Genomic DNA, 288,358 nt, shown 5'->3' on the forward strand with positions numbered 1-288,358 from the left:
ACTTGGGTTATGGAGCACAACAATCTACTGCAGTGCTTGCACATTTACATTGGATGCCATTTTTAATTTTGGCCAGTTATTTGTATAAATTGAGCGTTTCTATAGTTCTGTTTATGCCTTGTTCAAAAAGCACGTATTACGCAGCCAACTAATTATGTCCTTTTGTAGACCTTCTTATTTACGACAAGACTGTATAATTTTAAACCACTCTTGTTTGCCGCATGCACATCAGCTAACGAAATCAGCCGGTGTTTACGATGCATTCTGCAAGTAATTTCCTCTAAATAAAAGGCACACTCCCCGAATGGCAAGAAAGCAACCGTCGCCCCCGAAAATTCAGAAAATCTTATGAAGTGTTTCATGAGCGCAAAGCTGTGACGCTAACACAAACTTGCAAATACTGTTGTCGGTAGCTGTTTCTTACGGAGAAGTCTAGAATATCATCGTGGCAGAAGACTTGGCCTTTTTGAAGATAGCTGAAGCTTCTATCTGCCTTAAATCCTGCTAAAGCGTGTATGGATTTTGCGTTCAAATACCAGACACTCCTGTGTTCAGGCAAAAGCGCGATGCCCCTTGCTTTTAAACTCAGGGACAGAAAACGCGAAGGAAAGTGTCTAAAGATTTCCTAGGCATGTCAGTTTTCTTTTTTTTGCTTTTTTGTGCGCCACGGTTTGAGGGGCTTTAGAATACCTGTAAAAGTGCGTATGTACACGTGCTTGTGGTGTCGCAAATTAGTATGATCGTCGTTCAGCGAAACCAATGGGTAATTAGGTTAGCCAAATTTATTATAAGTATAGGGCCCCCACAACATACAATGAAGGTAAACATTTGGCTGAGGTCTGTCTGGTTGGGAGGTTACAAATGAAAGGCCATTATTACACTGAAAACAATGCTACAATAAACGGAGAACCCGACGTTTCACAACCACCTTTCTTTCTCGATTCCGAGTCACTAGATCCAACGCGTCAGTAGATCCAACGAGTCATTACATCCATTCGTGGATCTACTGACTCGTTGGATCTAGTGACGCGTTGGATCTTGTGACTCGGTTGGATCTACTGACCCATTGGATCTAGTGACGCGTTGGATCTAATGGCTCGGATGGATGTACCGACTCTTTGGATCTTATGACTCGTTGGATCTAGTGACTCGGTGGGGCGAGAGGGAGAGGAGGATAGTTAGGGCAGAAACCTTTTTGCCCCCTCCGCCTACCCTTCCCGCTTTACAATTGAACAAAAGGGGTGCCCCTCAGCTTACTGCTTCGGTATGCTTTCTAGCCCTGCACGTTTTTATTTATTCGCACTTTCCACAGCTCGTGGTGTGTTCGTAAGTGCACAATGCACTTTCAAAATAAAGGGGCAAATACTTTTTAGACTTCCCACGCTGCGAGCACTCAGCGATCGGTCAGGGAATAAGGAAAATATACAAAAATTAGGAAAAAGGGGCGCTTCTACTACTGCAGATTAGTCATGGGAAAGTGCGCCTGCTACCGTGACGTTCATGTGAAAGGTGCACGTGACGGGGGGTGCGGCGGGACTGCGGGAGGGGGGTATTTTGTGCACAGGTTCTCCGAACGCACAACTTTTTTTTTTTGGGGGGGGGGGGAGGGGGGGGTGCCGTACTGCTCACTTTAGTTCGCCGTGGCTGGCGTTAAAAGGACTGGTGCTGGAAAAAGGTGCATTTAACCTTATAGCGCAGGAGTCGTTGTCGGTTCTCTCTTTTTTTTGTTTGCATTTTCAGATATAATTAGAATTTTCACAGCTTAGGTTAGTTTTCGGTGTCCTAACTTTTTTTTTCCTGTTCGTTATGTTGTGTTTGATTCGTTTAACTAACGTTACTTTAATGGAAGGCGAAGCAGTGCCAGACTACAGTACCTAGTATACTATGCACTACAGCCATACGGGGCATTTTTCATCAAAACAACGCCGGTGGGCGTCGCTTTAGTGGAGGGCTTATAATACCGTCGGACGGCATAAATGCACTCGACTTCTTTGAAACGATTTTTTGTGTAATAATTTGTTGAGAATCGTTCCTCGATCACGTTTGATTCTTTCTCTTTCGGTATATCTCCGATTGCATTGGGAAAAACATGTATTAATCTTGCAGTAAAGTCCGCATGCAGACTTCAGACGTGGCCTACGTCGTCTTCTTGACTCCAACCGCGGCCGGAGCCCCGCTAGGCGTTCCCGGTCCGCCGGGCTTTTGAGCTATTTTTCTGAAGCAGGGGTCTCAAGCACGCTGCCCGCTGGCCGCACGCGACCCTCTGACCTTTTCATTCGAACCTATCTATTACAAATGTTCTTGTTCACAATTCTGCGTTATTTTAGGCCAGCGGATGGTTATGCGGCATAGCCAAAAAGTTCAGTTTATTTGTTGAATATTTGCTGGAATATTTGAACCTTTCGGAAGCTTCGCTTTAAAAAAGCAGAAAGCCAAAACGAACAACTTCAGCATCGATGCGCACAGTTGGTAGCAAAATACGAAAGCTTGGTATAAAAACTGGCCCTCTGTCCTGCTCAGTTGATTAAACGGTGAAGTTGTTAGATACCAATGAAAATGATGTTACGAAACGGGTTACAAAAGCGCTTTGAATTGCAATTTCGTAATACAGTTGACTCCTATTAATACGAACTCCATGGGGACCGTAAAAAGATTTGAAGCAACACAACTGTCAAATAAACAGAATCTCGTCGTGGTGGCTCAGTGGCTATGTCGTTGTGCTGCTGAGCCCAAGAACACGGGTTCGATTCCCGGCCGCGGCGGCAGCTTTTTCGATGGAAGCGAAAAGCGAAAACGCTGGTGTGTTCGAGATTTCGGCGCATGTTAAAGATTTCCGTGTCTAATTTGATCCGGAGCCCTCCACTACGGCGCGCCTCATCGCCTGCGTAGCGTCGGCGTGTTAAACCTCTCAATCAATCAATCAATCAATCAATCAATCAATCAATCAATCAATCAATCAATCAATCAATCAATCAATCAATCAATCAATCAATCAATCAATCAATCAATCAATCAATCAATCAATCAATCAATCAATCAACCAATCAATCAATCAATCAATGAAACAGAAAGTACCATGGAAGCATTGCCATATCCTCGACTTTCCTCGCCAATTCAAGCGCACGACATTGTTTGTCCGGAGTGTTAACGCTCATCGCTAAAGTTGAAGTCTGAAGCGCCCAGCACGCAAACTGCTTACACGGAGTTGTGTGCAGCAAAGAACGTACAAAGAACGTGGGGATGCGTACGTTGGCGCGATTTTCAACTGAACTGGCTGCGCGCGGCCTCAGTTGCCATGACGCCGACATAACGCCGTGCACGGTGGTGTTTTGGAGCGAAAAATTTTGAATTTCACCGAGAAATGACGGCCACTTGTATGTTTTTATTCAAAATACCTTCCAATTAACCGACATAATTTGTTTTTGCTTCGAATTATCGGACATCTTTTCCATTGAATTGCACGTATAACTGCCGAGACGAGCTATACTCGGTTAGAACTCAAGAACGGCACCACCTCATGTAGTGTATCACTCCGCCAAAGCGCCGGACCCGTGACGTCAGTGCGCGCGCGTTTTGAAAGGGGTTTGCTATGAATGCGTGATATCGTCTGCATTGTCTCACGCAGTTTGTTTGTCGTCACTGGAGTCGTTTAAAGCATATGAAGTCCAAAAAATTCACGGCAACGGCTCACGCCATGTTCGAAATATTCCCAGTAACGCCCCACTTGCGCCGCGCGGAGAAACATCCGGCTACGGTGATAAGGCACAGCGGCAACTTCCGGTGCCGTTCTTAAGTTGTCACCGAGTATAGAACATACCTTCAAGTTAACCGAAAATTCTAATTAAGCGCCTTTTAATTATCAAAAGTCGATTGTATCTTGTTTACGAACGTATTCACCGGACGTAGTTCGAACGAGTCCAAGGAACACAATACGATTGTTTTTTGCGATTTAAGCTATTTCTCAGTTCAATATAGTAATCAAATTTGAAATGGCTGCAGTTTTATTCTAACAGACAAACATGAAGTTGCCTGTTTTACGTTGTTCTCGAGACGCCAATGGAATGTCTTAGGAGCTGCGGCTTTAGGTTTGTTCTATCAAAACTGCTACTGGTAAATACCCGTGATATCGCCTAAGCTATAACTCCCCACGATCATGTAGCCGCCTCAACGGTCAGGCTCATTTATATGTTTCGAGGTCTCCTTACCGAAACAAGAGCTAGAGCCATTTTCTGTAACCATTCTCATCCCGTATATGTTTACATGTTTACATCAAAAGAGAATCCCTCAACGCTTACCATTTCACTGTGGACTGCCTAATTACGACAAGTAAATGAACTCGCGGTGTTGAAAGATCTGTCAGGCGGCACCATAATTTTTCCCGACATGTCTACGCTGGATTTAAAGCTACAGCAGTTTCCCGAATAAGTTGGGGCTTTGCCGCAAAGCGTAATCTGCTGAGCGATCCTGCTGACATAACAGGGCAAAGTAGAAATGAACACGAGCGAGCGACTTACAGCCGCACAGTAAAAAATAACTTCATTCCCACCTACTCGCTAAAAAAGTGGTTATAACAGACCAGACCAGGTGCAGCTTTCCGGCTTACCGCAATTCTTCCAGGTGTGATTACTATAAAGTTATTGAGCGCAGTACAATGACTTTTCGCACAGCCACTGATGGGGGCAAAAGCTTGCTTTGTGCGCAGTTTCAAGTTTATAACGTTGTTCTCCCAGGCTTCCTGGCCTTTGGAATATCCCTTTGAAGTGTATGAGTAGTAACTTTTGATATTTACGCAAGCTATTCGGATTTTCACATCCAAGTTCACTCCTTGGTCAGTGCGAAATATCATTTTTCTCTTGTGAATTAACTGGGTTCCTTTCCAGTTATATTTGCAGCACGAAAGCTTGGGAGCAATCAATAGAGAGTTATAGCAGAATGAAGAACCGGTTCCGCTACGGTACCAGGGACAGCTGCACTTGTGCACAACCAGCTTTTCCTTCTCTGCGCACGCGCAGTAGCGCCGGTCGCCTACCGAGTACCGTACCGGAACCGGTTCTCCGTTCTGCTACAACTCTCTATTAATAACAGAGTGATTGTTCTTTGATAATCCGTCTTGCACGCCAACTGTAGGTTGGGGTGGCTTTGCGCTCTCCGGGGACTTCTCGTTGCCAAAGTAAAATGAGGGCCATGAAGACGAAGTTTGCAATATGACAACGAAATTTATGCACGCATATTTACATTTGTGCAAGTTAGTAAAACAGGGGAAAGCATACATGTTGACGACCTGGGAACAAATTCATGTTGTCCAAATCCGATAGTGCAGAGCTCCGTGCACGAAAATACCGGAATACTAAAAAATTTTCAGCTTCACACTCGCGTCTCTCATCCCTCCGTCGCCCCCGCCGTCCGCTAGCTTCGGTGCGTTCTTGGAAAACTGTGCCTTCAGCTCCTGAATGGGTTGCCTTGGCTAGCGGACGCTGCAGCGCGTACTAAGCGACACGAATGATAGCGGTGTCCTGATCCAAGTGCAAGAGTTTTAGGGGAGCTCCCGAAGAAGCCGGCGCCAAGCACGCCCCTTCCCCCGTTCCCATGTGTGGAGGGAAATTCGGAGAGGGACAGGTGGCTGACCCTTAGGGCGAACGTCCATCGGGATTCAGAATCGAAAATTTGCCCTACAAAAAAAAAAAAAAAAAATAGAATAACGCATTTGTTTTGGGGACATTTTTACAAGGCCTTTTCGATTAATGCACATACCATTACACGCAGTTAGGCACCTACACGTTCCAGTGCAGGGCGATTTCGGTACAAACAGGTGATTCAGGAATTCATGATAGGAAAAAAAACAAAAAAACATTGTGAATAGTTACAATCAATTACCGTTTTTTTATGTTATTAATATTTTCTTTATCCCGACATAATCATAAGTGCACTCAATTTCTTAAACGATTTCTCCACTAATTGTGTATTAAAGACGGTTCCTCAATCGCGTTGTATTGATTTGTGTATGGGCAGTATCTCAAGGACATATTTTCCTAAAAACGGCGTCTGTTCTCTTATTGTAATATTTACGCATAATCACGAATCCGGATATTTTTTAATGATTGATATTGTAGTTATTTATTAATAATCGTTCCTCAATCCTCTTTCATATAATTACCTTTCTTGTAAATGTTCTTTGAATGGTAGCGCTAACTACTGAAACAAATTACTGAAATTGCGAATTTATGATGACTTAGTCATGCCCTCTGTTTATTTTTTCAATTGCGAAATGTATGCACATCTTATTCACGGCTGAGACCTAATTGTGGCCTGTACCAAATCAGTACCACTTCAATGGTGAAAAAATCTTGCAGTCAATTCGTTGTTGCTTTCACACTTAGGCATGTAAAGAGCGCAAGTAGTTCGTGAACCGATTATTCATGGAGGCTAGTAACCAAAAGGAAACCGATAAACACAACGACCACCCAATCCCAAGAAATACAAGCACGCGCGGTTCCTCCCTTTGGATGTAATGGCTCGTTGGATCTAGTGACGCGTTGGAACTAGGGACTCGGATGGATCTCTTGACTCGTTGGATCTATTGACGCATTGGATCTAGTGACTCGGTTGGATCTCATGACTCGTTGGATCTTCTGACTCGGTCATCACGTGACCTAGTGGATCTCCCGACTCGTTGGATCTAATGACACGTTGGATCTAGTGACCATAAGCGTTCTTTCTCAGGGGTAACTGGGGCCAGGCTGCTGCGGCGTCTGATAGCATATCAACGCGTTAGGTATCTCACAAAGCCCCTCTCTGCAGAGCGCAGCCCCTGCATGTACACAAGGGTGAGAGTTGTAAGGTAGCGATTGAGATATTGTGGAGTTCGCCGAATGTTCGAGCACACAAGTAAAAGCCTCTTCCACCAGTTGTGTTTCGTTCTCGACGATGACCGTCCCGACGAAGTCGATTCTATGGTCCAAGGCCTGGCAGGGCTATAGCTATACATGCACCATGAGCTGGCCCAATCTCTTTTTGTGCGCAACAAAAACCCACCGAAGAAGCTCCCGAGGACACAATGACCAGTCTCGTTGGCCCCAGTGTCGCCCACCTCGAGGAACAACCTAGCTCGCTGCAGCTTTCCGCGCGTCGCTGTCATACGGACAGCACCCCTCTCCAGGACTCGCGCATCCAGGACCCCGGTGGCCCCACCGGAAATTAACTGTTCAAGCCCTGTATATTAACACTTCGCACATTGTTGGACGCAGACGTCTCCTCGCCTTCTTCCTTTATAACAAGAAGAAAATTCAAATCGGCTGGTGTGGCGAGAGCTACCGCAGTCGTCTATCAGCTTTCGGCGCCCACTTTGTACATTGGAAAGGCACAAATTGGAAAGGCTGGTTCCCCAGAACACCCCCCCCCCCCAATCTTAGCAATGCCACTGTAAGTACGATCGCTGATTATTATTAAGTAGAACCTACACCTAATGCAACGACGACGGGGGTCAAGAGAAAATGACGAACTATGAATGCACACGTGCTTTTATTAAAAGCCAGCTTGGTTTCTTTCTTTTTCATTTTTTCGTGACGGCTGAAGGGACGGTGGAGGAACTCAAAGTGCTCCAGTAACACTGAGAATAAAGGATTGGGCTGTTCATTTCGCTACTATGTTAGGTATTTAGGCCCAAAAGGGCAGGGTGCGTTTATCATACCTGACTACAAATATGCCATGACAATATGTATGACATTAACAATTAAATTGATATTTACATGAAACGAACTCAGAGGACGAAAACATTCACCGCCAGGCAAGCCAGCTGCTTCGCTCAAAGTTTTTGTTTGTTTAGTTTTATTCTCCTACCTTTACGACCACTTTCATATGCCACACAGAAAAATTAAAAACAAAAAACAAAAGAAGAGCAGCTTGGGCTTAGATTATGAGTACGGCGCTTTAAGGAGCTGGTATTTCGGCGCGGGGTAACCGGCACGAGGCAAATGATACGGGGAAAAGAGACGGGGAAAATGTGTCCGGGTCTTATGAGTACAGGGCTCTCGAAATCGGGGCAAAAGCCGTGAGGCTTCCAGCGCGGGGCAAATGAGACGAGGCTCTTGAAATCGTGGGTATTCGTGCACCACCCGATGTGTTGGCCCCAAGCGCACGGGAAATTCGTTTTCAAACGCCCCACGCACAGAACGCCTCACTCTTCAGACACGTCACTTTTCGTTCGCAAACATGAAAAATACGTGGAACACTAGTCAAATAAGCTTAGCCTAAAAAGTGTGTTATATGTCATGAGGCGGTTCGCTGTCGTTCTTAGGGAGCCGCGGTTCCGAAAAAAAAAAACAGGGTGTGGGTTATAAAGGCTCCATGCTGTGAAGCGGAGGTTTCCCTTTCCATGTAACGCCATAGCTCGTATAATTTCAGGACTTCTTTCTGTGTATCCTACCTGAATAATTAGCAAATCACTCCGTTTCACGGATTGTATTCGCCCTTGTAACTACAGTACACGTGTTCGGGTGCATTGATATTCAGAACCTCACTACAATATATTTCGGAGTTGATATACAGTAAGCAGTCATGTTAGCGCAATGACCTTGTTATTTTGATTGATTGTAAGGTTTAACGCGCCGGCGCAACGCAGGTGGTGAGGCGCGCCGTAGTGGAGGGCTCCGGATTAATTTTGACCACCTGGGGATCTTTAACGTGCACAGAAATCTCGCACACCCGGGCGTTTTCGCTTTTCGCCTGCATCAGAAAAGTGGCCGCCGCGGCCGGGAATCGAACCCGCTACCTCGTGCTCCGCAGCACAACGCCTTAGACCTTGTTATTTTGATATCGCCGCTAAGGCTTTCCGCTGTGGTAAATGGCACGTCAGCCCCGGCCATTCTTATTTCGACAAAAACACGAAACACAAGGAAGAAAAAGGTCGCTTGTATGAATATTTTTAAACAAGTAATTTCGGGAATACCACGAGCTTAGGAGGAGTATCCACAATATAAATTAATGACGCTATCTTATGTTAGGCTAACTACTTTGAGACATCATGTTATCGACATTGCTAACAGGAAACGCAGTTAAATTTGATATTCACCGGAAACGATTTCTGCTGATGTAATTACTTGCGTCCCTGCAATTTGAATTTTCTCAAAAGCCAGGCAAGAATTCCAAACTTCGTAAAAAAGCAACGGCGGCTGCTGCCGTTACATTTTTTACTCGAAAATGTCGTTGCGCAGTTGTAGCTCTCTGAAATAAGTAATTATTATCGAATGTTTTTCTTCTGGTGATATAAAGTGTTTGATAAACAGGAAAATAGCGTTGTAGATAAACGTAAGCAGTATATTTAGTAGTCGTCGTGAATCACTTCGTCGTGAATCACTTCCAAGCTTCACAAAATCCCAACGACATCCCAACGCTTTCAGAGTAGAGGACAGCGCAATGAACGGGACGGAGCGAATATGAGACAAGCACAAAACACTTGTGTTCGTCTCGTCTTCGCTTCGTCCCGTTCATTGCGCTGCCCTCTACGCTGAATGTTATGCACCAACCGGCTCAAGCTTCAAACTCTTCTGAGGCATCCGCTAGCCATCCCACAATAGTCGCGGGGGGAACTCTATTGAAGCGACTCCCCGCTCACAGACGAACAATTAACTTGAGAAGCAGGAGTTGACCGCGCCGTCGCAGTTGACAGTCGAACTGGTCGAACGCCGCGACCGGCCCGAGAAGAATGAAGGAAAACAGCCTTGTAAGCAGGACCCCATTCAACTACGGCACGTGGCGGCCGCTTTGGGAACTAGAGGCGCTTGGGCAGGAATCCTGGACTCAAGTTCATAAAGAGAACCCAACATTTTGGCAATTTTGAAAATGCTTCATGTTTGTAATTGTTTTAAAGAATTTCTTATGGAAACCAAAAATAGATACGTTAACTCGTTTAAAAGTATGCGAAGTCCCTGCAAAAAGATATCTGCGGCGATAGCAGCAAAAGCTTGTATTATGCAGAAGAGCTTCAAATTTCTCGCTATTCGTCCAACGCGTCTGCGATCCGAGCCAACTTTGGGATTGCTTTAGAAAGAAAAAAAAATGTGGTTGATCCCTCTTTCATAGGACTCGGTACAACACGAAAGTGAAAATGATGCGCCTTCACAGGAGCAGTTGAATGTTTAATGTGCATCGATGTGAACTTGCACACCGCTATTTATATTTCGTCGGTATGGCACCGTTAGACGCATCAACATTAGACACTGGATTATACGCGCCGGAGCATTGCGTAAATCCGACTGAAACCACAGGCGCTCGAAAACCGTGCGAACGAAATCGAACTGGTTGTCAGCGAATCGTTTGGTGAAGTGACGGTCCGCTGCAGCTAAAAGAGCACGATAGGCGGGTCGGCAGCGGTCTTGTGGGTGTGCTTGGAGACCGAAGTCCTGCTGGCGGGTCGCTTCGGCAAAGGTGCGACCGCTTCGGTAGTGCTCCATGGCATGCACGGCAGACGGTTGAGTTGCGAAGAGCTCAGCTTGTGGAACACGAGAGGCAGAGTTCGCGGCCCGCAGCAGTAGCGCCAACTATCGGCGCTCATTAGCGTCTCAACGCACTACTTCGCTTCACCTCTCCTAGACGACAGCACCGTCTGAATAACGATTCTTATAGGGCAGGATATAAGGCGCGTTCGTAAAGCTAAAGAAGCATGAGTCATAGCCCAGTTGGCATTCCACTTCCGGTCACCGAGGCGAACGGTCGTGAAATCATGAGCTTGTTTCGAGCGGCAACAGCGGTCGACGCCGACCGCGGAAACAGGGCCGAAGGAAAGGAAAACCAGGATTTTCAGATTATCTTGCCGACGCTGCCTACCGGACGCATTGTGCTCAACACAGTGTTTCTTCACACCGATGTAAAGGGACGACCGTACCGAGTCGAAGACTTCAGGGACGCTCTGGCCAAACTTGGTGCACTGCCCGAGGTAATTTCCTTGGGTGCCTATCAAATCAATCATGTTTGGGCTGTGACTTTTAGGAGTGCAGAAGCGACAAAGAAAATGCTGACCACGACGGAGCTGCAGGTGAAGGGGCGCCGCTGCCTCGTCATCGACCCACAGAATCAGGAGGTGAAGCTGAAGCTCCACTGGCTTTTCACGGGGTGGCGGACGAGGACATCCGTTCAGCGTTCGTGCCCTACGGCAGAGTGAGCGAGGTTACGAGGGAACGCTGGCGGGTCGCCGGCGGGTCGCTGGCGTGAACGAAAAGACTTCTACTACGATGACTGTGCTTCTCAGGCTCAAGTCAGGAGTCAAGATCGGTGACCTACCTCACCAAATTCGTGTTGCCGGAGAACTGGCTCTCGTCGTGGTGCCAGGCCGGCCCATGCAGTGCCTTCGCTGCAACGGCGTAGGGCACGTGAGACGGGAGTGCAAGGTGCCTCGGTGTTCCCTGTGTCGACGCTTTGGCCATGCTGAGGCCCAGTGCACGAGGTCGTACGCGAGCGCGGTTGGGCCACCTGGTCACGACGATGAGTCGGAACACCTCATGGATGCCGAAGAGGCCGAGGAAGCAGCCAAGGGTACGGGAGATCAGGAAAAGACGGAGGAAGAGGCCACCACGTCAACGAACGCCTGCGAGGCCATAGCGGCAGCAGGCGGAGGAGACAACGACGTGCCGGAGCAAGCTCCGGCTCCCACTGATGACCTGTCGAAAGACGGTGGCACCCGAACGAACGCCCAGGCAATGGTCAACTACGCCCCCGACGCCATGGACGTGCTCGGGAACCCGTTCACCAAACGGTGCCACATCGACGTTGCCGAGGGTGGCGTCAGCGACCCTGCAGTTCAGGCCGACGAGCCGCCGATGAAGACGACGCCGGGACGCCACTCGACGACGCGGCTTAAGCCAAGCGTCGCGGTGGAACGCAGGAGTGTAGAGGCGTCGGGAGCGTCTCAAAAACAGCTCGACGACCCGGGACCCAAACGCGTCGCTTAGCGACGCGCTGGATGTGAGCGGTGAATATTATGCCCCCGGTTTCCATTTCTTCACGGGGAAATGTCTTCTCTGAACCTAGCTACCCTAAACGTCCGCGGTCTTTCGAGTAAAAGACGGCAGAGTCAGGTGCACCGCCTGCTAACAGATCTAGACGTAGACGTCTTAGCGGTTCAGGAGACAAAGGTAGAGGGGGAGGAGGAGACCGGGGGCATGGTGCAAGTTTTCACGTCGCGGTATTATGTGTGCGTCAGCCACGCAGTTGGCTTTTCTGCTGGCTGCATGTTATTGGTGAAAAAGTTGCCGGGGCTTGGAGTGCGAGAGGTGTGCTCTGGCTTGTCAGGGCGACTCGTATGCGATGTAGTATTGAGTGGTGAAGAGTGGCGAATAGTGTGCTTGTACGCGCCGAATGAAGTTAGAGAAAGGGCTGAATTTTATAATAACTTTAGGCCGCATCTGTTGACAGACAAGCGTCTTGTCGTACTAGGGGATTTTAATTGCGTCTTATCCACGCGAGATAAGATTAGTAATCGGCCATTTCGTGACGAGAGCACGGCTGTGCTGCAGGAAATAATAAATACTATTGGGTTAGTGGATGTGGGTGAATGTCTAGAGGGAGGACGGGAGGTGCAATTTACACATTTTCAAGGAGTCAGTCACGCTAGGCTGGATAGAGTGTATGTATCGTGTGATTTAATTGAAAAATGTGAAGGGTATGAAGTAAAGCCTGTATCATTTTCAGATCACTGCCTGGTGGTGTGTAATCTAGGATACAAGAAACGGACCAATCCTTTCACGGGGGAGCTATGGAAATTAAATGATAAGTTAAATGAAATCTTTTTTGAAAAAGTGAGTGGTTTGATTCGGAAAATAGAAGGGGATAAAATCGATGAACAGTGGGAGTGGTGTAAACAGGAGGTAAAAATGAGGGCCATTGAGAGGTCCACTGTCGTACGATACGAACAGAAAATTATAGAAAAGACACTAAGGTCAAACCTAGAAAAACTTATCCGTGAAGAGTACTGCAATGCGCCTGGGGTGTTTAGTGAGGATATCAGAAAAAAACTCCCACCTCCCCTCGCGGGAACCCCTGTGTAGATGCGACGCATAGGCGGAGCGGCGAAGGGACCGCGTTTTATAGCGCGCATAACGTTGAGCGGACTGCGTAGAGTTTTAGCATAGCGTGCTCCGTCCGCTAACGCTACGGCGGCGGGTAGCGGGGCGCGACTGGGGAGAGCAAATTCGTCACGGTGGGGTGGATTAGTTCCGCGCGGCCTGCCTTCGCCATGCCCGCTCTTTCCCTCCGCTGAGGGGCAACCTCCTCGCACTCGCCGCGCGCGCATGCGCAGTCCACTCCCGCTACCCGCTAACCTTAGCGTAGCGTACGGGAGCCGCTATGCTACGCTACGCTACGTATGGCTGTAAAACCGGGGGTGAAGTCCTTTTTTTTAAACTTCATTCGGGGACACTTACTGTGCAAACATGGTTAAAAGAAAAGGGGCTGATACACCGTGGGGTACTGACTGTACAATTTGTAAACATGGCGGTTCACTTTTGGGATGTTATGCAGCGAACTTTACACAAAGACTTCCCACTTACCCCGCATGGTATACGGTATTTACCCACAGAGAATAACGAAGGAGTCCCCTACGATTTAATAATGCTCCTGGGCCTTCACAGCATATGGAGGGCGCGCATGGCGTGGCTCCATGGCGACGTGGATGCCCGACCGGTCCGGCAGTTTCTGCGGGAGAGTGTCACGCAGTTCGTTGAGGGGCTGAGAGTCCAGCAGCCAGTACCAGATTGGTTGGATTTTCTAGAGCCGTTAATTTCTCTAAAGTGATGATTAAATGACAAAGCCTAGCCAGAGGCACGGCTGGTATGTTAATGTCGGTGTGTGTTGTACCAAATGCAGTGTGGTTATTTTTGTGTTGTAAGTGTGTGTTGAAGACTGGTAATAAAGAAAAAAAGTCATAGCCCAGTTGGCAGAACGTCTCACACCTCCCCTTGCGGCCGTAGTGACCGTGGGCTCGAAACCTAGCGCCGCCGCGTCAGTGGAATTTTTCTGGCGATGTCATTTCCGCGACGGATATGACGTCGGTGAGGTCTTGTCGTACCCCGGAATAAACCATTTTCGTTTTAAATGTTTTCGCCCCTCCAATGAACTTGAAACATCTTATTCCATGTGCGCAAGGAACTCGTCCAAACTAAATAGGTCGACTGGACTCACCTGTCCCATATCTCGTGAAAACTCACCTAGCTAGTTCCTAGGACGACATAATGACTGGGAGAGAAAAAAAATGGCCGGTGAATCTTTGCTATTTCGCCGGTTTTGCCTATCTGGCCAAGTTGTCTAAATTTGTCTTCGAAATTGTACCACTGTTATTATAAAAGCGGTATCTCGAATTCTTGTTTGTATTTCGTTTTTTTTTTCGCTTTAAACTGCTAAATATATTTCTTCCTCGTACATCTTTGACAATTCAACTTAATTAACCGGTTCGCGAACCGGTTTAAAGCTTCCTAGCCGGTTCGCAAAACGATTCGGTTCGTGATTTAGTCGAACCGAAACTGAACCGGAACGAAAAGAATTCACCGAACAGTAACCGGAACCACATTTTTTCGGTTCGACACAACGGCATTGTTTTTTACCAAGCTTCTATCGTCAGGGTGACTGTTTTTATATTTATTTTTTGTGTTCGAGCCAGGATGTCGAACAGAAATTTTTTCGGGTTCGGTTCTGGTTTCGGTTCCGGAGCACCATTCCGTTCCAGTTCGTACCGGTTCAAACGGGTTCGGAAAGAAAAGAAACAGGAGTGTTTTTTTTTCCGTTTTCGTTTCTCTGTCATGACGGTATAAAAACAAATCATTATGTAAGTTTCCTGGTGCAAACGTTGTGACTTGGCGAACTTAACTGTACAATTCACTGTAAAATGCTTTCCATGGGAAATCAACGATTACATCGCTAACTGAAGCGAAATAAAAGGTTTACAAGGACACTTAAGGCTGCTTATTTGTGTGAATTAGAAAGCATAACTCTTTATGGCCGCACGTATATTTTTTATTAATTTAGTTCTATTCTTGGCTCGTAAACTCGCAGTTTCATACTTCGCAGTTGTTTTCTTAAGGAAACAAAAAAAAAAATGACACCATCTTCCTGTAGGGGAACCCTGAGTAGTATGCAAAGCATCTATGGGGTCGATACAAGTGCCCATTAGTTTTCAGTTCCTCGTTTCCGTTAGGTTGAGGTACGTGGCTACCGCTATATTTACAGTTTGGTTTCCATGGTAACTACCACACTTTTCACTTACCGGAACTACGAAATGGCAAATTGCGTTAAGCCCATGGCTGTTTCGCATACTACTCAGGGTTCCCCTACGGGAAGATGGTGTAATTTTATTAGATGCGACGGGGCTATGTCCAATTTTATTAGATGCGACGGGGCTATGTCCTTCCCTTGTCGTTGTTGCGCCGTCCACACCCCCACTGCGCATGCTCGGCTTGCTGAACGCCCGGTGGTGTCTTACCCTTTAATGGCTCCTGGAGTGACAGTGCCCGGTGTCTTCTTGGGCCGGCCCGAGATGAGCCTAGCATGCGCAGTGGGGGTGTAGACGGCGCCACAACAAGGGAGGGACATAGCCCCGACCATGAGATGCTGGAGCGACAGTGTTGCCGGTGTCTTCCTGGGCTGGCACGAGACGAGCACGCTTCCCCTTAGGGCTCCTGGAGCGGCAGTGTTGCCGGTGTCTTCCTGGGCCGGTGGATGGACGGACGACGGACGACGGACGACGGAGCCGAGAGCAAGAGATACTACTCTCTAACGCTAAATTTGAACGCCTTCACGGCGACGGCGCATAGCTACTGCGTCTCAGGAAATGATCGGGCCATCAGCGAACGCGTGACGGCACGCGATATACTATGACGTTATCTCGTAGCGCGTCGCCGCCGGGGAGCATGTCTAACGAGGCCTCGGCATACCACCCTCCCCCTCACACTTTCGCCATACTTTCATCCTCCACGTTTCTGCTCTCTCTATCTTCGGTGGCCTCTTCGTTCTCTCGGTTACAACGAGGCCGACGCCAAGGGATGACGCGAAACCACAGGAAAGGGCGCTTAGGAGCTGCGATCTATAGTCACCTCAGCGCTCGAAAACATGACCCTACGTACTCGCCGCGGTGCCGCCTTGTGATCCACTCCTCTCGCCGATCAGTGACGGGTCTCCAAATAATGCACCCTCGCCACAATCTTGTGGCAGGCATTTAGCCTCCTGGCCAGTTAGAAACCGATGACCCCACCTCACGCCTCTACCCTTGGGCATCCTCGCCTGAATCTTCTGGCATTGGTCCCTGCAGGCTGCCCATTGCCCCGTCAGTTTACTAACCATGCCGACCCATCCGTCCACCGTACCACCGTGGTGCGACTTTGCACCCTTTCGCACTAACGTTACGTTATTTTGGTGCCATGAAATGTCTACACACGCACGCGCACACGCACACGTATTTTCGCACATTGATGCAAAAAAACATTTAACAACGTTTATTGATATTGGTAACAATGAACGGTTTTTGTTGTGATTCGTACGAACTTCTATAAAAATGTCCGTGTTCAACGTAAGCTAGCGATCAAAAAAATGTTTCTTGAACTGCCGCCGCATTTGGCGCCTTGCTTCCGCGAACCGGCGCCGCGCTTTTTGTTCTGGATACCACACGGGGAGGGGGGGGGGGGGGGGCGCCGCCGTTCCAAGTTGGTCATAACGTCCAAGATGGCCGCCGGCTCTCCCATAGGTAGGGTCATAGAGTTTCATACAAATAACTATGGGTAGGGTAGAGTGTACTAGAAGGAGTTGAGTGGGACGAACGGAGCGCCCCACCTGAAGCGGCACTTGTAGATCGAATAGAGGGCGCAGCAGGCGAAGTGGATTCTCGCCCACTGCGCTCGACAAGCCGCGCGGCATCGCGCAGGCGGCGTTTTTTTCGTGTTTCGTCGAAATTTCGTGCTAACAGGAGCGCCAAGGCCACAGCGTGATAGAAAACAACGTGTCAGAATAAATTAAAAGGGCTTTTAGAGGCTTTGCGGAGGAAGTGTGCCACCCCCCCCCCCCTTTTTTTTTTCAACGAAGTGCTTTAACGTGGAAAAAAAGAACGACCGAACGGGAGCAAGAATTGGAGACCAACTTTTACGTTAATCAGCCGTTTTTTTTTATTTTCGTGTTCCCTAGTAACTCTCCCGGAGTAAAATCTAACAAGTAGAAAACCCACGGGCAGCGCTGCACTAACTTTTGCTGCGTCTCGGTAATGACATGAAGCCATTTCACTGCAGCGTCAGTGAAGCCGGTCAAAGTATGGCTATATTTTTATTTTACACTAACTTTCCAGCACGTTCTCTGGAAAATACAGTAGATTCGCGATAATTCAAACTCGAAGAGATCCCAGGATTTTGTTTGAAATATCAGAAGTTCTCATAAATATGACTTGGGGCAACATACCATGTTTGTGTTGTAATAAAACATTACATACGCAATAGTACAAGATTCACACACTATGTTGAAGTGATATTCAAACTTAAAAGATCCCGAATGAATGACTGCTTTGTCTTTACATGAGAGTTCAGAACAAAGTTTTCTTTATTTCTTCTTCACCCCGCACGCGGCTGTTGGCACGCACAGTTTCGCTTTCGCAAGTATATGCAGGTAATCGTCTTTATTTAGGGCTGTTAGTGATGCAAGGATGCAAATGTGCAGCAACTCTTCTAGTACACTCTAGGTAGGGTGTCTAGGTGTGAAAAGCGCGGCTCATTTCGCCGGCGCGGCTAGTACACTCTAGAGCAGCCGTGTCCCTCGGCGTGCCGTTGCCGCCAGGAGCGCTGCTGTAGGGGGCGCTGCACCGTGCCTGGCCGTGCTATGGTGGCTACAGCCACCATAGCCGTGCCACCGCCGCTGTCGTCACCGGCCCCCGTAGAATGCAGGGTCGGGATGTGGGTGGGGTACTGGTGCGTCGTCTTTTATCGGAAACGTAGTGTTTATTTTAGATGCGAAGCATCTCATGCTCGAGGCTGTGTCCCTCCCTCCCTCGTTGTCGTTGTCCGCCGTCCGCACTCTACTGCGCATGCGCGTCTCTTCAGCCCCGTCAGCGTTCGGGCTGACGTCAGCGCAGTCCAATATAAAAAGAAATAAGCTCCATTCGATTCAGACGCGATTCCCTGCAACGCCTGCACCGTTGCAAGGTGCGCTGCACCAAAGCGCTCGATTCGCCGCTGCAGGAATGGTGCCGTGCACCGCGTCGCTCGATTGCTCATGGTGCAGCAGCGGTGCCGCCACGGTGCAGAGAACCGCTGCACCTGCTCCGGAGGAGGTGCAGCGATTCGGTGCCGTGAGCGTTGGGGCGTTGCAGGTTGGCAGACGGCTACCGGCAGTTGCGGCGACCGCGTGAAAATGTCCGTCTAGCTCGAAGATACGCTGGACGAACCTAGCGTCGCCGCTGATGCGTACGACGCAACCCAGGTGGCCGTAAACATCCAGTTGTAGAGGACGACAGGTGAGGATGATTAGCAGACGACTATGCCTGCACCTCGCTCGATTGTAAACACGCAGGGGCGCCGCTGACGGTGCAGCCGTGATGCACGGCACCGCGGAACCACGCTGCTGCACTGCACCGGCACCACAGAACTTTATCTGCAACGTTGCCGTGCACCCCTTCTGAATCGAATGGAGCCCGGTTTCGATCCCACGACTCTCTGGCCGCAACGGGAGGTACGTGGCGCTCTTCCCACTGCGCTACAAACCGAGACGGGGGCATGTGCTACGAACCCGTCTTATGTCCTTCACTCATTCAAACTACGTCAAGAAGCTACTGGTACAACGAAGGCACGCGAAGCTGAACGTCAACGGAAACGACGAACTGAAAACTAATGGGAACTTCAGTCGACCCCATGGCTGCTTCGCATACTACTCAGGGTTCCCCTACGGGAAGATGGTGTAATTTTTGTTCGCCATGCATTTCTGAGCTGCGGTAGAGATGGCGTATGAAGGAAAGTAGAAAACTGAACGCTGGTGCTACGTACCTGACTGCAACTCTGGGAACAGGCCCTCCACAGAAGAAAAAAAAAACACCTTTGTTAAGCACACCGGCGCGCAGAGATCTTTTTGAACAGTGGGTTCGTGTAATAAAAAAATCTGACAGGTCTCGGTGAACTCCTGTATCCATCCTGCGCTCTGTACAACTTGATCCAGTCGCTTGAGGACAAGCTAACAATTTTTCGGCTCAGCTCGCCTCCACGCAGACTCCGCGGCAGAGATGTGGCGAATAATTGGGTAAACGTCACATGTCGGCTGCGGCAAGCATGCTGGTGCGCTGACAAGATCTGTTGTACGCTTTTATTGCTTAACACGACTTCCCTAGAGGGAGTTAACCAATAGGAAGACGAACAAGCGAGTTGAGCCCTGCATCCTCTAGAAAGAAACCAGTGTTCTGTAAATAGCTTGCTGAGATGTTAAAAAAAAATTTGTTCCTTGCATTAACGTGTTTTTTAACTTTATTTTTCTTTGTGCAAAGAGCACAATGCATTGTTCATGCACCAGTGACCAGTAGCGGGTCTAAATACATGTTAGGGCAGGAGAGTAGACAAGTTTATGACACCAAGAATCAGCATTACAAGTTTGTTTGGGTAAGTTGTAGCGAGTCAAAATTGTACTGAAAAAAAAAACTGCGAAACAAAAACTACAGAAATGCTAAAAATTTCCTACTAATGCATTAGCATTCGCATGCCAGCTCTCTTCATTTGGAGTTTATACTTCTCGCAATTATTCCTATGTGCGCTGTTATGACGATCGTACGTCTAATCTGCGCCAATTATGCATTTTTGCGCAAATGTAGGTAGTACTCGGCAAAGATTGCTCACGCATTAGTATAAAATGCGCGCGTCACGGCTTCGACGTAACAGAACACTGAAGTGAATGTAGAAGTATTAAATATGAGAAGGCGCTCAAACGAACCGACGGTGGGGCAGATTAGCACAATGAACAGTGCGCGCAGCTACCGCGAGCCGGATTCCTCGGGCTCGCGCAGCGCCCCGCAGCACGTCGTCTGCTTCACTCCGACGGCGCCCCTGCGTTCAGCGCCTCTTGCGGCAGCAGCGTGCTTCGGGGACCGGTTTTCGCGGCCGCTTTTCACGCCTCTCCTGCTAGCCACCCTACCATAGGCGAAAAAACGCGTAACGTTAAAGAGACAGGGAAGGCAGCCAGAAAGTTGGTTTCAAACGGACGTCTGACATTCCCATAGCCATTTTAGCGTTGACTCGGGGCCGAAAGATGCCTAATTGCTGAGAAATCGCTAATCAAACCCTGATCTAACGTGACGCAAACAGCTACTGAGCCCGCTGTTTGCGTCACTATAAACCGGCAGCAAGCGAGGCCGCGGCGATGTATAGCGGTATACGTAGAAGCCACCAAATATGCTACCGCGTGCCGAGCTGTTAGGTCAGTTTCGGTCAAATAAATCGTGCTTTTCCGAACTCCCACGCCTTTTGCAGCTCCGGACCACTAAGCAAGTATTCACCCTTTAATGACGAAAAACACTGCAATTTTGAGGCACCGCGAATATTGACATCGAACCAACCACTCATGCGTAGCTCGCACGCTTCCTGGAAAAGCGGTACCGCCGCCCCAAGTATGGACGGGTAGCGCCATCGAGCGGCGGCCAGAAAATATGTACATAAGGCGGGATTCGCTTGCTGCGTAGTGCTGACCACGGGTGCTGACACAGCGTCCTTCCGTTGGGCAGGCAGCTGTAGCTTACCGTAGGCAGTCATCTGGAACACGCTCAGAGAGACATGCGCACGCCGAGCTCTTGAGTCGACAGTCAGATAGCGGCATACTCCCACGTTGTTGGCGTACACGTTTTTGGTGATTGAACTGAGTAAGAAAAGTTAAGACGGAACCAGTGCATTTTCTAAACAGAACCTAATAATTACAGCAATATGACATCGTACCGACAACTATGCTAGTGTAATTTACAAGTGACAGATTTCGCCAATGTACATTTTCGGCAGACGTTTATTCATATCGAAATGTGTCATTAAACGAATATTCGACAGCACCGAAGCCGTTGCAACAAGTTCACCTTCAGAGGCTGACAGTTCAAGGCCCTCACTTGAGTTCGGCACAACGCCAGCAACCCTTTCGACGGGTCGCTCTTCGTCCACTGAAGGTACACGGCCGCCGCTTCTCGTCGCCACAGCGCCCACAACACAGCCATCGCGCCTTTCTCCCACTTCTCTGCCTGTGAAGACAAAAAGAAAAAGAAGCTGCAGAAAAGCTGACGAACAGATTGAAAAAAAGAAATTTGGAAGGTGAGACGCCGGACATTGAACAGCCAGAAGCTGACCCAGAATAACAGCTTGCATTGTCCTTAGAGCCCTCTTTAATTTCGACTCCCTGGGGATTTTCAACGTGCGCCCAAATCTTGAAAACGGGCGTTTTCTCTTTTTGCCTCAATCTGAAAAACAGCCACCACGGCCGGAACCAAACCCACGTACCTGGGCTCATCAGCATAGCACCTTCGCCACTGAGCCACGTATACAGCGCGCGGGAAATTCGCCATTTTCACTGAAAGCTTTTTCTTTTTGCATACGCCGAAACATTCGTCCTGTTTCAAACATGACAAATTGAGGCCCTGAAGCGAGCGAAAAAAAATTGCAGTTAATCGAAAGAAATAAAACACCCTTGCAGTCTAGATAACAGGACCCTCCGCTGTTCAGCTGCACATTTCGCGAAGGCAAACCCCAAGGCTGCGCGAGTAATTACCTCGCTAGTTTGTCAGATAAGCGTGAATGGTCCTCATTAATGTCTTTCCTCATTAATGTCTTCCTCATTAATGTGTTCTGCTTCGCGTGCCCAGCATACAATAACAACGATACGAACGAACCACACCAAACCGTTTCTTCGTAAACAAAACACATGTCCTATTTTTTTGTTGTTTGCGTATAAATTTGAGAACATCCCTCGCAAGTGAATCTCTTTCGTAAGCGTAGCATATTGATTTTATGAACATTTACGTTGATACACGCAATAATATCATTCGAAAAACACTTGCAGAGGGCAGAATTTATGAATTAGGAATAATTCATAATTTTCTTTCGTTCGGCGGGACATGTGGACGCATAATTTACAATTGGCGTATATACTGCGTCGCTTCTTCGCACAAAGAAAAAGGCGTGCGATAAAACAAAAAATTAAAGAGGGTTTGGCTCCGCAAACGAAAGCAGCATACCTCACAGCAGGTATGGGCCACCCTGTGGGTTTGTATTACTTTGGTGGGCTTCCGAGTACGCGAACAGAATTCCGAGTACGGGCACAGACTTCTTGCGGTCGGCCTAGCGTGTGCTTGCGTTTAAAGTGATTAGTACGTTGGTTGCTTGGTGGATGCCCCAGTGTGCACCAGCGTTGTTCAACACACCACTGAGGATATGTCACTTGTGGGTATGCACCACTTTGCTACACTGTTAGCTGCAATGTCGGCATATATGTGCCAGATTAGGCCTAACGTGTCGTTTTCATTTCTTAAACGGGCACTGACACAAAAATTTTGCATCTTGGTTTTTTTGTTGCGATAAGTAGCTAGTGACCTACTTATCACCTGTAGAAACCTCATTTGCTTCAGCGTGCGACGGTTGTTTAATTAGAGGCATTTTCAATGCGGCCAGTCGCAGTTTCGGTTTCAGCGGGTGCCGCGAACCGATGGATTTTGTGTGAACAAAGCTGCCCACGTGACCGTCGGAGGGATATCACAGAGCAGAGCTGCCGTAGCAATGTCGAATCCGCATCGCCGGCAGTTTCTGCGAATGCCCCGACGTACTGATCCCTTGAGCCGCTTAATTAAAAAAGCGACCGTGGACGTGACGCAGGCGCTGTGAGTGTAAATGCTACCGTGGCTAAAGAAGAACGCGCGACGCTCGAGAGTGGGTCGAGAGACCGGCCGGTGGAGAGACCGGCCGGAGCAGCCGGCCGGTCTGCCTACAGGTCCGCCTACAGATGTGTTCGGCTTAGCACTGCGGCGGATATTCGATTGCCGCTCTCGTAAGCGGTGCAGACGACAATTTTTAATGCAACCCGCCATCGCATCATTAACTCCTTTCTCATATAAGCTGCCGGTTGGGACTAGGGTACAATTTCGTGCAGCGGTAACAAGCTATCACTCGAGCTACCTGCGCCGGCCTGGGCCACTTCGCGGCCGTGGCCGCCGCCTGCACAGCGACCGTGCGGCTCGCTCAGTGGGCTTTTCGCGTCTCCGGTGCGTTTTCGCGTCCAATGGTAATAAACAGTAATAGAAACAGAGTGCCTGGAATCGCTGTAGAACTTTGGTCGCGGCCAGCTGCCCGATGAGCTGACGAAATCACAGCGCCTCCGCCGCCAACGATCGGGTCGTTCGTTCTCGAGAGCAGAAGCTCCGCCCTCCGGCCCTCGGATTGGAGCGGCGAGCCGGGCGAGCCGGCGAAAAACGCCGGCAGTGCGGAAGCGGCTAACGCAAACTCGTGACGTGTTTGGATGTTGTTTATTTGCAAAATATCCGCGGGATGTCGATTGCGCGCGGTCCTCTGCTGGCTGCTCGGTTGCATTTCGCACACTTCAAAATTGATTTTAAATATGTTCTAGGCTGTATTCGCCGCTGATATTTCGCAGATGATGTATATGTGTTCACACCAATCTATCTCCGAAGTTATCTCGCCTTCAAAATTTTGTGTCAGTGCCCCTTTAAGACGACAACTGGAACCCTCAACATGATGTACAGTGACCACAATGAGGGCGTTTTTCAATGGGTACCGGCGGACGATGGTACTGGTAGACCTTAAAACATGAAGTTACGCCTAACGTCATGTAGGCTCTACGCTAGGTAATATTCAGTTCAGCCTTGCGACGTGACAAACGTCATACTCGTTGTACGTCGAGCTGCAGGAAGGCATTAGACCTCAAAGCGTGACTATATATAGCCTAACATCGGTCATCGCATACTGCTATACGCCCCCTCCCTTACACTTGCACATGCGAGTTATGAACTGGAAAACACGGTAGGCTTCTCAAAAGAGCCTTCATCATGAGACTTCGCACCAGAAGGCTTCACAAAAGAGGCTTGACGTATTTCCCGCAAAGGAGGCAGAGGTAAGTTTATAGTTCTTTCGCACAAAAACCTTGCTCCTTTTGCGCTGCGTCAGCGCGCTCGGGGCAGGCTGGCAATGAGAGAGAGAGAGAGAGAGAGAGAGAGAGAGAGAGAGAGAGAGAGAGAGAGAGAGAGAGAGAGAGAGAGAGAGAGAGAGAGAGAGAGAGAGAGAGAGAGAGAGAGAGAGAGAGAGAGAGAGAGAGAGAGAGAGAGAGAGAGAGAGAGAGAGAGAATCACTTTATTGAGCGTTCTGTTTGGTCTAAGGGCCTGTAGTGGCCCCCAGCTTGAGCCGAGTGGCGACTTCGGTAGCTCTATTGACCACAGCGGTTTGCACCTGTTGGTCTGAGCTCCACACCACCTTCTCCCACTGCTCTTCGCAAGTAATTGAAGGAAACGGGTCTTTAGGACATCCCCACATGATGTGAGGAAGGGTGGCGAGGGCACCGCATGCAGGGCCGGTTGTTACCGTGGAGTTTCTTTCCTGCAAGGTGGTTCTTTGCGCGAAACCACTGGATGCGCCGGTCGTAACGAAAGCCGCGATTCCGAAGCTTTAAATGGCTTCTAAGCGTGCGAACCCAGCAAGAATGAGGGTGGCGCGTCTCCGTTGACCCCATTACTACACTTCTATTCGTTTCTTGTTTTCCATTTCTTCCGCCTTGTTCGGCTCCTGTCGGGCCCACGCTCCAGATATACAGTTCTCGCACCCCCACCCCATTCACGAGTGGAATGGCTGTAAGTTTTAGAGGGAGACAGCCCCGAGTTGCGCAAGACATGGCCGTTGTGAACGCCCGAGCAGTTTACTCTTACGTTTTCACCGCGCTTTCTCATGGTTTCGCGGCGGCGAAGCTTTTAACGAACATAACGCGAACTCCCCCACAATTTAGCTCGTTATAAAAGCTCTCGGTCTCCAAACAAATGAAGTGCCGCGCAATTACGGGGCGTTTACTCAGAGGGCTAACATATGTAGGTGGGGTCTTCAAGCTTGTTGTTTTAGCCACGCAGAAACGGGTGCATCCAAAAACCGTATAGCTGCACTGCGAAGCCCATCTCCCAGGCTGATGACTTCTAGACCGCTGCTATAAGTACGGTGACTCAATGCCAGCGTCGCGTCCCTATAGAAGAGCCCTGAAAAGCAGGAATCCATGCTGCTTGCCAACAATATGCCATGGTTGGCACGAGAAAATTGTCTCAATTTTTTAAAGCGAAAGCTCTACTACGCTACATCTTTCAGGGCCACTCATCGCGCCGCATTGACCTTCAGCCGCCGGAGAACAAGCTGCGGATTTCTTTCTTATCGCTTCGCTTGTTCCGAGCTTCACCGCTTCTGTGTCACGTGACTAGGCGAGGGTGGAACGAGTGCTTCGCCTGCGTATTATCGCCCAGCGGCGGCTGGGATGTCTGTGCCATAGAGTTTCTTACAATATACACAGGAATCTGGCGCTAGCGTCTATGCAGGGTTACGTCAAGGCCGTCTGTGTCGTCATGGACCGCCATTATACATTTCGCTCGCCTTAGTTTCATCATTGGCTTGGATTGAAACGTTTTAGTGACCGCAAATTTAAACAAAGTGCCACAAAAACGCAAAGAATAGTGTGCAGTTATGTATGTGGAAAATAAAAACAGGCTGTTTTAAACTAAGGAAAAAGGAAGTATAAGCGTATTTTTGACGGAACGGTTGTGTTTGCTATTCCGCGGGCCAACGTTGTAGTTACGAACAATGTTAATATTTGGGGGGGGGGGGACTCATTAGAGACTCTGATTTTATTATTTTACCATTATTTCAAATAATAAGTCGTTTTGAGTTTGGAAAGTTTTTGAGCGTGCCTATGAAAACTTTGTCTTCGTGGTGAACCGGTGCACCGACCGTCAGCTAGTTTAGCAAGAAAAAAGAAAACGTGGCGTTAAACAGTCGTGGACGATGACAACATAGGACGCATACAAGCGCTCGTATCTGTCGTATCTTGTCTCCGTCAAAGTACGTTTTGTTTCTTCTTTTCGACGGCTACAAATTTCGCGGCGGCATATTACCCGCTAAATCATACGTCCTTCGACTGCGGCATGAGCAACGTCAGGTGCGATCACGTACTGCCTGCTGCTTCACCGAACACGGCTACCGCAGAACAGGCAGGATTTCGGCTTCCTCGTCTTCCTCGTAGCTCGTAAACGTGTTAATGCATAGTGAAGAAAGCAAATCCCAAAAACCGCCTAAGAATCCAATTGTCATGCCAAGCCCAAGCCAAAAAGGGGGGTCTTCCCATGTACCTCCACGACGACATGGCTTACCAGGCGCAGTTTCCTCTCTAGTATACTTACTAAGAAACTCTATGGTCTGGGCGTGCGGTTCAGCCAGCGACGGTTCCGCTCAAGCGAACCATACGCGAGGATTTGACAACTGATATGCTGATAGTGCCCTGACTGACTATACAGAAACGAAGATTGATTGATTGTACGGTTTAACAAGCCGACGCAACGGAGGCGAAGAAGCGCGCCGTAGTGAAGGGCTCCAAATTAACTTTGACCACCTGGGGATACAGGGCGAAGATTATAAAAGCACACGACGCACGCACACGAAAGCGCTGGTTCCCGAGAGGCTTTGTCGGCATTAGGTTCCTCAGTCTCGTGATCGATGACGCGCCGATTCCGATGTCTGTGCGTTCCCTTTAGTGGAGGCGAAAGGATGAATCGAGTCATCCAGATAGAGATCGCTAGACGGCACGCTGCGAAATCTCAACGAAACGCGAACTTTTACAAAACACTGTGTGCACAGTACTCGCTATCGCTAGTGATAACTGACGATAGCAAAGATTGAGTTATACCTCAGCCATTTTTTTTTCTTCTTTCTTCATCTAAAGTGTGCAAAAATAACTAGTCAAATAGTGGTTCATCTGTATGCCTTCTCTAGGCCAAACATACCAAGACAAACACGCACTTAAACCCGAAACTGGCACAAAAAAGCCCAATTATTGAACTCAAGGGAAATCGGGCTCTGCTGCCAATGCACAATAAGTGCAGAGCTGGTAACGCTCGCCTAAGAACATCGAATATGATGTATGATGTATACAAGTATATGTCTGTAAATATGACAGAAACGTAATTCAATTCCAGCGTGCTTCAGTTGCGTCTGCATCTACAAATATGATCGAACTTCCGAAGGAGGCATACGAGACAGCTGCCAAAGTCAAAGCAAGAGTGGAAGCAACCGCAAACAGCGTTTGCCCCGCCTTGCGCACTCATCACCACCCATCTGACCGCTGCGACCGAGTTACAAAAACTAAGGCAGAAATGGCCCTCGCAACAGACCTTACAGTGCAAAACAGCTGGCGCGCGGACCTAACGTTTTCTTTTGTCAGCCTGGCTATGTTTCGGCTCATCTGGAGCAGCTCGTCCTCCGGTGGGGTGGGGGTGCACCACGGCTGTGCACCAGGGGGAGGGTGTGCACCAGGATGGCAGCGCCCAGCTTCGCCCGCAGCCACGGAGAAAGACGTATTTGAGGAGAAGAATCCTCTGGGCTGGGACAGCGCGGGCGGGCGGCGCGTCTGGCGAGGAAGCGGGATTCACACGACGGAGAAACCCTCTCTTTTTTGCCCGCGGGACCCGCTCACGTGACCGGTTTTAGGCTCCGCCCCTCGGTGGGGATAGCCCGCGGAGGCTCCGCGAAAGAATATGCCTCCGCATGTTTTCGCTCGACGGCGGTGGCCCTCGGCGGGGAATGGAACCTGTTCCTCGGCGCTGTCGTCTGCTAGTGACTCCGCGTAGCTCCGCACGTGTGGATGCGCCGCCAGGCCGGACAATCCGGTCACGTGCTGTTGACGTCACATATCCGTCCGCCTCCGTGAGAGGGTTTCTCCGTCGTGTGAATCCCGCTGGAGGAAACGCAGCATGCGGAGCAGCACAACAGATGACGCGTCGAACGCGTTGCCGTAGTTTACATGTTCTTCTACGGACGCGACGTACAGAAATATCATCGAATATATTGTGAAAATTTCCAGATTTATTTCTGTAAAATAAATAAATAAATAGATGTGATGGACATGTTAGCAGCAGTTATTAATAAACACTGCCCTAGTTACAAGCCGTACCGCTCTTGAAACGAAGCCCTAGAAAAAACCCCGGAGCAGACGACGTCTGCCAACGTCTGCCAACTCCGCCTTATCGCCATGAGTGGTTCACCCTCGCCTCTCTCGCCTCTCGCGGGCTTCTCAGATTTGCGCGCGCTTTTCATGTTGCACAGGCAGGGCGGGGAAATTATCTAAATATGAACTAATGGCACAGAGGATAAGAACCATCATTCACTGGAACTAATCATGCCTAGATTATCAACCACATGTTTGTTTGTTTTTTTTTTCATTGTAGGTTTCGCGTTCTAAAAAATCAGTCGTCTAACGACAGCGATGTCTGAAACGCGAAGATTTCTTCCGCTGCAAGCTGACTCCAATGAAGGTCCCGTCGCGCGAGGGATTCGTCGGCGGCGTCCGCTCATGACGGCAGCCGAACACAGAACAGGCTATGCACTAACTGACCTTGAACCGGCGAGCCTTTTATCTTCGGCGCCTCGCGAAAGAGGGCGCGTCGGTGCCGTGCCCGGCGCTGTGACATTATCGCGCCGCCGGAGAAAGCCGTGTTGCGCCTCCTCAATAATTCTTGCTCCGTGCCCGCAGCTCGGCCTTTTCCGCGAGCAGCATGCGGGGGTCGTCCTGCGCTGGGCCTTGAGCAGTCTCAGCTCGGCTGCCTTGGTGCGAAGCACACAGTTCTGCTTAAGGACAGGGAGTACCAACGCGGGCTGCGGAGGAGAACGGGAAAAGAGCGAACATGGCGGTAAAAAACATGAAGTCAAAATAAAGGAAAATAAGGGAAGCACGATTGCGCTCATCATGTCAGTGAGCATCTGGTCATATTACGACGAGTGGGCAGGAACTCGAGAACAGCTCCCCCTTTCCTCTTTGTCCCTCAGCTTAAAGGAGCCATGAAGACAAAATACAAGTTGGGTTTATTAGAAAGACTGCTTAGTCCCGATAACAATGATACCAATATCATCGCAATCTTCGAACAAATAACAGAGATATTAAAGAAAACATGTGAAGCAGTCGCGACCCCCTAGCCAATTTCCCGCAACTTTTCTATGACGTCACGTAACCTTGTTTGTGCGATTGGCGGCCGCCTAACTGACCTGTCGCGACGACACATGACTGGACGTCTGCAATGGGGCCTCTAGTTCCATTTGACTGCATCACTTGAATGCTAACGTGCAGTTAACGCACTGAAAATTATGTTTTATTGTTGGCCCGTATGACGTCATTCTTGCTCATAACACGTCACTGTGGCGCAAAATTTGAAAGTTTTTGAATACTTCTTGCTTTTTTTTTCGTTAAAAAACATCTTTTGTGGCTGTAATGGAGCTGAGTGAGATATTGAATCCTAGTTCTTTCAAATTAAACCAAGTTGTATTTTCTCTTCATGGCTCCTTTAAGTAAGCTTAAAACCCCAATTCTACCGTTATCGCGTTCAATTGGACTAGGCTTAATTATTAACGCTGCATACACGTGGTCCATCCCAGAACGATTCCCAAACGAGATATAAGGACAAACATTAATGTGGACTCACCAGTTCAGGCGGTGGGCCCGGCCGTTCGTGCAGTTGTCGCACTTCGGCGCTACGCGGCTCAATGGCGGCGGCCATATGCTCTGGAGCATCGCTTCCTTCCCTTCGCACACCTCCGCCAGGAGCCGGTGGTCATGGCCCGCGGTGACGTCGAGGAGGTTCATTAAAGCCGGGTTAAATCCGGGTTAAATCTGGCCCACTTCTTGGTCATTCTAACGACCATCTCACTTTTGCGTCAGTACAGTAAGAATAGCGACAAGAATTGAGGCACTGCTTTACTGCTGTGATCCATCCTGTTTTCTCATTTTCATGACACTACGAAAGCAATCCCAACTGCAAATGGCTTTTCACAGGCAGTGCTGGTCTTGAGTAATCGATATCAATGAAAACACGTTGCACATTCCGCGTCTGCTCATCACCAGGGGGAAAACGCCGGTTAGGAAACCACCTTGCTCACAGTATCCGCGAAAACATTCATATAATCCTGGTAAGCTATAGGTGCACTTCAGTGTAAAACCAAGTAAGCAACGTAACGCTATGCAAGACCCGGCAGTAGAGGTAGCAGAGGTTTATACTGAGAGGCAGCGTCGCAGCTGACCTTTGATTTCATGGTACGGAAGAGGGGGGGCGACGACGAAGACGAAGAAGCTACGCTGAGTCAATCGCGATTGACAGTTTTCTTTTGGGGACGAGGTTCAGGCGCCTTCAAGTTTTACAAATTAATCGGCAAGATGCCCTTCGTTCATGCTTCGACTATATTCACCTCTCTCACTTATGGAAGCCTAAATTCTGCGAATCTCGTAAATGTGAGGTCGCAATCACAAAATTTCGTTGCAGAATCCCCCCTTTAAGTTTTTATCTACACAAAGCTGGTCAGGCGTTATCTCCTCAATGCCCTTTCTGCAAGGCCCCCGAAACAATACAACACTTTCTTTTAAATTGCCGCAGCTTTTCCTCGATGCGACGCACGCACCTTGAATACACGTTTAATTAATCTCCCTTTATCTTTAACCAATATTCTTTCCCTGGGTGCTTCCGTCATAGGATATTGCCACAGAGATGTTGTGATCGCCTTTCATTCCTTTGTTGCGGCGACAGGCCGGATGCCCTGCAATACTCGGTGACAACTTAAGAACGGCACCGGAAGTTGCCGCTGTGCCTTATCACCGTAGCCGGATGTTTCTCCGCGCGGCGCAAGTAGGGCGTTACTGGGAATATTTTGAACATGGCGTGAGCCGTTCTCGTGATTTTTTGGACTTAATATGCTTATAAACGACTCCAGTGACGACAAACAAACTGCCTGAGACAAGGCAGACGATATCACGCATTCATAGCAAACCCCTTTCAAAACGCGCGCGCACTGACGTCACGGGTCCGGCACTTTGGCGGAGTGATGCACTACATGAGGTGGTGCCGTTCTTGAGTTGTAACCGAGTATAGATAGCTATGCCTTCATTCGCAAGTTTTTTTCCTGACAATCCTGTTCTATCCAAAGATTTCTTTTTCTACTCTCAATGTTTTTCTCGTACTTCATTTTTTTTCTCTCTAAAATAAACCGGGTCACAGCCTAATTATTACAGGCAGCTTCTTGGCCAATCCCCCGCGTGGGTACGCCCCATGACTTAAGGAACCAACCAACCTTCTCTCTGTGTTATTTTGTCTTATTAGACTTGAGTCGAACAAATTACTGGCAATTTGGAGCTTAGATGTTTAAATATGCTCCCGGCGACGGGGGCGGCCGTGTGTTTGCCGCCGCCTCCAACAACATTTCTTGGCCAACCGTCGGGGGACCCACCAGGCCCTGCCACGGAGCCTGGAATCATTGCTGCCTCCATTGTTGCTGCCTCGTCAGGCCCGCCGGACGCTTCAAGCCCCTGCAGCACCGATCCTGGATCCTCCGGGACGTCGCGTCCTCCTGGAAAAGTGAGTCCTCCTGTGGTCCCTTCCGAGCAGCCTCTGCCGGACGACATGGACGATTTTTCCGGCATCACTGACTCGACTTCTGGGACCATCATATGTGGAAACGAAAACGCATCTCAGGATGAAAAGTCCCAGCCGTTTTAGCCCGCTGTACCTGAGAAGCGCCACCGTGCCTCTAAACGTGAGCGCAGTCCCGAGACCTCTTAGACACGGGGTTGTCGTGGTCGTAAAGCCTCTCGATTCCTCGAAAATAATCACGCGTTACAATCCCCTTGTTCTCAAAGAGGGATTGGAATCCTTGGCTCCAGGCGGCGTGCTACAAGTACGTCCCAACCATCGGCTGAACCTTCTCGCCATCGACACGCGCAATGCTGATGCCACCGAGTGCCTCTTGAAGATTTCTAGCATTGCAGGGATCAAGGTGCAGGCATATGAGCCAAGGCGCAGCAACTGCGGAGTGGGAGTGATTAGGGGAGTCACTACGGACCTTTCTAATCAAGTCATTCTTAATGCCTTGGGCCTGAGGGTGCCAGTAAAATCTGCCCGCGGACTCGGGAAAACATCAGAGTGTTCACATTGTGTTCCGCACGGAAACAATACCCGAGCACGTAATCATCGGATACACGCTCTACCGGGAGTACAACTACGTGGAAACGGTGCAAAAATTGCCAGCGCTTTGGGCACGTGTCTGAAGTGTGTAAAAGTTCCTTGCGATGTTCCCGGTGCGGTGGCAGCCATGATTGTACGGGCTGTTCCGCTGAAAAGGTTTGCTGCCCGAACTGCAGCAAAAAGCACGAATCTACATCTGCTCAGTGATAAGCCCGGCGTGATCAGAAGGCTATTTTTAAGCTCAAGTCTGCTAACAACACTGACTACAAGTCAGCAAATCGGCTACAAGTCAGCTCAACACAATTGACGAGCACTGTACGACCACTTCAACCCGGGTACCTTGGCTCCTCCAAAAAGTCAGGATGAGCTTCCACCCTGGGGTTATACGATTATAATCTCCAACAAGACAAGCCATCTGCAGAGAATGCGGACCAAGGAGGGTAAAGTAGAGCTCTCTCCCCTCCCAAATAACCCGGGACCAGACGATCAATGCCTCCTCTACACCGACGCTTCATGCACAGGAACGCATGGAGTCACAGCGTGGACCAGCCCCACTCATCCCAGCATCGAAGGCCGTATTCCCTACGCCTCTGCCACATGCACCCCAATCCTGCTGGAATTGCAGGCTATACACGACGCCCTACTGTGTGCAGCCGCTTCCAATGAAGACTTGACAACCATCAATATTCGTAACGACTCTACGCAAGTGATCCACTATTTGAAACAGGTTGCGCAGACCCCCATCATCTGTCAACGCATCCACCAGCTCCACAGCAAAATGCCATCCAAAGTGGTTGTGTCATGGGTTCCTGGTCACACCAGTATTGCAGGAAATGAACGGGCTCACTTCCTGTCACACAACTGCCCCCCATCATCCCCCGCCCAGCTCCCAAGTGAGCCATGGGCCACAAGAATGGCTGCAAAGGAGGATCTTCGACGCCGAACGCGTGCTCTCATACGTCCGTGTTCGGTTCTCGTCCCCCTCAACCTTACCAGGATGGAGGAGGTTGTACTACGACGTATCCGACTAGGCGTAGCTTTTACTCCTGCCCGCACGAGTGGATGGAAAGGGGATTACCGAGGGCATGTGAAATGTCCAACCTGCTCTGAGGAAACGGTTCCGGCAGTCCTTCACCACCTAATATGGACATGCCCTGGAACTAAGGACATTCGAAGGAAATGTTTGATGGCAGCAGGCCTAAATTTGCGGCAAGACACGCATTACCATCGGTGGCTCCATGGTCCTGCCTACTGTTCCTTGATGGACTATATCCGGGAGGCCAACCTAGTTTCCTGGATATAGATCGGACCCGCTTAGTGTCTAAGCCTTGAGGCTATTAAATAAACGAAAAAACAACAATTTCATGGTACAGCGTGAGTAAAAACAAGTTGGCCTTTACCGGTATACGTTGTTCCCGTGAACAAACCAATACCACTCGTGGCAGCACTTGTGGGGACCAGGGTTCTTACGGCGGCCTAGCTCGATTCTCGAGATTCGGCCGCAAGGCTAGCTCCGCTGAACACCGCCACGGATCGCCAACTTGGCGTAGCGGCAGCGAACAGCAAGGAACACAGGACACAGAATGCGCCCACTCCGACGTTTATTGCACTCAATAAGGGGACGTCAGGCGCGTCGCTCTACACCGCCAAGACCACCTTAGCCAGGACGGGAGAAAGAGGCGCGAAGGCGGACAAAGAAAGGCCAAAAAGGAGCGAGTGGTTCGCATCCAAAGAGACTCTACTACTACTAAGTGGTTCAAGAGAAAAGGAAAGGAAATGCACTCTCCCTCCCTCCGTCGGCCGCCCCGGACCAGGCCGCCGGAACTTCCGGGAAAAACCTGTCACGTGAGAGGTTCGGCAGCGCCCCCAGCTCCCACGGGCATCCTCCTGGGGGGGCAGCGCGCGGCCGCAAAGAGAGAGGTACCACCCCTCTCGCCTCCGCGGCGGTACAGTGCCTAGATAGGAAAGATGGCCGAGAGAGATAGGAAAGACGGCGGAGCTGGCGGAGCTCCGCAACTAGACCTGTGCGCCGCCGCGCCGCGCCGCCGCCGCTGCCTTCGCAAGATTCGCAAAAGCTATTATTTTGAAACGTAAAAGTTTTGTATTCGTGCTGCGTGACGTGAACATGATTGATTGTGGGGTTTAGCGCACCGAAGCTACACATGGGCTGTGTGAGAGAGAGCGAGAAAGAGAGAGAATAAACTTCGTTAGCACAAAAATTGCGGAGTAGTGTCCTCATTTCAGGAACCCATTCGTGGGGCCAGCGGCGACGGCCATATCCGCCAACCGGGTCGTCCGCACTGAATCAAAATTAACCCGGAACGCCTCATAGCCCATCTGTTTTTTGACACCTGTGAGTAAAAAAAAAATCTATGGGCAAGAGGCGCGCTGTAGTGCGGGGCTCCGGATTAATTTTGATCCCCTGGGGATTTTTACCGTGCGCCAAAATCTCAACACACGGGGGTTTTCGCTTTTCCACTCAATCTGAAAAGCAGCCACCGTGGCCACGATAAGCGAACCCGCGTCTTTGGGCTCAGCAGCACAACGCCACAGCCACTGAGCCACCGCGGCGGGAAACGGAAGAAATTGTCCCGAAAAAAAAAATGATCCCAGTAGCCATCTAGGAAAAAATGGTCCCATGCTCCAGTCGACGTGTTTCCCTTCAAGTTAGTAAAATCCTAACTTTTTTGCGGTTTTGATTTTGTCTCTTCGCGTTTTAACTTTGCGTTTTAGAAGAGATGGAATGCTTTAATATTCCTATAAGGGGCACAAATTAACGCCTCCTGAGGCTAAAATCTAACCAAGCAAACTGGGTAGACCGACAGACAGACGGACGGACGGTTTGATGGATGGATGGATGGATGGATGGATGGATGGATGGATGGATGGATGGATGGATGGATGGATGGATGGATGGATGGATGGATGGATGGATGGATGGATGGATGGATGGATGGATGGATGGATGGATGGATGGGTGGTAGAGCTGAGCATCGATTTAAAATTTTAATCCAAGTAATTGGATTAAAACCGCGCAAAACAACTGCGAGGCCTGGAACCGCTGGTTTAGTAGCTTAGTCGCACACAGCCATCTCAGTGTCTGAAAGGTCATAGAAGCTCTACGCTGCGAGGTTTCATCAGTATCAGTGAAAATTTCGCAAGAAGCCGAGGGGCCTCCACCAAAGAAGCGCACAGCGTTGTCCCGGGTCTAGGACATCTCGGTGCAGGACATTTGGGTGTACGGACTATTCGGTGTACGGATATTTCGGTGTACGGACATTTCGGTGCACGGACATTTCCGTGCGCAAACATTTCGGCGACCGAATTATCGAGTGCTAGGTTGTTTGAAACAGCCGTTATATTTTTATTTTCGCCTAAGATGGGTTAATCTAACGCAGTGATTGCGTTTTTATATTGATGCCATGTTTGAATTGTGCGAGTTTTTTTCTATAAATTGAGCATTTCTAAATTTTTGCTTAATAAGTCGATCACGAAATACCTGTTATTCAGCCAGCTGATAGAATTCTTTTGCAAATGTTTCTTTTTTTAATTTACGACAAGACATTAATTTATATTCGCTTTTTTGCGGCATCCAAATCAGTTGAGGCAATTAGCCGGTGTTTACGATGGTATAATGCATTCTATAGGTCATTTTCTCTGCATAAAAGACATATTCTACTATCACAATAAGGCAGCTTTACAAACATTCAGAATATTCAGAAAATCTTATTAACGGTTTTATGTAGCCTGCGCTGCCACGCTAAATTAAATTTGCAAACACGGTTGTCGCCAGCTCTTTCTTTTTTTCTTTTTTACGGGCAAGTCTAGGATAATGTCGTGGAGGAAGAACAGCCCTTTTTGAAAACAGCTGCAGCTTCTACATCTCCTCAATGCTGATAAAGCGCGTACGGGTTGTGCTACAAACATTACTCATTCCCGTGTACGAGCAAGCCAACCTGTTTTATGCTTACTTTCATCTGCAGCAGTGCCCCCCATTTTCAAGTTTGAATCTCCCCCAGAACTCTTTTCAGTCATATTATTCTCGGTTTCCCCTGAAAATCTTACAGGCCTAGGGGAGTTCACTGTCTCGGAAGCGTTACCGCAGGGAAGAAAAAGCTATACATTCGCCATGCCTCTCTAATGCGCAACAAAAGCCACCCGAAAAGCCTCTGAGAACACAATGACAGTATCGCTGGCGCCTGTGGGAGCTCCCATCGAGGAACAAGCTCCCTTCCGCGCGTCGCCGTCATCCCGACCAGAGCTTATCTGATGCCGACGTGCCGACGGCGCTATTTTTCCAGGAATCGCTCTTTCTTCGTCTTCCGTCGCCCCACCCGCTATTAACTCTTCAAGTGGCGCATTTCATTGACACCCCAGACATTCCTCGAGTTATTCCATTAAAGAAGAAAAAAATTGAATAGGCCAGTTTTGCGAGAGCTGCGACAGTCGTCTTCAAGTTTCCGACGTCCAGTTTACACATTGTAGCAGCACAAATGACACCCGCCTCTTCTAGCAAGGGGGCTGGAACCCGGCAGTGCTTAGCCCTCCCCACCCCCACCCCTTTAGCGACTCCACTGTACGCGCGATCAATGGCTAGTTTTTCAGTAGAACCAACACCGAATGCAAGTCGAAATCGATGGAGAAAGTTCGTTTCCTTTCTTTTCTCGGCGGTTTGACGACGGGGAAGAGGGGGAAAGAGATAGGACGGTCTTGCAGCGGTGGATGAAGTGAAATCAAAGCCCTTCGGTAACACTTGAATTAAAATATTAGAGTTGTTCACATGAATGCTAAAAAAAAAAGGTGGAACGGAAGTAAATTAACAACGTTAATTTTTAACATTTACTTTCGAAATTGGGTTTTACGCGCTGCTGCTGCGCTTCGGTTTAGCGTTATTTTCCTCGCAGTGCGGCCCAAACAACTCTCGAACATAAAATCATATCATCTGACGAAACTAAAGTATTAAGGCAGCGTCTCCTGCCACGCGCGTGGCAGCAGCCACGCCCCCCTGGCAACGGCTGCTGCCACGCGTGACGTCATAATGACGTCATAACATTAATAATTGTCATTATTTTGTGTAGTGTAGTCCGAAATACACATTTTTTTTATTTGCAGTACAAAATAACGCACCATTGAACTGCTAAAACTTTTCTAAACAAACAATTTTTGTTCTTGCGGGAGCAGCCGGCGATGCTGCTGCTGCTGCCAGCTGCCGTATCGCGCACATGGAGTCGCGTATCCGAAAGCGTGACGAAGCTCCGATTTTCTCGGGCCGACAACGTAGATAAACCGGAGTTCATATTGTTAGAAGCACTATCTGAAAACGTGAGAAAGTTGCTTGTGATTATGTATTGCGTGGGGACCCAGCCAGCCTTTCCAGACCGCAGCAAAATAGCCGCTCTCGAGTAATGTTGACCTGTGGCCGCTTGGTTATGCTTGGTGTACGCCGATGGTACCTGCGTACAGTTTCAGCGTACGTGAGACGACATCGCACAGCCGACTGGCCTCGTTCGAACAAGCTACGTTCCACACAAGAAAAGACACCGTCCGAGCGTAATTCTGTGAACCTTCCGACGCATGTCGGCGCGGCGGCATCTGCTATCAACAGTTTGCACCACGGCAAGTCCAGAATGCTTAAATGGGCGACCTGAAATCGCGGTGTGTGTTCTCGAAATGAAGACAACTTAGCAGCGCCAAAAGATAATCAGAATGTACAGTGCCGAGGACGAAGGGTAGTGGCGGCAACCGTTTTTTACTAGGCACATGTGCGCATTACAATTACAGACAATTGCGCCGAGAATAGGAAAGGTAATCTTTGGTGTCCCCACACATGTACCACGTACGTACCACTACAGTAGATCTCCTCTTCTGAAATATTAGCAAGGAAAACTCGAAAATCGGGAAGTTCTTATTTTCTAGTGGGCGAAATTGTAGCTTAAAATTTGTTTTACACCCACGATACGTTTTATGAGCAGAAAAGTCTTGTGAGCATGCGCCACAAGGATCATAATTGCGTGATATTCAGCGCTTAAAAAGATTTCCTAGTAGAAACCAAATATTTCGTAGTAGGATACATGATTCTACAACAGTTTAGGACCTGCGACCTTCAAAAGGTAGACTAGCTAGACGCTTCATCTCATAGCCACTGCACTGGTATAACTTTCACGTCTCACTGTACCGTGGTGTACGCTATGTTGGCCAGACTTGACTGAGTCCCTCATGCAAAGGAAGTTAATTCAGGACACACACCCAGACGATAGGGTCAGAGAAGAGGCTGTAGAGACGGCAATAGGAAGGGTATACGCTTGGCCGGCCATCATGTCTAATACACCTACATGCACTCCAGCATATGAAAACCTATGGGTTCTGCACAGGCTCAATAAGCAACGTCAAAGAGAATCTTAAGATGTGCCTGGAACGTGAAAGCATCTACGGATTGTTTGTGTAAACAGGTATAAGCAGCGAGCATGCTGCAAATGTAATTGATAGGCAAACGTCAAGGCTATCGTGGGGCGAATTTAACAAAAAGAAATGGTGCAAAAGATCCCAATTTCAAACTACATTGATGTTATATGTGCATGCACTATAAACACAGTCATCAGTATGTTAACTGTACGTAAACACTCAAGTGATATGATCAAACGGAACTAGAGGCCCCACTGCAATCGCCCAGTTATGTTTCTTTGCAGTGGAATAGGTCGGTATCTGTTAGTCGCACAAACAAGATTCTCTGATGGCATGGAGAAATAGCTGGAAAGTGGCTATGGAGCTCCAGCTGCTTTACACATTTTCTGTAATACCAGTTATTTGTTTGAAGTTTGCAATAAAATTGATCTCATTTGTTAGTCTTTTTAATTAATGAACAAAACTTTTCATGGCCACAAAACAGTGGTCAATAAACAAATGCTCACTTTCTTTGGTGGCTTGTAACAATTCACTAGAATTTCACATGGCCAACCCAAGGAATCCATGGCTCGTACACTGCAGGGTAGTGCTAGTCTCCAAAAACATTTGCCAGGACGACTGGAAACTAGTGCGGCCCACAGGCTCCATAGGTGGAAACCAGTAGCCCACCCACAGTGCCATAAAACAGCTAATGAATGGAGTGAGTCTCTGCTAAATATTAAGCAGGTTCAAAGGGTAGGTTCGCATTGATAGATTTTGTGCCATCGTTCACTGCGCGTAGATTAACTATTTAACGGGCACAATAGTCATTTTTGTTATTTCGGACAGTTGAAGGGTTGCCTAAATGTTCTTTAACAAAACAAAAAGTGAAAGCTCTCAGGGATTTTACAAACATTGTTTAGCCTCTCCAGCAATTGTCCCAGCCTGAAGGAACTCAGCTGATAGTTGGTGCCGACTGTCGTCCTCGCTTGCTAGCTCCCTGACCAAGCACATGAATGCAGTGACTATGAAAGATGGTGACCAAAGTGAGAAGAGAAGGTGGATCCCGTACAACAGCCCTTGATCATCTAAACACCAGAAAAAAGCGCCGATGACTCACAGGCCACGACTAGGGCGTTAAAATACCTTTTGACATACATTTACAGGGCATTTACAACCTTTTATCAAAAAAATCTTGATTACACACAGTCCCTCCATGGAAGGGGTTTGTTTTTGACAAGGTCGTTGAAATTTGTTATTAGTGACAACATAAACTCATCATTGGTCCCTTTCATTCAGCACACTTACGGGCTTAGTTTTAAAAACCCTGCTGTTTCTATTTCACGTATAAATGAACTGCTTATGCAATATTCTCTTATTTACCTATGTTCGAAGTAAACTGTGTTATACCGTAAAATGTGATGTGCCGAGTGCATGCAGGTGTAACATTCTTCAATGGGACATGCAGAACATGAAGCTCAGTGCTGATAAACTTAAATCAGGGAAAATAAAGCTTCCCATGTTGCTTCTTTATTTTTGTAACTATTCTCTCTACCAAATGCCTTGGTGGTAAACTCAACTAAGCTCACCTTTTCCCTGGGCCTTTATAATTGTTTTGCTCTGCAATTATACATTCTCAGCTGGAGCATGCCTGCTGAATTCAGGCCCCAACCACGCTTTACTATTTCTCAATTGCAGCTGTATGAAATGTTGCTCTTTAGGTTTTGCCAATGATTTCCAACAGGCCATTTAATTGGTGTCAGAACCATTTTATACCTTTAATTGCTATTTATAGCAAACAGTATTATATCATTTTTCATAACACATTTTGTTGTAACCTCATTCAATGATTTTGTTACCCCGCCAGCCTGGTTCATAAATCTTTGCGTGAACATGCCCGTCTTGCAGCTAATCTGCATTAACAGACACCACACATTTTGGCTTTCCAGCGTAGCTTTGGTGTCCGCAAAAAGGAATCTTTTTCTTGGCTCCTCTGCAGCGCTTTGTAGAAAAAGATCACTTGCTGGTTTGGCTTTCTCGCAGGGCTCTAGTGTAGTGCAAGAGAGTATCGCTTGTTTATTCCTTTTTTGTTGAGGTTTTAATGCTGTGCATCTTCCAGAAGAACCCTGGCATTTTGTTTAGAAATGGAACTTCACAGCACAAACAGTGCAGAGAAAGTAGAGCTACTCACTTTTTGCATAGACACGGAAGTTTGGCAGATCACTTGTCATTGACAAGCAAGTGCTTGATTTCTGGCTTAAGGTGCAACGCTGGGATAGTTTACTATAGCTGGGGGGAAAAAACGCAGCGCTGATAAACGGTACTGAAGTACTAGGAAAGGTGCCGTGATCAACATGGTTTCCATGTGTTGGCAGCTTTTTGGTCCAGTGTTTTTCATGAATATTTGCCAGGGGGCCTTAACATGGCCTGCTTTTGTGTAACAAAAATGTCAACAGTGAAGCACTTATCAATGCTCACATGCTGCTCATTGATACCAGAGCAAAAGTACGTTCAGCAGTCATTTTATTGTTAAAGCCACCCGTGATCCATACACCTTCCAGCTGTACTGCAACTTTCACAAACACCGATAGACATTCACATCTACGCACGTGGCCTTGGCTCCAGTTCTTGCACAAGGAATTAAGAAGTACTCTTGGGAGTGGGCAATGTCACGCTCGACACCAACCATTACCCCGAAGTTGTACTTGATGAACTATTTTTTACGCCTGTTGGCTTAAAGGATTGTTTAAGTGCCCGTTTTGTGGAAGAAAAAGAAACAGCTAATGGGCACACAACACACAACCCGTGAATGTGTTTTCTAGCAGCTGGCTTCTGACGAGACTTGCATCATTGTTGGGACATTTTATAAAGCCCCTTACCACTAAGTAAATTCACTTGAGCAATTTTCCAAAACAGTTTACACAGTGCGGAGTTAAAAAGCAATAGAATGTGAAACGTCCCCTCACAATTGGAAACTCTTCCTGTTCACTACCCCAAAGGCTTTGACAGTAGACGCTTAAGCACGCTTCACCAGTTGCGAATACAAACATTAGTGTCAAGTTGAACTCCGCAGAGTGCTTGGGATGGGCATATAGATGTCACAGCCACTTGGAATTTGTGCAAAGACTGCAAGCCTCCAAGATAAGCTCTCATCATCATTAGCCCATCCTGCTGAGAGTGAATGAAAGTATTGTGCCTGGTTATGTTCAATTCCAACCAAGCCAAACACAAGAGTAAAGAAGGAACGAGCCTATCAAAATACATACTCAAAGCAGATGCAGGAGGAAGTTCTGTTGCCTAACCAGGTTAGAGGAGGCGAAAGGTACTGGAGCGAAGGAAAGGGAAATAAGAGCCAAGCAGTAATTTTAAGCCTTGCCTATCATTTCATTAAGACTTCCTAAGTTGAAAGCACAATGGTACTAAGCAACAGATCTGAGCATAGATGAACAATAATTGAATTTTCACTTGTTAAACCTTATGCACACCAGACTTTTAAAGGACTATTAGCAGAAGTTCCAAACTTGGCTCACACGGCGATCTTATCGGCTGCACTTCTCCCATGCTTGCACAGTTGGAGCTTGAGCCTCCTTGCACAAGAAGCCAGCCAGTCAGCGAATGGTTTCAGTGGTATCTTGAATAGATATATCTTTGGACGGGCAGTTGGGCTCCACCCACGGAAGTGCAACTGCGCTCCCTGCACGGATTCTGCAGCGCTACGTGCACAGATCGTTTCTGTGGAATAGTCAGGATACATTTCTCGGCGACAGTACTACTGCCCCGGGGGAAAAATTGCAGAAGCTACATGCGAGATCGGATTGCGTTCGATGATGCCGTGCGCTACCTGACGACACTCGATTCGTGCACACGCTGACACTACGTCGCTCGCTACGGCGCGACGCGATGGAAAATACTGATCCCTACGTTTTATAATTGAGCCACCACTCCAGAATCAGAACACAAGGCTTGGCATGGAAGAAGCGAGGCACAAGTAGACAACAAATGCAGGCGCGTAAAGCAAATAGCACGCGAACTGCAAAACAACGTGAAGCTTACAAAATATTAAACGACAACAGTACAGTTCTAGGAGCATGTAAAAAGCGGGGCGAAGCAGCGTGCAGAAAACAATGCGTTAGGCTTACCAAGATGTGCAACAGCAAGTTCACAAAAAATACCCAATCTAAATAATTACAAGCACACCTCCCAACAAGAAAAAAGCGCCGCGAGGCAGCCGCTGTACAGGGAGATAAGGACGTAACGATGCGTCAGGCCTGCCATTCGAACCACGGGCGGAGAAATCGGGACACAAGACGCGAACACCCGGCTGCCGTCGTCAACACAAAAAAGTGGCATGATCAAATGACGTAAATATGACGTTTGTTTTGTGACGTCACAGGAAGTCACGTGATTACTTTAGCTTGACGTCACTTCTGCGTGGCAGCAGCTGTTGCCAGGGGGGCGCAGCTCGTGCCACGCGCGTGGCAGGAGACTTAACCAAGTATTAAAGCTAAAATGTTAGAAGAATTATGCCTGGGACATCCCGTGCACCGAAATGTCCGCACCGAGACGCGCAGCACCGCAATGTCCTACACAGAAATGACCGGATCCCCCACGGTTTTTGCATATTCTCTCTCTCTCTCTCTCTCTCTCTCTCTCTCTCTCTCTCTCTCTCTCTCTCTCTCTCTCTCTCTCTCTCTCTCTCTGTAATCCGCGCCGCGCCGCCGCCGATCCGGTGACCCTCGCGCCGATCACACGCCGCCGCCGAAGGTCTGAATACCGGCGCGCCGCCGCCGGCGATTTCTGTACGGCGCACAGGTCTAATCCCCACACACTAGAAGCTGTTGATAGGAGTGGAAAGTCTATAAATTTTTCCATGCTTCGGCCTAGAAGATCACGTTGTGAACTGCGCAATGAATTTAGCCGAGTTCATTAAAACGGTTTCTGAAGAGAATGGTGAGGTAGGAACATTGAAGTAAAAAAAAATGTATCAGGTAATTTCTGATTACTCGGATATAAAAACACAACCTTCAGCAAGTCAACCATTCAAAACAGGTGGCTTCACTACCGCATGTGGTGAGCCGCTTTTTTTTTTCAGTTCCGAGGTTGGAGATATATTTGGGGTGTGTAGTATAGTGGTCACTACGACTGCTGTATTTTTACATCTACATGACAGCACTGCACAGCAGTCATTGGCTCTCTTAGCGCCATGTTCTGTGACGCGGGCAAAAAACTGGCCTGAAACAGGGTAGATAGAGAGTGTTTGCCAAAATTATCAATAAACAAAGCATCACGTCATCAAACGGTAGTAAAAAAGTAACGAGACGTGAGAAATTAACGTGAGAAACGTGAGAAAGTAACGTGAGAAACATGAGCAGACATCGCACCTTCAAAGCAGTTATTTTAAGTTTCATTTGAAAACCAACGCGCAAGAAGACTTGCCTCTCTGCCTCCCCTCCTATCTGTCGAGCACGCTCCCCCCCCCACCTCCACGAAAAATATTCATGGCTACGCCACTGCGTCTAGCTCAAGAACCTTTCAACTTCGGCAGGGCGGTTCAATCGAGGAACGGACAGACATACATACGGACAGACAGACCGAATATTTTGCATTTGAGTAGCCCAAGAAAGACTATTGTCTTTAAAAGCAGCATGGGCGCGGTCAACGGAAGTTGTGTCACAGAGGCTTGCTACGTGACGTCAGGCCGCCTCCTAAATATTCTCTCCCTCAATGCCCCCAAGGCGAACTGCTATTGGAGAGATTTTTGAAGCGTGGTGGGGGTTGATTGCTTTAAAGAAGACGACGTTGACGATATCTCGTTCCCAGCGTGCCGTTAAAGCCACGTGCCGGTTTGGAACGCCAATTTCAGACCGCGCTCACTGCCGGACGTGCCCGGACGCCCCGACGGCGTCACCCAACCGCCGGAAGCCTCGAAAGCTTCGTTCGATGCAGCGGCGTTTGTTGTCAAGTTCCGCAGAACGGCCCCACCAAGCCCACGGACGAAGCAGAAATGGAAGCGCTGAAGTGAGTTCAATTTGACAATTTCATTGTAACTGGAAGGCAGCAGAGGAAACGCCGCGGGTATCTGTGCACTTATAATGCACTCTTCAAAAGCGTCTCGTTTAAATTGAACGGCAGGAATGACATGCTTTTTTAGAATGCAATGTACCTGTATTGTGAATTTTATGGTAGGCGAGTCAACTGCGTAAACCCGATGGACAAAAAAAATTGAAGTTGTTCCACTCAATGTGAAAGCTGTCGGAAGTGCAGAGCAGGGATTCACCATAATGGGCTGCAAGGCCGTTATCCGCTCACTTCTGCCGCCCAATGCATTTCAAATTTACCGCCTTCGCAGTGCTCGCGCGCCCCCTGTTTGAAACTGCGCGAGCGGGAGCTCTGTTCTTTTGTAGCGTGAGCCACACTGGCCGAGGTTGAGCAGTTTCGTGTGGCTCCTGGAGGGCCGTGCTGCGCATGCGCGAGGAGCAGTGACGTCACATGGCGCACAGAACGTTGCTCGCTGCCCGGCGTCTCTCACAAACCGCACGCGCCCAGCGTCTTTGCCGATCTCCGTTGCGCACGTGGCGGCCCGGTCCATTTGATGATCATGCGAGGGGTGGCCGGGTGTGGAACCGATGGCTCGTGCGTCGCAGCAACGCCGCCGTGCGCCTGCGGAACCAGCGTAGCTCTGGGGCGATGGTGACGCTGCGCCGAAGCCGCTTGATAAATATACATGTGTCACATTATACGTATACCGTGTGTGTGTCATTGAAGCAGCAGTAAGCATGATAATCAAGCTAACCCTAGACAACCAGGAAAGCTAAGAAAAACCAGCTGAACCATAGCTCACGCCACCTATATCCTGGCATAGCCGAGCTAAGCCACTGCTGTTTTTTGTTTTGCGTCATTTTGAACGCGCCATTTTTTTTTTTTTTTTTTGCGCGGCTGGAGCCTTTCTGCGGCGTTTGGAACGTGCCATTTTTTTCTTTCGTGGCGGCAGCCTTTCTGCGTCATTTCGAACGCGCCATTTTTTTCTTTCTGGGCCGCTTTTTTCGCTAGTGCCATTTTTTTCTTTCGTGGCTGGAGCCTTTCTGCGTCATTTCGAACACGCCATTTTTTTTTTCTTTCTGGGCCGCTTTTTTCGCTAGCTATCATAAAAACCAACCCAACGAGCGTACCTAACTAAATGAACGCGGGCGCTGGCGGTTATATACACAGATATTGCTTGAAATGTACAGCCGGTAAAAGGCTTGTCTATAACACAGCGTTCGTACTCTCAGCCCTATCCTGCCCCGCCGGAGCGGGATTTGAATAAAACTACTGCGGAATTCTGAAGACTTAGCCCTTCGCTTTTGCCTACGACATGTTTGGAACGAGTATGTTTCGGCAGTTTTCGGATGTAGCTGGCTGAAGTTGAAATCGCTGTTATAGACAAGCGTTTTACCGGCTGTACCTGCAGTTTTCTTTGCGCTAAACAACGGGGAGACGGATGACAAGCGCCAGCGGTTCACGAGGTTAGAACGCTTATGACTATTTAAACCGTGTGGTTTTCGAAGCCTCAGCGTGACCAGTGGCGTGACTACACGAGACTCTACTTGGATCCGTTATCTATAGCTGCGCCGCAGTCGCATATTAACCGTTAGCGAGCTACGATGACACGCGAGCCCATAAAGTGCTCTGCACTTTAAAAAGACCGCAGCCAGCCTTGTTCCCGCTTAACATCGCGTTAGCGTCTTACGATTATCGAGTGTTGAGAAGGTCAGCCGAACCACCTAGCACAGTTCAGCCAAATGCCAATGATGTGACAGCCAAAGCTGGATGGCTCATTCAGCTTGTGCCTCACCCCCAACCCATGTTATGGGAAACTAAAGTCTGACTCACTTCCTGCACTAATAAATTTCTCATTTCGTTACTTTTTTACTACCGTTTGATGACGTGATGCTTGGTTTATTGATAATTTTGGCAAACACTCTCTACCCTGTTTCAGGCCAGTTTTTTACCCGCGTTACAGAACATGGCGCTAAGAGAGCCGATGACTGCTGTGCAGTGCTGTCATGTAGGTGTAATATATCTCCAACCTCGGAACTGAAAAAAAAAAAAAAAAGCAGCTCACCACATGCGGTAGTGAAGCCACCTGTTTTGTAGGGTTTACTTGCTGAAGTTTGTCTTTTTATATCCGAGTAATCAGAAATTACCTGATGCATTTCTATTAGACTTCAATGTTCCCACCTCATCATTCTCTTCAGAAACCGTCTTAATGAGCTCTGATAAATTCATTTCGCGGTTCCCAACGTGATCTTCTAGGTCGTAGCGTGGAAAAATTTATAGATTTTGCCCGCCTATCAACAGCTTCTAGTCTTGCCACGAGTGGTATTGGCTTGTTCACGGGAGCAACGTATACCGGTACAGGCCAACTTGTTTGAAGTGCAGAGCACTTTAGGGGCTCACTTCGTCATCGTATCTCGCTCGATGGACCGAAGTAGAACCACACGGCGTTGCGTTGTCGCGGCGTAACCCAGAGGCTTCTAAAGCAAAGTGGTTTATATAAGCATCCGAACCCCGTGAACCCCCAGTGCTTGTAATACATCTCCCCTTTGTTTAGCGCAAATAAAATCGCAGGTATATTTGAGACAAAATATACGTAATTAACCGGCATTTAGTTAGGAACGCTCGTTGGGTTGGTTTTTACGATAGTCAGCGAATAAAAGTGGCACTGCAATGCCGGCACGTGCAGCAGGAAAAACAAGCACAAAAAGAACAGAACTCCCGCTGGCGCAGTTTCAAGCAGGAGGCCCGCGTGCACTGCGAAACCGGGAAATTTGAAATGCATTGGGGAGGGGGGGGGGGGGGGGGGCGTAGCAGTGAGGGGATAACGGCGCTACAGCCTATTATGGCGAATCCCTGCTCTGCACTTCCGACAGCTTTCACATTGTCTACACATGCTGTACCATGAAAGAAGGTCAGCCGCGACGCTGCCTCTCAGTAGAAACCTCTGCTACTTCGACTGCCGAGTCCTGCATAGCGTTAGGTTGCTTGCTTGACTTTACACTGCAGTGCACCTTAGCATACCAGGATTGTAGGAATCTTTTCGCGGATACTGTGGCATCTTTCACCCTGCTGATGGGTAGACTTGGAAGGTGTGATTTATTTGTATCGGTTACTCAATTCCAGCTTTGCCTGTGAAAAGCTCTTTGCAGTTGGGATTGTTTTCGGCGTGAAAATGAGAGAACAGGATGGAACACAACCGTAAAGCAGTGTTTCAATCCTTGTCATTGTTCTTACTGTACTGAGGCGAGAGTGAGAAGGTCGCTAGAATGAGCGAGAAGTGAGCCAAGAAAGCTCGAGATATAACCCGATTCTGGTGGCCATTGGGATGGCCATTCCGGCTTAATGAACCTCCTCGACGTCACCGCAGGCCATGACCACCGGCTCCTGGCGGAGGTGTGCGAAGGGCAGGAAGAGACGCGCCAGGGCAAGGCCGCCACCATTGAGCCGCGTAGTGCCGAAGTACGGGAACTGCACGAACCGCTGGGCCCACCGCCTGAACTGGTGAGTCTATTTTAAAGCTTTTCATTATAGCTCGCTTGGGAATCGTTCTGGGATGGACCACGTGTATGCAGCGTTAATAATTAAGCCTAGTCCAATTGAACGCGATAACGGTAGAATTGGGGTGTGAAGCTTACAATAAACTTCAGCTGACGCAGAAAGAGGGAAGGGGGGAGCTGTTCTCCAGTTCCTGCAAGCGTAATGGTACCCATTCGTCGTAATATGAACAGATGCTCACGGACATGATGAGCGCAATCGTGCTCCCCTTATTTTTATTTATTTTGACTTCATGTTTTTTACCGCCACGTTCGCTCTTTTCCCGTTCTCCTCCGTAGTCGAAGTCGGCACTCTCGGTCCTTGAGCAGGACAGTGTGCTTCGCACTAAGGCTGCAGAGCTGAACCTGCTCAAGGCCCAGCGCAAGGGCGACCACCGCAGGCTGCGTGCGGAAGAGGCCGAGCTGCGGGCGAAGCTGGGCGCTGCCATCCTGGTGCACACCCACCCCACCGGTGGACGAGGTGCTCCAGATGAGCCGAAACATAGCCAGGCTGACAGAAGAAACGGTTAGGTCCGCGCGCCAGCTGTTCTTGCACAGTAAGGTCTGTTGGGAGGGCCATTTTGTGCCTTAGTTCGCCCGCCGCGGTGAACGAAAATTCGGAAGCATATAGCCACAGCGCACACTCTGAAGGTAATCCCGTGGTTCACCTTCACCACAACGCCCTCGACTGACCAATAAATGTTTTGGCGAATAATGATGTCGAGCATGCGATTTGACTCAAAATCTCAGTCGCCTTCGCTGTGGCACCACGCAATGCAAGCATGACGTTCTGCAATGTGCAGTGGCACGGCGCAGATCGTCTGTTTGAGTATTGGTATGCACGCTGCTGTCAATCGACGAATTGGCTTTGTTTTCGGCACGGATTGGTCATTCGGATGCATTGAGGTGAAGCTGAACCACGGGATTACCATAAAGTGCACGTTATTAAACAGTGTAGATTTAACGGCATTCTGCAACCCGCTTTGGGCAGTGCAAATAAACCGGCGCGACGTTTAGATTGCACTGCCAGCAATACCTCAGCCAAATATTACACTTGCACGTGAAGCGGTAAGCTCGCAAATCGCTGTGAAAAACGTGGAAAAACCAATCGCGCTCTCTTCAATTTCCCCCATTATGCACCACTGTAATTATGCTATTACACCGGTGGCTGTGGCTGTTCCTCACGGTCCATTTCTCGCATTTCGTAATGACGATCCGCCGTCGTCGGCATTGTGCGCCTTTCATCTAACGGCCGTGGCACTGTGCGCCAACCTCTTCTATGCCTGAACCTGTGCGAGCAGTTTCGGCTTTCCTTTTGTGTTTTGAGTGCGCGTGGAGTTTGAGGGACAACTCAATACTTCCCTTTCAACCAGACCACTCGACAACAAACGTTTATTGCTTCAGAAACGCCCAACCAGTCTGAGCGCCCGCTCGCGAGTAGGCATCAATGCCTGCTTTTTTTTCACCACCGCGGAAATATAACTCTCTACGTTGCGAGGAAAAAGAGAAAACTCCTCGGCCTGATATATCGAAGGCAGCTGAAGAGACGTCCCCGAGCCTCCCCCTCTCCGAGAAAGAGCACGCAGCTTTCGTCACCTAGTTCGCGGTCGAGTTAAGAGGGAACGATTATGCGCAATTTTCACCTCGCGTAGCTGCGGTGGTAGTGCATGGATTTTTTTATAATTCTTGAGGGAGGGTATTGCTGGCACAATAAACTTTACCCCGAAATACATTTTGAGAAATAGGTGGTAAGGGCTGCAGGGCCTATTTAACAAACTGCTCTTTGCGGCTCATGTTTCTTAGTCCGGGCTTGCAGGAGGGGTGCGAGCAGCATGCTCGGTATGTTAAGCATGTGGTGTGTACGTGTGTGCAGATCGGGCGGGGCATCGGCTGCACCCGCAGCAGAGAAGTCTGGCTGGAGGGCACCCCCCAACAGGGTGGCCAGCGCCACGGGTGTCCATATGGTGAGGACGTGGTGCCTGTGTGCGTGCGCCTGCAGTTCGCGGGATGCGTCGAGTGCGCCTGCCGCACCGGATCCTGCAGCTACGGAGCACCCCCCAACGGGGTGGCCAGCACCTATGCTGGCGGAACGACGGGGCCAGCGACAATGCCGCCGCCGCTGCAGCGGACGTTGTTCCGACAGCATCCATGCTGGCCAGCACGAATGCTGGCAACCATGGATGCTGGCGGAACACAACGGGGCCGTGGACACTAACAACGCCGCTGCCGCTGCAGTGAACGTTGTTCTGCCAGCATTCGTGCTGGCCAGCTCGGATGCTGGCCAGCGCGAATGCTGGCGGAACAACAACGGGGCCGGGGACAATGACGCCACCGCCGCCGCTGCAGCGCACGTTGGCGGAACAACGGGGCAGGGGACAGCAACAACGTCACTGCCGCTGCAGCGGACGATGACCCCTGGCCACCAGGAGACCAGCGAGAAGACGAACGAGGAGGAGGGAAATGACAAGGCGTACGCACGCCGCGCCCTACGTACCCAAGAATGGGGACATAAATAAAAAGTACAACTACACGCTGGCCAGCACGGATGCTGGCGGAACAACGGGGCAGGAGACAACTGCTGCTGCAGCGGACGATGACCCCCTGGCCACCAGTAGACCAGCAGAAGACGAGCGAGGAGGATAGAGAGGACTAGTCGCTCCTCACGCCGCGCACTACGTACGCGTTAATGGGGGCATAAATAAAAGTCCAACTACGCCACACTTCGGCTGCGTGGACATAGTGTGTGGCAACTAATTACTAGCGCAACTTACGGTAGTTCGCTTCGCGTTCTCGCCTTTGGCGTCGGGATATGCTGGTGCAGACCACTCGAATAGCACCAAATCGTCACTCGTCTCCCCTTTTCAGCTTGTTCGCTTGTCCTCGCAAAATTCCCGAGAATGTTGGCATGAAGGTGGCTATTTTTCCATCCGGAGGCTTCGCCCTTCACGAGGGACCGATCCGACCGGTTTGAGCCTGCAACGGTGACGCATCACAAGAGCACCGGTTTGGGAAGCCAGTCTGAAGCTGCGCACTCGTCGCTAGTAGTATAAACACGCACAGCCTTCGCTAATGGCTGACTCCGCTAGCGATCAAACATGCGCTTATTAACAGCGAAGCTGTTAGCCAATTATTTTTCCCGTCCGCAGTTCAAAATACCAACAAAATGTCGAGCGTTGTTGTTGTTAAATCTTTTATTCAAAAAGGGAAGGCCGGAGGCCTTGGGGGGGAGTTGGGAGGGGAGGATTTATGGTTGAAGGGGGCTCGTATGAGTTCGTGGTCTTCGGGAGGCGGCATCAGTTTTCCACAGGACAATTGTTCAGCATTGAATGGTCCATTCACTGGTGTAGGCCATCGGTATATAACTCGCGCTAGACCGCTCTTAGTGGCGAACCGTATTATAAGGTTAAGGGTGTGTTCATCTAATGTGAGGGTATCGATACGGGTTGAGGGATCTGGGTTTGGGGAAGTGAAATTCCGGTATCGAGACAATTTGGGGCATATCCAGACTAGGTGGTGCAAATCTGCCGTGACGGCTTGCTGACAGTATGGACATTTTGATGTCGAGCGTACGTGAGCGCGTACATCGCGGCGACCCCCCCCAGCGTCCCCGGCGCACGTTTGTCAACCAAGCATACCCCATTAAGGAGATTGGCCATGATTGGCAAAAAAAAATTCCAGAGTTCGCCGCAATCGTGGCAACACTTGCTATCGCAATCGAACTGCTCACGTCACTCGCGAGTTACGGCTCCGCTAGGAGTTATGCGGCTTAGAAGTGCGCCGGCTTGACGGGCCAAGGTGCGTGAGTGGTACCCTTTACGTCGAGCCGATACCGCTCGTCAGCAGCGAGTTGTCAGTCGCGATGTTTACCTTTGCCGCTGCTAGACTCCCTTGCGGCGCTATAGCGTTCGGGGACGGGTTTCGTGACAGAGAGGGGCGATCCCCTTGTAAGTGCCCTTGCGGCGACAGGGGCTTTAGACTGATCGGCAGCCAGCGCACGTGTTTTAAGACGCTGTAGTCTTTCTACGGCTATCAAACGCAAAAAGTGTCCCTCTGTATGTATGTATGTATGTATGCCTGTCTTTCCTTCCAGTCAGCCGCCCGGCCAGAAGTTAAAGCATTTCTTGATTGAGACGTTTATATTGGCAAGGCCGGACTCGACAGAGTGGAGTCCGGCCATGATATTGGCGGTGAGCGCGACCACGGGCGGCGCTGCGAAGCGCGACTCCGTTAAGATCCCTAAAATAACTAAGGTAGCGCCAACTGCTCCCTCTTTCTCCGCTGCCCTCCTCTTTTTTCTCTCCCCTCATCCGCGGCGCCATTTTTGTTGGCCTCCTCAGAGCAGACGCCCTCGCAACGCTTCGGGCCGCTCGCTGCAGTTTTTCGTGCAGTTTGCTCTTGTTTTCGCGCCGCAATCGCTCTTTGGTAGCATGAATAGTATTTCTAGAGCCCCGTTTTACCAACACGCATTAAGTGAGACTGTTTTGTTGCATGTTTTTGTCTAGAAGGGGATATTTGCGGGGTGGATGCCGCGGGCGCATACGGACAGCGCAGTGTTTGTTTACGTGTGCGGCATGTTCAGGATAGTTCGTAAACGCAAAAGGATCGAACGTGGACGTTTCAAACTGCTCTGTCACATAGTATTTCTAGAGCCCCATATTACCAACACGCCCTAAGTGAGGCTGTTTTGTTGTATATGTTTGTGTAGAAGGGGATATTTGCGGGATGGATGCCGCTGGCGCATACGGACAGCGCGGTGTTTGTTTACGTGTGCGGCATGCTCAGGATAGTTCGTGAACGCGAAAGGATCGCACGTGGACGTTTCAAATTGCTCTGTTACAGTGATCCCGTTCTTGCATTTGCGTGATTAAGTTGTGGTCGCGCAAGCGCTGCACAGAGGGCTTGCGCATGGTTCGCGGTGACCTTGGTTCGCGGCAGTTCGAGCGCTGCGCTGGCTTTTTTGCGTTCGCGTTTTTTGCGTTAGTTGTAGATCATTAGGCAGCGCTCAGTATGCGCCCCGCATTAGCTACTGACATTCATGCCACCTTTATTTCGTGCACTTTACGGTGCTTTGACGCTGCTGCAAAATATATGTCACCTTCACGTCGTTATATATGCTGCTGTCAGGGTCAAAGTTCTCGCGTCTCCTCGTTGGCCTCGCCCATGACGGCTGTACTTTTGGCAGTGCGTCCGTGGCATAGCAATGTTCGTGCGATTGGCGTTCACAATTACTTCGAGTAAGGCCCTGTCGGGCATATCTGGAAAAGCCTGGCACAAAGAACGCGCAGTTAAAGAATGCGCTCAGCTTACAATTAGCTGTAGCGCCCAATTCTATAATAACTACCGTATTCCAAGGCCAGAAGCGGGCTAACAAGCGCAATTGTGAATCCTTTTCTGTACAGCTAACATTGATTCATGTGTGGGCTTTGATAAATTACAGCTTGCTACAGCCGAGCTGGCCGTGACTGCACTGACCTTATTCGAGCAGCCGAAGGCACAAAAACTCGGCATCGCGAAGCTACATAAAGTGACGCCGACGCAACACTTGTTTGAAAGGAGCAGCTGACTCTTCTGTTGTTATCGGTTGTTATATGCTGGCGGCTTCGATAAGAACTCCATTCGATTCAGACGCGATTCCCTGCAACACCTGCACCGTTGCACGGTGCGCTGCACCAAAGCGCTCGATTCGCCGCTGCAGGAATGGTGCCGTGCACCGCGTCGCTCGATTGCTTATGGTGCTGCAGCGGTGCCGCCGCGGTGCAGAGAACCGCTGCACCTGCTACGGAGGAGCGTGGCCTCCGCGATTTGCTGCTGGCGGCGCGCGCGCCGCCGGTAGCCGATCGCGGAGGCCACGGGAGGAGGTGCAGCGATTCGGTGCCGTGAGCGTTCGGGCGTTGCGGGTTGGCAGGCGGCTACCGGCAGTTGCGGCGACCGCGTGAAAATGTCCGTCGAGCTCGAAGATGCGTGGGACAAACTTTGCGTCGCCGCTTATGCGTACGACGCAACCCAGGTGGCCGTAAACATCCATTTGTACAGGACGACAGGCGAGGATGATTAGCAGACGACTATGCCTGCACCTAGCTCGATTTTACGTAAACACGCAGGGGCGCTACTGACGGTGCAACCGTGATGCACGGCAGCGCGGAACCACGCTGCTGCACTGCACTGGCATCACAAAACTTCCTCTGCAATGTTGCCGTGCACCCCTTCTGAATCGAATGGAGCTAAGGCTTGCTCCGAGGCAGCTGAGCCTAAAATCCTAAAATGGCGAATTTAAATGGACAGTAGCGGCGAAGAGAAGAAAAAACAAACAACGTGGGGACGAGGTACTACGTCACTGGCAATTGGCCAATGGCGCGCGGCGTTCGCCGGCGAAAAAGAAAATGGCATAGGAAAATGGCAAAAACGAAGGAGGAAAGGAGCGCGGGCGAGGGCGAAAGGCGGCGAGATCTGAAGATGGCGCTACCTTAGTAATTTCAGGGACCTTACGACTCCGTGACGTCGGCTGAGGGATTCTCGCATTCGTCGTCTGCTTCACTGGGGCTCGCTCTCCCGGCTGTTCCTTTTCGCTCGGTTAACTTTTGATGCTTGTCCGCACCAGACTTTGCGTATGCGTAACTTTTTATTATAATAAAAGACTTACAATCGCAAACACTAGCCCAAGGCGTGATTTACACTATAGTTTTTTTTACACTGCTGCGGAAGAAACATTGCCGGCATCGCTCCATTCCTGCGAAGCCGGTCCTGTGCCGAGCGCGAAGAGTCTGAGCTAGGCGTCAGCTTCTGTATTCAACAATCCTTCGAACAAAGAGAACAGCGAGAGTCTGATAACCGACAACAGTGAAAAGGCAAGATGAAAACAAATTCCAGATTTTTGGGGCTGTCGGCTTTGGCAGAAGTCATTACTATTTACGGTAATCTTATGTACGGTAAAACAGTTTTTGCAACCTTGCCGAACGCTCGAAAGTATTGTATCACATCAATTTACGTTGTCATGGCGTGGCAGTATGCCGACATGCACTACGGGTCGCAAAAAAATGTAGGTTGATATCTAAATAACCCACTGTGTTTGTAGGCGCGTGCACGTTTTATACTAGGCTTTTAACCTGCATGGAGGCTTATTGAGCAAAGCGAGTCACGTGTACCGTAAAAATCCAGTAACAGTATGTTTGTTCAGACTTGGGGGGATATTTCTGTACATTTCCCACAGCCGTATCTTCCGAATATTCAGATATGCGTTATAGTGTAAAACTGCAGTCAAGGGGAGGAGGATGAGGTGGAGGAGAAACTTTTATTTAACAGTAAAATCAAGCTGTTTAGGGGTTGGGGGGGGGGGGGGGGGGGGGGGGCTTTTCAGTTCAGGACAAGAAAGTAAGAGTAATTTTCTTCAATTCATGGAACGCCATCCCGAATAGGCCAGGATTTGTTTTTTATGCCTGAAGGGGACGGAAAACAATAAAGAGCTGCTTGGAAATATTCACCGGTTTCGATTCTTGTTATACTGAAACCCGGCACGTATACTATTTATTGCGCTCGTTAGCGAGTATATCAAGCCTTCAACACCGTAATCATGTTATAAGTGTTCAGTTGAGATGCAGTGCGTTACGATAACGATGGTTACGATGAAAATTCGGGGCCCAAAGGCCGCCTTCAAGTACTCTAAAAAACGTTGTCTGCGCCGTTTCGCGGGGGCGTAGCACAAACCTTGTCATTGCATTTGCATGGGAATAAACAACGCACGCTGCGAATATGCACCTTGTACGCAGCCATAAAGAAAGTCGAAAGTCAATCTGTGAATAAGGTACTGTATGCCTTACAGCCCGAAAAAAATAGCCAAACGAACTTTGTGAGCTTCTCAAACATCCCCAAACCTTCTAATAAGACGTTTGTAACGGTGCAGAAAAATAATGCTTATGACACAGAAAAAACACTCATCTGATACAAGTCAACAACAACGAAAGAAATAGAAGACAGCCATTTCTTTGTTTTTTTTCCCTGCTGTGCGATACGCGTGTAGGGACCCGCTACTTGGTGAGTAGCATTATAGACTGTTGGAGTCGTCATAAGAGCATCTCAACAATAATACTTAAGGGAAGCCTACGCATTTTAAATACATACTGAGGAACTCTGAGCGGTGAACCTTGGCAAGTAAGCTAGAAACGAGGAGTTACACACGACGATCTAACCGATGCTCTGGCGAAAGTTGTTCTCTCCCTCCTTGTGTGTTGCAAACTTGTGCGTGATACAGCTTGAAATTATTCAGAGGTATCACGAGGTGGGAAAATAACTGAAATGCCGGAAATGCGCTTTTTAATGCACCAAAGAATCAAAGCGGGCGATTTGTAGCCCAGGCACTGCTGCCCCTCGCAAGGGGACGACAGCGGCGCGAGTGTAGCAGACGACAGCGGCGCGAATCCCTAAGCTGACGTCAGAGCTAGGGGGCGCCACTGAAACATCTCACCGCCAATAGGCATAACATTGTCAATCTAATAAATCTAAGAAGACGCTCCATACTTGTCAACATTGTTCAACAAAAAGGTAATATTCAACAAAAAGTTAAGATTATACCGTTGTGTGAAAACGTCTCCCACACACAGCACGTAAACTGCTTTGGACAGTTTACAGCCGATCCACAGATGTTTAGCTAGAGCTGACGTGGCCTGCATTTGTTGGGACTTCATTCATTCAAAATTTCGAAAATGTCGCCATTTCCCGGGAAACGTGTAATCGACAAATGGGAGAGCGAAGAATTCCGGCGACGGATTAAAGCTTGCCTTGAGCATTCTGCCAGCCGTTACCTGGAATTCGCGGGCGCGGCGTCCCGAACGCAGCAGCAGCGTCGGCCGGGCTAGAGCGGCGGACGATGCCGCCACTGTAGCCCGGCCGTGCGTCGGCGGAAAGAAAACGGAGAGGAACGTCTTTCGAAGGGTGAGACAGCGGAACCTAGCCATCCTGATGTGCTAGCTCGGGGCTACACCACCGGGCGACACAAGCGCAGACACCGAAACAATTAGGCATGCGAGCTTAGTGATTCTCATTTATACAGATTTAAACTAGTTAGTTTAGTACGTTTGAGAATTGCGAGAAAGCTGAGGGAACTTTTATAGTCGATATTTATCAGATCCAGTTGCTCCTTTCGCATTTTGTAATACCTCTTAAAACACAACCGAATTGGTATTCACCAATTTAGAAATCGGAGTCCCAATCGCGGCAAGCAGTGCACAAAGGGTAGCGTTTCTCTAGCGGCCAGCTGTCTGTATTTGGTTTGTACATTTTGTTTTGCCGCCCTGCAAACCCATCCTTAACGTATGTTTGCCGTACGGCCACTTAATTCCGTAGGATGCTGGTTACCCTGAAGGTGCTGTCTAACAAGTTAAGACGTGCGAAGGCACCTCTCAATGGACGCGAAGCTGCACCAAAACAGGCCCAAAACAACCTTCGCTAAAACAGACGACAAAGCCGTACCGCCGACGCCACCTCGAGCGAGCAGGCACTTCCGCGCGGGGAACACTGGGTAAATTCGCCGCTCCATCTCTAGTGTTGACATGCTCCGTGAATGAAATCCTCCGCCCCCCCCCCCCCCTCCCCCCACCGCCACCTCCGACGCGTTGGGAGTTTGTTGTCCCGCACACAATAAAAGAACCGTTGGCTGGTATAGCTAGGAAGCTTTGCTTTAAAAAAATAAAATTGATTTTCGCCTGTGGTAAACCTGGGTGCCATCTTGACAATTTTGACCGCACTTGTAGTGTGGCGCACCTCGCGTATTCAGCACAAAACATCCGATGCATGAGGGGTGTTATGTAGCTTGAAGGAGCCACCAGAAGCGTTCTTCTGTTGTATAAAGGGAGGGGCGGGCTAGGAGGGTATGTCTGGCGGAGGAGGCGGTAATGCGCGGAAAGAAGGAAGGAAGGAAGTAAGGAAGGGAGGAACAGTACAGGAAAGGCAGGGAGCTTAACCAGAGAACCAGAGAACTTTCCGGTTGTCTACCCTACGCACGAGGATGGGGTACGGGAATTGAAAGGGAAAGAAAGGACAGCGGTGTATGTTAAGGCAGAGAAAATGCGAAAGAGCATGAGCCGTTTATTTAATAAGGTTATTTCGAGTGGATTGCGCCAACGTTTTTCTAGCCGCCCTAGAGAGGAGGTAGAGTGTACTAGAACACTTCTAGTACACTCTAGAGGAGGCGGCCTGACGCGATTCCCGCCATCGCGGGGCTGCGTTCGCGGGTTGCGCTAGGAGAGCGAACGTCGTCTGCTAGCGGGGAGCGTTCCGCTCGTAATCTCAGGTTTTCGCCATCCGTGGCTGCTCACTGAAAGAAGAAAAAAAAAAAACTGTTCTCGGAAGTTGCTCGCCATTTTGTTGCGCCTATTCTAGTTCGCGATTTATTTAAAACGGGTCGTATTATGCGAGGAGTAATGTACGTACGCCCAGTGATTTTGAGCGGTGCCTAAAATATCAGGAATGACAGCTGTCTAAATGAATTTTCGCGTAACAGTGGCTGTCAAGCGTGCACACGTATTCGATCGCTTGCCATGCCAATCGCGAGAATTCATTGCAGCACGAGTGCTAATCCCTCACAGCCATGCGCAACAACTGCATGCTTTCCACCCGCGTAGCACAGTTTCTGAGCCACAGTAGATGGCTGCCCGCTTCGAGTTCGGCGACTGTGCAACTCGAAACTATCCAGTCCCGGCTAAGTTGTATTCTTCCATGCGGAGTTCTCAACGCTCATTCTATTTATTTTAGAGAAATATTCGACATGGGCTTGCCCAATACCATCTAATCGTATATTCATTAGCAAATCAAAACCAAGCCTTTGCTTTCACAGACCACATAGACGTATTACAGTCAAGTCCCATTTATTTACATGACAGCGGCTGCATATACTGCTTCAGTCCAACTATGCCACTGTCAAGTACTGTAAAATATCTTGGTTTAAATTTGATGAGACACCACCTTGAGAAACACACATTTTAACGAAGCAGCGAAGCGCTTAGGGGTATTGTGCCATTACCTACACTGTAAAAAATTTTTGCTCGAAAAAACAGACATTTTCTGGCAGCTGTCCTGCCAGAAATTTTCTGTAAAGTTATGTTTTCTGTTTTCAATGTTTCTGTTATTTTACAAGCATTTTCTGTTTCTCACTACAGAGAATTTATGTCAATTCCCTGTTTTCGGTTTTTCATGTTTCTGTTATTTTACAAGCATTTTCTGTTTCTCACTACAGAAAATTTATGTCAATTCCCTGTTTTCCGTTTTCTGTTTTTTATAAACTTTTTCTGTTTTTAAGGTTGTTTTCCTCCACAGAAAATCTGTGAACCTTCTGTTTTTCACTGGCAGCTTTTTTATAGACTATTTGTGTTGTGCATACATCGTTTTTTCTTACGAAAATTATAATAATGTACTGTTTCACATTTCTGGTTAAATTGTTTTGCTCATTTAACAAGTAAGGTTAAATTATTTAGCTCTGACTTATTTTGACATCAATCTCTGGCAAAATAAGTCAAAGCAAAAGTATTCAGCACCTTGACACAATTTCGGTTATGGTCCTTCATAAAATACATTTCCTGTTACTTTTTCACATCTTGAAAGTACTCCAGTTGAATTCGCGGCTTTTTGCTTCATGGGTGAGAATAATCATGCCTTGAAAATTAAACATCACCCTGTATCATATTGTTTGAAACTGCCAAAACAATTACTGGTGTACAGCATAAAGTGACCACTCAGGCACACAAGAAAGCAGGGTGAAAGTATCATTGACATTATTTATTTTTCTGCCAAACTTGAGGCTGTTGCTACCAAGAATTAACTCAGTTACGAACAACGTATCAACAATTTCAAATATAAGGATCTATGAGTATGAAAACAAAATCACAATTCATGATATTGTGGCACAGTGAACAAAAGGAGACTTTCCGTGACAGAGGTGTTGTTAGACTAGGAAGATCACCTTTTCTTCAACTTTCAGAAATGCCCACAAACACCCCACTGAGGCAAAACGAACTATTTACAGAACTTAATCAGTGACGCTAAACTGATAACACTTTTTTCTACAGCGACATTAAGCTACAAAATGTTCACATCTCGTATTACTACAGTACAATACTACTACGGTGAGACTCCGATAGGACTAGGAACACATTTTCTTCTACTTCCAAAAAAAAAGAACATCAATAAAATAAAATCCGACATTTTTCCCGCTTTCTGGAAGCAGAAAGATGCAACATAACGCAAATACCACGGTAATGAAAAATGGGGGAGGAAGTGTTGCGAGACTAGGAACATAACATCTTTTCCACATTAATGAAATCACAAAAAAGCAGAGAACATATAAATGCCAATTCATACAATAGCAAAGTAACCAAGGATGCGGCACATTTGGTGCAAGGCGCTTCAGAGACATCTTCATTGCTGCCCAGGGAAATTGGAGAGCCTAGTAGATTTCGTGGTCTTCCACCACAGTGATCAGGGATGCGACATTTGGAAACAGGAAATGCTGCTTTTGCTTTGACTTCTCCTTCTTTGCTCCCGTGTCAGGGTTGATGGCTGCAATAACCCTGCAACAAGAATAGCATACGTTCCGCATATAAAATACCTGTGCACCAACAAAACAACATCGTTTGCAGGGTTTTATGTATGGTATCATGCTGTAATAATAGTTTCCAGTTTTTTTTTGAAATCAAGTGTTAAAGGTGTTTGATAACTGCATTCCGTTTTCTTGTGCTACTGAGGTGATCCAAACGTACCACCTGAGCAAAGGCAAGAAATATATATAGCAGACTACCAACATTGCAAGGGGGTGAATAAATACCGTTCACTGTATTTCTTCACTACCCCCTTCACAGTACACAGCGGGAGCAGCCAACATCGATTTTTTTCCAAACGGCCAAACTTTTCCCGCTCACTGAGTAGCCAGTTAGTGTTAATTATTAATCACTATTAATATTTGCAGATTATCCTACGTAGCTCTATCAATGGCTACATCAGCCTTGGCTTCAGCCTAAGCGGCAGCGGTTTGGCCGGCTGAATAAAAATTAAGACCGACCGCCCTCACGGAGTGAATGGACCTTTGCCCAGTACCGGCCCTCTAGCCAGCCGCCACGGCGAAACAAACTGGCTGTAAGGCACGTCCCCAAAAATGTTTGGCTTTCGGGGAACCCCTGCGCGAAATATCCTGGTCCTGCACTCCCCCCGCACCAGCTGTAACCCGTGCCTCTCACATTAATGCCACGGTAGCAGGCGCACGCTCGCGTGAGTAATCCGCAGTGGCCGAAGGACCCCCTTTCCTTTATTTTTTTTCATTTTCCTTGCACCCTCACAGGTAGCCAAGTGCTCGCAGAGTGGTCAGCCTCAAACATTTTTTCCCTTTCGTTGAAAGCCTTTTTTTGTGTGCATGTACGAACTCACTGCGAACTTCCCGGAAAGAGAAAATAAAAACGTGCAGCCCTAAGAAGCATAGCCGCTCCCCAAGCAGCAAGCTGAGGGGGCGCCCTTTTGTTTATTTCACCCGAGGCAACTGCCAAGAATGGTGGACCACAGCCCGCGGATGTGCAGATTGCCACTGGAAAAAGGTCCAATGGAAGCAGCCCGCGGATGTGCAGATTGCCACTGGAAAAAGGTCCAATGAAACTTTTTCCCGTAGCGATCTGTTCATACGGGGCGTGAAGAATATCTACAGCTGTTACAAAAGGCAAGCCACGGCCACATAAAGAAAAAAAGAGGAAAGCTTGGGGGGACTCGAACCCGTAATTATAACATCCGTAAGCAGAGACGTAACCTTCACACTAAACTCCACGACGGAAAACGGCATCTGATCCGCCGAATTTCATTTCGTCTGTACTGAACTTTTAGCAACCCACGCTAAACAATGCCTTTGTATAACCACAGAAACGCGCGAGGTGGTGTTGATTCGCGGTCATGAACGGGTAAATAGAGAGGAAAAGGAGAGTACGGTGGCCGCATCTGCGCACAACATTCATAAAAAAAAACAAAAAAAAAACCTCATATTAAGGCGAGCGTCACTACATAGGCACGGCACGACGCTCTTGTCCCACGAGGCGACTTATCGTTACGGTACGGGGTGAGCACTTCATAAGAATCTATTTCCATCCAGCAAGCCAACAAGCAACAGTGCAGGCACGAAAAAGAGAGGCATACATAGGAACTAGGCGCCGCCTCCACAAAACATAGTTAAAATTTAGTACTCACCCTGGGAAGATGAAAAATTGAAGAAAGAAGCCCGCCGCTGTATCGTTATGCTGGTACCTACAGGGCAGCCATTTGTAAAGGGCCGCATTTCAAAATTGCAGGAGCGCAACAAAATAACGTCGGCCGGGCGCTGTTTGACGGTTAAGAAAATTCTTGTTAAACATTCAAAAAATTATTCATATTTTATTCTATTTTATGCAAATTAATAGTACAATATTTTCACTATTTCACGCCTGTTATTGGTCAAGATGAGGAAATAACAGAAAATTTGTGTTTTTTCTGTTAACAGGTTTCTGTTTACTAACCATCACAGAAAACTTCTGTACGGCAACAGACATTGTATGTGAAAACTCTGTAAATTTACAGAATTTTTTTACAGTGATTTTTGACAATTTAAATCCGACAGCGTAGTAAGAAAAATGGCATGAAAATCACTGGGAGAATGAATAGTAAGATGCGGATTAATTGTCTATGTACAAGCCTCACAATACCGACTAAACATATTAAACCTCATATTAAAAATAAAATATCGCAGCATTTCATATGGAACGCACATTTACGGAGAGGGCAAGGATTTGATCATGCATCAACTCGAAATGCTGCTTGTCGATAAATAGTTCAACTTGGATGCGCTCAGAAAACATTATTTTCCACATAACTTTAAACTCGACAACATGACACAAAGACCTCTGCGTCGTTTTGAAAAATACATGATTCCTCGCGTTTTCATTAATTATAAGAAAAGATCACGCCCCTACTGTGTACCTTCTCGCTTTAGCAAAGTCGAAGTAGACGCTACCCTTCCTAGTTTCAAAAAATCAAATTGATCCTCCAGTTACGGCTAACCCAAAATCCTGGGTGAACTAGACACCCGCACATTTGAACTGCTCCTGTCCATATCCTATTGGTTTTAGAGGAAGTTTTTAAGCAAGAACACGGCCCGGAAATTTCACAGCACGAAATTTCAAAGCTGCTTCAATCACTCCCCGCTACCCCTCCTCGCTGTAGCTCAATCGATGACCTTGAGGTTCTCAGTGCCGCGGGGTTATTTATTCTCTGTAGTGGCAGCTATTTTTCTTTCCGAGAATGAGCACCACACGCCGAGAACGCCACAGCTTTCCGAGAATGAGCGTTCTCCGTGGCTGACGACCACCAGGCTGTGACTCGGGCCTCCCCAGTAGCAGCCCCATGCGCCACACCTCAACTACCTCCGCACGTTGGCAACGGAAAAACAAAAGTGGTCGTCGCTGTCATTGTTCCTTTCTTAGTTCGCGCATACCCACTCGGGGGATTGGCAAGGAATCGGTTGCTTTGACCGGCTAATGGACCAGGTTTGCAAAATTAACAAAACTATGAACTCAAAACGCAAAAGTTGTAAAATGGTGCGTGCCACGTGACACCTGAACGTGTCACCCCGGTCCACGTGAGTGGAAGAGAGGTATCTGGTCGAATTAATTGGCGCCAGAATACTGTCACGAAAGAAGGAAAAAAAAAAAAAAAGAGAGAGAGAGAGAGAGAGAGAGAGAGAGAGAGAGAGAGAGAGAGAGACAGAGAGAGAGACGGAAATACGATGTACTAGCTAGTGAAGGAGTTAATAAGTATCGCCAGGCTTTTGCCTCCATAGTGAGTAAGCACACTTAAAGGGACCCCGAAAAGCTTTGTGAAGGTGGCAATCAAATGCATTCAGGTGGTAGAACACATAACGGGGGATTTTTGAGCCAAGTGTGAGCCCCATACGTTGTACAGATAATTTTTAAACAATTTTTGAAGATCGCCTTTCGCAGCCGATGAGCGCGACGCCGCAGCGAGCCGACCGCGGCTGACGCAACGGCGACCGCGGGTGACGCAACGGCGATCGCTGCTGACGCAATGGCGAAGGCGCCCCCTGATTCGCCCAATCGCCGGCAAGGTCGGCCGCCGGCGGCGTCACTGCCATTGGCTTCCGGCTGCTCTTCCTCCTTCCTGCGCGATCCCGAGGCAAAGGCGGCAAAGGCGGGTCCGCAGTGATTGACGCGAGCCTAGGCGCAGGAATGTAGCTAGCTGCTTTGAAGGAGGCAGAGAGGGAGGAGGAATCGATCGGCAAGTGGGGAGAGGTGCCTTTAATTGCTTCTGGCGCAGCTAATACTGAATGTAGATCAATAATTCCAACGGCATTGCATCGCTATATTGGTGCTACGTGACAATACAGGCCTTTTGTAACTTTTACAGAAGGCTTTTCTGGGTCCCTTTAAGTGCCCCGAGGAATTTGTGTCCTCTTTAGAACGGAGGGCTTTTTTTGCTTACGGATAACTTAACCCCGTTTTTTCTTCCGCAAAATGTGCACTGAGGACACCCGCCTTAAAAGCGATGTCCGCCAAGTGTATTACATCGTTGGCTGTGTGGTTAGCCTGCGAATTATGTGCATCGATTGTGAACGATGCGAGACAGCTCGCCTCGCAAAGTAAATACGACCCCATTGAAATCTTCCGGCAGATGACTCTTCCCAGGGGGGCCTTGGTGAACTCCTTCATTCATCGCGTTCGCTATGTACGACTTGATTCAGTCGCTTGAGAAAGAGCTAACTCATTTTTAGCGCAGCTTATTTCCACGCAGTGTGTGTACGTTGCATATGTGGGACGAAAGATTGGGCATACATTATAGGTCGGTTGCAGTGAGCGCGCCGTTACACTAACGTGATCTAATGTGCAATTGTATCGCTAAGCTAGGGAGTCAAGTGAGGACGAGAAGAAAGCTAAGATGGTTAAGCGCTATGTTTTATAGCTTTTCAGCGCTAATCTGAATTTGTTCCCTGTAAAACAAGTTTGTTTATTTTGAAAATTTACGCTTTTGTGTAGAAAAGGTGTACACACAATGTTTAGACTATTTTGTGTACATGTTTCTACATGTACTCTATTTCTTCCAGGTAGCTGTTCCCACGGGCCCTCAGGGTAGCACGGTAGCTCCGGCTGATTTTCACCAGGTCTGGATGCACTGTCTCTCCCCTGACCTCCGAAGCAATGTTCTGCAGCTCACTGAAGACACCTGAGGACTCGTTGACTAGCTGCCTCATCACCTTGTTGTAGAGCGAGGTATTCCAGCAGACATGGTGCAGGCTGCCAGCCCTCTTGCTACTACGTTCACGTTCATCAACTTGCGGGAACACCATGAGGGAGTTCCCGTTGCCCCATGCAAAGCCGACTCTGGATCCGTCAAACGCAGGGTCGGGAATACGGCACTTGAAAGACCTTTCATCTTCAGAAAACGATGGCATGTCGTGCTACAGTAATTTCACGCGCACCACACTGCACAGCCGACAGAGGCACGCGGAACTTTGAAGTTTTGTAACTCTACATGTTCCTGGTTAGTTTTTAACAATTAACCAAGCATTAAAAACTAGTATGAACTCATTGATGCCATTTATCGTTTTAATAGAGAAAAGCAAGACGAAATCAAAAATAAAACCCTTAACCCGCAGTACTCCTGTGCATGAAATGCCCCGAGCTATATTCGTCGGGAAGGAAGTCGTCTGCTCCTCTGGCAGTGTCACTGTGTGCAGCGCCCCTTGAGGAATCAGCGCGCTTTCTGGAGAACATCGCTTGCGCTGCTTCATTAGGCCGAGCAGTGTGTCCAGCAGTGGAGTCCACAGAACGTAGCGGCACTCCACCTTCCCTAAGACGTCCTTCAGGGTTTCCGAAAAGTCGTTTAAGCCTCTCTTGCGACCACTCTGCATGGAAACAAAAGAAAAGATGGATTACAAACTATACTAAAGACAAACTATACTAAAACTTTCCTAAACCGAACTCTACGGTGACTTCAATCCATGATTATATTTGCATTCCCAGATCCTGTATGCATAATGTACTATTATGCAATTTTAGTACTTTAAACAAACCACAGAGAATGAAAAGGGTTAACGTTAGACGGACAAATGAACCGTGCGCAAAATTAAAGGGGCCATAAAGAGGAAATACAACCTTGTTTAATTTGTAAGAACTAGGCTCCAGTACCTCACTAATTGCCATTACAGACATGAAAGAGGTATTTTAACAGCAAAAATGCTAGAAATATTCAAAAACTTCCAAATTTCCCGCTACGGTGACGTATTATGGGCAGGAGTAAGGTCATATGAACCAGTACTGGAAACACTTTTCAGCGTGTTAATTGCACGTCAGCATTGAAGTGATGCGATCAAACAGGACTTCAGGCTCCACTACAATCGCCCAGTCATGTCTCTCAGCGATGGGTTAGTTCTGCCGGGCCGCCAATCGCACAAAGGAGATCCTATGACGTCATAGAAAAGTTGCTGGAAAGTGGTTAGGGTGTTGCCACTGCTTTGCATGTTTTGTTTAATATCTCCACTATTTGTTCGAAGTTCGCGATAGATTTGTGTCATTATTCTCGTGAGAAATCACTCCTTCTAATGAACCAAACTTGTATTTTGTCTTCATGGTCCCTTTAATCGCCGCTGTACTAAAGCACCAAACGTGGGCTTTATCTTCAACAGGAAGTAGAGCGTGGCTGGTATGGTACTCTTCACTGCTCAATTATTTCGCGAATTGGCTGTGTTCACTGAATGTTTTTGTTTTCTATTGCAAGTAAGATTTGTCATGTTTCAAACGTAACAGATTAAGAACCCAAAGCGAATGACAAAATTTGTAGCCAATTAACCAATCAAAACAGAAAAACACGTCCAGTCAAGATAAGGCACTCATCGAATGACAAAATGTGTAGCCAATTTGCTACAACTTTTTTAGAATATAATTGAACTTTATTGTTGTCTCAGTAGGGTACATCTCTAAAATATAGGTAATACAGAAAGGGATCCCAGATTAATATACTGTAGGGGGACGCCTTGTCATTGATACCATAATCAGAAGTAGATTAATTTCAGCTTCTAGCATGAAACGATACCTACTTTTATTGTGAAACATGGTGACGTAGCGCGGTAAAGACGGGACAAAAGTAGAGACCACACAGGACTATCGCTAGTAGTCAACGCGTAAATGTGGGCTAGTTGGTTCGAACTGTGAAACAGTTCGAACCAACTAGCCCACATTTACGCGTTGATTACTTTTATTATTTGATTGATTGATTGTAGGGTTTAACGCGCCGACGCAGCGCAGGCGATGAGGCGCGCCGTAGTGGAGGGCTCCGGATTAATTTCGACCACCTGGGGATCTTTAACGTGCGCCGAAATCTCGTACACACGGGCGTTTTTGCTTTTCGCCTCCATCAGAAAAGCGGCCGCCGCGGCCGGGAATCGAACCCGCGACCTCGTGCTCAGCAGCGCAACGCCTTAGCCACTGAGCCACCGCGGCGGGGTACTTTTATTATTTATCTAATACAAAAAATATACAGAATAACGAGGCTGCCCGTACATGTATTGTTAAAATAGCGCAGTTACGCAATAAATAAGAAACATATTGATCAAATTAAATACACTGCCTCGAAAATAACACTTAGGAATAAATAAATAAAACTAGATATTCCTGTTTGGAAGTGACCTGCTTTACACAAACATCAGTACTGTGAATCCGTATGCATACATATCATTTCTATAAATGCAATGGACAGAAGTACGAAAACAAAAATAAAAAACTACCCTAAGAGAAATGTGAATATGCACGTCAAAAGTCTATGTGATGGTTGGTCAAAAATGATTGAAGGAAACGCTTGAACGTTGGAAGATGTGTTTGTATCTTAACGGCATAAGGTAGATCGTTCCAAATCTTAATTGAAGTGAAACTGAACGTCTGTTTTGTGCGTACCTTGGGAAGTGAAAAGTTATTTTGCAATGCAAAACGGGTTTGGTTAGTGTTTTCTAGTTTAGTTCTACGAATATGGTAGAAAAGGTCGGGTTCGTTGAAAAGGCGAAAGGCAGTGTTGCAACGTTAAATGCTGTGCTGTCAGAAATGGGAAGAAGTTAAAGGTGGGAAAAAGGGGGTTACACTAGCATCGAAACGACTACAGGTGATTATATACGCACTACCCGATTGTGAATTTGCCTGTAATGGCGCTATGTGGGCTCTTAAATGAGATCTCATGACCCGACACAGTAGTGAATTGGACTGTGGAAAAAAGCGTAGTAAAATATCATTAGGATCTTTTTTTTAAAAAATAGTGGCGTGGTTATGCAATTTTCTTTTTAATCAGGTTAATGTGCCCATCAAATTTCAGAAAATGGTCAAGTTCAATTCCTAGGAATGTCCATTCATCAGTCGGTGTCATGGCATGAGTAATAATGTATACAGAGCTGAGGTCGTAAATATCTTTGTGGGTGGGGTAAAAACCGTGAATTTCGTCGTAAATGGTTTAATTAACAAGTGATTTTTGTGTCACCAGAGAGAAATGTTAACGAGGTCATGGTTCAAATGTAAAATTACATTGGCCCCTATTTAATGGGAGGTAAAGATAGTGGTGTCGTCAGCGTTCGATTGCGCTCAATTATGCAAATTGCAGAGCAGCTGTAGTGCGGGGCCATTTATGCCTAATGATGCCAGTTTACAAAACAGCATGTCATGGTTACTAAAGCCAAAGGCCCTAGTAAAGTCAATGAAAACGCATTCAACGTATTTTTCTTTGTCAATCTCTGTCCTTAGTTAATCCAATTATCTTAATCCAATCTGTTAATCTGTTAATCCAATTATGGCAAGGCTAATGGACAGATCACGCCGGAACCCGAATTACCTTGGTGTCAGGAGGCGAAATTTCTGTAGGTAGTGGTAAAGAAACTGTTCGATAAGCTTTTCTACCACTTTGCTTAGGAATGAAAGAATCCAAACTGGTCAGTAGTTACTGATAACTGCCTTGTTTCCTTCTTAAACACCGGTGTTAAAACCAGAGTTCCTTTCTTAAACACTTTGCGAGTTTTTACCTCATGAGCTTGCCCGACGGGTCTGGATACTTTTCGGTAATGTTTCTGTGATTCGCGGCAATCAGTAGAGGAAAACAACGCTACGAATGATACGGTAACCCCACATCGTAACCAACCAACCAGAAACAGGCGCCTTTCAACGCTCCATACAAGTGCTAAAGTGTAAATAAATGGGGCACGATTCCCGAGCGAAGTAAGATGATCAGCTTAAAAAAAATTCCCCGCATTTCCCCGAGGGGAAGAATGTGAAAGTGCGAATGCACGAGTTGAATTTGCGCGGTTCGGTAATGTTCGCGAAAGAGAGATCACACACACACACACAACTACAAAGAAAGAAAGATGCATTTATTCACAGACACCTATTTGTGTTGTCGTTGTACTTGATTGCTAGAGCGGATCTCAGCTTTGAAATTTCGTGTCAGTACTCCTTTAAGCAGGTGCATTAGCCCTTCTTACGCCTGATTCTTGGCTAATCCCCCCCCCACGTGGGTATGTGCCATGTCAGCGGCCAGGCAGCGCGCGCCCATCTCCCCCCGTTGCCAAGGAAGACGAGGAGATTCCTGGCCAATCCCCCACGTGGGTATGTGCCATGTCAGCGGCCAGGCTGCGCGCGCCCATCTCCACGTGCGCGGACATCGCCGGTAGACGCAGGTTCAGGGTCGCTTAAGAAGTGCATTGCACTTAAAAGAATGCACTGACGATTACTATACTCCCTAATGCGAAATTTTGGTGCAGCGCGAGCTGCATTCTTCTCGGTCACGGCGCATACCTGATACCTCTCAGGAAGTTTTCGCGTGATCAGCGAACGCACGGCGGCGCGCGCTACTCTGCGTTTATCTCGCAGCCCGTCGCCGTGGCCGGTCAGCGTGTTATTCAAATCGTGTTTGAACCTCCCGCGCAAATGTCATGGAGTTTGGATTAGAGGCGAACGGAACAGCGTCTGGGATTGTGGTTGTCCTGTATTAATGAAGGGAAGGCCATGTGGGCAAAATAGAGGAGGAGGAAGGAGAGAAGGGAGGAGTAGCGCAGTTAAAGAAATGATGTGCCCATGAAGGCCACATAGCTGTTCCCTTCAATGAGTGGAGGCCAGGATAAAGTAGATCACATCTTATAAGAGCATTTTCATAACAGCGGTAGACCCCAGTCTACACTAATCTTCAGAGACCACTCTCTACTGCGAGAAGGACAAGGGCTATAAAAAAATTAGGGTCTTCAAATGGAGGGTCATCTTGAGAGGAGGATAGGCCGACACTGAGAAAACGCGGAGCAGTGCCAGATTAGGTGGTCGAGGGTGATGAATACGCTCGCCTAGCAGTAGAAACAGTAAGGAGGCGGAGACGTCGTTGGTAAGCCTATTCTCATGTGATGTGTGGTGTGAAGGCTGCGTTGGCCCAGCTTTGTAGATGAATATTCCCGCAGAGCGAGGCATCGGGTGAGCCAGAGCCATGGTAGCCAGGGGGGTGGGGGATGGGTGTAACGGAAGAAAGACGGGACTTCCCTGCCTGGCGTGCGTGGTCGAGTGGAAGGCGAGGGCAGAGGGACAGGCGTGAGGTGTTGTCCAGGGGAGGGGTACTAGCAATACACTTCCGTGCTGCACCATGTACAGCCTCCATGCCCCCATGCGGGTCTGCGTGACCCGGCACCCGTACCAAACGGGTAGCGGTCCCATTACGGGACAGAAGGATGGTCACATGTTGGATTCCGTGCACAGTTGGGGGATCAGTGAAGGTCTTACGCAGCTCTTAAATGGCCTGCTGAGAGCCTTTGAAAACGCGAATACGTGGAGGGGGTGGGTTTGTAATAGTGAAGGCCAAATTATTCATTGCGCTAAAGATTCTCTGCAGCATCCAGGGGGGACGAGTTGAAAGCTCGATGTGTGAAGGAGCCGTACAGGTCCGGTCGAGTTGGGCAGCACCAGGTCAGGCATGCAAACGGGAGAGACTGGCACCTGTAAAAATATCCATCTCATCTGGCAATCTCTCTGCGAGGACACGTTGAAGTACCTTTTCACAAGCAGTAGGATGCAAACAGGGAATTATGGTTCGTCGGTGAGCAACCGTAACAGGCGGGCATGTCATATGGGAAGGGAGTAATAAAGGCGACGGAAGTACTGGAAGTATACGTTTGTCCCATGCACGGAATGCAGTCCTTCGGGGAGTTAGGGTCGGGAGTTAGGGTCCGCCGAAGCTCATGTTGTACGGCTTCCGCAAGCTCTTCTATCGGAGGTGCGTTCGCTCACTTGGTTACGCGGACATAAAAGCCGACGCCGCGAAACCCAGGTAACGGCTGCCAGAGCGCTACGCCCTAAAAAAAACTCACCAATGCCAATGGCGGTGGCGGGGCCGGCTGTTCGGGCAGCCCGCGTTCTTGGGTGCTGAGCTGCTCAGCGGTGGCGACCCTGCGCTGGAGCGTGTCTTCGACCCCTTCGCACATCTCGCCCGGGAGCCTGCGGTCGAGTGGGCTATTCGAAGCCAAGACGGCCACCCCAGTGTGCCACCAAAATGCGGTCAAGCCGCAAACTTTCTTCGTCAGCTTCTCCGCCATTCTTGCCAGCGGCTCGTTCCTGCGTTAGTACAATGGGAAGGAAAATATGGTTTCAAACACTGCCTTACTGCTGCCGTCTATCCTGCATTGTCGTCTTCATGATACTAGGAAAGTAACCCCAACTGCGAAGGGCTTTTCACCGGCAGCGCTGGACTTGAGTCACTGATGTGAACGAACCCAGGTTGCACCTTCCGAGCCAACTTATTAGCAGGGAGAAAGACACCGCCTGGCAAACCGTCACGCGCACAGTATCCGAGATATTATTACACCTCTGGTAAGTTGGCCACCTAAACTGCAGCGAAATGCTCTAGGCGAATACAGCAAGCCTGAAAGCAAACATGCGTTTTGATTTTTTTTTCTTCAGAAATGCGCTTTACATTCAGACGAATGAAAGCATTATACTCTGGCAGGATTTTACAGCTTCCCCTGTATATCAGTTGATATCGCGGTATGTTTCCACTGAGCGACTATGGCACCTGATTTTAAAGTGATTACACGCAAAGTGTAAAAAATGCGCCCGTGCAGTCCGTGCAGATGGTTAGCCAACAAAAAATGCGCCCGTGCAGTCCGTGCAGATGGTTAGCCAACAAAAGAGTAACCTGCGGTCGTTGTTTACCATTGCCACGTTGACGCTATCCAACTCCCTGCCCCGCCCCTGTCCGCCGCTGTCGCTTTCACTGTGCTTCACGCACTGCCTCGCTGCGGGCGCGCTCAGCTGCCAGACCGACTCTGTCGCTCCCTCCGACGCGCCGTTCTCACTCACCAGTGTCGGTAGACGTGAGAGTGGAGACATGTCCAGCTAGACTCTCTCTCTTCTTACTTCTAACTCGTCTCCAACCTGTTGTCTTTTTTCACGCATGCCCATGGGGTTGCGGCGGGGGAGTTTTCTACGTACACGAAACGGCCGTCTTTCTTTCTCGCCGAGCCATATAGACCTTCGCTTTAGAACATGTTGGCCTTTACCGGTACACGTTATTCCGCTCAACAAACACCTCTAGCGGTAAAAGCAGCAACGGCACGGAAAATATATCAATTCTGCCACACTACGACTTGCAACACCACATAGATAATTAAAAAACGAAATTATCCGAGCACATTTATGCGCTTTCTGAAGGGAATAGTGATGTAGTGACATAAGTTTTGAAGAAATGTATCTGGTAATTTTGTTTAATTCGTTAATTTTTGTTTAATTCAAACGATAACGAGCAGCGTGAGCTTAAATGATTAAACAAAGGATCGTGGCTTCCAGCAAACGTCGAAATGGGTACAAAAGAAGTGATCTTTCAATTAAAATGAATTCAGGCTGTGTTTCCCTTAACATATAAGTTCATTATGAGGTTTAACGTGCCTACGCTACACAGGGGATGAGGCGCGCCGTAGTGGAGGACTCCGGATTAATTTTGACCACCTGGGAATTTTCACCGCGCGCTGAAATCTCGAACACACGGTCGTTTTCGCTCACCGCCTCCAACAGAAAAGCCGCCGCCGAGGCCTGGAATAGAACTGGCGTCCTAACATATGTTTAGGTTGTGAGTGAAGCATAGGCCGAAAATGCCAGCCAGCTGCTGCTGTCATACCAATGACAGTTGCTCAACAAGCTGCGCAAAAGAGTGTTAGGGCAAACTTTATGAACACTGAGTTTCATTTGAATAGAATCACTATCGGTGACAGGTATTCTGTGTATTTCTCAAAACGCTACGAATACGTTACCACGAATACGCTACGAATACGTCAAATACGCTACCAGGATGCGGGCTCTAATAAGCGCCCGTCTATTCTAAACTATCGGAGTGTAATGCGGTTCACGCGCTGCATGCCGTAACGCTGTGCACCTTTGTCTCTACACTTCCCTATGATTATACGCTAGCTGTACTGGAGTCATCAGAAAGCCGAAGCTAAAGAACTAGACCATGACTGCGGCGGGAACAGGAACGGTATCGGCCACAAATCTAAGTGAAGTCCACGATACCTCTTGTCAAATCGACATGAGTGGAACTGCTCTCGGAATTGCCGTAATTCCGTTGCAGACTTCGGTGGTTTGCCAGTAATCAGGAAAGCGGCAAAGAATAATTGGATCCACACTAGTTTTTAGGTAGGCACAAATTCGGCGAAAACTATAGAAAGAAGGGTATAGGTTAAAGGTGACCTCCGACGCCACTTTCGGAGTATCGAAGCTTGGACTCGAAAGATGTTGCTCCATGAAGTGATGCGTACATGAACGCGTGTATGCCATTGTCGATACCATTGCAACTATCTCCAACGCAAAATGTAGGGGGTCACCCTCCTATGATTGAAATGAGCGACAAAAAAAAAAGGAAGGGGGAAGGGGAAGTAGATGGCGAGACGGAGATGTTAACGCGGAGGTAAACGAGAACCCGGTTGGCGGAGTTTTCTATTTTTCATTTCGTCCATAGATTTTTTTTGTTTCCTTTTTCTTTGTGTGACAAAAATGGTAGATACAGGTACATTGCATTCCAACAGTGCCTTATAAGCCCGAGATGCCATTTAGGCGTTTCTTCTGCCGCCTTCCCGTTGAAAACTGTCAAGCCTGAACTCACTTCAGCGCTTCCATCTCAGCGTCGTCCGTGGGATCGGTGGGACGCCCTGCGGGGATGGAGATGAAACGCCTCAGCTTCGTTCGAAGCAATGGGGGCTTCCGGTGGATGGGAGGCGCCGTTGGGGCGTCCAGGCAAGTCCAGCAGTGAGCGCGGTCTGAAATGGGCGTTCCAAACAGCCGCGTGGCTTAACGGCAAGCTGGGTACGAGATATCGTCAACGTCGTCTTCACGCATCCAACACGCACCCACCGCGGCTTTAACAATCTCGCCAATGATTGCTTGCCACGGGACGAGGAGGCAAGAAAAATTTATATGGCCTGCCGTGGCGCAGCCAAGTAACGTTGACGCAGCCAACCTACCCAAAAAACTTCCGCTGACCCCGCTCCTGCTGCTTTTTCCTCTTCTCAAGCCCACAACGCTCGTCACAGCACGTGACCCACGGTACTCATTTTTTATTTATTGTAGCTTCATGCAACAAGGGTACATCCGCGCGGTGATATGTTGTCGCTGTTGTTGTCGATAAACGTTTATTGGAGCGTGCGCGGGATTTTAGAATGCACATTAGTTGACTCGGTAGGTAGAAAGTTCTGTGGCGGGGCCAAGAGAGCGCCCACAAACTGGTGGATGGCTCAAAGAATAAGGTATAAATGAATGAATTCTTGAACAAGATATATGTGGGCAAGACCACTCCAAACTACCAAAAATGTGCTGCCATGGCTCCCACCTGTGAAGCCCTTTTAGCGCAAAGGAAATGTTAGTCATATTTCAGCCAAAACAAGAGTATTGAGAGCAGGGTCGTAGCCAGGGGGGTGTTTCGGTGTCAGAACACCCCCCGATATTTTCGCAGCTTTGCATTTCCACCTCCCCTTTTTCGGCCTTTTTTCGCTCATGCTCTTTACGCAGCAGATCGCTATATCAAAATGTAAGAAACATCAGAAAAAAAACACGATTAACATGACTATGATGACAACAAGAATGACTAATGTATTATTCGTACGTAGGCTGTCTTTTTTTTTGTTTTTTTACCGCGGTATAAAACAGCCCCAGAAAAGTAGTTCTGGCTACGCCACTTTTTGAGAGCCCCAGCACTCAGAATACACTAGAATTTGGTTGTTGCCACCGCAAAGGGGGAACAAAAGCAAGATAAGCATGGCGTCTAAGAAAGGGGAGATACAAGAGGACGCAAAAATCAGAGATGTCGGCTCTGCCTGCTCCAAGCCCAACGAAAACAAAAGCTAAACCAAAAGACCCGCGCTTTCACAACCGATGGCGGACGAGGACACTTTAATCTACTTTACAATAACAAAAATGGCATCTGGCTGATTTGGGGGGTAAATGAGAGTGGAATAAGTCGGATGTCTTCGTGTGGAGGGAGAAGTGCAGTTCAGTAAAACCCAGTTGAGGTTGAGGAGGCGATTGAAGGGAGAAACTTGGGAGGAGTCCCTATCGCGGAGCGGCCACCTCGTTGCGGTTGAGCCTCCGGGGAACGGAGCCGTGATAGCCCCGATCGAACCACTTTAATGGCGATTACTGACAGAATGACGGAATAGCGGCGGTGGCGTAGAGGTAGGGCATCCGCCTCGCGTGCAGAGAAGGCCCGTGGTTCGAATCCCGGTGCCGGACAATTCCCACCGGATTTTAAAAAAAATCCCCGTATTGATGGAATTGCAGAATGCGGCTTGGGGTGCGGCCTGAACTCGGCGACCATTGCCAGGTAACGCACTCCCTCACCAGAGCAGGATTGGCCACCCTGGTGTAGTAATGGCCACAACCTCCCATGAATGCGCCAATGGGAGCTAGTACATACGCCATGAATACCCACGGCCCTCAGTCTCTAGTGGCTGCGAAGCAACGGACAACGGCAGCGGTCAGACCTGGAACGTAGCAGAGGGTGCTAAGAATCCTTAGACCCGGACAGGCCGACATTGTAACCTGAACCTGGCAACGTTTAACACGAGAACCTTATCTAGCGACGCGAGTCCGAGGAATTAAAGGGCATTAAATGGGATGTCAGAGGGCTTAGTGAGGTTAGGAAAACAGGTGAAGCCTTTACGGTGCTGAAAAATGGACACGTCCTATGTTACCGTGGTCTAGTGGACAGAAGAGAACTGGGAGTGGGATTTCTAGTCAATAAAAGCATAGCTGGCAACATAGAAGAATATACTATAGCATTAACTAAAGGGCAGCAAGTCTTGCAATTAGGCCTAATAAGAGGTACAAACTCAAGGTGGTACAGGGCTACGCGCCTACATCCAGCCACGACGACAAGCTAGTGGAACGCCTCTATGAAGATGTGGAATCGGCAATGGCTAAAGTAAAAACCCAGTATGCAGTAGTTATGGGAGACTTAAATGCTAAAGTACGCAATAATCAGGCTGGTGAGAAGGCAGTTGGGAACTATGGTCTCGGCTGTAGAAATAGCAGGGGGGACCTACAAGTCGAGCTCGCAGAAAGGAATAATCTACGCATCGTGAATACCTTCTTCTGCAAACGGGAGAGCCGGAAGTGGACGTGGAGGAGCCCGAATGGGGAGCATAAAAATGAAATATTCATATTATGCGATAACCCTGGCGTCGTGCAGCATGTGAAGTACTCGGAAGGATGAGGTGCAGTGACCACCGTATGGTAAGATCTCGAATTAAGCTAGATTTGAGGAGGGACAGTAACAAGCTAGTACAAAAGAAGGCGACTAATGGGCTAACGGTAAGGCGTAAAGTATAAGAATTCAGGATCGCGCTGCAGAACCGATATTCAGCTCTTACCGAGGAAGCCGAGCTTACGACACCGGAAGCCAGTGACAACCTTACACGCATTATCACGGAGTGTGCAGTAGAAGTCGGGGGCACGATGTCTAGACAGGATACTGGTAAACTTTCCCGGGAGACGAAAGATCTAATTAGGAAAGGGCAAAGCATGACAATCTCCACCCCAGTTGACAGAATAGAACTAGCGGAGCTTTCGAAGTTAATCAATAAGCGTAAGACAGCAGACATACGGAAGTATAATATGGAGAGGATCGAATAGGCTTCAAAGAACGGAGGCAGCCTGAAAGCAGTCAAGAGGCGTCTAGGCGGGGGGAGAAATCAGATGTATGCACTTAAAGACAAGCAAGGCAATGTCATCACAAATAGGGATAAAATAGTCATAGTAGCCGAGGAGTTCTATAGAGATCTGTACAGTAGCCGGGACATCCAGGATAATGTCGAAAGAGAAATTAGTTCAGAGGACATTGACATCCCACCAGTAACGGCAGAAGAAGTAAGGAAGGCTTTGAAAGAAATGAAAGGGGCAAAACAACTGGGGATGATCAGACAACAGCAGACCTCTTGAGTACTCGTCCGTGTGTATTGTTTCCGTCCCGTGTGTTTTTGCTGCGCTACATTTGATCACTCTTGAAGGATGGCGAGCAAATTGTACAGTAAAACTGGCAAACCTGTACACGCAATACCTAATGACAGCGAGTGTACCGGAATCTTGGAAGAACGCGAACATCATCCTAATCCATAAGAAAGGTGACATGAAGGACTTGAAAAATCACAGGCCAATCAGCCTACTGTCAGTCGTCTACAAGGTATTTACCAAGGTAATCGCTAATAGAATTTTTGCCACCTTAGATTTCAGTCAACCTAGAGAACAAGCAGGATTTTGTAAAGGCTATTCAACAATGGACCATATTCACACGATCGATCAGGTGATAGAGAAGTGCGCGGAGTATACTGAACCCCTATATATAGCCCTCATAGACTGAGAAAGCATTTGACTCGGTCGAAAGCTCAGCAGTCATTCAGGCATTACGGAACCAGGGTGTAGACGAGCATTATGTAAGAATACTAGAGGATATTTCCAGTGGGTCCACAGCTACCATCATCCTCCACAAGGAGAGCAGTAAAATACCTGTAAGGAAGGGCGTCAGACAAGGAGAAACAATCTCTCCAATGGTATTCACAGCATGTTTACAAGAAGTATTCAGAACATTGGATTTGGAACAGGTGGGAGTAAGGGTTAATGGAGAATACCTCAGTAACTTCAGATTTGCTGATGACGTTGCCTTGTTAAATAACTCGGGGGACGAATCGCAAAGCATGCTTACCGCACTGGACAAACAGAGTAGAACCGTGGGCCTGAAAATTAATACATGGAAAACTAAAGTAATGATAAATAACCTCGGGACAGCACAGTGGTTTGAGATAGGTGGCGAGGCAGTGTAAGTGGTAAGCGAACAACCTAAGCCAAGTTGTGACCCCGGGTCTCAACCATGAGGCAGAGATAATTCGAAGGATAAGAATGGGGTGGAGTGCATTCGGCAGGCACTCTCATATAATGAATGGCCAATACCATTGTCCCTGAAGAAGAAAGTGTATGACAGCTGCATTTTACCGGTACTCACCTACGGGACAGAAACTTGGAGGCTCACTAAGAGGGTTCAACCTAAATTGAGGACGACTCAGCGCGCAATGGAACGGAAGATTATAGGTTTAACATTAAGGGACAAGAAGAGAGCTTAGTAGGTCAGAGAACAAACGCGTGTTAAGGACATATAAGTCGAAATTAAGAAGAAAAAAATGTACGTGGGCAGGGCATGAAATGCGAAGGCAAGATAACCGTCGGTCGTTAAGGGTAACAGAGTGGATTCCTAGAGAAGGCAAGCGTGGCAGGGGGTGGCAGAAAGTTAGATGGACAGATGAGATCAAGAAGTTTGCGGGGATAAATTGGTCGCAGTTAGCGCATGACCGGGATAATTGGAGAATAATGGGAGAGGCCTTTGCCCTGCAGTGGGCGTAGATAGGATGATGATGATGATTATTATTATTATGATGATGACTGTCAGAATGTACAATGACGATGATACTGGTGCACGCTCTGCTTGGTTGGTTGGTTGGTGCCGAAAGAATGGCTCATACCCACTCAGGGGGGTTGGCCAGGAAATGGGCGCTAACTGAGAGGGAAAAAAACTGGGCTCGGGATTAAAAGAAATAAAGTGAGTGCACTTGAAGTACTCGGTTAGGAAAAAGTGTATATAAACGGGAATAAAAAGATAATAAGTAGACTGCCGGAAAATGAGGTGCGACATCAGAGAGGACACACCAACTATGAATGAATGAATGAATGAATTTATTATAGAAAGGATGGCACTCTGGCCTGTTGGGGAAAATAGGGGAAAGGGTTTAGGGTCGATAAAGCTTAAGTTCTATTGACGAGGTAAGCCTCCTTCACGAAGGCCCACAGTCCAAGTAGCACGTCATTGGCGTTATCCCTTGGATACAGCCAATCCTGCAGAGATGCGACGCCAGGGGGCTTGTGTCTTGCTCGGATTCCTTCCAGGACCCTACATGACCACAGCAAGTGGCTGGTTGTCGGTCTATCTTGGTAGATGTGCTGGTTACCCACTCGAAGCCGTTACCAAAAAGGACCCACAAGACTAGCCACACCCATCAACGAAAGACACAAGCGACTGTCACATGTAATGTGTAATCAACAGGCGCTACTATTTACACAGATGGGTCCATGGACAAAACTCTCCTCCTCATAGCACTTGCTGCAACCGACCTAAGCCGAACGAGCACGAAGTGTTTCTCAATTAATGATATCATTTCCACTACTGAACTCGAACTGCAAGCCATCCTCCTAGGTGCTCACATGATCCCAGACGTTATAGCTGAAAATACAACTCGAGTTATAATCTTCACGGATAGCCTCGAAGCCATCAGAGCGTTAAGCACCCCGCCACGACGACACACTACGCCTCATCGTATAAAAGAACTCTGTGGAACCTTCCAGCGTGACCATAACATTGACATAAGAGTGCAGTGGATACCTGGCCACACAGGTAACCCCGGGAATGAGGAGGCCCATAGGCTCGCGAGGGAGACAATTCTCAACCACCCCTAGAAGTCTGCAGCGCCTTCTCTTTCACATAACCCTTCCCCTGAGGAACGCAGGAAGACACTTCGACAAGAAAGCAAGAAAGAACTCAGAGCAACGATTCGCGAGCTACAGCACCCGATACCCCGCAACATCCCACGAGCTGCACAAGTTATTCTTACAAAGGCAAGCACGGGTTACGCCCTTACGGAAGACATCCTAGCTCACTGGGAACACTACCACCAACACAAGAATGCACAAGTTCGACCATACCGGCTTCTGTGCTCCCTGTGCCACACCAACTATAAAATCAACACTAATGAATAAGGAAAGGATAGACAGAAGGACAGCCATGATTGTTGTTGTTGTTGGTCCAAAAAAAATGGCTCGTACCCACTCAGGGGGATTGGCCATGAAAACTACGTAGGGCGCACGGTCTCTTCTTCCTCCTCGTCGCCTATAGTGTCCAAGATCCTCCCGGCCATAACACAAATGGGGAAAACGCTAACATCTGAAACAAGGTTCCTAACGAAAACATAGCACCGCAGTGTTAGGCAAACACACAACGTACAAGGTGGTTCAGACTAAATTGTCTTTGTGATCCTCCTCCACGTTTCTTAAATTTTTTTCCACGTTTCTTAAATTTCTTAGATGTCGAGCTCCATCTTCCAATAGTTTGTGGAGTTATACTGCTGGTTTCTTTGACCAGTACCCTCGAAGTGTATGATGGTTCCGCTCGATGGATGCCCTGCCTACTGACATCTGTCGAACGTTGCGCGACGGTTCACTCGATATGTTCCTTGTTTTGCCACAAGAATCTTCATGCTCGGGCCCCGGGTTTTATTGCAGGTTGTGTCCATGTTTTTCCTGAGGCAGGCATTGTGGATGTCAGCGTTAGATTCTGCTCTTCGAAGCGCTTTCATCTGAAGAACGCCGACCGTTATAGTCGCTGGCGGCTAGATATCGTGCCCTGTTTCCGGGCTGGACCGTGCAGCATCCACCCAAGCGTAGTATATACGTATATACGTATATATGTATAGTATATACGTTGTATATATACATAGCGCACGATTCTCTTTGATTGTCTTTGCAGCATCACAGACTTTCATGTCCAGCTTGTCGCTCCGCCTCGCTTGAAAATCCGGATCGCGCAACGTTGAAGCGTGCCTGCCTTTACATGTCTTGCATACCAACTACCGCGGCACTTGTTTGCACAGTAGCCCCTCATAGAGCATCAGTAGCCTCGCCTAGCGCTATAGCTAGCCGTTTCTTCTTCTCTGCTATTGTCAATGTAGCGATGCCCGCCTCAGTCGTATGTTTTTTAAAACTTTCAGAAGAAATCGTTGGGGTTTTTCTTCTTTTCTTGTGATGCGCGTAGGACTGATGACGAGGCCACGTGCTTCATGCGGTAACCGCGGCCGTCGGAGGAGGACGTCACTGGAACACAATGGTCCCTTGCTTCGAGCTCTATCCGTGTATCGCAAGAGCTGCTCCAGTTCCCGGCAAGCCCGTACGTTTTCTTCCCCAGAAGAAGATGCCGTGGCCGTTGATTTTTCCTGGAGGCGCACGTGTTGATGAAATGACATGACGATCTCTGCGGTAAAATCTCGAGAAGAAGATGCTTGTTGGGACGTCCAGAACGTTGAGGCAGCGGACGTTCAGTTGGACGCAGCCATAAAGTGTGGGCAGCTCTCTTGTATCCGATAAAGACGTCACGTGCTGTAGCTCGCGGAGGGTTCTAAAATGCTCCTGTATAATACGGCTCTTGTCACCAAACCTGTCCTTGAGCTGCAGCTGGATAGCACTCTCGTAGCACGCCTCCGTTGTGGGGAGACCGGCGATGGCAGCTACTGCTTCACCTACCAGGTATTCGAAGGTTGTGAAACTTATCCGTGGTGGTAAGAGCCTGGTTCGTGTGGACAGCGCCGTTGAACTGTTCCCCGAACGACATCCATTGACACACGACCCAAGGAATAGGCTTGGTGGTCACCGTTGGGAGACGAGGTCCGAACATCTGGGACGTAGCGGTCGCTGGGGCAAGTGGCGTATACTAATCGCAGCCTGCACCGAGGGGGCAGTCTGCTCCATGCTGCCGACGCTGACGTCTCGAGCCGGCACTTGAGGCGAGTCAGAGCCTCGAGCGTCTGGTCGCCATACTGGGCTGCCGACTCGTATTCCCTTTCCAACTCCTCGACAGGAATCGCGTCCTCGACCTGGCCGTCGATGTTGCGAAGCTCCTCATGGCTAGCTACGAGCTTGCCTACCACCTTCCTGATCGATGTTCGGTCAGAGCAGCCGCTCTCAATGAGTGTTGTCGCCTCGGTCAGGACTTCGGTTACTTGGGCTCGCCTAGCAGCGCGTTTCGCTTTCAGCCGGTTCGTCGGTGCGTGAAAATTTCCGGCTTAAGCGGTCGGCAGGAAGTCAGGTCCGCGCGTTGTCTACCTAGGTGCGGTTCCGAGGAGGACGAAGTTGCTCATGCGGCCATTTCCAGAAGAAACTCGTCATCGCCGTAGCACGATGTCGGCGTCGTTGGGAGCCGCTTGTTAATCCTTGCGTTTCGGCACCAAATGTCGCGCGTGACCACCACGTTGCGGATCTTCTTTTATGAACGTGCGTTGACTGCCTCCGTCGAAAATGCGTCTGTTATGTACGTCTCGTTGGTCCCGACGGTCCAGCAACGGAAAGTCTGTAAATTCACGGCCTCGTCAAGTTGGTAGCTTGTAACGGCAGTCGATTGCACACGGTTCTCTTATTCCTCCTTGTCGCCTGCTAGTCTCCAACAGTCCCCTTTCCAAGGCCCCACAAGCTTGTGCCGCGGCCCAGACCGTCCATCACCTTTAATTCGCTGGTCTTCCAAGGCCTCGCTGGCCAGGGTCGCCTCCCATGTTTCTAAAGAATGGTGGTTGGTTGTGGGGTCTAACGCGCCGACGCAACGCAGGCGATGAGGCGCGCCGTAGTGGAGGGCTCCGGATTAATTTTGACCACCTGGGGATCTTTAACGTGCGCCGAAATCTCGTACACACGGGTTTTTTTGCTTTTCGCCTCCATCAGGAAAGCGGCCGGCCCAGCCGGGAATCGAGCCCGCGACCTCGTTCTCAGCATTCTAAAGAATGAGGTGTATTGTTCTGGGTCTGACAAATAACTGCGCAGTTGCACACGGTGCGGAAGAGGGGGAGGGTTGTCCTTCCGCCCTAATGTGATATATATATATATATATATATATATATATATATATATATATATATATATATATATATATATATATATATATATATATATATATATATCCGCTATTCAATGGCGCGGAATGCATGCAGGCAACCAAGTGTGCGGCGCCATATCTGCGGCCGGCGAAAAGCAAAAACGCCCGTGTGTTCGAGATTTCGGCGCACGATAAAGATCCCCAGGTGGTCAAAATTAATCCGGAGCGCCTCATCGCCTCCGTTGCGTCGGCGCGTTAAACCCTACAATCAATCAATCATATCTGCGGCCAAGCGTCTGCTGCTAGGCGATGTGCGCACGGCCCGCAGATCAGGCACACCTCTTCTCCTCCATGCAACCGTGTCAGTGCGCCCATGGCCGGGCTAGAGCAGCGGCGTACGCGCGTTGGTGGCGGAACTTTACGTCGAGACGGGGCTGCATTGTTCTCGCCGCCGCCGCCGCCGCCGCCGCTGCGAAGGCCGTATAAACACAGCGCGCGCCGCCGCTCTAGCCCGTGTTACGAATTGGCCATCGCCGCCGTACTGTCCCGCATCACTCCTCGGCTGTGCGGCGAAGCCCCTGCGTGCGCCTTCGAAAACAGGCGCAACCATGTCAGTAACAAGTTGCGACAAGCCGCATCAGACGCTTTGCTCTCGGCGCATTTCAAAACTTCGGCGGCTGGCGGCGAGGCTCGTCTCCACGCTCTTCAAGGACACAGAGGCCCCGTCGATCGCAACGGAGTCCTCCTCTCTCCCCTCTCTCGGACTCAACGTGCCCGAGGCTATGAACGGCTTACGAACTCTCGAAAGAGTGTTGTTGTGTCTGTGACGTTCGTGGCGTGTTCCAGCTTGTTGGAGTTTTGACCGTTACCGCTTTTGGGTATAAATAGACCCCCGCAAGCGTTGTAAACCATTCCTGTTAGAGCAGCGAATCGATGCTGTCGCTCTGCTCGAGTCCTGTATTGTAACCTCGCCCGTCGGGGCATTGTTCTTTGGCTTCGGCTCACCTCTCGCTATGAAGTAAAGAGTTTACGTTGGCCTATCAGCTCTGGACCTCTTCCCGGCTGCGGCTCGGCCCGCCCGGTCGCAACACCCGGCTGTGGTGCGCCGTCAATCGTTACGTCGGGCTCCGTGGGATGGCGGTACTTGTCCATGCTAAGCACGACTGTGAAACACATGACTGTTTCACGTTACAAACTCTACCTCTCCGAACGCACAGTATTCCCTCGAGTTCAATGTGAGGGCGACTAATAACATCCCTGTTGTCGCCACTGTTTAGAATCGGATTGGAACGGAGCAGATGACGCACGCCGGTGTTTTTTTTTCTTCGGAGTGCGGGCGCAGTGGCCCAAGCCGCGCCGTGTCCTTGGTGCATCGGCCATGTCTGTGGCCGTTTCCAGTGTTGCCAGGCGAAGAAATTGACCGCTAAACTTTACAACGAATAGCACCTATAAATAAATATATATATATATATATATATATATATATATATATATATATATATATATATATATATAAGACAGAAAATAAGGGTTGGCGGTCAAGAAAACCTCGGAAAGCAAAGGGGAGGTTGTGGTGGGTCATAGAAACAGATGAAGAAATTTTGTTTCACCGAGCCCCTCATTTCCGATTTCTGATTCGCTATATGCTTAGCGAGGGCCTCTGTTCTGGCAGCTTAGGTGCCAAGGGTAGCTTAAGAGGGTTCAACGCTGGTCGACCACTCTCGACATGTCGTAGACACTCGAGTCACGGCCCGGGGGTTAAAAAGAAGGTCCCCTTCACCCCGAGTAGTCCGAGTGGCGCTGGCTACCACCCCCAAGTGCAGGAATAAAAAAATACCTTAACATAAACACCCGAGAAAGGGGTGGGGAAACAGCCCCGCCGGTAGCGTAGTGGTTATCGCACCAGACCGGTATTCTGGAGGTCGTGGGTTCGGATCCCACCCGGCGGGCATTTTGTCACCACTTTCTTTCTGACTCAAAAATTTCATCTGTTTCTATGACCCACCACAACCTCCCCTTTGCTTTCCGAGGTTTTCTTGACTGCCAACCCTTATTTTCTGTCTTATTTCACCGAGCCCCTCATTTCCCATTTCTGATTCGCTATATATATATATATATATATATATATATATATATATATATATATATATATATATATATATATATATATATATATATATATATATATATATGTGTGTGTGTGTGTGTGTGTGTGTGTGTGTACTTGTAGGAGGTCAACAACGGCATTTTATACACGTTTCCTGAAAAGAACAAGAAGGAATCATCTGTAAATGAAAATTGCGGAATGGGATTGCGGGTTGACCCCCCCCTGTTGCTACGCCACTGCTGTCTGGGAACCTAAGCGCCAGTGTGGTATTGTGTTGGAATGTGTTTTCTCGGTGTTTGTGCTTCGTGCGTGTTTAGGCCCATGTGAGGCGTTGGTAGTGTTCTCTTTACAAGCCTTTCATTTAAAACGTTCTCCGTAGGATTCGTATGGTGGAAGGGCATAGGAATGGTCTTCGTCGCGGCGGTTGTTAAAGGAGTACTGACACAAAATTTCAAAGCTGTGGTAACTATGTAAAAGGCTTCCTTTGTATATGGAAATATCTCCCAGCAAGTTCAATAGTAACGGTTCAGTATAAGATAATTTAAATCAGGCAAGTCTCTTGCTGAAACGTTGGCAACAAATATGGTCGCTACCTTGTTCGAAGTTTTCTTGTGTTCCCTACCACCATCATCTCTGTTTTATTGCTGCCTGTATGTATATATAAGGATTTGTATATATGGTATGTATCAGGGAATCGTTATGCTGACAGAAGAATAGTCAGTACGCATTGTTGTGATAATTAAGTACCAAAGGAGCGTCGGTGGATGAACCACAGCAATAAAAACAGAAATGAGCAAACGAATTTCAATCAGGTATGCGACATACTTTCAAATATGAAATCCCCCAAGCACTGGACGCAGTACATGTAGTCACGACTTCCAAATTGTTGTGGTGTCACCCTCGTTCATCCAGCCGTCTGGTGGGGCCGCCCGTGACGGGGACTGGGATGGGCGTGTCGGAATAAATCACTACTTTGACGGGTGCCGATATGACTCTGGCCCTGACGCGCCTCGCGTCCGGGCCAACACAAAACACAACATAGTGTCAGAAGTGGGCGAATAGACGCCTTCAGTTCTCCTCACCGAGGCAGAAAAAGAAATCATGGCCGACTAGCAACACACTCCTGAATGCAAGTGGCTCGGGATTTCGCTTCGGCAACCCGACGCGTTCGACTTCACCGACGCTGCGTCTTGGCCAACGTGGAAAACACGTTACGAGGACTAGGCAGCGGTCTCCAGAGTATGCCACGCCTCTGTAGAAGTGCAAGTACTCTCACTTTTATACTTTATGGGCCCCGAAAGGCGTCCCCTGCTCGACACTCTCTCGCTTTCTGCGGACGAGCTGCTGTCCAACGAGACCGTTGTCAAGCGGTTTACCGAACACTTCGTGCACCCGGCTAACGTGCTCTATGAGTCTTCTCGCTTTCATAAGCGCACTCAAGAACCGGGCGAAAGTGTTGACACTTATTACTCAGAATTATGCAGACTTGTAAAGCGTTGCAACTACCCGTCTGTTCAAGTCGAAGAGCGCCTCGAGCGTGACAGGTTCGTGGTCGGCCTCAAAGATGCTCGCCTCTCGGAACAGTTGTGCCGTAATTCCATAGGTTGTCGCTAAAGGAGGCTTGGACTCAGGCGTGGCTGTGGGAAGAGGCCGAGAAAGAAAAAGCGTCAAAAAGAACCGCCGAAGTAGCTACGCAGTCAAATCTCACAAAGCGCCGCAACTTCCGGAGGCCAGGCAGCGGTACGCGCTGCTCAAGACGGAACTCTCCGGCGCTGCTACATCTTTTTTCTGCGGACATTCGCCGCATCCTCGCTCAGAATGCCCAGAACGTGCGTCCATCTGCAATTATTGCCGAAATAAAGGACATTTTGCTGAGGTCTGTCGTTCCCGAGAAGCAAAAGCGACCAAGACCAAGCTTGCCACTATCCACTTGCATACTGTCGTCGCACCCCGAGCGCGCTAAGTACGTGGACGTCGGCCTCTTTCAGGGTGGACTGTGGTGCTGAAGTCTCAGCAGTGCCAGCTGATTTTCCTGCAGTACTCCTTCAGCTCGACGAAGTGGGCAACTTGTTGACAGGTCCAAGAGGGCAACCGCTTCGTGCACTGGAATCGTACGTTAATTGCCCAGCTCTTGTGCCAAGGGAAATGATGTTCACCGCGATTCTATGTAGTGCAGTCGCTCACTACTCCGCTACTGGGTTCCCCCTCGCTGCAGGTACCAGAAGTCGTCAGATTCCTAAGAGACGTAGCGACTCTCCAGCAGAAGCATCATGCACGGAACTGTTTAAGCGCCTCGGCACGGTGATGATGAGTGCGAAATCAGGCTCAAACCTGACGCCATACCATTTTCACTCAGCGCACCTAGAAGTGTCCCCATCCCACTGCAAGGGGTGGTTCGACAGTAACTTGACAGAATGGAGGCCGAAGGAGTCATTCGTCGGATAGATAAGCCAACACCTTGATGTGCGGAACTCGTAGCAGTTCCAAAAGCCTCGGGTGGTTACCGACTTAGCGTTCACCTGACTTGTCTGAATGAGGTTGCGCTTCGAGAAAGCCACATATTGCCAACCGTCGAGCACGTTCTTGGTCTGACAGGCGACGCAAAATTTTTTTCGGGAACGAGCCCACTCGTCACAAGCCCGCTCGTCACCGGAAAACTCGTCATAGGCCAACTCGTCACACCGGCCTTTTGGTACAGTGCCATCTCGAGATAGGAACTCTCGTGCAAGGCGCCTTTTCGTCGCATAGATTTCGTTGCACCGCCGCCGTGTACCGGAAATTGGCCTTGAAAGCAGGTCTGAAGCTGGTTTCTACAATAGTAAATTCGGTACGGCTGTTTAGAGGGCGTGGGGATGTCTGTGCGACCAGCAGGTGTGCGCAAAGAGCCGTTTTTTTTTTTTGGGGGGGGGGGGTGGGGGGGAAGGGGGGAAGGGGGGAAGGGGGGAGGGCGGGAGAGTCAGCGCGACCTGCACTCCTTCAAGTGCTGATCGTCAGGGGTGTTGAGGTGGTGTAGACCGTTGAGGTGGTGTAGACTTCCACATTTTCGCGCGTATAACCTGCCCTTGCATAGAACCCGCACCCCCACTTTCAGTCTGCGAATAAAAAAAATAAAAATTGGCGAAGCTTGCATTAACTCCCGCAAGGCTTGAACAATAGCTAATCTGGATGATTTCTTTCTGTATAAACACTGAAGGACACACCACCACGCATTGCATCAGGTTTGAAATTGTTTATTTGATGATTTGACTGATTGTGGGTGTTTAATCACCGATACTACGCAGGCGATGAGGCGCGCCGTGGTGGAGGGCTCCGAATTCATTTTGACCACCTGGGGATCTTCAATGTGCGTGCGCCGAAATCTCGAAGACACGGGCGTTTTCGCTTTTCGCCTCCATCGGAAAAGCGGCTGCCGCAATCGAACCTGCCTCCTTGGGCTCAACAGCAGAACGTCATATCCACTGAGCTTTGTTTACTTTTTCTGCGTGCTGTTTAACACAAATTCGAATGCAATTATCATTTTAATAGAATGAACTCTGTATTAAGGCATATTTACCTAACTTCCTACGTCAAAAACTTTGAAAGCACACACGCTGGCCTACATCGTTTTTAAATGGACGACGTATAGCGCGCGGAAACAACGCTTTAACGTTCCAAAACAAGCTCGTAATGCGAGTTTTCCGTGTGACGAATATTCCGGTGATACGAGAATTCCTCGTACAAAATGCCCTGCGACGAGTTGGCATTCCTGACCAGTTTACCTGTGACGAGTTGACCTATGACGAGTGGACTTGTGACGAGTGGGCCTATAGACCCGTTTTTTTCTAAGCTAGACGCTACAGCTGGGTTTCACCAGGTAAATCTTGCTCCAGGGTCTCAAGAGTTGACAACTTTCGTAACGCCTTTTGGTCGATACTGTTCTTGTTGCCGGCCATTTGGTATCGCATCGGCCCCGGAATATTTTCAGAAACAAATGTCAAGGACACTCCAGGGTCAAGAAGGTGTCGCAAATATGACTGACGACATCCTTGTCTTCGGTCGCGACAAGAAATAGCACGACGCCCGCTTGGAGCAAGTCCTCTCTCGTCTCTCCAAAGCCGGAATAACTCTAAACCAAGAAAAGTGCTTCTTTTGTGTGTACAAAGTGCCTTTCCTAGGTGTGGTCGCCTCAGCCGATGGCATCAGACCCGATCCAGATAAACTGGAGGCTATCAAGACTCTTGAAGCGCCCAAGCAAAACGTAGATCAGCAAATGTGTTGATAGCGACAAAAATAAAATATAACACGGGAAGCCATACACGGTCCATTCTGCAAGAAAGTTCAAAGTTTAAATAAACGGAACTGGGACAAAATACACATTTTGATTACATTTTCGATGGCAACGCAAATGAAAAGCAATGTGGAACATTATACACAAAGCGTATTCAACAAAGAAAGGTACAAGAATGCTAACATGGTGATTTTACTGGGACAAAAATACTTTGTTTACATTATGGGCCAACGAATTTTCAGAACACGTCCCTAATCATTAAAGAAGGCTACGTTTAAGGTGTTGAGCCCACCTTCGCATGTAATCTCGGGGCTTTTTTTAGACCTTTTATATAGAAATACATCCATGTCACGACGTAAAACCCAAACAAGTTTGCAGATATCAAGGCCTCACTGTGCCGGTGGCAACCAATGCCGCTAGGTGTTTTTTGTGCACAAGGGCCAGCGCCTTTATAAAGCTGTCATTGTGGAGTTCTTTGCTGCTGAAGCAACCGGTAAAATGTAGTCGAGATTGCTAAGAAACTCAAAAACATGCACTAAAAGATACAGAAGCCCACCAATATTACAAGGGTTAGTAATAAAACACAGCTGCATTAAGTAGCTTCCCTGGCATGCAGGAAAAAGCAGCTGGTTCTTGTAGACTTGGCACTTCGTTTTCTGTGCGCACTTCCTTGTCATGTAACCTGCTACATAATAGGTTAATCTCGAGTCGCTCCTCTGCAAGTTTTAGTAATTTGTTTCGGATCAACTGCATCTGCACTTTCCATGGCAGCTCCCACGAATTCCTCGAAGTTGAAGGATCCTTTTGTTGATGAGTGCACCAATCAAGTGTTGCTGTTTATAGGAACGAGGTGTCATGATTGCCCACATTTAGCAGTGAACTGATCCCATCCTCGTGTACATTTGATCCGATTACGCTTTTGGCTAAGTCACGATAGCAGTATTTACAGTTGTTAAGAACTGTTGCGGGGTTAAAGCTAGCCAGCGTGTGTACAATGAAAATTTCCGCCACATGATCAATATGTGCGATTTTACTAAGTGCAGATTTAAGAAAGGTATCCGAACAAACCACCCTTTTATTTTCTCATGGCAGTGCCTCGCACGCGCCAAACGTAGCGTCGAAGAAGCAACGCTATGAGTCTGATGAGTGCTGTGCTTTTAATCGAAAAAAAAAAAAAAATGCCCGGTAACTACAGTGTGAGCATCACCGGTAGGGCTACCCCTGAAGGAGGCTTTTGATATTTTCGTTCGAAGCAGGAGCGCAAAAAAACAGTAAACTTTCTACCGCTCATAGAATGCCCGCCCCGTCGCTTCTGCTTCATGCGCAGAGTCAAGCGGGGGAAGGGGAAGACTTTCCCTAGCTGTGCCAGGCCGTCACAGGAGTACTCGATTTCGGATATCTCGAAATTTCTGTTAAGTCGAAACTTTCTCTCGCCGCACATTCACTTCCCATAGCCATAGCGGTACGCATTTGCCCCCTTTTTCTCGAAACATTTTTTTGTAGTGTAAGTAAGCGCAAAATGAACAAGGACGAACGAAGAGAACGGGATTCGGCGCTCTTCGTTCGTCCTTGTTCATTTTGCGCTTACTTACACGATGAATGACCAACTCGCCCAAGAAACCACTCTGATTTTTTCGTAGGTGCACAAATATCTCTAAATCTTGGCGGATGACACAAGGATATGTGTGCTACAGGCAGCCGATCGAACGCTTAGCTCCAACCATGGGCTCCCACTGCGCACCGAACGCGGTCGTGCACGCCAAATTTACGCGGAGTATGCAAGGCCGCTGTCGACCCCCGTTACCGCAATGCTGTCTGTCGCTTACATCGTTGAGATAGCATTGGTCGGCGAGGGGCCTCCAGAAGTGCATACAACGTCAGAAACAAGAAATGCATGCAGCGCCTGCTTCGCAACAAGTTTGAAAGTATATAATACTGGTACCGTGGCGTCGATCCAACAACTGATGTGATGCATTGAGCTGCCTGCTTGAGAACGCTTTTTTTCGATGCCGATGCGAAGGCAGAAAACGGGAGCATCACGCAGTTCTGTCTTCTGTAATATTAAAATTTTGTTTTTCCCGCGAGGAGAAGGAGGAGGAATAACTTTATTTTACGCTGGTTAGTTAGGTAATGGTGTCGTTTGCTTGAGGAGGGGAGGTGCCCCTATTCCAGGGCCCCTGTAGCTCTGGCTGAACTCGTGGCCCGTCGTACCAGCTGTCGCTGATCGTCCGGGTCCGAGCTGAGCAACGCAGCTTTCCACTGCTCAAGAGTTGGGTTGGGTGTTCGGGGAATGTTTGGAATGTCGGGGCAGGCCCACATAACGTGGTAAAGGGAGGAAATATTTTTTTTTATTACGAAAGCACCCCTTTGCCTTTAGCTTTTGTTAGCAGCCCTATACATTGTATTTCAGTGTCCTGGCCACAAATGTTTGGCATTTCACTTAATTAACTCGAAACTACGCTTATCTCGCAATTTTCAGATAATTTTACAACTGAGTTAACGAGCGAATACTGTATACAAGAGCGTTTTCAGAAATGCGAAAGTATCGTTGGGGGCGTCGATAATTTTATGTTAGGTCGTACAAGTTTAAAATTTTCACAAGCGGAATTATAATGTTCTGCGTCTACTCTTTAAATCAGATGCCCAAAGGCGCGGGTTCGATTCCTGGCCGCGGCGGCCGCTTTTCTGATAAAGGAGAAAAGCTGAAAACGCCAGTGTGTTCGAGATTTCGACGCAGGTTAGAGATTATTCCCAAGTGGTTAAAATTAATCCTGAGCCATCCTCAACGGCGCGCCTCATCGGCGGTGTAGCGTCGGCGCGTTAAAACTCATAATCAATCAATAAATCAGCTGCCCAAGCGCGAAACACCGCAGCGAGTAGAGGTGTGCACGGGCTCGGGCCACCCGACTTACTTTTCACCCGGGCCCAGGCCGGACTCGGGCCGAATTGTAAATGCTTCCGACGGGCCGGGCCGTCCTGACGGCCCGGGCTGGCCCGGCACAGTGAAGCAATACTTAGGTTTTTTATGATATCACAGAAACTGCATGTTGCTGACGCGGTAAAAGCACGGGTCAGGTTTCTTTTTACATTCCACGGGACTTATCGTTAGGCCCTGAGGCACATGTGAGCGTATGGCAAGCCGGTAAGTGTGAGAGATCTCAAACTGCATGTCAATTGGGATGAACTGAGCAACACATGCGGTTGAGCGACACACCGCCTAGGGAAGTACAACGAATGACAATTCAGCGTGACTAGTTTCCACCTCCAAGTTCGGGTGAAAACAAATTTTCAAGATGGAACACTTTGAACTGCAAACACAGCTAGAGAAACCTGCGTCTCCATTAGTTTTCTGTGGCAGTGCCCTATTCAGAGTTGCGTTTCCTTCTCTGAGCCAACAAAAGTGAAGCTGTCAACGACTGAGGTGACAATTCAACTTTAGTTTTGCTCTTTGTTTCGGCGGGATAACATCGTGGCGAGCGTAGCTGGTGGTAGGAGGTGGCCTGTGCCCTCGGGCGTCGTGGCCGGCAGACGAAGACGAAAGGAAAAGCGCAACAGGGGAGTAGGGTGGTTTAAATGCGCAAACAGCCGCCTAAACAGTAACACTTAATATGATTGAAACTTTATAGATAAGCGATATGAGTCGGTATGGAACGTGTTGAAGCGGCAACGATGAAAAAGTGCATAAATGCACGCGTGTACTTTGCGTCACGATAAAAAGAAGGGACCGAGTCCGACAGCCCTATATACTCTTGAGAAAAGGAAACGTATACGGACGAAACAACAAATCAAGTACACAACCTGTTTAAACAAACACGAACCGGCTGGTCCCCTGGCATACAGGTTCCATTTCTGGATAGCAATCGCAAGAATCAGGTTTAAATTCCCAAGGTGCCATTCTATTTTTAATTGCTTGTTTTAATTCATTTATGGCACATTATGAAATTCTACACAAAATGTCGGGTGGTTTTGTTCCCTTTAGGTGAGCTCCAGCAATTTTTTTTTTTTTTTACTTTTCAGTGGTTTGGGCCATTTCGGTTTCGGCTACTTTTCTTGAACATTTTTCAATATTACCATGAATTTGTCCGTGGTTGGGGGGTTTTTGGTTCATCTTTTTTTTTTTTTAGGTTGGGCGGTTCGGTCGCCTTTATGTCGGTTTCATTTCTTTCGTATGTAGCTGAGCGAAGGACAGCTGCGTTAGGGATATGTGCATGATTGTTATGGCTAATTGGGTTGTTTTGCCCGTTTAATGTTGGTTTTGCCTGTTATATCATTTCCCTTACGATGCAAAATATTTTAGCGCCTTTAAGTAGTTTTCGTTTCCAAACGTGCCCCAATCAGGCGCGGGTTGGAAACACGCAGCCGGGCCGGGCCTACTGCGATAAGCACCGGGCCCGGGCTGGGCTCGGGCCCAAATTTTCGGCCCGTGCACAGCTCTAGCAGCGAGCAGCGCAAATCTTGCCTCGCGCAGGCTGGGTGCTGGTGCCAGCATAGAGTTGGCGGCTCTTCAGTGGTCGAGGACAGCAGCGCATTTTCTGCGCGAAAGTCGACCTGGCGAAACAATGGGAGAGGCCGCCGCGCTATACAGTGTGTTGCGACGGTAATTGGAACACTTTAAACAATTTTCCTGAGCGAACCGCAGCTCTGTTCGCGCTCAGACTTCACACGAAGGTCGCATTTTGTGGTCTATTTTGTTTGACACCGGGAACAACGACGGTACTTACATGTTTATCCTGAAAATAAATAAAAACGATTTTCGCCTATGGGAAAATGGCGGTGATTTGGATGTGCGAGCCTAAAAACCGGGTTTTCTGATCGTCTGTTACCACATTTCTAGGTGCATTTTCTGATCGACTGCTGCACCATTTGGCTCCGTACGTGAATCCCAAACGTGCGTTTCACTCTGGAGGTGGTTCCGTCGTTCCAACATCAACTTTCACTGACTCGCACGTCCAAATCAGCCGCCATTTTCCCATAGGCGAAAATCGTTTTTATTTATTTTCAGAATACACAGGTAAGTACCATTGTTGCTCCCGGTATCAAACAAAATAGACCACAAAGTGCGACCTTCTTGGCAAGTTTGAGCGCGAACAGAGCGGTGGTTCGCTCAAGAAACACCCTGTACTTCTAGTACGCTCTAAACGGCGTGGTGGATAACGGCAATAACGGTTCTTTTAACAGCGACGCTGATGATGATAGCATTTTGTCGGCAACTTCACAGCACGGAGTAGAAAAATTCGCATTAAAAAGTAAAATATACAGTGAGGCTGCGCGCTCACGTACAACTATTTTTATCCTTTTTTATTTGTTTGCGCATGCGCAGTTTGACGAATATTTCGCATTTGAAAGTCAATCTGCTAGTTCCAATCCGGACGTATCCTGACATCCGATCCAATATAATCCTTAACATGGCGGCTGCCAGTGGTGTTTTGTGTTCGCTCCTTCGCCTTGGAAAATCGGCAAAAGGACTGCCGAACAGGCTGTCGGTTAGGAAATGTGCTTACTACCCCGTACAAGATGTTATGTACAGCCTGAGCCCAGAGCAAAAAGAGGTATGATTGCTGGTTTCCTTTTAGCCCAACTTGCCGTACCCATCTGCCCGAGGTGCACTTTCCTCAGAGCACATGAAGCGGTCATCTACGAGTTAAAATTAAAAAAAAAATTACAGAATTCGTGGCTTCAACCCTAGTTGAAATGCACCTGTAGCTGTCGCTGTCATATCATATTTATAAATAAGGGCCTGCATAGTAGGTACTAGTTTGTAGGGCAACGTTTTTTACCGTTTATTCACATTTGATCGTACGTTTTATTCCTCATCCGCTTGCGCAACATTTTGAGTAAGCGTGAATAACGTTCACGGAAGTCAGTTTGTGTGGGACGATCATTTTTCTTTGGCTGAAAGGGGGGGGGGGGGGGATGAGAAACAGGTGGAAAGGCTGATAACCTAATGGCCTCCAATTTTTGTTTGGCTTTACGATTTCATAAATTCTTAGATTTACAATTTTATAAATTCGTGGGGAGAATATCAAACGCTGATTTTGTAGCAGCCAGTCAGGGAGGGAGCAATAGATCTTTTTACTGCAGTGTGTTAGAAATTCTGATTTTATTTTCAAAAACGACTCAAGGATGAACTGAAGCAATAGCACCAATTGAAACTAAACCTCGAAAGGGAGCAACATCACTCGAAGTGAGAGCCACTTTAATTTGTAGTTAAGGATATCGGTGCAGCATGTGCTGTAGCCTGGCTTGAAGCCGTGTACTAATTTAGCGTGGGCCTTACTTGTGATCTGCCATTTATCTTCCCGCACACTATATTTAAGGTCGTTTACAAAGAATTTTTCAAGGCTGCGTTCGTAATACAGACTTTGTAATTGCTAAACAACACAGTATGTTGCATAAGCAACACAGTATGGTGCATTTTTATCCAGTTTTTAGAGTTGCTGCCTTCGACACCCTTTGCCAGAGGAATTTCATTTGAGACTAGAGCTACTAGAGCCATGAATATTTGTGATTGGAAATTTTCATAAAGCAATCAATATCAAATTGGTATTTATGAATTTTGTTTAAGGGGCAAGTTTTGAGAAATAGTGAGAAACACCCAGAACGAAGTACCCTAGATATATGAAGCGATTAACATAACTGTATCAGTTAATCACAGTGAAACAAAGGCAGCTTACCCTTGCATTACCAACTAAAGTGGCAAATAGACCCCAAAACACTGTCAGGTATGTGCTGCTGAGCATGGAACAGACTCGGAAGCATAAACCTGCCAGAACTCAGTTTTGTAGTGTTGCTCACAACTTTTGTGCCAGACGCCTCTTTACTGTTCGTGCCTGCTCTATCGGGCATCTCAGTCACTGCAAAAATGCTTTCCACTTTGTGTATTATAGCTTCGAGAAGCGGCATTCAACTTTGCCCAGAAGGAGCTCGCACCACATGCCAAGGACATCGACAAGAACAACCATTTTCCGGGATTTCGGGTGCGTATGAAGCACTTATTGTGTGCATATACAGCTCTTCTGCATTGAGGACCGAGAAAAAAAAAATTCCAGCCAGCTTCTGTAGCATGGTAGAGTAGTGCCGAAAACCACGAAATACACTGAAAGCATACAACTTGCTTGTTTAGTTTCACTCGCTCAGTCAGCAAATACTAAGCCTGAGTGGAGTCGGCCGGCCTTCTTGTTCCTTTGTTTTCTTTTGTGTTATACCTTCACAATAATTGAAGGCGGAGTGTAGTAAGCGTCGGCCATCCTCTATTCTTTTGCAGCTGTCAGGTTTTTTTTTGGTAGCACCTGGTTTTGTACTGTACTGCAGTAGCACTTCTGAAGTGTGTGGATGAGTGAAATTTCTCTGACAGCATGTGACATCTATTCTTTTGCAGCTGTCAGGTAGTTTCTGGCGGCACCTGGTTTTGTTCTGTATGGAAGTAGCAGTTTCGAAGTGTGTGGACTAGTGAAATTTTTCTGACAGTGTGTGACATTGTTGTCATAAAATAGGTGTAAGGTTGCCTGTGTATTAACGAGTCCTCTATGGCGTGAACAACAAAAATTTCAGACTGGGGCATCTGTCCTACCCCTGTCATTTTCAGTTTGGGCAGATTTTCTTATATCCCCCTGCTGTGCATTGTTGCACTTCAGGAATGATGAGGTATATATATGGTGAAGCTTGCTGTCTTTGACACAAAAGTGTTAGGGCTGACTGACGCACTCACCGCTGCATTGTTTCATTGAATGCATCTCTTGTTGGAACCTGTCCTTCTGCGCCTTTTTGCCTTTAGCTTTATTGTAACTTTAGTAGTGTTGGTAATTAATTTTGGAGGAGGTATCGGTAGTAATTTTTTTACTGGTTGAAACAAATTATAGTCCTCCCTAGTATGTTAGCCATCAACATCGTTTGAAAGCTTTTCAGTTTTTTATGGTACTTTGCTTTTTGCTGTGCTCTTGAGCCAGTGTAGTAAGTCGTTCTAAACCTACCCTGTTTATAAGTACATGATTCACTCCATTGACGTACATTTGTAACCATGACTTCTCTGCATTAAAGGGACACTGGTGTTATGAGACACTGGTCCAGTGTCTCAGTGCAGGGGTACTGGTGCAGTAAACAGTGCAGTTGTCCTTGCACTATCCCCCTTGCAATTTTGCTGATGTCGGGTGTGACGACACTCTTGCGAGTCTCGGAAGAATAGCAGTTATCAAGCAGGTTTGCCCTGCAAACAAAATGTTGACCTTGACCCTGAAATAGATGCAGATATCAAGCAGGTTTGCCCTGCAAACAAAATGTTGACCTTGACCCTGAAATAGATGCAGATATCAAGCAGGTTTGCCCTGCAAACAAAATGTTGACCTTGACCCTGAAATAGATGAAAATCCAATCTGTAAGGACTAATTCCAACCATACTTACTGCCGCTGTGATGTCATTATGGCAGTTGGCGAGGTTGCCTTGATGGTTGTGTGGAGTTCCCTCTTTTTCTGACCTTTGTAGATGAAGTGATACTTAACTCCCTCTTAATGCTATAATAAATGGTTATGCGTGCACGTTTACAGTGCAGCCACTTATAGAAATTTGCTTCAGTGTTCCTCTAGGTGCCTGTGCTGTTTTGTGTTGGGAGCCCTGTATGGGAGCTATTGGTATGGGGGATGCTTGATTTGGTTGTAATGAGCTGTAGATCCAGCTGGACATGCCCTGGAAAGCCTGGACAGCTTTTGCCTACATCGCACACCAATTAGAGCGAGCCAGTGACTTAACTGTGGCTCCCGTGTGCTTGTCATTTCAGGATTTCTGGAAGAAGCTTGGCAACATGGGCTTCATGGGTGTCACTGTTCCACGTATGTACCACACACTGTGCATCATATTCCTTTCAATTTATAGTTTTTCTTTAATGCCAACAGTTTTTAAACAAAGTTATCTGAGGGGCTTAGACATCTAAGAAATGCACTTGAGGCTGCTTGCACATGGAATCTGACCTAGAACAGGGCACCATTAATCTCTTTGCTCACCTTTGCGAACGGGTGATGCAAGATGTATCGCAAGTAGGGTATTCTTAGAGCATTTTTTGTTTGACCACTTGTTTTCCTACAGGGGTGGGCTGTAATCGGGGAATGGTGTGTAGGGGGAGGTGTAATGTGCAGGCTCTTGGAGTGAATGTGGCATTGTGGGACTGTGCTTTGCACTGTGCCAGTGCAGGTGGCAATAGGCGCCTGAGATGGCAATTTGTGTTATAAAAGAAGTGCGGCCTTCACGTTGTTCTATGTGGTAAATAAAATTGATACAGTGGAACCCTGCAGTAGTAAACTTTGAAGGTTTTTATGTTATTAAGGCAGAGTTATAGATTTGGGCTTCTAAGTCATGACGAGTACTTTTTGTCAGGTCTGAGTTATTACCTGGACTCGTCCAGAACAAAAAAGAGAAGCCTTTTTTTTTTGTTAGTTATGGACCCACAGCCTCTGGATTGTGCACCAAGAGGTGCACAAATTGAGCTAAAGAAGCATCACTGCTCGTTTTATATATGCAGTCTACCCTTGAGACTGGGGGCCAGTGCTGTTTTTGACTGTGATGAGACTGATTAACAGAAAGCCTATATTAATGGGTGCAAGCTTTAGTCCTTAGTCCTTTGTGAATAAAGAGTTTTTCCTTGCATTTCCTAATTATTTAACAAGTAGCAATAGCAAAAATTTTTCAGTTGGAAAGTTTGAAGTGTAGGTTTTGTGGCCATGAATTTTTTTGGGCACCATGGCTAGTGTAAAGTTGTGGCAAATGTGAGATGCAGTGATAAGAGAAATGACTGGAAGATATGAAAGAAGTTTGAAGTTTTAAAGTTTATTTCTTCACAGAACAAAAAGGAGTTGCATGAAGAGAGTTGCACATATTGCAGCTTGACGACACCCTCGCCCCTTGTGGACACAGGCCTTGTCACTGCTGCTGCATGAGTGAGCTGCATTTTTCAGCCGCCTTGGGGCCGAGCCACTTTCATTGGCACACTTCCCAGATTAGTGTGACGCCAGAAGCGACTTGTTCATGCACCAACAGTGGCCACAACTCCTGTTGGCTTGCCTGTCTCATTACTCACTCATATTCCTGCTGAAAGAAGGCAGTGTGGTTGGTTGTTGCTCTATTGGTGCACCTTGCATTTACCATGGCTGCATCAGTTGTATTAATTTAACAAATTACACTCTTTAGTAATGTTCCTTCCTAATGCACACGTGTGTCTTCTCAGGTTGATCATCGTATGCTCAAATGTCTGCACACCAATGTAGAGGTCTAACCAGCCTTGCAACCCTTTTGTTCCCAAAATTGTCCGTGGGCTATAGTTTTTGTTGCCTGCCTGCTTCATTTCGAGGCCCTGAACCTTGAATGTCTGCGATTTGGGACTTGTTTGTGCAGTCTGGGTGCATGATTGCGATATCCCCCTCCCCCTGTTAAGCCATATTCCTCTTCAAAATGTCTGAAAAAGCATTGATAGTTGATTTCTAAATCAGCAGCCAAAGCATCACAAAACTACTAACATTTAAATTATGTACTTATGCTGTCAGTAGGTACTGAATGTTGTCAATGTACTGAATACTTTTATGGATGAAAACTCTGCGCTCTTGAAGTGTTTCTGAAACTTGTAAATTAGAACCATAATTTACGAGAAACAAGCGTTAAAATTGGTCATTTGCCCAGGTTAAAAAACTAAAAAAAATAATGGTCCTTAAAAAATCTAGTGAGCAAAATAAAAAATACCGGGGTGAACCAAATGTTATGAACTAATATTACTTCTTTTAATGGAGGGTATTTAATTATTCTGTTTTTAATGCTTGCATCAGTACGCACCTCAAAGGGCAGCTTAGATGCAGCACCACAAGGTGGGGGTTATTTGAACTAAAAAACAGTGTGAAGGATAGGACAGTAAAATGTACTTGGTGGTGTGTTTGCTAAGGGTGATTGCATCTACCTTTAGCTTATTTTACGCTTAGTTAACCCTTTATTCTCTTGTTTTTGCAGTGAAACTGTTTACGTCTATCCCCCGTATGCATCCCCCACATGTGTTCTCAGGGGGTGTATCCTGAGCGGCTTACATCTGTATCGGGAACAAAATTGCATTACGGCGAAGCCAACTTTATCACAAATGGTCTGCAAGAACACTGCTCTAACTCTTGTTTTACCAGAACAATCCTCTCAAAAATTGCATAACAACCGGCCACTGAGACGACTATATCATTATGTGAAGTTTCATTTACCAGCCGTAATAAGTTGAGCTAGTTCGGAGTGAAGTTGTAAGCATTACAGAATTCCCATATGTTAATACATACGCATCTGTGGGAGGAGGGTGGTTACAGAAGACGGCTAGAACTGTGGTTTTATTGAAACTATCTCGCAGCAAATTACATGACAGTGAGCAGCTAAGATGGCTTTATCATTACGGCAAGTTTCGTTTACTTTTCGTAATTACGTAGTTCACCGTGAATGCTGCAGCATTCCTGTCTGCTGCCAGTACATTTGCTTCTACGGGAAGGAGACGGACAGCCCCATGTTTGTTTACTAGGATAAAACTCTAGTTCTTCCAAGTTTCTTAAGCTAATGCACTAAGAAGCACACTGAATACATATAACAAACAAAGGGGTTTTATTTTGTGCACTCTTTTGAACTGCGCCCCGGTTAGTCGTGCTTTGTTCATGCACTCAGCTAGCTTTGCTGTCAACCACAGTTACATCATGAATTGGGGATGAATTTAAGAGCACAACAGCAGCTTCACTTGCACTCCGCCTTCACTGAGTAGATTGGCCTCCAATTATTCAACAAAAAGTACAAATTTTTCAATTTTTAGACAGTTTTATTCTTAATGATATTGTTTCAACCTCAAAAGCGCATTTACTGGTAAACAGTGGTTATTTGCATCAGCTCAAAAATCTGAAAAAAAAAATGAGAAAGAAATCGAGTTCAAATGACTTCATTCATTGCGTTCAAGATGCGAAACATGTTCATGTGGCTGCAGATCATTGAGTGCATGTACACGTGTAGGCAGTGTATTGTGACAACAGCTTAGTGGAAGTGATGTTTAGGGGCATTCTTAATCATCAAATATCAGATACAATTTCACCATAGATACAATGAAGCCTGCATAGAAGTACTACATGTTTTGGTGCCTATACCGTATTTGTGCTAACTATATTGCTGGAGGATATTATGTGGTGGTGTTATGATGCAAATATTTTGAATGAAAAGAACTGCATCATATTACAAATGCACTGAAGACGGTCATTTTTGGAAAGAATGAAAGGGGTGCTAAACAGATGAAGATGAAGTAGACACAAAGAACACATATATTGGTGCCTGTATGTGTTCTTTGTGTCTACTTCGTCTTCTTCTGTTTAGCGCCCCTTTTATCCTTTCCAGTAAGCTTGAACCAACTGGCTCAACAAGTTTTGTTAGGTCATTTTTGGTTTTGAATGTGTATTGTATTATTCCTGCCTCATTTTATTTGCTTTTGTATTACAGTAAAACCTCATTACAAAAGACACTCAAGGGACCCGTGAAACAGATCTCTTGTAACCAAGGTCTCTTGTATGCGTTGTTGCTAACATGGCGGACATAGGAAAACCAACCAAACCGTTTTCATTCAAATGTCCCTTATAACCAAGTGAGTGAGTGTGAGTGAGGGATTTATTGAAATAGGAAGTGGAAAAGAAGTGGACTGGGGATATTTTGAACTCATTTGGCAGTTCACCAGCATACAACCCAGTCCGGGGGAAGGGGAGACGGGGATTGAAAGGAGATAGGTGAGAACAAATGGGGACAGAGGAAGAGGGAGAGAAAGAAAGAGATAAGGAGTGTGTAAGGCTGGCTGGCAGGCATTGGGCTACCCTACGCACTCCTTATGTCTTCCTTGTTTCCTGTAGCAGTGCCTCTTGCAATGATCTAGGCAAAGCAGCACAAAAAAAAAAAGGACAAGGACAGAGAGAGATACACGACATGGACTGCGCTGAACTATCAACTGGTTTTATTTTGAAATAGACAATATATATAGACGTCCAACCTAAGGTTTATCTGCACATGTGTAGAAAATTTAGTTCTTTCTCAGACAGGGTGATTATGTACCAACATGCCCAGTTTTCCACGTTAATCTCTTGTAATGAGGTTTTACTGTATTCCTAACCTGCCGCGGTGGCTCAGTGGCTAAGGCGTTGCGCTGCTGAGCACGAGGACGCAGGTTCAATTCCCGGCCGCGGCGGCCGCTTTTCTGATGGAGGCGAAAAGCAAAAACGCCCATGTGTGCGAGATTTCGGCGCACATTAAAGATCCTCAGGTGGTCGAAATTAATCCGGAGCCCTCCACTACGGCACGCCTCATCGTCTGCCTTGCGTCGGCGCGTTAAACCCTACATTCAATCAATCATCAAATACTGTATTCCTAACTGGTTATTTTAGCTGCAAAGTAATGGGGTTGTGACAAGGGTAATAGCAAATATTTTTAGCTAATTTTAATTCATCATTTCTCTTGTATGGAACAGTTTTTCTTGAAGTTGTGTGAACTGCTGTGCAGGTCCTTCATCATGAAGGGGCTTATACTATCTTGATTTCACATTCCTTCTTTCAACTTCCTACCAGTAGCTGTCTGCCTCATTCCTAGCATTTGTCCTTGTGTGTGTTCCCACCTCTGATGATTAATTTTTTTGGTGGCTGCTTTTTTTTTTTGGACTGCTGCTTCCTAGCTTATTCATACATTTATGATATATAGTGTGCATGTGGCACTGTGAAATTTTGCATTATGACTGTTGTGCCTATAACCAGCAAAGGTAGTTAATAAAGAGGCTTCACTTGCTTAGTTACTATATACGCTGTCTGCATGCAAAAATGCACTTCAGGAATCTTCTGTATGGGCTATAGACCTTATGCAAAAACTGGCGCCCTCTTGCGGGAACCGCGTGCGCTTCCGCCATGTTGGGGGCTTCCCGGATCTCCGGATACCGCTGTGTATACATGATAGCCCGGGGTTAGCGACGCGCACGTCGGCATTTATCGTTGTCCAAGATGCCCAAATACTGCCGTGTAACTTGCTGTCCACAAAGATGATACGAGGACGACCACGTAAATAGCGTACACATATTTTTTTATTTCTCAACGGAACCATGACTCGAGCCTTGCGTGAAGTCGCTTGCGGGTGTCGACTTCCCTTCGCGCAGTAATATTATAGCTAGATCGCATGCATAGCCACGAAACGAATAGTATGTGCAGGTCTAAAAAGGTCCCAAAGTGAGCTATTTTCTAGCCCTGTGTTTGCCGCGGAGCACTCTTCCCTGCTGGTAGTTAAGGCGCACTGAATCGGTCAGCTCGTATTTTATCGTGCGGGTAGAGTTTTGAGTCGGCCGTTCGTGCTTTGCGCGCCCGCGTTTTCTTTTTATTCTGGACGTTCGGTAGGCTTTTGATGGAAGTACTACGCATACTTTCGTTTGCCAAACGTTGCAGGAAATAAAGGATCCGTGAGAGTTGCAACCTTCACGTAGCGCCATGAGTAGCACAAGTAACGTACGTAGTAATTTCGTGTATCGGTCATTTACCGCTCGTCGCCTGCTGTTCGACCGTAGCCTATTTTCCCAAGATCAAATTTTTCGCGCGGAATTTTCTAAGCGGTAGTGTACACCCAGTTTTGTTGTCCACGGCGTGAGCAAAGGACTCTCAGCGGTCGCCGCGAGGCGCGCACTCACGAGCGCTCGGCATTTTCTCGCTCTTTAAGGTTTCACAGTTTTTTTTGCTAAAACCTTTGCGTGTGCTGGGAACGCTCGGCGGTAGCCGCGAGGCATGCGCTCGGCAATTTATTGGTACTTTAATTATTCATTGCTAATTTATTGGTAATTTATTGACAATGTTTAACGCGTTACACGCCACACACGTTACGCGCTACACATTACGGCCAGCTGCAGCAGCTCTGCTGTTAAAAAATGCCAGGTATGCAATTTATTTTGTTAAGTGTTTTTTTTTTTCTTTTGCAGGTTTTATAGCTATATCGCGAGTGCCCCCCCCCCCCCCTTTCACCCATTTTAACCTGAGGACAGCCCGCAAGTTTCGAAGCGTTTCATGAATGACCTCCTGAGAAACCCGCAAGATGCGAACCAAGACGGATGTACTTTCAATGTTTGCGTTCTCAAAGCCAAAAAAAAAAAGGAGAAGAAACGCGACAGCCTCCAACAGCTTCCCTGCCGGTGCCTCCCTGACTGCTTTTTCGATGCATAACGCATAATTACGAAGTCGCCCGGAAATGTGGGCAACACAGAAAGGTCCACAGATCACTCGCCGCTCATTTTGCTGCGCTTAAATCTGAATATAAAAGGATCGCCGAGCCGAGAAAGCCCCTCACACGCTCCGTACCAAGCAATCCGGCGACCGCCATCCCCCAACATGGCGTCGCGGGCTCGTTTCGTTTTTCTTCCGGTAGATGGCGGCACTTTTGCATAAGGTCTATTGTTATAAGTGGATGAAATCCTGTTTATGGGACTGATACACCGATACAAGATGTCAAATGCGTAGAGGCCATGAACTGGAAAAAAAGAGAGCTGCAAATGCAGGGGATATGCAGGGCTTACTTTGTGGCTCATATTCGTTTTAGCTTTAGCATCAGACCAGTCCATATATTACATGCTTTTCTTTCTGACCTTTCTGCTGTGGCAGTAACAAAAACAGGTTGACATAACTGGCTAGCCGAGTGGAAATGCGCTGGGCTGAAGATTAGGGCTCGCCGCGATAGTAGTACAATCTTCTTTGATGTGCGTAGTTCAGGCCTGGGGGCTAAAGAGTTTAAGTTCTTCTTTCGGGTTGTTTTTTACAATAAATTTTTTTAAGTTTGCAAATTTGAGCGAAAAAAAAAAATTACAAAATAAAATGGACGCTGCAAACGAAACCTGTCGGGCTTGCTTACATCGCAATCCCATTTCTGTTTTCCGCAGCGGAGTATGGGGGTCTTGGGGCTGGCTACCTGGACCACTGCATCATCCAGGAGGAACTGAGCCGTGCGTGTGCATCCATTGCCCTGAGCTACGGTGCCCATTCCAACCTGTGCATTAACCAGATCTACCGCAACGGCAGTGAGGAGCAGAAGAAGAAGTACCTTCCCCAGGTTTGGGCTGTTTCTCAGATCGAGCAGGTTGCCACGTTTAATCAAGCCAACTGCAATGAATGAGGAGATGTGAGATCTTACAGTGTGAATCTAAGTTCCATCAGCTGTTTGATTCTAAGCCAAGTCTAAGTTCCAGCTGAGACATAGGGTCTGTTGTCAGACCTTTCTGTGACTTTTTGAAGGTAATGGGATGTGTAGTAAGTAGTAAAATGTAGCCCTGTGGTCAAGCTTTGCTTTTGAAACTTCTAGGCAAGAAGTTTGAAACTTCTAGGCTTATAAACTTAAACACATAAAATCCAACTACAGTCTACGCTCGTTTCAGCGAATGCGCCAACAACGCACTTTCGGTTACAACAGACCATTTCTGTTGGTTTATCTGGTCCCCATGCATTTTAAATGGAGTCCACTCCGCTCATAGTGGACCCGGCTAGACCAGACTATTGGCTACAACAGACTTAAATTTTAGGTGAAAATTGTTTCGACTATGTTATAGCGGACTTCCACGGGGTCGGCACCCGATGTGCTTTTTTTTTTTTTGTTTAGTTTGGCAAGAAAACTGTTACGTCTGGCAACATTGCTAGCAGCCGGGTCGTTGGTGCAGCCAAGCCAGTGCCAGTGGCTTTTTTTCTTTGTGGGACCAGCGGCATGAGTGGCAGGGTAGCTGATTTCACTGTCGGGTAAATTAAGCGTAATTAACGCTGTCGAACATGGGAAAAAACAGGCTGACATCGCCACAAGTACAGGCCTGTCTAAGCAGACAGTCCGCTGTACCCTCAAGAACAAGGACGCTGCCGATAAACGCGACTCCGGTGAGATTGGAAGCAGCGCTACCGAATACGCAAAGTCGTGCACCTGGAGGCGAGTCTGTCCTCGTCAGTTTTTTTTTTATGTAATAAAGAACTGGGGTTCAGTGAAGGTCGGTCTTTGTCGGTCTCTATTATACATGCATCGTGCCCGTTCCGTTCGGTGAAAAAGGTAACAAATGCCTCAAGTAGGGGTTGTTCCCCATCCATTGTGTGCAATCTGCCGGTAACCGTGCGCAGTCCAACTGGTCTAACTTTCGATTTCACAGCTGTCCGTTGTCAGATTAGTTCGTGACAGCTGTTTCAATGACCAGACTAGAATCATTAAAAAATATGGAAGCTGCCTTGGGGGAACGTCAGGCAGCGATCTGATTTGTTTGACGAATGGTTTCGGGAAAACCTCCCTCGTCACAAAGGGATTTAAAAGAGCCTAGCTAATTCTGATGGCCATGACTGATGTTTTATAGCTGGTTAATAATTCCGCCTAGTTATATTCTTACTTTATTTAATGAGATTCTATGAGAATGTTAAGTCTGTTATGAATAAAGTGAAAACCAAGTAAAAATAGGGTTGGGCATCTGTAATGTGGAAGCAGAAAGGAAACAGGTAGGAAAATGTGCCATGTAAGACTTCAAGGGGGACACTGGTCATAGGCTAAAAATTACAGGCAGTGAGGCAAAGATATTAAAGCTGAATCTGAAGTATTTGTTATGGACCCAAGCGAAATGCCACTGAATCTTACTGAGAGAAGGTACTGTGTACAGAGCAAAGACGACTTGAGAAACAAAGAAATGATGGCGCTGGCTTAAAGGAGCCATGAAGAGAAAACACAAGTTTGGTTCATTCAAAAGATTGCCTCGTTAGAATCATACTGACACCACTGTTAACGTAAACTTCGCTCAAATAAGCTACATAATTAGGAAAAAAGGGAATGGCCATGCGACCCACTAGCTCATTTCCCGCAACAGAACCTATGATGTCATTCGAGCCAGTTCTGCGATTGGCGGAGGCTGGCGAAAGTAAACGCAAATTAGGCAGAACTTACAAGCTTGCCGAACGAGCTATTTGCGCTTAAATTTAGGGCACATTCTTTTTAAAGCCATAATAATGGTGGTAACTGTAAGTTACGAAAGCACATGTAAACATAGAAACACCGCTTCGTACTGCTGCTGTTGGTACTGCACGCACTATGCTTGTTTAGCTGCACAGAACTGCGGGGCTTTGGGGTTGTCTCAGACGACACTGGCCGATTGATTGACGCGGCGGTGTTTTACGTGAACATATTTGTCGAGCGAGCACTATGTTTCACGAAACCATTTTCTCCCAGAACGAAAAAAAGGCAGAAAACGACACGCCACGGTATGGTGGCGCCATCTAGGTTCAATAATGTAAACAACCGCGCGAGTACCTCAGTGCCAGCGCCAACGTACAGGGTGGAGACACCCTTTGAACGGTCCCGTGCCACTGCAGTTGGGTCAACGTGCACAACGCATTCTCGTTTCCCACGAGACCCAGCAACGCGAAACAGATAAGATGATTCAAACTTCTCCAGTTAACCCCGTTGCGGCGATAATTTTAGCGCGATTTAGATACAATGACTTGTTTCGGCTGCAAGCGAGTGGACCAAAATGGCGGCGCCAGCGCATACGTGTCTCCACCCTGTACAGCGGATGCGTGAATCAAGGGACCCTAGGCTGCAGAGCGGTCGTTTCCTGTGACGTCATTTGGGACCACGAAAACGCACGATTGAGCAAAAAAATGAAAATTTTTACCTAAATTGATTAATTTCTCAGTGAATAAAGCATCGTTTGCATTCGGACAAGCGCTGGGGGCACTATAAAACACAAAATCTTTCGAATAACACAAACTTGCATTTTGTCTTCATGGCTCCTTTAAGCAACGACGGCGGCAGAAAGCCAGCCAGCATCATCTAACGGCTATGATTAAAATTTTGGTTCCTGGCGGGACTTTCGAATTTTTTTCCTAAATTTTCCCCTCCGAAGTGTTGGTGCGGCCCTTATACGAGGGCGGCCGTTACACGAGTATATACGGTATTTCCTTTTGCTAGTACTGTCGAACATTGTTATTATGAAGTCCTACTTACAGTTGAAAACTGTCAAATCGTGAATTATGTGGAGTCGAGGTTCCTGTATTTCAGCGGTCCAAAGAATGTTACAGGTGCTTTCAAAACTCCCAATAGTAAAAGTTAACAAAATCCCCCAAGAAACTCCAGCAATAATGGCATTATCAAGAGCACGAGCTGTTTCTTATATTTTTGTGTATCACACGTGTGTAATGTCCAATTGTAAACAAACACCAAGCGTTTAGAGCAGAGCTGAAGTGCGAGCTGAGTTCTTGTAACCACTGCAAAGTATAGTGGCGTTCAAACCATCATCATCATCACCATGGTTTGACAATGGTGAATTCGTTTTGTTTGCAATCCTAGTTATTTGAAGAAGTGAGCACTGACAAGCCTGAATTGCACAAAGTGTTTTCCGCATGTAAGAATGCGCCACGCACTTGCCAAGTGTGCCAATCGAGCCGTGGACACCGTACCACCTGTTCGATGTTGCTATGGTCACGAACTGACATGGGTAGCAGCAGCTATAACTCGTCAGGGTTCATGAAGATGAAATTTTTGGTGAAATGACGTTCCCCACACACGGAAAAGGAGCTGGTGTGATGTGTGAAAATTGCTTTATAAATCGTCACTTGCACCACTAGTGAAACCAGTCTTTTAAACTCTTTTACCGCCACCCCTGAAATAACTCAGGCAACTGCACAAGCACACGCCTAGCCTGCCCGAGTATACTCATGTTGCTTCTTTATGTAACTCCCTGCCACTCCTGAGAAAACTCGCGTAGAAAAATTTTTGTGGTCGTGTTGCGCCATGTATTGAACAGTTACATTAACGCATAGATTGCGTCGGGGTAAGTTTTAGACAACAGATAGAGCGCATGCTTCTTCATCCGCGTCGCTTCGTCTTATCTAGCAGCATGGCTGTGTTGGCCGTGGCGAGTCAAATGCGACCAAAGCAGTGAAAGGAATCTCATTACAGTCAAACACGGATATATCGAACTCCAAGGGGATCATAAAATAGTTCGATATATCGATAATTCGAAATATGAAATATGCTTATCTGAAGCGTATCTGAAAACTCCGCACAATCTGAGAGCTTTTCAAAGTCGCTACAAGCGGTACCTTACCGATTTGTTCCTCACAGCCCGGTAAATTCAAAGCCACACCGCTACGATAACGACAATTTAACACAAACAACAAAATCTAAGCTTCGCTTGCTTCTTTTTCTTCATCATAAGTTAACAAATCCAAAGTCTTCCGCTTTTCCGTGACCATGGCTCCGAAACGTGGGTCGTGGACAAAAACACGTAACATGCCACATGGGTCCCCCTGCGCGATCAACCACTGAAAACCGCTACAGCGTGCAGAAAACATGCCAGAAACCGAACGCGGCAGGAGAAGTCGCCATCATCATCATATCCAACGCATAAGGAGAAGCGCACTTGCAGGGGCAATTGGGGCGCAGAGTTCGATATATCGAATGTGTCCGTGATCGAGAGTTCGATAAACGCATACAACAGCGCTATACTTTTTCAAGGGGTTTCCAAGGGGACAGTTCGATATAGACAATAATTCGATATATCCGTGTTCGGTATATCCGTGTCCGACTGTATCAGCATGTTAGCTGCCAGCTGCCACCTTGTGTGGTTCGTTGTTTTGAAGAATATCATAGTGAAGTTCCCACCTCCACATTCTAATTAGCAGGTAATTATTTTTGAAATAGTTAGGGTTAATTGGTTTGCATTCCATACTTTTTTTGTTGGATAAGGTAATCCTGAACAAAATGCTTACATATCCTGCAGAGCATCATAGTGCATTACTAGCATAAAATATCCATCAAACGAACATGAAAAAAAAGTAAAAAAAAAAAAAAACTCAGCAGTGAAAGGGTTAAATATTTGCCACCATACGGAGCCTAAACCTGTTTATGCAGCCCAGCCAGAAATGGTCTACTCTTAATGTTTTGGAACCATTGGCATGGGGGCATCACTATTTGTACAAGTTGGTGTTCATGATTTGGCATACAGCTTACAATGGACATGTCCCGCTGTGCAGATGCTGACAGCACTATAAGACCGCAGTGTAAGTTTCCTTTTGCCCTTGATAAAGTGCTTGTGCAAATGTTTGAAACTTTTGAATATCAAGGCAAAAACCACCATATTAAATTAGGCTTCAAATTGAATAGCACTATTCGCACTTCTGAATAAATTTTCTAGGTATTTTGAAGTTAGAAAATGGAAATTGGCAGGAGTTTAAAGGGAAGCTGAAGCTCTTTCCAAAAAATTTGGGTTAGATTAACAGTTATATAGTTTCTTGCGTGATGATTCCGAATATCACATTGAAATTTATCGTACAAGAGTCCAAGTGGCATTTAACTTGCAAAAATGCGCGGCCCCGTTTGAAAGACGCGCGCTTTTCGTCTTTTGACACCCCTGATTGGTTGCGCCCGTCATGACGTCAAAGGAGGACACCCTTCGGCCGCGCGGGTTGTCGGAAGCATTGCGAACGATCGCACGGTTGCCTTTGCGGCAATTTAGCTTGCAGTCTAATTTTCGCACATGACTGGAAGTTTGTTTTATAATTTCCCGTGCTGTTGGTTCAATTATCTTGGAGCTTAAATTTGCTTTACACGACAGAGAACCCCAAAGCAGTGACTGTGACGTCGACTAGTGGGTTCCATCAAAATATTTTTGAATTAGGCAACCAGCATAGGGGGATTTTATACGTTAAGTTAATATTAGGTACTGCCTTAACTGTTTACCATTTATGCCGAAGATTAATGGGCGTTTTATAAACAATCTACCAGCGAAAAGCACGTACGTGCACTGCGCGAAAAAATAGCGTTCATGCGCTGTAAACGTATATGCGAGACACATCTTGCCGGTGCACGCATAAACCAACAAGCCGACTCTGCTTCCGCATTTCCTTTGTTCGTTGTCGCCCACCCCAGCCCCGTTACTCATCCCCGTACACAGACCCACACGCACGCGCCATTTCGGCAGCGGCGCTACGGTGCCTCCGCGATTGCTAGCTGCACTTCGATGAGTGGCGTCTTATTGCTTCACATGCATTTATTCTGAAAACACTGCAGCATACTAGTGCCTGCTCAGCATTATTGGCTGTAGTAGGACTTGATTTTCGCTTGTGCGTTGCGCATTCTGCTACAATATTACGGCCACCTCGTTATAATTAACAGACCAGTCGGACAAGGCAGTTACGTTGTAGTTACGTTACTTTAGGTAACAATCACCAAACGTTTGTGATAATGAATCGTTGGCCTGTTTCAGCATTTCTAGATTTAAGCATTTACCGCGCTAGTCGGACAAAGGCCGTATATTTACTCTTCGCTCCTAATTTTTTTAGTATCATCATTATATATATCACCGACTATCATTGGAGCACACTTGAGGTTCAGTGACAACAAGTGCTTGCCAGGTTATAATATGCAGCCACACGGAATCTTGGGCAAAAAATTAGGCCCCCGCAGTCAACACAAATTATGGCGCGGTGGTGGTTCGGAGTGGTGTTTTTTTTTTTATTCCAGACAAACATCACCTTATCGTGACATGTATACTTGCAAAATAAGTAATCTGGTTGTCTTGGTTCTTTTACTTTGTAGGAATACTGTTTACCTCTTAGCCGGGGGAGAACTTCTATCAGGATTGGCCCCTTGTTTTAGTTTCGCCAAAAAATTGTTTTTTTTTTAACACTGTCCTGAGACCATAGGGAAAGAAAACCGACGCGTTTAACGAAACAAGTATTTCCTGAACAAATGTGACTTGGTTTCTGGAATGGAACGAAACAACCTCGACCAAAGTACAGCAGTATTCCCCATCCTTCCTAAATCTAGAATCTAATGTGAACATTCACGTCCATCGCATCAAAAAAAAAAAAAAAAAAAAAAAACGCATTGGAGTGGTTTACGAAGTATTTAACGTAGTGTAGTATATTCTCTGTCATCAAGCACAGCCACCTCGGCAGTCACTTCCGTATGTTATCAAGCATCCCGGTGTGGCATTATTCTGCTTAGGAATACGGCATGATAACGTATGCCTCGTTTGGCGTACGTGCATACTTTTTGAACACGAAAATTGTACAAATGAGCGCTATCAACCACAACAACAACAAGTATCATTCACAAGGAAACACGGCGAAAAGAGCATGGCCGAGGCGGCCGATCCGGCCGGAAGTCCAGGTATGTTGTTTTTCAGCCGGTTTTCGCCCGCACTCTTTGGTCTTCCGGCATCGCGCGGCGAGATGGGGGCGGGGCATCGGGCCACTTTTGTTTGCTCATTGCGCCGCTTCTATTGCATGTATTGCGAAAATATTTCGTACACATGAACTATTCAATGTGTACTTTCTGCTAGTCTACTTTTCTTTTAATTCTAAAACCGCTTCACCTTCCCTTTAAGTAAAATTGGATACATGAAATATTTGTTGAAAACAAAAAATGCCCTGCCCGAAATATAGCCTTTTGCTATGAGTCAGAACGGGTTGGGCACTGGATGTATTGCATTTTGAGCACGTATAATCGACTGCTGTAAATATGCACTGGCATTTTCGCTAGCAGAGATGGGCTTTCTTGTACTGCACTTGTGACATGTGGCTAAACGGAAAGAGGAAGGGGCTTTTATAGAGCACCTCATATTTCTTTGGCATTGGGCCAAACCTGCCCTCCTGCTTCTCTCTTGTCATCCTGATAATGTAGTAGATAAGACCGCCCAGCTGTGGCTTTGTGATGCATAGGTGTGCTGGGAAGGATGGCGATGACTTTGAATGCGCACAGGAAAGGCAGAGCAAACTTTGCAGTGTAATTGTTAGCTTCGTGCTGTTAATGAAAAAGTGATATTTGGCTCAGATTACCTCGATCATGTAGTCTCGCAATAGCATGGGCTCATTAATTATGTTCAGAATAAGTTTCAGGACCCCTTTAAAATTGTTGGTGAAATGCTGGAGACGCAACCGTTAAGCCTGCAGGGCGAAACAGCTTTAGAATTCAAGATACCTACTTCTGTAAGTGGAAGGATAAGAGGTAGACGTTGGAGATCCTAAAAGGAGCAGTATTAAATTATACACAACCCTGAATGCTGTGATCAGGCTGGGGAAGCTCTAGTGCCACATCACAACCAGTGATTACAAGACGAGGTGAGAAGAGGGAAGCTGTTTACGAGGCGGGAGAACAAAAGTGACCAGTAGTGAGAGGAAAGCAGGGATTGGTGAGCTGGCACCTTTAGGGCACCGTATGGCTTGGATGGGGTTTGCATATTCATTTATGAATTACATAATAATTGGGGCCAATTTCTTCTTTAATTTGTTGTTACACACTGTCGTGTGCGATGCTTTAATTTTAAAAAGAAAAGAGCAAATAAACCTACACCTCTACTAGTATCTCGGCTAGTCGGCAACTAGACTGCTGCTAGGTTTAAAGCAGGATATATTAAGGACTTCATATTATTAGCATGTCATCGCAGTGTTGTGGACGCTAGCTTGTAATTCGAATGCTTCTAAATGAACGCAGTGGTAAAGGTTTAGTTTTTGATGTGCAAAAAAGGCTTCGTTTTCTTTTTTTTGCAGCTTATAAGTGGCGAGTACGTGGGGTCTCTGGCCATGAGTGAACCTGGGTCTGGTTCAGACGTTGCATCCATGGGTCTCACTGCTGTAAGGGACGGTATGTATTTGGGCAGTTTGCCTTTATTCATTTCACTTGCCACAGTAATTGTTCCTAAAGGGGTTTCTTCCTAGGCTGCGGTCCATTTTTATTGGGTAATCGTGCTTGCCCACTGAGATGTGAATTTTCCGTACATGTGTTATTTCAATATATATAGTGCACATTTTGGTTTTTACTTCTCAAGCTATAGTGGGCTCAACTGGAAGATAATGATATGCTATCTTGCTTACTTCCTGTAGCTACTTAAACCCTTTGAGGGTCACGGCCGTACATGTACGGCATCGGCAAACACTTTCAAAATGGCCAATGACGTACATGTACGGCATTGCTTGTAACTTTAAAAAGCGCGCCTTGTTCGCCAACTTCTCTTGCTTGGCATGTGCTGCCACACTTCGGAAATACGTCAAATTTTTTTCTTGCACCAATGGCTCTTCTTTTTATTTTTTTATGATTTACTTTAGTGGCGCGCCGGCTATTGCTTGCGCATTCCGCTAACGAGGGGGCGCGCTGGGTATTGCCCACCGGGCGTCCAGGCGCCTCTCGCTTCTTGCGCCTGCCACGGACCAAGGTCACCTGCGAAACTGATGAGGCTCTTTTCTCCTTTTTTTGTATTTTATGGGCGGTGCGCCGTCTATCGCTCCTGCATCCGGCCGCGCGTGCAGCGGCTGGTTTTGGTATCGTCCTCCGGGCGTTTCCCGCTTTTTGCTCCTGCGAAACAAATGTCTATCTGATTTTGATTCACTCAAAAGGTGCCGGCTTGTTACTCTCTCGCTTTTATTTCGAATTTTTCTTGTGTTACTCATGAATAAACCACATGTATGTAACAACACAAACGATTTTTTTGTCACTTTATGGTCACCCTAAAAAAATTAAGATAATTTTTTCTTGAAATAGATTCATCCAAAGATAAAAAAATCAAAGGTTGTATTTGGTGAAAAAATTCGACCCTCTTAAGTTAGGCCTCTAACATGCTGAAGTTAGCAGGACAAGATGAGCTTGTTTACCAGTGGAGACGGTATTACTGATCATGTTGGAAGCCAGAGAAGTCATACGCATGTGGAACTCGTCCTGCCGGAGTGGCACACAAAGATGAGATTCCGTGTGACGTGCGACAGCTCTTAACACTACATCCTCAAGCTAGAGGATGGGTCGCAAGCTGCAAAGCCAGCCACCACTTCCGGAGGTCACAGATTAGAAGAACGATGCAAGTAGAGCTGCATTATGCTGTTGCACTGAAAAAATATACTGATTTCAGTCACTGCTTATGCAAGTATGCCCTCTGCCTTCATCCCAGCTCCTTCATTGTAGAGTTGGTAGCTTATTAAACAACACAAAAAGAAGGAAACATGGGCGCATGTGTGGTCATTGTTTTTGTCCAGTTGAGGAATATCGAGATGAAACTTGTTCAGGCAGATTTGTCCACTGCATTTCAGGAGGAACCACCTGGGCTGTTTTAAAATTCCAAGTAAAAAATTTTTTATAGAAAAATTGTGTGCACAAGAATGGCACTTTTCTGCACATCATGCTGCATAAAAATTCCAGAGCAGCTCTGCAAAAGCTGTTTGCATACATGGCAACAAGGGCTGAATCCTTACAAACTGCACTAATATCAGAGTGTGTGTGTGTGTGCACGTAAATATACCCATCACCTGTTGCCAAATTCAAGGTTCTTACCAATTCTTCGACAGAGGAACTAGCGCCGAGTTTTTCTTTCCATTTTTTTTTTTTTAGATTTTCCTGTAATGCTTTTGGATGAAGCCTTTCAAAGGTGTTGGTGCGTTGCTTGATCTTGCGACACTTTTCAGGGGACCACTACATCCTCAATGGCACGAAGTTCTGGATCACCAATGGGTCGCTTGCTGACGTCGTCTTTGTATACGCTCGCACCAACCCACTTGCAGACAAACCCCAACACGGAATTAGTGCATTTATCGTTGAGAAGGTATGGAGACAATTGTTACAGTTGATGAATTTTATGGAATCAGTATTTTTTTATGTCGGCAAATGCTGGTTTTTAGCGTGAAAACAGGGGGAGAAGGGGGGGGGGGGGGCAGTCTTTATTTTTAGGCTTGGCTGTCACACCTATGGGTAATGCTACCACTTGGAGGGTGTAGGTGAGCTTATGGGATCGCAAGGAAATGACCCTTACGGCTACACGGTAGAGCAAGAACTGCTGAGCTGTACTAGCCACGTAGGCCTGTTCAAAGGCACGCGCACGGGTTCATGTACTAATGCATTGTAGACAGACTCCAATGATTTGGCATCAAATTGTGGCTTTATTGCCAAAAAGGTACAGGTAACACGCCAGAGTAGTAGTTGCTCTCGGGGGAGACAAAACGCTCCACTATATCCCAAAGTTCTGTCTGGGCTCAAATTTGCTTATCTTGCCGTCATGACCACAGCAAGAAGGTAGCCTCAGCGACCAGCACGGATTAAGTTTCTGTTCAAACTGGACTCAGTAGAAACGGGGTTCCTCTCTGAGTAAGGGGGCTGGCGGGAGACCAATGAGGTTCCCCCCGCCTATGTCCTCGTTTGAAAGCCGTGGTACGGTGGCGGTGGCATGCCATCGCAAAGGACAATAAAGAAAAGTTGCAAAATGTGCCATAGGCAATTTCTTTAGGTTTTTTTGCTTCTTTATATGCCAGGTGCTGGAGATTCTGTTCGAAAAGGCAAGAAAAATTGACAGGAATGGTAACATCATCTAAACCAGCTGCCAGAATGGTGGCAAGCAATAGCATATTGTGGTGTATGCAGCCGTCGCACCATTGCTTGCAGTGCGCCATTGCTAATGTCGAACGGCATGCCTGTCGGCTAGAACACGTTTGTGCAGAGCTGCTGCCAATGTGAAAGTTATCAGAAGTTGGAGACTTCTTTTGAACACGCCATGTTGAGGGTGTCAGGGTGACCATGGTATGGTTCTAAGGTATGGTTCTAAGGATGTCTAAAAGCAGAAATGCCCAGTAAGTTTTGCACCTGAGGGAGGAGCAGCATTCAGCAAGAGCAGTTGCAAAGTGACATTGACAAAAAAAAGTGCTAACGCTGCCTGGCTGCTGTTTACTATACTAAATGCCGTAAAGACAGCACAAAGACAAAATATCATGAAGTCATAAAGACCCTAAAGACATACAATAAAGACCATAAAGAGAAACAATACAATCCTGGCAAACCACTCAAAATACAAAATCTTCATCCTATCTCCCTTACCTCGTGTGCAGGCAAATATACGAGCACGTGGGCATGACTGCCTCTCATTCTACATTGAGGAGCTTGAGGACTTCCGACATGCTACGCATGATTTCCAACCTCATCTATCGCGCGGACGTACTTCTCTAACTCAAGGAAGGAGTATTTGACTCCTGTAACACTCACCGCAAAAGTGCCATTCTGGCCCTAGACATCCAGTGGACCTTCGATGACGTCTCCCACCATGCAGTGCTAGCAGGCCTCCAGACCACTCATTGTGGCAAGCGAACTTACAACTATGTCAGAAATATCAGCAACTCCTTCTCAAACCAAACAGTCAATATTAGCCTGGGTCACCTATTCTTTGAGCCCTGCCTCAAGACTTAGTCATTTCTCCCCTCCTCTAATTTTGCTATGCACAATCTGGTGTTGCAACTTCAGACCATACCAGGCATCAACCATGCTGTGTGTGCGAACGACCTCACTCACTAAACAACTTCCGGCTCTACGGGCAACACACAAGACACCCTCCAAGAAGGCATAGATGTCACAGTAAAATGCCTCAAGGCCCGTGGCTTAAACTGTGACCCCTGAAATAACGGCACTCCTCATGCTCCAAAGACGCTGACAAGGCCACACCACTCTGCACCTTTACCCTGTCCCAAATCAACCATAAATGGGGGTCCATACGCCGTGTGAGTACACCTCGTATCCTAAAACTAACACTCCAAGCTGGTGGGGCAGGACTCACCACAGTCGAGACTCTTAAAAACTATGGTAGGCTTCAAATCACATATCTTAATGGCTGAGAGGCCAGCTGCTGTTACAGTACTCTCAAATCAGGCCTTCTACAATTTACAAGCATTACTCATCTACCATGTCATATATGACATCCCATACTTCACACTAAAAAAAAAAAAAACTGCTATAAAGGGAAACTTTACATACCTAACGCACTGCCGCTTTTGGGCTACTCTGTATCAGAACTGAGCAACCAAAAGAAGCGCATCCCTTATGAGTGTGCATCACAGTAGCACCAGTTCCAAGAAATATGCACTCATACACAGTACTGAATGGGCTACTGCATGTAAATACCATCGACAGACTTACTCCAAAAACTCAGCAGACATGCTCTACACTGACGCCGCACGCTAATGTTTGTAACCACACAGCAGTGACGCTTACACGGCGGAAGGAAATTCCATTGCTTTAGCAGCTACAACTAAGCACCAGGGCCTATCATCACTGATTTGCAGGCTGCCTGTCGTAGCTACCAAATTGGATGTACAGTAAAACCTCGTTACAAGAGACACTGTTACAAGGGACATTTGGTTGTAAGAGACATTTGAATGAGAACGGTTTGGTTGGTTTTCCTATGTTTGCCATGTTAGCAACACTGCATACGAGAAAACTTGGTTACAAGAGACATGTTACCCGGATTTCTTGAGTGTCTCCTGTAACGAGGTTTTACTGTATCTCTGCACTAGCTCTGCACGTACTTGAAACCAGGGGATGCTTCCCTCGACAAAAATGTGGCGACTCTTGCCACGGCTCGCCCACATGCACACCAGGCCATTCCCTCAGAGAGGCCAATCACCCCTACTTGCAAAGACTTCGACCTACCAAGACAGTACAAAGGATCCTTTATCACCGTTACCTCGACTGCCTCCACACTATCCCTCCCTGCATCTCAAGCTGCAAATAGAAGACACCGCAACTTTACGCCACCTACAAACCAATACTGTCTGGCATGGCGCACTGCTGCACACAATGTATCCTACATCTTATCCAGCAACATGGAACTACTGCCCATAGAGCTGAATGCTCTGCTTATGGTATACGTGCACCCTCTCTTTCTGTCCCCCTCCCCTCCCATGAGACCAGCTCAGACCCGAACAGTCAGCTCCAGCGGGTGAGGAGAGCCACATTGGCCTTCCAAGCCTCCCACTTAAGGTTGTCTCTCATCATTTGCTCAGGAGAAGACTTATCCCTCCTTGTCAGGGGTCAAGTGCCTTTGAAGAGGCTTGAGAAAAACTTGAAACAGTTCACAATTTTTGAAGGCTCTCAACAGTGAAAAAAAAACAAAACAATAGTGTCTTCAAAAATTGATGTAGCCATATAGGTATAGCAAGTATATTACTGAGGGCACAAATTTTTTTGCAGTTCCTTTGTGTTTAGTACATTTTGACACTAAATCAAAGTACTTTTCTTTTGCAGCCATTGGTCTCCATGCTTCAGTCATTTTCTTTTGTATAATGTTTTAGTACTATAGAAAGACACAGTAGAATTTTTATTCGTGTGTACAACAGATGCGGCAAGGTTGAATTTAAATCAGCCGGCTGGAAACAGTGGAGGGCCTGTTGCACAATCTCATTTGTGCTGCTCAAGGGATGCTTTCCCACTTTGATGGAAAACTGTGCCATTGAGCATTGCTGGCTGTGCTGCCAGGCTGTGAAACATCTCTCTTTGCTGCACCCTCTCTTCCAGAACACACCTGGGTTCAGCGTAGGGCAGCAGCTTGACAAATTGGGCATGCGAGGTTCTCCGACAGCAGAGCTTGTCTTTGAAGACTGCAAGATTCCAGGTGGGGAGCCTGCTTACCTTGAAGTTCATGGGGCCTACTCGAAATTCCTACTCATTTAGACCAATGTCATGGAAGCAATGCAGACATGGAAGCAATGCAATCCATGTCTGCTCTCACAAGGGCAGGCAACTTGGCAGCTGGCCACATAAATGCAGGCTGCTGACTTTTTCAGCCATTCTGGTGTAAGCAGTGGCAAATTGTCAGATTTTCTTTACTAGGAGCTCTGGCAGTTGTACAAATAGAGGCCAGTGGCCTGGGATAGATATCAGTCTTGTAGCTTTACTTGTAAACTGAAGTTTTGTAAGTTGGTTGCTCTGTTCATCAGCTGGCTGGAGTAGTTTTTCTGTTGGAAATCGGCGTAAAATGTAAATGCTAATCCTTTCACAACTGTGCTTTGATACTCTGTATGAGATGTGTGCAAGTAGTGATCTTTTATTTTAAAGCAAACGGGAAGTTATTTTGTTCAAATAATTTCGGATTGAAACAAATATTGTGCAGTCGCAGGTAAGCTTTTGTAAAAACTTTCCTGTGGCACATAAAATAAATACAGCCGCAAACGTAAATGAATCAACTTGTTGCTTGTAACCTTATTAATGGTTTTAGGTAGAGGCAGTTTCTATCTCAATAGGCAACCTAAGCTGCAAAAAGTGTGAGTATCTTTGACACTGCACAACATGAAAAATGAGCCTGACTTATAAAACCTCACAAGGCGCACCTTCAAATCAAAAACAGTCAAGGCATGGTGATATAACCCGCTTTGGAATTTCGTATGCAAGAGCTGACCCGAAATTAGGAGATAATCACTGAAAATGTGAGAGGAGAAATAGTATATCAGCACCTCGTGTGGTTGGTGCTTGCTCAGTCTAGTTGTTGACTCCAGGATGACCACCAAATGGGACTCCATAGTTTTGTGAGTGCACCCAAATAGAAAATAAAAAGCTTAGAGATAATTGAGTCTGTAAGCATTTAATTCTGAAAACAAATAGAAAGAATGTCCAACCAGCCACCCAAAGTAGTGGGTGCTAGAGCAGTTTTCTTTTGCAGTTTTCTCTTTCAGTGCACCATTGAAGGACCGTGGTTTTTTGTATTTTGTGGTCAGGCCACCAGGTGTTAACTTCGACTGCATGGGGCAGCTTAATGCCTAAAATAATCTTTGCAAGGTGCCTTTTCATTGACTGTGTGCATTGGCCACTAAATGCCTTGCATGCTCTTTCAACCTCAGCTGCTTGTGGCATGAAAGTATTTTCTTCATCTGTGCAGCCAAGAACCTTGTTGGCGAGCTGAACAAGGGCATGTACGTACTGATGAGCGGCCTCGACTTTGAGCGCCTTGTCCTGGCGGCTGGACCCGTCGGGTAGGCCTCTTTTTGATACTTCAACAAGGTGGAAATTTGGGCTGGTTGGTACATTTTTTGATGAGCGAAAAACAGCGCGAAGAACGGGACAAGGAAGGACAAGGACGCAGCGCTTCGTCCGTTTGTCCTTCCTTGTCCCGTTCTTCGCGCTGTTTTTCGCTCCTCTTTTTGATGCAGCAAATGTCGCGCTTACATGTCCCTACGAGGAAAGCCACTGTGTGGTGGTCACTATCCTCATTTATACCACTTGGAGTTCTTTTATGAAGAAAGCTCATACCGACCCAAAGTAAATCAGTTGAAACAAATGTTAATTTGGAAGGGCATCGAATATGCGTAGATGATGTTGGGATAAGAGGACCTGGCTTTTAATAAAGATAGGTTGTCCCGTCTTTGCAAGGTAGGCCTTTCTATGAAATGTTGGCCATGGTAGTCTTGGGAACCTCGTTTTTATATGCGACACATATCTTGGCGAACCAAGGCAAGTTAATGAAACCACGGGAAAAAATGCTGTGCAAGTGCGGAATTAAGAAACATACCGTATTTATTCGAAAATAGGTCGAGCACGAATGTAGGTCGACCCCCTAAAAATCGAAGTCGCCGAAAAAAAAAATAATATATTCGATTATAGGTCGACCCATACTTTTAAGAAAAAAACTTGAGGAAACTTTTTAAAACTCCCATTTATTTACAACGCGGTCACCTCACTGGTCGGAGCCACACACTGCGTCGTCGCCGGAACTTGCGCCGCATGCGCCGCAGTTCATTACCCACCCCCACCCCCGACTGGCTTTGAAGGCTGAACGGCCAATCCCGCCTCGCAGCGCTAACTGTTGAGCTTTGGTCTGAATATCTTCGCAGGACACTCGGTGTCCTTTCGCACGCTCCTCTTCCACGTGCAGCCGGAGTTTTTTCTCGAGAGCATCGTGCCTCCCACCGTCACGAAACGCACGACGCAGTCCCCTACAAGCAAAAAGTTCGTCCCGCTGTTTCCGCCATCCCCTGATCAGCTTTTCATTAACGACTAATTCGCGCTGAGCGGCGCAGTTGTTCAAGATCTCAGCAAACAGGATCACCCGGCGCTTAAAGTCCGACATCGCGAAATGCGCACGAGAAAAACGTGTGCGGAAATCACAACGAAGTAAACACAAAGAAAGCGCATGAAACGGAGAACGGGAGATAGTAGAGACAGCGAGCGAAGCAGGCAACGCCGTTCTGTTCACGAGGTGGCTACGCTAGGTGGCGAAAGTCACCTTTACCCCCACCTCGCGCTAGCCGCTACCGCGGCTCCGAAGTCACCAAGCCAAGCCAATCTGGCTCTCTAGCCAGTACGTAAGCTCGCTCGTGCGGTTCGGCCGCAAGTAATGCGCGATAGCCGGCAGTGACTGTGGGTGGTTTTCTTACGTTGATTGTTTTGTTATTTTTTCCTTTTTTTCTTGCCTGTCTTTGTTCTAGATGCTCCGCGCTGCCGCCTCAAATTGAGGAGCGCCGGGCGCGACGGAGAAACGGGTCGCTCGGTGCGCTCGCCATTTTTGATCACGTCGAAGTTCTTCGGTCACGATTATAGGTCGACCCTCAATTTTTAAGCACATTTTCGGAAAAAAAAGGTCGACCTATATTCGAATAAATACGGTAATAGCTCTAACGGAAATGAAAAAAAAAACAAACAGTGCAGCTTCTGACATGCTAAAGACGTTCGTCGAAACTTAACTCTTTCGGGACCGCCGGAAAAAGTGATAAATAAGGGAGGTCTCGGTAAAAATTTTTTATTACATGAAGCAAAGATACCATCCTGCTTTAGCATATACCAAAATGCAGCTAATTATATGTTCTTTGACATACAATACCGTGTTTTACTTCAACACTGACGATAGCACCATGAAAAAATCAGAAAGTAAGAACTTCGCAAAAAAACTACTGAAAAAGATAGAAAAAAGCGTAAATCTAAGAATAATTAAAAAGAATAAAATTATTTCAGGATATACAAAATCTAACACAATGCTTTGTTTATTCATCACGAAAGTTTGATGCGGCTAGGTGTAACTGGTTTTTTGTTTTGTGTGTGATTTCTTTGGCACTAGGGCCATGGCTACGTCGTCGCCCAGGTACACGCCGGGCTCTCGGCTCGGCGAAAACTTGATCCGTTTCTGCGCTGGTGGCAGGAGATCACCACAATAGGTAGTTAACACCCTAGCGAACAGATATAAACTAGCCAGAACATATTTCGAGCGCACATACCTACTCCAGAGCCAATTGAAACCGAAACCAACACCCACCTTTGAGCGCTATTCATGTTCCAGGCTGATCGACACCCGAATCCTCACTTGAGCTGAAATGCGATCTCTAAAGTCGCATTTCGACTCTTCACTGCCACTCTCATCGTCAAAATCCACAGTAGAAGGCTAAGATATGCGAGACGAGCCGACGCGGATCTCTTATCGCGCTCGCGCGTGAGTATGTTTACATTTGGAACCACCGCCCGTCAGAATAAAATATCTGATGCGTTGCCGCCTGGCGATAAAAAAAGAAACTTCACAAAAGAGAAAACTCTAGTTTTTAAACTATCTCCTAGATGTCGCTAGGTGTTCCATCGAGCGAAAATTTTTATTCTGCAGGCTCGCGAAACCATCGATCATATGTGACCGATGGCCTATAGGAGCGGTCCCGAAAGAGTTAAGCCAGGTAGGGTTCACTAGACCAACTATACGAGAAATGCACTGCTTTTTCGCGAGACATCGGTGGGGGGGAGGGGAGGGGGACGCTGTGTACAAATGCGGAGCGGAATCAAACAATGAACGGTTTAGTAATCCCACACACAAATCTCGCGTTCACTTTCCTTTTGTTTTTCTACTTCAACGAAGAGCTGATCGTACGGCGGACGCATTTTTGGAAGTATACAGGGTAGGCTTTTCAACAATTAAGCGATGAAAGGTGTCGTTGGAAGAGTGTGGTATGTGATAAGGCCCTCTGATTTCAGTTTCTGCTTTATTCTACAGGCTCCCTGTGCCATATGACGATATTTCGAAGAAGCATTTAGTCGCGGACGCAGATTGTATTCTAAGCCCGTCTCCGCGCTGCTCGCAGGGATACTATATGTAGCAGATGAATGTTTGCGGGCGCTCACGTCACGACAAGCCGACTGTGTCGGGTGCTGATATAATCATGCATTGTCCATCGTACTTTTGTTGAATATTCCCGAAATTAACACAGACTGGCTTGTAAATGGTGGTGATCAATATCTGAGGTATAATATTGGCAAATGTAACTGGCGTGCTGTCAGGTATGAGTGCTCCGCTGATTATGTAAGCGCACAAAACCGATTTACATCGCAGTGTATAGCCGTAGCATGAACATCTGAGGAACCGGTGGTTACGGAGACACGGCTAGTAAATTCAGGTCAGTGTAACTACAATCGGCTCCATCATACGCCGGTTCCGCGACCCTGGCCTGTGGCACACACCTGGTGCTTATACAGACCGAATATGCCACACTAAGATCGCGTCAGAAACATTTACACTCTCGTAAACACACCCCATTTGCGAACAGAGTGACTGCTCCACATAAAGATGGATTTCAAACGCCCGCAAACGGCAAATCTCAGTCGTGAACGTGCCGCAAAAGCAGCGGCGGCACTGGGGAGCGGGGCGCGGACTCCCGCGGCTGCTTTCGAAACGGGCCGCTAGGGGGATTTCAGTGGCGCCCCTACAGGCCGCGCTCGAGGCGTATATTCTCACTGGGGTGGTTAACTAACCAATTTCCCTCTGGCTCCCCTCATAGCCCAGGTTTAGCTTTATAATGCGAAGTCCCAGTTATTTGAATTTTTATTTTCATGCATAAACAGCATTTCAAAGCATAATTTATGTGGACATGGAAGTGTAATTATTTGGGTAAATGCATTCCCTGCTTAGGCAGTTTGGGTTTTGATACTTGATACTGCTTTAGCTGTGGGAATATATAGATTTTATTTAAATATGCCATGTGGTATTTTTGCATCTACAGTGCACATATAAAAGGTGTGCACATCTGCAATGTGATATTTATTAGAGGGAAATCACTCTTTGCTTTGGAGCAAATTTAGGCCTTATTGGGGCCCTGAATTACCACTTGCCAATGCTATGGCGCACAGTGTCCTGCACAGTTCAGTTCGCGTAATTTCCTCCCGCAAGAGTTGTCTTAATACGGTGAGTGTAAGTAGAGTTGTATACTGAAGGGCGCATATTTCTTTCCTTCTGCCCCGCATTGTTCATAACACTGTGGAAGGTACACCTGGGCTGGCTCAGGACAATGGCTCCCGATGCTGTGCTCGTCAATGGACACACCATTCCACATCTGGTTTACCCTTCCTGGTTAACATCCTGATTAACAGTATGATGGTGGCATCCGTTTTGTGCTTAGCGAAGTCTTTTTTGTCTAGAATGACTGGCAGAATTTTTAACACGAACAAATATGGACATGCTGTATTTTCTTGCATATAACCTGCACCCTTAACTCCACGAAAAAAAATATATATATATCCTCGCCTATAACCCGCATGCTTACCTGAAAAAGATGAGGGCTAGGAAGTTACAGCTGCACAAACAGTCGCAATCTCGTTTACAAAAGAAGTTTATTTCAAAACGACCGGCAACGTTGTAGGCGCTGTAGTCCGATTCAGTCAGTCGTTGCCAGACTCGCCACTGTCAGTGCTGCCATCCGAGGCTTCATCGCTGCTCTCAAAGACACAATCGTCCTCAGTGCCATCTAAGCTGTTGCTTATAGCACTCTTGAAGCTTTTGCATACCATGTCAGCTGGAATCGCCCCTTACACATCCAGCCACATGAAGCGGATACAGCCACTTAACATGTGCCTCAAATGGCTTAAGGCACACATCTAGTGGCTGGAGCATGGAAGTCTCAGCGAGGCGAGTTTTCACTGCGTTGGCGCAGTGGCCTCGGAACAAGCCCAGCACCAGCATCGACCGACGCGCCAACAAGGCACCTGGGCCCGTTTGCCCGTACGCATAAGTTCCCGATTAAGTTCCCGCTTACGAAAAAGATGCCAATAAGACGAAGTCGGCCACGGCAAATAAGCTGGTTGACAGAAAACCCGACAGAAACACTACCTTAACCGAGCGTTTGTATCAGCATTTGTATCAGACAGAGCTGAAGTCGTAGTTGAGAACTTATTCCCACACTTATCGCGTTCGGGCAAACGGGCGCCGGTCTATTTTCCCAGATTGCACAAAGCAAGTCACCGATGAGGTCACCGTTCATCCCGGAATTATCTTCCGCTTGCACAACAATCCCTGGTGACAATGGTGTATGGTCGAGTCCACTTATAACGATACCGTTTATAACAATATGTCGGATGTAACGATGAACAACTGTGGCACCGTCCCTTTTGTATGCATTCTGTGGTAAAATAAACTGCTTATTACAATGCTCCAGTGCCGTGATATCGGATATAACGATTGTTGTGCACCAAAAATTTGAGCTGCCGCCGGTTCTCCACGCCGACCATGCTGATGGAATGCGACGCAATGTGCCTCGCATCCCGTCCACCCCTCAGAAAACGAGTCGACTGCGCCGCTTACGAGGAAGTGAGGGGAGGAGGGGAGCAGTTTTCCTTCCGAACCCCATTCTTGGTGCTGCTGCTTTGGCCTCGTCCCCGGGCCCACTTCCCCGCTCGCGCGTTTGCTTGTTCCTTTATAGTGGCTCCCGGAGGCAGCTAAGAGTTGTGCGACCCTTTTCCACACGCTACCTTGATGATGTCGCTCCAGTTATTCGATGCTGCACAGAGAAGCCGACCGGGCAGTACTGTGCCCCGCCCAGCAGCAGCAGCGTGAGTGACATCGTAAGAATCCAGCATAGCTGCCGACCGAAGCACCCCTGTTGCACTTCGGCCGCCGTCGGAAGCGTGGTGGCGCCACTTCTACATGCGATGGGCAGCATGTAGAAGCGGGCAGACACGGGCAGACACCCGCAGCACTTCGGATTACATGATGGCGGACAGTCGCACAATTCTTAGCTCCCTGTGGGAGCTATATCGACGAACTCTACTTGTTGTGTCACCTACACGCCGCTTTGAATTTGACTGGGTGCCTCCTCAACTGCCGCCGTTTTTCCGCAGAAGGGACGTCATGGCCGATGTTTTTGAAACGTCCGAGTGCCTCGCACAAGACGCGATTGTTGCGCAGATACGTGCTGTGGACAGCGGTGACAGTGACGAATCTGAAGACTCTGTTGTGCAGCCTACTCAGGTGGCGTCTTCTCAGGAGGCCGAACGCGTGATACAGTCTCTCGTGGTCTTTGCTTCCGCCAAGCGCCCTTTGCTCAGCTGGGTGAAGCTCTTACAGATGCTCTTGAAAAAAGATGTGCACCAGCTTCGTGTGCAGTAAACAAAGCTGGCCGACTATGGCTATTTTTTGGCAAATAAGTAGTAGTACGACCTTGCTTGCATGCAAATAAAATGTTTCGAGCTCTGTTTTGTCATTTTATTTTGCAACCCACTTAAATTATCGGTTATAAGGATGGGATTTCCTTGGCACTTTGATATTGTTATAAGTGGACTAGACTGTACTTGGTAGCGTCTTCTGCTTGAAGATAACATACAAGCAGAGTTTGGTGCCGTCAGCCAAAGTGCACAACATTACTGTGCAGCGCAGGTTGGTGTTTCGGCCAGTCAGCACGCTAACAGATTTCAAGCTCACTTTTTCCAGAGTCGTTGTTGAGGAACTGGGCCCCGGGCCATGGCACCGCTCAGAACGCCTTTTATTCCACTTCTTCTCCCCTATCGCCAATGATGGGGATAGTACTACACAAGCTCATCGTCTTCTTCTTTCCTCAACATACTCCCGCCCGCGACAATGGTTCTTGAGAAAGACGTGCAGAGAACCTGCAGGGGAAACACCGGAAAAATAAATGATGGCCAGTTCAGCATTCTAGTTGTGATCGTTTCGTCTGGTCGGTGTCATCCCCTCAGCCACTTCCTTCTCCAACGGTGCTTTGAGGTGTGGTGTCGCTTCCTAGTAACGGCTCTGTTGAACGCGGGCAACGAAAGCCCATCAAAAATTGGATCTGGGGCTTTGGATAAATACTGGGCTATCTTGGGTCGGGGTTCTTGGCAACGCCGGATTGACTTTGGTTCCATGTAATTCGGTCGCCGTTTCCTTCGGTAAGAGTGAACAGTAGTCCGCATCGCCCTCCTTTGTGAGAATGGTTGCCCTCTTCGTTGTTGAAAGTCAGCTGCAGTTAGCGCAGGGACCTCGGCTCGAGCACTCATATGTTGTCCTCTGCCCCTGTATCTAACCTTCCATGTCCTGTGACAATTTGATTTGGTGTTTACGACGGCACTATCTGAAACCAGAGCAGCCAGAACTGAATGCTCCTTCACACACTCGACGGGTTCTGTTCCTAGTTTGTTGGCCTCTTCATTTCCCTGTGGTATGAGCTCGCTCTGCGGCTGCAGAGCGACACAAGATGCTGAGTTTGCGACGCATACTGAAGACTTAGTGGCTGCCTCCAGGGTCGCTGCTGTCAGCGCTTCATTGGCAGGGACAAAGGTTTCTTCAAAGGCAACTGGAGAGGCGAGTGGAACGCTGTGTGTCGTTCGGAGGGATCCACCTTTAGTGACGGTTTCAGGGGGTCTCCACGAAGTCTTGCCTTTACTGTCTTGCGGGGTTGTGCAAACATAGCCATTTTTTGATAACGTGTCTCGAAGCAGGAAAATAATTCGAAAAATCATTCCGAGGTATAAATCAGATTCCTCATATTCCTTTGTGTAGTCATCAATATCCAATAGGTTTCTGACTTGATTGTCGAGCTGTACGAGGGTGATCTGTTTTTGCTGGGCGGATTCGTAGAGGGTTTTCAGTGTACCTGGTTTCACAGGGCGCTGCTCCAATGTGCGGTCTGCCGCTTTGACGAGGTCTGAAATCTGTAGTCGGAGGGTGTCTCTGAGCCGTAGCAGTTGGCCCACGTCCTCTGCGTCGTCTCCGGGTGCAGTGTGGGTGGTGTGGAGCGTCGAGCAGCCGGCCATGGCGGGCGCTGCCCAAGGGCAAGGCCTCCGAGATGAAGGAATCACGAAGTATCCCAACCAGGAGTTTCCCAGGCCTCGCAAGCCTTGAAGATGCGCTGCGCCGTCATGCAGTCCACTGGGCCGTTCCTGCCAGGTTTCACGGCACCAAATGTTGAGGTACTGGGCCCCGGGCCATGGCACCGCTCAGAACGCCTTTATTCCACTTCTCCCCTATCGCCAATGATGGGGATAGTACTACACAAGCTCGTCGTCTTCTTCTGTCCTCAACAGTCGTGTCCGTAGGCATCTCGAAATACACTGTTCTTTTTGAATTGAATTGAATTGAATTGAATTGTTGTTTATTACTCCAAACGGTGAGAAATACATACAGATTAGTATACAGACAAGGGTCCCATAATCAACAGACTGCAACGGGACCCTTGAATAATTAATACAAAATGAAGAATACACAGAAAGCAGCAAAATAAAAAAAGAACAGTAACTAAACGCAATGAACACAGCTTAGGCAGCGCTAAAGTAGAGTAAGAAAATGTGACGAAACCGGTTAAACAAAAGTGCAAAAAAATACACGTAGCATATTGCTATCACAATACTAATTCAAACAAAGAAAAAAGGTAAAAAGGTTGACAACAAAAAAACACATTAAGTATACACTTGCATTACAACTACAATCAAGCGGAACTAAAAAAACTTGGGCAACGAAATTAACTATAACATAGCAATACAGATAATAAAAACAATACATTCATCGATTCAACAAAAACGTTTTTAGCAAGTGTTGGAAGGAAAAGAATGATGATGAAGATTTTAGTTCTACCGAAAGACTATTCCAGAATGAGATAGCTGAAAAAGCGGATGTCATCTGACCATAGTTAGTATGGACTATGGGTAATAAATAATTTTCGTTGGCTGCAAATCTGGTGGAGTTGTTATTTTGTAATAGTTGCCTGTCAATAAATTGGTACGATAAATTATTAACACGCAGCTGAAACAAAAACGTGGCTATGTTGTAATAGAATAAATTTTTGACCGATAAGACATTATTCTGTTGAAGCAAAACACAGGCGTTAGCACGAAATGAGCTGTTAGTAATGATACGAAGAGCCTGATTTTGAATATGTTGTAATGGTGCCAGATGACAATCATAAGTGTTACCCCATGGAACAATACCATATGTGATATGACTATGAACGAAGGCAAAATAAAGAGACATAAGGGCTTGGCGTGAAAAAAATGGGCGGGATTTTATCAGAGCTCGAATGCCAAAAGCAGTCTTATTTCTAAGGTGATCAATGTGTTTATGAAATTTCAGATGCGAGTCGATGAACACTCCAAGAAAAAGGACGCTGTCACATGGAGTTATGGTACTCGAACAGAGAGAAATGGTTGGAATATATGACAGGCGCTTCTGGGGTGGTCTAAAAATCATAAATTTAGTTTTTGATGGATTGATTAGTAGGTGGTTGATGAGGCACCAATTAGTTACTTTAGCCAAAACAATATTTAGGTTAGACGTAAGATTGGACAAAGATTTATCAGCCGAAGATACTGTGGTGTCGTCAGCATATAGAACACAGTGTGAGGCATTAATGGAATCAGTAAGGTCATTAATATAGATAATAAACAATAAAAGACCTAAAATAGAACCTTGCGGCACACCTTGATTAATCGTTTTAGTCATAGAATACGCATTATTAACCCAAACACTACCTTCCCTGTTAATAAGAAAATTCTTTAGGAAATTTAAAGCTGGTCCGGTTAATCCATAGGATTCAAGTTTGTGAAACAGAATATCATGATTAATAGTATCAAAAGCTTTAGTAAAATCTAAAAAAACAGATCCAAGACAGCATTTCCCACCTGGGAGAGCAAGTAGTTGTGCTCCTGCCTAAGCTGGATGACATAACGTTGGAAGTTTAGCAGTTTCTCCTTGTAGGCGTTGGGAAGTCGCTGGCGCATAGTAGTTTGCCGCCGTGTCGAAAATCCATGCCTGGTCATGAATCGCTGGAACCATCCACAGTTTGCACGAAACTCGCCTGGGATATTCATCTCCTGAGCCAACCTCGGGGCTTCCATCTGCGCGATCTCTGTCGACACAGCAAGGCCCTCTCCGCTGCTCAATAAAATTGGCAAGCTGCATCTCGAGAGGGGGGTACACGCCAGTCTTCGGGCTGCGAAACGCTCTTGTGTCCCTGTGCACGCTTTCGTGAGGGTTTTTTCTTCCACCAGTCGGGAATGCAGGACTCGTCGATGTCATGCTTTCTCGCAGCAGCTCTGTTGCCGATTTCTTCCGCAGCAGCTACAATCTTAAGTTTCTCCTCCGCTGTGAAAGATTGCCTCCGAGACCCCCTCATGGTGCCTACACAAGGCTCCAACTGTGCAAACTGGCCGCACCTGACTTGCCCGACAACGTTAGAACAAAGCGCAACCAAACCAAAGCACCGTTGATGGAACAAAGCATGCGGAAAGTCCGTGAAAACCTGAATAAACCGGCTGTGGATGGGGATTGGTCTATGGCCTGTGTTGGCCCTTTATTGGCTTTGCACCAGTCGATGTTGATAGGGATGCAGACGCCGCATGGCAGGCCGCGCATTGCTGTGAAGCCGACCCCTGCTTTCAGAATGTTTGCAGATAACCTGCACCCACGCTTATCAAACACATTTTTTTTTTTTTCAATTTTTGGTGCCGGTTATATGCGAAAAAATACAGTATGCACTTGGGTTTAATTTTGGTAAACCTGTGTTTTGCTCCCGTGTCATTTGACAGGGAACCTTAAAATGAAGGGATAAAAAGGTGAATGCAATAGCACTTATGTGTGTTGCAGACAACAGTAATTAACGAACAGGGTTGACGGAGCCAACTGGCAGTAAGCAAACGATGCAACGATGGTGCCTGTGCAGTACTAGAACTTCACGATAAAGCTTACCAATATCAAAGACGATGACTTTGTGCTGTGTATATGCAGTGGTCAAGCAATAAACACAGTATGACGGATGGCGGGAAATTTGCACAGAAAAAGATTGGAAACTTTGCAGTTGTTAGCTTTCTGCTGTTTGCGAAATAGTGATATTCGACTCAAATGTCCCTGAGCACGTAACCTTATGACTGCAGGAGTTTATGTACCATGTGCAAAGCGTGTTTCAGGAACCTTCTTAAATCATCCTTCCTCCTTTCATTTCAATGATTTTATTTGTTGTTATTTTTGAATAGTTGTCCCTGATTTGAAGTTTGTAATTTTTGTAGAGTATGTTATTTGGAACATGGTGGTAGGAGTAACTGTGCAGGGCCACTGTTGTACTAGTTGTTATTAGTTGTAATGACTGTTGCCATGGCCTGTCTGGTTCTTTTTGTCATTTTTGTGTAGCATAATGCAAGCATGCTGCGACATTGCCTTCGACTACGTCCACACCCGCAAGCAATTTGGTCAGCCCATTGGCACATTTCAAGTAAGTTCCCAACCTTTGCTTCCTCAAAACTGGGGGGGGGGGGGGCATTTCTGTTACATCAGTTTGGCTGTATTTGCAGGCTGAAACGCACATGGGCTGAAAACAAATTTTGATCATCATAAGTATATAAACCAGCAGAAAGTTGACAACAACCCATGCTGTGTGTACATAGTATGCAAAAAGGTTTTCTTTTTTTTTTTTTTGTCTTCAGATTTTAGTGTCTTAAATGCTCTTTTTTTTTTAAGTTTAACGCACAGATGTTACACAAGCAATGAGGCGTGCTGTAGTGGAGGGCTCCGGATTAATTTTGACCACCTGGGGATCTCTACGTGCGCTGAAATCTCGAACACACGGGCGTTTTCGCTTTTCGCCACCATCAGAAAAGCGGCCGCCGTGGCTGGGAATCGAACCCACGACCTTGGAGTCGAGCACAACACCTTATTAGCCACTGAGCCACCGCGGCGGGTTCTTAAATGCTCTGTTATTATGGGAAAACTCCTTGATTGGAGCTTCGGCATTATTCAGTGCGCTCAACAAAAGCACACCCCTGTGAGAGTGTAAAGCAAGCAAGCCTGATGCACTGTCCTACCATTGCCACAGTGGTACTAGCACGGAGATAGGCATAGATTGGCAGTTTCCTGGAGTGAAGCTGCATCACATGTTGGGTGTCCTGATTGAGATCCTAATATGTGCTTCACTTTCCCTGTACATATATCGTTACGACGGTTTAACCTCAATATATCAGAGTCGTTAAAATCAGAACTTTACTTCGTTATGTTGAAATTTGGTCAGCTGAAAGTTTGTACCTGGATTGTACAAACAATACCAATGGGCTTGCCATTTTAAGCACTCGTTCACTTGCTACTACTGGATAACACAAGCTACTGGACTCTGATTATCAGTCCCGGACTTGCTGTGGCCTGTCCAATATTCAATTCAGCACATGTGTTGGTGCATGTACCGTATTTACATGATTGTAGGTCGACTTTTTTTTTTTCGAGTTTGACAATCCAGTGTTGGGGGGTCGACTTAGAATCGAAACCGAACTCTGGACCGCTAGTAACAACAAGAGAAATGAGAAATCAGGGGTGCTACAAGCTGGGGAAAGCTTAGCACCCTCGTTTCTATTGTTACAGTCGAAGTATAGGGTTTACAATTGCATACATTCTGGCGTCAGTAAAAATGATCCCGACTTTGAAAGTTTGTGTTCCTGATCTGTGCCCTTTGACCACCGTACCTACGGCGGCTAACCTTCCACCAGTGCACTTGGAAGTGAAATGAACAATGTGATATGATTGTGGCTACGTTAGCACCGTGCATTGATTCAGTTGATTTGGTAATACTCATTTTGTTTATTAGAATAGAACAAAACGCTTCTTGAATGCAAGCAACGTACTCGTGAATCAAAGGAAATCGTGAGCGGCTCCTTCAGTCAGCTACCATGTTTGTTTTGATATCGCACGGCAGTGGCCGCTGCCGGTTGCTTCGATAGCTGTCATCTCGCAGTGAATGTGTTCTCGTGATTGGGAATAAAGTTTGCCGCTCAACCTACAGCGCATGGTTATTTTGAGTCCTTATACAACAGCTTTTTTTTTTTTAACATCTACTGCGCGCACCACGAGCGTACGGCTCTTGTGGGAGCATTGATCATTGATGGAAGAGCCGCCATATGGGGGGTATTGGTAGTTGACGGAAGAGCTCCTTTTTGTGATACGATTTTCTAGGCGGCCGCGTTGCCGCATGCTTGTGTCACTTCTGTGTTGTGCTGAATCATCCCGTCTGTCATGAGTGCCCTGGGCACTAAGAACTCTCGGCGTCATTCACAGCAGCGTTCAAACAAGCTGCTTTCTGCGCTCGCTTTTTTTTTCTTTTTTTTTTTGAGAGAGATGCAATTTTTGGGGGGTCGACCTACACTCGAGTCGACTTACAATCGTGTAAATACTGTATTTCTGTGGTGAGGAGAGTCCTCAGACCACCTGTGGACTATCCACGGCCAGACTGAGACTGGTAATTGACGCACCGTACTGGCGTGCAGGTGTGCCAGCTAGGGACTGGCACATGCACCGTAGCCTGCATTCCTGTCATTTGCACATGTAAAAGGTTGCTCAAAGGCCAGAAGAAACACTGACATGGGACTGCATCTTTGTCCAGCATCATCTTTGTCGTTACGTGCACCAAAAACCCACATTTCTCAAAACATTCGGTGACGCATTCAGGCTTGTCATGATCCCATGCCATCACCAATAGGTGAATAGTGCCAAGAAAATTTCTCTTCAAGTTGGTGTCATTTCGTGGGATCTTGATCAAAAGCCACCACTCCAGCAGGCTTCAAAAATGAAACTTTGTTTTTCTGGTGATAGCTGCATCCAGGGGTGCGAGTGGCTGGTGTGGTGTTGGGTAGCAAAAAAAAAAACAAAAAAAACACACCTTCACGTTCGGCAGCCAGTTCACGTCCACCAAGTGTGCATTGTCTATGAAAAGAAGAATTCTATTTAACGCACATTGCCCAATTCAAGGTGGACAGAACCTGCAAAAAGAATATACCAGTCATCCGTGCCTCTTTGTTGGCCTTGTGTGTCACTGGAAGACGTGGGTTATGTGAAAAAGCAGTGTGGCTTCAGAAATGTTCCAGTTACAGTGTGTTTTAGCTTCTCTCTACCATATGCATTGAAACAAAGAAGAGCTGTCTTTTATTCCTGTTTTTTTTTTCTTCTTTGCACGCCTTGTCTTGCACTTCATGGTCAGGCAGTTTTATGAGCGTGCCACTTCTTCCAGATTGAATATACAGTGTAGACCGCTTATAACGTATGTTGCAGGAGCCGCAAAAATCCGCACCATAAGCGGTACCGCACTACAAACAAAACATGCGTGAATCCAATCTTATTGTAGTCTACCTTTCAGTCATTCTTTGTTTATCATCATTGAAAGGAAGGCATCTTAAAAGTAGAGACGCGGTCTTCGTTTCGTCTTTTCTTTTTTTCCACATCAGACGCTACTGCAGGGTCTAGAAGCTGCTGCACGGTCTTGCAAACTGTGTGCGTGTTTTTAACTTCTTTGTGTTTGTGTTTTGAGGGAGCACGTCTACGTTTCTTAGCGTCTATGAACAGGTGCCGCGGGACAACGGGATAAGAACACAAGCAGGATTTTCTGTCTTTTTTTCATAGGTTCATAGGTTCAGTTGACATCATAGGCTCTGTTGCGGGAAATGAGCTTGTGGGTCGCATGGCATTATCTTTTTTCCTCATTATATAGCTTATTTGAGTGAAGTGTGCGTTAAAAGTGGTGTCAATATTGTTTTAACAAGGCAATCTTTCGAATGAACTAAACTTGTGTTTTGTCTGCATGGCCCCTTTAAGAGAGTTTTACCAAGAAAAATGGAGTTGTATTTAGCGTTTTTTAACATTAACAAAAATTTTGCATTTTTGTGTTTTGCTACCGTCTGAAATTTAGCCTCTGCTACCAGAAATTGAAACCCGCAAGTTGTAATTATAGTAACAGAACGCCTCAGCCACTGCACTATCATACTGAATAGTAAGAATGAGACTGGGTTGTAGGGGAGTGAGTTCATGCACATACTGGTGTTCAAGTTTTCACCAGAGCCATGCATGAATTTCGTCACGCTTTCTAGACACGACATTACATCATTTGTATGACTAAAGGTTTTAGCTTGGGTGAATGGTAGAGCCAAAATGTGGCCCTACTGGAAACTTTATGGCAAGTTCCTGCTGAATGTCGTTGAATTGCTGTGAGTTTAGGTGAGTTCCGTCATGATCACTACTAGTAAGGTCAGTTTGAACATAGAACGAAGGACGGTCGAGAGTAACACGCAGTGCTGTGTCCTGTGGGTTCTTTTCGACCGTCTATTGTTCTTCAATTAAGCTGACCTTACTAATGAAACTTGTTGCTCAGTCTTGTCAGTGTGTTTGATTTTTTTTTTTACCCATGGTTTCTGCCATGACACATTTCAGCTCATGCAGGGCAAGATAGCTGACATGTACACAACACTCAATGCCTGTCGCGCCTACCTGTACAGTACAGCCAGGGCTGTGGACCAAGGACATGTGCTGTCTAAGGTGAGCTGTGCAGTGCATGTTCAAGTTTTTTTTAGCTGCAGTGGGACCCTTTTCTGTGCTGCTTGCTCATCAAATCCTCCCACCATCCAACAAAAGCAGTATGTCGCAAAAAAAAAAAAAATACAAATTGTATTTAGGGTTGCCACCTTACCCCGCAAGAAAAACCGGCCCTTCAAGTGGGGGGGGGGTGTGGTATGTACAGGGTTGAATTAGAGTTGGAAAAAAGACGCCATGTTTTCTTGACATATGCAATGCAGTTTATTACTGTAGCGTTTTCCTAGAAAAAAATCAACATAACGTTTGTACTGAAAGGGACTCGGATTTTGTCAATGTGGTGCACTGAAAAATTACCACACATACTTTGTCCATTAAAAGCTCTTTTTTGCATATGAATCCACCGAACAAACGTTGAAAAGTATGTAATGCATATGAAAAGGTATTTGCTATTCATATATACATACGCGCGCAATATTGTTTAATCGCAGTACTATGCCACCTGGCCGCGGCGGTGACATTTTGTTGTGTTGTTCCTTCGCTTGGTCCCCCTTCATCTCAGGGAGCGTGCTCGCTTGTTGACACGTATTTATCATCGTAGTTGTTGAATTGACGCTTATAAAACACACACAAAAAAATAATCGGGGCATGATGGCCAAAAAACTGGCCAATGACAGCCCGGACCGGCAACCGGTCCACTGTTGGAAAAACCGGTCGGGCTGGTCAAAAACCGGGCTGGTGGCAACCCTAATTGCAGGGGTGAGACAGCTGCACATATTGTGCAGTTTCGATACAAATTTGTTTTCCTGGGCCAGGCTGCTCCAGAAGCTTGAAAATTGCAAAAATTGCGCCAAACTGCTCCAAAACACTCTGAGAGCCAAGGATTTTAATGCTCCCGTCAGTTTCAGTGAGGGAAAATGCTTACTGACGGCATAATTTTTCAGCACCCCCAAGGTGAATCTACTTGTAAAGGTTTAATTGATTGATGATCAATAAAGAACCCGCATAAAATTCTCCCGAAGATAGTTTTTCCGAAAGTCACAATGTTGGGTTGCACATGTTATATTCTGCGAGTTTTTAAAGTTTCCCATATAAAACCATTGCAAAGTCCTGTAGAAAAAATACTTATGTGTACTGATGGGACAAATTAGTGCAAGTTGACGAAAAAACGAAAATTTGCGAAGGGCCGTATTTCCAGAATGACGTCACTGGGCAGCGCCATCTTGGTGTGGTGAAGACTGAAAAACATGGCCGCCGGGCGAAGCAGGTGCTCGTGGTTCAGGCAGTCATTGTCCGTGTTAATTATCAAGGAATGTGGATCGCGCAAATGGTCACGTGACATCTTGTTTGTGCTGCATGGGCTATGATTTGGTGTGGCTCAGGCATAACGTGGTCTTATTATATAGACAAATGACAGGTTTGTAAACAAAGGGAGATGGGTGCAGGCAAAAGAAGCGAATGCTGAGGTGGGCTGGCATTGAAAATTGGTTCGCACTCACACTTTTGATAAAATATTGAAGCATTACACTGGGTACACATGAACACAAATGAAAAGCTCACGGTACAGCCGTACATGATGTTTTTAATGTTCTGCACTGAGCACAAGTGGTGGCAAACAAGAATACTGTGTCGCTAGCACCAGCAGTGTCAACTGCAACGCTTGTGGGTAAGTGCATGTGCCCGAGATATCAATGTCACACTGTCTGGTGTAGCCTATTGCAACTTGACGGCACTCCTCCAACAGAAAGCCAAGCTTGTGCAGGTCAGCACACACTGAGCCACACGGCAACAACTTTCACATTTTTTTTTAGTGTGTCGTATTGACTTGATTCTAACCACCCCCTTTTTTTCATGATCACGATGCTCAAAGTCAGGGGGAGTAGTTAGATTTGAAAATCTAAAATGACTGCACACCCCGCCCCCTTTTCGCGGCAATATTTCGATTGGCAGGAGAAATTACATTTTTTATTTGGCGATCAGAAAAAGAAAAATAAGACAGTGAACCCACCGCTTGTGTCTGATAGTCATTCACTCACTGCCACTAGAGTCCGTGGCACCACTAGAGTCTCGCTTGAGCTGCCACTTGGGCCGCCACTCTCGGTGTCCCGCAGCTGATAGTCTTCTGTTCCGTCCAAGTTTTTGACAACCAAACACTTCTTCACAAAACATCTAGTTTTGTGAAGCCTCTCCTACCATGTCAAGGCATCCGCTGGGCCCTTCTCATTCCTCTGCTGCGCCTCACCTTCTGCGCAACTACTTCTGTTCAAAGAGCAGTTGATAAAGCACGCCGGTGCACGCGGAAATCGCAAATCAGCCGTACTCGCCTTTTCCGCAGCTAATTTTATTCACATTCAAAGCTCAGTCGGCGTGCCGTTAAAAAATTGTCGGCGGTATTTCTGCGGACGTCTAAAAAATGATGAACTTATTTCACACTTTGTGCAATGCATTAGGGATGCTGGGGGCCTCTCTTGGAGCCAGGGGTTTATCCAGAATTTCGATTTTGGGGGGTTGTCAAAATACTCCTGGGGGGTTGTTAAGGTGCTGTTGGGGGTTGTGTATAAATCTCTGGGCTCGTGGTTGTGGAATCTTTTTAGGGGGTGTTGGGGGGTGTTAGGGGTGTGTGTATAAATCCCTGCTTGGAGCAAGCATGCTTGGTGGCATCGGCTACGCGAGCGTCCTCTCAAAACAAGAGGGTGCGTAGATTCACAGGCCAACTTTTTTCCCACCTTTTTTTTTTTTCCCGGAGGTTGCTTAGATTCGGAGGTTGCCTAGATTCGCGAAAATACGGTGGTACCTTTCAGGCAGGAACAAGGAATCGCAACTTAATCAGAGTACTTTCGTGTACCAGTGTACCCTTTTTTATTCCCCACAATGGGGCCACCACATCTCCAAGGCGTCGTAGTTTGTCGTTTGTCTATACCAATTTACCAAATGTTACATGCTGCTGAGGTAAGTGGCATTATTCAGCCAGGGGCCCTATTCTCGACTGCACAAATTGCCGGCAATTCGCCATGTTTGCTGGCAATTTGCTGAAAGTCTTTTCTGATTGGCTTTCAATTTTGGTCACGTGCTTCTGGTTGACAAAGCGGTTGTGTGTGCTGTCGTGACGTTTTATGACGTTTACGGGCACCAGTTCTAAATTTTGCCTTATTTCTCTTTACTGAAAGTGCATAATTCTTGGCCGGCAATGAAAAACCAGACTAAAAGCACTACACATGACAACGTAGGCCTGTCTTTGCTATTCAACAAGAATAATGCCTGTAATACACGCCCTCTCTGTGATTGGCTGAGAAGGCATGACGTAATTTAAACGGTTGGCGGGAACGATTCGTCATGCATTGGTAACTTCAGCCTGCGTTAAAGTGACGTAATGCTACGTAACAGCTTGAAAATGGCGGCTGTTTTTGTCGCAAAATACAAGCAAAATAGGGCAAAAAATTGCCCCGGCTTTCGGCGTCGCGAAATGTCCGCCAATTTGCAGCAGGCGCAGTTTCGCATGCACACTGTTTAAAGCATGTCTCCTACTGAAACAAATTATACCGTAGTTTCAACTGCTTCCAAATCAGCGATCATGGAGCATACAAATAACGTGCAGTATTTTGCTTTTATGTTTGGCAATAAAATAAAAATTATTTGTTTGGCGTAACCGCAACATAAGAGGGCAGTACAAGCCTCTCCATGACAAAGAGAACCCAATGCATGGCATTTGTCCACACTCGTCCTAGTAAAGTGTTGGGTCACATGATCGAACTCAAGAGAAAAATAACAAAGAAAAGTGACTCTTTGGTTCATTACAGCGCTGATTGAAGTCGAGATTGACGAATGAGTGAATCGGCGACATCGGTGCGCTCCGCGGTTATCAGGCATAGCGCTTCACTGCTCTTATGTGTCATAGAAGCGATGGTCGCGGCCGTCTTTTTCTGTGATCACGCCATAAACCTGTAACATAGCAGCAGACGATCGCGTGGTGGCGGTGGCGGCAGAGAAGGTGATAACGCAACAAAGCTTGCATTGAAGCAGAGAGCCCAGCTATGTTACTAAAAGCGATTGAAAGAAATAAATAGATACGGTAAAAAAATTGTGTGATGTTCTTTAGCTCGACATCTGCCTTTCGCTTGCTTTTGGATCAACGTTACTCGATCGCCTTGTGGTGTTGACGCCAATTTTGACCTCCAGAAATGTGTTTTTCTTGTCAGCCTCAGCTACCGTCTTAATTTTTATAGTACATGCCAAGTGTTTTTACATCTTTCTTGCACAATATTTGATACCTTGGTTGCAATCTTTATGAGTGAATCGTCAAACTACACTGCAGGTCGTCGTAGCTATAGGTGCAGCACGTCACTGATTGCTTACGTCATGCTTATGCAAAAAAACATGGCGAATTGCCGGCAATTTGTGCAGTCGAGAATAGGGCCCCAGGTGACAAAGCTTTAAAGCATCATATTGCTTGGTTGTTTGGATTTTTTAATTTCCGGGAGCTAAGCTATCTAGGGAGAAAATGTTTTTATTTCAAGAAAAAGGAAAGAGCAGAGAATTTGGTAGAGCCAAAGCTTGCATTGAATCTGCAGTTTTGTTCTTTTTTGTTTAAAGGCCAACTGCACTCAAATTTTCGACGACGTAAAAATGATGTCACCTAATAGTACACATAAAAAGAGTGTGAAATGCAAAATACTACGTTTCAGACATGAATGCGAGCGACGCAAATGGCTCACGACTGGCATTTTTGGAACCGCAACTGAATAGAAAAGGCTGTCATTACTGGCGGCCGGACGTGACGTACGTGATGGAACGGAAGCGGCCGTGCTAGAACCGGCGGCCGCTCAGAGCCGCCTTCAAATGCGCGTGGTAGTGTTGCGTTTTGCACTGTTATTTCCACAGAAGAACTCCCACTAACGTTTGCTCAGGACAATGGAGTTAGGCGCAATTCCGACATCGCATTGCCATCAATCGAAATGAAGTAGACCGTACGACAGTTTTTTTTACATCAGAATAACTGCCGTTGTAGCAATCCTTGGCATTGCAAGTAAAAAAGCGGGCTAGTGATTTACAAAGCTAGTTGCTCGCATGATATCGAAAAGCAGCTGTGGTTAGCCGGTGCCTCGGCTGTCACATTGCTCTCTTTGAAGGGAATAAACCGCACGCAGGTGGAAATCAATCACTAATTTTACTATACATTACGTGCAAACAGCTTCGTGAATATCAGCCCAGTATTTTTTGCCTTGCTGCACATCAGGAATCAAATTATAAAAGGGATCTAAAACTATAAGCCAGCTTCCACAGCTAAATAATGCACGAAAACGTAAAAAAAGTGACCTACCTATCGCTGTTTTCTACTTTCACCAGAGACATGTGCTGTTGAAAACATTTTACTTTCAAGTAAACTAAATCTAGTGCTCTACAAAAGTAAATGCTTCATTTGGGAATTGAAAAAAAAATCAAGTTTATTGTTTATGAGAGAAGCAGTTTTGTTAGCTTTCACACTTAGCAAAGACGGCGGCTGATATTTGTGCGGATGTGTTTGTTACCACGAGCAAGGCTGATTTTGGTTCACTTAGCGAGTGAGGAAAAATTCGCACAAATGTTTATACCCGCATGTACAACAACTCCAGTTAGGTCGTCAAACTTTTAGAAAAAGTCTAAGGGATCGAGGTGGCGTTGGGCCAGCCCAAATATGGACGGGAGGGCAAGTGGTCAAGAATTTATAAAATATCGTTTTTTTTTTTTTGGTGATAGATGCAATATGAATGACAAATGTAAGGCAAGTGTGCGTGTTGCGTTATTTTTTTTAGTAGAAATATTATTTTCAAGTAAAAAAAGTTTTGCTAGCTCCAATACGTTCACAAGCGTGTGAATAGTTTGTAGGCTTTTAATCTCTTTTATTGCACTGAAAAAAAAGGCGGCGACGGCGATACAGTGTGGTGGTGTAGCAGAGAAACCCCGGGTGAACGCATTCTGCGCCTGGCGGAGCGCCGTGCAAGTCACCGGAGAAGCGCGAGCCCTACGGGGCAGGTTCCCCAACCTCCATCACAGGCCGCTCGGAACTTGTTTCAGCGACTCTCTGCCAGGTGCAAACGTCGTCTGCACGGAGCTACTTTGAACGACGGTACCTAGTGGACTGTGCGCTTACAAAGCTTAGCATTTCGCCATGGTGAGACTACTTATTTGGATCAAATTTGGACAAAGAAAAATTTGAGTGCAGTTGGCCTTTAAAAGTGTATTTATTACGTTCAGGTTTCTTGCCCCCCCCCCCCCCCCTAAATCAGAGAAAGTACCTTAACCCTTTTCCCACTGGTTATTGAGCATTGATAGTTCACTATTGATAGATTCAGAGGCTGATTTCAAAGCTCCTACATTACCTTCAGGCATGTGCAGCTGTCTAGCATATACGGTATGGCGAGTGGGCCAGAGTACCTTGAACCTATATTCCTTTCCAGTTTGTCAGTTGCTTATTTCTTTCGAATGTCAGTATTATTGACAGGATTCTTTTACTGTTTTATTGATATTATGTCTGCAGGACTGTGCTGGGGTCATTCTGTACTGTGCAGAGAGGGCTACGCAGATGGCTCTGGATGCCATCCAGTGCCTAGGTGAGTACCTATCATTCTGTTTTTTTCTTTTCTTCCATCTGTGATGCATTCCTGGCAACCAGTAGAAGGGTTTTTGAACACTAAACGAGAGGTTGTGGCTGTTTTTTAGTGTTTATGTGAACTAGTAGCACGATATGATTAATACCATGAAATGGTTCACCCTTCTTTTTTTTTTCATGGCTGCTTAATTAAGAGCAGACTGTTGACGGCTGTAGAGGCAGTGGGCTTGCTTTAATGCATCCAGGTTGGTGCCACGAAATATTTTCCCTCCACCATGTTTTCACTGTGGAAAGATATGCCTCTTGACTCAAGGCCTTTTTATAGATAACATTCAATAAGTTTCATGTTGCACTCTTGAGTAGCAACAAAATTTTGGGTTGCAAGAGTCCCTAATATTGCAAGGGCTTTCATAAGCCTTTGAAAAATCCTATTGAGCCTTTAATATGAGTGACATGGAGCCTTACTGCAGCTGTATTGTGCGAGCTGTCACAGATTTGAAGCAGATGCTAGAGGGCACGGCCACTGTAGACTGCGGGGCTGCCCAGAACTGGCTTTGAGGTTTGAAGCGAATTCGATAACAAAATTCAGAGCAGTACTGCAGCACTGTCATTCCTGTTCATTCCTAAAAGTGGAGACAGAAACCATTTCTTATTCTTTTTGAAGCCAGGAATGATTCCCATCTTTGAGTGTTCCCAGATTAGAATTTTTTTTCATTCCCTCTCTTGTTCATCTTATCACAATCAGATGGTCTTCTAGCCAGCTGGGCTTTGTCTGATTTTGAGCGCTTTCAAAGCTATTCATTGCTGCTCTTTTAAAGGGACACTGAAGTGAATTTGTCAAGCTCCCGTTTTTGCTTGCACTGCGTAGACTGGCTCAAATTAGCACACTTTTCATCGTTTATCCGGTTGACAAATCGGTAATTATTTTACAAAGCGCGAAAGAAGAAAAACTACCATGCGCCGTTTGCGGCGGCTGCACCAACTAAGGCTGTGATGTTGGGAGGAGGGGGCACCGTAATTGGACGATGCCCGAGGTTAGCAATCACACAAGTTTCGGTTTTGGTTCTGTAAAACACAACCAATGGCGTTGTTGGATGGGCATTCTCAATATCTCAGTAATCATCGTACTGCGCTTCTGCCATGTTGTCGGCTGTAAAATGCATAAGATAAACCTCCCAGGACGGCTTGGAATCGTAGCATTCACTAGCCGAGGCCTACGCAGTGCATGAACGCCCTCCGCGTCCCCGCAGACGCTCAAATACCATGCGCTTTTCCCCTATATTTGGAGCTTGCCTCACTCACGCCAGTGCCAGCCTGCACACGTTCTGTGAACTAGTTCGGGGAGCAATGAACGTTGCGGCCCAAGAAAAGGTGAACTCAGTATAGAAAACATCGGCGGAAAACGAAAAGGTTAACTTGTAAAAAAAAAAAAAAAAGTACAAACTCGCGGGATTCGAACTTGTGACTTGCATTGACATACCTAGTGCTCCAAACAACTCGGCCACGGGCGCGCGCTGTCGACCTCTGAAATATAAGGTATATAATGTATAACCAGTTTACACTATTATTTAGTTTCAGCATTCCAAGCAGCTTAGGTGGCTATTTGTTGTTTTGCGTTCGTGCAGTAAGCATCCCCCAAGTTTCCACAATATCTCACGTCTAGCAATTGCATTTCTTAGACGGAAAAGCGTTCGCAGATGCGTAGTCGTGCTGCTGGCCGCTGTGCTTGTTCGCCCAGCGCAAAAAAGTGCTTCCCGCACCCTATTTTTACACTGTACAGTAATAATATCAGTTGATTTTATTTCCTTAGTACCTATATTGACTTCGCTGACTCTTCTCCCGCCTTCAAGAGGCCTTATAGTATTTTCCTCCTGGCGTACCAGTCAGCGAAGCGTCACATGTGCGCTCGTGCAGCGCTTGTGTGAAGCGACCTTGACTTGGAGCTAGATACAGTGTACAAACTAACCAAGTAAAGAAAGGCATATTCTTCCATTCACAAACGTGTCCTGGCTTCGTTTCAACTGAGCGAACGAATTGCGACGACCCGTCGGCGGCCGGCGGACGAAACGCTGGGCCGACTGACTCTGTCTGAAGGCCGGGGAGCCGTGCAGTAGCGCAGCCAATTGCGAGCTCGGCTCCTCCCGACGTCACACGAAAACGCCACAGAAAATGGGCGAGCGTAAAGAGAGGAGGACAGCATTTTTGAATTAATTTTTCTGCTAAATAAAATCGCGTAAACACGCCCAGAGTGGTCGAAACATGGCCTGGGGACTCCGGACTACAATCCGCCTTTTTCATTGCGGTGTGCTGCCACCTAGCGTGCCTAGCGGAAGTTGAGGCGGTAGGGTTTGCCGGCGTTTCCTCCGGCTGCGTTCTCGTTGTATGCACGGCAATCCCACATTACAGCGAGGAGAAGCCGAAGTTTTTCTTCTGTGTTGGTGTTATAACGCCTTAAGATGACAGCCCCTGGTCATCACATAATACCAGGCGGCTTCTTATCACTGAATGAGGGCTGGCAGAGAAATCTCGGACAGATCCGTCCGTCCGAGTAGCAGAGCGAGCAGTACTTGGAGTCGTCTGGCATGAAGTGCGATCGCCAGCTCAACAAAGGCCGGCAGTTCGCAAAATGCCTTTAAGCGCTGGACACATGTACGATTGGTACACGCGATTCGCATGCGACTGATCGTTACGACTGTCGCCCCGACTAGTCGTACGTGTGAATTTGAGACGGCCCGATGCGCGCATGAGATGCGTCGTCGGCGTCGCTCCGCCCACTGCTTTTGCTCCATGGCCAACTACGATGATCGCTGAGCTGAATTTGTAGATTCTGCGCGTTTGTTCGCAAGAAATGGATAAAGCAAGCAATCGTGAAGCGTTTTCTGCCTTCGGAAACAGTCCGCGCACACGCCGGCCGCGCCTGCAAGCTCGGCACACTCAGCGGCTCGAACCGGCGCAGACCACGGTAGCAACCGCGCTTGTCGCTGCTCTTCTGAATCAATCTGATTGCTAAAAAGAAGTTCCACATGCGAGAAAGTAGGTGTTAGTGTGGTGAAAAATTGTGCTAAGGATTGTTGTCAGGGCTTATTTTAAAAGCGGCGATCAGACATCTGCCGTGATGCAAGCCTACGCTAACCGGTCGCCGCGGCGCGCGGTGCGCTGAGCGGCCCAGAGATGGTGATACCTGCGCGGAAGCATCGAAACAGGCTACGCAGATGTCTCGGTCACCGATCGCTCAAACGGCAGTTATAGCTTAAATAGAGTTCCTCATGCGAGAAAGGGGATGATAGTGTAGTGAAAAGTTGTGTTGCGGATTGTCATTCGCAGTTGCACAGATAGCGGCGATCAAATATCCGCCAGGATGCTAAGCCCAAAGTTCCGATCACCCGAGCCGACGCGAGCGACGCAAGCCGCCGTAGCCAATCGCGTGCGGCCGACGGGAAGCGATAGAAGCCGACACCGTTCCCTTTTCGGCACTCCGAGTTACAGCGGAACGCAGCACAAGTTGTGGGCATTGTTCCGCGCACAACGAGCACACACAAAAAATCAAACGATGTAAATACAACCACGACCCCTTCCCGCTTGTGCGGGAGCTGTGGGGAATGTCGTCTGCTGCCCCTACCGGACTGCTTAGGGACTTGGCCGCTAGGGGATTGCGCATGCGCAGTGAGGTTGTGAAAGAGGCGGATTTGCGCTAGTAATCCCGCAATGTTTACATATCACTTCAGTGTCCCTTTAATCGTCGCAAACAATGGACTATGAACTAGTAAGGCAATTGGATGCACGTCTTTTTGTTTTTTTTGCTACTCCTTACTATTAGCTTTCATTTGTAACTTATATATATGCTCTCAACTGTGATGTGGTTGCTTTGTAATTGAAGTAACATTGTTGGCCGCATTCTAGATTTATTTTGTTTGCAAAACAAATATTCTGAGAACATAGGAAAGTACGTCCAACTAATAGAGTTGTGGAATCTGAACAGGCTCAGTTGAAAAGTTTGAAGTGCCTGTTATTAAAAATAATGATGCTAACTTGAAAGTGTGATGCACACAAAACTGCACCTTTAAACCGCATCCGTTTATGCACACACGCAAAAAGGAAAGGGCAACTACCAAAATAATTGGGCTGCCTGTAGCACTATGGATTATATTCAGATCAAATCAGAACCTGACAAAATCGATCCCTCGCTTCATTCTGTATCTTACCTGTTCATTGTATAGATATGTATGCATGATTTTCTGATGTAGACATACTTCACAGTGCACCAATATATATGTGTGGGGGTGCTGGTGTCAATAGTGGCTGCAGTTGAAATATCAAAAACGCAAGCGGTATAACAACAATCAAACACAGCAAAACAGGGACAGCATAACGAAACCAGAAAAAAAATAAAAAAAGAGGCCTACTCTCGTGATAGTAGGGTACTATTTAATTGGGCCTTTTACGGCATTATTGTCAAAAAATAAAATTGTTCTCTCTGGAAAAATAAGCTCCCTCCTCCCTTTGCCAAGATTGAAGTCCTGGCCTTGTACATGGCCAAGCCGGCAGCGTGCATACCCTATGTTGGCTCCATGCAGGGCATGGTCGCTGCTCATGATCACAGGTTGGCCTGCTTGGCACTGGTTGCATGGCAAATGGAGGCCCCTGGCCTGCAAGTGTACCGTAGAAAAGCGTGCTCACATGGTCTGGCTTGCTGCAGATGTGGTGCCGAACTGAATTGCTTGCCATGACAGCTGCAGCGTGATTGGCCGTCAATGCAGCACCCATTTTGCTGCCAGCACATTTGCCAGCCAAGGGCAACAAACAGTTCATGGGTGCAGTCAGCACCCAAGTTGGTCCCACAGCCGGAATGCACCATGGTTGCCCTCATACCATAGGCTCTGTAACCAGTGGTGGTGCTGTGTTCTAGGTTAGGTTTGGTAGCCGTTGCACTTGCCGTAGGCCGCAACTCTCGTACCACAAGTGGAAGATTGGCACAATGAAGTCATGACATGGTGCGACATTACATGTGAGCCAGTGGTGCTGAGACATGGCAGTTGCCGCAAAACCTTCGTGTTCTCCCAGTTATTTCACTGTGCATAGATGACAGTGAAAGCACTGGCAGAACACTAGAGTTTTTATTTGGAAGCACTTATTTCCCTCTTGTTCTGGCCTGGTCCTGGTCGCACCTTGTTTTTCAGAGGCAGTCAGGCGGGTTACCTACCACACTGTGTATTTAACTACTAAATGCTGCTGATCAGTTGCAGCTTGTTCATTTATACCATGAGATGTCTGAACTACTTTGCTGTGTAATGTTTTTAACGGGCATTATTACATCTTCATTTTGACTGTCACCTTTTGTCGAAGTGAATCCCCAGCGTTTGATAGCAACTTCCCAAACATTTACAGTCCTTTCATTTCATTGCCGTCTGATGGGATCATACAGAATGTGATAAATTCAGCTTCATAGCATTCCGCTCCTGTGTTGGAATTTAGAATTGCAAAAGGCCACATGCACGTGATCATCTTTGTTATAAATAATCTTTCCGTGTTTCAAACTACTATACAATTTTTTTAAATCACATTATGACGATGTAAAGAAATATTCCGATCAGCCTTTTGAGGGATTGGAGCAAAAGCCACATGAGGAGGTCATGCGTATTGGAACCAGCCGTGAGTGCAGGCCCTCTTAGCCAGGCCGGGCCTGCTTCAATTAAGACAGCCAATTAGCAGGCCTGGGCCAGGCCAGGCCTCCAGAATTGGCCCTTTGAGTGCCCTAGTGGGGTGCCTACGTCTAAATCGCATCCAATTGGCTGGTCCTTCAATCAGCAGAAGGCCAAGGCTGACCAGCAACGATTCCTTCTGATCTGAAACCCCGGAATAACTGTTTCATGGACATTTTAAAGAAAATTTGCTGTAGGATCATGTGCATGTTGGCACACTGTGTGCCACTGGTACTTGGCTATCTCGGTCCATCTGCTTCATTTCATTCTCAGTCGGTCTGCTTCTTTTGGTGTCGGCTTGAGTGGAGAACCAATTATCTTGTTCCTTTTGGACCTGCCAACAGGGGGCAATGGCTACATCAACGATTACCCAACTGGCCGGCTGCTGCGAGATGCCAAGCTCTACGAAATTGGGGCTGGGACGAGTGAAATCCGCCGTCTCATCATTGGCCGCACCCTAAACCAAGAGTACAAGTAAGCTCCGACCCCAGGCACTCCTCACCTGAACAGCCGTGGCATATCCCAGTGGACTGCTGGAGAGTTGGTGCAGTGAGCGCAGTTGTGGTCTTCCCTCGGCTCTCCTGCGAGGCAGGCCAAGCAAACAGCGGAGCTGAGCTGCATTTCGTGAGCCCTTTTTTGCATTTGTTGCCCGGTTTCCTTGCTGAAGCTGCCCCTTCTTCCCTTTTCTTTTGTTTTTGCGGGGTATGCACGGGATTTACCAAGTTTTAATTTAGAATTGAGTGTTCAGCTGCCAATTTCATTTTTGCTTGACACTCAGTTCGACAGTATTGATTTATTTACAGCACTATTAGCTGCGAGATTAAGTTAAGGTTTTGTCATCGTCTCTTGCTTGAATAATTGTCTCCTGCACTGGTTATCTTCATTGCTCTGTGTTATGTGAACACTGATTTGCTTTTTTACACATTGGAGGTATGAAACAACTATTGTTTCGTTGTTTTTCTCCACCCTTGTGCTTGTACTGTGCTGCTGTTCAGTGCACATCATTTTTTTACGTTACACCCTGAGTAGTTAAGGGTACCTGTTTGTATAGCACCCGCAACCGGTCATCTTTCCCATTCTCTGGCTGACCGTTAAATATGTTTAAAAATTTATTGCACTTTCAAGAGGCCAGTAAGACACGAGCGTTTTATTAATGCTGCGTATGTCATTGTGCAATTTGTCTACTTTTGTTGTTTTGTGGGCACTTGTGTTTTAAAGTGCACAGGAGCGCGGGACAATTCTCTGGAGCCTCGTTTAGCAAAACGGCCATAATGTGGTGTCGTGGCGCTTGTGAATAGGATATTGGCATAATGTTGTCATATCCTGCCCCATTCTTGTAGATTTTGAGGTCCCATCTTCGTGAGTGCTCCTTAGAACTTTTGTGACTATTTGGACGCGGATGAGTGGTCACACGACATTAAAACGAAATTGTGCTTCACAAACTTGCAAGATAGGCCTTGTGATACAAGGAAGGTGTGAAAAATGCATTGAGATTCAATGTACTGATAATAGTCTGTCAGTTGCTAAAAGTCAGTGAGGTGAGCTCAGCTCGAGACATTGTTACTCTGCAGGTTCAGGTGTAAGTGATAAGGCACCCCGGTATGGACTACCATGAGTTTTGTTGCAGCTTGGTGGCTCTAGTTTTGTTGTGGCCATTTATGGATATTTTTCTGTGTGTATTTTTTACCAGTGGTATATTGTAGCTTTTATTTTTCCAAAATTATTCAAACGTACCTATAAAAGCTACTTTTTCTAATAGATTCCACTTGATATATATGTATAGCACACACGATCACAAAGTCACAGTGCACAGTGAAATACAATTTTTTCTGATGTTGTGGCCAGGGTCTGGCCTTTCTCAAAGGCGTGCATATATATATTTATCTTTTTTTATAAGTTTAGATGTACCGTGTTGGCCTAGGCGGTTTTGTTGTGCAAGGCATACTAGAGTGTAAACGGTATCTTGGCCACTGTTTTACTGAGTTGACAGTTGACAGTGCCAGCCAACACGAGCGTGCCTGCAGGATTTTGCCGGGGGGGTCGCAACAAAATTTTAGGACTTCAGAGATCGAACAAGCAAATAACTGCAAACCCACATGCTATTAAGGAGGGGAGAAACTTGCTGTTTGTGTTGAATTTTAAAAATATGCAAATAAAGCCTTCTAAAAAGGGGCAAGTTCCTCCCCCTCTGCTAATCTCTGCAGACGCCCATCTTACTCGTGTTGTGTTCATCATCTTGCCACCAATGGGTTTTTCTTCTTTTTTGTTCGCTTTTTTTTTCCATTGTTGTACTTGCGGTTATACTATTGTGCAGCGTACGTCCTTCCAAGTGCTGCTGTTTTATGTATCGGTAGCTGTAACAGGTGGCCTGTGCTTGAACACTGTAGTGCTTTACAATGTGCCTGTGCTGTCTTTGGGAATGAACGAAAGGGTGTTTGATGCAAGTGAATTGTTGCATGGAAGAGAGCAAGTACAAACACGCCCTGTGCCATTGCAAGCTCTGAGAGGGTGCACCGAAGCATTTACCTTAGGGCCACCAACAGATAAGGGCTGTCACAGCTGAGAATGAACAGTACTGGGCTCTCCGCCCAATGGCGACACATTGGCGACTACGGGTAGTGTGCAGCCAACCATTACAAGTGCTCACACATTCCACCATACGCACCGGTTTTGCACATTTGGCACCCGTGACTACTACTTGCTGCTGCTGGAGGTGTGGAGCAGATGCTGCTTGCAGTTTTCCCTTGTGTGGTGCCCATGGCTGTGTACTTTTCTAGAGCAACATAAAGTAGGGACACCTTTTCTGTGTACGTTTATAGGAGATTTATTTCAATAAGTTACTGTACAGTGACAAATAAACCGGCATACAGCTGAACAGTCCATTCTTGTGTGTACTTTTTAGCTACTACTTGATTTCTCACCTAATAAATAGTAAATACTTATTTTTTATTCCAGTAAAAGCTGCATTGCATGTCAAGCAACAGCAGCATTGATATCACATTTTTTTTCTCTCAACAAGACATTGTGTATATATGCATCAAAATGCACTGCAGGGTTTGCGCTTATACAATGCTAAAGAGCTTCCTTCTTCAAAATTTTTTTTTTTACCTGCTCAACTCTGAACTCTTATGAATTATTTGTGGTTTTCTTAGCCCTCAATATGAATTGGATTGGCCAGTGAAAGCAATAAATGACTGCGCTTGCGGAAAGAACTGCAAGCAGAATAAAAACCATAAATACACTCAACAAAATGAAGACTGCAGTAGCGCGCCTTCATGCAAACACACTTTTCAGTGCATAGGGCTCACAGAAAGAAACATCTCGGCAAAAAAAAAAAAAAAAAAAAGTGAAAAAGCATCTCCTTGTGTACTACCCAACTATCAGACACCCAGCGCAACACAAAAGCACTGTACTCTTATATGGCACTCGTCCTAAAGCAGCTAAGCGCTAATACACCCACAGTTGCCAGCAAGCATGATTGTCTAGGAGCATGATACAAATGAGCATCGAAATTTGGCAAATTCAAGGCTGTCCTTTGTGTTTCATCTCAATTTCCACTTCGAGTCATGCTATTACTGTTCTGCACAGGATCTTAAACACAGACTGGATATTCAGGAGCTGTGGCATGCCGTATTTTAATAGAAGAGAGTGCCAGTGAAAAGCTTGCTTCATTCAGTTAAACATGGTCTACAAGAAAAAGAAAAACGGAGACGAAAAATTCGAGTTACAACCATTGTGTATGAGCAAAAACAATCCATAGAGGCATTAGACTCTGGACTACTATTGCAAGCTGAATGGTAAAAATTGAAATTGTACACGATGTAATGGCCCGTTTTGTGGAGTTTTCAAGGAGAAAGGGGAGAAAGTACTGTCAGAAACATTCATGTTTGTCATATGCCTGCCATTTGGCCACAGTAGGTGTTTGTCCTGGCGTGATTCAATGGACTTCCACGCATAAATCTGTTTCTGCACTTTGGTCATTGATGATTTAATTACGTGTCAAATACATAAATGCCTGCAGCTCACAGATAGCTATGGTGTTTAGCATCTTCAATTACTATGTGACATGAAGTGCCCAGCATGATGCATTATAAGCACTGGAGCTGAGCTCCTTACCAGTCGAAGAGACCCATGTGACATTTGCATAAATTGCTTTTCTCTGCCAAGGTGATTTCAGGTCTGACATGTAGTGAAATTGCGTAGGTACACATCACAAGCCTGTGCTCCTAAATTAAGCCTTGCAGTATTCATCCAGGTGTACAGCATTAAAGGCACTTTCCATCAGTAGCACGAAACTCCTGCAGACAAGCTAATCCTTGTGAACAATCGCTCTGCTCCACGTGACTTGTGTCAGCATCTGAAAGGATCCTGCACACCGTTGCCCATGCTTTCAAAAGAACGGCTGCAGAGTTGATGCCACAAACATGAGTTCGTGTGCAGGGCGCGGAGTCCTCTAGAGCAGTTTTGGTGTCATCACGGTGGACATGATAGTCTTGAAGCTGTTGGACTGCTGGATGCGTCCCTTGGGTGCACCGAAGGCGTTGATGGCGTTGTAGTCGGGCTGGACAGCATACAGCTGGTTCTGGACGGGCCGGTGTTCTTGGAGGTCGCTCTTGCGGATGTCGCGCCACTCCTCGCCGTGGATCATCTGGTAGGTGGGCGACAGCGTGATGTCGGCCGCGCTGGACAGCTTGGTGCCGGGCCGGGCCATGCCGACGCCGCTGCCCGCGCTGCCCACGCTCCGCGGCGAGTGCTGCTGCTGCTGCTGCTGCTGCTGGGGGCTGGGGGTCCCCGATCTAGTGGTGTTTGTGGCCCAGGAAGGACAGGTCGATAAAAATACTTCACGATTGGTTAGTTGCTCAGGACGCCCAGCGGCGCAGCACGCATGCCAGGCAGGTGCACGAGGCTGAGGGCATTTGCAGTCACGCAGGTTCTCAGCTCTGCTTGCCAGTGGGGCTAGAGAAGACAACGTATGCCGAGAGGCAGCAGTGCGTGTGCATAATTCACATGGTCCTGTTGCTTTTTGAGGCAACTGTAGTCACATTGTCAATCTATTTCCTCGAAAACAGTAACAGATGAACCTTGCAAAAAATTAATTTTCACTTTGGGAGACGATCACCTCCTCACCTGCAATTCTGAAAACAAATAGAGTGCTGCCAGGTAGCTGTTGACCAAAATGTCGTTACCATTGCTTAAAACAGCATAATCTTTGTCCCCCAAATCTATTTGCATGATGCATGAATGCTGTTTTTTTTCTTCTCAACAACTTGTGCAACACTGAAACTTCGTTGCTGCCGGATGGGACTGCTGCTGTGAAACTCTACTGCTCTCCACCAGCGCATTGGCTTAGTGGAGTTGTGACTGTGCTTCTCTCTGGCGCACGAAATATGCTGGAATGAAATCCTAATAGCTTGCCAAATCTCAAATGCAAACTCATTGCTCTTCGTTGATTATAATTTAGCCGCCTGATGTCTCTTGTGACTTCGGCATCATTGAGGGCGGAGGGAGACTGGGGGAAATTTCATTATCACTTTTGGCATTTTATAGTATGCTGGACTCATTACCTAACTTCTGTTGTTGTGGTTTCACTCTCAAAAACAGCAAACAGCAACAGGGCAACAGCCAAGCTGCTCCTTTCTATTCTTTAATTAACCATTTTAGGTGTGAATTCGTGCCATGTGACGCACCACAATTGCTCACAACAGGCCCAGCTCACCAGGTTGCACAGACACTGCTGCCTGTACCAGTAAATGCACTAAAAGTCTTTTAGTGCCTTTAATCACCAGAATAACTCAATGAATATGCTTATTGTGGGAACATGGAGCATGCGCACGAGAAGTGGCACGCCAGTGGGCTTCTTGCGCATGCTCATTGTGCCCGCTGCGCAACCTGCGTTTCTGCAAATGCTGAGCAAGGTTTTCACAACAAGTGCTCATTCTCTCTACCTAGAATTCGGTACAAGGCTTACAGTCTGATGGTCATCAAGATGAGAAAGAATTAAAGCCAGCTATCTCATGGGCAGCACGCTTGTCGGGTTTGCCCGAGAGTTTCTTCGCACTGTTTCGTGCCAGTACTTACTATTGTTTGTAGCTATAGCACCACGGAAGGAAAACAACAATTTAAAACTGTGCTAATTTTGCAGAGGTAACAAGATGAGAAGAAAAATTAACTTGAACACTGTACAGGCCCTCTGATTCTATTGAGTGGTATATAAAGCAGTTTTCCTTGATGACCATCACATCCAACCATGTACCGACAGCTACACAAGTCAGCGTGCCGCTGCACTTGGTGACAACGTGTCTTGAGCCGTACAAAAGCTGCTCGATAACTGCACGTTCTTGATAAGTATTTGTAGCACAGATTTAGTGCAAATTTTTATAGATGCAAGCCCGGCTTATTTGCCTTCTGATGTTCTTTGTGTGGGCGTGTCTAAATGGGAGCACAATTCCTGCTTGCGTTCGTCACCGAGTGCAGCTTTATGTGCAACATGACAGGCTCGTACACTTTGCTATGGCATAGCAGCGACTAACATTGATGCCATCAAGCTTGACTAGCATGCAGCATGTCCAATGAATTGCGTGCTGTATGATGTCGCAGGTCATACGCAGCTGCCCGTTGCGTATAGCTGCACAAGGGTGGCTTGCCCCCCTAGCTGGATTTCCACTGCTCAAACTTGTGAAGGTGGCTGAAGAGTGCAGTAAAGGTTGGCATGGTGTGACTTCCTTGGAATTGAAAGTGGTGCCATGCTTTGAGTGAAATTTCAGCAGCCCGCCACTGTAACGTTAACATGTCTGCACACTCTACCCTGGTGTTCACATGTATAATTCCAGCAAAACACATTTGTTTTTTACTGAAGCACAGTTTGAAACAACAACACCTCATTCGTAGAGATCTGCCTCACGTAACCAAGTCCATTCTTTCCTTTTAAAGATTACACATAATGACTTAGTTGACAGTATGTGTGTGCTGTACACCAAACATTGAATCATACAACTCAGTCTTAACATGTTGAAACCAGTTGGCATTTAGGATTTCTATGTCACAATGTCATAGCAGTACTGTTATATTCCTCAGATTCTGATTGTCTGCGCGTAATTAGAGGAACTCCCTCAGACGGGCATCCCACTTGCCTGCCTGCACTTGAAAAAGTTTGAACTGATTCCAGATTTAATTCATACGGCAGCCCAAAGGCCAATCGTCTACTGTGCTCTTGATTGCAAATTCGATTCCGGGTTTCCAAAGCAGTATCTGTGGTGGGGAAGTTCACCAACACGAGATTTGGGTACATATTAATTGACGCCATATATACAAAAGTGATCTGGAGCCCTTCATTGCTTAGCAGTCGCTCACACAAACTCACTTTAGAATTTGAAAATGGGCACATCATTGACATGTTGAGAATTATGCAGCAAGTTTGAAAGTGTCAATCAAACTAGCCTGTTTTGTCTGTCAATCAAATAAAACTTAGGATCAACATGGTTAGGCAACACCTGGGCTATGAAGTGTGCTATTAACTTTGCCTACCTTGCCTGAATTTTTTAACCAATACTAAATATCTTTACATGGGCATATTTGTAATTTGCTATGCCAGAAATGTCACTGCATCTGGCAACCTGAAATGCGTAAAACTGAGAGTCTTGAGGCTAGAAAATAAAAAAAAGAATTCCTATCGATAAATTCATAAAACCGGTATTTTAGCCCACCACTTATGTAGAGGTACTGTGGAAACCACCGTTTTTCTCGCATCTTTCTAGTTTTGAGGAATTATGGTTTCAAGTAATGGTCAAGCCGTGGATGTATGTGTTGCAGGAATATAATGTGAGGGGTTAAACAAATGTCTGCAAATTACTTCATAAAAAATGACCTGTTAAAACTGCTTGAGCATTTCTATGTATGTAGTCCAAAGAAAAAAAAAACACTGCTTCCTTAATTTGCGCTGACGTAAAAATGTCTTAAAAATCAACGTGCCAAAGCTAAAAGAAAAGCTGAGGAAAACTCTTTGTTAGAATAAACCTGTAAATGCTCGTTCTATATTTGCGAAGGATAAGCTTATAAAAGTGCTAATCCCAAAAAGATTTTTACATTTCATTTTAATATAAATGTATGATAACACAATTAATGTTTGGAGTTTAGCACGCATAAGAAAACCCAGCATGTAATGCATGCCGGTATGCAGAAGTTCATAACTATCTGGATCAATACAGGTTTTATTGGTGCCACTTCTGGTCCTTTGATTGAACTGTCGCTCAATTACAGACAGGTCTTTGTATTGTAATGCACAAAATTCAGCTGCAGGTGCAAACCGAGTTTGGGATCCACACCACTGAGGTGTCATACTGTTGCTTCTAGCAGCAAAATTGTATGCTACGGAAACATTGATTGTGCCACTGAGTCGCTTGTTCATGGGGCTGGCTCACACACTCCCAAATAATGTGCTTTAAAATCTTGCATAACTGTGCATCAATCTGAATGGGGTGGCTGTATTGTGCATTAGAGCGCAGTGCAAGGGCATCTTATCGACTAAACCGCATTAGTTTCTCCACAGTGCGAGAGAGAAAAATGCACATCCACGTGCTTTCTTGGATGCCCGTAGCTGTACCAGGGGCTAGTTCGTTGGATGGGAGGTGCAACAAGCATTAATTCACAGCAGCTGTGTATTGCGAAATCGTTTTGTGGCTTAGAAAGGTGTTGTTCACGAACAGGCAGACATGACGCTTATGTTCGTCAATAGACATGCCAAGACTTGCACAAAGGTATGCGCATTAAGTGCAAGCATGATGAATGAATGCAGGCAAGCCTGTCTTGGAGCAAGTACAGACCTGATCATTGTGCTTGCAGTTAATATCGCTTCCTTCAGAAGACTGGCAAGGCTAGTTTGCCTGTTGGTCAGAAATGAGCAAACCTTAGACAACGCACACCTCGAAACTGACAAGCACCAGCACAAAAATATGTGGCTGTATTCGTGCGTTATGTGGCAACAGTGTATGCCCTACAAGCAAGAGCCCTCGGTGCTGCCGTGCGAGGCAAGGTGTCTAATAGGAGAAGCCCTTGTGAGTCATGCCAAAAACATCTGCGCCTGCTGGCAATAGCATTAGGTGTGGTAACATTTATGCTAAGCACCTTTCCTGAAATATATGTCATATTATGTGTCATATATGTAATATATGTATATGTCATATATGTTCTTGGTGCCATAGGTAGCTTAAGGGGGTTCAAGGCTGGTCGAACACTCTCGACATCCCGGGGGTTAAAAAGAAGGTCCCCTTCACCCTGAGTAGTTCGGATGGCGCTGGCTACCACCCCCAAGCGCAGGAAACAAATACCTTAACATAAATACCGAGAAAGTGGAGGGGAGGACAGCCCCGCCGGTAGTGTAGTGGTCATCTCACCAGACGCGTATTCTGGAGGTCATGGGTTTGGATCCCAGCTGATGGGCATTTTCTGTCTTTCAAAAAATATGCATCTGTTTCAATGGTAATAAATGACCTACCACATTTCCGCCTTTGCTTCCCTTGGTATTCTTGGCTGCCAACCCTTATTTCTGTCTATATATATATATATATATATATATATATATATATATATATATATATATACAGTTGAACCTCGTTATAATGAAGTAGCATAGGGATGGCAAATTACTTCATTATAACTGATATTCCTTATAACAGTAGAGGCAAAAATTGGCTATAGCGACTGGACAATCTGGCTCGCGCAAAAATGCTTGATACAAAAATGCAATTTTTATGGCTTCGAACGTACTATAAGCATAGTAGCCCTTACCTTTCTTCTTGTTGCATTTCAAGCTCAAAGAACCTGAACATGAGTACGTGAAATTACAACAGAACAAAGTTCACTTGACAAAACAGGCTTGCGTCCTTATTTATTTGATGTAGAATGTGATCTTCATCTGGTGGCTGCTCACAGCACTGAGCAGGATGAAGTTTTCCACAGTGTCTACGAACTGAAGGGCCTGTATACTTCTGCAGTTTTGGACTATGGGGGGGGTTATTTCAAGTAGCTTCTCAGCCTCCTGGTCGAATGTTTCTTCGTTATATCCGGTATCGCGGGTGGCTCTCACGGTTTCAGTTTCGTTATAAAAGAATAACTGTCACTGAAATAAAGCGTGACCAACCAAAGTTGGGATTTAGTTTGCTATAGCCGATGATTCGCTATATCAGTGTTCGTTATAACGAGGTTAAACTGTATATGCATGTATATATTTGTTCATTAAACGCACTATGATTGCAGTGCTCGTGGTTTATTATTGGCAATCACATTCAAAGAGAACTGATTACAAACAAGATCATGCATCCCTCCGTCTAACGACAATGACGGTTGAATGCAAAGCTTACTTGTGATGGATTCCTTGGCTGGCCGATCCCACAATGCAAGTTTGTGCTACTTTGGAGGTATGCACTACTGTTCTAGAATAACCACAGCAACTCTCGGGTATGCACTCAGTAGGCCTAATGTTTGGGTTTGGGGTCTACGTCGTGATTCGGTACCTGATGGCTGGCGTGCAATGAGAACTTTTTCGAGTGGGTGCCGGTTCTAGGTGTAAAACGTCAAAATTTGACAGTAGGCCTAACGTCCTGCGGCTAACAGCGTAACGTTCGGCGGCTAACAGCTTAACGTCCTGCGGCTAACAGCCTTGCGGCACGCAGAGCAACGTCATTGTCATTGTACATCGAGCTGTGGGTAACGGCTGTCAACATTCATGTCGGAGCATGACGTTAGGCCTATATACGTAGCGCTGTCGAACGCCTGCGTCATTGCCTCCCTCTGTCGCACATCAACCTTTAGCGGAGGGGCCTAACAGAGCTGTCGCCAAGCATTGCAGGGAAGCGTTTTAACTTTTCTACACTTCACCCATGATAATCATCATCATCAGTGGAAGTTGGCTTTCCTGCAGTGCATTTTTGCATAGGAACCTCACCAGTGGGAGGCTGAAAGCTTCGCTTTAATAAGACTATTTATAAATTAATATAACTGGAAACATTTTCTTTTGCCAAAAGCTAACACTTCGATTCATGTTGGCAAGAGCAAGACGTGTTGGCTGTATACGATACAGTACCACACTCTTGATGCCCCAGCAGGTGAGCTTTAGGCTTTGAAAACACGCTACACAACTGCATCAAACTTTATATTCATTCCAGAAATTCGCCACGGGCAAAAAATAAGAAACATGAATGATCAAGCACCCTTACTGCACCGGCAGTAAAATGAGCAACCTGAGCAAAAGCCTCTCCTAGCATTGTATTTTGCATGAGTTAAATGAAAGACAATGACATGCATTGCATACGACTTTTGGTGGGCTTTACAATGTCGCATGATGACGAATCTGCTGCAGAACAGGAAGTATACTCAGCGTAAGTTGGCGTTGTATAACAAACTTTTTCAGTTATAACAATTTATGTAATCATGTTCATGAACTTTTATTATTTTTAACCAAAAAGTTAGAACCCTACTTATAGTGCAATGTCCTGGTAACATTTAATCGATGGTGAATGAAACACGAGCAGTGCAGCATTCGGGAAATGAATAAGATAAGCTGTGTGTCAATAAAAAATTTTGCTTCGAAAGAACTGTCTGAGACTTGCTGCCTCACATACTGCGGCCACCGCCGTTCCGAACCTATTGCCACAGTTCCCATTTTGAAAAGTGAGTCCTTGTAATCATTCATCCAGCATGAGAGCCAACTGTTTACCAAAGTTCGTTTTTTGAAAGGTTACGTTAACATTTTAGAGTAAAACACGCGTGGAGTTCTGAAACTTTTGGTTTTTGTTATATCTACGACAACAAAGCAGAGACAATTGTCACATAATTTTTTGATCGTAAGGGCGGCATATAATTTGTCACCATTTTGTTTGGAAAGTGAGCCGGCTGCTGCACGGGAAACTGGTTTCACCCAAGGTGACGGCCAATATGAAAGAATTTTGTGAACTGTTCCCTTAACAAACTGCACCCTGTTTAAACTTTGAATCGAAGTTAACTCACTCAAGGCAAAATGACTATGTAACTTGTATAACATGCTGCTATCTATATCTGTTGTGTACCGATTTTTTCTTTAAATTTGCTTTTATGGTGTGTGTGGTGTGATTCATTTGGTCATTAGCGTTATCACATAGGTGGTATACACGCACCTGTGGGAGGTGCCAATGCCGTGTAGCTGTGGTGTCGTCCAGAGGAGACAACCAAATAACCTCCTTCACTCTCGAATTCTGTACATGTCACGAGGCAAAGCCGACCTTTTACATTGCCGCCATTATTGTGCTATTGGTTCCTACTTCTCCAATGTCAACTGCAACGAAGATTTGATGTTGATAATTAAGAACAGCAATGATTAACTTCTCCTCTCCTCCAACTCAGGCGAGTAAATATGGGCATATTGGTTGTGCCTCAACGCAGCTTTGCGTATCGGTCCTTGGCCTGCGTGACCGTTTTTTATCCCCCGGTCAAACGGTGTGTGCGGAACTGGTTTCTTCATTGCACAAGCCGCTGTCGTCAAGCATAGTGCGCTATGACGGCACGCTTGCGTAGCTGCACTGGCATTGCATTGTAGTAGCAGGCTGTGGAAACACTGCGGGATACAAACACGCAAAACGCAGGCAAATACACCTATGCACGGGAAACAGACATTCTCTACAGCACACTTTTACTTTGGAGCACATGCCGAATGAAGCTAACTGAAATGACATTTTAAGGCTCGGCTTGCATTTCTACAAACAGCTAGCTTTAGTTCCAGCATATGCACAGCGTTACAGTTCGCCGCATACAGTTTTTACATTAAATTTAAAGTTAATTTTGGCGATGCATTTCCTCTTGTCCTTCCCGAAATTCGTGACTGGTTTTTTTTTACTTGGGGTTGCGATTACTTCAACGAACAAATTTTATTGGCACATCGCACCCAATGAAATAATAAAAGAAGACACTTTGCGTAAGCTTTGATCTTAAGGGCACATTATAGTTGTTAGCCCTTGGCTAAAAGTACTCTCAAAATGAATTTTAACAGCAATCAGATAATAAGCAACAAGTTTTGCAAGAACGTTAGTCACGACAAAATAATTTTACGGATGGCCATTGCACCTTACTGGTACATGCGACTATATAAGCTTGTGCAAAGATTGTGATAAAAGTCACCAGTCTATATAAACTGCTTCATAGTCCTTTCATCAATGCTTTCCTATCTTTAGTTTACTTTGCCTTAGTCCTGTGTATTTTTAAGTTATGTATATATATAGACTATCAGCTTCGTTGTGAAGCCCAACTATGGGCCAGTTTTGCTTTAGCTTTTTGAGTTTTATGTCTTCTTCTATTGTTTAATAGCTATTTCATTTTTATTTACTACTCATAAGTCCCTCAACAACACAAAGGCGTAGCACAAAAGTAAGAGCAAGGGCTGTTGGGTGGGTTGCAGCAGCAAACTGTGATTATGGATGAATAGTTGCAACATTTTATCTTAAGAAAGCTAGCTTTATATTTAAGTGTTTTTATAAAGTGTGTAAAGAAACAGTACATCTTTACCCTGCGTGTTACTCTCCCATCGCAAAATGCAAAGGAGGAGGCTGTCCTGTAGTGTAGCAGTTGTTGCAGTGTCTCAGGATGGTCACAAAATTTGACCATTTTTATTGTTATTGTTATTTTTCGAAATGAAGCGTCATTTCAGCAAGCTTCAATCGACTGGGAGCTCATTCATAGTTTGTATGGGGATACTGCATACTATATGTGCCCATACACGCCACTGCCAAACACGCACGCAAATGCAGCATACAAACAGCCAAGCATAATGCACAATTCTCCAAACAGGCTTGGGGTCATCACTCAGCATAGCGGGAGAATGCTTGCAGAAGAAATGCTTTCACTTTATTCATACTATACTTGTGCCTACGTGTGACTGCTACTTCGAGGTCATGAAGGCAAACGTATACGTAATATAGGGAAATTATGTACTACTGCAGCTGTTCATGACAAAAGTGCTAATAATTGACAATATTTTTTGCTCCAGCGCGAGCACCAAGTTTGCTACCTGAGGCGATTGGTGTGCAAATTTGTTGCGATTATATGCTAACTTATTAATCGGGATAAATAGGTGCTTGGTATCCCCGCCTCAAAAGAAATTGAGAGCACTCTATCACAAAAGAATTTCCAATAAGCGCAGGATTTTCCCCTGGAATTTAGTATTTTTATTACGTAAAATGCGTTCTCAACATTTATGCTTGCATCCTCAGGTGGTGAAAGGTCACCAAAAGCAAACTGACAGCATAATTGGCACATATGCTTACTCTTCAAGGGAATGGGGAAGTTGCAGTTCCTCCCAAAATAAGTACAGAGCAGCTTTGGCAGCACATATGCTAAAGTGAATGGAGGAATACTGACACGAAATTTCAAAGCTCAGATAACTATGTAAAAAGCTTCCTTTGTATATGGAGATACCCCCTCGGAAGCTTAAACGGTAACCGTTCAGTAGAACGTATTTTAAATCAATTCTAATCCTTGCGCGCACTAGAAAGCTCTTTCGCGCCATCGAGCAAGCTTATGACGTCATCTGCGCTTCGACCCAAACGGCCGACGTCAGGGCTCCCATGACGTATCGAGGCGGCCGCGGTGCTGTTGGCGGGCACTTTCCCGCTTTGTGCATCACGGTCACAGTTTTGGGGACTGGCGTCACGTGTGCGTTCTGGCGCGCGCGCGCGCTCCCAGACCGGCATCGGTTTTGGTGCGACGAAAACAGTGACGTCAAATACGCCTTCCCATCATGGCGGCTGCCTCGATGTCCGCTTCACCGAAACCGAAACTGGCACGAATAAACGGAGCTGGAAGTAATTATTTATGCTGCGTTCAACAATATAATGTGCCGTTCTATGATTAGTGGGCTCGTGGGCACCTATACCTGGGAAAAAAAAACTTTACACAAAAATTTCGTGTCAGTACCGCTTTAACTGCGTGATTTACGTAAACTGCATAAACACACGTGAGAATCATTACTCATCGTTTATTTCTTCAAGTTTTAATAATATACAATTTAGTTATTATAGTTTCCGTCTTTGAAAAAAAGTCTGTGCACCGGTATTATTGAAAAATATATTTTGTATGTTGCATGCACGCCGATGTTTGATATCATTAGACCGAATGGTTGTATTAATAGAAAAATTTTGTGAATGTTTAATTCCCTCACCGTTGTGCAAAATGTTAAAGGTCAAGCCGGTTAATTCTTAGTATTGCAGTCCAGACGTTTCGCTTACGACGGTTACAATCAACTGAGCTAGACCGGCTGCAGTGACTGTCATTTAGACAGGCAAGCGCGAGGACAATGACCACGGCTACCAACGTGCTCACCTTTCCAAACTGACTGGGCGCAAGACTAGCCAAGTCCCCATATGTGTTAGCCTAAGCCTTCGCTCTTGTGTCCCGTTACCAGCTTCTCTTTGCACTATAGTCGCATCTTTTAAACTGCTCGTTCCCCATTTCCACACAGCACGTGTCTGATGCCTACCTGTGGGTGTGACAGTTATCGTTTTGCCGCACAGCGATCCCCCGATCACTAGCTAGCACAGCTGTTACCTACCCTGCCCCTGCGATGCAGTTTGCGGCTTCGCAAAGTCTTTGGTTTTCGAGGCTGGGCGCTTTACGTTTTCAAAGTGCGGCACGCGTTGGGCTGGCCACGCGAATACTTACGGCTGGAGGTTGCCTTGACCAAGCTTGACTCCTGCCTGGGCGGCCAGAGTGTCGGCCACGTTCTGATTGGAGTAGAGGTGGATGGGCGAGTTGTACGCGTTGTGCACGATCCTCGGCCCATCGGCGCCCGGCGTGCTGCGACCACCGCTGCCAGCAACCGCCACCGACGCTGGCAGGCCGAAGCACGGCGAGTTGCTGCCGGATGCCACCTGGTTCACTGTCTCCTGCACCTTCTGCGCACGGCACGGCCGCGTGAGGACGCATTATGTCTGACTGCACGTACGGCATGCATTGACCACGGCTAGACCACGTGCTAGAAAAAAGAAAAAAAATTTCGCTTCTGTGCTTCTCACAGAGCAGAAAAAGGATGATATATGTTGCATCGTATTATTCTGTATGTAAGGGAATGCACCAATACGCTTTCTTTTAAGGACTGAACTAGTATTACAGCACTAATGTGTGTTGCGTCACAGCTCGCCTGCGTATTGGCGATGTTTGCTGATAAGAGTGCCGCGATCAGTACTTTTAGCTGCTTTCCTTGTCGCTACTTTCCCTCGTATTCGCCCCATTTTCTTCTGAACTATGATCGTGACGCGTTGTGCTGATTAAATCGTGTCTTCCCGTCACCCCCCCTTCCTCACTCAATTCCGCTCACCGGCTCCTCTGCCTTCCACGCCAGTTATCCGGGGTTACGACGGAAAGAATAAATAGACACGGCTCGTAGTTAACGAGCCCTACACCACGTACGGCACCCGTTATGTTTACATGCTCAGACGCGCTCATACGCAACGCTGTGCATTGACATGTTTAATGACATAACGCGAACTGGTTATTATGTGGTGCGGTCGGGTTAATTTTGAACGCTGGGTGACCTTCACACGCTTCCCAGGCTTATCGCTCGCGTTGTGGAACTGCCGGTGTCTCGTCCACTTCCTTAACAATGCAGCTTTATTCCAAACCAATCTCCAACATTGGTGTCGGCGATTGCCTAATCGCCGTTGCTCCTGTAATTACGTGCATATGTGCCAATCATCAATATGACAGAGCAGAAAACATTGCTGCGAGGAAGTGCGCAGCGCCCTGTTACAAGACCTCACGTCTGAACACAATTAATTATCTTTACGTTACCAATTCCAGCTCTAAACTGTGGTTACCCGACCTTGCTTTTAATATGCACACAATATGTTGGAGCATTTGGTTTTAGAAATGAAGCGGAAATACTTGGAAGTGGTTGTGCGCCTCAAAGCTGCCCGTGAGTTGGTCGTTACACAACACTACGCAGACCACGCGAAATGGTGCGCCGGGCGAAAAACCGAATCTAACGTTCGCCTTTAAAGGGTGCTCCACAGCAAGCACACCCGTGCTGCGGGGAAGGTGGATTGCGTCAAAACGGAGCGAGTTACTGACGGAAAAGGAGGTGTGGTTCGATTCGTCATGAACTTCATCACCACACACGTACCGAAAATAAAATAAACTAAACTAAGACGCATAATTATCACAGTAAAAAATAATTATTTTCATTCTTGCTGCGCTTGTTAAAACCACCGAGGCGAGGGCATGCAGGTATCTCTTTTGTCGCACGTTTCACCCGTAAGTTATTGCGACCATGTTACTGCTTTGTGAAGCTTAGTGACCTGCCGGTTAATGGCGAGGAACTTCGTGATAGCTTGCTATCGTTGTCCCTTCGTGAGTGAGAGAAGGGCATCGCGATTGCGCTTATGTGAGTATCCGGACAATGAGCAACTGCTTGGGGCTAAGGTTAGGGGAAGCCGAGAAAAGCACCAGGGTTTGTCTGTCTTTGTCTTGGAGGGGGCGGGGCAGCGCGGAACCAGAGCCAGAAATCACTGCCCCAACGCACCTTGGCGATGGCGTCGGGGTTGTTGAGGCCGTCCACGGGCATCTTCATGGTGGTGAAGTAGGGCTCCTTGACGTGCCTCAGGTACGACCCAATGGTCACGTCACGCCGCGGCTTGGCGGTCGGCGTGATCAGGGGCGTAGTCCGGTAGGTCTGTTGGAACGGCCAGGGGAAAATGCCAACGAAAGGGCATAACGACAAAACTGCGGCGAAAATGCTGGCTACTCGGTAAAGAGTGTCGAAAATAATAGGGAAAGACGAGAAAATTCAGAGAACGAAAAAAAAAAAAAAAAGGGCGTGGCACCGTCTATTCCTACAGCTCCTCCTACAACTGGGAGAATTTTAGGTGCTGGTTCCTTGCTCTGTTAGAAAATTATATTTTCGCAACTGGTGAACACAGGCAGCTACCGCTGGTATTCGAACAAGACTGAGCGGCGAATTCGAGGGGGGACAGTAAACTTTTATTGTCACCGTGCAGCAAAGTGTACGTGGCTGAATAACAGGTGAGTAACAGCCGGTTTTGCCGTTCGAGTTTAAGTGGGGACTTAATTCTAGCCCGGATTGAGACAGGGCAAAAACGAACCATCAAGAGCCGAGTCAAGCCCAGCGCCACACAGGCCGCGACCAAAGCTCAGTGAAGCGAGAGAATGCAGCGGCCACTGCGAAACGCTACCGTTTACCTGGAAATCTATGCAAGCATCCGCGATCCATGCGTCGCAGCCTAAATTTACTCGTGATGGGCTGCTTCGAAATGCGCGCGCTGCCACCCTCCGCCTTTTCTATAGCTTCATGTCCAGAGGACGCGCTTTTAATACGTTTAACTGGCGGGTGGTTGGCTGTCCGATGACTGAGCGCATTCGCAGCCGTCACCAAATGCCATCCATCCGGCGTTCTGACCGCGCATTCGCACTAAGCCACTGCAGCGGCTTGTTGCCTTTTGGTGTGATTGTATGCATGTATGCACATACGTACAGTCATGGAAAAATGAAATGCGACGACGAAAATATCAACCAGAAGACGCAAAATTGAAGACTACCGCTCGTGGAGGTCAAACAATGGCGCGCTATTGGTATATTTGGAAAGCCACGTTTTCCAACTTTGTTACTCTAATAAAGCCACGTGTCAGTTTGACCTGCACGGAAAGAAATCGCGCTATTTGTGTGTTCTGCTTCATATTTTCGTAATCGCGTTTCATTTTGTCCATGACTGTACGTACGTGCGTATATACATGCGTATCGCATGTGCACAAGCATATCCTACAAACATGATGCATCGTTTTTTTAGACACAGGGGGCTGCATGTGAACAGTAGCTGTTATATATCGTAAATAACTGTGGTAAATCGCCAGTATTTTAAATGTGCGTAATTAAGTAACTAAAGAACACTAATTCGCTAATTTTTATCGCATGTTAAGGGTATACGCGCGTCAATGAGAATGTATAAATTACTTCCTAACGGTCGATTCAGTCGTTTACAACACTCTACCTGCTGAGAATCTGTTTCTACAGCGCCGCAAGCGTAGAAGTCACACTACAAAAAAAAAAAAAAAAAAAAGGCACGAACAACGGGCTCAGGCGCGTTTACGCCCTGTTTTCGTTAGATTCCGCGGCTATATTTTTCATCGTTTCTAAGCCTCCTTCCAACCTTTCAGTCATTCTTATCGGGACTTCAAGATTTATAGAACTACAGCACGTCAGGGTCTTCTTTCTGCAGATAGAAAAAAAAAAACATTTTTCTTATCAGTTTGCAGGAGCTTTACGTCCACAAGCCTTCACAGGTTACGCTTCAAGGACATGCGATCACGCGAACGAATTCTCCAAGCGGCAAAAGAATGAGAGCAAAGCTTGTCCTACTATTATGCGTAGCGATCTATCTTATCATAGCGATCTACCTTTTGTGCCTCATGCGTAGCGATCTATCTTGATCGTCCATATATAACTCGCTCGCAGCACGCAATCACCACTGCCTTCGTAGCCTTCCTTAAAGGCTTTCTCTATTGAGAGCTGCATTCTTGCATTTTGGCTCATCTCCGTGAGGACTGCGTCAAGCGTTGAACCGTTCCTACCTCCTCCTTCTCTCTCTCCCCCCGTTAAAGATCCCCAGGTGGTCAAAATTAATCCGGAGCCCTCCACTACGGCGCGCCTCATCGCCTGTGTTGCGTCGGCGCGTTAAACCCTGCAATCAAATAAAAAAAAATCAAATCAAAATCTCTCTCTCCCCTGCTTCCAGGCCCCACCTGCTGATTTTAACCCGGAGTTCGCTCACAAACGGTGCTCACTCACTCTCTCGGCTAGTCGTCAGTTTAAACCTCCCTTTTCGCCCATCTTCTCAGAACCGCTCTCGTTCACGCACTCCTTTCGTCGTCTGGGGAGCATCTCGGTAAACAGCGCTCGCTGCCAGACAGGCAGCGGCGGCGGCGGCGGCGGCGGCGCGCTCTGGTTACGTTTTGTTGGATGCCTATCTGGCAAGAGGAGTTAGCGACTCGCAGCTGGACCGCACGTGCGCATGCGCCATCTCCACACGGGGGCCCACAGAGTAAACGCGCGGCACTGTCGACCACGGTCCGGTCCCGCGAGGCGCCGCAAAAGCCTTAAAAAACAGGCCCGGCCGCTCGGGTCTTTCAGCTGGCGTCAATCCAGTCCTTGACTGAGCTATCGCCTCCTGCAGACGCGCAAGAGCGGGATCCCTCTCTAACTTTAGCCCTGGCACAGGCTGTTTGTGTGTCGTTGCCGGTTGAGGTCGTCCGAACTAGCGCCCGGCCAGCTCAGCCGCCGACGTCTTTTCGGGTGGGCCGTGCCCTACAACAAGTTCGGCTAAACAACAGGCGCGATAAATTCCGTCCCGACTGCAGCTGTCGAGCAGGGCGTGGTCTGCCCGCTGCTTGCCGGGCGTGGGGGATCTGTTGATTCTGGCAAAAGATGGCAACCACCGTCTTTTTGCTCGGCGGCTGAAGGGTGCCCTCTGCTACGCGCTCTAGCGGGTTTGTACGAGCGTCCCAAGCTTACATTGGGCTGCGGCGCGTTTGTTAAAGGGCAACATAGTTTTGCGTGGTTATGGAGTCGGTGGACTACGGCGTTGACAGGAGGGCAGATGGAGGGAGAGAGGCCGGGCCTCCCCGCCTGACCCACTGTTTACGCCTCGTGCGCAATGGTCGCCAGTTTTGCACTTAATAACAGGCTGCATTTGTCGGCGGGAATTTCACGGGTTCGTCACCGTTCAAGAAAAGCTCCCATTATGAGGTCTGTTATACCCCTCTTTCCTAAGATTGGTACTTGCAGCGAGACGAAGTGACGTCCAAAGCTATAAAACTTGGTACGATTTACTATAGTTCCACTTATTATTATTATTCACAAGGGCGGAGGAAGGATTTGAAGTCAACAACAGTTTGAGCATATTTTGACTATATTTCATTCGCAGCACACAGATATGGGCGAAACCTGTAGCCAGCTTTATATGAACCAGCATTGTAATGTACGGAGAAAATACTGCTTGCCGTGACTTCGTCGCGATTGTTCGCAGCAAACCGCATGTTATTAACTTGGTATTTCGCATGACATAGAAGCGACGCGAGAAATTTAAACGAGCAAAAGAAGAGTAATGCTAATAAGGGACATTTAATCAGCGCAGTAGTCAATTTAATTCTTTGACAACACATCACCTGTATACACGTACCCCCAACCGCCTTGCTTTGCCCTCCTTCCTATGGTGTTAACTATTGGTTCTGCCGGCCTACAAGAAGGCCGCACACGTCAGTGGGGGTGAACGACATAATGTTGACACCTTTGCGATTGGGGAAATACTTTAAGCCTTTTTTGTCAGCAAAGGGAGTGAACTTTCGGGAAATAGTTTACCACAGGTGTTTAGGTGTCACGTGACGTCACGCCCATGCTAATAGATCCGGTCGGAGCTTTACTGGCACGGAGTGAAGCCGCCTATTGTCGGTGAGGAGGTCCCCGAAAACCCGCCAGCGCGCCAGCACATGACGCCTTTCATGTGCCTATGGAGCCGTGGCTGTGCGCGTACCTTCAGAAAGCCGCCCTAAAAATTCTACGGGGTTTAAATAGTCTTGGGAGCACTGACTACGCATGTTGTATGTGCAGTTTACCCTGAGCTATCACAAGCTATTTTGGGTTAAGAAATAAAATTGGTTAACTAGCATTCAAGTATTTCAAAAGCGCACGAAGTTGTTCATGCTTAGGTTCTTGTTTCTAAAGGACTGTCCTGGCAGAGCACGGGCCATCCTGCCGCATCTGCGGTGAAAAGGCGTCACCTGCAGGACAACGCACCGACAAATGTTCAAGCTAGATGTATGGACAAAAAAGGGAGACACAACTCGGCGTCTTATGGTTTCCTACTTGGGTGCATTCTCAAGACCGCTCTGTAAGGCGGAGGCTAAGAGACTTTGTGTACGTGAGCGGCAAACTTTTCTTGGAAACAGCCGGTATGGGGCGTTTAAGAGCTCGGCCTGTTGGTCTTGGCAACCTTTATACGATGGCCACAATCCTGGCTCCAATGTTTATGATCCCCAGCCGCCCCTCCTCACCCTTAGTTGTATGTCAGTGAACTTTGTGGAAAACAAAAACAAAACAAGAAGCTCGCACCGCCGAGCTAATTTTGGGAACATTTGCGAGGCATCAACCCTTGTATTTAAGGGAACAGTAACTCACTTCCGCTCTACGCCATTTTTATTGCACGGCCCATAAACACCGAGGGCGGGAGCCCGGGCACCTGGTCCGCCACCCCATTTTTATTACCTCTTGGGAGCGTCTCGCTCGTATAGGCGCATTCCTCGCGAGCCCTTTTTGTGTCGGGTAAGACTAACTGGCGTATCAGTGCCGTATTAACTCAGCTTTAAGTGCAGTCAAATCCGTTGTACACAGTTGCCCAGTGCGCATCCGTCGTTTCCAGTATATAAGTCACACGGACTAATTGCTTAAGTTTAGAATGCAAACCAAAGCTTAAGCGGCTGTGGACATCTCTGGGAATCGCCTGATTAATTTGGAACACCAAGCATTACGTCACTAATGATGATTCTTGTATATGAGTGTAGTCATTGTGACTCAGAACGCTTTTGAAACTAGACTATCGCAGTGGTCACACAGCAGCGATCCCCAGCCATGGAATTAAACACCGAATTGGTTCGTCACAGGAAATAAAAGACAACGCTAACAAGCAGACTCGTCCCTGAGAATTCGCACAGCATCGCTGTATAAACAGTTTAACGTGCAGCTTCGCGCCCTGGTGAGTATTACGAGCTGGTCTAAAAAGCCTTGTCTGCGATGCACACTTTGGTGTTCGTGTGTACTTATATCTACCTTTCTGCACCGTTTGATACAAATACAGCGCACTTAAATGCAATATGTTTTTTTGTCACCTCTATCCATCTCTCTGAACCAGCAAGGGTAGATAACGGCTGTACCTGTACCGGAGGCGAAATGTAAGAGCACTGGCGCAGGACCCGCTTGGCCATTGTTACAGTGCACCGAATCCTCAAATTATTCATGAGCCTTCCGCTACGCGCTGCGCTTCACAGCGGCAAGGATTAATCATCTGTTCATTTCTTTTTTTTTAACTAAGGAAATTACTGCTTGGATAGAAGTGCTTGACCGTTTTACAGAGTTATATGACCTTATACCCGACTGTCTTCAAATGATCGCTAATCAACCGCGAAGTTGTGATCTTTGCCCTTATTAGGATTGAAGTGGATCCCTTGCGGGGGCGTGAATGCTGCCGTCGCTCTTGAATCGCGGCTTACCTGGTTGGTAATCTTGGCCTGCTCCTTGAGTGAGTCGATCTTGTTCTCGACGAGTGGCTCGGGCACTAGGAAGCCCTGTCGTAGCTCGTACTGGTACTGGCCGTCCTGGTAGGGCCCTGGCGCCGGCATCGCCACGTTCTGCGTCGTGATCGTGATGCCGGGGCTCTGGGGCGACACGTAGGATGGTGGAGCCGCCGGGCGGTACGCGGCGCCAGCCAGCGGGTGGCCCCCGCTCACCATCCCGGGGGCCTTGGGCGTCGTCGGCGTGGACGCTGGCGAGTGCGGTCCGGGGCTCCTGCGAGCGCGCACAAGGGTTACATGAAAATTACCATAATATTCTAACGGCCCGTCTGTTCGTAAGTCAGACGAAACTGCAAAATTTTGTACGTGCGTATGTACTCGAGCTTCGGTCTCCGTACGCAAATAGGCTATCATTTTATACCTACATCAACCAATACACATGTAGTAAAACAGGTTAAGACTATCAGTTATTATCCACTTCGGAGCAAACGCTACCTCATCTACCTCCTCCTTCTTCCCCAAACGTTCTTAAGTCAAGTAATAACAGTAAAAAAAAAACTTCGTTGAAACCGACGGTAAGGCAGAAATATTACAAGGTTAAGGTCTCTTTGAGACAAATGGAAGGGGCAAAATTACCGAGAGCCTTTTCTGCACAACTGTTCGTTATGAGCATGGGTGCCTAGAGCAGAGCATCCGCACGCACGCACGCGCGCACGAACATACGCTTACTGTCTCCACTCCGCTCTCTCTCTCTCTCTCTCTCTCTCTCTCTCTCTCTCTCTCTCTCTCTCTCTCTCTCTCTCTCTCTCTCTCTCTCTCTCTCTCTCTCTCTCTCTCTCTCTAAGGCACCGCATAGCCTGTATATGTCACACTATTGCAACATGTATTTACGGTGGACTACTTTTTCCAAGATAAGTACAAACGCAAGTACCGAAAAAGCGTATTTAATCGTCGTTACGATGATCGTCTGTAATCGTTTCGAATTGCTGACCGCGAAGCGGCGAGAATCACTAAACGAACGTCGTTTTAAAATTGTAATGAAACAATTAAGGATATATTATGTAGTTGTAAATCAGTTTCAGCGGCTAGGTGTAATGTAAGTTGTTTTGGAGTAGGTGCGTTAGAATCAGAATTACGGCTCTTCTCCGCTACCGCACCGTTCTCATTGAAGTCGTCTATTGTCATCTTTAAAACGCGTTCGTGTTAGTTTTGAAGCCTTGATATTTAAGTATATATATTGAGGTGAATAGAATAAAACTTGTCGTGATTATAGATTTGTTTTATCGGCCATACACGATGATATTCTTACAACGTCAGATGGACTAGGAGGGTTGTGCTAGTTTCGTTTCGCCGCGGCGAATGCCCCCAAGCTTGCTTCACTGCGCACCAACTCATAACGCGGCAAAGCTCACCCACGAAGTCGATGCGCAGAAGGTTGCAATCGCGATGGACATGAGATGCAAAAATAAAAACACGGTGTTTTAAAACAAAAGAAAGAGGAAGTAAAGCGTATTTTTGACGGAACGGTTCTGCCTGCTATTTCGCAGGCAAATGCCGTAGTTACGAACAATGTCAATATTTGGGGGGAAACTCATTAAAGAATGTGATGTTCTTAATTTTACCTATATTTCAAATAAAAAGTTTTTTGAAGAGTTTGGAAAGTTTTTTGAGCGTGCCTATGAAGACGTTGCCTTCGTGGTGAATCGGTGCACCAACCGCCAGTTAGTTTAACAAGAAAAAAACGAGTGCCCGGTGTTTTAGTACCGTGACTACCGGAGACGACGACAGGAGACGCCGACAGCCCGAGCTCCTAAGGTGCTTCGTCTCAAATGCGTACCTCCAGAGTAGCACATACTCGCAGTGTGGGATTGGCCGACCAAACATCCCCCTCGAGAGGGGCACGATCAAATGCAGAGCATTTCCGGGGGCGCACGACGTTAAGTAGTTTGCGTTACGTTAATGTTGTTGCACTTGTTGCTGTTGGTTGTTGTATTGTAAATAAATGAGGAGACGTAATTACGTGGTCACGTGACATCATTTATTAACAGGTGGGTATGATTATTGTGGCGCAGTGGGAAGAGCACCATGTACCTCGCGTTCCGCCCACAGGTAGTGAATGCGTTGTATCAGCAGCTTCTTGACGTAGTTTGAATGAGTCAAGGATATAAGGCGCGTTCGTAGCCCTCCATTCTGTGTCGGCTTTGTGGTGCAGTGGGTAGAGCACCATGTACCTTGCGTTCCGCCCGCAGGGTCGTGGGATCGAAACCAGGCGCTGGTAAGTATTATTTTTTTATATAGTGTAGGGGGAGGGGTGCGGACTACTACGGACAACTAGAACGGGTGACATCGTGAGCTAAAGAAGTGCTCTGCATTTAAAATGGCCAGGGTGTCACGGTCACCTGGTGAAAATAGACAGCGTGAGCTTTCGTATCATTTGTTTATGCTTCGTCGCGATTTTACTTGACATTGCGCGGACACTGCGTCACGACTACTTACTCTATCGTTGATATCGCATTTTTAGCGATATAATTACCATTTCACCCTCTTGGCGCCACCGGCTATTGGTACGCTTGTTTCTTAACTTTTTCTAACACCGTTCTTCAAACCGGCTACGAGGCTTACTGCAGATGCGAGGATGCGCTCAACGTCGAAGGTATGCCCGCAACATCAGTTTCGATTGTATGTATCGTGTGCGCTGGCGCTGTCAATCCGAATCATGTCACCGTGCTTAACCGTCAATTTTTTTCTTTAGGTAATCTGAATAAAATAAGAGTTGCAAACATTCTCCGCAAACAACGCTGCCCTTGGAACATCATAGATTTTTAAGGGAATTTTTTTCACACTGCAATGGTTAATCACCATCAAGCAAATGCTGTAAGATAATAATATTTTCTAGTAATTATAATAATAAATATAATTGTAATGATTATATTAACCAAAACAATAACATTTTAAGCTGGAACGGAGGTCCGCGCACCTCTGTACGAGCAGGCTGAGGTTGTTGCCACTGTTTCGGATGATTTCGGTCGCCTCGTTGTGGGTCATGCGGGACGTGTCACGGTCGCCAATCTTGAGTACCAGGTCACCGCGGTGCAGCTCGCCCTCGGCGGGGCTGCCCAGAAACACCTGCGCGAAGAGAGACACGATGGTGAGGGAAGAAGGTCTCGGAACGCAAGAACAAGGCGCGGCTAGAATGAGCAAGAAGACACGTGCACCTTGGGCTGTGTTCTCACAAATCTCCGCACACCTCGTTTTGGCCCCACTCTTGTGGCGCATTCCATTATTTTTTCGTAGTCTTAGGTTGAAGCAACTACCCCACTGGGGGGTGTTGTCGTGGGACAACTGGCAAGGTAACCAAGCACAAACAGGAAGGGGAAAGAGTGTCGTATGGCTGTACGCCGAGTATGTCCTCCACTACATGCGTTTCCTCAACTTAGGATACCGCAATGCTTTTGCGAGTGAAAATAGTTTTCAAGGATCTCCACGAATGGAGGCTCGAGTGGAGCAGGGAATGAAAATACGGGGTTAGAGAGCCGCGCATCTTGTCTTCAGTGCACTTTGCTACCGGAAGCATAGATTTGGCGATGGTGGCGTCGTCCTCTCGTGGCCTCCTGGACATAGAAGGCTGACCACACCCCTTTCTTTTACCCCTTTTCTCTGTAGTAAACGTTTGTTCATCATCATCATCATCATCATCACCACCACCACCACCACCATTGTCATCGAGGCCTTGAAACTTTTCTTTTAGGAAATTTGGAAACTTTCATCATTTTCTTCTTGCATAGTATGGCAAAAGCAGTACGCGGGCGAGATAGTGTATTGCCTTGCGATAGATTTCTATGCCAGGCATTCGCATTCCACGTAGCTTGAACGCAACCTTCAAGGATCGCGCTCGATGCGCGAGGAAGACGGCGGCGAGAACTGTATTACGTCCGGCCAGTGCGGGCGATATGGCCAGGGTGTTATCGTAGTCGAGACTGTGGCAAACAGATTACAATCATTCTGGAATTTGAATTTATTCATAGTCGTGAGTTAATTGTTGTAATTGAACCTATTTAGGTGATAATGATTTATTCGTAAGAGGCGGTGTTACACGCAGGAAAGAGAGGATCCAAGAAGACTAACGTGCGGTAAATTGTCTTAAAATTACCGTGACAACTGGTTCTACAGACGTTTCCCCAATTCCTGTGCGGCCATTGCAACAGTTGCGGTATCGATCCGGCTTCGTGTCAGTCCTTTTAGAGCACCGATTGTGAATTATCCCTCGAAATTTTTATAGAGCATTCTTAGTGGTCAGACGTTGTGCGATTTGTTTTAAGGTGCCTGTATTGCAACCCGAATTGCTAGCCATTTTCTGGGGCTTCACTTATCCTTAGTAGCTTATGTATTTGAAAATTCTGAAATGGCTTCACTAGAGCCACTAGATAAGTACCGTATTTCATGGCTCTAGTTTTTACAACTCCACTTTGAACTAAGTACAAGCCAGGAAGACAGGAAATACGTGATTGTTATAGCCTTCTTAGTGTTTAAATGGGATATAACACCAGTGGCAGCTATTTCTAGGACCATACTCCTGCCGACAGCGACGGCATCTTGATCTCAACAAAACTTGTAGAGCTAGTTGGTTCATGCTTACTATACTTCGTGTGGTACCGGGGAGCTATTGAAAGCTCCATTTACTCGATGTAAAGAATAAAATGGGCGCTAAAGAGACGAAGACAAAGTAGACACATAGAACACATATAGGCGTCAACTTCCAACTGAAAGTTGGCGCCTGTATGTGTTCTATGTGCTTACTTCGTCTTCTTCTCTTTAGCGCCCATTTTCTTCTTTACAGTAAGCATGCTCTCGGTTGCCCTCATAGAATGGCTAACGTATAGGATCACCGTAAAGGTGGAATTGTTCATCACAAGCTCTCACTTCAAAACAAAGGCCTTGTTTGTCGCAGGAATAAATCGTCAGACACCAAGTGCTTATTACGACAGCTGCTGGCCGCATTCGGTCGTAACTAATGCAACCATAATACACCATTATACATTTAGCACACTAAATGTATAAAATATATCAATAAATATGCAACAACTAGTTATAGCCACAGTGAATATTTCCGACAAGAGTTCAAACAAGCAGTGTGTGAACGTTATAATGGGCCCATCAAAGAACTCAGCGTGATTGCTTCACTATTTTGTCGCCGTTGTGTTTCGTCGTGCGTTGTCACAAGAGTTCCATTTCGCTCTGTATGCACTGCAGAATGCACTCGCTTAGTGCTTCCTCCAACGAAAAAATAAAACAATTGCAAAATAAAACAAATGCGCCCTACATGTACGTGTAGACAGGTTGGTCAGGGGAGCTAGATTTTCGATTTCAAAACGGGCAAGGCAAAATAATGGGACTGAGAAAAATGGGATTCGCCTTTTTTTCGGTAATGGGAAAAAGCCAACAAGTTTTTAAGTCCATACTGTCCGGCGTTCTGTGAGAACAGAGCTAAACGCGGTGGAAATATGTAACTGGACAACACATGAGCGGGGTGAGTTTGACCAGCGGAGATAAGGTAATGACGTCACTCTTCTGCATTTGCAATGTTCGCGACTACCCTTGACTATTATACATAATCCACGCCGTTATTTATGTTTGCGGAACAAAATCCCGAAATTCGCGTGTTCAGGCTAATACATTTTGGAAGCGTTTATTTTGTCGCTGACTGCGTATTCATCTTAGATCACGCGATGGCGCCTCGGTTAACTTTTTGGGATGTTTAGTCAGGTTAGTGTTTCTTTAACAGAGAGAAAGATCAGTTTAACTTCAACTGGCTATTGAAACTTGGCTGCCACGTCGAAGCTTTCGATTGAACTGCAGACAGATTGGTCAGGGGAGCTAGATTTTCAGTTTCAAAACGGGCAAGGCAAAATAATGGGATTCAAGAGCAATGGAAAATAATTTTTGTCCCTTTTGATATTCCTAGAAAGCATCAATACCACTCAATAAATAGTAATACTCCTCTTCCCCCCACCTCACAAGACAGTTAACCAAATTACATTGGTAACTAGTACAAAACGTGCACAGCTTGTATGCAGTAGCCGTACTCTTTCACTTACATATCTCCAACGGGCACTGCCATGATATGCCATGGCATCTGAATAATCACGAAATAAAGCTAACCGGCGAGGGGTTAAGTGCGTGAGCACTACAAACACATGCCAGTGCGAACGTCTTCGGCGATTCTATTCTGTCACATACGACGTGTCTCTGTTTTATGTTTTTGCTTAGGTCAACTGCCACAGCCAGTACGGCTACATAAAGACCATCCTGTGCTGGTGTAGACACCAAAAGGGAAGACGAGTTGGCTTATATCGGTAGACGGAAGAGCCAACTATGCCACTCGCGGCATCTGCAGTTGTTCGGTAACATTCAAAATGCCAAAACCACGAAAGCTGGCGTCGCCATCCCATACATGTTTCCACACTACGATTGTGATAGTAAAACGAGGTCTAGGGAGCTTGTTTAGCATTTTTAGGCTAGGAGCAGCAATGTAAAGGCACTGAAATGTAAAATAGTTGCATCTGAAACTTTTATTGAGCATGTGTTTTCGCCACGTACTTTCGTCGTATGTTTCGTCAGTACACAAATTTCAGTTTATAAGCAATACCAACCTGGCTGCACAATGACAAGGTCAGTAAACTTGGTTTCAATTTCAGTCAAATGTTTTGCCTTGGTACACAAGTGCAGCGAAATCTTTTATCCCAGTGAATGAGAGCGCTGTTGTTCTTTTTTACAGTGTATCGGCCGCGATGACTCAGTGGCTGAGGCGTTCCGATAATGAGCGCGAGGTGGCAGGTTAGATCCCCTATCGCGGCGGCCGTTTTTCTGATTCAGGCAAAAAACAAAAAGCGCCCGTGCTAGGAGATTTAGACGCACGTTAGAGATACCCAACTAATCTAAATTACTCTAAAACCCTCGACTACGGCGAGCCATTTATAGCTCAGGTGTCGCTTCGCCGGCTAAAGCAACAATTTGAACTTTCGCTTCTTTGTGCCAGAGTGCTTATACACAACAGCCAGTGGCTGAAACCACTAGTTTTTTCGCCCAATCTGCTACACACCGAAGCCTGCCGCCAGCGCTACTAATCACCACTTCAGCCACCTGTGCGTCTATTTTTACCATCTATTCAGCTGGGAGCATGCAGCTCACAGTCTCGCCTGTGTTGGGGCTTTCACGGCGTTCGTTCGGAGCTGGTCGGCGCACTTTGTGACGTGCTGTTTTCGTCGCCCCAAAAATCGGGGGGAAGCGGTGGAGGGAGAAATGCCAGCGTTATTATTTATTTATAAGCGAACAAAGCTCGTCGAAGAGGAACCAAACGAGCCACGGAAGTTGTGGAGTTCAAGTAAAAATTAAAGTTATGCCGCATTCACACTCCCTTCAACGCTCCGAAGCTATAAACCTGGACCATGATGCCTCAATTAATTTAGACGATTACACGATGAGGGCGCCGAAATCTGGAACAAACAGACGTTTCAGCTTTGTGCTCCCATTACAAAAGCGGCCGCCGCAGTTGGCAACAGTACCCGTGCCATCGTGCTCAGCAGCGCAGTACCTTGCAAGACCATGCATCCCACTTGTCACAGTACCACTTCTCTTTGTCTCTGCGTCACTGCTGTCGTTGCCCTTTGCGGTGTTTATTTAGAACCCTCTGTGCCCATCCCACTAACGTCCTCTGTGTAGCTGGTGTGCCTCGAGCCTGGCGGTAGACCGCGATGCACCAGCGTAAGGCTTTTCGCAAAGCAAATATCCGTTTAAAGCTAGTAGAGAAAGGACATAGCTGCGTGCCCAAGCGAGAAAAATCAAACTTCTAGCAGGCAGTCTACATGATGTGGCAACTCCGCTTTAGCTTCTTCACTCAGGCTAGCGTTGCAACTCGACAGGAAGAAATAAAAAAAAACAGACCCGTCATGTCTTTGAGCGATGTTCTTGCGCGCTTATGTTTTCTCTCCCGTACGTCGCGGCTCACCGTGTTGCCTGGTTTATATTTTCCTTTCTGACGCTGGTTGTTCAGACGCTGGTTGTCAAGAAAAGCGCGACAGCTCACCGCTATTTCGAGTATGTTGAGTATCGGGAGGGGAGGGAAGCAAAACTAAGAGCATGTCGCCGCGTCGCCAGGCTTCTCCTTGCTTACTTCGCAATTCTTGAACGATGAGTGCGCCGACGACTGTTCTTAAATATACGCACCTCAAACACTGTTTCTCACCACTGTACACCCGTTTTCTTGTCTTAGCTTGAACAGTTTGCCTAGGATGGCTGGCGCGCACGGGAACCGTCTGCTAACTTTCTGGAACGCATGACTCACTCCAGCATTGAAGGGCTAGCAACGGAAGACAACGGAGTGAAGGAATGAATCTTGAGCCAGGTTACTGACTCATTAATAGGCTCAGCGTTTATGTGGCCGGTGTTCTGCATTAGCACATGCGCGTAGCGTCGTGTGGTGAATCGGTTGTATTAGTAATTAGGGATATATCCTTACCCTCCTTCTCCTCAGCGATGTGCGTTGAGTTCTCGTCGGCAAAGACGAATAGCCGGACGCCTGCAGCATCTCATGGCGCGAATCCTGGCGCTTTTGGAACCCGCGTGACAATCGCCGAGGATTGAAGCCTAGTTATTTGATATGTTACCTTCTGAGTATTTCGCGCGTAATGACACCCCCTGAGGCCTTCTAAGAGCGCTGAAACTGCATGCTTGATTGCGACACCAAGCCGTGCTCAGGTCAGCATTGATTCAGGGGCCGTGGATATTGCGACCATTTTGAGCCTGCCCTACTGCGTGATTGTGAATGCTATTGGGAGATTCTAAAGGAAAAAAAGAATAAAAGAACAAGGCCTCTAATGCACATTTTTGTTGCAACGTTATTTTTCGTTAGGGTAATTGAATTCGCCTATTACTCAACAGGACATTTGATGTCGTGACACCTGGAAACATTTCAGCATCGCACAAGTATTTCTTGTTCTCATCCTTCTTCTTTGTATTATTTTTTGACATATCGCAACATGTCGGTTCGCGTTGGGTGGGAGCACCTTTTTGTGACAGCGCAATTGGCATATGACGTTTCAGCGTTTCATAGAACCCCTGATTCTGAAACTATCGCTGCAACTAAGCCCCACCTTCGTAGACACCATGTTGGAAGGGGTGGTGTGATGGATTTACTGGCCGGCCATGGCAGCCTGATCACTGTTGATCCTGATCCCTTGCTCCACTGTTCACTCCTCATTCACATGACCTATACATCTACAAATAAAGCACAGGAGGTTTACTACTTCGCTGGCTTTAAATGCTCTGTTGCGAAGACCTGCGCCCATAAATGACCAGAAACACATGTACAATGCTAACCACTGGGGTACCCAGGAGGGGGAAGGAGGGCGCCGAGGGGGGCGCCCCCACCCGCGATATTTTTGATACCAGGAGAGGGGATGCAAAATACAGAAATAACTCTGCTTGTCAACAAATAATTAATGACTACCGACAACTGCTTTTGAGTGGATAAGCTATACGCACCAACCACACGCGGCTTCGACATATGTTCTCACCACGAAGATTAGCCATTTTGCAATTCAAATGGGGAAAAAATGAACAAAACAATGAATAAGCCATGTGGAGTAAGACATCTCGAAGCAGTTGCATTTTATCTTGAGTAAATTCCCTGCTTTGAATTTTTATTTTTCGCCCTTTATTTTTTTACTGTTTCCTATTTGCATGCTTTCCCTTGACCCCCGCCCCCCCCCCTTTTAAATGATATCCTGCGCACGCCACTGATGCAAACCGTGTCTCTGAAATAGCTAAAACGCTAAAATTTCAAAAATGAAGTTTTATTCTAGCAACTAACGTAATATTTCCACCATAAACATTCAAGTTTGCAGAATTATAACATAGCACGGTTCTCGCAACCAACCCATGTGTCGAGACATTCGTGTCTAAATTCATTTCCGCCACCCATTAAGGGTAATCACGCATTCAAAATCGCGGAGATGAGCGCAAAAGACTTCCGATAAAAAATCTTCGGCAGCGAAAAGCGAGAGTGGAAATGAACTCCGGGCCATTATCCACATGCGGGGCAGCAGCTGCAGTCTGCTCCGTCCCGTTGCCGTCTAATATACGGGCGGCCGCCCAACGACTTGCTTCACACCGCGGGATGGGCTTTTGTGCGGATCTTCGATTCATTGAATACGTAATTAGTAGGATTGAGCCCAAAATTATATGGATTGAGTGCCAGATTGGTTGGATTCACTGCCAAATGAGCCGCATTGAGTGCCAAATCAGTTTAATTGAGTGTTGGAGGCTAATGTCTCGGTACATGCGTTGGTTTCGAGGAGTGTGCAAAATGGATCAATCTTGCGTGCTCCTTCGTGTTCCCAATTGTAAGCATGCAAGCTGCAGCAATAAGAGAATTTAAATACGTTTTTAGTAATTAGGACATTCAGGTGAATAATTATCTTAGCACTTCGCATTCGCCCGGACAAATAACTGAAAAAAGGCAACTTTGAAGGCAATTTTTCAAGTTTCACCGTAGCTTAATTAGACAAGGAGTGACACAATAATGAGTCTCCTCTCCTAGGCGTGGACAGATCCACTTCACACGACTGATCACAAGGGTGAACGCGCATTGGAGCAAGTTATAATAAGCCTTAAATGGTCACTGGTGCAGGCTCATTAGCGATTGCGCGTTCAAGATAACACTTCCTAATTAATGACAGCGTCGGAGAGGCACACAAGACACAAATGCGGGCATCCCGGAATCCCGGAATCGTTAATTTATTTTCCTGTTTTCTCCAAATGGGCTGATCCATACATTAGTGTGGGTGTAATGGCCACATAGGGGAGGAATTCTGAATTGTGTGCGTTTCAAAAATGGCCATTTCGCGTCCGTTTCAGTCGTGACGTAGTTGCTCTTTCGAGGCTTCTGACCAATGGATGTGCTTCGTCACGTGCAGTCGTCTGCTTTCAGCCAATCAGGACTCGCTCGAAACGGACACTTTGAAACGAACTTGAAATGGGCAAAATTGAGAATTCTGCCCCAGAGCTGCACCGTGCGACTACCGCCACGTGTAGCCCGGTGCAGCGCAGCTGTGCCCCGCTACCATCGTCAGCACAGGCCGGCTGCGTGCCTTTCGTCAGGCGCCTCTCGCGCGTGTACGCGCAACACCCGCGAATTGTTGCCCTTTTGCAAGGCCCCGCCATGAAAAAGGAAAGTTGCAGGAGGGGCGGTGCCGCGGAGGCGGGCATCAGCGCGAACAACTGCCGGATGGAAAAACGCCGCCTGCGTGCCGGCTCGCAGGCGCTCCGTTGCCCTTGCCATTAGTGTTGGACCCGGGCTGTCCGGGCCCGGGGTTTCACACGAGAGGGGGGCGGGGGGCTCGTGTTACGCGGGCTTCTATTTGGGTCGGGCCGGCATTGAAACGAAAGCGGGGCCAAGCGCGCCTTGCTTCCTCAAAATAGCTGCACCCAGCAGCAGTACGGCGTGTGCGCAACTCCAGCATGATGCGCTCAGGGAGGCTAAGCCCGGCATGTATCCACGGCGTGCTCTTCTGGCGCCTGGTAGTATTACAAACACAGCGCCATAACAACGCTGTATACCGACGTCCCCATCGCCCATATGTTTCGGCCTTTCCTGTTAGTGGACAGTTCCACGCGCGACAATACTGTTCTGAGGGGCACTGTGAAGGTTGCACTGGGGCGGCCTAAAATAAAGTCTGACGCGGAGCGTAGGCGTACTTCGGAGCCAATGTTGTGCGAACTATTTGCTTCGTTAGCACACACTGTAGCCTTTCTCCGCCGCAAAAATTAGTTTTCATGCATGCCGTATTCGTGAAATAGTTTCATAGCCAGACTACATGTCAAAACAAAACAGGCACATTTGATGGAAGCTCGCCGCGTACTGAGAAAGAATGGGATGCACATAATCGCATATATTATTCATATATTATATATATGAATATATAATATAATATAATATAGTATAATATAATATAATATATATATATATATATATATATATATATATATATATATATATATATATATATATATATATATATATATATATATATATATATATATATATATATATATATATATATATATATATATATATATATATATATATATATATATATTATTTACCCATGTAATGTTATTTGAAATAAAACTTATTTTCAGTTCTGTTCAGTTGAAGCTCGTATTGAATGAACTTGTATTTACGTACTGATCTTAATATGTATATTTTTTTACGATATAAATGGCAGTCCCTACCTTATTCGCCAATCCCGCGAGTGTGTACGCGCAAACTAACGCTCATAGTTTCAGATTATTGACCATCAGCACCACAGTCATCATCAACGTAATCATCATCACTGTAGCCATAATTTTCTTGAGTGGATTCTTTTCCCAAGCTCTAATGGCCACAAGCTTCAATGATCTGATGGTTATGTTTAGCTTCTTGGCAAAACTCTTCCGTGTGCACGCGACCTACTGTCATAGACATGTGGACTCCCCTTCACCCCAACGGTTCAATGAAAGTCATCTGGTCCTTGTGTTGAATACCTTGGCAGCAAAAGAAACGCGCATGTCTCGCAAATGCAAATACGTAGCATTGAACACAGATTTCTTTAGTAGATGTCCACTCACGATGCCATGCTTTGGAGCACGGCTAACGCCGCTGAATTTTTCTTTACGGGAAGTAGCCGTAATACTGCGGTCGTCTCAAACTTAAAGTGATGTTCGAGTGCCTGCCTGCACCAAGGATGGTCTCGTTGGTGCAGACACGCACCAAGGTTTTATCGTGCCCTTTTGCTTGTGTTATTGTCACTGCCGCACTGCAGGTTATGGCGAAAGCGCGGGAGGAAGTTCTCTCTTCTGTGAAGAGACTGATCCACTGCCACGATCTCGATGTATTCTAGACGTTTCAATATGTCATGGTGTCCATACGGCATTTAAATACATTTTTGCCTAACATAGAGGTATATAGAGGGAAGATATAAAAATATTTTACTTGTATTAATAATTTAAAAAATCCTACTACCTAACAACCCTCCGTAGTGCAAGGAACAGAAGGGGATATAAAATCACTACCAAAGTTAACAGGGTAGTACCCCTCTCACACGGCGAATGTTGGGACATTTACAACGAATGACATCAGCTATTAATTCTATCAGTGTGGAGGTACACGACGTTTGACGTAAACGGCATTCGGTGATCAAATGAATTCGGGGAACACATTCGCCTTAGCATCCGAACCAAATGAACAGCCTCGAGAGCAGTGGCCCGTCACCAGGAAGTTTAATAATAATCCGGCGAGCAGTGGGTCTAACAACAATAACTAAATAAATATTTCCCCCAATATGATGTTTTTTACAGAAACAAAAGCTCCGCCATGTTCGCTGCTACCCACATACGGATTTGTTGCTTGCCTGTTTCGGCTTGGGATGCTCACTTATGTTACCTGGAACAGTGTTCATGATACGCGTTTTTTATTTAAAAGAAAAGGTCCATTTGTGTTGTTTTCTTTAAAGTGAGAGGTATAAAGCATTGCGAACACATTTAGATTATCATCTTGTAATTTTGCGAGTCTGCTAATCGTTAAGGATATCATGATCACGATCAAATGTCATATATTTCGCCGTGCAGACCCGCAAGTCTAAGCCGAATGTCATTAAACAGGTAAGGTTATTCGCTTTGAATGACACTTGATTTTCCGTGTGACAAAGGTATAGGAGACGTATCTGTGGCTTTCTTCCCGCAGACTAGGGATATCGGACAAGACACCACCGGGAAAATGCGTTTGAGGCCTAGAGCGGGTCACGCAGTTAGGCGAGTGTGGTTGAGTAAAGCATGCCTGGTCGAGCGTGCAGTCGCTTGCCAAAGGTATGTTGGCCCCTATGAAGCCCTGTGGAAATACGGCAAGTGGTCGGGAGACAATTTCAACTCAACAACAAAATCTTTTTTTTTTTGTTGTTGTTGTGCGTTCAGAACCGTGATATAAGGGTTCATTTTGGGCCCCCAGGGTAAAGTTACCTGTTGAGTTATTCAACACACAGCTGAGATATGTGCCGACTCTGTTAGTATGAAGCGGAGGAAACTCGTCTACTACGCAACCCAAAGTAGGGTTTCGTCGATGTGATTCTGTAAAACACACGGACGGGCGGCGAATGTGCAAAAGCTGGCAAGGAGGAGGGAAGGGAAAGGATTTAAAATTATTTCGACGATTGGCAGCGATTGTAGGGTACTATTGAACTATTGTACAATGGTACCCTACTATTGTACTATTGTACAATACTATTGTAAGCCAAAAATATGTTCCAGATGGCTGACCGTTTTATGTAAGAACAATATCTTGGAATGGGCCCGAACATTCTAGGATCGCTTGTGAGGAGCTAATGTTCCGTTGGGGAGCTTTTTATTTCTAACCTTTGTTTATGTTGGTTTCGTTCTCTGACAAATAATGACGCAACTTTAGCGCCAAATTGTTGTTGTTTTGCAACTTTTTAGTCAGTGAGTCTCGTCCAGTGTTACACGGAAATCTTACACGAGACAGAATTGATCGCTGGGTAAAGCCGTGGTCACCTCCGTTGTTCACGAAACAAACCATGTTTTGCAGCTTGCCGGGATTTTCTGTTGGCGTTGGCGACTAAAGCATAATGTGAGCTTTACTTAACTGAGATGGAGGTCGTCGCTGACAAGTCCGCCATAAAAAGTTTAAGAACTTGCTGGGAGTGTAAAAAAAATGTAATATTGCGTAGGCTGATTGGTTAATTAAGATCACTTAAAACAATCGCATTTATGGGTAAATACGGTCTGGATGAAGCCTTCTATAACACTAAATATCCATTTCTTACAGTATAAAGGGAACTCCTGCCCCATAACCTACAATGCTGAGCGAATTATAGGGAAAAAAGTATACCGAGACCTTCCACCTTCATTCTCGTGTTACTGTTTCTGTTATTTTCATTTTGGACAGCTGCCTGCATGCACCATAGAATCAACAATTTCGTGTTACCCTCCAAAACAGCGATGGGTGTGTTTCGCTATGACGAACCTTGACAGCCCAGTTGTAGCCTCAGTGCATTAAACCACAATTTTATTTTGAATTTCGCCTTTATAATGAACTTCAGTGAGCCTGCAACGGATTTGGCAATGTGTGCGTATTAACCCTGACGATGCCGCGCAGTTACGTGCGCCTTTATCATCAGTCATTGGTGACCTTGTTGTAAGAAGAAAAAAAAAAACTTCTACAAAGTTCTGGTAATGCGATATAATGGTGATGATTACTATGAAGTTCTTTTGCGCTTTCACGGGAGCTTCATGTTTCCACTGTTCATCGGGGTTCCGTACCCCAAGCGATGGCTGTTGTGGGTGCCCTTGGCGTCCTCGGCGCAGACATCGTTGCTAAAAAGGACAGCACTAGGAAACTTATAAAATCGCCAGGCCTTAAAAACACCCGCTCTTTCAAATGTAACGGCGCTAGATATAAGGTTTAGCCAGTCGGGCATCCTAGCTCAAACAGTTACAGGCGATCGACAGAACGTCGCAAAACCACAATAGTTTCGCTCACGAATACTACGCATTTCTACTCCACTCTCTCTCCCCCGTTGCGTCTATTTGCTGTATTCTCTACAAAGACAATGTTTACTCTGTATCCATTGACATTAGGGCAGGATAATGTCATGCGCTTGAGCTAGACATTATCCAACCTGCGCCGGATCGACTTCTGAACGCGTTATCTGTATTGTGGGGCAAAGTAGCCTCTAAGAAGTTCGGTACGTGTTTCGCTTTTGCTAAGCATTTGAGATGTGGCGTTACTCTGCAGTTGTTGTGACGTGCAAGGCTTCAGCAGGGTGCCTCACGTTTGGACCTCGCCACAGAATGACGAAAACGCAACGCCTTAATGACTGCATGGCGTTTTTATCAAGCGTTCTTTCATTCTTTACATGTTCCTTATCTATATGTCTTAATTAGCATAACTAACGTGGTTTATGCGCAAAATGGTTAACAATGAAAAAAGCCGAAATAAGTCGGAAGTGTAGGGTTGCACGCTCCTACCTTACATGTACTACTTGGTAAATTTCCCGCAGGAAGGGAAGCGGTAATTCAAGCCACTAGCGTATATATAGTCGTAAAAAAAAATACACGCCAAGAGTCGCAAGCAAATATTTAAGCTGTTCGCGGCGGCGTAAGCTTAGCTGCGCAGCATTACAATCGCCTTACGCCTTGGGCGTGCTGACATACGACCTTTTTCGTGCGCATTCTCGGCCGCCGAGAGTGGCAACGCGTTCTTGAACGTGACATTCTCGGCCTGCGCAGCCGCTGCCAAGATTGCCCAGCCTCGGTTAAAGTCAAGGAAGCGGCTTAGGCAGAGCGCAACAAATAAAGGCGAGGGAAAGAAAGAGGACGCCCGTCGCCCCTCCTGGAAGCTGGAAAGGAACCAAGGTCTCGCGGTGGGCGGCATAGTGCGTGCCTTTGACGCTGTTCGGGATCTCGTTACAGCTGACAGCGACGGCCACAGCACGGAAGAGCGAGGGCGCAGAGAGAGCAGTGAAAGCTTGGCATGGGGGCAGTTATCGATGGCGCATTGGAGAATTGAAAAATGTTCGCGTGCGTTTTTTTTTTTTTTTGTGTGTGCTTTGTCTGCTTTTGTGTGCTGGCGTGTTTCACCTATTTTCGCTGTTTTTCTTTCCATATAGTGTAGCAAACCAAACTCAGTGCAAGGCTGACTGTTCTGTAATAATAAATTTCTCTCTCTCTCTCTCTCTCTCTCTCTCTCTCTCTCTCTCTCTCTCTCTCTCTCTCTCTCTCTCTCTCTCTCTCTCTCTCTCTATCGAAAAAATAACAATTAATCTACCTTTGGGTGCAATTATCTTTTAATTGATGTAGAATCAGACGTGCTTTCCTTTCACTGGAGCGACATTTTCTAGGTCTGCAGCCGACTGAACAGAAGGAAGAAATTTCTTTGAACCTACACTTTCGATGACGATAGGGGCTTATAGTAAGTGTTTATTTCCCCGAGTTATTTGCCTAATTCATGTATTTGGCGGCCATTCAATCAATCTCGGAAAATTAACTACAGGCGATCAGAGTTTTGTTAGAAAAAGCAGGGAAGAGAGGGTGGCATGGATGTCACAAGCATAGCTAGAGTGTGTAAACAGAACGGAAATATGACTCCCTGAGAAAAAGGATAAATAGCAACAGCTAAATTACTTATGCATTATGCAGGACATTTTCCGTGACCCGAGCCCCATTCAGAGTCGATACCTTTACGCATCATTATTTCCCTCACCTTTGTAACTGTCGGGTGATTCCATGACTTCATCAGATCCCTTTACGATTCGCTGAGATTTAATAAAGTTGTTACGTTCGCCTAGCCTTATGATGAATTAATTTGCTTCAATGTCTCCTTGTAACCTTTATGACTCGTCTTTTTCGTGCATGGCATAATGGCCATGTCAGTCATAGATCATGCGGAGGCTCAAACACATTCATAAGCACATTGTATGTTAAAAACGCAAAAAAAAAAAAAAAAACGCTGCAGCCCCAGGCAGTAAACCTGGCACGGGACTTAAGAAATTAAAAGGAAAGACGACCAAAAGGAGAGCGAACATATTTTTGCCACAAAAGGAAATGCATACGCAGTGATGCTCTGAAATGCGCGCACAGTCACATTTCCCTGCAATGAGGCTGCTAGGCAAACAAGTCGTCAATTTTCTTAAAATCATGTGTACGGATTCTGAAGACAAAAAACAGAATTTGTATTTTTTTTCACGTGTTATGTAAAATTATCCCTTTGTTGATCTTCAAACCTTCTTTTTGAAATCCTGAAGTCCACGTGTCCCTTGAAACCCTTCAGCCGCATTTTGTGCAGGGTAAACAGACCACGGCCGCTCGCGCTGAGGACGCAACAAGATCGTCTGTGTATACATTTTTACCCGCCTGCTGACGTCACAGTTTTGAGTGGACGCCTGGCGGAAGATCTGACACGGCTGCCAGGGCATTAGGTGCAGATATTTGGGTTCCACAATATTAAAACGAGTAGACGAGGAAGGCCGGAGCACGGGGTGGGGCTCGTTGGCACTGACGTTAAAATTAGCGTGGGTGGCAGGCGAAGCAGGAGATACGCGAACAAGAAAACCGGAACAGGCCTCCTAACTATAGCAGGCGACACGGTAGAAAGCGTGCCAGTGGGAAAGGAGGGATATCAACGAGGGCATCTTAAGAGACCTTTATTTAAACACGAGCGCTTGGATTCGTTTATGATTTCTTGCGAAAAAAGTGCGCATAATTGTTTTTATTTTGCGACGTGTATTTGGGCAAGCAATCAGAAAGGTTGATACTTACGTTTTATTTGCTATGTTGCGCTCAAAGGACATTAAATCCACGATACGTTACCTATTTTAACTAATATTCTTGCGTTTGAGGCTCAAAGGCGGTGGCCCTACCACGGGCGTACACCCAAACATAAACACACACAATGAAACTTTACAATCCCTTCCTAAAGAAAGCTGAGAGAAGCGCGAAAGAGAGAGAAGCTTTTTAACACCAAAACTGCGTCAAAAGTGCGCCAAAACGTTCGCTAAAAGTGCGTCAAAACCTTCGTTGAAAGTGTCTCCAGTCAATGCCGCCTGCATTTATTATACTGGCGGCGTTGGTTCAATCGATGGTCAAGCCTTCGAAGTCCCAAATCGAAAACGAAGAACGAACCCATGCGGCATTTCTCGCGCACTAAGTAAACGCATCTACGAGCGATCTAAATGTATACCGATACGTGGTTTTTGAGATAAGGGTATATTGTACTCTTTCTTCATGATCGCTGCGAGTATTGTCTTACCTAGAACAGTTCCTTTTTCGCGATTTTCAAGTAACCGTTTTGACTCAATGGAAACCCGGTTTTACCCACGCGCCGTGTGTCCACAGATCTTATCAGAGCTTTTAGATCAACCAACCGGTTCGTCAGTGGGGCAATGAATCAGTTTTTTTGACAGGACGCCATCGGTCGCACTAAAGAGGCTTTCACTTTAAAATGTACACACGTTTTAACGCGGGAACTCGGACTGAAACGGCGTATTTCAGGATCAGACGTTCCGTCTTTATGAATGGAGCAGTCATTGACGTCAAGCCATGCAACACTACGTACCACACAGCAGAAAACAACAACAACAACAACAACAGCGGTAAGCTACATTTTCTGCAATGAAAGACTTAAAGGTTTCACCAAGTAATTTTGTACCCTCAAAATTTCAAGCGCAAGACGACATAAAGACGAAGTGTCTTTTTGAAATTCAAGGGTGCAATTCGATAGTCGGAAGACATGTTCTGCCCGCCTCACTGCGTTGCTTCCAGCTGTATTTACAATTCCCGCTGTGTAAACTCGTACTGAAAATCGTATTCGCATGTTTTGTGGTGCTAGAAAAAATAATAAATTAGGAGCAGATAAAAATGAGAAGGCTCAAGAACTGCGTTCGCCGCCCCGTACGAATGAAGCGGTTGCGGAGGCCATTCATAACGACGACCTTGAGTCACTACGTTTCTTGTAGACTACTTTCGCACTATAAAATGGTACTTTAGCTTCGTAAAACAGATTTGCTATGCTACTCCACTCGAAATCTGGTGATACGGTTCGACATTTCATACTTTGCGGACTGCACAATGAAAACACGCCATCTTCTCAAGAAAAAAAAAAAAACAATTTTTAGTTGATGCGCTAATTCTCATTCATACCGCTAAACGCAGGGGTAAAAGTTTATTGAAAAAAAAAAAATAAAACTACCTGCAAAATATTAATGTGAAAGTCGCTGTCGGCACAGCGTGAGAGAAAAATGCCAATGCTGAAGCCCATCGGAAGGCGGACCCAGTATTTTTTCTCGCGGTCCGAACTGCGACTCGATTCAGGGGGTCTGCACCAGTTCAACGTCAATACAAGTTTGCCGCGAAGGAGGAGCCTAAGGAGCCAGTCCGTAGATGTGAGCCCCTTCTCAGGTCAACTTCTGTGACGGGCACATTACTGTCAGATCTTGGCAGCACGCAACGATAAAAAGGGAACAAGCGAGGCCAGGAAGGGGACAGGGAGCAAAATTATTTGCAGACCGACGTAGGTTGAGGAATAAAGTCATGAGTCGCAAGGGTCCGTAGAGAAGCGACCCAAGCACCGGCCCCGTTAGAGCAGGGGTGAAGACGTTGCACAGCCGCGCATGTACAATGACCAGGAGTTCGATACCCGGCCGTTGAATGTGTACTTTAAACCGAAGGAAATTCCAAAACCTTCTAAAGTACGAAAACAGTGCAGGTTAAAAAAAAAAAAAAACCAGCTGAACGAAATTTATACGCGTAGTGATTCACTATGGCGTGGCCCATACCCCATTTGTATATTCTGAGCACGCATGCGCAAGGCTTGAAAGCTACTCATGCGAACACAACTAGGCCACAGGCAATTATTCAACTTGAACACTTTCTTTGCTGAAACTGCCGAAGGTGCTCTTGTTAGCGCCGCTTAATAAGTTTCAGCAAGGAAACAGTTTTTATTTTTGCGGGTGTATTTCGTCTAGTCTCTTACCTTTCAAGGGCTCAAACTAATTCGCTAGGACATTTCGATTCAACATTGTGGACGCTTTTTTTTTTACCTGTACTTAATCAACGTGGTGGTAAAACGGCAAAAGCAGTTAAGCAGTTCAACAAAAATCTAGAGGAAGGTGTTTTCGGTAAATTTCTCGACGTGCATCCGTTTTCAAACCATCACCGTTGCATTTGTTAGTTAGGTTTACGCCTTAAACTTGATCAACCTTGTGGTAGCCTCCACTGGGCGTGTGTATCTGTGGCGATACCACGCTCTTGCAAAGACGGAATGATTGCCATTTTTGTGCCCTCCCTTGAGCAGCTCATTTTCCCCGTCATTCTTCTCTACATACGCTCTGGCCAAAGCACAACGGTCTGCCTTCTGCTGTCTCGTCACTCGTCTCCCTCGACATTATGGTGTTGCCCGTGCATGCGTTCGACCTCACAGCGGCTGAGCCCCGCCAGCCTTCCGGCTTACGGTAACGAATAGGGGATGCCACACTATAAGCACGCGGCCTAGACGCCATAACCGTGCCCGTCCAGACGCCACTCGGAGCTCGGATTCAATGGGTTGCCCTTGTTACAGCTTGGCGACACTCTCGAGTATCTCTTCTTCTTCGGCGTCCCCTTCGACTCGCGTGTCCCCGCGCCGCTCTTCAAGGATGCGGTCTCTAGGCGCGTACACTTGAGGCGAGTTTGTTCGAGCGGCCGGCAGAGCATGCTATTGGGCCTTTAGACAAGTTTTCGCCACTTCATAGGAATATAATTTAAAAATAAAACCATTTGTTTGGCAGGGAGCGCCTCGAATTGAAAGCGTGACAGAATCTGCGAGTTTTTTTTTTTTTTATTTGGGGGGGGGGGGGGGGACTTTATTAACAGCAAAGCTCTTGAGCAAATCGTTTGTGCATGTGCATGGTGAACAACAACAACAAAAACAAAACAAAAAAAGCTGCAGCGTTTCCCGCGTGCCTCGAGCGCTCGTTCGTCAAGCCAAGCTTAACTTACGGAGATTGGCCAAGATTTGCCACAAAAAGACTGCAGCGTTCACCGTACCATGGCAACACTTGCTCGGAACGAGAAAGACACGTGATAGCGTACGCCCGTCGTGACTCCATATGGCCCGTCCGCGGATAGTTCGCACGGCCGAGGAAGAGGCTGCACTTCGAGAGGCTCGGCGTGCAAAGCAGCTGCTAGAGACGATAAGTCGCGCTTGCAGAGTGGCGTACAAAATCGTCGACCAAAACGAATGGCATTTCAATGGCCTTGCTCAACATAAGGTCATTGAAATGCCATGCCGCCGACGTCAACCACGACACCACAACGATATTAAACTCAACTTTTTGTCCGTCAATGATCACCTACAACAGCTTCGCCATTCAAGTCCTGTACGTAAGTGAAAGTTTCCACAATTTTATTACTTGACTGGCCCTAGTTTTGCCTGTGCTACCGACCATGCTACCGACGTGAGATAAGGGTAAGGGGAAAAGCAGAAGATTGCAGAATTTATTTTGATAGGCCATCTCTCACGCACATTTCTTTGAAGTTCGTCCATCATTTGTAGTCCGCTGCACTATGCATTATTTATTTATTTATTTAGTACACCCTAAGAACCATGAATGGCAGGACGTATAGAAGTAGGCAAATGCAACACAAAGAACGATTTTCAGCAAAACAAAACAAAAATGACTCAGAATGTTGCAGTTACGTGCAACGAAATATACATGACTTCGGGTAGCGAATAAATAAATAAATAAAAAAAAAAAACGGACAAGGACAGAGGGAGGCGACGGGCACAAGCCTCCACAAGCCTCCCTCTGTCCTTGCCCGTCTTTTTTTTTTTTTTGCGCTGCAAGAACCCATAGATTACCACTACTAACTAGCCCAAACCCAAACTGTGCTAAACGAAATATAACATGCAAAAACTTATAGGTGCATGTTATGTTCACTCCCTATTTTTGCTTTTCTTATTACTTTTCCCCCATCCGTAGTGAACTACGATCCGTAGCATCATTAGACGACGTAGGCGGATGGAACAGACGCTAGATGTCTTACTCCCGCTGCTCGCGATGGACATAGACGGCATAATAGGTCTTCTATCTCTTTCCTTGCAAAGATCACGGTTCGCCAACGTCAATTTTTGAGCACCTCATTTTGCACAGTGCATAGACTATGAGCTCCAGGTTTTTGCAAACAGGCCGATCGAGTCAGTTTAAATGGTCATACTTAAGCTGACTTGATCTCAGGAATAAAGAATCAAGAGCAATCATAAGGGGTTACCCCTGCGAAGGCATTGTTATAAGTCGCAAGGATAGGTAAAGTTCAAAGGGAACATTTGGTTTCATTAGCAGCGAGACAAAACATTATAGTAGCTAAGGCTGCAGCCATGACCTGACTCAGCATATTAGAAAACAGCGACACAAGGCTTATCAGTGGAAAAGGTGACAAAGTTAGCGGTTTCTTCAAAGCATCTTATGGCAAAAAAGCTTCGCATGATTCATTGCCGCATCTCTCTATCAACCCTACTCATCCTCAAAAACTGCTCGACGGCCCCTGAAATCCGCATTGCCTAAGCTCCTGGACACGCCGCCATGCCCGGCAACGAAGCGGCTCTCGCCGCGGCTCGCGATTTCATACCCCGAGCTCTTGCCACCGCATTGGCGCCTCTCCCGACACGAAGCTACAACTTGGCGGCGGCTCCAAACGAATACCTAACCCCATCCCACCCGCCTCAACCTCATCTTCCATCTGTGCTCACTGACCCCAGCCTGGCACCCTATACCATATAGTATGGGCGTGCCAACGCTCTCCAGACTTGCGTCAACCCAGCTCAACCTGGTGACCCGAGCAAGGACAGCCAGCCGAAGACATAGGGATGCCTTTCACGGGGCGAGGCCCATATCACATCAGGCTCTGCTCGACGAGAGAGATATATAAACGTTTATTGATCTTAAAGGGAAAGGAGCAAGAGCGGTAGCGGTCAGCCTCCCGAGTCCAGGAGGCCGCGAGCCTTCGCTGATTCCAGTGCCCGGTCGGCCAGAGCTTGTTGTTACTCCGGAGCCGAGCTGGTCAGCGCAGACTCCCACTGCTCAGGTGATGGGTTGAGGAGGGGTTTAGGTCTGTCTGGGCACGAGTGCACCAAGTGGTACGTAGTGAGAGGGACGTTGCAGGTGCGGCAGTCGTGTTTGAGGAGGGATGGAGAAATGTGAGAGAGAACCGTGTGGTTAAAGTAAGCACCGGTCTGTAGCCGACGCCAGATAGCAGACTGTTGGTTGCTGAGAGTATGGTGGGGCGGTGGACAGATCCTTCTGGGGTGAAGGTAGTGGGATAGGATGGCATTGTAGGTAGGATCGAGGGGGTTAGAGAGGGGATTGTCGAGCCTGAGCCGCTTTTGGCATCTTGCCATTAGGATGGGAATGCCTGAAATGCAGATCAAATAAAAATATTTCTCTCTCTCTCTTTCCTTTTTTCGAGCTTAGCTCATTAAAATATACCAGAGTGAATGATATTCTAGTATTCTCGGGCCCGAGCTGGCCTTTTTTCCATTGTGCGAGGCATCCTTTCACGGGTTGCTTTCAAAGGTAAAAAGCCTCCATGGTACAAGATCTATAAAGAAGTTAAGTCTGCCTGTGTCTGCTGTCCGGCAGTGCACCCAACATGTCATACCCACTGCCACCACATGTCCAAATGCGGTGAATCATGAGGGCTAGCTTACTCTTTGCTTAGTACGGATTGAGTAAAATCATGTGCTTGGCCACGCGATTGGCAATATTTGCTCCTGTTTTCGCAGAGACCGCGATAGGTCATTTGGGTCCATTACGGCGAAGTAAACCCCGCAGTTGGAGGGGGGGGGGGGAGTGAATTTTAAGTCTCCAAGTTGGGTTCCGTATTTTTTACGTTTATTTTTGGTAAAATTTCGCATACATTTTCCTTTTCGTTCTTCCGGTTCCTTTTCGGTTTATTTGAGTTTATTATTCCAGAAAAATATGGTGTTTTTTTGTTATACTTGCTGTGTTTAAATTATCTGAGATTGTGTGCTTATTATTTTTTTTTTCATCTGGAATTATTGGACACCGTTAAGACGAAATAGTTTCCATACAAAACCCGCCAGGAACACCGAAAGCAATTTTAATGAGGAAAAGCATGTACAACACGAGCAGAGATAAACTTTAGCACAAACATTTTCACTTTAGAGCCCAGCCGTGTCATCTGCTTAGTACAGCAAGTGTGACGGCTTGCTGCAATAAACACATCCATATTTAGAAAGGTTGGCGTTACTGATGGCAGAGCGGCCTCCTCGATTGAACAGTCGTAGCACATTAAGATACTATCGACGTTAGCACTCCATATTCTGAGAACCGCGCGAGAGAAGTGCGATCGCTGCATGTTTGAGCATGTCGCCTTCAGAACTATGAGGTGTTTAACAGCGTTGGCAGTCTGTTAGTCCTGACAGCATGCAAACTTCCCAGGAAGTTCCCGTATGTGGTAAGATATCAACAAACAGCAGTTTTAAAATCTGTTCATAGCTCTCATGTGAGAGGGGCAGCTTGAGCTTATCACATTAGAATTCACAAGTTTTACCTTCTACCAGAACAATTTAACTTCGGTGGATATTTAGGGAGAGACAAGAGATCTAAGGCGACAACACGGGTAAAGATAAGAATATTGCGGTAGCCCTTCGAATGCCTGCTTGGCCGACGCGATTCGAGAGTACGAAACGTCGGGACGTTCTAGGATACTCGCCCATGTGGCTCGATGCGCCGACTATTACAGGCGTTAAGGGTATTTTATTGTGCCCTTGCGATGTTTAAACGTATTGAAAACCTTGCCTATCTAGTACTGAATACACACGCACCCCCACACACAAAAACAATAGTTCCGTATAAATGAGGCTCAAGTTCTTTAATGCGGGTCGTGGTTCTCCAACGTGCTTCTGAGTGCCAAAAAGTTCATTTTGCAAGGACCTGTGCTCTGTCGCTTAGCGGACCAATCCACACTTCTTGCCAAGGCTTGTCAAAGCCGGTGCTCGTGGTGACGTGTTTACGGTCGACCGAAATGTTCAGAGAGGGTGACCCTTTCGCACCTGCAGCATCAGACGCTAACAAACATGGCTACGCAACGTGGGATGAGCAGTTGGCGAGGACTATAGGTTTGGTTGCTTTCATTGCACCGCGCGGTGAGGCGGTAATTGCCAAAGCAATAAAGTACGGCATGCTTTGTTTGCTTCCGTTATCGGCACTCTTTAGGGCTTTTATTAGTTGGAGAATGCGACACGGGCTGTTCTGCTGCAGGCTAATAATAACATTGAGCTAAAGGCCGGCGTAGGGTGCCAATAAAGCCCATATCATAGGGTGGTGTCAATAGAGCCTATATAAATTGCATGAAGTAACTGACATTGCGCAGGACTTGATGCTGGTATTTTTTTTCTTTCAAAAGATATCGAAGAGATAATTATTCTCATTTTCGACCTTATTGCTTCCCCGCACTAGAGAGAACTTGAACACTATAATTATACCGCGGGAGTGGAAGTGCTTAACACTTTTTTCAACTTTTTTCGAAATCTTGAATGCTTGCAGAACGTAGTCAACCAACACATACAGTACTTAGGGCAGAGGGTCGCAAAGTGCCTCAGCCAAAAATCACTGCTCTATGTCCATCAAATAACTTAGAAACTTGCTCAAAACTTTTTCTCTCTATGTCCTGGTCTTGGCGTTCTTCGACCTTTGCAATTACGTCACTGAGGCCATGTAGCGGCTATTGGCCGGCTTTCCTTCAGTTGCAGCAATGAACCCATTCGATAGCCACTTCAAAAAGAAAGCAACAAAAGCAAAGCAGAAACGGAAGGCGTATCTGCTGCGACGAGCAAATCACGCAGTGCCGCTCCGTGCTGGCGATAACTATAGCTTTCGTAGTGCTTCCAGACGCGATGGAAAGAGTGAACGCATTTATCGGAAGTGTTGAAGAGTCCCTTTAAGTGTACTTGAATTTAAAGGCATCTATAGCCCGATTATTAATTATCACTTGCTCGAAATATGTGTGGCTCGCATTAATAACTGGTGCATCTTGACGATCTTCAGCGACAAACGCGAATTAGTCTCAAGTAAGAAATCACGTTTAAAAGATAAATTGAAAAGAAATAAGCCACGTTAGCATTTCGAAAACGAAACGCTCCACTCGCAAATCACATCGATATTTGCCATCAGCACCAGCTGGGGTGACATCGACCATCAGTTGTCACGTGAAAGTAGTACTGTCAGACTGGAAGTTTGCCTTCGAGAAGTCCGGTGTCACCGCAGTCGGCGCTGATTTGTGTTGGCGTTGCATTCATATATAAGTTACTGTTGCCGAATAGGACCAGTTTTTGTGAAGATTTTGATATTCGATGCCAGAATATTGCCATTGTACTGGGGCAAGTCCTATGCACCCAGGCGGCCAACATCCAATACCAGTTTCGGGTCCTATCGCATCCTTCAAGTCCCGTCCTCGATAAGTGATCGCACCTGCCCGTGCCACAGTTGCTGAAAGGCTAAAGAATGGTCGTGCACCAACAAACAAACAGGCATGTTAAAATGCATATGTTGCTCCTGAAAAGTGTCGGAGTTTGCGGTGTGGTTTGGGCCATCTAAGGCCCTTCGCGAGATCGACCCGGTTTTGGCGACTTCAGTTGCCAGGTTTTTTCCAGGTTCCTTTTCACTTTTCAGGACCCCTTCAGTTTTGTTCTGTACGCCCTACTGGCATGCCTTCGTGTTTCTTTTATTAATACTAAAAAAAAAACGCGTTTCTTAGACGCACCGACATTTCCGGCCCACATGCATGCATGCACTTCAAGCTCTCGCAATGCCAATCGGCATTTTTCATCAAGTGTGCTCCTATCCCCATCGTCTAAGTAGCCGTCTGCTACCCACAGCTGGTAGACAACAAACAGGCGCACATTTGCGGTGGCGGCTGCTTCGGCAATCATGTGAGCTTATTTCTGTGCTCGTTCTTCCACTTGCATGTTTCGAACCTACCTGCCCAATATGCATATGCACGCAACAGTGCAACGCTGCTGAGGTATCAGACTCCATCCTTAACACGAGGTGGTAAAGTTGGTGCTGTGTTTTCGTCCTTAGAGCTGAGAGTAAAAGGTGAGGTGGAGAGGCGTGCATGCGGATTACGCGCTCATGATTGTGCCGTAACTACCGTGGGCTGGGGAGATGTCATGGTATGGAAAGGATGGTGGCTATCATGAAGAGTAATCTTTTTGTAAATACCTAATAAGCGAAAAAAAAAGGGAAAATCACCGTCTAGTAAAAATCAATGGCAGCTTAACTTTTGGTATACAAATACCTGAGCGCAGTTTTCACAGTGTACACTAAAACACAAACAGGTGTTAGTCTCATCGCAAATATTCTCTCTCTCTCTAAAACACATTTATGTGGGCCTGCTTTGCCACAGTGCATCTAGGTGACCAATCGCTGTAACCCAGCGTACAACGATGCCATACATACGATTTCTCTAAACAAATCTCATATTTTTTGGGGCATTACGCTAAAGTAATCATCATGTGGGCATTACGTACAGTCGCAACAGAGACCACAGTTTTTGAGTCAAATTACATGATGAATATCGCCATTGGCCTGTTTTGCATGTTTCATCGCATAATTGTCTATTTTGAATATTTTTAGCCAAATTGTATTCTCGGAATTGTTCGTAATGACTGCTTACTCGGGTTCATTTGGACAAAACAGATCAAGAGAAGTGCCTTGGAGAGCATGCTCCCTTTATTTTTCCCCTGACTGGTTTAAATGAAGCCCCACAATCAGTTCTTTCTAAGTTTAATCCAGTTTCAAGCCGTTCTAAGTCTAAAGAACAAATCATTCGATGTCGCCGCTAAGTCGGAAATAGTACAGTTCAAAATATTTATGCTTTTAGCCTCCCAAAGCTAGGTCGAGGCCAACTTCAGTGCATTTTTCAGCACTGAAGGTGGCCTCTCTTCAGGTGCTCTAAACTAATTTTGGGACAAATAGCGGGGAGAAAAGATGGAGACACATGACAAGAGCCAACATCCCCTTAGTCAGAAACGAGGATGTGCTATTTTCGTTTTTTGGGGACTGATCATGATGCCGCGTTCACGTATAATTTGATATCATTCAGGTTACGCTCTCCTCCCGCTTCTTTTTTTCAGAGCGAAGCCTGTCAAAGGTTTTCAGCAGTCTCGTACAGTGTAACATACCTTGGTATCCTAACAGAGCAACTCTGCCGTTTGTAAATTTCGGTAATTCTCTACGACCGATTGTGACCTCCAAAAGGAACAGGCGGCAAAGAATTGACCTTCACTTTCGTTCGCGACAACAAGCTGCGCCCTCACGCGGAGATCCGCTCCGGTGTTTGGCGTCCTAAAGGTGACACGGCGGCCGTTTGGTTGGCAAAGAAAACTTATTCGGTGGGCGCGAAGAGAAAGCGTGTCCTCGAGCGCGACTCACCCTCTGGATGGTGAGGGGGGCGTTGAGGTCGAAGCCGCCCTGGAGTCGGAATCCCCACGGCGTGGCGCTAAAGTCCCGCCGTAGGCCGACGCTCAGGACGCCTCCCTTCTGGTAACTCATGATTCCTGCTTCGAGCCTGGTGGACCGTTTACTGGCGCGATGCTTTCCCGTGCACACGGGCCGATGATGAAACTGGGTCTAGTACGTGTTGTTGGAGAGTCGTTCGGTCGTCGTCACCACCTCGTCGCTTCTTCGCGTCTCGCGGCGTCGGAGTCGGGAGCCAGCTACGTCGGGCCAGCGAGAACCCCCTTCTGGAACGCTGGGGCCGCGCTCTAGCGAGCGGCTCTCACGATTCCTCTCGGGCCCACCCTTTCCTCGGCCCTTCTCCTCTGCCGCCACCCTTCCCGCCGCCGCCGACGGGGAGAGCGCCCTGCCCTGTCAGCGCTGGATGCGGCTTATTCCACCCACCCCCCTCCCCCGGCCCCCGGCCCCCTCGCACGTAGCCCTGCATACCCTTGCAGCGTCAGCTTCTTCCATTCCGTCCGCCATAGTGTTGGGCTCGGGGCGCGTGCCCTCCTCCCGTTAGAGGTCGGAGCCACAGGCTCGCCTTCGAGTGATACTGCTCTAGATTCCCCCCTCTCACCGGCGCGGTGGGTATACGAGAAGCGACGGTTATCTCACGTTGACCCGGGGTCGGAGCTACCGAGTGCGGTACAACCTACTGGCAAGTCGGCACGATGCCCTTAGCGCATACCTGAGGTCTGCGCTAGCGCACCTGTAGCGTTTTGGGAAGAGGGATGTTGTGCCATCAACGTCGTTTAGTTCTCAGCGCTTGCTTAGAGGAACCGTTGATTGCGTCATTCGCTGTCAGTGTTGGATTGGCTCTCGGTCGCTATGAGCCTACATCATGTTTTCTTCTCTTGTGCATATCCCACGAGCTCTGACAATCTCCTCGAGTGAGCCCGTTCCCACAAGAGGTCGTCGTCGCCCTCATAATCATCATCAATGGCGCCGACGTCGCCTTCTTTAGCGTATCCTTATTTTTCTTGTAGATAGTGCAAATGCAGTTCTCTTCCCTTTGCGTATACAGGCTACGGTGATATTTTTCGCAATAAAGCAATCTTTTCGGGATCAAACGATGCAAAATTTGTTCTCTACTAATATGTTACGAAGTTCATGCTTATGTTACCAACCGTACTGCCCATTGACTGGCATGGCGAGCAACAACACTGAACTCGAGAAAATTAGAAATTTGAATTCCGCGCTTGGAGCCATGTTTGAGTCAGAAGCCGGTTTACGTCGATTCACGAAAGGTCGTGGGCCTAGGAATAAAATGTACTTTACTCAGCCGCCGAAAGCTTTCACGCGAGAACTAAATCAAAATTTGCGCTTGCATCGCAACCCCACGCGGCACTTATACTAGCTCCTTCGTAGGTCGCACTCTATGGCACGTTATAGCGTACACACGGCGCCACATAGCGACATTCTGAGTGCCGCTTGGGTTTACAGGAATCTTAAAAATAGCGCGTGCACCTGCTGTAAGTAAAAATCATAGCTAAAACACAAAGACTGCCTGATAGCTAATAGCAAGAAAAGTAACCGCGAAAGCTTTGCCTGTGCGCAATATAACGAAAAAAAAGGGTTACTTTCTCTCGCGAGAAAATTAGCAAGAAGAATTTGATGATTGCATTCAGGCACGTCAAAACAAACCAATCCTCCTCCCCAGTCCAACTCGTCACTAACACTTGTGGATTGTCCTGCTCGAGGGGAGGGATTATCACCCCGCTCTACGCTCAACCCACCCGCCACTAGGAACCTTACCTTCTCCTTTACAGACGCTACTTTGGGCGTGTAGGTTTGTAATGGCGGGGTCAGTGCATATGACGCTACACCGGCTGCACTAGTGTAGTCGGTGGAAGTTCAAAAAAACATAGTTCTACAGCCTTCTATAAGGAGCGGGGCAGCAATCCCACTACTGGCTCCGCTCCTCACAAATGTACGAATGGGGCGGGATGAGCAGCCGTTGAATACACTCGTCGCCCGTCGTCACATTCTGTGTTCTTACCGGTCCCTTTATAAGAGGAATTAACCTTCAGTTTTGGGGCTTCGCAAACACCACGCCATATTTTCATGAAAGAAATATAACAAGATAGTGTGCTTCCCCCCCCCCCCCCCCTGATTACGCGGGAGCAAAGGGAAAAGAAATTTTTGCGTTAAAGTACGCAACAAAATGGAAAATCACGCCAAAGGTATAAATGGTGGGGTTGTACACAGATACACAGAAGCGTTCCCAGAAAATCTCGCTCCGCAGTTGCGGTATTCCACAAGAGCCTCCAGTTGAGGCGACTTTGTTCGAAATTTGGGTCTCAATGGCGCTGAGGCTTCCGTGTCTGTGCTGGAAGCTTTGGATTTACGGACCAACCAAGCTCGACAGGCGTTCTGTGGCTGACTTCAACTGGCAATGCGGCTGACTTAACTCCTGTAGAGATGGCACAGGTTGTATTTCTCAGCTCATTTCTTGTGTTACACGCCCGAATAAGCCCCCAGGTTCATTCTCAGAAAATCCTTTCAGTCTTGTTTTTTTCTTCGCCCCTCCGCCCCCCCACCTTGCCAAGTTTACGCATCACACGAGTCCTATCTCCCTTCAACTTACTCACTCTCCTTCTTGCCCTCCTAACGTTTCCCGACTCACTCAGCTGAAGGACAGTAACCGTGCGCCGCGGTGTTTCGTCAGAGAGCTAGGTAAGTGGATACGAGGAAACAAAGAACGCCGAAAGCACACTCGGCACTCTGGCGGGCAGCATTCCACTCCAGCGCCGCATACGTTTCCTCGACTTTCAAAACGATCCCATTAGCGCGTGTTTTAAACTTCCCGCCAGTTTACGTACGGTGGTTTCGTCAGCTTTGTTTCCCGCACACGGTGTGGTGCCAACAAGACAGTTATCGAATTTCTTTTCGCCATTGCGGGTTAGCACGTCACGTGCTTGGCGCGCAGGAGCGACGATTTCCGTGGCGCAACGCGACAGCTGGCCACGCGAAGCACGCCGTCGCGCCACTGTTTTTGTTTAATATTATCGCTCCTCGTTCCGCCCCGCAGTTTGTCCCGGTCGTGCCAGAAAAGAAACCTAGAGCGGGTTACGACACTCGGCACCCGGCCGGAATTATATATACTCCCCGGTGCTCGACACCGCGCCAGTCGCTATGCGACCCCGTTCGAGAAGCCTTCCAGCCATCGTTTCGGTCGTGGTCGTTGTCACTGTATACCCTCGCCTGCCTCAGTACTTCCGTACGCTCCGTAGGTAGTTTGAAAAGATAGTTTCCGCAAGTTCTGGCCGCGAACACCGCGAAAAAAATTCTGATTCTTTTGAGATAGCAACCGGCGCCACGGGAGTGACGTTCCAATGCGCAGCGGTAACACTCATTCTAATGAATCAAAATGCATTTTAATGGGAACCGAACCACATCTGTATACGTAGTGGTCCCTTCTGTGTTTCTGTTTGTCCTCTCTGAGTCCCTCAATCAAAACTACCGTATAGGTATCTCATTACTCTCGTATACCAAACGTAATCAGTCTTCCCCTCCTCTCAAGTAAACAAACCAGTCTGTAAATTTTGCTTTGTTTTGCTCCCCACATTTATGACTGCAGTTTAAACGACTCCGGTCTGAGACACCAGATGGCTTTTGCACACTCTATGCAGTGAGAAAACGAGCCAACTTTCGAGACAAAAGAAAAAGAAGAGAGGGTCGTTCCACGAAGGGAAGCTGTATTTCCCGTGGGCATACTTTGTCTCATTTCTTATTGCAAGGTTTATTCAATTATTCGCCAATTCTTCATGCATTTATTTACCTTAAAGTTTGCCCAATTATATCTCTAAATTTTAAGCCACTCCAAAACAGCCCTATTACGTACATCCTTCTGCCGTGACAGCTGCGTCGATGACCTCACTCTTGGCGCTGTGGCAACTTTTATTGCCGAACTTCATACCGCAGCAACGCGAATCTTCAAGGTTAACCAGCTACGGTGGCTCAGGGGCTAAGGCGTAGTGCAGCTTAGCCCGACGATGCGGGTTCGATCGTATTTCTGATGGAGGGGAAAAACAAAAACATTCCTGTGTAGAGATTTCGGCCTAGGTGGTTAAAACCAATAAGGAGACTTTCCCAACAGCGCGCCTTCAAAACCCAAGTGTAGCTTCGGCACATAAAACACCCATATTTTTTTTTTAAATCTTCAAGCTAGCACGCTCACGCGTTATGGTGAAAGCAGCTTAACATTCAAAAGAAATTGCTAAAATTTAAATAAAATACAACTATTCACTTGTCATCTCTTCTCCAGATGCTTCACAGTCCAGCAGTTTGAAATAAAAAATAAGATTTTTTTTACAATGATGGCGATGATGGTGATTGCACTTTTTTTACGCAAAGCCAGCGAAGGGCAGAGAGCTCCAAAACAAAAAAAAAAAAGTATCGGATAAGATTTGTGTCAGGCATAACTGCAAAAATCAGGGAAAAAAATTGAACGGTTTAAAGGATGAGATGACTGGTGTAAAAGGGCCAGGATAATTACGGGTGATATGAAAAAGTTAAATTTTTCTGCATTGCACCTTAAGCAAGACGTAATTGTAAACTGCCTTCATAATCCAAGCTTTTATCTACTTTCTGTACCATAATAACTTGCTGAAAGATGCCTAGAGCTTTTGTAGCGCCGAGCGCGCGATGTTTGGATTCCAGTCGTCTCGAAATTTCTGGTTCATCAAGGAATCAGGGAGAAAACACGTTGTTTGTTCCGGATGAAGTTGTGGCTTCAAGGAAAATCCGTCATCTACAGCCACTGTAGAAGTGGATATTATTTCGGCTGCAAGCTAGGCCGAAAGCGTACGGCATGAATCTCAGAAGAGCTTTCGTTTAGGCGACACGAGAAGTAGAGAGAGGTACACTGCCTTTTTGCGATACAGCTTCCCTGAACTGAAAATTACCCTAAAAATCGTTCGACTGCAACTTTTTGCAGTGGGTGTAAAACCGTACTGGCAGCGGATTTCCCGACGGTTCGTTTATTTACACGTGATTTGAAGTGAATACTTCCTCTAATGAATTTTCTCACGCTGAAAAAAAAACAGGATTTTCTATTTTCCGAGTTGGCCTTTATATTGAAAAACCTAAAGATTCCCTTTTTTAACAAAAAAATTGCCCCCTTTTGCCCTTTGACATCTGCAGTACGGGCGCCTAAGACTTTTGCTGGAGTGCATACTTGCTTGATGACCTTTTTTTGTTACATATGCCCAGTGCATAACGTATATGTTTTCTCGCGAACACTAAAACTTCCTACAGTACAACGGCCGCTTCAACGCTTCGGAGGGAGTGATTACGCTAGGAAATTGATCGCAGGGATTCGAAGTGTTGTTGCTAGTACTTGGACTTTCCAAGCTAGCGCCAAAGCCCAATACTTTAAAAGTTAACCGTCAGGTGTCTGAAATGCGCCAGAGCGTAGCTAGACAGTGAACCCAAGATCTGAGGGTCATCTATACAGTACGCTAGACACTGCTCCATATAGGAGTGTACTTCTTTATGCCTGTGACCTGCAACTGGTTATTCGCATGCTTCGAGAGTAAATGCGTGTGAAGTGACCCGTGCAAGAATACAAGCTGGTTCCCAGCTTCGACTGCCTAAGTTCCTGTACACGACGTTATACTGCAATGACCCAGTGAAACCGCGGCCTAACCAAATGCAGCCACCAAATGCAGTTTTATGGAGAAGCTACTTTTTCGACTAAACCGTACTCCTCAGTGAAGGCCTTACTCTAGATAATTATTTTTCAAAAGTGATCGAAATTCTCGCCGCACTGGTGAGCGCCTCTTTTTACTGGCTCGCATTCACCAGCAACTATGTAATGGGTCGTCATTTCGGGAACGCTATTTCGCAACGCGCGCGACTGGGCCTTCCTCCAAAAGCAAACCCACCCGAGCCCTTGGCGTTTTGTTTTGCCGGCACTGGGACGCCGCTCTTTGTGTTCCTTTCGGCCCTCTTTGCTCCTGCATTCGCTGTTCCGCTGCTCTTTCCAAGACCCCCCCCAGCGGATTCGCATCCGGCCGGTGGAGGCGGCGGCTAGCAGTGGTGCCGCGCTGCTCAGAATAGCAGCAGCTGCTGCGCTGGCCCTCGCAGATTGCGGACCCCGCAGCCGCACGAGACAGGCGCGCCGGTGCCGGTAACGGCCAGATAGCAAACAATCGCCGTCGGTATGGCGTCCGAGCGAAGGGAAGAACTGCGGTGGAGCGGATGCGTTACTGCGGCGCGGGAGGCTACGTACGGTTCGGCCTCTCTCGAGAAGCCCCCCTTTCTCGCTTTTCACGTGCACGCACAATGGAAGGTGTTATTTTTCCGATATGGCTGCCATGACACGGTGGAAAAAGGCGCGCAATGTTTTATAAGAGGTCTCACCTTCGGCGCTCCTCTTATTGAGACAATTGGTTATTCGGACCACTGGGCGTTCCTTCCCAAAAAGTTGCACATGTGACGCGGCAGTCGGCTATCATGTCATACGGTTTTGGTAAACATATTGCGATCTCGCACAGAGAACATACGCCTCCGAAATGAGCTCTCGATGTTATCTAATACCAAAAAAAAAAAAAAAACAAGAACTTGGTCTGATGAGCCACACTGAAAGTTCATTAAAATAACACTTCTTCTGCGCACTTATTACCGTTGGCTTCGAATAACATGTCGTAGAACAGCTTTAAGGGGACCTGAAACACTGTTTTGAACGACAGCAAAACTCTCTTCTAACATGGGGAATAATAGCTTCTAGGCGCGATTGTACGCGTCCGCATGTCTGCACCTAGTATTACTGCCCTACGTACAACAGAGAACTTCGAAAAATCTCTTATTTGAGCTCAACGCTCCGCAGCTACACTTGGGGTGTAAAGTGCGCTGTAGTTGGGGGCTAATGATTATATTTGATCATTTGGCTGTCTTCACAGTGCTTCGGAGTTTTATACATATGACAAAGCACATGCGCTACTGTTTCTTCAGCACACCAGGCGACGCTGATGCTGGGCATTTTGATGAGTGAGGAGCACGGATTGCGGGAATAGGGGGGAACGACACGAAAAAGCTATACCCAAAAATACGGCTACACGGGCCAGAAATAACCGCAAAAAACAGAGGCTAATACAGAGAAAGAGCAAAAGAACGCGAGATTTTCTGGAAATGCAGCACGACGAGGCAATGTTTGTTATTTGTTGTTTTTTTTCACTGCTGAGTTATGAAATGCCGACAGACAGAGGGAATAAGGAATAAACTTCATTTGTCAATTTGTTTTGAGCCATTCTTCCTTGTTTTTTCAACGACATGTACCGGATATCATGCGCACAAACATTGACCGTTTGTTTAGCGCAGCGTACACCGCGTTCCGTTGCTGAACTTGTACTTTTAGCTGGGGGGAAGCATAGAAGCTGGCATAGTACACTGGCTTACTAAAATGCTATTTTCGCACCATGACTCTCGTGCAACTAGTTGGAACAATGTTGCTAACACTGATATGCGGGAGTTTTTTCCCTTTGTTTTGCTTCAGTTAGCCGTTAGCATGTTCGCGTTATGCAAGGAGGGACCAATGCGCAGGCATGCACAAAATAGAGGGTATAAGTAACAACGCAAGGCCAGTCGCAAGAAAAGTGAGGTGATTGCCTGCGCAGCCAGCTAGTCGACAGCGCGGAGCGAAAACAGAAAAAAAAAGAAAAAAAAATGAAATGGCCAAATCTCTGGCCGCGTCAGCAACCACGGCAGCGCTTCTTTCTTTAAATACACACAAGTCCCGGTTTCAACGCTCGTTCGCTCTGACTGCGTGCGAGAGCCTCCTCTTTCGCTGCCCTTCGTTGGTTCGCAAGGCCCACCGCCGCCGTCAGCTGTCTAGTACACTTTTGCGCTTGGTGCCAAGACCTGCTGTTGTCGGCAGTGGGGCGCCACAGGGGCCGACGCTGGGGCTTCGGGACACGGTGTCGCGAGTTGGGTAACGGCTGTACGCGTGGTGGCGGCTGGGAATAGCGCGTAGCCAAGGTTGGTCAACCGCCACAGCTCAGACGTTATTGGATACTGAGTCTGGGTGACAAGCAGAGAACACCCGCCGCGGTTGCTCAGTGGCGGAGGTGTTGTGCTGCTGAGCCCAAGGACGCGGGTTCGACCCCAATCGCGGCGGCCGTTTTCTGATGGAGGCGAGAAGCGAAAGCGCCCGTGTGTCTAGATGCCGGCGCACGTTAAAAGTCCCCAGGTGGGCAAAATGAATTCGGAGTCCTCCATTACGGCACGCCTGATATCCTAGGTGTAGCTTCGGCGCGTTAAACCCCCAAAATTGGTGAAACAGAGAATGAATTCCTTAATTGTATACACGAAAGTTATAAATTGCTGGAGCGGTTGGAGTGACACGTGAGAAGTCTTGAAAGACAGCCTGTGGGATGGGTGAAGAAATGGAGAGCAAGCAAAACGCACAAAATAATACACCCTGACTACTCGTTGTGTTCTCTCTCTCTCTCTCTCTCTCTCTCTCTCTCTCTCTCTCTCTCTCTCTCTCTCTCTCTCTCTCTCTCTCTCTCTCTCTCTCTCGCTCGCTCGCTCGCTCACACACACGCACACGCGCACAACATTAGAAAAAAAAATGCAGCTGATTGTGCCCCCCTCGTCTTGTCTGCCTTGTTCCCGCTTTTCTTTTGACGTTGTAAACAATTCCTCTTGGAGCAGCACTAACGGGGCGCCTTCTTCGTAAACCAGCACCATGTATAATTCGTACGCTTTCAATAACTAAAGCGGCACATTCGAGATTCTGATGGGAAATTTATCCGGCACAGCCAAACAGCGCCCCCGATACAAGCTAAATTGTACGCCTAACGTGCTTATTTTATTGCAGCATGTACTATAGCGGATATTTTTCATTCCTGTTGGCGCCGTCTTCGACATCCCTGTTTAAAAAAAAAAGCAATAAGTTAAGAATTTCCAGCAATTCATAATAACCCGCCGTGGTGGCTCAGTGGCTAAGGCGTTGTGCTGCTGAGCACGAGGTCGCGGGTTCGATCCCCGGCCTAGGCTGCCGATTTTCTGATGGGAGCTAAAAGCAAAAACGCACGTGTGTACGAGATTTCGGCGCACGTTTTAAGATCCCCAGGTGGTCAAAATTAATCCGGAGCCCTCCACTACGGCGCGCCTCATCGCCTGTGTTGCGCCGGCGCGTTAAACCCTTCAATCAATCAATCAATCAATCAATCAATCAATCAATCAATCAATCAATCAATCAATCAATCAATCAATCAATCAATCAATCAATCAATCAATCAATCAATCAATCAATCAATCAATCTTGATTTATTGATTGAAATTCATAATAAACTGAAAGTTACGCCCGTACGATGCTTGAGAAGAAACGCTTCTTTTCCGCAGCCTGGTTGAGCCACGCCCCCCCCCGGAAAAACAAAAACAAGAAAACCCCGAAAGATCCGTTAGCCCGTTTTACCGCAATACACCTGAAGGATAAATCGCTGAGTCCAAAGGGGCGAATTTCAACAGGGCCCGATATATAATTTAGCCCCCGAAAATTCGATCTGCGCCGTAACGTCACGTAACAACAACAACAACGACAACAACAACAACATAAAAAAAACCTTTGATGGCATTGCATGACGTCAAAGCGCAGATCATGTTTTTCGAGTCGAAATAGTACGCTTTGCCTCACCCTTGGCTTACCTTGTCCTTCTGATCCTGATCATTAAGATCAGGTTTGGTTTATTTCCTTGAGGGGTGAGACTGTATTCACGCCTCAGCAAGAGGTCAAAAGGCTGTAGCCTGACAAGGCTGCAGACTGACAAGGCGGAGCTTTCGTTTGTTCTCCTTATTTTTTACAAACGGCCTGCTTTCCACACAATGCGCCCTAATAATGAACACCTGCGGCTAACTGAGCGAATTCGACGACTGACGGATCACACCACGGGTTTTGGCTTCAGAATTGGCTGCCACATTACGAATGATCAACGCGCGATAACCCCCCTCGCCCCCCCCCCCCCCCCAGCCACTCTCGCCCACACGCACACACACATTAAAATTCTTCCCGTGCTGAAAAATTTCGAGGTCGAATTCTGAAGTGTCACACACAGCACAAGTAACACCTTGGGTCAATCGCGGGGTGGGCCTTACCATTTATCGGTTTGGCCCCGTCAGTCACAGTGATACGGTCAAGCTGATCCGCAGTACGTTTTTTTCGTACGTGTGAAGGCATACACTATTGTGCTGCAGTAAAAAGAAGTGAAATTGGCGCACATCTACCCTGCTGAAAAAATCGAAGCAATCTGTCTGGCAGCCATTTCCACAATTCTCTTTTTGTCGCGGAAACAGGAGCAAAGAGATGTCTGGCAAAGAGATGAGCTTTCTGAACGCTGTGATTGCTTCTTAAGGTTTTTTTCATGCGACGCATGACTATTGCCGCATGCGCAATGCTGTTTCCGGAAGGTATTTCTAGGCGTTCAAGTGCCTTGTTCGTTCAGTTGTTAGTGCCAGCTTGTCCCGTCGTTTTCTTCCGTATCCCGTGTTTACCGCTGGTTTTTCATCAATTCAAACATGTACCAACTAGCCCAGTCCAACGCCTTTGTACCAATAGGATGATTCTTCAAGGACGACATTCTATACCTCCGTCTTCCTGCCAGAGCTTTTAAAAATCTAATGCGCAGGCATGTGTCATGCACGCATATGTGGCATATGTGGGTACATGTGGTATATGGGGGTATACGCCAGGTAAAATGGCCGTCCGAATATCCCAAGTATGGCTGTATTGCTAATATTGGTCAATCCTTCGCGTGGGTATGTGTCGTGTGTGTGCAGGTGTGGGCATATAGCAGCGACATCATGTTTTTCTGACGTTACTGTTTCCAACTGTTGCGAAATCTACATGCTACGATGAATGTTTTTTTCTCCACCTGGATATAACAACTTGCCATTATAGAAAATCCGGCAATTATGCCTTACCATTGGCAGAAACTTGTGGCTGGGGGGTTATGACTCCAGCAGCGGAACCAGTGAAGCTTGAGTTTGATCTCCACGACTTCGTAACTCCCGAAAGCCTTTTATTCCTAAAATGCGTGCCAGGCGGTGAAAGCGCAACAAAACCGGCACACATTGAAAATAACAACGACCTGTGCTTTTCTTCATCGCCTACCCGTGTGTGTACTCGCTCCCATTTTCCGCACCCTTGGGAGTCTGCTTTCTTTTCACACACTCTCCATCTCTCTCCTCTCACTGGATGTATGTTGGAATTTTTTTTGTTGGATGTCGAAATAGGAAAGCTTCATGTGTGCGAGTTTTCTGCCCGCATTCAAGGTACACTGAAGGCTGAGTGCGCCTTTGTTTTAACTTAAATATTATTGTATTCGAAGTTGTTTCCTTTTTTTGTTTGGCGGCCAATCGTGCTTAGTTTGTTTTGAAAGAAATAATTAAAGCTCACATTTCTCTGTATTATTTTCATTCCATTTTTACAGGACGCAAAAGAGCAAGAAAGCACGCCATACATCGTGAAGAGAGACCGCCTAAAAATTCATGCGAGGTGTTTCCGGCAGGGGAGGGGCTGCCGCCTATGAGAAGCAGTGGAGACTACTTGCGCGGTTTCCTAGCACGGCGGCCAACGTCGGGAAACGTCGTTTATATCCCTCTGCCCCGAATCTCGGAGGTTTTTCGCTGTTGCTGTGTATAAATGACAGTAAAAATTGGCAATAGCTGTCGCATTCACTCTCTTAAGCCTTCTGGCGGCACTTACAACTATGCGAAACATTGAAACGAAATTCAAACTGGAACAAATCATGGCAGCTGTGGCAGGTGAAAGAATCTGCTTAATAATGAGTTAGGGACTATTGAAGTGAACACAAGGGCTCAGGAGGAGTTTTCACATATATTTATCTTGCATATACACATACTTGGTTTCATGTTTATATTACGAAACTGCTTAGACAGGATCCGCCACCTCTGTTTCACCACTCACGATTTGCGAAGTGACAATTCTTACAACTGGAAGGTGTACTTATCGGCGATACCTGCTTTGCCGCTTTTGGCATTTTCGGTATTCATCGGCAACTGCTGTTGTCGCAAGTGGTATATCAACATTCATTTCACTGTAATTCATTGATCAACTTTAACTTGTTTTTTGCAGTTTATTAGATGCAACGCATCTCACGCTCGCCCCTCTGTCCTTCCAGCGCCTGTCCGGCGTTGTCCGCACAGCTGCGCCTCTCCACCTTTCCTCTCTCCGATAGCGAACACTCTCTCCCAAACAGCTGCGGGTTGGCGCAGCGTACTCACTCCGTTGCTAGGCGCCGGTGGGCGGCGCTGCGCGCTCTGCGCATGTGCAGTACTCTCTCTCTCCGCGCTCTCCTCTCCTTCGGGCGCTGTGAATATAAAGCGCAATGCCGTGCTCCGGCGGTCTCAGTCGACGGTCGTCCGCCCACCTCCCCTTCACGTGAGAATCCCTGCTATAAGCGTAATCAATACGATGGAAAACGCCAATGGAACCCCTTATGAGATGCGTTGCATCACACCAGGGTCCCCGCGAGGGGAGGTGGGCTTAATTTTTGTCCTAGAAAGGTCCCCACGTGCAATTAATCTGTCCCTTCATTCAGCGTTTTCCTTAGTCCGGCTAGAGCTACTCTTCTTTAAGCTACAAATGCAGTTTTTTTATGTAGACATTTCTGCGAGATCCGTTTGGCCAGCAACGCGAACGCCGTTTGCGTAGGGAGGTAACATGGCGAGATGTACAGGTGACCCATAAAGTAAACGGAGCACGGGTTCGTGAAATTAGAATAACTTCTATTTTGTGCGGCGGCATGCACAAATAGGATATGTGTGGTCCGATTTTATTTTAGAATGACTTTCTTGAAAAGTCACCTAGAGATTGCTGGGTAGGCACATGGCGGAGAAATCCCCTCAAAATCTCCAACCCGTGCTCCTTCTATTTTTGAGGCACCTGTACGTCTTTAACAGGAGAGTATAATTAAACCAACGAGACAGATAGTTACTCACGTAACATTTGTGTAACGTCCCAATTACAGCCGTTAGGGGTAAGCGAGAAAGTTTATAATACTCTCGATGATGAATTAAATTTGTAGGTGTGCCACCCTCTTCAGAGCGACAGGTTTTGCTGGGGACTACTGCAGTTTCACTCTTTCTGCAGCACGTGTTGGAAAAAAAATTATCCCGTCATTTCTCCTTCTCTCTTTCCACCCGACTGCCCCCATTGTCACATCCCTCTCAACACCTACCACCTCGTCTTCTCCTGCCCCCAACACCCAAATCCCCACCCCTCCTCTTCCTCTGAGCAGTGGGAGTCCGAGCTGACCAGCTCCGCACCGGAGAGCCAGGTCGCCCTGGTGCGGCGCGCACTGGATGCAGCCCGGACAAGAGGCCTCCTGGACTTAGGAGGCTAACCAGGCCCTTCTACCCCTTCCCTTTGGCTCAATAAACGTTTTGCCACCACCACCACCATCCCGTGAACGCCTGTAAAGGGTGCTTGACCGCAAGCGTATGCTTACGAAAGGAAGCCAACTTTAAATTGGTGGATAAGACAGTGTCGACTGCAAACGTTACAGAATATATGTGAGAGTATATCTGAACGAAAAGCCGTTCCAGAGTTTGAAACTGAATTGCGATGGTACATGTTGTGCGGGACAGGAGTGCTCGTTTGAGAACTGTGGCCGTCTCTACGTCCACATCAAGAGCTTAGCAGTGTTCACTTTGCTTTTCGCCCCTCTTTCTTTACTCCAACGCGCTCACTGACTTTTTGCATATCTTTCTTGATAATTTCGAGAACCCGTTGAGGTTGCGGAAAAATTAAAGCTCCAACAGCGCCCCCGCACGTCACTGCGTGTGGAGAGATGGAAGGCATAGAAAGAAAAACAAGCTGACTCTTGACGAAATGCTAGCTCGATAAAACAATGCAAAGCAAAGGGTCGGCTAGCGCTTTAGAATGTTCCGAGGAGGAGCGTTGACACATGTTGGTGCCCCCCCCCCCCCCCCCCCGCCAACTCTAAAATAGGAAAGAGAGGAGGTTGGCTGTCTATAGCACCAGCGTGACAACGGCTACCGCGCTTGGGAAGAGAGGGACAGAGAGGAGGAGAGAGAGCGGCACGCGCAGGAAGTGTGTCACTGTTCTATTTAACACAGCGACTACGCAATGTGGCTGCGCCCTTTCGCCAAGCGGTTAAAAGCTCGAGATTCTCGGTCACGGGAGAAAGTGGGCGCTTCTTAAATTTCTATAATGACCTGGGGGAAAGAATGATGGTTCTCGTAACCCAGATGGTTTCCTAGTTTCGTTTTTCTGGTCAACTTCGTGCACCTAAAATAATAACCACATGTGTATACACGATTCTTGCTAAATAAATTACGCGATGTTTGCAAAGCTGGCCCGTGTACCCCATGGTTCGGAGTTATTTCTTTACGGCGTTGGATCGCAGCCAAAGTTAAGAACAGAATGACATTTTGCTATTATTCAGGGCGAGACCTTTGGAATCACAGACGCCAGCAGGCGCTAGTCCGTCGCAGCTGTGGTGGCTAAATACAGGGACACGGCAACTGCAGCCGGATTGTTTCCACGCACCAATAACTGTGGAAATACGTCAATACACTTACACCTCAGGTCGTGAGAAATAGCGCTAGCTGTGATCCAATTTGCCAGATCTCACTAGAATCGCGCGTGCTGTGAAATTTTTCCCACATTTAAACTTAATATCCGTCAGTTTGTTTCTTCATTATTTACATAATCGGCATTGCAAATCTCATGAATCTCTCGGAACACGCCGCGGCTGTAGTAGGCTAATGTAATATTCAAACAACAAAAAGGCATTTGGGATATCAGACTGAGTTATAAAAAGAGGTTATGCAATTAGGATGCGTGATACCGTATTTTTGTCAACACCGAATATACCCGCATATAACACACACTGGCAATTTAAACCTGCTAACAAATACTAGAAAATGAGCTTCATACATACTTCACCCAACCAGCTTTGAAACCAATTTTGTAATTTCGTTATAAACAGTCCTCTCTCCCCGTGCAAATAAACTATCCAGAATATGCGACAACTTTCAACAGGCAATACCGCTACTTAACTTTTGCAATGATCAGCTGTGCGTTGTTTCGGGCGCCCAAAAGCCACCGCCACGCACACACACACACACAAAAAACATCACCTTTAATTTATGCATGATAGGTATGATAATATGTTCACTGAACAATATCGTGCACCGTTTCCCTGCACTTCTCTGTCATGCTCACAATCGTTTTCTACGGGTTAACGTCTCCGACTGCAACTTGATGTGGTCTAATCGCACATCCAGCCGGAGGAAGAATGTAAAAGGTTGACTAAAAAGAGGGAACTGGCTGCGATCGACGCAATTAAAACCAACGAACCTTGAGTTGGCAAAGCGGGAAGAGATACAGAAAATATTGGATAAGGAATTAAGCAGGTAGATCTACTCTTTCCCCAGATACGGGATCACAAAATGTTCTTGCGCGGGATGCCAGCGTGGGGATGTAGGGGTCAAGAGGAAATAGGGTGGCGAAGACTCAGGCAAAAGAATGCCTGAAGGGGCATGACATCGCTCAAGGCGGGAACCAAAACCGCTGTTGGGCAGAAAAAGCAGACAAATTTTCGGAGCATCAGGACAAAGCCTCCTACCTTCAGAAGGAAACTCAGCCCCCCAAAAATCCGAGGCGTTGTGGTAGCCTGCAGAGGACCCACGATACTTGTTTCTGTGGGCTCAATGAGAACGTGCTCCGCGGTTTTCGGCACAGACAGCGTAGCGCAAAGTGGATCAGTAGACGGAAACACGGTACCATTTATGCCTTCACAATGCTTTGAAGCCGAAGGACATGCCGACATTCGCTTCAATGCGCACTTTTTGAAAAGTTCGACAGTATATTGCGTCCAGCTTCTTAGAAAAGTTTAAAAGCGGCATTCTTTTTAAAACTATCATTTGGGTTCAAGCCCACTTGTGGAACAGTCATCAGTTCGTGAAAATAAGTGTTGAGCAAATAATTTACCATGCCTTTGTCGCAGGAGTGCCACACGGGTCTGGGGATTTCGTGGGTGTCCGTGTGCAAAAAGGAGAATGGAGGTGGAAGCGGAAGAGAATGAACCCGGCCCCGCAGCTCAAGTGCCTCAAGAAAAAAAAAAAAACACAGAAAGGGAACCAAGAAGAGAATGAACGCAACACAGCTCCTCACGCCTGCCGGGAGAAGACCACGTGATCATCTGAAACTCAACGGCTCCAAGGACATGCCACGAACACGTGCACAACCATCCACCGATCATTATCGCAGCACCAATCGGCAATGCAGTCAGCAGTGGTAGCCACACACACAAAAAAATGAGCCCCACCCCGCTCAGCGAAAGCGGATGTCCAGCGCTGCTGTTTGTAAACCACTACATATGCACATGATGACGGGGAAGGGTATGAAATGTTCCTCGTTGTCTCGGCGGGCTTGTCGCTTCCAGCTCGGCTTCTCTGGGCGGCAAATGCTGGGTCCTGAAGCATGCGCTGGACGTCTTGGGCGAGAACTTCGGGGTACTGACTAGTCTGACGCATGCACTAGTCCTCGATTGACGTCAACTCCTCTCCCCTTTGGAGAGCAGCTGCAAATCTAATCTTTACCAGAACACATGGAGGAGGGGTGGGGGGGGGGGGGGGGGGGGGGGGGGAGGGGTTCTTATTGTTCACCGGCGCCTTATTATCTATCATGTGGTATCGATGCTTGTTTTGTGGTTTTTCTTTACACGAATACTGAGCTTCACGCTGCACGCCTGATTAGCCTGACGCATTCGCTCGGCGTCCTTGGGCGAGAAATGCTGGGTACTTGCCTGGGTTTTCCTTGTTTACTACCCGAAATCTTCCGACCAACGAGAGGCTAACAGCTTCGCTGCGAAAATTGAGTAAAACGAGCTGTTGGCAACCACTCCAGTAGTGTGGTCGTCTGCCGTGCATGTAACTTTCAAGGACGTTTGAAACCTAGCACTGATGTAAATGATGTGTTTCCTGTTCATGAGTCCGAAAGCAACATGCCCCGGTTAATTGGTGCCCCCCGTTGAATAGCGCAGGTAAAAAACGCCAGTTTAGAAGAGCGCGATGAAGCTGCAAGATGAGTAGTTTAAACTGTTTATAGCCTAGAGGCTGACGCATGCCGCAATCCGAAAGGGGTGTCATCAGTGATATTGTTGCCAGAAGTTGTGCAACTTTCAATTTATGACGTCCCATTTACATTTGATGATGTGACCACCTGTGACGTCGCTGAGGGGCAGTACAGTAAAGCAGCAGTGTGATTCGAACTGGTGGATCTTGCGGCTAAAGGTAAACTAAAAGAAACACAGGTTTTCTTACTAAAGGTGTCCTCATCCCTCAGTCAAGTACGAATTAAGCCACATGCTGCTAAACTGGCCGTTCATGTCTTGGTAGTAAGCCGGTCTACCATTTCTGTCAGTACTTCAGAACAATTACTGGGAGAATTTACGACAGGGAAAAAATTTTCACGGACAAGACTTGTACACCAGCCTCATTTGTGCGGCTCACGTCGTATTGCAGCAGGTTGGCAATTTCGATTGTGCGACGAGTGTTTGGTAATTCTATATTAAAAGCTTTGCATCAGCTACTGGCAATCGTCCGCTACCGTTATCAAGCGACGTTAAAGCACAAGGAGATTTAATTCCCAATTGCTTTCACTGATCAAAAAAAAACAAAAAAAGCAGCCTTGCAAAATGGAGTATTACACACATTTTTATGCACTAGTCGTTCCGAGCTTATAAAAAAAATGTAAGGCTGCTCAAAAAAATGGTTAAGGTGGTAGTTCTTAGTTTGCAGCAATCTCGCTAGAGGTACAAAATGACATCAGCGTAATAATCCAAGAAAAGTGCGTCACTTTTGCAGACCGAACCCACTTAGCCTAATTATTTTTACACAGTTAATTATAGGCACTGGTGTTTTAATTCCTCACATTAAAAAAAAAAAAACCAATTTCAGAACTCTGACAACAAACTGTTTCGATGGTTTTCAGGTACGACATCTCCACGCGTGATTTCTAGTACCGAACTGACCCACTTTGTCAGGACGGAATCATTTTTTTCTTGCCACCGCCGTCACTCGCCACTGTTGTTACAGCAGGGTGGGTCGGGCTGGGACAGTTAGCCTTCACCTTCGACTTGAACTTGGCACGGTAATCCGCCCTTGATGCCCCGCACGATTCCCTCTTTCCGTTTCGTCCAGCATTGCGCAGCTTCCCCTCGTTGTCTTACTAAATCGTAGTTCGACTTTTGTTTCTTAACTCCAGGCTATTCGGCATTCGGGTCTGCATTGTTATTTTTTACCCAGTTTTCTCCAACGCATTCTTTCTGCATTTCTTTCATCGGCCTGCTGTAAGCTCAGACGCCAGCCAGCTCGAGCCGGAGACAGCTCTGCTGTCAGTACTGTTGTCGTTTCCGCGATGCCGTCAGCTTCCGTTCCCTTTCCGCCTCCCCTCGCCGCATGCCGTTTCAACCTCAGCATTACCAAGTGGTGCCAACAGACGGACTGGCCCTCTCTTCTTTAAACAAAAATGGACGGCGCAAGCCTGGGCAACGTTTGCCGGTACTTATTTTAGGCGTGGAAGGATACGAATAGGGTAGGCGGACGTCCCGAACTGTGCGGGTACTTTCCGGATTTAAAGAACTGGGTTTACTGTCTCGTCTTGTCGGATTCAAGCGTAACGCCCCGTTTGCTCTTGTGTATATTCGATTGTTTATCGTCTGTAGGTCCGGCACTCGTGCAGTATAACTAAACTAAGTAAAGCTTGAGAAGTTTCCGGTCAAAGTTTATGCGCTTTAATTTACTGGCGTGCTGTATTTTCGCCTAAAATTCAGTTTCGTGCTACCCGCCCGGGGCGCCTGAGTGGCTAAGGCGATGATCACGAGGACGCCCATTGGATTCCAGCTGGCTGACCAGCAATCTGTGCTGGATAGTCCAGTGTTTTCAGTCGACAGAGGGGAGGGCAAGAAGAGAAAGGAGCCTTCTCATCCGTTCTCTCATATTCATCCCGTTCACGCTAGGCTATGCGGGTTTGTTTTGCGCACTATCACATGTATTAATGCATATATATATATATATATATATATATATAAGGTTAGTAGAGACAGAGACAAACGAGAAAGACTTAGAAAATAGAAATAAGTTTACTGACGTTTCAGGGAGAGGACTCCCTTTCTTCAGGGAGTCCTCTCTGAAGAAAGGAGTCCTCTCTGAAGCTTGTGAACCGCTACGAAGTCCTCTCGTACTCTGAAGAAAGGGAGTCCTCTCCCTGAAACGTCAGTAAACTTATTTCTACTTTCCAAGTCTTTCTCGTTTGTCTCTGCCTCTACTAACCTTATTTTTTTCGCGCTCTGTGTGAGTTTTTATCTTTTCAGACTATATATTGATTGATTGTAGGGTTTAACGCACCGACGCAACGCAGGCGATGAGGCGCGCCGTAGTGGAGGGCTCCGGATTAATTTTGACCACCTGGGGATCTTTATCGTGCGCCGAAATCTCGTACACACGGGCGTTTTTGCTTTTCGCCTCCATCAGAAAAGCGGCCGCCGCGGCCGGGAATTGAACCCGCGACCTCGTGCTCAGGAGCGCAACACCTTAGCCACTGAGCCACCGCGGCGGGTTTTTCGGACTATATATATATATATATATATATATATATATATATATATATATATATATATATATATATATATGTTTGTGTGTGTGTGTGTGTGTGTGTGTGTGTACAGTTCTTAGTTTTTTTCATTACGCTTTGTATATTGTCCTTACTGCACTTCTGCCCTGCTGCTGCAACTTGCATGGGTTGTTAGGGCCAGTGAAGTTGCTCATTTGCAACCTTTTTCCTTCCTTTCCGCATAACCTTGTACAGTTTATGAAAAATAAACTATTACTATTACTCCGTTTACTGATTCACAACAGCGGCGTAGGCCCTACAACGGGAATCAGGTTGCTGAGGCCCGTAGTTGGTAGGCTAACTCCTAAAAGTTGCTGAGTTCAACTGAAGATGGCGCCACGGATTTCACATCGCGTCTGCGTTCATCGAGGCATTCCCTGCACAGGTGACGCAACTAGGAGGGGGCGGCAAGTTTTTGCTGCGCACGTGAAAAGTTGAGCGGTGCCCCTATCGTACCCAAAGCGGAAGAAAACGCGGTGCTTGCCTGGCAAGAGTGCTCCACAGCAAGTGTAGGGCTGCTGCGAGGAAAGCGACAACTAGGGCCCAACTCCGCACGGAAGGCTTGTGAACCGCTACACTACAAAAAATGTCGGCAGGTCTGCTTTGCCACAATGCGAAGAATGACTCTAATCGTGGTGCCACGGGAACAAACTTGGCAAATAAAGAGGCCCGAGATACGGTTCGCCGTGACATCGCGCAATGCGAATCGTCACGCTCGCATTGCGGCATGTCACAACCCATACCGTATTGTTTCGAGCCAAATCTGACGAATAAGGAAGTCCGACATGTCATTTGTCTAAAAATTAGATCGGCGCTGTGACATCACGCAGTAGAAAATGTGGTTGCATTACGCGATACCACACCACATGTGAGGCTTTACCTGTCAAATAATAGAGTTTCAGCACTCCGTATGCTCCGTCCGTTCCGTTCGTATCGTGTTGACCAAGACCCGACTGGGCACTTGCGCATTCTTTCCAGCAGGGTGGATTAGTTCTGCGAGCCTTCGCCATGCTTGCGCATTCGTTACGGTGGGGGGTGTCCTCCTCGCCATGCCCGCGCGCGCCGGCGCAGTCGGGTCACGGTCAACACGGTACGAACAGGACAGACGGAGCATACGGGAGTGTTAAAACTCTCTAATAGGTGGGGTTTCACTGTTGGCTTACTTTGCCCTTTCATCGCAGCGTCCGGCTAGCCAGGTGCGCTGTGGGGAAAGAGCCCCACGACGCACATGAACCGTCGGACGCAAGGGTGCCTTTGCGCGCCACCTATGCCAGAGGAGTAGGAAACTAGTTTGTCAAAGCTGAACTTTAACACTTCCGAAATACGAACTCACGCAGTTTTGTGAGTCTATAGCACTCTCGGCCTGGCAACAGGCGCATCGCACTGACGGCGGAATGGATGCCGAGGTACGTGGAGGAAAGTAGCGAGGAAGACAGGTAATTTAGACGAGAGGACTCAAAGGGACAAGGAACAGACGAAGAAGGAGTTGCGTGGTTGGACTGCGAAGGGTACACTTTCAAGAGCCGTAAGACAATGATCTGGTCAGGAATTGGTATGCTTATGATCGTTCCAACTGTCCGCACCAAGTCAATCGTTGCAGATGGGACCGATCTCACGCCGTTAAGCAATGCTCTAAGGACGTCCTATTTAGTTTTTTTTAATGCTGTGTCGGGGAGTTGTTTGAATTATCAGAGGCTCTATGGGGAGATAGGTTTCTCTCTGTGTACACGGTCGCCTGCACGCAAGTTTATGTTGCCATGTACCGCAGTTTGTGCCGGTAAGGCTAGGGCATTAACAGACACTGGCACTTTTAACCATTTGGGTACTCTATCCAGTCGCCTACAGTAATGTCCCGTTTTTATAATGCATGAACATGGCCGACGCAAGCTAAGCACCCGTGTGGCACAAAAGGAATAAGCTTTATGCAAAGTAACGCTCGTTGCACGTAAAATATTAGTTCACATTGTCCCAAAGCTACCATTCGCGGATAATTCAAACAGCACCCGGACATATTTGCAAGAAGAAAGAACGACTGCAAACACCGTCGCGGTTACGTAAATGAAGAACTGATTTTAAAGAAGCCTTCCGACAGAAACTACAATTCTAAAAGAAACCAGCTGCTATGAAACTTGCAGATTCTGACCAGCAGAGGACTGCAGAAAAGTACACCTCCCCCCGCCACAAACCTTTCCGCGGATAGCGAATGAAAAAAAAAAAAAAAAAAGAATGAGAAGCAAATGCCACGTTCTTCGAGCAAGGGAAGCCCACTGCGCGTTTTGCTCGTAAGGACGCGTCATCAGCAATGAGAAATGCCGCCATAAGCGTTTCGCGTTCACGCGCGCAAGAAGCATCAGGGTACTTCGCTCACGTCTTTGGTTTTCTTCTTGGGCGCCGCGGTGTAGCGGCGGTAGTCCCTGGCATCCTTGAGAACGTCCGGCTTCTCCATTTCCTTGGACCTAGGCGGGTGCGGAAGGAAAATACTCGAGCCTTGTTCCGGGAACGCGTCCGCTGCCAGCGAGGCCCTCGAAGCACTCTCGAAGTCGGACCCGAAACGAGTGTCCAGGCGTCCAAAACTCTACGTCGCAGTGACGAGGCCGAAGAAGAAACCCCGCTCTTTCCCTCGTTCCGTTCCTTTTTTTTCTTCTTGCGTCCGTCCTTCTTTCCCTACCCTTCTGCCAAGCTCTTTTCGAGCGGCTTGTGAAAGTTGGGTCTTAAAAAAACTCTTCGAAGGTCTTCGATATGTGCGCCTGCCTCACCAACGCGCTCAAAAGGTTGCTCCTGGGCTGTTTGCAATGCTGCCGTCAATATTTTCCCGCCTGCGACAGGCGGAGAGAACCGAAAGCAAAAGGAACGTGCAAGAAATGAGAAAAAGGAGGCTGAGGGGGAGGAAAGGGTCATGGCTCGCGTCGCCCCTCTTTTAAAAGCCGCCTCCATCAGCGCCCCTCGACCCTCGGTTGTCCGTGGAGGACTCGTGGTTGATGTACGGAAGCCAGATTTTCGCCCTCACATCGCCGCCCGCCTCTTCTACCGCCTTTCTCTCCTCGGGCTCTCGTTTTGAGCTGCGTGCCCCCAACGCTTAATTTTTAGACTCGCTTGTTTGAGCCCCACAGTGCCCTCGGTCCTCTTTTTTCGCTCTTCGTTTCATAGCGTTCCCCTTATACACGCCCCTGGAAAGCGATACCCCCTGTTTTTGTAACGAGCGCGCATGTCTCGTTACATGCGCGACGTCACGTTAGCCAGGGGTGATGAGGAGAAAAAAAAATAGGGAAGTGGCGCTCTCGTTTCTAGAATACTGCGAACGCTGCATGGGGCACGACTCAGGAAAACAGAAGCAAAGTTGGCGAGGCCAATATTAAGCTCGTCTAACAGAGAGGAAAAAAAAGTAAGACCGTGACTTCCGTATTCTTTTTTCTCTGGTAATGCGTAGCCATATCTCTCACTTTGTTGCCGACACCGACCACATCTTTATTTAGCATAGGATGACGAAAAATACCTAAATTCAGGGACAGTTCTTTCATAGGCCATAACAAACCATGTTCTTTCAGTGTTTTCAAACCCGCAAAAGGCACGTTCAGTTTTCAAACCAGTTCAGCACCGAATTTACTCAACTTTTGGCTGTACAGTAGGGAAAAATAAATGTGAATTTCTTCAGGCATGCGATATCAGAACCCAACTGTAAGACGAAACCTTCTGGGGCAGGAACGAGACTGTGATCTCAACGCCGTTGGAATGCCTTGTAATTTATGTTTGTAATCATGGTTTGGGACAAACAAGTTACTTGAGGAGAGAAGAAAGTTAGAAAAGCGGCGAATACGAAACTCGTGAATAAATTATCAGAATGCTGGCACGGAAAAAAGAATTAAACACTTGAGCAGGAGATGCCCTTGAGTGCTGTCAACATGGTGGACGACCTGGGCTTGGCTTCGGTAACAGAAATTTCACCAAAAAACGAGGAGCGAAGTGGACACAAAACAAAGAAAAGCGTCTGCGAACGAGGCAGAGGAGTGCGCCCCGTTTAAAATTAGAAAATGTCTGAGCGGAGCACTTATAGTCTGTTGTCCGCTCGCGCTGAGGTTTACGTCTATAGAGTGAACCCCCCACCCCCTTCGCCTCGTCTCAGGAAGCCTGTAGTGACGTCTAGCCTGGCCTCGGCTACCTACGGGTTGTTTGCCTTATTTATCATTTGTTACTTTCTCCGTCCACCTTTTTATCTTTACTTACCTCTTTAGCGGTTTGCCTGCCTGCCTCGCTTCAGCGGTGTGCCTTCGAGGCTTTAAACTCGGGTGGGCCGCCTGCCACGGCATGATGGGCGGCGACTAAAAATGCAGCCGAGGGCAGATTAGGGGAGACGTGGGGAGGAGTGCGTCTTGTTAAGCGCGACATTTCGATGTACACCGTAAGTTGTTGCCTTTGGACGCTGTCAGGTGGTGTTTTTACATTGCTTTCTGTCACAGTGTGGGCTCGTAACAGTACGTTATTTGGGCCCCGTGGTGAACGGAATTGCTAAGGACCGGCAGCAAGTGGTGCGATTGGACCGACGCGAACCTGTAGTGCATTTAACGCTCAAGGCTCCGTTCTTCTTGTTTCTGCTGGTTGTTTTGCCTCTTCTTATGATGGTCAGAACGCTTCAACAAATCGACCGGAGGTCATGCATACTAAGATTAGCATGACCTTCATTCCACTATCATCATCATCATCACAAAAACTTCCAACCTTTCCCCTTTGGGCCCACCCACAAATGCTCTCTTGGCATGAACCCCTATATTAATTTGAAGAAGATGCAGAAATCATTGCGCAGAGTATGCTCTAGGCTCGCTATCTATTTTACATCCCTAATTATGTTTCTTAATTTACCAAAACTCTTAATACCATTGACAAAAAATTACTATAGTTTTTATCTAATTCTTTTTATTAACCATGTTTCAGAGTGAGATTTTTTCCTTGTATAGTGTCACAAAATAACGGTAGCTATTTTTGTGGCTCCAGTCTTGGCCAATCACGCAAAGTGTGTACTCCCCTGATATCCTGGCCACAACTAACCAACGAACCGAGCTCTCAAATGGTGGTACCTTTCACTTTTTCGGCAACGCATGCATGAGAACATCGGCATGACAGAGATTGTTAAGAATTTAAAGGCCCGAATAAACAAAAAAAAAACGAGAAGTCCAAAGGGACCAGTGACCAAAGGCTGTTCGCATTGAGGTCACTTTCGGAGGTCACTTTCGGAGGTCACTTTCGGCCAATACTTTCGTATTGTGGTTTCAAAATGTGAAAAGCAGTAACTGTGTATCACCGGGCGATTAATAGATACCAGACGAAGAGGATGAACGCAATAGGAGGCCATGACAGATGGGTTTTGCCCTCGCGTACTCGTCACCTCCTCCGCCTCTGTGCCCACGGTTTCTACGGGCCGCTCGTATCATCCCGGGGACCGGCACCTGTTCGCAGCTGTGCCGCGCGGTGCGACCGCTGCACCTTCGCGCGGTAACCCAGCGGTGTGCTTTGCGCTCTTGTGGTTTTTTCTTTTTAAATCAAAACTATAGCTTTGAACGTCGAGTTACTAGAGCGAAAGCCCTAATACGCCTTGTCTCGCAAGGTCATTCATTGTATCACAAGGATTGTGAGCCACTGGAGCGGATGTGGGGCAGGTGTGACGTCACGCCACGTGATCCACCGTGGTGCCTATGAGTCAGACTTGTATTGTAGCCCAAAGAGAGAAACAAAGAGGGAGAAAAAAGAAAGATGTTGGTGTCATCGCAGTTTCCACAAAGTCTCGCCCGTCGCGAGAGCGCACGCGACCTCCGTGATCCAATTGGCCTACCCAGAAACAAAAAGAACGAGGTGCGGATTGCAGTCAATATTGAACACGTCACCTGGCAGTTTCCGCTACGTGACGTCAGTTGTGCAATAGCAGCCCGTTAACTTGCAAGCATTGGAGGGCAGTCTGGAGTGTATGGCTGTGCAGTTATTCTGGCGACTAAAACCATGACAAAGGTTTTTTCCCCCTGGACCATTTTAGTAATTAAATAAATAGCCGCCGCTTACAAGCACTGGTAAATCTCCCCCCCCCCTCCCTCTGCGAGTACGAACCACTTCATTGAGGTGAAGAAGAAGACATGAGCAGCCTTTTTGTGAAGCGGTTTGGAAATTCATGGCAAAGCAATGAAGAGCTTGCTTACTTCATGAGTGCCTTCAGGCGCGCCCAAGAAAATTATCCTGGGGAAAAATTCGAAAAGAGCTGCTAATTTTGTCAAGAGGGCTCACCTCCTCTCGTGGTGTAGTTATAGGGTTCTTGAAGCCCTGTTGCATATTGTTATAGCGTTTACCACCAAAACTGAATCGCATAATGCTTGGTAGTCAATTTAAATAAAGTTTTCATAAGAATGCCGCATAAACTTGCGTGTTTCAATTCAATATGGAATTGAAACACGCCTCATATATATAAGGCAAAGTCAAATTTATCACCCAAATATTGCTCGAATTCGCTGCATAATTTTTAATTACTTGTGGCCGTGAACGTGCCCTCGCTCACATGTAAAATATATCATATAATAGTATTGATGGCGTTGCGTTTGGGTCCGGTAACAAACTGCCTCTTGTTTCTGAAATTCGCGTTAGGGGGATCTGGCTGATTATGAAAAAGAAAAAAAAAACGCCTCATCTGTCTCTTAAGGAAGGATCTTTGATTTTTCCGGTCCAATCTGATTAACAAAAATTCAGGGAAGCTTGCACTCACGTTCAAGGCATGTATGGCGAAGCTGTTGTAGGTGACCATTGACGGACACAAAGTTGAGTTTTAGTATCGCTGTGGTGTGGTGGTTGACGTCGGCGGCATGGCATTTCAATGACCTTATGTTGAGCAAGGCCATTGAAATGCCATTCGTTTTGGTCGACGATTTTGTACGCCACTCTGCAAGCGCGACTTATCGTCTCTAGCAGCTGCTTTGCACGCCGAGCCTCTCGAAGTGCAGCCTCTTCCTCGGTCGTGCGAACTATCCGTGGCCGAGCCATGTGGGGTAAATCATCACCCACAGCAGCTTCGACATTCAAGTCGCGGCTCTTCTACGGTACAGAGCGCAAGCGCACGACTGCACAATGACGAACGAACGAGAAGAACACAGTAACTTTTTTCCCAACAGGATCCGCTAGTCCGGAGCTCCCGGGATAGTCGGCAGGGCCATCTCTGCTTTCGATCAGTGCCCTTTGCACTTCCGTGCAAGAGTCGGCCAGCCTCCTTTCCCATGGAGTGGGTGTAGGATTGGGTATTGGGGGAAGCTTGTGGTTCACTGTGTAAGTCCAGGGCGTATGATAGAGGCTGGGATAGTCTCCACAGTTAGGACGCTTGGGGGAGAATCTCCCTAAGTGGGAAATTGGAAGAAGAAAAAAGCGTCGTTGGCGTGATGCTCGCGATGCTCGTTCGTTGCGCCTCGTGCAGTACTGTCCTGGCGACGACAGCGGAACAGCGGTCCGCACAGCCGCAGTTTCATCCGAGATGTCGTCGGGCAGGGAAACGAGCTGGGAGCTTAGCTTGTACGAGCTCAACCGGACGCCCCAGGAGCTGATCACGGACAGCACCGAGATCGCCGTGTCGCCGAGCAGCCTGGAGGAACACTTCCGCTGTGCCATCTGCCTGGACCTCACCAAGAACACCATGGCGTCCATGGTATGCCTTCACCGGTTCTGCCAGGAGTGCATCGTCCCCGCCCTGCGCCGCGGGAACAAGCAGTGCCCGATCTGCCGCACGAAGCTGGCGACGAAGCGGTCGCTGCGGCCGGACCCGAACTTCGACTCGCTCATTGAGAAGTTGTACCCCAGCGGCGGCGAGAACGAGGCCCACCAGGAGCAGCTGGTATCCAATGCCAACCGCCAGCCCTCCCAGGCCCTGGCACACAGCGTCGAGGAGGGCATGAGCACGCAGGCCCTGAACCGAGGCCAGCGCGTGCGGAAGCACGGGGGCGGCGAGGACGACGGGGGCAGCGGGTCGACCGCCCCGTCGTCCACTGCGGCCACGGCGTGCGTCTCGATGGTCGGCACTTCTTCGGCCGGAGGAGGACCCGCGGCCGTACACGAAGGGGAGGCCAGCGCCCCGAGCACACCCGGCACCTTGTCGGCCCCGACAGCCAACAGCACGGCGGAGCGGGGCCACGCCCCCCCGGCTGGTGGTGGGGGGCCCTTGGTCCCCCATGGCGGCAACCCACCCCCGCGGCCGACTGCGACGCCACGCAGCTGCAGCGACGCCACCACGCAGAGCAGCAGCTGCTCGAGCAGCGTGGGCTCCTCGTCGCCACCGCGCAAGCGCCCCAAGACCCTCCAGAATTCAACTGTAGCCACGCAGTCCACGGGGGGCGAGACGGAGGAGACGGATGCGAAAGAAACGGCCCTGAACAGCGAGATCGAGCTGGTGTTGAAGCCGCAGCCGCAGATGATGCGGGAGGACTCGAGCGCCCAGGTGCGCTACATCAAAATCACGGCCAACGCCAAGGTTGCCCACGTGTCAACGTATCTGGCCATACGGCTGGCGCTGGAAAAGCTGGAGCGGGACGTGTCGGTGCCCCGCAGCGTGGCCCCTTTCAGCCTCTCCATCGCGGTCACGCCCGGCCAGTTCGCCCTGCTGCCGGGCAGCATGACCCTGGATAAGGTCAACAAGAAGTTCTGGACGCTCAACAAGCCCCTCGAGCTATACTACTGGCACCACCTCAGGCGCAACTAAAATTAAAATAGGAGGAGGAGGGGCTTCGTCTTTTCACTTTTGTTTTCCTTGTATTGTCAGCGAGGGCCATTGTGACAACAACTCCCCCTCCTGTCACCATCTCCGTACAAGTAGTACTAGGGTACTTCCAAATGCAAGTAATACTGATCCCCAACGTTTGGCTTTTCGCGCTACATGTGTTCTCTTCGCGCTTCGTTGGGAACGTTGGTAGGAAATTAAAGAAAAGCACATAAAACTGTTATCTGTGCCCTTTTTAACGAACCTCAAGAATTGAATGCCAGTACAAATCACGCTGAACGCTTTCCCGCCGCGACAGCGAGATTTGTGCAGGAGTTTGTGGCCCACCAATAACCCACAACCAGGTCCGTTTGTCATCCGCCTTCATACGGCGGAACGCCAGTGAATTTCGTTTTCACTATTCCTGCTCTGAAGGAGGTGAAAGAAATAGAGTAAATTCTGGATATCGAGCCTCAGAAATCGCTGTGCTCTAACACTGCGCTCCAAAAGTTGTCCGCTTAACGTACTATGTATATATCCGCCGAGCTGTGCGTGACAGTTCTCTAGAAAATGATGGCTGACGATGTTGCGACGTTACTGTAGCTGTAGCAAGATAGAGAAGCCAGCACACTCTTGGTGACAGTAAGTAGCTTTGAGATTGCCACGCTACTTGTTGTTTTTCTTCGGGCGACGATAACGCCCTTTATCTCGGTTAATACATCTTAATATCTCTCATTCCACCCTAAATACCCTACGACGCACCTTCGCCACAGACCGACCCATCGCGAATCCATGGCGTCCGCGATCGGCTGCCGTTGGCGCACCGGCGGCAGCCGATCACGGAGGCCATGGCGGAGCTTACTGGTTTGCTTTGCCTCCTCATAGAGGCGCTGGAAATTTTCAGGCACGGGTATAAAAACTCTATGAGAGAGTCGACAAATACAGCTTCGCTGTAAAATGCGTGTGGTTTTTCCAGTGATTGAACACGTCTTTTGGGCTGTATGTTTGAAAAGGCGCAAAAAAGATGGGAGCCTTGTTTGTTTACCCCTCAACCTTCGTACGTGTCTTTCTTGCGCTTTTTCAAACTTAAACATAAACCAACTCTTAGAAGAAGTAGGAGTTGGGTGTGTTTCTAAAGGTTCATGTTGGGAGAGAAAAAAAACGCGAATAATACTTGGACAAGGAAGAAGACAGAACGGAGCGCTCCGTCCACTCTATTAACCTTTTTTCCAACAAGGCCAATTCAGTATGTAATGTTACCAGACACTGACTTGGCTTTGTTGGAAAAGGGTTGATGGAGTGTGCGCTGTCGTTTTCTTCTGTGTTTGCGCGCGTATGGTGAGATTATATGCAGTGGTTTCTTGTTTACCCGCGATCTTGCCGCCTGGTAGATTCAATGTAAACTATGTGATGACGGTGGGTTTGGTTGTATTTATAATGTATGTGTGTTCACGATTAAACTTTTCAGTTGCTAGTAGCGCTCCGTCCTGTCTTCTTCCTTGTCCAAGTAATGTTTGCGCTTTTGCCAACATAAACCAACTCGCCCAGCTCTCTGTTTTTTTTTTACGTTCTAACATATACTAACTGTCCAAACTACCCGACGAACAATTACCACGCATAAATAACACACGGCAATAGGCTCCAGCATGGCGGCTAAATGACATAACATGTTATTTCTGGCGCTGTGCGACGAAGACGTGCAGCCGAAACGGACGAGCTAAGACAATGCGGCTTGGCGATCCCTTTGCACAAACATTTGTGTCCAACACTTTATGGGTGCCCGCCTGATCTTTTTACGCAAAACGAGGACGGGCTAAACTGCGAAAGTGGGGGGAGATTCAGGCTAACTCATTATTGACACATTTATTGCCCTTTCAAATTTTATCAATTGTCGTGTGCCTTGTGCACCAGCGATAGCCCTGTTAACCATGTACGCGCAAGAACTAAGCGCCGCTATGCTTCCCCATGGAAAGGGACCTTTTGACGGAAGGTTATCCCACAAAACGATGGATGGAGGGGAGGTACAAGCTCCATGGAAAATATCTTCCCACTCCACACCGGAATCCCCCCCCCCCCCTTCCCCCGTTAAACCAAGAATCCGTGTACACGGGAGTTTGTTCGGAACTTAATACACCAGGGGGCCTAAGTAACGCGAATAAGCGTATAAAAGTTGTATGCCTAAGCAAGTCCGCAAGAGGGGCCACCGGGGTTTTAGTTAAACAAGTGCCAGGGTGCAAATGAATGCTTGTTTCGAAATGCCTAAATACTATACGGATTGTTTGTTCCTCCATGTTAAATTTTATAGTCTGTTCCCACCTGCTCCGGTAACCCATGTGTGCGCGGATCCAAACAGACCTCTTCCGAGGGGGTAGGGTTAAATTGTGGGGGGGGGGGGGGATAGGGGGGGTAGGGGGGGAGAGCAAACCTTTTCGAGCGTGGCCGAGCTCTGACGTGATGGCCGAGCGTATCTAGGCAATATTGAGCTAGGCCTCTCCTTCTTCCTTTTCCAGCGTGGTTAGGACAAATCGAGTGGGTAGACATTCAGGCCCGGCTTTATCTCTTCTACACAGCTTCTCTCTACACATTTGGACTCGCCACTGACCCAAGGAAGAGTCCGCGATTCCTCACCCCCTGTTTGGAAAACGAATGTGTGCCGGCACACTCTACGAAGTCCCCGCAGGGCGTATTCACCACAATACTCCAGAATGACCAATCGAAGTGGCCTAGTGCGCAAATTCGGACAATGACGTCGCCGAGCATCCAGATTGAGTGAAAAAGTGCATCTGCGCATGCACACTGCGCAACGCAAAACACCCTTCCCTCCTGGCGTACTGTTCCTGCGCACATGCACTTTTTCTTAGTCAAATCATATGTTGGACTTCGTCATTCGCCGAATTTGCACACTCGGTCACTCGAATGGTCATTGTGAAGCGCTGTGGTGAATACGGGGGGACTTTTTAGAGTGCACGAAAACGTCCTTTTCGAGGCATTGTTAGAACAGAAACTTGTCCTATAAGGTCTGCAGTAATGTTTTCAGCTCCTCCACAAAGCTGGTCATACAAAGCCAATGTTACCATAGTAGCTATAAATCCAGCAAGCTGGAACACTTTCAGCTTGCGTCAAAGGAGTGCAAGTTACATAGATTTTGGCAGTTGCGCGACCCCTTATCGAAGGGACTGGTACACTGTTCGTTTGCAGTTTGCAATAAAACGTAACCCGTCAGAAAAAGAAATTCAGTCACATAAGTGACCTATTCTGTACCGTTGCAGTATTCTGAGAAAGGGCCGTCAACAGTGAGGCATAGAAAACTTCGCTTTAAACCTCCTATTCTTGTCGCTCACTGCCGTTTGTGCAGTTTGGCATCGGACACGGCTTCCGACTCATCTTCATTACGTCGCCTGTATAGAGAATTGTGTGCGCGGGAATGCAAGGCTGGCGAGTGAAGTACCCCGTCTAGAGATTACTAATGTCACAGCCCCGGGTAATAGCGGCTGTAGTACAATGTACTGTAGCTGTAGGTTACAGGGTTAGGGAACGTGTTGGTCTGGTGCAAACGCCAAGCCACCGATTGCCACTTAGTTAAAGTTCTGTGTGGTGCAGCGTATCTGGCCCTTTCAAGGCTGTAATGATCCAGTATGTCCCGATAAGTGCTTGTCGACGGTGCGCGTCCACGGTGAAATCGTCGGCGTCGGCTCAGTTGGTTAGACCTCGAGCCGCGTCGTGCGCGTTGTTGTTCCCCGGGAGAGCGCAGTGGGCGGGCACCCAGACTATTTGATAACCTGTCTTACCCGATCGCCGCAGAAACCGGCCAGCAGGATTTGAAGCGCTTCCGGAACTTTTTATCAAAAATAAGAATTCGGATGAAATATCCTATGTGGTCTGTCTCCAAGAGAGAGGCGTTTTTGCCCGAATGCCTAACTATACAAATTTTAATGACCTAAATGGTGATGCCTCTGGTGCAACAGAGAAAGAGCTGCAGTCGGCACACTCATCAGGCGAAACCTCCCGGCCCTGAGGCGCGATACCGGGGTTGACGTGGCGTCAGCGGCTCAGGTGCTTGCAGAAATTATCCCAAACCAGAAACATAAGGCCCAGAGCACGTTTATTCTTAATGTGTATAGGCTCCAAACACAGTCTTAATTGTAGTAAAATCTTCCGTAAAACTGGCAAATAGCCAGAGGGGATACCATACGGAATGGGGCTACAAGCGGAACACAATAAAGAGTGCCATCTCTACCTTGATGCTCAGAGAGAGGTTCTGAGCTTGCTGAACGATACGCAGCATCCCACCCGTTTTGGAGACAGTGTTAGTGGGGACACTCACCTTTTGACCTCTGCCAAAAACACGCGTACAGAAGCAACCTGGCTAAACAGCCAGGAAAATCTCGGCAGCGATATCGGGGTCAAACCTGGGGTAGCCAAAGGAAATGCTGGTAAAAAAAAAAACACAAATGAGTGTAAAAATAACAAAAGGGAAAAGTGAAGTAATTGGATTGGATTGGAAAACCTTTATTTGTGCCTGCAGTGAGCGCTCGCGGGCTCCGACGGGGCCTACGTCGTCTTCGGGCGCCCGCCGCGCGGACTGGCTCCTCGCTCGCCGGCAACGGCTCGCCAGGCCTCTGCCGTGCTAGCGCCTCAATGACCTGCTGGACGGCCCAGAGCTGATCTTCCTGGTTTTCGCTCCCTGTGGCTGCTTCCAGTCGCGGTGGGATCCTTCCTGACTTGGCTTCTTCCGGGTGTTTGGCGCAATCCCACAGGATGTGCGTGAAGCTTGCCGTCTCTCCTCGACAAACTTTGCACTTGTCGGTCGGGTGCGTCTCAGGGCACGTGCGATGCATAAGTGACGGGCTGGGTAGCGAGCCCGTCTGGAGCTGTCTGAATAAACCGGCTTGTTCTCGACTCAACCCCGGGCACGGGGGCGGGAGAGTTCTGCGAGCCAAGCGGAAAGCCTTCGTTATTTCGCTGTACTCAGTCATACGATCTTTCGTGCTGAACCACGCCGGACAGTCTGCCGAGGTGCGGTCTGTGAGTGCTCGCGCCTCGGCATGTGCCGTCTCGTTGTGGTTGTCATTGCGGTCGGACGCGTTGCCTGCGTGCGCCGTGAACCACTTGATTCTAACTTTTCTGCCATTTTTGGTAACCATCTGCAGTATGCGTGCCGCTTCCTTTGCTACCATGCCCTTGGCGTAATTTCTTACTGCCTGCCTTGAGTCACACAACACCGTGTGACAGTCGTGGTCCGAGATGGCCAGGGCGATGGCGACCTCCTCCGCTTGTTCAGACTTGGTGCATCTCACGCTGGCGGCTGTCCGCAAGACGCCGGTCGTGTCAACGACGGCTGCTGTGAAGCCGTTCTTCAGGTTGGTGTACTCGGCCGCGTCCACGTAGCGCGCATGCCTGTCGTTGGCGTGCAGGTCGATCAGGGCCTTGGCCCTCGCTGTCCTTCTTCCCTTGTTGTGCTCGGGGTTCACGTTCTTGGGTATTGGGTCCACCCGGATGTTGCGCCGGATCTCGTCGGGAACGGGGAGTTTCGTTTCCGTCCAGTCTGGGTATCCAATTCCTAGGTCCTCCAGTATCTGTCTACCGGTCCTGGTTGTAGACAGCCGCTCGAGCTGGGCTGCGCGTTGTGCCTCCACTATTTCTTCAAGCGTGTTGTGTATTCCCAGTTGCAAGAGACGAGTGGTGCTCGTGGTTTCGTACAGCCCCAGTGCTGTCTTGTATGCTCTGCGGATGAGAATGTTTATCTTGTCGCGCTCGTACTGCAACCACTTGTGGTAGGCGGCTACGTACGTGACGTCGCTCATAACGAACGAGTGGACGAGCCTGATTAGGCTCTCCTCCCTCATGCCGCCTCTTTTGGATGTTACTCGTTTGAGTAGTCGCGTTGCGTTCGCTGCTTTTGCCATGAGCCGGGCGATGGTGTCGCCGTTTCTTCCATGCGTTTCTATTACCATGCCTAGTATTCTGATCTTGCTGACCTTTGGGATCACGTTGCCTGATCTAGTTTTGATATTGATTTCCTCGCATTCTCGTGGGTTGATCTTGGGTTTTCGTTTCCTGACGGGAGGATATACCAGGAGTTCCGATTTGCTAGGCGAGCACCTCAGTCCGGTGCCTTCGAGTTGATCCTCAATTGCGTCGACCGCCGCTTGTAGTGTGGACTCGATGTGGGCGTCGCTGCCACCTACCACCCACACCGTTATGTCGTCCGCGTAGATGGTATGTCTGGCGTCTTCGATGCTCGCGAGCCTCGCGGCCACTCCGATCATTACTAAGTTGAAAAGCATTGGCGAGACGACAGACCCTTGTGGTGTGCCAGTGCTGCCGAGCTTCTTCTCTTGCGTTTAAAGGTCGCCTGCTCGTAACTCGGTGGTCCTGCCCGTGAGGAAATCTTTGATGTAATTGTAGGATCTTACTCCCATGTTGAGCTTGGAGACCTGGGACAGGATCGCCGAGTGCTTCACCTTATCAAAGGCGCTCTGCAGGTCGAGACCTAGTATCGCTTTGTTGTCGTCGGTGTTGCCGTCGATGATTTGGTGCTTCAGCTGTATCATTGCATCTTGCGTGCCTAAGCGCTGTCTGAAGCCGATGATTGTCGCCGGGTAGAGGTCCTCCCGTTCCAGGTAGTCTTGCCACCTGTTGAGCAGGACATGCTCCAGTACCTTGCCCACGCAAGACGTGAGCGAGATGGGCCGGAGGTTGTCCGTGTCGGGTTGCTTTCCCGGCTTGGGAATCAGTATGGTTCTGGCTTTTTTCCAGTGCTTCGGCAGCGTGCCTACTCTCCAAGATTTGTTGAAATAATCCGCCAGGTTTTCGATAGACTTGTCGTCGAGGTTCTTGAGCGCCTTGTTCGTGACAAGGTCCGGGCCGGCCGCCGACCTGCTGTTGAGGTCTTGCAGAGCCGTGCGGATCTCCTCCACGTCGATGTCTCTGTCGAGTCTTTCCTTGGGCATTCCACCGTACGGTCCGTGTTGTTCTGTAGGTGTAGTTGGCAAGTATTTGTCGCTTATGCGTTTGATTACATTGTCGGTTCCATGCCTTGAGACTTCCTGGTGGATGAGCTTTGCCAGTCGGTCTCGCTGGTGTGACTTGGTCTTGGTTTCGTCAAGCAGATGTCGTAGCAGGTTTCATGTTTTCCCGCTATGCATCTGACCGTCGGCTACGTTGCAGATCTCGTTCCACTGCTGCACACATAGCGTGCGGCAGTGTTCCTCGATTGCACGATTGAGCTCCGCGACTTTCTTTCTTAGCTTGCGATTGAGACGCTGTTTTTTCCACCGGTTCATTATCGACTGCTTAGCTTCGAGGAGGTGAGCTAGACGGCTATCCATTCTGTTGGTTTCTATGTCCGTTTCTATTTCCTTGGTCGAATTTCGTACGTCTTTGGTGATCTCGGTGGCCCATGTTTCGATGTCGTCGATTTCGCTCCCTTCCTCATTGTTCTGACTTCTGATGTCTCTGAAGGCTTTCCAGTCGATCCATGTATGTTTTCTGGTGGTGGCAGGGCCGGATTAAGGTGGGGGCTACGGGGGCTGCAGCCCCGGGCCTTCAGCTGTCAGGGGCCCCGCTCGATCATATGAAAAAAAAATGTTCAGTGTGCTCGCTGCCCGCATGGAAAGTTGAAGGTAGGAGCTTCAACCTCACCTTCACACCGAAGCTGACTAACTCGTGACACGTGTGGAGGAGTGGGGGGCCCCTCACGTTATGGTTGACAACCTTCGAGTCCATTTCAATTTAATTTAGTTATTCCTGCTCCTCTTCCTTGTTTTCCCGAGATTTATGAAAAGACGTCATGGACCAAAAGTCGTGGGTACACAGCTTGATCGGCCTAAGAAGCCACATAAAAAAGGCCCCGAACTCGGCTCCAGTCTTTTTCGGCACAGGTTGTTTCGGTAGCCTTCTCGATACACAGACATCTAAGTACGCAGACGTTTCGGCACGCTCCCGTTTCGGTATAAGAAATGGTCAGGCATGCGAATAATGAAATAATGTCTGAAGAACATTGTAAATTGTTTAAGAATGAGGGGCGTTATATGGAATTATTGGAAACTTAAGCACACCCTTACGGGCTCATACACGGTTTCTGCCAGAAATTTCAATGTATAGCCCATGCCAAGGAAGTTCATTGCGATGACGACCCGTTCAATAAAGCTAGTGGATAAGTTGAATCGCATCAGCGTGATTGATATCGACTCGATATTTCTCGCTGAATGGTCAGCGTATATATGGTTAATTAATGTTCAAAAGGTTGTGAGGCCACTGGCGGGGTCGTCCGGCTTCAGCCCGCGCCTCTGGCCTGTAGCCTCTGCAGGCTGTCTGAGCAACAAGTGTTGCAGAAGCTACATGTCCGCGTGACTCCATTAGTAGCGTAATTCTCTAGGCGCCACTCCGTGTGGACGCAGAAGCCGCCGGGCTAGCGCGACCCCAGCGGCTCCCTTCGAGCTGGGGAATCAGCAGGCCTAGGCGATGTGAAGAGCTCAGGCGTGGACGCCAAACAAAGCAACAAAAACGTCTGTTTCCTTTCAGGATGAAGAAAGCTGTGTCCACTTAAAAACGCATCCTGCGTGCGGCCCTTCGATGCCGTCTTGGAAACAGACCTCCGCCGCTGCTCGGGGACGGTAAGCTGTTTGTCCTCGTGGGCGCTTTTCGCTTTGGAATGAGCGGGCGGACGGCGCGGACCAAAGGGCGGCCCGCAGATATGGTCCCGCTTGGGCGCGGCGGCAGGAGAGGAACCCCCGAAGGAGCGCGGGAAAAACAGTGGACGCAGCAGACGTGTTGAGGACTCGAAAACGAGAGGTTCACCCATACTCACCTCCGTCGTTGACCCCAAATCTAGACGAGAAGCTTCACCGTGTTTCTACTGCAAGTTACAACCGAACAACGACCCGACCGATCGACAACGAACTGCTGACTGCTGGAACTGTTGCGCTGCACCGACGGGAGCAGCAGCGCGGGGGTGAGCAGAGACATTCTATCCCTATTAAACTGTTGTCTGATGCCATCTCTCGTGCTCACCTGTCACTCTCCAACCCCAAGGGGACCCGTTAATGTGAACCGCTTGCCGACTAGCAAGACCATCACAGCTGCGCAACAGGAGTTCATCGCCGCTGAAAGTTCGACGGCCTTGCGCAAACCCACGCACGAAGCGGACCGCCCCCCAGCCCCAAAAGCGACATTTTTCTGCTTATAGGCTTTGTGCTAATCGATCTGCGATTGGAAGGTTGCGTTGCGCGACACATCTGAGACCCCCCCCTTCCTTACAACATCCTTCAAAGGCGGCGCGTGTTCTAACCGCCGCGTGCTTTCGCGCCTGCGCGGGTAACCTTCAGGATTTTGGCCCGTAAGCCGTGGCGGCAGATGTATATGAGTGACAGCTGCCTGCGCGGACTTGAGCGCCCTCACGTATGCAGGTGAAGAACTTTACAATAAAACTAAAACCTTACAGACTTAATAAAATATGCTTCTCGTATACTGTTCTGTACCATGGCGTGTGCAGGCCGACACGGCGCTTCGATTAATTCTGAATCTGTGATGAACCGGCAATCAACCCATACTAACTTCTATGCCTGATAAAATCCGTTATATAATACTAGACATCAAGCAAAGAATTTAGTTTCCGGAAAGCGTAAGATTATGTATAACTTATCCCTGATCAGAGCATAACGTCGGCTTCGAAAAGTTTCGATATTAAAGCGAAATTACCACCACCACCACCACCACCACCACCATCATCATCATCATCATCACCATCATCACCATCATCATCATCATTAGGGCCCCAAGAACGCAGTAGCCCCGGGCCCAAAAGTTTCCTAATCCGGCACTGGGTGGTGGTGCCACTGCGTTCCGGAATCACAACCTCCACGATTGTGTGGTCACTACCTAGGTCCACCACCCCCGTATTCCTCCAGGTTATCGTAACCGGGTTGTTATTCTTCACGAACGTGAGATCGGGGGTGGTGTCGCGGGACACAGAGTTCCCAACTCTCGTCGGGTGTGCCGGGTCCGTAATGAGGGTAAAGTCGAGCTCTGTTGAGTCTTGAGCTAGGTTGCGGCCTTTCACTGTGCTTTTGTCGTAGCCCCAGGCGGGGTCCATCGCGTTGAAGTCGCCGCACGCGACCAGCGTGTTGCGGCCCGCCGCGGTGCTGGCTTTCTGGAGGAGGGCTTTGAATTTCTGATTTCTCTGCGATGGATTACTATAGACGTTTAGTAGGAAGATGCTCTGTTTCCTTTTTTTTGGTTGGTATAAGTTCGGTGAGCGCGTGCTGAATCTTGATGTTGTTCAACCTGTGTTCGACGAAGGTGACTCCCTTCCTTACCAAGGTGCAGAGGCCCCTGCCGGTCGGCGGGCCGGCATGCACTCTGTAGCCGGGAAGGGACGGTGCATCTGTCAGAGTCTCTTGCAGTAGAAGCACATCCGGCTTGCGCGCGGCGTGCTCAATGTGCTGTTGAAGGACTGCCTTTTTCTTGTTGAGGCCACGGCAGTTCCACTGCCACTCTGTTACGCCTGTTGCGTTGGAGGCCATGATTGTCGTAGCGTGAAGGAGGGCGCTTGTGTTCCTTGGTTTAGTTGCACGATTAGGGGTGCGAACGTCGAGTGACTTGCAATTGGTTATAGGGTTCTCTCCAGGCAGGTAAGTCTGCTTATGTTCTCCGTTTGGAAGGTTTCGATGGCTCGTGTCATTGATGTGAACAGTTCTTCGAGCTTGGCGAATTTGATTTCGAGGTTGTGGCCACTGTCGATGTTCTTGCTACCCTTGTGTTTACGTGGCTCCACGGCTCGTTTCTTCGATGCCGGCTCCTTGTCGGTCGACTCCTGGTTAACCATGACTTCTTCTGTCTTGTTAATGTTGCTGCTTGGATTGGAGCTTTGCTGCTCGATGCTGCGAAGTTCGTTTCGGATCTCCGCCATCTCCTTGGTGAGGTTGTGAATAGTGGCACGCAGAGCCGCATTTTCTTCCCTCAATATTTCGATGATTTCCCACTCCTTGTTCGAAGCCTTGTCATCCTTCTTGGCATTGACGTTGTTGTTGTCACTTAAGATGTTCTTCGTCATTACTCGCGTTGCATCGACCCAGCTTACGGTCGCGCGAAGGTGGTCTTTTGCTTGATCCACTGCGCGTGTTTCTGCTTTGACTCCGTTTGCGACTGTTATCCCTGGACTGTGGGCGATTTCGCGAGGGCGTCCTTGATTTGCGAGCAGATGGCGTGTCGAGAGGTGGGAAGTCGCTCTCGGTCGGCAGCTGCTGTTCGGCCTTTCGACGCTCCCACTGGCGCTTGCGCACAACATAGGGAATTTTATATCTAGCCTTACACGTTCTGTCTGCAGTAAGGTGCGCACCGCCGCATAGCTTGCATTTGGGTGTACACGGATGGTCGTCTTTGGGGTTTACGAGTCCGCAGCCTCTGCATATTTTGCTCGAAGGCGTGGGGCACACGTCTTTGCGGTGTCCAACTCGGCCGCACTGGTGACATACGTCGATCTGTTTCCGGTACAGATGACACGGTAAGAGTGTGACTCCGTAGCGAACGAAGTTTGGTACCTTTGGTCCCTTGAAGGCCACGATGATGGTAGTGGTGCTGCCGATTCTCTTCGCACCGACTGCAAGCGGGTTCCTCTCGTTGACAATGGTACGGTCGAGTTCTTCTGCGCTTGCGACGACGGGGATCCCCCGGATAATGCCCTTTACGGTGTCGTGCGGTACCGTGCGGTACGCGATGACCTCAAAGGGTTTGTCTTGTATAACGATCTCTTGAATTCTGGCGTACCGGGCGGCGTTGCTGTCCCTGGGCGTACTGACGACCATTATATTTTGCTGTACGTTCGGGCAAATGGTATCCGTCGCGCTTTCCTCGCTCGTGATTTCGGCTGCGGCAAGAATGGCCGCGGCGACAGTGGTAGTACCGATCTTGATTATATCGAGTCCTCCTCTAGGCCTGATGACTATCTTGTTCTCCTCCAGCGGCATAGCTGGCATGCGTGCTGCCTTGATGGCCGAGGCCCTAACACTGTTGTTGAATTTCGATGTCTTGCTTACTTGATTTCCGGCGCCAGCGAGCTTGTCAACAAGGTCGCGCTGGCGGAGTCTCGACATACGCTCTCCTGCGAGCGTCCATCCGGCGTCATTGTGGAACTCTTCGGGTGTAATGTCTTCGCCCTGTACTTGAACGCACATTTGGGTGTCGAAGACCGTTGTTCGAGAGGACGCCTCCATCTCGTAGCGAAGCGACGACCACCGAGGCGGCGAACCGCACCGGTGCGACGGCGACGAGGCCTGGCGCTCACAGAGCACGCCTAGGCTTAGTGGCCCCTTGCACGGCGGTAGTGAAAAAGTCCAGACATTCGGTGAAAAAGGCGTACTTCTGGGGTTCGATGATAGCGGCCGGTGCTTCTTGAGCTCACGGACACATTATTACAAACAAAACTTCGATTCCAGCGAATTAGCTCTGCGAAATCAGTCATAAAATACGGAGCCGACGTGATCGTGGCCGTTCACTTCGGCGATCGCCAAAAGTGAAGTAACGAATTCGCGGAACTCTACTAATCCAGCGACCTCCCGCGATTAACTGAATGAAGAAACAAGAAAGATGTCAAACAAAAAACTAAAGATAAACCAACAAAAACACAAAAATATCCCCGGCCAACTTTACTAACGTGAAACCTGGGTGAGGGGCGAAGTATGCAGTGTATAAGTGTATTATTGGCGCCTTGGCGTCTTTGCCCTCGGAGATGAAACCGTTGGGGTGTAGAGGTATACAGCTTTGCTGTAAAAGTATCGTGTCTTTGAAGCACGAAGCGTTCTAGTGTGAGGCGGGGGAAGAACAGGAAGAAACTTTACTGAGCAAAAATAAATTGTGGGGTGGAGTCCGAAAGTCCATGGGCAATCCTGGCGCTGTCCTCTCGGTCAACCGAGAAAATCTGGTCGTCGAGGCTCGAGCTGAATAACATGCTTTCCCACTGCTCACAGGAAGGGTTGGGAATGGGGGAAATATCACAATTTCGGTCGCACTCCCAGACGATGCGGTAGAGTGTGCTTAAACTTGTGCCTTAAAACGCGCACTTCATGGAGTATTGTGTAGGCAATAGATGATTCAGTCATATGGGTTTGGGGACGTTTTTGTTTGAATTTGTCTGAATGTGTTTTCCTGCAATTTAGACAAACTGGGCTGGGCAGGGGGAAAGGTCCTCCTATCTAGCCTATAATATTGGGTTATTTTTTGGAAGGTCTCAATCGGCATTGGACTGTGCTCCTCCTCCAGGCCCCGGTTGGTGAGAGCGCGGGTGAATGCATGGGCTGTGTCGTTACCCGGTAGGTCGGAGTGGGCAGGGGTCCACACGATTCTGACCGTACGAGAGGGAGGGGTTTTGCTCAGGAGGCGCAGTGCTATTAAAGAAACTGCAGCAGTCGCGTAGCGTCTGCATGCCGCTTGACAATCGGTCATTATCGTAATCGCGATGGTTTGCGTTAAGGCTAAGGCGATCTCCACTTCTTCCGCTTCCTGGATGGAGTCGGTATTGATTGTGATGCCGGTGAGTGGTTGATCCCTTCTGCAACTGCTGCTCCTCGATAACTCTGGCATGGGGCGGCATCAGTAGACACTGCTTTTGAGTCTTTGCAATAGCGTTTGTCAAATGCCGCTGCTCTGGCTTTTCTCCTCCCCTCATGATAGTCTGGGTGCATATTTTGGGAGGTTTGGGACATAGACATTCTTTCTGATTTCTGGTGGAAGCGGCGGTGGTTGCTGCCGCCCCTCAGCCTGTCATTTATATGTTGCCAACAGTAGGCGCCCCGCAGGAGACAAGCCTAATCGCAGTTTGGGGTTTGCGAGGTGGCCCTCAATAAGTTCTCCGGGCCGTGCTGTGAAGGTCGAGACTGAGCAGGCGTGCCTTGGAGGTACTCAAGGGTACCAAAGCTTGCTTGCAGGCTTTTCGGATGACTGCGTTTAATTTTTCGAGTTCTGCTTTGGAGAGGACTGTGTAAGGGGTTGCGTACGTTATACGGGAGGTGACAAATGCTTGCAGGAGTCGTGTTGTGTCATGCTCCTTTATGCCGCGCTGTTTGTTGGAGATTATGCGAATAATGTGCGTTACTTGTTCTACTGAGTGCTTCAGGTGGTTCACCAGGATAGTGTTCTTGGTATTTGCTTGGATTATCACCCCGAAAATTTTGAGGTATTTGCAAGGGTGGATAATGTGGCCGTCCAGATTAATCTGAATGTCACTGGAGTCCTTGGCGGTGCCTTTTTAACACGAAAGTGTTTTATTCCGGGATACACGAAGGTTTCACTGATGCCATATCCGTCATGGAAATGACGCCAGTACAACGAAGCTAGCGGCCCGTAAAGGGTGCACTCCTGCACACAGGGTATTCTTGCGGGGAAGGAACCTTTAGTACTAAAGAATACGTTATACTTAGGGTTGTTCGTTTCGGGTTTTATATTTTAACACGGAAGTATTTTACGCCGCGATACAACTAGATTTCACTGATGTCATATCCGTCACGGAAATGACGCCAGTGCACCTTCGCCGAAGCGACCCGCCAGCAGTACGTCGCTCGCCAAGCACACCCACAAGACAGCCGCTGACCCGCAAATCATGCCCAGCTGCAGATTTCGCTGCACATTTCACTTTCGTGTTTTACCGATTACTATGACAGAGGAATCAACCACAGTTTTTTTACTGCCTAGTAGTAGCGCTGATTTTTGCGGGGAGCAGAAAAGTCCGCATTCCTGGGCATATTGATTAACTATATCGGCTGCCTGTTGAAGGTTGTCTTGGAGGCCGCCAAGTGAATCAGGACCAGTCCAATTGTGATGTTATCTGCGTACAAGACGTGTTTTATATTGAGAACCTCGTTGAGTCGCCTTGGAAGATTGAGTAGTGCTAAGCTTAAAAGGAGGGGGATAACACTGACCTCTGAGGGGGTTCCCCTGTATCCCAGGTGGATAGCGGCTGAGGCGACGTCTACAACTCTGAGCAATACCAACCGGTTCTAGAGGAAGTCCGCGATGTAATGGTATGTTCGGTGTCCACATCCTGTTCCTGCTAGGCGCTGTACGACTGCACTATGTGCCACGTTTTCGAATGTTCCCTTGAGGTCCAGGGCGAGGATGGCTCTTGGGGAGTGGCGGGAGTTAAGCTGGATCGGCACGTCTTGTGTTCCAAGGTGCTTGCGGAATCCGTACATGGTGTTTGGCCTCTGGCCAGTGTGGTCCAGGTGTTGTTGAAGCCTCACGACTATGATGCGTTCTAAATTTTTTCCCACACGCTTAGTTTAGGGATCATCCGGGCTTCCGCTGTTCTCCAGGCGAGTTTGCCAGAGCGCCAACAGTAGTTGAAATGGCCTGTTAGGCTTTGCATGGCTCTGCCGCTGAGGTTTGCCAGGAGTTTGTAGGTGATTTTATCTTGCCCAGGTGTGCTGCCTCGCTTGCTTCCGGCGATGGGTACTCGAACCTCGTGTAGCTGGATGTCCCGGTCGAGCAAGGGATTGGGGGTCACAGTGTATGGTAGAGATGAAGATCCTTCGCCGGCCTTGAGGTATTTGGTTGTAAGATCTCGAATGAGGTCTTCCGTCGTGCCTTTGTAGGAATGAAGAGTTTTAGCTAAGCTGCGGCTGCTTTCACCTTGCTTTTGAGTGGGTCAACTCGGTTTCGAAGCGTTGGAAAACGAGTGTCCCGGTGTGTTCTTTTAGTACGCGTGAAGTTCTAGTGCGAGGCGTTGGAAAGTGTGCTTCCCGGTGTTTTAGTACCGTAACTACATGAAATGACGACGATGACCAGAGACGCCGACAGCCCAAGCCCCTATGAGGCTTTGCACAAAAAAAAAAAAAAAAACGCCGCATGCCCCATGCAGGGCTTGGCACTGACGGCTCTGAAAAAAATATCCCGGGTCATATCCACTAGAGTGAAATCTGGGGAGGGGTGAAGCATGCAATGTATAAGTGTATTCTTGGCGCCTCGGCGTTTTTTCCCACGGAGATGAAACCGTTGGGGGTTAGAGGCATACAGCTTTGCTGTAAGTCTCGTGTCTTTTAAGCACGAACTGTTCTGGCGCGAGGCGTTGGAAAACGAGTGTTCCGGTGTTGTAGTACCGTTACTACATGATACTACGACGACATGAGACTACGGCTACATGAGACGCCGACGACATGAGACACCGACAGCCCGCGCCCCTGAGTGGCTTCGCCCCTAAAACTACAGCTCATCGACTGGGGTGTATTCCGCGCGCTTAGAGCCGAAGAACGACGCCCTCTGGCCGCGGGAGACGGCACTTCTGACGTTGACATAACAGACACTCAGAGGTGGGCAGCACAACTTCACCACGCAGACACTAAACGTGCCACTAAAGTTATACCGGAAGAGGCAGAGCTCCAACAGGGTGGCGCAAAGTTGCTGCATATTTGCGAAGCTACACACAGCGTACAGACACACCTCCAGAAGCAAAAACGTAACCGAACCCTACGATGACGACGACTAGCGGCTCTCATCCGTGATACAGAAGCGTACGCACCGCAACTAACTCGGCAAAATTGGCATAGCACATGCGATTGCGTGGACTACGTAATAGGCCTTCGCAAAACCTGGAACATTCTGCGCTGTCTCATTGACCCCGAAAACAGTAAAACTACCCAATGAAACAACCTCAGCATACATCATAAATTTCAGGGAACAAACACGTAATTGCTCAAAGCCATTCAGGATAGATACATTGGTGACTGCACCCGTAAGGGTCTTTCTCCGTACGTGGCAACGCCAATGCTCTTCTTGGCCGGCTAATCACTATGGGTGAAGTTAGGGATGCTATCTTGCACCTCGCACTCGCTCTGGTCCTGGCCCGGACGGCATTACAAATTAAATGCTCAGAAACGTAGATGTCGAGTTCGTTGAAGCCCTCACAGGATACATGAACGTAGGCTGGGATACTGGGCAACTACCTGCTCTGTGTAAAACGGCCAAGGTCGTTATGATACTTAAACCGGACAAAAAGGCCAGATTGAAAACCTTAGACCTATTTCCCACACTTTCTGCGTAGGGAAACTATTAGAACATGTTGTTCTAAATCTGATCACCGACATCTGGGCGAGTTGGTACTGATTCATGCTAACAGCGCGCACAGGCCAAGGACAAAGGCAAATAAGGTGACAGGACGTGCGCTCGTCCCGTCGCCTTCTTTGCCTTTGTCATTCGTCCGTGCGCGCTGTTAGTCAGCTGCCTGAAGGTGTTTGAGGAAGGCCTCCCACTACTCCTCTTCTGTCAATCTTAATGAGGAGGTGGTCAATTGTCCGACTGAGGACGGGTACCAGCCGGTGCGTTTCGTGCGCTTGCGGAGATCGAGTTTGAGCGGTTTTTGTGGGTCGTCTTGGGAGTCGAGCCACTTCGCCCGAGTTCCAGGAAAAGGTGAAAGGGAGTCTGTGTATATGCTCCTTGCCTGTATAATCTCTGCGCACTCCCGGATGTATTGCTAGTTGTTAGGGTATACCCGTGACCGCAGCGTGGCCAGCTAGGGTGGCCAGGTTTGTTTTCTATGTAGTGGATGATATGGGGATGCGTCGTACCCCTGCTTGAGCTCGGTGGATGCAACTTGTCTTCGTTCGCGGCCAAGAGAAGGGGTTGAGGCAGTGTATCTTGATCGATGCGCAGCTCAACCAACTTTTGGTGCCTGGCTTTTCTTTCTTCGACGCAGCTAGTGTGGCCATCGTATTCCTCCGGGAGCGCACTTGGAGGCTCAGACTCGCGGAAGGGAGTTTCGTGCGCGAGTTGGTGAGCCGCCCCATTTCCTGGTATCCATTGATCCCGTGGGATCCAGGGGAGTTCGACCGAAAGCTTTGGTTGGAATGTTAGGTGTACTTCGGGGATTTTCGCGTATGTGCGTGGCTGTTTTGTTGCGGCAGAAGCGGCGGATCGAATGCTCGCTATCAGTCAGTATGAGCAGCATCCGTCGGCCGATGATGTATGTGATGGCATCTGCTATAGCTAACGCTTCGGCATGACCAGGATCATGGATTCCCAGGAAGCGACGACTACTCTGTCCGCTCCCGTAGTATGCGGTGGTAGCAACTGTACTCGTACTGTCGTCTGATACGGCGGCGATGGTGCAGACCGGAGTGTAACCCTGATCTAGCGTCTGGGGGGCACGCGCTCTGTGGGCACTGCGCTCGTGGTCGTTTTCCGTGCCCATGCGGCGGGGGATAGCATGTACAGTCAGTCTCGGCAGGTGCTCCGTGGGGTGAGCGTTCTGTAATGTAACCTTCTTGTTCCTCAGTTTGCGCCCCTATAGTGAACGGAGTATAGCTCGTCCCTGTCTAGAGGCGCGCAGCCGAGACTTCTGCGCTCCTTTTTGGATGTCTATGAGGAGTGAGATTGGAGTGTAAACCCCCATTCATTGTATCTCTTGGAGTGGGGTGTAATTTGGGGTCCCAGGGCAACACGAATAGGTTTGTCAAGTTGCGTTTCTAATTTGTCTATCCCAGTGCGGGTCAGCCGCATGTAAGGGGCTGCGTACATGATGCGGGAAATGATGAACGCCTGGAAAATTCGCAGCAATTCATGTTCTTTTACACCATGTCGCTTCCTTGATATCCGTTTCATCATGCTCGTGATCTGATTGATCTGAGTCCTGATCTTTTTAACCCAAGTGTCCGCTTTGCCTTGTTAGAGATGCCAAAAGCCGAGCACTCTAATTTCTTCTTTCCTTGCTATGGGGGTGCTGTCTTTCGTTAATTTGATCAAATTGCGACTGGGTCAGTGCGGCCGGCTGGACCATCCTCCACTACGATATATTCGGTCTCTTAGGTGGAGCAGCTGGGACCAACGTCTTTCATGTATGCGGTGACGACATCAATTGCTTCCTGTAGTTGGCACTCCTGGTGCCCGGGGGAGCCCTGACAGCACCACAAAGTCAGATCATCGGCATAGATGTTGAAGTGAACATCGGCGATGAAGTCTAGTTTGGCGGACAGATCTTTGAGTACTATGTTAGAAAGAGTTGGGGAAAGAACCAAGCCTTGTGGTACTCTTTTGCTTTTTTTGAAAGGGCCTACCAAGCGGCCGTCTACAAGGACCTCCGTGGTTCGGCCGCTTAAAAGGTTCCGTAGTAATTATATAATCGCTCACCGCATTGGATGCTTTGGGGTTTTTCTAAAGTTACTTTATGACTGGCGTTGTCGAATGTCTTGTAGATAGCTGCCATTGTCCTTAGTTGTGCGCTGCTAGGGGAGTCGTAAAAATGGGGCTTGAGGCGGAGTATGCTGTCCTGAGTCTACACGTGCCGTCTAAATACTGTCATGTCTGATGCTTATCACCCACGTAAGACGCTATAGAATCATCATCTTCCCGAGTTTGCCGCAGCAGGACGTTATTAATATTGGGCTAGGATGCTCAAGGTGATTTGGTGGTTTTTCTGGTTTTGGTTTAGGTGTCATTATTGTCTTTTTCCATTCTCTAGGAAGTACGCCGGATATCCACGCTTCGTTTCTGTACAAAAGTAGTTCATTTCTGGCGTTTTCTTGCAAATTTTTGATGAGTTTATATGTGATTCGGTCCTTCCCCTGTGCCGTGATTTTATGTATCTTACTTAGGGAGTTGTGAAATTCTCGCCTGGAGAACGGTGCGTTGATACCTTCATCCAGTGATTCCCCCGGCTAGGAATGTACTTGCCTAGAGTTCCCAGAGATACCATCGTGTATCGTTCGGTAGAACGCCCGAGTGACGTCTTCGTCTGAAAGCTCCGTGATTATCTGGATCTTCTTCGTTGTGTGCCTTGGTCTGGCTTGTCCCAGCAGATTGCGGAGGATTTGGTATGCTTACTTCGTGTCCAGTGCCTTGCTGATTTTACTGTCACCGAAATTCATCCCCTGTTTAGAGGCCAGTTCATTTGCGTAGCGTACCATATCCTCTGTAATGTTTTGTACGATCTTTTTTAGTTGTTCGTCTCTTTTATTCCTGTTCCACTTTTTCCTTGATTTCCTTTGCTTCGCTGGTTCACCAAGTGCCGGTCTGGAACGGCCTCCTTGAATTCAGCCGGGCAAGTCTTAATGTGGTTTTCTTGAGTTTCTAGGACCAGTTGGGTTCAGTCCCACAATGAAATTTTCGCTGTCTGTGCGTGTCGTACGGCCTTTCGGAATTTATCCCAGTCAGTGCGTTTTATTTTGACCATGTTCCTCTTTGCGGTCGTTCCCAGGTCTAAATCTGCAAGTACGCAGTGGTCGCTGCCTAAAGTATGGAAGACAATAAACTTTTCCACAGTCTATGATCAGGCTTCGTCCAAAACTTTCAACGCAAGATATCATGCTCCATCTAAAACATGACGTCATCAATGGGGGACGCTGTTCACCTCTTGATACCAGAGCCATATTGGGATTAGACTTAACCAAGGCTTTTGAAAACGTCAAAAGCTCGGCATTTCTTAACAACCTCGGCTAACTCGTCCTTGGGAAACGGATATACAACTGCTTAAGTAATTTGATCTGCGAACTCATAGCTACTCTAGATGTAGGGGATCAGAGGGGTCTGCTCAGGGTTCAGTCCTTTCCCCGTTTCTTTTCAGGGTAGCCTTGATTGGGCTTCCAGAAATACTGGAAAATATCGATGGTCTCCAAGACAGCCTCTATGCGGACGATGTCACGCTTTGGGTCAACTGAGGCAGTGACAGGCAAATTCAGGACATCTTACAGTAGGGCATTGAGGCGGTGGAGAGGTACGTAGGTCCCATGGGCCTCACCTGCTCCTCGCAAAAATCCGAACTGTTTCTCTACATACCCACTGGTAGCGGTAGACGTACAGATCCGAACCCCCGGATTTAAGATTTTCACTAATGGAACGCAACCCATTCCCACAGTGTCCAGTATACGGGTTCTCTGTCTCCGAATAACGGCCAATGGACACAACTTGGAAACTGTCCTCGCGCAACAAAAAAGCGTGCATCAGACTACTTGACCCATATCGCAAATCGCTAACCGGCATCACGGTATGAAGGAGCACAATCTTGTTCGATTAGTTGATGCCTTCGTATTCAGTAGGATAACCTACGTCCTCCCTTTTATACACCTCAAAAAGGACGAAGAACTCGAAATTGACACCCTTATTAGACGGGCCTACAAGCAGCCCCTCGGCATCTTGATCACTGCTTCGACCAAACGTTTCGAGGCGCTGTGGTTTCACAATATCCTCAGTGAACTAATAGATGCTCAACGGCTGGCTCAGTGAGAGCGGCTTAGCTACAGCCAAACCGATTGGCATATTCTCGGCTGTCTGGGCATCAACCCCCCGCGAACTGGCAGTCACAAGGTACCCTGAGCCCCCGAAGTGCGCAAAAAAATTCACATCCCACCGATCCCTAAAAATATGCACCCGGCTCACAATTCGGAACGCAGGCGGGCAAGAGCGAGAGCGCTGCACAAACGATTTGGAAATTCGGAGGATGCGGTATACGTGGACGCGGTCGATTACCCGAGTCGCGATGCCATGGCCCTTGCAATAGTCAATCACAAGGGCAATTCCATCAGCTCCGGGTCGGTCCGCACGAGCGAACCGGAGGTGGGTTGGGAGGCGGCCATTTTCTTGGCAAAGATTGCCTGTGCAAAAATCAAATACGTGGTGAGCGACTCAAAATCTGGTATTATAAATTATGCAAGGCGGGGAATCCTTCCAGAAGCGTCTGAAGATCTAAGGACTGGGCTCAACAACATTCAGAGGTTGGGCAAGATATGTCTGATATGGGCACCGGCACACTCCGGCCTGGCTGGAAACGAATGCGCGCACGATGCCGCTCGAAGGTTATCTGACCGAGCTGGTGACGACAACAGCCCTCATTCACTTCGCTGTTCGGGCAGACATCGGCTCGTGTCCTACAGGGACCTCACTAATCACTACAGGCTAGAGCTGGCCCACTTTCTTCTTGCTCATCCTGCCCTCAGTAAATGGCAATCCGTGACATGGCGACTTCTGCAAACGAACTCCTACCCCAATCTGGTTGCGTATTGTCACTGTTACCCCGGGCAATATTGTGACACGTGCCGCCGGTGTAAGGACAGGGCAGATTAACACACATGCCGTGTGCCTGTACACAGGCGACAACGTTAGGTCACAATATCGCTACTGTAGAGCAATGGGAGACCGGGCAACGGGTCTCCAGAGGGAATGTGGTTTTCGTGTCAGGTGCATGCAAAACGCGACTTGACGGAAAAACACAAACAACAACCACAGAAAAAGAAATAAATGGCCGCCATCCCGCCCTGAGAAAGGGGATGTCCAGCGAAGCTGCTCTAAAACCACTACACATGCTGGAGGGGGAGGGTATGAAATGTTCCTCGTCGTCTCGGCGGGCTTGTCGCTTGCGCTCGGCATCCCTAGCCTGACGCATGCGCTCGCCTTCGCATGACGTCACTCCCCTTTTTGACAGCAGCTGCAAACCTAATCTTTAGGAGGAACTAATGGGGGGGGGGGGGGTTCTCATTGTTCACAGGCGCTTTATCATCCATCATGTGGTTTCGATGCATGTTGTACGGTTTTTTTAAGGCGATAGCGTTATTAGGCTCATATATCGATTCCTTCGTGCCTCCTAGCCATCCGCTATCAGCCGTGCTCGTCAGGCGTCCACGGAAATACGTCACCGCTGGCTCCCGGAAGCTACGACTTTGGCAGAAAGATTCGAGTGCTCCGTTGAACCTGTCAACAGAAGTCAACAGAAGTTTGGACGTCAACAGAAGTTTGGAAAGGGGGACAACGATACAACGTTGGATACAAAAGAAAGGACACACGCGTTATCAGCAGGCACCGTGCCTGCGCGGTAAATTTCGTTCGACTCCCAGTCGGTCGTAGCATGCCCGGCAGACACGGTCGCCAGCCGTGGCCGCAACTTACGGCATCACACCAAAGCCTGTTTCCACCAGAAGATCAAAAATACAAATTCCCGGTAATTCATGCGCCCAAGCTACACGTGGACTACGAGGGATGCCTTAGTGGAAGTCTCCAGAAGAATTTAGACCACTGCAGGATCTTTAAAGTGCGCCGAAATCTCGCCACACTCGTGTTTTTATAGCGAAACTGTTAGCCTCTCGTTGGTCGGAAAATTTCGTGGTGTAAACAACCCAGGCAGGACCTTGCAGTTCTCGCCCAAGACGCCAAGCGCATGTGTCAGGCTACTCAGGCGTGCAGCATACAGCTTACTACTCGTGTAAAGATAAAAAACACAAAAGAAGCATCTGAGCGCATGATGGATGATAGGGCGCCGGTGGACAATGGGAACCCCTCCCGCTCATGTGTTCTGGTAAAGATTACGTTTGCCGCTGCTCTCGAAAGGGGAGGGGGGTTGACGTCATTCAATGGCTAGCGCATGCGCCAGGCTAGGCAGGGCCCAGATGTTCCCGCCTAAGACGCCCAGAGCATGCGCCAGGACCCAGCAGTTGCCGCCAGAGAAGCCGACTGCAAGCGACAAGCCCACCGGGACAACGAGGAACATTTCATACCCTTCCCGGTCATCATGCGTAGTGGTTTACAGCAGCAGCGCTGGACATCCACTTTCGCAAGCCGGGATGGCGTCCATGTTTTTGTTTTCTGCTTCCATCAGGAGAACGGCCGCCGCGGCAGGGAATCGAACCTGAGTCTTTGGGCTCAGCAGCGCAAAGCCTTACTCACTCGGCCACCGCGGCGTGTTTTCCACCTGGATCTATGCCGGCACCAGCATTGGGTGACCCAACTAAATCCGGGGGCAAAGCATTGACGCCGGCCTCTCAGAAGTCTAGGAAGGCAGAAAAGAATAAAATAAAGCCCGCTATATAGCCTCTAACCACATAAATTTTCAAAATACTTTTCAATATTCCCACGGTTCTCTCTACTCTGCAAGATCTATTTGGCAAACGACAGATGGCGCCAAGCGGCCAAGTTAAAAACCACCCTAAAAATAGATGCGGATGTCCTCCCAGAGGACAGTCACAGTCAGAGACAAGCGGTAGTGCCAAAGACACAATCGCCAAAAACAGAAAATCTTTAACCAATTGCCCACAACCAAGCGCCCAACCAAAAGCACAGCAATAAAAAGAGAAAAAGAAACGATAAGGCTCATGCAACCACTCATCATGACCCGAATACTGTATAGCCTACCGTACCACAAATGTACCCGCACCAAAGAAAGTAAACAAAATACATCATCATATCAGGACAGTATATAAAGCAGTCCTCAACCTCGCAATTTTGACCGTGAGACGAACTAACAAAGCGTGGACCACCAGGCTAACACAATGGACATGCATAGACGGGTCTAGAAGAAGGGGAAGGCCATTTACTCGATGGAGGGATGAATAACAATATTCGGAGCAAAGAACTGACTCGGGAAGCGCAGGACACGAGTGGGTGAAGATCAATGGGAGAGCCCTTCACCCTGCAGTCGTCCTAATAGGATATTGGTTATAATGATGATGAACTTCTTCCTACAAAACCGGGAGGGGCCATCGTATAGAAGACAGGCATCCCCCCCCCCCCCTGGAAATAAACTACTGCACGCCATAAGACATGGCACCAAAACCCTCCTGCACCAAAAATATGGATCCAATCCTACACAAGACGAGGCGACATGGCAGGCCCAAGTTCCTTCGCGGAAAGTTCCAATATTATGAGAGCACAGTATACACCGACTTTGGGCTGTACGAAAGCAGGAAGCCTTAATTGTTGTACTTGACTACTCTGTCAATCTTTGGGCCTGCATGACCCTGCAACACACAGGAACGATGAAGTGGAAGTTGGAGCCATCCTACTGGCAATCCAAATAGCGGAAGTATCAACTACAGGTGTAACATCATAACAGACCCTCAAAGGACAGTATACTGTTTTCTTCAGGCAGAATACCTAAGCGTTTCGCTAACAAATTTCCGTCTACAAAGGAAAAAGTGAACAACGTCACCTCGACCGCCGGACCCAATGGTCTGGAAGAGAATGACGCACTAAATACGAGGCACACAAACTCACATACCGTGCTTGTTGTGACCACGACTACCACACTGCCGTCCTTGGAAAGCGTCAAGAACAAATCCCCATCTAATGCCTAAGAACACGATCTTTCCCCTTGCTACAACGAGGTCTCAATGCCGAACAATCACAAACTCTGTACAAGAAAAACCAACACAAGTATCCGAACATCTATCAGACGTGAAATTAGCATCAGGCATGAGACATTAACTTAAATCCCTGCTGAAATCGGGGAAACCCCCAGCCTCTTGCACGCAACCTAGCCATGTCCAAGGGTACGTCAGGGGAGAACAACTCAAACATAGCATATTCCACTTCTTCAAGACATGGGAGGCAGCTTTGACCGGCTCGTGACCTCAATATCAGCGCGAGCTGATTGAGAGGGCAAGAGAGCTGGTGCATCAATGGTGCCGCAGGCTCAGGTTCCAGCTTTCAGCTCCTCTCCATCTTTTTACCCCATTTTCCTAAACTATCTTTCCTTCACCCTGAACGAAGGTTTTCTCTCTCTCTCTCTCTCTCTCTCTCTCTCTCTCTCTCTCTCTCTCTCTCTCTCTCTCTCTCTCTCTCTCTCTGAAAAAAGCAAAATTGTTCAGGCCGGCGTAGACTACACAGGATAAACATTCTAATACACTCCCAATGACGCCTCCTCACCCAAACTGATCCACACTTCGCATCCGCAATCTTTCACGCTCACATTTTTCTACACAGAAGCCAAGAGAGCCTTTGCCTCTCCTGCGCCACGGTGATTAAAAACCCTCGTTGCTAGTCTTTCTCTTTTCGATGACCTTTAGTGCTCGTGAAGCATAAATCGGAAATGCAGCAATGGCGTACGAGAAGGCTCCGTAGGAATCGAAGTATCGCTGTCGCGCCTTACATCTTAGGATCCAAACGTAGATGTCTCTTCAACTTTCTTTACACGGATGCTGAGCTCTATCCTGTATGCCGGCCTAGCCTGAAGCATGCGCTCGGCGTCGTGGTCCAGACTGCTGGGTCCTGCCGGGGTTTTTTTGTTTGCGACACGAAATTTTCCGACCAACGAGAAGGTAACAGATTCGCTGCAAACCACGCCTACTGGGGTACCGCACAGATAACTGGTAACATGACGGGGTGCAGGGATGCACGCTCTTGTTTCTCAAAATATATACGGATGAAAAGCCACTTGAATCACACCTGCATCACACCTCGGCCATGGAACGTGAAATGAAGTTAGCAAGGTCGATTAAGATCTTTATGGCTTGTGAATCGTCCAATAGATGCTGAATATTCGCATAATGATTTGTCCCTAAAAGAAATATAAGGGTGTGAATAGCGCAATGTAAAATGAAGGACAGGAAGGACGGCCACTGACAAAGCGCTTTGTCCACGTGCATTCTTCCCGCCATTTGTCTTACGTTGCTTTATTCGCCGCCTTAAATAGGCTCGACCAACTGGCCCAACGTGGAACCTTATTAGACTTAAAATGAAACCGCGGCAGAGATGGTAATCGAACGCAGGGACGCGCCATGTAGGGCAAACTACGTAACTACCGCTCCTTTGTGGCGCCACGACCGAGATTCCATTCGAGGTACTTTGATTATGAACGACGCGAGGCCAAGAAGCTCCGAACGGGGCGTACTATAGTTCCATGGAGAAGCGAATAGGACACATGATTTCAACACGCGCCGCGCCTGCGGAGTGGGGGAGCGCTCCCACGCCGGCCTGGCCATGCTCCTCCAGCTGAGTTACGCAACACTCCTCTCGTCTCCCCCAGGTGCGCAGTAGTCGCGAGAGGTAGACGACGCTCTAGGTGGCGCTTACCGCGCAGAGCGCCCACGTTCTTGCTCTTTTTATACATTACGCAGGGTACTACAGAAACATTACTCGCAACCTCTCACCGTACGTCGAAAAGCGCTTCAAGGAAATACAAACATCGAACAACCGCTTTCGCGTCCACATCTCCAAAAGAGAGCCAACTACTTTTTATAGAGAGCATGTCCTCTCGCTCATATGAAAGCCAGTGTTTCATATAGTTGGGAAACCAAGAGGAATTTCTGAATAAATTGGCAGAAATAGCTTTAATTTCTTAGTAAACTTTCTGAGATCTGAAAGTTGGAGCCGTATATAGTAGAGACGTGATGCAACTGTTTGCATACAAACAGTTCCGTCAGTCCCAATGCGGGATTTTAAAAACTGCGTAAGGGAAGAGGAAAGAATTCGTTTTAATTTTGTTTTAGCTGGGGAGAAGTTCTTAAATACCTCTTTACATCTCAGTACAGTTAAAATTAAGTTGCCGCGCGGCTGACTATCATGGGTCCAACATACGGTTCTATGTGTTTCAAAGCACCTGTACATGGAAACTGTTTCTATTCTAGGTGTTTCAAGGGATGCCCTATAATTTGGGGTAGAGGGCACATACTCCACAAAACTCGGTTGGATGGTTCTTTAACACACTGAATAGTAGATGTCCTTTACAATGTTTTTCGCGTGGGATGTTAGCACATATCAGCAAGGAATGCTCTTCTTAGGACGTATCAGTGAGAGGTTATACATGCCCACGCTCGAAATGGGAGGCGGCCACTTCGCGGCCGCTGATTTTCGCTGTTAACCTTGGTATGATACGACACCAACGTTGCAAGCAGAAGCACGAGCTGTTTCGTGAGTGAACCAACGGCAAAAAAAAAAAAACGATAAAAATTACCTTCGTTTCACGCCGCAATCCGAGACAAGCGTGGAAGCGGAGTGATTTTTTATTATTATTTACACAGCAAACATGTGTTTCTAGGTTAAGACGAAGGCTTCAATTCGAACATTAAAGATTCTCGCACAGCAGGGAACACAGACAGCCGAATGAAGCGGCCGTTTACGCTGCACTTAAGCTTTCCTCGCCATGTGTTCCGATGCACGATCAACTATAGTGGTCCTACTTCATTTATGCCTACACCAACACACTGCCCTTACACACATTGCATACGCAGCGGCGAGTAGAGACAGCCAATCTGGGCGGCGCAGGGCAGCCGCGTGAGAGCCGTTGTACGTCGAGCAGTGTGTGCCGGTTGTCGACGTTTCCGCAGTCGAGATCCGCAAGGCAGGCACCTTTAGTGAGCTACAGTCATGGGGTCGAACTGTTGTCGGGGGTTGCACGCTTCACTCACGATATGAAGGGCTGGGTTAGAATGCCATCTACACCCCCGTTTATTCTTCTCTTTGACACAATGTCTTCTCTTTCATTCTTTTTGGGCCGTCGCTTATAGAAGACGACGTCGGGCTACGGCTTTTCCGCTCAAGGAGCCATTGAATGCTCCTGCATTAACACGAACGAAAACGAGGCTTTCCGTGGATAGTTTCCGCCATAATATGTGTTAACCTACGGAAAGGCGATGCTGAAGATGCCATGGAAACAAAATTCTTCGAGGGGTTCATGTCACGAAATTAAAACTTCAGCCCAAATGAACGTTGTAGAAGGCAAATTTACGGTATATAGAAGTAATAGAGCGGTGGTGCACCGGGGGCAATTCACAAAGGTACTCTGACCAATGCACACGCATCGTGGCTGTGGCGTTGCTCAGAGCGAGCCTGATGAGTGCATTGCAAATAGCAACACATGATGTGCTGACCTTGGTGTTCGAGGGAGTGAGTAAAATGGGGAATGGACAGGGAGGAGATTCTCGCTTCGCGGCCGACGTCGCCGAAGGACGAAAGTCTTCTGCAGCTCCTACCACGTAACTGCCTCTTTTCTCTCCCCCGCCCACCTCTCCTGTCACGGTCATACCACGACAAACCCAATACAGTTTACGCAGTATGGGTTTGCTGAATAAAAATCAATTTTCCCGCATGCGCGCTGCTGTCGCGCCCAGTGTGGGGACCTTCAAGGAGCAGGGTGACATACGGCCTGCCCTACCAGAGCATGAATCTTTCCGAATAGCAACAGGCTTAAATAATCATAAGTAAAGCGTACAAGACGGCGCTAACGCCAGCGATATGAACGTCAAAATAAAAGCTATTGACCTTAGGTCCACAGAACAGATTTCAAGAACTTAGAGAAGCCCAACGTAAAGCTGAGATGCAGACCCCGACGGGTCGGGCGCTGCTGCCCCAGCTGGGTGCATGGAAGAAAGAGAAATGTCCAAGACAGCAGATATTGCTGACGAAATCGGCCAAAGTTCCACGTGACCCGGATACCTAAAAACATGAACCCCAACCTTCATCCAGGCAGACGCCAAGCACGAGCGGACTTCATACGCACGTTCACCTCCAAGTGTACGAGGACGCAGCTACACAAGATCCAAGGAATGGACGCAGGGTAGCAGTATACATAGACCTCCACATGATCACCTGTGGCTCGTTACGTCATTGTACCGCGACAGACGCCGGGGAGCTAGCTGTCACTCTGGCAGCGGCGGAAGGCTTCCGGACGGGTAGAGCCCTTACAATAACTTCTCACTCTCAAGAGCATTGTAGGAACTTCCTGAACAGACGAGTAAGCCACCCAAGATTAAACACAGGATCCTGTGGACCCCGGAGCATTCAGGAATAGGGGCGAGAATACCGGTGGACAGGATTGCTGTACTACAAAACGAGCCCCGGACGATTCCGACCTCGAAGAACGCACGGCATTCCCCACGGAACACTCGGTCAGACTGGCATATTACCGTGGTATCAGAAAAAGAAACCCCCGCCCCCCGAATCCCTGACGAGGGCAGAAGCATCCGACAGAAGACAGCTACAGGCATACAGGCAGGCACGTTCCCAAATGTAAACATCCTGAGAAAAATTTACCCGACTGGATATGCAGATGCATGCCCTTTTTGTAATCAAAATCTCGCCGTCTACGACACAATGCTAAATCACAACGACTTTCCCCAACACCAGAAACCGTAATGCGGAGCAAATGGGAGGCACTGCTGGCCAGTGATTGCTGTGAAGACCAGATCGGTCTGATTCAGCGGGTACGCAAAGCAGCAGAAGCCGTTTGAGCTCGGGACCAAGAGTGCCACCCCTGCTGAACCCCGTCGGCAGCTGCAGCACGCGTCGTAAAATCCTAATGGAGTTACAACCAATCACGCAATAAAGACTTATAGACGTTTTCCCAGTCCACTCCAGGTACATTTTTTAAATTTTTCCTGAGTGCTCGAGCCACGAGCTGCAGGCTTGAGAGTGAGGCCTATTTGTATTCTGAGATTACAATATTGTTTTACTCCGTGCCGTGGCCGTCCCCACCAATTGTCAGCCTGCATGCGGTTAGTGACCCCGCATGCTATTCTGTTTCCAAAGGAAGCTACATGGTTATGAGGTAGAAGCCCAGCACTGGTAGAGCTGTTATAGAAGAGATGATGCATGTTGAGTTCGCTTTTAATTAAGTAATTGATGAGTTGTTGCGCTGGCGCTGATCCGCATTGTCACAGTCGAATCTCTGCCTATTGCTCTCTCTAAAGACAATTATTATCAAACTTCTTTCGCATTTAAATTGTCACTGTCCCCCCCCCCCCCCCCCCCCTTCATGTCCAAAAAGCCATCCAGTTTCCGCCGCACTCCTTCGTACTCATTTTAACTCTCTTCACTGCCCCATACTGCAGCATAACTGCCCTTGTCACACGCCTGGTCAGTTTACTAGTACGAATCCTTGTACAACTCCATCCCATAATACTCGCCGAATTGGTCGACGAACCGTTAACCGATCTTATTTTCACAACAGCCGCGGTTCAATGGGCCCTACTAAACCTGGTCAGGAATTAAACATCTCTCTCACTCTCTCTCTCTGAAAGGATAGGTGCGTCCGAGTACAAGCACGGTCTACGAGATGGCATAAACTCCACAACACTAGCATTGTTCATAAGACGCTATTGCGAGAGCAGCCAACAACTTACGTTAAATGGCAATAAATTGTAACGAAACGGCGAGCTGGGAGAATTGGTGTGTATGAGACGCGGTAATAAGGCGAAAAATGATAACAAAGAGTGAAGAGGCGATCAGCACGAGCGTTCCCACACAAGTAAGCACTTTTATTTTGTAACGCAATATATTATTGCTGAAAAGCCAGTAATATCGTACATCCCCAAAAGTTCTCAGTGTGCCGCATGTACAAAGAACTCCCGAGCTGATGCAGTCCACTTCATGCCTTTCTGTGACGGTGACGGTCACGTGGCTTCCATTGGGAGTGTTGCGGCGGTGGAGGCCTCGTGCTCCTCCAGCGTGGAGGAGGAGCACCTGACGCAGCTCAGTCCGTGGGTGGGGCGGTGGCGTTGCAGAGCAGGGCCTGGATCTCCACGGACTCGACGCAGCGGGGCATGTTGAGGAACGCGTGCAAGCGCAAGCCAGCGCGCTTCCGCTGCCTGTCGATCGAGACGTGAAGACCACTGCTTGGACGCCCCCAGAGTGTTGGTCGTATGCATTGACCTCCCGCAATTCCATCCCAACCGCCCACAGGAACTCGCTCGACAGCGGAAGTTGCTCTGGCGGGCACCTGCAGTTGGACCGGGCGCCATGTAGTCTGCCTCCCGCTGGCGGATGACGCTCCGGAGGTAGCGCACGTCTTCCCACGGAACACGGGTTGGGGCGCCGGGTCACCCGGTACCCAGCATGCACCCGCAGGCATCCGTTGCAGGATTACCATGCTGTAGACCTGGAGATGCAATTATAGGTTCGTTATTGGGAGAGGGGGTTTTCTTTTTAACAAAGTGCAGAGATATATCAATCTATCGAACTGTAACCGGGTTAGAGTAGTGAGGGACGAACTAGACACCGTTGATGGAAGACCGCCCTTTAACGCTGCCAGTTGTCCCATGCAGATTGTTTTGTTTTGAGATTGTTATTGTTTGAAGTCTTTTAAAAGGCGCAGGAGAGCTAAGAATTCTCAGACAGACGCTATTTGTTTGCACTACTGAGAAACCTGTATTTGAACCAGCACGCTGTTATCTCGGCGAACCTTATTGAAGCTTAACAAAGTCTACTAAAGAATTCTCCAAGTTTAGTGGTTTTTTTTTGTTCCTCGACGGAAGATTCACCAGCTAATAAAAGAGAAATAACTATAGCGATCCCTCGTTAACTCGAACTCAAATATCTCGAAATATTGTTGAAGTCGCAACTTTTTTTCGCCGTGCGTTTACCTCCCATAGGCGCCGTGTATTTGCCCCCCTTTATATCAAAACGTTTTTTAGATGCGACGCATTTCTTGAACTCGCCTTGTCCGCCGTAGTCGGAGTAGTCCGCACGTCTCTCCCCCATTCTCCTCGCCGCGCCAACTGCGCGCTAACGCCGCTCTTTCACCGCAGCGCCATCTGCGTTTAGCGCTCGCTGGCGCTTGCTCCCGTCGCCGTGCCAGCTGTGTGTCAGCGCGCGTTAGCGCTCGGTTAGACACATGCGCATGCGCTGCTTTCTCTCATTCCGCTACATATAAACGCGGTAACTGCGCCGCTCCATTCAGTCGTTCCGCCGCCGTTCCACCGCGCCGCTCCGCCGATGACATCCGATGACCACCGATGATTTGAATGGAGACTATGTGGGTTTCCGTTGCGTTTCCGTTATGTTAGCATGTCCATTGTTGTTATGTTTCCATTTTACGCAGCGTGTTCCCCCCCCCCCTTCCCCCACAATGCGTCGCATCTACCCATGGTTCCCCTCGCGGGAAGATGGTGTAAATTTTTGGGCGACACGGATATCTCGAAATGTTGACAGAGAGGTCACAGTGCAAATTCCGCAACAGGCAGCTGATAAGGTCTCCGTTCGAATGCTTAGCTCCCTCTACGCGCCGAACGCGGTCATGAGCGGCGAATTTACGCGGAGTACGCACTGTACGGGCCAATTTCCCCGTTACCGGAAGGCTCTTCGACACCTACATCGTTCAGATAGTTGTGGAAGGCGCAGCTGATCATGCGGGCGACGAGGAGACTCCAGAAGTGCATACAACTGCAGAAACAAGAAACTCTGCGCCTGCTTCGCAACAAGTTACAATGTTGCGTTGGCGACCAAAAATTGATGTGATGCCTTGAGTAGTTCGAGAAGGCTTTTCTGGGACCAGATGCGAACCCAAAACAGGCGAGCATCAGCACTCCTTTTTTCCGCACAAACAAAAATGTGTTTTTCATGGGAAATATTTTGCCGTGATTACGAAAGCTCCGCCGGGCAATGGAGCTTTTGTTACCAGAACTAGCTCTTATTTCAGTGACCTGGCCACACATTTTTGGCATTTCGCCAAACTTCATCTTGAAACTCTCGAATCTTGAATCTTGAATCTTGAAATTCCAATTATCTCAAAATTTTCAGCTGATATTACGATTTCGAGTTAACGAGGGATTACCGTATAATATTAAAGCCCCCCCCTTTGAATAAATCGGGCCTTCGTTAAGTCGGTTGGGCTGAGAAATCGTTTTTTTTTATGTTTAGCAGTCAAGGCGTCGTATACGGTATCACATTCAAGTTCCACAAGGACAAAAGCCGCCCATTCAAAACTTTTCAGGGAAATTCTTATTTCGTATATTGACAACTACGAATTAGCGATATACGATCGCTTTGTGTATAAAAAAACTCCGACCCGGCTAAAAAAGTGAGTGAATTTTACGGACGTTACTGTTCAACACCCCCAACGCGCAAATTAAACTGCCCTTCAGTACTGTTGCGCAGTTCCACAATATCGGGAACAGGGGGCATCCTGAGAGATCTAATACGAAGCAGCACTTCTTCAGAAGAGGTGTACGGCTCCAGGAGGGATCGCTGCCGGGTTGAACTATGAGGAGAGAGCCCAAGCCCTGATATATCCACCGCATGGAGGAACGCACAAAGGTCTGCATTGAAAGCGCATTGGTTGATTAATGGTTTTGGCAACAGATGACACTGCCGGCGTGCATTCGCCAGAAGCATCGAGCTGGTTTTCACGGAGAAATTTCACTGGAAAGGAAAATCAAAGGAAGTGTAGCGAAGAAGACATCGAGATCGGGATGAAAATAGGGAGCGTACAGCGAGCCAGAAATATAATTTAAGGGCGGCAGTGATCCTTAAGATGTGGGGGGCTAGTGTCGTTATATACGCACTGGGAATGTCTAACGTTTCGGGCGTGGGCTTTTTATATAGGAGGATTGATGAATGACTTGAGAATCAAAAAGAATGCTCATGTCATTCCTTGAAGGAATAGATGAAAGGAGTCTGAGGAGGGATGCAAAGGAATGCTCAGCATTTACAAGAATCCACAACGTATGACTTGAGCGCTAAACGTCCATTTACAGCGCAATAAATGTCAGGACAAATAAAAAATGACGGTTGCCATTTTGAAAACCAACTGTGAATGCTCTCGTAAAGGAGGAGGATGCACGCTGAGATGTGGCGCATGGCAGCACTCGAGACAAGTGTGAGGGGACAAAACTATTTTGCGCCGGTTCTCTGCACTTGAAAATAAATGCTGCAGTTCCGGTTCGCCTCATGAAAAAAAAAATAACGGTTCATAGCTGTTTGAATTTTTATAGTGGCAGGGGATATTTTCCCCTCCCTAAACTAACTAAATAAAAAAGACCACTTTTATACTCGTCAAACTTCAAAAAATCTCAACATCATTTCAACAAGTGGCGATAAGTCAGTTGGAAAAACAAAGGCACATTTTGGGGTATTTGCTGTATGTGTTTTAAGGGTGTACGCTCTTAACACCATTTCTAAGAACGTCATGGGGAGGATGACGATTGGAGTCTGACCTGGTAATGTGACGAAATCTGAAACCGCAGAAGTACGTTTTTCTCTACAGAGGCAAATCATACATCTCTGTCTTTGAGTGTGTTCACCCCAATGTAGCAGTTTTTTCTCGTATTAAGTTTTCGGTAGAGTAACGCCACGGCACCCCTATCGGGGAAGAGGCAGTCCCTGCAGCGGCCTGTTGAGAAAGGCGGGGGAAGGGACGAACAGCCCGATCGCGGCGCCGGGCGTTCGCGATGCACCAGTGGTTCTTGAGAGCAGGTGAGGATGCGGGATCAACGCAGTTTTATTTTTTTTTGACGCAACGGGGGACATGGACACGTGCGCGAGACTTGCTCTACGTAAGGCCACGCGGTGACAACGCCCGCGCCTCTAAACGCGAGATTGGCTGGACTCGAACATCGGCCGACAACCTATGCCTACCACGATTAATCCCGTCCACCTCCAGAATAACTATTGTTCACCCGTAAAACTTCTCAATACTAGCCGTTATGGACGGCATCTGCTACCGTGCGCGAAAGATTGGAACGAACAGCCTCATAAATGCGCCCTGAAAATTAGGTGCCTAAGGGTCGAAGTGAAACAACACGCACACACAATCAGAATCGACATTTTGGTTTTCTTCCTGAACAAACACGTGCCGTGCCAAAAACAAAGCCTGAACCTCGTCCCGATATTTCCGCTGGCAGGCTTGTGATAATTTCACCCATCTGCCTCGATTCGTGGGACGTAGCTGGATGCAAGGTGCCAGGATATTTGAAGTTGGCCAGGGAGGTCGTGGAAGGCACTTACTTTTGCGTGGAGATCGGTCAGGAAGCCTGGAACGTCGCCGAGCTTTCTCCGAACACTGAGCTGTCGATGAAAGAGAATTGTAGGATCGACGAATGCAGCGTAGCACGCAGCAGCTGAAGTTCGAGACGGAACAGCGTTTGCGCGTGGTGGTGGTGGTGGTGGTGCCAAAAGAGATGGCTCATACCCACTCAGGGGGATTGGCCAGGAAAGGGGCGCTCATAGAGAGAAATTACAAAGTAATTAAAGAAACACATTTAAGGAATTAAATAAAATATTAGGGAAATATATACAGAAAAAAAAACTGCTCAAACATGAGACGTAGCATCAGGAAGTGTTGAAACCAACATAAAATAAAATAAAAAATAAAGGAAAGAAAACATGAAAAGTATGTAGAGAAATAAAACAAGAGGGGAAGCTGGCGAAGGAGAGGCAGTGGGCGGGAAGGCACTGATAGCAGCGATCATACACGCAGGGATATTTTTGAGGGAAGCCTGGCATGGCCTGGGGCTAGCACGGGAGACGGCCAGATTCCGAAATGAACAAGTGCACGGCGGAGCAACGATCTGCGCGTTGCGCGTGCATGGGGGCTGCTCCCTGCTTCTTCGTCTTCATCTTTTTTCTTTATTCTTGCACAACATCTGCTAGTGATCACTATTTTTCATAGGGATGGGCGGTCTACAGGACTATTTTCCTCAATGCCAACCCCAGCTTCCCATAACTCAACGACCGTTTGGTCAATGTGTGGTTAAATGATCAATTGAGGGCGATGATGAAGACGACGGCGATATTATTATAACTTTATTGAGCGCAGTAAAGAGAACACAGGACGAGGGATACAAGGACGAGCGCTAAGGACGAGTCCTTGTATCCCTCGTCCTGTGTTCGCTTTACTGCGCTCAACAAAGTTATAATGGATTACCAACTCGCTCGTATCCACACGTTGTTAAGCGATGTTATTGTTTTAAAGACGATAGTCTTTCTTGGGCTACTTAAACGCAGAAATTTTGGTCTGTCTGTATGTTTGTCTGTATGTGTCTGTGACTCGATTCAGCCACCCGGCCAAAGTAAAATTGATATTGCGCAATAGTCTTATATACTCACAGCCAAATGTAAACGTCTAAGCCCGGTTTATATGCCAAAGTAAAATTGATATTGCGCAATAGTCTTATATACTGACAGCCAAATGTAAACGTCTAAGCCCGGTTTATATGTTCATACTTGTCAACTATGTTGAACAAGAACAAGACATTACGCAAATTTAAGACAGGAAATTTGTACACAAGGGATATTTACAGTGTTGCTTTATTAAAAAAAATCATCGATGCTTGGTTTTTCGATAGCAAATGATATTCTACATCTACTGCAGAAAACCGCCGCCTCCTGGCTCCATATGAAAAATCACGCAGCAACCGCAACGAAAGGTTCCACTATACCTTGGTTCCATGTTCTGCTTGGAACGCACGTGGAGCACGGCCACGCGGTTCTATAAACCTTGTAGTCGGCCGCCTCCATTCAGGCGCGTCTCCGCCGTACTGCAGCGCTGGCATCGAGGAACCCGGCCTGTAGCAGTGGAACGGGGTAAATTCAAATCGCCTTGCGCAAACCTTTAGTGTGTTTACCTCGGGATGAGCGCGACGGTACAGGAACAGCATGAGAGGTGAGGGGGAAAGCAAAGGGGGGCATTTCCTTGGCAAATGTCTACAAAGACTATCGTCTTTTGACGACATTTGCAACGAAAGGAGCAGATACGCAGCTAATTTTTTCCTTTGTTAATCGCACATGCCCTCTGAAGTGATGAGCCAATGATCAGCGTTTGAAAAAAAATGATTAAAGCGTGCAAATCAGGAAATCCATCTATCTTCTCATCTTTGTCATAACGCATGCACAGAAATTATTTGTGCAGGGCTTTATCTGACTGTATTTATACGTTATACCAATTAATGAAACAATGTCATGATGAAATGTAAAATACGAAGTAAAAAGTTTATGGGTAGCGTCCTGGGCACGATGGTACTCCATTGTTATTGCGTTATTGTTTTTAATAGGGGTGGGCGGTCTACAGGACTGTTTTCCTCAAAGCCAACCCCAGCTTTGCGCCGTGTGTGTCTGTCCTCACTCCGTCCGTGTCCCCCTAAATATATCTGCATACGTGATTTTCATGCGAAATGTCCGTGGCCACGTGAAGTTACTTCTAAAAGACTTCTTCACAGCTACATCACTTCTTCGTCAGCACGACGTCGCCACACCGATTCCTAAAGCAGGCAAAGATACGAACGCTGTAACTAATTTGAAGCCGGTTTGACCCCAAAGATATGCTAACTCATTGAAAGAATGTGTGCCAATCGTCTAAACCATTATTTGGAAACCCCACCAGCTTCTTTCACACTGCACAAACCGGGTTCCGCCCAAACATGGGCCCCGTTGACAGCCTTTTTCTACTTCGAATGATTTTGGGCAAACATAAAAAAGTACCACAAATTTGGTCGCCGTAGATGTAGATTTCAAGAAGGATTCGACACCGTCACTGATGAAGCACTTCTGGCTGCTCTTGAAGATGCCTACTGAGGGAAACGAATGGTGAACTTCGTTAAAAGCTTCCTATGGGGCTGTACATACGAGGTACATAATGTGAAGTCAACCTCACGAGTGCACATTAATAATGTCGGTGTACCACAGGGATCCGTAATTTCCTCGATCCTACTCAACGTGGTTATGAGACGAATTACCACAGCGTTATACAACAGTTCTACAGTACGTTTTGTAATATCTTCGGGCGATATAACACTGTGGACAGAATCTGGCAATTACGAAAGTACTTAACGCGCATGTGAGGAGCTCCAGAATTCACTTGTCATACTTGAACAGACAACTGGCCCCACTCGCATGCAAGTCTCACCCAAAAGACCCACTTTCTGACGACAGGGCGCTGCTGAATAGAAAAAAAGGTGGACCTCACACCCTACCCAAACCTCCTGACGGCTGGATACGAATCCCTGACATACTGATACATACGCAAGGGGGAGGCAAAACATGGCGTGACCAATTGACACCGATGTGGAAAAAACAACTACATTTGGTCAAGAGCATTTCTAGTAAGTTTGGGGGCGCCGCAAACGACGTCGCACGTACCCTGGCGCAGACAGGTCTCGTATCAAAGGCATGTTACGGCGCCATTCACTACCCACTTACTCAACTGCAGATGAGTACATCGGAAAGTCTGAACATGCAGTGCCTGAAAGTAATCACCGGGCTACCCCACCATATTAAAATAGGAGATCACGAAAGCGCCTATGTATCACGAAAGCGCCTATACACACCCAAAGGTCAACGTCTTTGGAACAAAACGACCGCTCCTTCAAAGCTAGAGCGTTTCGGCGCTAACTGGCAACAATTTGATTATTGAAAAGAAACAAATATATATTGACAACGTCTGACATGGTGCGTTCATCTCGCCAAAGATAAAAACCACGACAGCAACTTTTACGGGGAATATACACTTCCCGGCGTACACGCAACAGTCGAAGGGGAAGGGCAAAAAAGCGAAACGATAAGATATAAAAAATCGCTACGCCCGAAATGAGTGGGACAAATAAAAGCATTTTTTGTCTGTTACAGAAATTGAGGGGGCACTGCCACGTCTATCGCCGGACGTTGTTATGTGAAACGCTTGTATTAGCTCTCTAGTGTTTTTTTCCTATAAAAAGATTGATTGATTGATTGTAGGGTTTAACGCGCCGACGCAACGCAGGCGATGAGGCGCGCCATAGTGAAGGGCTCCGGATTAATTTCGACCACCTGGGGATCTTTAACGTGCGCCGAAATCTCGTACACACGGGCATTTTTGCTTTTCGCCTCCATCAGAAAAGCGGCCGCCGCGGCCGGGAATCGAACCCGCGACCTTGTGCTCAGCAGCGGAACGCCTTAGCCACTGAGCCACCACGGCGGGTTTTCCTACAAAAAGCTTGAAATTGTTTTAGTATTGATGTAGCAGTCATTGTGCACGACCAGATGTATGTCTAAATAAGTGTTGTTTTTTTCTAAATAAACTAGTTGATAGTCAGCGGCAGTCTCGTTCCTCTTTCTTCGTCCCCGTCGTGTTAGCGCTGCTACCCAGATAGTCTCGGTCCCGAATATATTTCACTTATGACCAGGCGGCTGAATCTGGGGACAGACACCCAGGCAGACCAAAGTTTTCGTGCTTTAAGTAGCCCAACTTTAACATAAAACGGGAAAATACATAGATAGGCTCATCTCGGTCCCCAAAGCCGCGGGTCCATGAGATAAGGCGTTCTTGACCTTCAGGCAGAGATGGTCAGTTCATACCTTCTTCCCCACTGCCGAAGGGGCGCAAAGAGAAGAAGATTGGGTAGCAGGGCATTCGACACGAGGTGCTTTTTGGTGCAGGGAATCTTTCAAGAAGTGGCGGTTACAAAGTGATGGGTGGGAGAGATGTGGTATGGAATGGGGGTGTTGAAGTAAGTTTTTGTTTGGCTTCCGCGCCAAAGGCTGGCGTCGTGAGCGTTAAGTGACAGGGGAGGTGGGACATTGTGGAAGTTGCTGCATCCATAGCGGTAGAGGATATAAATGTAGCAAGGAGCAACGGGCTGCACAGAAAGAACCCGACCGAGCCTTCCGCCCTCGACGGTGTTTACCGAAATTACCGGATTGGCCACAGTAATTAAAACATTCTCCCATGAACGTGCTAAGTAGCGAGTCAGACAAGTAAGCCACGAGAGGCGAGGCCTTCCAAGCTCCTACTTATTCCTTAGCGGGACTCATAACCTGGTGCGTCATCGCCTTGATAATAATTCATATTAACTCGAACTGGAGCCGTGGCCCTTCTCACCATTTGTCAGCCTGCGTGGGGAGTGACCCCGCATGCTATTCCCTGTTTTCAAAAGAAGTGACATGGTTATGAGGTAGAATACCAGCACTGATTAAGCCGTTTAAGCACAAAGGATGCATGTAGAGTACTCTTTTAATGAAGCCATTGATGAGGACTCATTGCTCTGACACATATCCGCACTGAAATAGTTCAATCTCGCTCGTTTGATCTTTCTGAAAACGATACCGTATTTACCCGATTCTAACGCACCCCCGATTCTAACGCGCATCCGATTTTCCTGGCAATTAAAACTAAAAAACTTGCACCTCCGATTGTAACGCGCACGGGACTTTGTGACCCAGACAAACGAATGCGAGAGAAACGGGCGATTTATTTCCCGAAGTAATCTTACTCATCTCACTCCTCGTCGCTCTCCGCTGACCACAACATCTCGTCCTCGGTGACTTAAATCGCGTTCGCGATGCCACACTTCTGAACGAACGTTCAACCATGGTCGATGGGATCGTAGCCCACGCCTCGCACGCCCGTCCCGAGAGCTTCTCCAGAGGTGCACGCTTCAGCCGACCGTTCGTTTTGAACGCGTGGGAGCCGCTGCTGCCATTGCTGTTATCAAGCGCGCAAGTGAAACGATTTGACGATTTGTGTGAACGCCGATAGAAGAGCCTAGACGCCTAGGATTGCTGCGTCCGGAAAATCGTTGCTAAAAGCTTTGGCGCCATCTTGAGATGGTGATGGCGATGGGAGGGACGAAATTTCCGCTGTTTCGGCAGTTTCGGTTTTGTATCCGATTCTAACGCGCATTTGATTTTTCGGCCTATTTTTTTCGGAAAAAAAGTGCGCGTAAGGATCGGGTATATACGATAATTGTCAACTCTCTTCCCAGCCACCCACTGTCGCGTAATTGCCCTCGTCTACCTCCTGGTCAATTTACGAGTAAGAAAACGTGTTCCGCTTCGTCTCGAATTACTCGCAAAAATTGTCGTCGAACATCTCGTCGTTCGTATTGTCACATTACCAAGTGCTCAAACTATACATGCTAGACTTTGCCCATTAAGTTCGAGTAACTTTTACACGCTACCGAGAAGCCTGCAGTGTGTTTTCGTCGTATTGTTGTCGCGTAATGCAGTAAGGTATGCGCTTAAGAAATCCCGTTATACGAGGTACATCATATTTTCTTGAGTAGATATCACTTTTACCGGTTTTACAGCGTACCCGCACTAAAACACGAAGTCATGTTAAACTGGTTTTGAGGAACAGGCAAGATGGAAACAATTGCAGGTAAAATAAACGCACGAAACAGAGTACATTAAAGAGACACTGAAGTGAAAACACAAGAACACGTATATACCGCTCTTACGCGTGGCGTTTTTTTTAATCAGGCTATAACGTGCAACATGCACCAGAAGTGATTAAAACGCCTGGCGTGCGTAAAGTATTTCCTGGAGGCCGTAGGATAGCCCTCCTCACCCGTTTTTGGGAGGGTGGTACCGCTTTTCGAGGGAGCGTGCTATCCTCGGTGACAACTTAAGAACGGCACCGATGATGATTATTATTATTATTATTATTATTATTATTATGAGGATGATGATTGCTATTGGTTTCCCCTTTGAATCGGGGTGATGACATGTCATCTTACCAAAAAGGACTAATACAACCATGTTTTACACTCGGCATGTGAGCTTACTGATTCCCATTTATACCGATTTAAACTAGTTAGTTTAGTAAGTTTGAGAATTGCGAGAAAGCTGAGGCAGTTCTTATAATCGCTATTTATCAGAACCAGTTGCTCCTTTCTCTTGGTTTAATACTAGCGCTGCTTAGGGCAGGAACTAAAGCTTATTAGGCCAGAAATGCTTTTTTTTCCTGTTAAAGGTGGTAACTGTCCTAGGCAATATTCCCCTGTCTGCTTTTCGTTCACCAGCATTCTAATCTTCTTTTCGTCCCCTCGACAGCTTTGAAGTTAACTTCCTCTCTGAAACCCTTAAATCCTAGGGCTTCTGGAAGCCCAATATTCCCTTCATGTAGATTTGGATGGATACCCTCACATTCTAACACTATGTGCCGCATAGTTTCTGTTTCTTTTCCGCAGACCACGCATACCCCATCATTTTGCGAATACTTCCCCACAAAACTCTTAGTTCGCAGGCAACCTGCTCTAGCCTCAAAAAGCAAAGCACTGCCCTGGTAATTATCGTAGAAATTTTCCTTTCTGATGTTCAATTTCTCAGCACTGTACACCTCTAACGACGTTTTAGCTTCCATTTTTTCCCTCCATTTATTCGTTTAAATCTGACTTGCTTCTTTTTTGGTTACCTTGGCTGTTTTGGATTCTCCACTGCTCTTTCCGTATTTCATCGTTAGCCTTCTAGTCTTTCTTAACCACTGCGTGTCCACGCTTTTCAAGTATAGGTACCTAAATACCTTAGCTGCCCACCTTCGTTGATCCATTGCCCTCAACCTCATCTCAAAGCATATTTTACTCTGTGCTTCTCTAACTTCAAACGACGCCCAGCCCATATCTCCCTGAACTGCTTCGTTAGTTATTTTTCCATGCGCGCCTAAGGCCAAACGTCCGGAAGTTGCCGCTGTGCCTTATCACCGTAGCCGGATGTTTCTCCGCGCGGCGCAAGTAGGGCGTTACTGGGAATATTTTGAGCATGGCGTGAGCCGTTTCCGTGATTTTTTGGACTTAGCATGCTTATAAACGACTCCAGTGACGACAAACAAACTGCGTGAGACAAGGCAGACGATATCACGCATTCATAGCAAACCCCTTTCAAAACGCGCGCGCACTGACGTCACGGGTCCGGCGCTTTGGAGGAGTGATACACTGCATGAGGTGGTGCCGTTCTTGAGTTGTAACCGAGTCTAACTACTTACGAGTGGTTCATTCGACGCCAACATTCGCGGGGCCTCAAAAGGACAATATGTGTTTCCTTAGCAAAACGTCAATACTGGATATGTGTTTCTTTTACAAAACGTCAGTACTGATAGAACATTTTGAAGGAACATTTTGCTTCGTGGTCCAAAGCTGCAAAGGACGTGGGAGTTTGGGAAAGCACGCCTGACTTGGCCGAAACTGACCGAACCGATTGCTCCGGGGTAGCGCTGTGTTAATTCGTTTCGTCTATGCCGCTATACATCACTTCATCACCGCTGCTTTACTTGCTTCCGCTTTATCGCGACGAAAACAGCGGTTGCAGTCGCTGTTTGCATCTTTTGACGTCTCCGGGTACCGAATCAACGCAAAATGGCTATGAGAAGGTCCCTTTCGTTTGAAACAAACTTCCTGGTTGCCTTCAGTGTCCCTTTAACTCTGAGATGGTTCTGAACCTCACCCCAGTGCTAGCAATTGACATTTGAAGGCCCTTTTCCCTTGGGAAATCGATAGAGAAGAGGAGTTTCCTGAAAAGCGAGTTGTGTCTGAATGTCAGTAGTGGCTACTGGGTGGCATGAACGCCACAACTGTTCTAGCGTCGTTAAAAAGACGCTATTACGAGGACAGCAAACCGCGTACGTTGGACTAACTGGCGATATAATGGAACAAAGCAGCTCACTTAGAAGCTAAATGTTAGAAGCTGCAGCGGCGAAAAAGAGCCACAATAAAACCCCGTTAATTTCGATTTCATGGGAGCGGAGAGAATGCCCAAACTAACCGAGTGTCCGAATTATCGCGAGAACTTCAAGTGCTTTTGAGAGCACCAAACTTTCATTTTTAAAAGAAAGTCAGTGATCTTCGTCTGGTGACACAATGACACAAAAGTGTTCGATACAAGAGAAAGAAAAAAAAAAGCATAAATCCGTGGTCGTCCTGGTTGTCGGCTAAATTGATGGCCACAGCGATGGGCATTTTGCCTTCCACTTGGCTGTGAACCATTGCCATACGTTTTTTTTTGTTTGTTTTTTTTTTTTGGCCTTGGAGATGTACACAGGCTCATTTGTATACCGTTCCAATTGATCTCGAGCCCAAGTACGCGGGTTCGATTCCCGGCCGCGGCGGCCGCTTTTCTGATAAGCGAAAACACCCGAGTGTGCGATTTCGGTGCACGTTAAAGATCCCCAGGCGGTCAAACTTAATCGGGAGTTCTCCACTACGGCGCGCTTCATCGCCCGTGTTGCGGCGGCGCGTGAAATCAATCAATCAATCAATCAATCAATCAATCAATCAATCAATCAATCAATCAATCAATCAATCAATCAATCAATCAATCAATCAATCAATCAATCAATCAATCAGTCAGTCAGTCAGTCAGTCAATCAATCAATCAATCAATCAATCAATCAATCAATCAATCAATCAATCAATCAATCAATCAATCAATCAATCAATCGATTGATCAAGCAAGCAAGCAACCGGCCAACCAACCAACCAACCAAGCAAGCAATTATTATTTAATCCAGCAATCGATGAATAAATAAATGAATAAAAATCAATTAATCAATCAATTAGCTCGAAGGTCTTTAGGTGCGCCTTTATTTCTTCTGTGAGTCCGAATTAGCTAGAATGCTGCCGCGGCGGAATGCGCTGCTTTACCTCACCGGAACACGGCGGGCAGCCCAAACTAGCCGAATTGTGGCCCAACCTGCCCGCATTGGTGATGATGATGATAATAAAAACTTTATTTTTCCCAAAACTAAGTGAAAGGAGGAAGGGTAAGTGGAAGCCTTCCCGAATTCCTCCCCTTCAGATGGCGGCCTACATTCCTTGCACACCAGCGGCATGTTCGGCCAGTTGGACATTGAGTTTTCAGCCAACCCGCCATGGTGGGCCCGTGGCTAAAGCATTGTGCTGCTGAGCCGAAGAAGGCGGGTTTGATTCTCGGCCGCGTCAGCCGCTTTTCTGATGGAGGCGAAAAGCGAAATCTCCCGAGTGTTCGAGATTTCGGCGCACGTCAAATAGCCCAGGTGGTCAAAATTAATCGGGAGCGCCTCATCGCCTGTGTAGCGTCGGTGCATTAAACCTCATAATGAATCAAATAAAAAAATTTCAACCAGAGAACCACGCACAATTGGGGCGGGACCAGACGCCGTTCCTAATTAATCGAAATTCCGACTTTACGGGGGCCCCATTAACTGGATTTTACTACACGACGAAGAGATGAGACGATCAGCCAGGGCGTTCCCACACAAGTGGTTTTATTTTCTCCGGGCATATATATAAATCCTCAAAATCCAGAAATGTCATACATCCCAACAAATCATCCGCATTCTGTATGCACACAGAACTCCCGCGCTCATTTAGCCCTGTTCCTATCCCGGTGGCGGTCACCGTGGCACCCAATGGGTCGAACGAGAGGTTCTCCTCCAGCGGGAGCAAGGAGGGTGGGGCGGTGGCGTTGCAGAGCAGGGCCTGAATATCCACAAACTCGACGCAGCGGTGCCCCTTGAGGAACGCGTGCAAGCGCAAGCAAGCACGCTGCCGCTGCCTGTCGAACGAGACGGGAAGGCTGCGGCGTGGACGCCCCCAGAGTGTTGGACGGCCACCGCTGACCTCCCGCAGTAGTTCTATCCCGACGGCCCACAGGAACTCGTTCCACGCCGTCTGTTCCGCGGGCGGGCGCCAGTTGGACAGCGCGACGTGAAGGCCGTCTCCCGCTTGCGGATGGCGCTACTGCGGAGGTAGCGCACGTCTTCCCACTGGACACGGGTTGGGGTGCCGGGATGCTCATGCTCACTCAGTCACCCGGCATGCTCACTCAGTCGTTCGTTGCAGGATGCCATGCTGTATAACTGGAGAGGTTCGTTATTGCGAGCGGGTGTTTTCTTTTTAATGGGACACTGAAGAGAAAACCTAAGTTGGTCTAAATATATAGAATGGCGTCCCCAGAAGACGAATATATCATTCTCTGGGGCAGCACCTTTAAACTATTCTCGCGAATAAAAAAAAAATGAAGCTATCAGCCACCCAGGAGAGATGACGTAAACCGCGTCAAAAAGTATGTGCCAAGAGTCGCGTGAGCAATAACAGAAGAAGAAGCACGCAGAGAAACTCTCGAAGAAGCCCGTAACATCTTTCTTTACGCGTTACCTTTGATAGTCATAAACAATTATAAATATACAGGTCTAATTCGAGCCATGCCTACATTCGCCAGGTGCAACGCCACAGCGCCGGTGGCGGTTGCGATGGTTATTGCAGGTTCGGGGTAGTCACATCCTGGTACCACCAGCTCTACGTATACCAAGGCTACGCTACGTACGCCCATGTGTCGAGGCGTAAAGTTAAATGTCCTTCTCGAGTTTTCGAATGAAAGCGCACACACACGCCTGCCTAGCAATAGCACGCAAATGCACACCTACTCCATTCAGTTGCTCGTACACCGGACTATGAAGGCGCTGTTTCGCTCTAATCATTGGGCGCTTTTACAAGTTGGAGTAACAGACGGCTCCACGTAGTCAAGCCAAGTGCACCGAAGTGACTAAACCCGACTATCCATTACTAGACTGCAATGCAAAACAGCACCCCTGACGTCGTCCTCACTACGTTTGCGCTGTCCGCTAGACGTTTTGTAAGTAAAGAAAACGCCGCGAGGCACATTCAAAGAGTTTAACTACCACCGCACTTCCCGTGCGGCACCAAGATCGGCGCACTCAGAGCCGCAGGTATACGAACATGTGGGGCGGGCGAGTTGCTTTGTCGTGTGCGGCGAGAGCATGAACTATATAGTGGCTCCTGCGGTCGCAATAGTTCGTTTGGTAGGTTTTAGTTTGTATGATTGACCTCGCCGCTGCCTAACTCGGTTCCAGTCTCCGTTTGGGTCAAGCGAAACGTCATGAAATTGATCGAAGGAACAAACGCGTTTTACAATAGGTAATATCTAGGCTATTAAATCATATTTTGCCGCCAGATGAACGCTGAGGGGGCTCCGGGGCAGTTGAACTTTCCTCCGACCCGAACTAGCTAGTTTGGTTCAGTGTCCCTTTAACAAAGTGCAGAGATCTTGCAAGCTATCTTGAGTTGTTGACCGCGCTAGAGGGGGTGAAAGACGGACTAGACACCGTTACTGGAGGACAGCACTTCAACACTTATCTACTGGCTCCGCCTTGTCCTCTGTTGAGAAAAGTTAAGCTTCAATGTTTTTCAAGTATTGCAAAAGTCGGAGAACAGCTAAGAGCGCTCAAGGACAGACTTGTTTTGTGTACACGACAGAGAAACTGATTTCAACCAGCACGCTATTATCTGGGCGAAAGTGACTGAAGCGTAACGAAATCTACTCAGAAATTTGCTGCTATTCCTCGCATGGACGACTCGAAGTTTCGCTAGCTAATGAATCAGGAATGACTAAATTTTTAAAGCAAAACTTTACTACTTTCTTCTTCTTCTCCTCCTCCTCCTCCTCCTCCTCCTCCTCCTCCTCCTTCTTCTTCTTCTTCTTCTTCTTCTTCTTCTTCTTCTTCTTCTTCTTCTTCTTCTTCTTCTTCTTCTTCTTCTTCTTCTTCTTCTTCTTCTTCTTCTTCTTCTTCTTCTTCTCCTCTCTTTTATTTCCTCTTGAGACACATCTGACTAGAAAACACCAATATGCATAAGCATGGGCAGTCTATGCCACTATTTTTCTTCATCCCACCTCTGCTTCCACTCAACGATAATTAGATCAATGTTGGGTTAAATAATCAATTGAAGGCGATGATTATAATCATGATGACGAGGACGGCGGTGTTGTAGTTGTTCCTGAGCGAATTACACATACCCAATAAAGGGATTAGCCAATAATCAGCGTTCGAAAAAAAAATGCAACTCGAATCAGCCCATCGGTCTCATTATTCTTCTTCTCAAGCTTGCTCGGACGCATGGCCTCATAAATTATTTCACCAGGACTTAGTCTGGATTGTATTTATTTTTCCCACCAATTAAACCAACAATGAAATGACAGAAAGTGAAACACACGTGATACAGTTAGACATTCCACGGAGCAGTTACGTCTGCTTACGTGCGTTTAATGCTAAAGCATTATGGCTTCTCCTCGCTTTACTTATCGAAGGCTTTTAAACCATGCCTACGTCTAGCCAGGGACAAAACGTTTCTTTCTCTGTCTGTCTATCTCTACACTGAGTTTGCGTCTGTTTATTAGGTTTCTTTTTTTCGGTTTTTCGCTTTTCAATTGCGCCCAATTTTCTCTAAACTCAGGAAATTTGCTTTGTTTACATAACCTCACGGTGATATCCGATGCCAAAACAAGCTTTTTCTCGCGTGTTTCTAATCAATTCTGTCGTTTCGGCCATTTTCGGTGACATCCGGCTGCAACCGCGCGGGATTTTAACGTGAAAGATTTACGTATATCTTGCAGAAAACGCTGATTACTTTTGTCGTTGCCGGTACACAACACCGCCTCCGCTGTACAGAGTGTAAAAGAAAACATATTTGAGCTGGTATGGGAATTTAACCCGGTTTTTCAGAGATGGAGCCGAGTGCAAACTCCTCAGCAGTAGCCTGCAGCAGGTTGCCATTGACGGAACAAGCGTTAACCGCATGCGTGCGGCGCTGACGTTATATCGCGTGCAAGGTGCACGTGACGGCACATGAGTATAACCGGGGCATCCAAGCCACGGAGAACTCTGGTTCTGGGGAAGCTGTCGCGTGAAGAAAGCGCCGCCAGTCTTGCTGTCCGAGTTATTCGCGCCTAAAGACGAACGGAGGGAACGAGGGGACCGAAACACGATGTGGCAGTGAGGAAGTCTTTGATAAGTATGGCCAGGGTAGCCACAAAGCTTTCGCGTTCAGACCACGTAAGCAGACTTCACCGACCCTCGGAATTTGTTCGACTGATGAGGAATATAATGTTTTCGCGCTCTCAAACAAGCTTAACGCCTCGCTAAAAGATTCGTCTCCTCGGATATTGTTCCCAGGAATGCTGGATCATTTTATTGGGGCGTTGCTTTGCTTGCGTCGAAAGCCGCCCAACCTCGAAGGAACAGCACGTCTCGCTCGACCCCGTAGATCAGTTGAATGCGAAGCACGGCGCACGCATACAAACCAATCGAGCAACTTCGGCGCCCGGGGGGATGCATCGTCGTGTAGAAAATCGGCGATGGTGGCGTCTCATTTTTTTAAAGGGGAATGAACGATGAGACTACCTGGACCAGTCTTCAGGAACCCTCACCGATCCAATACAATGTGGTGTGGCTAACTCACTCCGGGGGTTGCTCACAGCAGAAAAATATTGAATCAACCCTCAAAAACTTCATTAGACTAAGTAAATTGTTAGCAAGAAATAGGTCAGTGGCCCGAAAAGCGAGGAAATAAATTGGAGGGGATGGTATGTCATATTTGCGAAAAATAATTACAAGGTAATGAACACATAAAATATCACGTGACTGTAGCCCCTATTCTACAGTAACACAAATCAAGCTCGGTCATTCCTCCACTCTTTGGGTCTTCGCAGTTATATCGTTCATTTATCGTTCCCTCAGAAATATATTTATAACAACACAGAATCCAGAATGCATATCCAAATCGCCTCAACAAGGACTCGCAGATTAAATTACCAATTAATCGCTCCCGCATGTACCGCACGACTCGGGCGTTTAATGTTTCCGCTCTTCGTATTGCCATTCGCGAGGGGAATAGTACTCCTTATAGAACTTTTTGTCATACTAATCCTGAAGAACATCTCAACCTTCTACGCGCGCATATTTTAGACTAGCAGTTATAAGAAACTTCGTTGTCTTGCCTCTTTTACTGGACAAGGTGCTTTGAACTGCATGTGATGTTTTCTTTGATTTGTACACCATTTTGTGGCTTTTATCAGTTGTTCTTTTTTGTTTTACGCATGTTCACAGTTTACCCGGATATCTTATTTCCTTCTCGCATTTCGCCTTGTGAAACGTCACAATTCTATCACTGTATCCATTTTTATATTCATTTTGTCTCTGGTGTAATTTCTAGTGTTATTGCCGTATAGTTTTTCCTTTTCCCCTTTTTTTCCCGAAAATGTGGCTGTAAAATGTTTCTTCATTCAAAATGTAAGCAATTTTTTGGGAGGAAATATCTTGTGCACCAGACTCCACAAGGTTGCTTACTCTTTTTGATGTTTTCCATTTTCGCCTTCCTTTCGAATTCCCCCCGAGGCCTGCAATGTCTTAACTAAAAAAATATCGCCTGCCTATTTGCTTGCTTAGCTGCAAATTTTGTCGAAAGCCGATACTTTTTGGCCATTCCGGCCTCGTAACAACCTTTCCCTATTAACCCCTCATGCTGTTCTCCTAACCTATCCTCGCCCTCCGCCTATAATGAATACAACTGAAGTTTCTTGAATTGGATTTATTTTCCTACGTTCGCGCCGCTCGCGTTATGTATTGGGGTCTTCTCTTTCCATTGTTCATGAAAAAGCAAAGAACTTTTATCCCGTCTGTCTTCTACACCATTTTTTACCGCCTTTTTACTGCAACCAACACTGCGCTGATTTTTGATTAAAGAGCGGCTGGTACTGTCAGTTATGTGCGGATGTTTTGCTTCAAATATGCCTAAAAGTTTCTTTTTGATGAGCATTGGTGGCTTGTATGACGCACGCCACCAGTTTCAGTAGTGCAGAACAGTTTTCCTTGTATATAATTCTTTGTGAAGCGTTCTTTCAACTTTAGGGCCTTTCCAGAGTCGAGTGACAGGCAGACAGACAGACAGACAGACAATAAATTTACCATGTTTAAGTAGCCTGAGAAAGATTAGCATGTGTGAAATAAATAAATAAATAAATAAATAAATAAATAAATAAATAAATAAATAAATAAAAATTAGAAAATGAAGGAAGCTCACAGTAGCGCGTAAGTCTTGAAGGTAGCGAGGCTGCACGCAACCTTTACGACCATCACGACGGTTTAAGCCCACGATTGCAGCTGATTTCCATCTTCTTCGCTGCCGCAATGACCTTTACTGCATCATTGCGGCTATAATGCCGAGCGGGCACACGAGCGCACAGCATTTTCTTGTTTTTTTTTAAACTGCCGGGCCATCGCCACAGTTTTGGCAAATCTCCCTGAGTGGGTATGCTTGGCTTGACAAGCGTTGGCAGGGGACGCTGAGCGGTCGTCGCGAGGCACGCACACATGAGTGCAGGTATTTTCTTGGTTTTGTTGACTGCCGGTACTCGAAGAATTACGATTTGCCAAGCAGCTTCGCTGTTAATAAAGGGGCGGAACTCTTTTCAGAGTCCTTAGAGAAGTTCTTCCACGGGTTGTGGGAAGAATTTCTTATCACCCTATCTCAGAGGCAAAACTAGCCGTATGCAAAGTATGGCCGATATTGATTGGTTCCCCTGAGTTCCAGTGAGATTGAAAGGGTGAGTTTGGCGGAAGAGCTTCGAGCATTTCGGGAAAACTGCTGTCGCTCGCCGGAAGAGAAACCAGGTTGCTCAATCGGTGGGTGCTCTGCCTCGTCATCATACGACGGCGGTATGGAAAACAGCAGCATTACTAACGTTTTAATGTGCTGCGCGTGTGTGCATGACTGGTGCATTGAATGAGAGAGCGGTCTCTCGCAGTTGAGCTCGCAGTGTGCAAGCTGGGAAAAAAGAAAACGGCGAGGAACTCAATAAATGATGGCGATGCCGCAGCTTTTCAATTGCTCTACATTTTGACTACCTTCTTCGTAGTAGGGTTGCCAATTCTCTCAAGAACCAAACCCCCACAGGGGAAGAGAAGAAAAGGATAGTATTTTAGCACTTGCTTGACAGGGGTGAGCGGGATGGGGGGAGGGATGAATGCGGGACGGGACGCGATAAGGTATTTACAAATAAATCATGTCGAACTAGTGCCTTATTCCTTTTGCCCTAGCGCGATCTCGGAAATCTACAATGCAACCCATCATGGTTGCGCACTGGAAGCTCACTACAAAACACCAACACACGAAGCTGGAAACGTGGGAGGCTAATGTAGGAGTGCCACGGTGTAAAAAAAAAACAAAAAAAAAAAACGGCCATTTCCACAAAAGTGAAACTTGGGGAAGGGTAAAACATGCCGTGTATACGCGTATTCTTGGCGCCTTGGGGTTTTTGCACAAGCACATAAAACCAGGGGGGGGGGGCAGAGGTATACAGCTGTGCTCTATAAGTCTCCGGTTTTCGAAGCACAACGCGTTCTAGCGCGAGGCGTTGGAAAAAGAGTGTCCCAGGGTGTTCTTTTAGTACGTGTTTTTGTCCACGGAGCTTAAACGTTCTAGCGCGAGGGGTTAGAAAACGAGTGTCCAGGTGTTTTAGTACCGTAACTACATGAAACGACGACGACGACAGGAGACGCAGACAGCCCGACTCCTTAAGGAGCTTTGCCCCTAATACCTGACGGTTTCGGGGTTTATTTGGCTACTTTCATGTGCGTGAGAAAAACGTTGCTTGCTCGTCGAAAACCGCCCTGTTGGCCACCCTAAACACATCCGGGTGAGCCCGCGCTATGCGGCACGGCGTCCTCATAATTTCCAGGTGTTTGCCGGGCACGCTGTCCTGACAGTCCTCTCTCCTACACACGCCTACGTGTCGTATGTTATCGCTTCTGGGCCAGTATCCGGGCATAGCAAGCAAGTAGTGGGCACTGGAATTAGTGACCTCTGAAAATGTGGTCTATTTCGCGCACCAAGAGTATCCCTCGCAGTTTCTTTGGGGCTGCGGCTTTTCGTGGACATTCAACTGAAGGACGTCTCATGTTTCTAGGCATGTAGGAAACATGCTTCACGGGCTACAAAAGCTCTGATCGCGTGCCTGCAACACAGATGCCTAGACGAGTCCCTGTAAATAACTGAACGTATTCGAGCGTTCATCATCATCATCATATTTCATCATCGTCCCCACCATCTGTATCACTGTCACCACATTCATCTGGCGTGGCATGCTCGGGCATATAATCCTGGCGAACACTGTCAGACGAAATTAAATCTCTCTCTCTCTCTACCGCTTCTATGTACAGAAAAGGGATAGTCAAGAAACCAGCAAGTATGATGTTAGCGCGATGATGTTAGCAAGAGATTGCGGTTTGTAACGCGGGAAAATTTTATAGGGAGCGTTGCACCCTCTATATTTCAACAATTTTTGAACTTAAAAGTACCACCATGCACTGACAAATTCAAGGCACTGGAATTCCCCTGCAAGTAAAATACGTTCATCACGGAGAGACTCAATTTTTCCCCCGTTGCATGGATATTTTAGCGAATCCTTCCTAGGTGAAACTTTCTTGGTTTCCGACAGACAATTTTCAGTGCGGTAGCAGTAGATGTGTCGGGATAAAAGAGCCGTGATTTCGACGTTTTAGAAGCCTGGTGAACAAATGGCTGGTGAGATAACAAGCAGAAGGATTGGGAAAGGTCGTCTTTGTTGCTAGGCAACGCCAGGGTCATTTTGGGCATGCGCAGAACGGCTCGCCCGGTGTTAGTAGAGATGCATTCTCCTATGCCATGCATATATCCTCCATTTCCATATCCTGTTTCTTGATGGTATTTTATTTCTTTTCAAACTCGTTCGGCTTTCACCTACATGCTGTCGGACGAGTGCGCAAAATGGGAAAGCCGGGTCTGTCTGCTGCTTGTTTATTTTATTCCACCATCGGGCGTCTAGCCGCGCTGACGTCGGAGCTCCGAGGCTTGCACTCAAGACCGCATATATGGGCTCTGCGTAGAGCGCTATACGCTGAGTTAACCCCTAGACATAACCCGTAACCATGGCCACATATACAGCTTTCGCACTGCATCCCGAGACTACTAAATGCGCCATGAACGAAAACCTTGTCTATTCGTGAAGCTTCCTGAGCATAAGAAAGCGCAGCCAGCGAGAAAGACCAGGAAGGCTCTGCGACGCAGGATCATGCGTAGAGCTGCAGCTCACCAGCTGAGCGAAACAACACCGAGCCTGCAAAGAACCATATTTTTCTTGCAGAAAAAGCCGGGATATTTTTTTTTGTTCTACTCATATATTTACTATCACTTAACTAAATAACGGACGCTTGCAAGCCCTGACCAGTGCCCCCTGTGGGTACGAGCCTCATCACTGAGATGAACACGAAACGTGGAACGTGTCTACGCACCTTTTCAAACTCACTGCAACCCAGTGGAACGAATCGATATAGATCTTACTTTGCATACGGGTAGTATTTCCTACCCACATAGTGTGATAAAAAGGAGTTGGCACAAATTGTGGAAATTTTTCTCTAAATAATCTGAAAAGAGCGCCGCCCTTAGGGTTACGCTCGTGGTGGAACCCCTGAAGCTGATAGGCGAACTTGTCAGGAGCGGAAAAAGGTGTTGTTGATAAATGTTTCCATTATATATTTATCTTGCAAGTATTTTTTTTTTTTTGCAACAATGTTATCTATGATTCGCGGGAAATTATGTCCTAATTTTGCTGCTTAGTTTTCTTGACTGTCCATTTATTAGTGCTTTCAAGTTTTCAAATGTTGTGTGATCATCTCCTCTCTGGTCCGTTCCCACGTAGGAGTAGGTATGTGAGACTTCTTTTTACAGCACTATCACGTCGTAAGGATCAGTAGGAGCTCCTGATGACGGTATTACGCGGTATCATCGCTCATTCAGCTAAACAAAATAAGAGCGGCCATCTCGCCACCATCATCACCATCACCCTCACCATTATATCCTTGTCGTCATCGTCGATTGATTCTTCGACCACACTTTGACCTAGCTGTCGTTGAGTCAAAGGGGAGAAGTTGGAATGAAAGGAAATAGTTCTAATGACTGGCCACCCTCATGCAAAATACCAATCACGAAACGGAGCAGACGTGTTCGTTTCGGCTCCGTCCTTAATGCCCACTTTCGCAATGTTAATTAGTTTGGTTCCAGAAGATTTCGTTACCAATGTGTTCGTGAAGCTATCCACTATCGCCCGATACCCAACGTTCGACCGAAGGTGCGTTTTTCATCTATTTATTGGACTTTTCCCGGTTCATCACCTCGAAGAGCCTCTAAGACTAACGAACAAGCTCGCTTGGCCTAGCTGGCCGTTCTCCTGCCACGACAACATGGAGGGTTCCGCCACCGCTTCCACGCTTGGTTCCCAGGTTTCCCAAATGTGCGTGCAAATAGAAGGAGAAGAAATTACGCCCGAGGAATTTCAGCGCTCGTTCAGATGGCTGTACATGGGGGGCACAAGAGCCAACCACGCCGGTAAGCAACACAGGGTGAGTTGACTTCTTGTCCCGATACCCCGAGCTTGTAGAATAAGCGTAAGTTCAACAAGAACCTTCTGACCGCAGTTATTTGGGCAGCTCGCATGCCAGCCATGCCTGCAGATGGAATTAAGATTGTCGTGCGGCCACGCGGAGGGCTCGCTATTTTCAAGGCAGGAGCAGCATTCGTGGCAACCGCCATCATGGCTGCAGCGGGAATTGAGAAGACAAATCGTGCTGACGATATGGCGTGTCCCAATACTTAGCAAAATATTATGGTGCTCTGCACTCCGAGCATCGAGCGAGCTAACAAGTATGCTCGAATTCAAGCCATCAACGTCCAAGGCAAAATATACGAAGTGATCGCTTACGGAACGACCGCCCACGACACAGTCGATTGATTGTAGTGCTTAATACGCCGACGCAACGCAAGCGATAAGGCGCGCCGTATTGGAGGGCTACGATTTAATTTTGACCACCTGGGGATCTTTAACGTGCGGTGAAATCTCGTACACACGGGCGTTTTTGCTTTTCGCCTCCATCATAAAAGCGGCCGCTGCGGCCGGGAATCGAACCTGCGGCGACCTCGTGCTTAGCAGCGCAACACTGAGCCACTGCGGCGGGGTTCCACGACACAGTCAAGGGCGTGATGAGGGGCATAGGGCTCGATGACAGCCAAGCCGAAATAATGCAGGAGATCGTTACCAAGTACAACCCCTTGCCGCGGGGGCGAATCGTATCGAGAACGCGACGGCAGTAATTGTAGTGTTCAACGGTACCAAGATTCCCAGATATGTGCGTGGCGGATGCACGCTCTACTTGTGCAGTCTCTACGGGAAGCAAATACAAGTTTTCAAAGTATGCGGCAAGGTCGGTCACAGGCGCGACGTGTGCCCCACACCGAATGCACGTGTTTGCCTTGCATGTGGAGTTTGTAATCCAAGAGAGGGCCACAAGTTTGCCCCCAAAAGCAAGCTCTGCGGCGGAGAACACCCCACCGGGGACCGCTTCTGCAGAGCCAAATACACGGTTCCATACGTCGTGCGGCGACGGCGATGGGAACGCTGTAACGCCGAAGAACAGCAAAAGCAAGTACTCGAATCAAGCTCATTTCCACGCCTTGGACGCTCCCGCTCACGCAGTGCTTCCCGTAGCGGATCAAGCAGCACGTCGCGCAGCGCAGCGCGCCATGCCTTACGCTGGGCTTCCCATCGTAAATCGCGCAGCGTATCCCGCGGCCTTGACTCAACTGACAAAGTCAGCTGGACGGACGCAGCAAAGGGAAAAGTTAAAAGCAGCAGCGTAAGCTCCAACGGCGCCACTAGTGGCCGAAGCACTCCGAGCAGCTGGTAGGCGTGGATTACCAGCCCGTACTGCAAGGAACTCGAGCTCGGTGCGTGATGTCCCCCAGGGAGCTGTGCTGTCACCCATAGTTTTTAACATTGTATTTATTCACTTAGCGTGGCAGCTCGGCATTGTGCAGCACACACGCTTCCTCATCTACGCGGATGATGTCACAGTATGGTCGACGCACAAAAACGTACAGATACAGTATACAGCGCTGCCGAAGGCTCTTGAAGTTATCCAGTCATTTGCAGCGAAGGTTGGTCTTACTGTATCCGCGAGAAGACGAATTACATGACAGTCGCCTAACAAAGCTGGCCGCAAGAAGCTCGCCGTCCACCTTCCATCTATACACATAGGCGCTCATCAGCTTGCTGAAGCAACAGAGCTCCGTATTCTGGGCCTAAATATTCACCAGGCTGGTACCGCTACAGCATGGCTTAAAACAGTGAGGAAAACGGTGGCAAGTACCATTCGCCTAGTCCACCGCATTGCGCCAAAAGCGGGTGGTGCAAGAACTGAGGTCACTCGGAAGCTGGCATGAGCTGTGCTCGAACCACGATTGGTATGCACTGTGCCCGAACCAGCGTCTAACCGTATCCCAACATGCTAAACTGGAAGCTATATTAATAGAGAAGCCATGTGAGCCATCACCGGTCTCCCTCTCATCACCCCGATACCGGTCCTTCAGGAACAAGCTCAGCTCAACACAATTTACGAGCACTGTACGACCACTTCAACCCGGGTACCTTGGCTCGTCCAAAAAGTCAGGATGAGCTTCCACCCTGGGGTTACACGATTATAACCTCCAACAAGACAAGCCATCTGCAGAGAAGGCGGACCAAGGAGGGTAAAGTACAGCTTTCTCCCCTCCCAAATAACCCGCGACCAGACGATCAATGTTTCTTCTACACCGACGCTTCACGCACAGGAACGCATGGAGTCACAGCGTGGACCAGCCCCACTCATCCCAGCATCGAAGGAACGTATTGCCTACGCCTCTGCCACATGCACCCTAATCCTGTTGGAATTGCGGGCTATACACGACGCCCTACTGTGTGCAGCCGCTTCCAATGAAGACTTGACAACCATCAATCTTCGTACCGACTCCGCGCAAGTGATCCCCTATTTCAAACAGGTTGCGCAGACCCCCATCATCTGCCAACGCATCCACCAGCTCCACAGCAAAATGCCATCCAAAGTGGTTGTGTCGTGGGTTCCTGGTCACACCAGTATTGTAGCAAATGAACGGGCTGGCTTCCTGTCACACAACTGCCCGGCCCCATCATCCCCCGCCCAGCTCCCAAGTGCCCCATGGGCCACAAGAATGGCTGCAAAGGAGGATCTTCGACGCCGAACGCGTGCTCTCATACCACCGTGTTCGGTTGTCCTCCCTCTCAACCTTACCAGGATGGAGGAGGTTGTACTACGAAGGATCCGACTGAGCGTGGCTCTTACTCCTGCCCGCACGAGTAGATGGAAAGGGGATTACCGAGGGTATGTGAAATGTCCAACCTGCTCTGAGGAAACGGTTCCGGCAGACCTTCACCACC

The 288,358-nt window shown here is 47.5% G+C and overlaps 4 protein-coding genes and 3 pseudogenes across 9 annotated transcripts; 4 read left to right on the forward strand and 3 right to left on the reverse strand.

The window, feature by feature from the left end:
• The first annotated feature begins 44,478 nt into the window (after positions 1–44,478).
• Positions 44,479–50,695, forward strand: LOC144169541 (uncharacterized). Its single transcript, XM_077698763.1, has 4 exons — positions 44,479–44,611; positions 48,000–48,133; positions 48,466–48,691; positions 50,039–50,695. The coding sequence occupies exons 3-4, from the start codon at positions 48,656–48,658 to the stop codon at positions 50,378–50,380; spliced, it is 378 nt and encodes a 125-aa protein (XP_077554889.1). The 5' UTR covers positions 44,479–44,611; positions 48,000–48,133; positions 48,466–48,655; the 3' UTR covers positions 50,381–50,695.
• A 14,573-nt stretch (positions 50,696–65,268) lies between these two features.
• Positions 65,269–73,276, reverse strand: LOC144169549 (uncharacterized). 4 transcript variants are annotated; one of them, XR_013322467.1, is made up of 3 exons: positions 73,230–73,276; positions 71,543–71,786; positions 65,269–66,073 (listed from the first exon to the last, which is right to left on the reverse strand). XR_013322467.1 is itself a non-coding variant. In XM_077698773.1 (3 exons), the coding sequence occupies exons 2-3, from the start codon at positions 71,765–71,767 to the stop codon at positions 71,043–71,045; spliced, it is 354 nt and encodes a 117-aa protein (XP_077554899.1). In that variant the 5' UTR covers positions 71,768–71,786; positions 72,531–72,742; the 3' UTR covers positions 69,436–71,042. The 4 variants fall into 4 exon arrangements, 1 of the variants encoding a protein (XP_077554899.1); XR_013322466.1 differs by lacking the exon at positions 73,230–73,276 and adding an exon at positions 72,531–72,732; XR_013322468.1 differs by lacking the exon at positions 73,230–73,276 and adding an exon at positions 72,384–72,473.
• Positions 73,277–74,379: 1,103 nt separating this feature from the next.
• Positions 74,380–87,735, forward strand: LOC144158763 (uncharacterized; annotated as a pseudogene).
• Positions 87,736–95,136: 7,401 nt separating this feature from the next.
• On the forward strand, positions 95,137–152,212 carry LOC144145281 (isovaleryl-CoA dehydrogenase, mitochondrial). Its single transcript, XM_077676835.1, has 12 exons — positions 95,137–95,311; positions 96,650–96,739; positions 98,534–98,585; positions 105,680–105,849; positions 114,306–114,399; positions 116,205–116,341; positions 120,070–120,166; positions 121,427–121,520; positions 132,899–132,980; positions 136,949–137,053; positions 143,562–143,634; positions 149,677–152,212. Exons 1-12 carry the CDS (start codon positions 95,168–95,170, stop codon positions 149,808–149,810), a joined length of 1,272 nt encoding a protein of 423 aa, XP_077532961.1. The 5' UTR covers positions 95,137–95,167; the 3' UTR covers positions 149,811–152,212.
• On the reverse strand, positions 152,132–224,138 carry LOC144145262 (uncharacterized). Of its 3 annotated transcripts, none has more exons than XM_077676816.1 (7): positions 223,784–224,138; positions 175,619–175,767; positions 172,621–172,915; positions 166,869–167,018; positions 165,011–165,243; positions 158,152–158,211; positions 152,132–154,128 (listed from the first exon to the last, which is right to left on the reverse strand). In XM_077676816.1, exons 1-7 carry the CDS (start codon positions 223,859–223,861, stop codon positions 153,786–153,788), a joined length of 1,308 nt encoding a protein of 435 aa, XP_077532942.1. In that variant the 5' UTR covers positions 223,862–224,138; the 3' UTR covers positions 152,132–153,785. The 3 variants fall into 3 exon arrangements, with proteins under 3 accessions (XP_077532942.1, XP_077532934.1, XP_077532951.1); XM_077676808.1 differs by lacking the exon at positions 223,784–224,138 and adding an exon at positions 201,681–202,028; XM_077676825.1 differs by lacking the exons at positions 158,152–158,211; positions 223,784–224,138 and adding an exon at positions 201,681–202,028.
• Positions 224,139–225,314: 1,176 nt separating this feature from the next.
• LOC144158768 (E3 ubiquitin-protein ligase RING2 pseudogene) lies at positions 225,315–230,125 on the forward strand (annotated as a pseudogene).
• A 10,534-nt stretch (positions 230,126–240,659) lies between these two features.
• On the reverse strand, positions 240,660–242,337 carry LOC144158789 (uncharacterized; annotated as a pseudogene).
• Positions 242,338–288,358: the final 46,021 nt, after the last annotated feature.

This window comes from Haemaphysalis longicornis, unplaced genomic scaffold (assembly GCF_048455015.1).
Source record: "Haemaphysalis longicornis isolate Haplotype H1 unplaced genomic scaffold, Haemaphysalis longicornis Haplotype H1 scaffold_1, whole genome shotgun sequence".
In the NCBI taxonomy this organism is placed as follows: Eukaryota; Metazoa; Arthropoda; class Arachnida; order Ixodida; family Ixodidae; genus Haemaphysalis; species Haemaphysalis longicornis.

Coding starts and splice junctions, on each gene's coding strand:
- LOC144169541 (XM_077698763.1), top strand. CDS start 48,656: ATGAGCCGAAACATAGCCAGGCTGACAGAAGAAACG. Junction 48,692..50,038: donor CCAGGCTGACAGAAGAAACG/GTTAGGTCCGCG, acceptor ACGTGTGTGCAG/ATCGGGCGGGGCATCGGCTG.
- LOC144169549 (XM_077698773.1), bottom strand. CDS start 71,767: ATGGCGGAGAAGCTGACGAAGAAAGTTTGCGGCTTGACCGCATTTTGG. Junction 71,172..71,542: donor CGCCACCGCCATTGGCATTG/GTGAGTTTTTTT, acceptor ATATTTTTACAG/GTGCCAGTCTCTCCCGTTTG.
- LOC144145281 (XM_077676835.1), top strand. CDS start 95,168: ATGGCGGCTGCCAGTGGTGTTTTGTGTTCGCTCCTTCGCCTTGGAAAA. Junction 95,312..96,649: donor TGAGCCCAGAGCAAAAAGAG/GTATGATTGCTG, acceptor TGTGTATTATAG/CTTCGAGAAGCGGCATTCAA. Junction 132,981..136,948: donor AGCCCATTGGCACATTTCAA/GTAAGTTCCCAA, acceptor GACACATTTCAG/CTCATGCAGGGCAAGATAGC.
- LOC144145262 (XM_077676808.1), bottom strand. CDS start 201,800: ATGAGTTACCAGAAGGGAGGCGTCCTGAGCGTCGGCCTACGGCGGGAC. Junction 175,768..201,680: donor CCCCCCTCACCATCCAGAGG/GTGAGTCGCGCT, acceptor CTCTTCGCGCAG/GTGTTTCTGGGCAGCCCCGC. Junction 158,212..165,010: donor GGTCAAGGCAACCTCCAGCC/GTAAGTATTCGC, acceptor TCTGACCAACAG/GCAAACTAGCCTTGCCAGTC.